Source organism: Saccoglossus kowalevskii, chromosome 9 (genome assembly GCF_978046115.1).
Source record: "Saccoglossus kowalevskii chromosome 9, keSacKowa6.1, whole genome shotgun sequence".
In the NCBI taxonomy this organism is placed as follows: Eukaryota; Metazoa; Hemichordata; class Enteropneusta; family Harrimaniidae; genus Saccoglossus; species Saccoglossus kowalevskii.
In genome coordinates, this window is record NC_140649.1 from 3276871 (window position 1) to 3565228 (window position 288358).

Sequence of the window (288358 nt, forward strand, 5' to 3'; positions counted from 1 at the left end):
TCACATACAATGTGATTGTTTGACAAATATATGTTATGTCGCATACAATGTGACGGTTTGACATAGACGTCACGTCGCATACAGTGTGATGGTTTGACAAAGACGTCATGTAACATACAATGTGATGGTTTGACGTAGACGTCATGTCACGTACGATGTGATGGTTTGATAAATATATGTCATGTCACATACAATGTTATGGTTTGACAAATATATGTTATGTCGCATACAATGTGACGGTTTGACATAGACGTCATGTCACATACAATGTGATGGTTTGACAAAGACGTCATGTAACAAACAATGTGATGGTTTGACAAATATATGTCATGTCACATACAATGTGATGGTTTGACAAATATATGTTATGTCGCACACAATGTGACGGTTTGACAAAGACGTCATGTAACAAACAATGTGATGGTTTGACAAATATATGTCATGTCACATACAATGTGATGGTTTGACAAATATATGTTATGTCGCACACAATGTGACGGTTTGACATAGACGTCATGTCGCATACAATGTGATGGTTTGACAAAGACGTTATGTAACATTCAATGTAATGGTTTGACAAATATATGTCATGTCACATACAATGTGATGGTTTGATATAGACGTCATGTCACATACAATGTGATGGTTTGACAAATATATGTTATGTCGCATACAATGTGACGGTTTGACATAGACGTCATGTCACATACAATGTGATGGTTTGACAAAGACGTCATGTAACAAACAATGTGATGGTCTGACAAATATATGACATGTCACATACAATGTGATGGTTTGACATAGACGTCATGTCGCATACAATGTGATGGTTTGACAAAGACGTCATGTGACATACAATGTGATGGTTTGACAAATATATGTCGTGTCACATACAATGTGATGGTTTGACAAATATATGCCATGTCACATACAATGTGATGGTTTGACAAATATATGTTATGTCGCATACAATGTTACGGTTTGACATAGACGTCATGTCACATACAATGTGATGGTTTGACAAAGACGTCATGTAACATACAATGTGATGGTTTGACAAATATATGTCGTGTCACATACAATGTGATGGTTTGACAAATATATGTTATTTCACATACAATGTGACGGTTTGACAAATATATGTTATGTCGCATACAATGTGACGGTTTGACATAGACGTCATGTCGCATACAATGTGATGGTTTGCCAGATAGACGTCATGTCACATACAATGTGATTGTTTGACAAATATATGTTATGTCGCATACAATGTGACGGTTTGACATAGACGTCACGTCGCATACAATGTGATGGTTTGACAAAGACGTCATGTAACATACAATGTGATGGTTTGACGTAGACGTCATGTCACGTACGATGTGATGGTTTGATAAATATATGTCATGTCACATACAATGTTATGGTTTGACAAATATATGTTATGTCGCATACAATGTGACGGTTTGACATAGACGTCATGTCACATACAATGTGATGGTTTGACAAAGACGTCATGTAACAAACAATGTGATGGTTTGACAAATATATGTCATGTCACATACAATGTGATGGTTTGACAAATATATGTTATGTCGCACACAATGTGACTGTTTGACAAAGACGTCATGTAACAAACAATGTGATGGTTTGACAAATATATGTCATGTCACATACAATGTGATGGTTTGACAAATATATGTTATGTCGCACACAATGTGACGGTTTGACATAGACGTCATGTCGCATACAATGTGATGGTTTGACAAAGACGTTATGTAACATTCAATGTAATGGTTTGACAAATATATGTCATGTCACATACAATGTGATGGTTTGACAAATATATGTCATGTCACATACAATGTGATGGTTTGACAAATATATGTTATGTCGCATACAATGTGACGGTTTGACATAGACGTCATGTCACATACAATGTGATGGTTTGACAAAGACGTCATGTAACAAACAATGTGATGGTTTGACAATTATATGTCATGTCACATACAATGTGATGGTTTGACATAGACGTCATGTCGCATACAATGTGATAAAGACGTTTGATAAAGACGTTATGTAACATACAATGTGATGGTTTGACAAATATATGTCATGTAACATACAATGTGATGGTTTGACATAGACGTCATGCCACATACACTGTGATGGTTTGACAAATATATGTCATGTCGCATACAATGTGACGGTTTGACATAGACGTCATGTCGCATAAAATGTGATGGTTTGACAAAGACATCATGTAACATACAATGTGATGGTTTGACGTATACGTCATGTAACATACAATGTGTTGGTTTGACAAATAGATGTCATGTCACATACAATGTGATGGTTTGACAAATACACGTCATGTCACATACAATGTGATGGTTTGCCATATAGACGTCATGTCACATACAATGTGATGGTTTGATGTAGACGTCATGTCACATACAATGTGATGGTTTGATATAGACGTCGTGTCGCATACAATGTGATGGTTTGTCATATAGACGTCATGTCACAAATAATGTGATGGTTTGATATAGACCTCATGTCGCATACAATGTGATGGTTTGCCATATAGACGTCATGTCGCATACATTGTGATGGTTTGACAAAGACGTCATGTAACGTACAATGTGATGGTTTGACAAAGACGTCATGTAACATACAATGCGATAGTTTGACAAATATATGTCATGTCACATACAATGTGATGGTTTGACATAGACGTCATGTCACATACACTGTGATGGTTTGACAAATATATGTCATGTAACAAATAATGTGATGGTTCGACAAATATATGTCATGTCACATACAATGTGATGGTTTGACAAATATATGTTATGTCACATACAATGTGATGGTTTGACAAATATATGCAATGTCACATACAATGTGATGGTTTGACAAATATATGTTATGTCGCATACAATGTGACGGTTTGACATAGACGTCATGTCGCATACAATGTAATGGTTTGAGAAAGACGTCATGCAACATACAATGTGATGGTTTGACGTAGACGTCATGTCACATACACTGTGATGGTTTGACAAATATATGTCATGTCGCATACAATGTGACGGTTTGACATAGACGTCATGTCGCATACAATGTAATGGTTTGACAAAGACGTCATGCAACATACAATGTGATGGTTTGACGTAGACGTCATGTCACATACAATGTGATGGTTTGACAAATATATGTTATGTCGCATACAATGTGACGGTTTTACATAGACGTCATGTCGCATACAATGTGATGGTTTGACAAAGACATCATGTAACATAAAATGTGATGGTTTGACGTAGACGTCATGTAACAAACAATGTAATGGTTTGATATAAACGGCATGTCACGTACAAATTGTCGGTTGACATATAGATGTCATGTCACATACAAATTGGAAGTTGACATATAGATGTCATATCGCATACAATGTTATGGCTTGACATATAGACGTCATGTAACAAACGATGTGATGGTTTGACATAGACGTCATGTAACAAACAATGTGATGGTTTGACATATAGATGTCATATAACAAACAAAGTGATGGATTGACATATAGATGTCATGTAACAAACAATGTGATGGTTTGACATATAGACGTCATGTAACAAACAATATGATGGTTTGACATGTAGATGTCATGTCACATACAATGTGATGGTTTGACTTATAGACATCATGTCACATACAATGTGACGGTTTGACATAGACGTCATGTCGCATACAATGTGATGGTTTGACAAAGACGTCATGTAACATACAATGTGATGGTTTGACAAATATATGTCATGTCACATACAATGTGATGGTTTGACAAAGACGTCATGTAACATACAATATGATGGTTTGACAAATATATGTCATGTCACATACAATGTGATGGTTTGATATAGACGTCATGTCACATACAATGTGATGGTTTGATATAGACGTCATGTCACATACAATGTGATGGTTTGACAAATAGACGTCATGTCACATACAATGTGATGGTTTGCCATATAGACGTCATGTCACATACAATGTGATGGTTTGATATAGACGCCATGTCACATACAATGTGTTGGTTTGACAAAGACGTCATATAACATACAATGTGATGGTTTGACAAATATATGTCATGTCACATACAATGTGATGGTTTGACATAGACGTCATGCCACATACACTGTGATGGTTTGACAAATATATGTCATGTCACATACAATGTGATGGTTTGACAAAGACGTCATGTAACATACAATATGATGGTTTGACAAATATATGTCATGTCACATACAATGTGATGGTTTGATATAGACGTCATGTCACATACAATGTGATGGTTTCATATAGACGTCATGTCACATACAATGTGATGGTTTGATATAGACGTCATGTCGCATACAATGTGATGGTTTGTCATATAGACGTCATGTCACAAATAATGTGATGGTTTGACGAAGACGTCATGTCACATACAATGTGATGGTTAGACAAAGACGTCATGTAACAAACAATGTGATGGTTTGACAAATACATGTAATGTCACATACAATGTGATGGTTTGACATAGACGTCATGTCGCATACAATGTGATGGTTTGACAAAGACGTCATGTAACATACAATGTGATGGTTTGACAAATATATGTCATGTCACATACAATATGATGGTTTGACAAATATATGTCATGTCACATACAATATGATGGTTTGACAAATAGACGTCATGTCACATACAATGTGATGGTTTGATATAGACGTCATGTCACATACAATGTGATGGTTTGATATAGACGCCATGTCACATACAATGTGTTGGTTTGACAAAGACGTCATGTAACATACAATGTGATGGTTTGACAAATATATGTCATGTCACATACAATGTGATGGTTTGACATAGACGTCATGCCACATACACTGTGATGGTTTGACAAATATATGTCATGTCACATACAATGTGATGGTTTGACAAAGACGTCATGTTACATACAATATGATGGTTTGACAAATATATGTCATGTCACATACAATGTGATGGTTTGATATAGACGTCATGTCACATACAATGTGATGGTTTGATATAGACGTCATGTCACATACAATGTGATGGTTTGATATAGACGTCATGTCGCATACAATGTGATGGTTTGTCATATAGACGTCATGTCACAAATAATGTGATGGTTTGACGAAGACGTCATGTCACATACAATGTGATGGTTAGACAAAGACGTTATGTAACATTCAATGTAATGGTTTGACAAATATATGTCATGTCACATACAATGTGATGGTTTGACAAATATATGTCATGTCACATACAATGTGATGGTTTGACAAATATATGTTATGTCGCATACAATGTGACGGTTTGACATAGACGTCATGTCACATACAATGTGATGGTTTGACAAAGACGTCATGTAACAAACAATGTGATGGTTTGACAATTATATGTCATGTCACATACAATGTGATGGTTTGACATAGACGTCATGTCGCATACAATGTGATAAAGACGTTTGATAAAGACGTTATGTAACATACAATGTGATGGTTTGACAAATATATGTCATGTAACATACAATGTGATGGTTTGACATAGACGTCATGCCACATACACTGTGATGGTTTGACAAATATATGTCATGTCGCATACAATGTGACGGTTTGACATAGACGTCATGTCGCATACAATGTGATGGTTTGACAAAGACATCATGTAACATACAATGTGATGGTTTGACGTATACGTCATGTAACATACAATGTGTTGGTTTGACAAATAGATGTCATGTCACATACAATGTGATGGTTTGACAAATACACGTCATGTCACATACAATGTGATGGTTTGCCATATAGACGTCATGTCACATACAATGTGATGGTTTGATGTAGACGTCATGTCACATACAATGTGATGGTTTGATATAGACGTCGTGTCGCATACAATGTGATGGTTTGTCATATAGACGTCATGTCACAAATAATGTGATGGTTTGATATAGACCTCATGTCGCATACAATGTGATGGTTTGCCATATAGACGTCATGACGCATACATTGTGATGGTTTGACAAAGACGTCATGTAACGTACAATGTGATGGTTTGACAAAGACGTCATGTAACATACAATGCGATAGTTTGACAAATATATGTCATGTCAAATACAATGTGATGGTTTGACATAGACGTCATGTCACATACACTGTGATGGTTTGACAAATATATGTCATGTAACAAATAATGTGATGGTTCGACAAATATATGTCATGTCACATACAATGTGATGGTTTGACAAATATATGTTATGTCACATACAATGTGATGGTTTGACAAATATATGCCATGTCACATACAATGTGATGGTTTGACAAATATATGTTATGTCGCATACAATGTGACGGTTTGACATAGACGTCATGTCGCATACAATGTAATGGTTTGACAAAGACGTCATGCAACATACAATGTGATGGTTTGACGTAGACGTCATGTCACATACACTGTGATGGTTTGACAAATATATGTCATGTCACATACAATGTGATGGTTTGACAAATATATGTTATGTCGCATACAATGTGATGGTTTGACATAGACGTCATGTCGCATGCAATGTGATGGTTTGACAAGGACGTCATGTAACATACAATGTGATGGTTTGACAAAGACGTCATGTAACAAACAATGTGATGGTTTGACAAATATATGTTATGTCGCATACAATGTGACGGTTTTACATAGACGTCATGTCGCATACAATGTGATGGTTTGACAAAGACATCATGTAACATAAAATGTGATGGTTTGACGTAGACGTCATGTAACAAACAATGTAATGGTTTGATATAAACGGCATGTCACGTACAAATTGTCGGTTGACATATAGATGTCATGTCACATACAAATTGGAAGTTGACATATAGATGTCATATCGCATACAATGTTATGGCTTGACATATAGACGTCATGTAACAAACGATGTGATGGTTTGACATAGACGTCATGTAACAAACAATGTGATGGTTTGACATATAGATGTCATATAACAAACAAAGTGATGGATTGACATATAGATGTCATGTAACAAACAATGTGATGGTTTGACATATAGACGTCATGTAACAAACAATATGATGGTTTGACATGTAGATGTCATGTCACATACAATGTGATGGTTTGACTTATAGACATCATGTCACATACAATGTGACGGTTTGACATAGACGTCATGTCGCATACAATGTGATGGTTTGACAAAGACGTCATGTAACATACAATGTGATGGTTTGACAAATATATGTCATGTCACATACAATGTGATGGTTTGACAAAGACGTCATGTAACATACAATATGATGGTTTGACAAATATATGTCATGTCACATACAATGTGATGGTTTGATATAGACGTCATGTCACATACAATGTGATGGTTTGATATAGACGTCATGTCACATACAATGTGATGGTTTGACAAATAGACGTCATGTCACATACAATGTGATGGTTTGCCATATAGACGTCATGTCACATACAATGTGATGGTTTGATATAGACGCCATGTCACATACAATGTGTTGGTTAGACAAAGACGTTATGTAACATTCAATGTAATGGTTTGACAAATATATGTCATGTCACATACAATGTGATGGTTTGACAAATATATGTCATGTCACATACAATGTGAAGGTTTGACAAATATATGTTATGTCGCATACAATGTGACGGTTTGACATAGACGTCATGTCACATACAATGTGATGGTTTGACAAAGACGTCATGTAACAAACAATGTGATGGTTTGACAATTATATGTCATGTCACATACAATGTGATGGTTTGACATAGACGTCATGTCGCATACAATGTGATAAAGACGTTTGATAAAGACGTTATGTAACATACAATGTGATGGTTTGACAAATATATGTCATGTAACATACAATGTGATGGTTTGACATAGACGTCATGCCACATACACTGTGATGGTTTGACAAATATATGTCATGTCGCATACAATGTGACGGTTTGACATAGACGTCATGTCGCATACAATGTGATGGTTTGACAAAGACATCATGTAACATACAATGTGATGGTTTGACGTATACGTCATGTAACATACAATGTGTTGGTTTGACAAATAGATGTCATGTCACATACAATGTGATGGTTTGACAAATACACGTCATGTCACATACAATGTGATGGTTTGCCATATAGACGTCATGTCACATACAATGTGATGGTTTGATGTAGACGTCATGTCACATACAATGTGATGGTTTGATATAGACGTCGTGTCGCAAACAATGTGATGGTTTGTCATATAGACGTCATGTCACAAATAATGTGATGGTTTGATATAGACCTCATGTCGCATACAATGTGATGGTTTGCCATATAGACGTCATGTCGCATACATTGTGATGGTTTGACAAAGACGTCATGTAACGTACAATGTGATGGTTTGACAAAGACGTCATGTAACATACAATGCGATAGTTTGACAAATATATGTCATGTCACATACAATGTGATGGTTTGACATAGACGTCATGTCACATACACTGTGATGGTTTGACAAATATATGTCATGTAACAAATAATGTGATGGTTCGACAAATATATGTCATGTCACATACAATGTGATGGTTTGACAAATATATGTTATGTCACATACAATGTGATGGTTTGACAAATATATGCCATGTCACATACAATGTGATGGTTTGACAAATATATGTTATGTCGCATACAATGTGACGGTTTGACATAGACGTCATGTCGCATACAATGTAATGGTTTGACAAAGACGTCATGCAACATACAATGTGATGGTTTGACGTAGACGTCATGTCACATACACTGTGATGGTTTGACAAATATATGTCATGTCACATACAATGTGATGGTTTGACAAATATATGTTATGTCGCATACAATGTGATGGTTTGACATAGACGTCATGTCGCATGCAATGTGATGGTTTGACAAGGACGTCATGTAACATACAATGTGATGGTTTGACAAAGACGTCATGTAACAAACAATGTGATGGTTTGACAAATATATGTTATGTCGCATACAATGTGACGGTTTTACATAGACGTCATGTCGCATACAATGTGATGGTTTGACAAAGACATCATGTAACATAAAATGTGATGGTTTGACGTAGACGTCATGTAACAAACAATGTAATGGTTTGATATAAACGGCATGTCACGTACAAATTGTCGGTTGACATATAGATGTCATGTCACATACAAATTGGAAGTTGACATATAGATGTCATATCGCATACAATGTTATGGCTTGACATATAGACGTCATGTAACAAACGATGTGATGGTTTGACATAGACGTCATGTAACAAACAATGTGATGGTTTGACATATAGATGTCATATAACAAACAAAGTGATGGATTGACATATAGATGTCATGTAACAAACAATGTGATGGTTTGACATATAGACGTCATGTAACAAACAATATGATGGTTTGACATGTAGATGTCATGTCACATACAATGTGATGGTTTGACTTATAGACATCATGTCACATACAATGTGACGGTTTGACATAGACGTCATGTCGCATACAATGTGATGGTTTGACAAAGACGTCATGTAACATACAATGTGATGGTTTGACAAATATATGTCATGTCACATACAATGTGATGGTTTGACAAAGACGTCATGTAACATACAATATGATGGTTTGACAAATATATGTCATGTCACATACAATGTGATGGTTTGATATAGACGTCATGTCACATACAATGTGATGGTTTGATATAGACGTCATGTCACATACAATGTGATGGTTTGACAAATAGACGTCATGTCACATACAATGTGATGGTTTGCCATATAGACGTCATGTCACATACAATGTGATGGTTTGATATAGACGCCATGTCACATACAATGTGTTGGTTTGACAAAGACGTCATGTAACATACAATGTGATGGTTTGACAAATATATGTCATGTCACATACAATGTGATGGTTTGACATAGACGTCATGCCACATACACTGTGATGGTTTGACAAATATATGTCATGTCACATACAATGTGATGGTTTGACAAAGACGTCATGTAACATACAATATGATGGTTTGACAAATATATGTCATGTCACATACAATGTGATGGTTTGATATAGACGTCATGTCACATACAATGTGATGGCTTCATATAGACGTCATGTCACATACAATGTGATGGTTTGATATAGACGTCATGTCGCATACAATGTGATGGTTTGTCATATAGACGTCATGTCACAAATAATGTGATGGTTTGACGAAGACGTCATGTCACATACAATGTGATGGTTAGACAAAGACGTCATGTAACAAACAATGTGATGGTTTGACAAATACATGTAATGTCACATACAATGTGATGGTTTGACATAGACGTCATGTCGCATACAATGTGATGGTTTGACAAAGACGTCATGTAACATACAATGTGATGGTTTGACAAATATATGTCATGTCACATACAATATGATGGTTTGACAAATATATGTCATGTCACATACAATATGATGGTTTGACAAATAGACGTCATGTCACATACAATGTGATGGTTTGATATAGACGTCATGTCACATACAATGTGGTGGTTTGATATAGACGCCATGTCACATACAATGTGTTGGTTTGACAAAGACGTCATGTAACATACAATGTGATGGTTTGACAAATATATGTCATGTCACATACAATGTGATGGTTTGACAAAGACGTCATGTAACATACAATATGATGGTTTGACAAATATATGTCATGTCACATACAATGTGATGGTTTGATATAGACGTCATGTCACATACAATGTGATGGTTTGATATAGACGTCATGTCACATACAATGTGATGGTTTGACAAATAGACGTCATGTCACATACAATGTGATGGTTTGCCATATAGACGTCATGTCACATACAATGTGATGGTTTGATATAGACGCCATGTCACATACAATGTGTTGGTTAGACAAAGACGTTATGTAACATTCAATGTAATGGTTTGACAAATATATGTCATGTCACATACAATGTGATGGTTTGACAAATATATGTCATGTCACATACAATGTGAAGGTTTGACAAATATATGTTATGTCGCATACAATGTGACGGTTTGACATAGACGTCATGTCACATACAATGTGATGGTTTGACAAAGACGTCATGTAACAAACAATGTGATGGTTTGACAATTATATGTCATGTCACATACAATGTGATGGTTTGACATAGACGTCATGTCGCATACAATGTGATAAAGACGTTTGATAAAGACGTTATGTAACATACAATGTGATGGTTTGACAAATATATGTCATGTAACATACAATGTGATGGTTTGACATAGACGTCATGCCACATACACTGTGATGGTTTGACAAATATATGTCATGTCGCATACAATGTGACGGTTTGACATAGACGTCATGTCGCATACAATGTGATGGTTTGACAAAGACATCATGTAACATACAATGTGATGGTTTGACGTATACGTCATGTAACATACAATGTGTTGGTTTGACAAATAGATGTCATGTCACATACAATGTGATGGTTTGACAAATACACGTCATGTCACATACAATGTGATGGTTTGCCATATAGACGTCATGTCACATACAATGTGATGGTTTGATGTAGACGTCATGTCACATACAATGTGATGGTTTGATATAGACGTCGTGTCGCAAACAATGTGATGGTTTGTCATATAGACGTCATGTCACAAATAATGTGATGGTTTGATATAGACCTCATGTCGCATACAATGTGATGGTTTGCCATATAGACGTCATGTCGCATACATTGTGATGGTTTGACAAAGACGTCATGTAACGTACAATGTGATGGTTTGACAAAGACGTCATGTAACATACAATGCGATAGTTTGACAAATATATGTCATGTCACATACAATGTGATGGTTTGACATAGACGTCATGTCACATACACTGTGATGGTTTGACAAATATATGTCATGTAACAAATAATGTGATGGTTCGACAAATATATGTCATGTCACATACAATGTGATGGTTTGACAAATATATGTTATGTCACATACAATGTGATGGTTTGACAAATATATGCCATGTCACATACAATGTGATGGTTTGACAAATATATGTTATGTCGCATACAATGTGACGGTTTGACATAGACGTCAAGTCGCATACAATGTAATGGTTTGACAAAGACGTCATGCAACATACAATGTGATGGTTTGACGTAGACGTCATGTCACATACACTGTGATGGTTTGACAAATATATGTCATGTCACATACAATGTGATGGTTTGACAAATATATGTTATGTCGCATACAATGTGATGGTTTGACATAGACGTCATGTCGCATGCAATGTGATGGTTTGACAAGGACGTCATGTAACATACAATGTGATGGTTTGACAAAGACGTCATGTAACAAACAATGTGATGGTTTGACAAATATATGTTATGTCGCATACAATGTGACGGTTTTACATAGACGTCATGTCGCATACAATGTGATGGTTTGACAAAGACATCATGTAACATAAAATGTGATGGTTTGACGTAGACGTCATGTAACAAACAATGTAATGGTTTGATATAAACGGCATGTCACGTACAAATTGTCGGTTGACATATAGATGTCATGTCACATACAAATTGGAAGTTGACATATAGATGTCATATCGCATACAATGTTATGGCTTGACATATAGACGTCATGTAACAAACGATGTGATGGTTTGACATAGACGTCATGTAACAAACAATGTGATGGTTTGACATATAGATGTCATATAACAAACAAAGTGATGGATTGACATATAGATGTCATGTAACAAACAATGTGATGGTTTGACATATAGACGTCATGTAACAAACAATATGATGGTTTGACATGTAGATGTCATGTCACATACAATGTGATGGTTTGACTTATAGACATCATGTCACATACAATGTGACGGTTTGACATAGACGTCATGTCGCATACAATGTGATGGTTTGACAAAGACGTCATGTAACATACAATGTGATGGTTTGACAAATATATGTCATGTCACATACAATGTGATGGTTTGACAAAGACGTCATGTAACATACAATATGATGGTTTGACAAATATATGTCATGTCACATACAATGTGATGGTTTGATATAGACGTCATGTCACATACAATGTGATGGTTTGATATAGACGTCATGTCACATACAATGTGATGGTTTGACAAATAGACGTCATGTCACATACAATGTGATGGTTTGCCATATAGACGTCATGTCACATACAATGTGATGGTTTGATATAGACGCCATGTCACATACAATGTGTTGGTTTGACAAAGACGTCATGTAACATACAATGTGATGGTTTGACAAATATATGTCATGTCACATACAATGTGATGGTTTGACATAGACGTCATGCCACATACACTGTGATGGTTTGACAAATATATGTCATGTCACATACAATGTGATGGTTTGACAAAGACGTCATGTAACATACAATATGATGGTTTGACAAATATATGTCATGTCACATACAATGTGATGGTTTGATATAGACGTCATGTCACATACAATGTGATGGCTTCATATAGACGTCATGTCACATACAATGTGATGGTTTGATATAGACGTCATGTCGCATACAATGTGATGGTTTGTCATATAGACGTCATGTCACAAATAATGTGATGGTTTGACGAAGACGTCATGTCACATACAATGTGATGGTTAGACAAAGACGTCATGTAACAAACAATGTGATGGTTTGACAAATACATGTAATGTCACATACAATGTGATGGTTTGACATAGACGTCATGTCGCATACAATGTGATGGTTTGACAAAGACGTCATGTAACATACAATGTGATGGTTTGACAAATATATGTCATGTCACATACAATATGATGGTTTGACAAATATATGTCATGTCACATACAATATGATGGTTTGACAAATAGACGTCATGTCACATACAATGTGATGGTTTGATATAGACGTCATGTCACATACAATGTGGTGGTTTGATATAGACGCCATGTCACATACAATGTGTTGGTTTGACAAAGACGTCATGTAACATACAATGTGATGGTTTGACAAATATATGTCATGTCACATACAATGTGATGGTTTGACATAGACGTCATGCCACATACACTGTGATGGTTTGACAAATGTATGTCATGTCACATACAATGTGATGGTTTGACAAAGACGTCATGTTACATACAATATGATGGTTTGACAAATATATGTCATGTCACATACAATGTGATGGTTTGATATAGACGTCATGTCACATACAATGTGATGGTTTGATATAGACGTCATGTCACATACAATGTGATGGTTTGATATAGACGTCATGTCGCATACAATGTGATGGTTTGTCATATAGACGTCATGTCACAAATAATGTGATGGTTTGACGAAGACGTCATGTCACATACAATGTGATGGTTAGACAAAGACGTCATGTAACAAACAATGTGTTGGTTTGACAAATACATGTAATGTCACATACAATGTGATGGTTTGACATAGACGTCATGTCGCATACAATGTGATGGTTTGACAAAGACGTCATGTCACATACAATGTGATGGTTAGACAAAGACGTCATGTAACAAACAATGTGATGGTTTGACAAATATATGTTATGTCGCATATAATGTGACGGTTTGACATAGACGTCATGTCGCATACAATGTGATGGTTTGACAAAGACGTCATGTAACATACAATGTGATGGTTTGACGTAGACGTCATGTCACATACAATGTGATGGTTTGACAAATATATGTCATGTCACATACAATGTGATGGTTTGACAAATATATGTTATGTCGTATACAATGTGACGGTTTGACATAGACGTCATGCCACATACAATGTGATGGTTTGACAAAGACGTCATGTACCATACAATGTGATGGTTTGACGTAGACGTCATGTCACATACAATGTGATGGTTTGACAAATATATGTCATGTCACATACAATGTGATGGTTTGACAAATATATGTTATGTCGTATACAATGTGACGGTTTGACATAGACGTCATGTCACATACAATGTGATGGTTTGACAAAGACGTCATGTAACAAACAATGTGATGGTTTGACAAATATATGTCATGTCACATACAATGTGATGGTTTGACATAGACGTCATGTCACATACACTGTGATGGTTTGACAAATATATGTCTTGTCACATACAATGTGATGGTTTGACATATATATGTTATGCAACATACAATGTGATGGTTTGACGTAGACGTCATGTAACATACAATGTGTTGGTTTGACAATTAAATGTCATGTCACATACAATGTTATGGTTTGACATATAGATGTCATGTAACAAACAATGTGATGGTTTGGCATATAGACGTCATGTCACAAACAATGTGATGGTTTGATATAGACGTCATGTCACATACAATGTGATGGTTTGATATAGACGTCATGTCACATACAATGTGATGGTTTGTCAAATTGACGTCATGTCACATACAATGTGATGGTTTGCCATATAGACGTCATGTCACATACAATGTGATGGTTTGATAAAGATGTCATGTCGCATACAATGTGATGGTTTGTCATATAGACGTCATGTCACAAATAATGTGATGGTTTTATATAGATGTCATGTCGCATACAATGTGATGGTTTGACAAAGACGTCATGTAACGTACAATGTGATGGTTTGACAAAGACGTCATGTAACATACAATGTGATGGTTTGACAAATATAGGTCATGTCACATACACTGTGATGGTTTGACAAATATATGTCATGTCACATACAATGTGATGGTTTGACAAATATATGTTATGTCGCATACAATGTGACGGTTTGACATAGACGTCATGTCGCATACAATGTTATGGTTTGACAAAAACATCATGTAACATACAATGTGATGGTTTGACGTAGACGTCATGTAACATACAATGTGTTGGTTTGACAAATAGATGTCATGTCACATACAATGTGATGGTTTGACATATAGATGTCATGTAACAAACAATGTGATGGTTTGGCATATAGACGTCATGTCACAAACAATGTGATGGTTTAATATAGACGTCATGTCACATACAATGTGATGGTTGGATATAGACGTCATGTCACATACAATGTGATGGTTTGACAAATAGACGTCATGTCACATACAATGTGATGGTTTGCCAGATAGACGTCATGTCACATACAATGTGATGGTTTGAAAAATATATGTTATGTCGCATACAATGTGACGGTTTGACATAGACGTCATGTCGCATACAATGTGATGGTTTGACAAAGACGTCATGTAACATACAATGTGATGGTTTGACGTAGACGTCATGTCACGTACGATGTGATGGTTTGATAAATATATGTCATGTCACATACAATGTTATGGTTTGACAAATATATGTTATGTCGCATACAATGTGACGGTTTGACATAGACGTCATGTCACATACAATGTGATGGTTTGACAAAGACGTCATGTAACAAACAATGTGATGGTTTGACAAATATATGTCATGTCACATACAATGTGATGGTTTGACAAATATATGTTATGTCGCACACAATGTGACGGTTTGACAAAGACGTCATGTAACAAACAATGTGATGGTTTGACAAATATATGTCATGTAACAAACAATGTGATGGTTTGACAAATATATGTCATGTCACATACAATGTGATGGTTTGACATAGACGTCATGTCGCATACAATGTGATGGTTTGACAAAGACGTCATGTAACATACAATGTGATGGTTTGACAAATATATGTCATGTCACATACAATGTGATGGTTTGACAAAGACGTCATGTAACATACAATATGATGGTTTGACAAATATATGTCATGTCACATACAATGTGATGGTTTGATATAGACGTCATGTCACATACAATGTGATGGTTTGATATAGACTTCATGTCACATACAATGTGATGGTTTGACAAATAGACGTCATGTCACATACAATGTGATGGTTTGCCATATAGACGTCATGTCACATACAATGTGATGGTTTGATATAGACGCCATGTCACATACAATGTGTTGGTTTGACAAAGACGTCATGTAACATACAATGTGATGGTTTGACAAATATATGTCATGTCACATACAATGTGATGGTTTGACATAGACGTCATGCCACATACACTGTGATGGTTTGACAAATATATGTCATGTCACATACAATGTGATGGTTTGACAAAGACGTCATGTAACATACAATATGATGGTTTGACAAATATATGTCATGTCACATACAATGTGATGGTTTGATATAGACGTCATGTCACATACAATGTGATGGTTTGATATAGACGTCATGTCACATACAATGTGATGGTTTGATATAGACGTCATGTTGCATACAATGTGATGGTTTGTCATATAGACGTCATGTCACAAATAATGTGATGGTTTGACGAAGACGTCATGTCACATACAATGTGATGGTTAGACAAAGACGTCATGTAACAAACAATGTGATGGTTTGACAAATACATGTAATGTCACATACAATGTGATGGTTTGACATAGACGTCATGTCGCATACAATGTGATGGTTTGACAAAGACGTCATGTAACATACAATGTGATGGTTTGACAAATATATGTCATGTCACATACAATGTGATGGTTTGACAAAGACGTCATGTAACATACAATATGATGGTTTGACAAATATATGTCATGTCACATACAATGTGATGGTTTGATATAGACGTCATGTCACATACAATGTGATGGTTTGATATAGACGTCATGTCACATACAATGTGATGGTTTGACAAATAGACGTCATGTCACATACAATGTGATGGTTTGCCATATAGACGTCATGTCACATACAATGTGATGGTTTGATATAGACGCCATGTCACATACAATGTGTTGGTTTGACAAAGACGTCATGTAACATACAATGTGATGGTTTGACAAATATATGTCATGTCACATACAATGTGATGGTTTGACATAGACGTCATGCCACATACACTGTGATGGTTTGACAAATATATGTCATGTCACATACAATGTGATGGTTTGACAAAGACGTCATGTAACATACAATATGATGGTTTGACAAATATATGTCATGTCACATACAATGTGATGGTTTGATATAGACGTCATGTCACATACAATGTGATGGTTTGATATAGACGTCATGTCACATACAATGTGATGGTTTGATATAGACGTCATGTCGCATACAATGTGATGGTTTGTCATATAGACGTCATGTCACAAATAATGTGATGGTTTGACGAAGACGTCATGTCACATACAATGTGATGGTTAGACAAAGACGTCATGTAACAAACAATGTGATGGTTTGACAAATACATGTAATGTCACATACAATGTGATGGTTTGACATAGACGTCATGTCGCATACAATGTGATGGTTTGACAAAGACGTCATGTCACATACAATGTGATGGTTAGACAAAGACGTCATGTAACAAACAATGTGATGGTTTGACAAATATATGTTATGTCGCATATAATGTGACGGTTTGACATAGACGTCATGTCGCATACAATGTGATGGTTTGACAAAGACGTCATGTAACATACAATGTGATGGTTTGACGTAGACGTCATGTCACATACAATGTGATGGTTTGACAAATATATGTCATGTCACATACAATGTGATGGTTTGACAAATATATGTTATGTCGTATACAATGTGACGGTTTGACATAGACGTCATGTCACATACAATGTGATGGTTTGACAAAGACGTCATGTACCATACAATGTGATGGTTTGACGTAGACGTCATGTCACATACAATGTGATGGTTTGACAAATATATGTCATGTCACATACAATGTGATGGTTTGACAAATATATGTTATGTCGTATACAATGTGACGGTTTGACATAGACGTCATGTCACATACAATGTGATGGTTTGACAAAGACGTCATGTAACAATGTGATGGTTTGACAAATATATGTCATGTCACATACAATGTGATGGTTTGACATAGACGTCATGTCACATACACTGTGATGGTTTGACAAATATATGTCTTGTCACATACAATGTGATGGTTTGACAAATATATGTTATGCAACATACAATGTGATGGTTTGACGTAGACGTCATGTAACATACAATGTGTTGGTTTGACAATTAAATGTCATGTCACATACAATGTTATGGTTTGACATATAGATGTCATGTAACAAACAATGTGATGGTTTGGCATATAGACGTCATGTCACAAACAATGTGATGGTTTGATATAGACGTCATGTCACATACAATGTGATGGTTTGATATAGACGTCATGTCACATACAATGTGATGGTTTGTCAAATTGACGTCATGTCACATACAATGTGATGGTTTGCCATATAGACGTCATGTCACATACAATGTGATGGTTTGATAAAGATGTCATGTCGCATACAATGTGATGGTTTGTCATATAGACGTCATGTCACAAATAATGTGATGGTTTGATATAGATGTCATGTCGCATACAATGTGATGGTTTGACAAAGACGTCATGTAACGTACAATGTGATGGTTTGACAAAGACGTCATGTAACATACAATGTGATGGTTTGACAAATATAGGTCATGTCACATACACTGTGATGGTTTGACAAATATATGTCATGTCACATACAATGTGATGGTTTGACAAATATATGTTATGTCGCATACAATGTGACGGTTTGACATAGACGTCATGTCGCATACAATGTTATGGTTTGACAAAAACATCATGTAACATACAATGTGATGGTTTGACGTAGACGTCATGTAACATACAATGTGTTGGTTTGACAAATAGATGTCATGTCACATACAATGTGATGGTTTGACATATAGATGTCATGTAACAAACAATGTGATGGTTTGGCATATAGACGTCATGTCACAAACAATGTGATGGTTTAATATAGACGTCATGTCACATACAATGTGATGGTTTGATATAGACGTCATGTCACATACAATGTGATGGTTTGACAAATAGACGTCATGTCACATACAATGTGATGGTTTGCCAGATAGACGTCATGTCACATACAATGTGATGGTTTGACAAATATATGTAATGTCGCATACAATGTGACGGTTTGACATAGACGTCATGTCGCATACAATGTGATGGTTTGACAAAGACGTCATGTCACATACAATGTGATGGTTAGACAAAGACGTCATGTAACAAACAATGTGATGGTTTGACAAATATATGTTATGTCGCATACAATGTGACGGTTTGACATAGATGTCATGTCACATACAATGTGATGGTTTGACAAAGACGTCATGTAACAAACAATGTGATGGTTTGACAAATATATGTCATGTCACATACACTGTGATGGTTTGACAAATATATGTCTTGTCACATACAATGTGATGGTTTGACAAATATATGTTATGTAACATACAATGTGATGGTTTGACGTAGACGTCATGTAACATACAATGTGTTGGTTTGACAATTAAATGTCATGTCACATACAATGTTATGGTTTGACATATAGATGTCATGTAACAAACAATGTGATGGTTTGGCATATAGACGTCATGTCACAAACAATGTGATGGTTTGATATAGACGTCATGTCACATACAATGTGATGGTTTGATATAGACGTCATGTCACATACAATGTGATGGTTTGTCAAATTGACGTCATGTCACATACAATGTGATGGTTTGCCATATAGACGTCATGTCACATACAATGTGATGGTTTGATATAGATGTCATGTCACATACAATGTGATGGTTTGATATAGTCGTCATGTCGCATACAATGTGATGGTTTGTCATATAGACGTCATGTCACAAATAATGTGATGGTTTGATATAGATGTCATGTCGCATACAATGTGATGGTTTGACAAAGACGTCATGTAACGTACAATATGATGGTTTGACAAAGACGTCATGTAACATACAATGTGATGGTTTGACAAATATAGGTCATGTCACATACACTGTGATGGTTTGACAAATATATGTCATGTTACATACAATGTGATGGTTTGACAAATATATGTTATGACGCATACAATGTGACGGTTTGACAAAAACATCATGTAACATACAATGTGATGGTTTGACGTAGACGTCATGTAACATACAATGTGTTGGTTTGACAAATAGATGTCATGTCACATACAATGTGATGGTTTGACATATAGATGTCATGTAACAAACAATGTGATGGTTTGGCATATAGACGTCATGTCACAAACAATGTGATGGTTTAATATAGACGTCATGTCACATACAATGTGATGGTTTGATATAGACGTCATGTCACATACAATGTGATGGTTTGACAAATAGACGTCATGTCGCATACAATGTGATGGTTTGCCAGATAGACGTCATGTCACATACAATGTGATTGTTTGACAAATATATGTTATGTCGCATACAATGTGACGGTTTGACATAGACGTCACGTCGCATACAATGTGATGGTTTGACAAAGACGTCATGTAACATACAATGTGATGGTTTGACGTAGACGTCATGTCACGTACGATGTGATGGTTTGATAAATATATGTCATGTCACATACAATGTTATGGTTTGACAAATATATGTTATGTCGCATACAATGTGACGGTTTGACATAGACGTCATGTCACATACAATGTGATGGTTTGACAAAGACGTCATGTAACAAACAATGTGATGGTTTGACAAATATATGTCATGTCACATACAATGTGATGGTTTGACAAATATATGTTATGTCGCACACAATGTGACGGTTTGACAAAGACGTCATGTAACAAACAATGTGATGGTTTGACAAATATATGTCATGTCACATACAATGTGATGGTTTGACAAATATATGTTATGTCGCACACAATGTGACGGTTTGACATAGACGTCATGTCGCATACAATGTGATGGTTTGACAAAGACGTTATGTAACATTCAATGTAATGGTTTGACAAATATATGTCATGTCACATACAATGTGATGGTTTGATATAGACGTCATGTCACATACAATGTGATGGTTTGACAAATATATGTTATGTCGCATACAATGTGACGGTTTGACATAGACGTCATGTCACATACAATGTGATGGTTTGACAAAGACGTCATGTAACAAACAATGTGATGGTCTGACAAATATATGACATGTCACATACAATGTGATGGTTTGACATAGACGTCATGTCGCATACAATGTGATGGTTTGACAAAGACGTCATGTGACATACAATGTGATGGTTTGACAAATATATGTCATGTCAAATACAATGTGATGGTTTGACAAATATATGCCATGTCACATACAATGTGATGGTTTGACAAATATATGTTATGTCGCATACAATGTGACGGTTTGACATAGACGTCATGTCACATACAATGTGATGGTTTGACAAAGACGTCATGTAACATACAATGTGATGGTTTGACAAATATATGTCGTGTCACATACAATGTGATGGTTTGACAAATATATGTTATTTCACATACAATGTGACGGTTTGACAAATATATGTTATGTCGCATACAATGTGACGGTTTGACATAGACGTCATGTCGCATACAATGTGATGGTTTGCCAGATAGACGTCATGTCACATACAATGTGATTGTTTGACAAATATATGTTATGTCGCATACAATGTGACGGTTTGACATAGACGTCACGTCGCATACAATGTGATGGTTTGACAAAGACGTCATGTAACATACAATGTGATGGTTTGACGTAGACGTCATGTCACGTACGATGTGATGGTTTGATAAATATATGTCATGTCACATACAATGTTATGGTTTGACAAATATATGTTATGTCGCATACAATGTGACGGTTTGACATAGACGTCATGTCACATACAATGTGATGGTTTGACAAAGACGTCATGTAACAAACAATGTGATGGTTTGACAAATATATGTCATGTCACATACAATGTGATGGTTTGACAAATATATGTTATGTCGCACACAATGTGACGGTTTGACAAAGACGTCATGTAACAAACAATGTGATGGTTTGACAAATATATGTCATGTCACATACAATGTGATGGTTTGACAAATATATGTTATGTCGCACACAATGTGACGGTTTGACATAGACGTCATGTCGCATACAATGTGATGGTTTGACAAAGACGTTATGTAACATTCAATGTAATGGTTTGACAAATATATGTCATGTCACATACAATGTGATGGTTTGACAAAAATATGTCATGTCACATACAATGTGATGGTTTGACAAATATATGTTATGTCGCATACAATGTGACGGTTTGACATAGACGTCATGTCACATACAATGTGATGGTTTGACAAAGACGTCATGTAACAAACAATGTGATGGTTTGACAATTATATGTCATGTCACATACAATGTGATGGTTTGACATAGACGTCATGTCGCATACAATGTGATAAAGACGTTTGATAAAGACGTTATGTAACATACAATGTGATGGTTTGACAAATATATGTCATGTAACATACAATGTGATGGTTTGACATAGACGTCATGCCACATACACTGTGATGGTTTGACAAATATATGTCATGTCGCATACAATGTGACGGTTTGACATAGACGTCATGTCGCATACAATGTGATGGTTTGACAAAGACATCATGTAACATACAATGTGATGGTTTGACGTATACGTCATGTAACATACAATGTGTTGGTTTGACAAATAGATGTCATGTCACATACAATGTGATGGTTTGACAAATACACGTCATGTCACATACAATGTGATGGTTTGCCATATAGACGTCATGTCACATACAATGTGATGGTTTGATGTAGACGTCATGTCACATACAATGTGATGGTTTGATATAGACGTCGTGTCGCATACAATGTGATGGTTTGTCATATAGACGTCATGTCACAAATAATGTGATGGTTTGATATAGACCTCATGTCACATACAATGCGATAGTTTGACAAATATATGTCATGTCACATACAATGTGATGGTTTGACATAGACGTCATGTCACATACACTGTGATGGTTTGACAAATATATGTCATGTAACAAATAATGTGATGGTTCGACAAATATATGTCATGTCACATACAATGTGATGGTTTGACAAATATATGTTATGTCACATACAATGTGATGGTTTGACAAATATATGCCATGTCACATACAATGTGATGGTTTGACAAATATATGTTATGTCGCATACAATGTGACGGTTTGACATAGACGTCATGTCGCATACAATGTAATGGTTTGACAAATACGTCATGCAACATACAATGTGATGGTTTGACGTAGACGTCATGTCACATACACTGTGATGGTTTGACAAATATATGTCATGTCACATACAATGTGATGGTTTGACAAATATATGTTATGTCGCATACAATGTGACGGTTTGACATAGACGTCATGTCGCATACAATGTGATGGTTTGACAAAGACATCATGTAACATAAAATGTGATGGTTTGACGTAGACGTCATGTAACAAACAATGTAATGGTTTGATATAAACGGCATGTCACGTACAAATTGTCGGTTGACATATAGATGTCATGTCACATACAAATTGGAAGTTGACATATAGATGTCATATCGCATACAATGTTATGGCTTGACATATAGACGTCATGTAACAAACGATGTGATGGTTTGACATAGACGTCATGTAACAAACAATGTGATGGTTTGACATATAGATGTCATATAACAAACAAAGTGATGGATTGACATATAGATGTCATGTAACAAACAATGTGATGGTTTGACATATAGACGTCATGTAACAAACAATATGATGGTTTGACATGTAGATGTCATGTCACATACAATGTGATGGTTTGACTTATAGACATCATGTCACATACAATGTGACGGTTTGACATAGACGTCATGTCGCATACAATGTTATGGTTTGACAAAAACATCATGTAACATACAATGTGATGGTTTGACGTAGACGTCATGTAACATACAATGTGTTGGTTTGACAAATAGATGTCATGTCACATACAATGTGATGGTTTGACATATAGATGTCATGTAACAAACAATGTGATGGTTTGGCATATAGACGTCATGTCACAAACAATGTGATGGTTTAATATAGACGTCATGTCACATACAATGTGATGGTTTGATATAGACGTCATGTCACATACAATGTGATGGTTTGACAAATAGACGTCATGTCACATACAATGTGATGGTTTGCCAGATAGACGTCATGTCACATACAATGTGATGGTTTGACAAATATATGTAATGTCGCATACAATGTGACGGTTTGACATAGACGTCATGTCGCATACAATGTGATGGTTTGACAAAGACGTCATGTCACATACAATGTGATGGTTAGACAAAGACGTCATGTAACAAACAATGTGATGGTTTGACAAATATATGTTATGTCGCATACAATGTGACGGTTTGACATAGATGTCATGTCACATACAATGTGATGGTTTGACAAAGACGACATGTAACAAACAATGTGATGGTTTGACAAATATATGTCATGTCACATATAGTGTGATGGTTTGACATAGACGTCATGTCACATACACTGTGATGGTTTGACAAATATATGTCTTGTCACATACAATGTGATGGTTTGACAAATATATGTTATGTAACATACAATGTGATGGTTTGACGTAGACGTCATGTAACATACAATGTGTTGGTTTGACAATTAAATGTCATGTCACATACAATGTTATGGTTTGACATATAGATGTCATGTAACAAACAATGTGATGGTTTGGCATATAGACGTCATGTCACAAACAATGTGATGGTTTGATATAGACGTCATGTCACATACAATGTGATGGTTTGATATAGACGTCATGTCACATACAATGTGATGGTTTGTCAAATTGACGTCATGTCACATACAATGTGATGGTTTGCCATATAGACGTCATGTCACATACAATGTGATGGTTTGATATAGATGTCATGTCACATACAATGTGATGGTTTGACAAATAGATGTCATGTCACATACAATGTGATGGTTTGACATATAGATGTCATGTAACAAACAATGTGATGGTTTGGCATATAGACGTCATGTCACAAACAATGTGATGGTTTAATATAGACGTCATGTCACATACAATGTGATGGTTTGATATAGACGTCATGTCACATACAATGTGATGGTTTGCCAGATAGACGTCATGTCACATACAATGTGATGGTTTGACAAATATATGTTATGTCGCATACAATGTGACGGTTTGACATAGACGTCACGTCGCATACAATGTGATGGTTTGACAAAGACGTCATGTAACATACAATGTGATGGTTTGACGTAGACGTCATGTCACGTACGATGTGATGGTTTGATAAATATATGTCATGTCACATACAATGTTATGGTTTGACAAATATATGTTATGTCGCATACAATGTGACGGTTTGACATAGACGTCATGTCACATACAATGTGATGGTTTGACAAAGACGTCATGTAACAAACAATGTGATGGTTTGACAAATATATGTCATGTCACATACAATGTGATGGTTTGACAAATATATGTTATGTCGCACACAATGTGACGGTTTGACAAAGACGTCATGTAACAAACAATGTGATGGTTTGACAAATATATGTCATGTCACATACAATGTGATGGTTTGACAAATATATGTTATGTCGCACACAATGTGACGGTTTGACATAGACGTCATGTCGCATACAATGTGATGGTTTGACAAAGACGTTATGTAACATTCAATGTAATGGTTTGACGTAGACGTCATGTCACATACAATGTGATGGTTTGACAAATATATGTCATGTCACATACAATGTGATGGTTTGACAAATATATGTTATGTCGCATACAATGTGACGGTTTGACATAGACGTCATGTCACATACAATGTGATGGTTTGACAAAGACGTCATGTAACAAACAATGTGATGGTCTGACAAATATATGACATGTCACATACAATGTGATGGTTTGACATAGACGTCATGTCGCATACAATGTGATGGTTTGACAAAGACGTCATGTGACATACAATGTGATGGTTTGACAAATATATGTCATGTCAAATACAATGTGATGGTTTGACAAATATATGCCATGTCACATACAATGTGATGGTTTGACAAATATATGTTATGTCGCATACAATGTGACGGTTTGACATAGACGTCATGTCACATACAATGTGATGGTTTGACAAAGACGTCATGTAACATACAATGTGATGGTTTGACAAATATATGTCGTGTCACATACAATGTGATGGTTTCACAAATATATGTTATTTCACATACAATGTGACGGTTTGACAAATATATGTTATGTCGCATACAATGTGACGGTTTGACATAGACGTCATGTCGCATACAATGTGATGGTTTGACAAAGACGTCATGTAACATACAATGTGATGGTTTGACGTAGACGTCATGTCACGTACGATGTGATGGTTTGACAAATATATGTCATGTCACATACAATGTGATGGTTTGACAAATATATGTTATGTCGCATACAATGTGACGGTTTGACATAGACGTCATGTCACATACAATGTGATGGTTTGACAAAGACGTCATGTAACAAACAATGTGATGGTTTGACAATTATATGTCATGTCACATACAATGTGATGGTTTGACATAGACGTCATGTCGCATACAATGTGATAAAGACGTTTGATAAAGACGTTATGTAACATACAATGTGATGGTTTGACAAATATATGTCATGTAACATACAATGTGATGGTTGGACATAGACGTCATGTCACATACACTGTGATGGTTTGACAAATATATGTCATGTCGCATACAATGTGACGGTTTGACATAGACGTCATGTCGCATACAATGTGATGGTTTGACAAAGACATCATGTAACATACAATGTGATGGTTTGACGTATACGTCATGTCACATACAATGTGATGGTTTGACAAAGACGTCATGTAACAAACAATGTGATGGTTTGACAAATATATGTCATGTCACATACAATGTGATGGTTTGACAAATATATGTTATGTCGCACACAATGTGACGGTTTGACAAAGACGTCATGTAACAAACAATGTGATGGTTTGACAAATATATGTCATGTCACATACAATGTGATGGTTTGACAAATATATGTTATGTCGCACACAATGTGACGGTTTGACATAGACGTCATGTCGCATACAATGTGATGGTTTGACAAAGACGTTATGTAACATTCAATGTAATGGTTTGACGTAGACGTCATGTCACATACAATGTGATGGTTTGACAAATATATGTCATGTCACATACAATGTGATGGTTTGACAAATATATGTTATGTCGCATACAATGTGACGGTTTGACATAGACGTCATGTCACATACAATGTGATGGTTTGACAAAAACGTCATGTAACAAACAATGTGATGGTCTGACAAATATATGACATGTCACATACAATGTGATGGTTTGACATAGACGTCATGTCGCATACAATGTGATGGTTTGACAAAGACGTCATGTGACATACAATGTGATGGTTTGACAAATATATGTCATGTCAAATACAATGTGATGGTTTGACAAATATATGTTATGTCGCATACAATGTGACGGTTTGACATAGACGTCATGTCACATACAATGTGATGGTTTGACAAAGACGTCATGTAACATACAATGTGATGGTTTGACAAATATATGTCGTGTCACATACAATGTGATGGTTTCACAAATATATGTTATTTCACATACAATGTGACGGTTTGACAAATATATGTTATGTCGCATACAATGTGACGGTTTGACATAGACGTCATGTCGCATACAATGTGATGGTTTGACAAAGACGTCATGTAACATACAATGTGATGGTTTGACGTAGACGTCATGTCACGTACGATGTGATGGTTTGACAAATATATGTCATGTCACATACAATGTGATGGTTTGACAAATATATGTTATGTCGCATACAATGTGACGGTTTGACATAGACGTCATGTCACATACAATGTGATGGTTTGACAAAGACGTCATTTAACAAACAATGTGATGGTTTGACAATTATATGTCATGTCACATACAAAGTGATGGTTTGACATAGACGTCATGTCGCATACAATGTGATAAAGACGTTTGATAAAGACGTTATGTAACATACAATGTGATGGTTTGACAAATATATGTCATGTAACATACAATGTGATGGTTTGACATAGACGTCATGTCACATACACTGTGATGGTTTGACAAATATATGTCATGTCGCATACAATGTGACGGTTTGACATAGACGTCATGTCGCATACAATGTGATGGTTTGACAAAGACATCATGTAACATACAATGTGATGGTTTGACGTATACGTCATGTAACATACAATGTGTTGGTTTGACAAATAGATGTCATGTCACATACAATGTGATGGTTTGACAAATACACGTCATGTCACATACAATGTGATGGTTTGCCATATAGACGTCATGTCACATACAATGTGATGGTTTGATGTAGACGTCATGTCACATACAATGTGATGGTTTGATATAGACGTCGTGTCGCATACAATGTGATGGTTTGTCATATAGACGTCATGTCACAAATAATGTGATGGTTTGATATAGACCTCATGTCGCATACAATGTGATGGTTTGCCATATAGACGTCATGTCGCATACCTTGTGATGGTTTGACAAAGACGTCATGTAACGTACAATGTGATGGTTTGACAAAGACGTCATGTAACATACAATGCGATAGTTTGACAAATATATGTCATGTCACATACAATGTGATGGTTTGACATAGACGTCATATCACATACACTGTGATGGTTTGACAAATATATGTCATGTAACAAATAATGTGATGGTTCGACAAATATATGTCATGTCACATACAATGTGATGGTTTGACAAATATATGTTATGTCACATACAATGTGATGGTTTGACAAATATATGCCATGTCACATACAATGTGATGGTTTGACAAATATATGTTATGTCGCATACAATGTGACGGTTTGACATAGACGTCATGTCGCATACAATGTAATGGTTTGACAAAGACGTCATGCAACATACAATGTGATGGTTTGACGTAGACGTCATGTCACATACACTGTGATGGTTTGACAAATATATGTCATGTCACATACAATGTGATGGTTTGACAAATATATGTTATGTCGCATACAATGTGACGGTTTGACATAGACGTCATGTCGCATAAAATGTGATGGTTTGACAAAGACATCATGTAACATACAATGTGATGGTTTGACGTAGACGTCATGTAACAAACAATGTAATTGTTTGATATAAACGGCATGTCACGTACAAATTGTCGGTTGACATATAGATGTCATGTCACATACAAATTGGAGGTTGACATATAGATGTCATATCGCATACAATGTTATGGCTTGACATATAGACGTCATGTAACAAACGATGTGATGGTTTGACATAGACGTCATGTAACAAACAATGTGATGGTTTGACATATAGATGTCATATAACAAACAAAGTGATGGTTTGACATATAGACGTCATGTAACAAACAATGTGATGGTTTGACATAGACGTCATGTAACAAACAATGTGATGGTTTGACATATAGACGTCATGTAACAAACAATGTGATGGTTTGACATAGACGTCATGTAACAAACAATGTGATGGTTTGACATATAGATGTCATATAACAAACAAAGTGATGGATTGACATATAGATGTCATGTAACAAACAATGTGATGGTTTGACATATAGACGTCATGTAACAAACAATATGATGGTTTGACATGTAGATGTCATGTCACATACAATGTGATGGTTTGACTTATAGACGTCATGTAACAAACAATGTGATGGTTTGACATATAGACGTCATGTAACAAACAATGTGATGGTTTGACATAGACGTCATGTAACAAACAATGTGATGGTTTGACATATAGACGTCATGTAACAAACAATGTGATGGTTTGACATATAGACGTCATGTAACAAACAATGTGATGGTTTGACATAGACGTCATGTAACAAACAAAGTGATGGTTTGACATATAGACGTCATGTAACAAACAATGTGATGGTTTGACATAGACGTCATGTAACAAACAATGTGATGGTTTGACATATAGACGTCATGTAACAAACAATGTGATGGTTTGACATAGACGTCATGTAACAAACAATGTGATGGTTTGACATATAGATGTCATATAACAAACAAAGTGATGGATTGACATATAGATGTCATGTAACAAACAATGTGATGGTTTGACATATAGACGTCATGTAACAAACAATATGATGGTTTGACATGTAGATGTCATGTCACATACAATGTGATGGTTTGACTTATAGACATCATGTCACATACAATGTGATGGTTTGACATTATCGTCATGTCACATACACTGTGATGGTTTGACAAATATATGACATGTAACATACAATGTGATGGTTTGACATAGACGTCATTTCACATACACTGTGATGGCTTGACAAATATATGTCATGTAACAAATAATGTGACGGTTTGACAAATATATTTCATGTCACATACAATGTGATGGTTTGACAAATATATGTTATGTCACATACAATGTGATGGTTTGACAAATATATGCCATGTCACATACAATGTGATGGTTTGACAAATATATGTTATGTCGCATACAATGTGATGGTTTGACATAGACGTCATGTCGCATGCAATGTGATGGTTTGACAAGGACGTCATGTAACATACAATGTGATGGTTTGACAAAGACGTCATGTAACAAACAATGTGATGGTTTGACAAATATATGTAATGTCACATACAATGTGATGGTTTGACATAGACGTCATGTCGCATACAATGTGATGGTTTGACAAAGACGTCATGTCACATACAATGTGATGGTTAGACAAAGACGTCATGTAACAAACAATGTGATGGTTTGACAAATATATGTCATGTCACATACAATGTGATGGTTTGACAAATATATGCCATGTCACATACAATGTGATGGTTTGACAAATATATGTTGTGTCACATACAATGTGATGGTTTGACAAAGACGTCATGTAACATACAATGTGATGGTTTGACAAATATATGTCATGTAACAAATAATGTGATGGTTTGACATATATATGTCATATCACATACAATGTGATGGTATGACAAATATATATCATGTCACATACAATGTGATGGTTTGACAAATATATGCCACGTCACATACAATGTGATGGTTTGACAAATATATGTTATGTCGCATACAATGTGACGGTTTGACATAGACGTCATGTCGCATGCAATGTGATGGTTTGACAAGGACGTCATGTAACATACAATGTGATGGTTTGACAAGGACGTCATGTAACAAACAATGTGATGGTTTGACAAATATATGTCATGTCACATACAATGTGATGGTTTGACAAATATATGTAATGTCACATGCAATGTGATGGTTTGACAAATATATGCCATGTCACATACAATGTGATGGTTAGACAAATATATGTTATGTCGCATACAATGTGACGGTTTGACATAGACGTCATGTCGCATACAATGTGATGGTTTGACAAAGACGTCATGTAACATACAATGTGATGGTTTCACGTAGACGTCATGTCACATACAATGTGATGGTTTGACAAATATATGTCATGTCACATAAAATGTGATGGTTTGACAAATATATGTCATGTCACATACAATGTGATGGTTTGACAATTATATGTTATGTCGCATACAATGTGACGGTTTGACATAGACGTCATGTCACATACAATGTGATGGTTTGACAAAGACGTCATGTAACAAACAATGTGATGGTTTGACAAATATATGTCATGTCACATACAATGTGATGGTTTGACATAGACGTCATGTCGCATACAATGTGATGGTTTGACAAAGACGTCATGTAACATACAATGTGATGGTTTGACAAATATATGTCATGTCACATACAATGTGATGGTTTGACAAAGACGTCATGTAACATACAATATGATGGTTTGACAACTATATGTCATGTCACATACAATGTGATGGTTTGATATAGACGTCATGTCACATACAATGTGATGGTTTGATATAGACGTCATGTCACATACAATGTGATGGTTTGACAAATAGACGTCATGTCACATACAATGTGATGGTTTGCCATATAGACGTCATGTCACATACAATGTGATGGTTTGACATATAGATGTCATATAACAAACAAAGTGATGGATTGACATATAGATGTCATGTAACAAACAATGTGATGGTTTGACATATAGACGTCATGTAACAAACAATATGATGGTTTGACATGTAGATGTCATGTCACATACAATGTGATGGTTTGACTTATAGACATCATGTCACATACAATGTGATGGTTTGACATTATCGTCATGTCACATACACTGTGATGGTTTGACAAATATATGACATGTAACATACAATGTGATGGTTTGACATAGACGTCATTTCACATACACTGTGATGGCTTGACAAATATATGTCATGTAACAAATAATGTGACGGTTTGACAAATATATTTCATGTCACATACAATGTGATGGTTTGACAAATATATGTTATGTCACATACAATGTGATGGTTTGACAAATATATGCCATGTCACATACAATGTGATGGTTTGACAAATATATGTTATGTCGCATACAATGTGATGGTTTGACATAGACGTCATGTCGCATGCAATGTGATGGTTTGACAAGGACGTCATGTAACATACAATGTGATGGTTTGACAAAGACGTCATGTAACAAACAATGTGATGGTTTGACAAATATATGTAATGTCACATACAATGTGATGGTTTGACATAGACGTCATGTCGCATACAATGTGATGGTTTGACAAAGACGTCATGTCACATACAATGTGATGGTTAGACAAAGACGTCATGTAACAAACAATGTGATGGTTTGACAAATATATGTAATGTCACATACAATGTGATGGTTTGACATAGACGTCATGTCGCATACAATGTGATGGTTTGACAAAGACGTCATGTAACATACAATGTGATGGTTTGACAAATATATGTCATGTCACATACAATGTGATGGTTTGACAAATATATGCCATGTCACATACAATGTGATGGTTTGACAAATATATGTTGTGTCACATACAATGTGATGGTTTGACAAAGACGTCATGTAACATACAATGTGATGGTTTGACAAATATATGTCATGTAACAAATAATGTGATGGTTTGACATATATATGTCATATCACATACAATGTGATGGTATGACAAATATATATCATGTCACATACAATGTGATGGTTTGACAAATATATGCCACGTCACATACAATGTGATGGTTTGACAAATATATGTTATGTCGCATACAATGTGACGGTTTGACATAGACGTCATGTCGCATGCAATGTGATGGTTTGACAAGGACGTCATGTAACATACAATGTGATGGTTTGACAAGGACGTCATGTAACAAACAATGTGATGGTTTGACAAATATATGTCATGTCACATACAATGTGATGGTTTGACAAATATATGTAATGTCACATGCAATGTGATGGTTTGACAAATATATGCCATGTCACATACAATGTGATGGTTAGACAAATATATGTTATGTCGCATACAATGTGACGGTTTGACATAGACGTCATGTCGCATACAATGTGATGGTTTGACAAAGACGTCATGTAACATACAATGTGATGGTTTCACGTAGACGTCATGTCACATACAATGTGATGGTTTGACAAATATATGTCATGTCACATAAAATGTGATGGTTTGACAAATATATGTCATGTCACATACAATGTGATGGTTTGACAATTATATGTTATGTCGCATACAATGTGACGGTTTGACATAGACGTCATGTCACATACAATGTGATGGTTTGACAAAGACGTCATGTAACAAACAATGTGATGGTTTGACAAATATATGTCATGTCACATACAATGTGATGGTTTGACATAGACGTCATGTCGCATACAATGTGATGGTTTGACAAAGACGTCATGTAACATACAATGTGATGGTTTGACAAATATATGTCATGTCACATACAATGTGATGGTTTGACAAAGACGTCATGTAACATACAATATGATGGTTTGACAACTATATGTCATGTCACATACAATGTGATGGTTTGATATAGACGTCATGTCACATACAATGTGATGGTTTGATATAGACGTCATGTCACATACAATGTGATGGTTTGACAAATAGACGTCATGTCACATACAATGTGATGGTTTGCCATATAGACGTCATGTCACATACAATGTGATGGTTTGATATAGACGTCATGTCACATACAATGTGTTGGTTTGACAAAGACGTCATGTAACATAAAATGTGATGGTTTGACAAATATATGTCATGTCACATACAATGTGATGGTTTGACATAGACGTCATGCCACATACACTGTGATGGTTTGACAAATATATGTCATGTCACATACAATGTGATGGTTTGACAAATATATGTTATGTCGCATACAATGTGACGGTTTGACATAGACGTCATGTCGCATACAATGTGACGGTTTGACATAGACGTCATGTCGCACACAATGTGATGGTTTGACAAAGACATCATGTAACATACAATGTGATGGTTTGACGTAGACGTCATGTAACATACAATGTGTTGGTTTGGCAAATAGATGTCATGTCACATACAATGTGATGGTTTGACATATAGATTTCATGTAACAAACAATGTGATGGTTTGGCATATAGACGTCATGTCACAAACAATGTGATGGTTTGATATAGACGTCATGTCACATACAATGTGATGGTTTGATATAGACGTCATGTCACATAAAATGTGATGGTTTGGCTAATAGACGTCATGTCACATACAATGTGATGGTTTGCCATATAGACGTCATGTCACATACAATGTGATGGTTTGATATAGACGTCATGTCACATACAATGTGATGGTTTGATATAGACGTCATGTCGCATAAAATGTGATGGTTTGTCATATAGACGTCATGTCACAAATAATGTGATGGTTTGACGAAGACGTCATGTCACATACAATGTGATGGTTAGACAAAGACGTCATGTAACAAACAATGTGATGGTTTGACAAATATATGTAATGTCACATACAATGTGATGGTTTGACATAGACGTCATGTCGCATACAATGTGATGGTTTGACAAAGACGTCATGTCACATACAATGTGATGGTTAGACAAAGACGTCATGTAACAAACAATGTGATGGTTTGACAAATATATGTTATGTCGCATACAATGTGACGGTTTGACACAGACGTCATGTCGCATACAATGTGATGGTTTGACAAAGACGTCATGTAACATACAATGTGATGGTTTGACGTAGACGTCATGTCACGTACGATGTGATGGTTTGACAAATATATGTCATGTCACATACAATGTGATGGTTTGACAAATATATGTTATGTCGCATACAATGTGACTGTTTGACATAGACGTCATGTCACATACAATGTGATGGTTTGACAAAGACGTCATGTAACAAACAATGTGATGGTTTGACAATTATATGTCATGTCACATACAATGTGATGGTTTGACATAGACGTCATGTCACATACACTGTGATGGTTTGACAAATATATGTCATGTCGCATACAATGTGACGGTTTGACATAGACGTCATGTCGCATACAATGTGATGGTTTGACAAAGACATCATGTAACATACAATGTGATGGTTTGACGTACACGTCATGTAACATACAATGTGATGGTTTGATGTAGACGTCATGTCACATACAATATGATGGTTTGATATAGACGTCGTGTCGCATACAATGTGATTGTTTGTCATATAGACGTCATGTCACAAATAATGTGATGGTTTGATATAGACCTCATGTCGCATACAATGTGATGGTTTGCCATATAGACATCATGTCGCATACCTTGTGATGGTTTGACAAAGACGTCACGTAACGTACAATGTGATGGTTTGACAAAGACGTCATGTAACTTACAATGTGATAGTTTGACAAATATATGTCATGTCACATACAATGTGATGGTTTGACATAGACGTCATGTCACATACACTGTGATGGTTTGACAAATATATGTCATGTAACAAATAATGTGATGGTTCGACAAATATATGTCATGTAACATACAATGTGATGGTTTGACAAATATATGTTATGTCACATACAATGTGATGGTTTGACAAATATATGCCACGTCACATACAATGTGATGGTTTGACAAATATATGTTATGTCGCATACAATGTGACGGTTTGACATAGACGTCATGTCGCTTGCAATGTGATGGTTTGACAAGGACGTCATGTAACATACAATGTGATGGTTTGACGTAGACGTCATGTAACATACAATGTGTTGGTTTGACAAATAGATGTCATGTCACATACAATGTGATGATTTGACATATAGATTTCATGTAACAAACAATGTGATGGTTTGGCATATAGACGTCATGTCACAAACAATGTGATGGTTTGATATAGACGTCATGTCACATACAATGTGATGGTTTGATATAGACGTCATGTCACATAAAATGTGATGGTTTGACAAATAGACGTCATGTCGCATACAATGTGATGGTTTGCCATATAGACGTCATGTCACATACAATGTGATGGTTTGATATAGACGTCATGTCACATACAATGTGATGGTTTGATATAGACGTCATGTCGCATAAAATGTGATGGTTTGTCATATAGACGTCATGTCACAAATAATGTGATGGTTTGACGAAGACGTCATGTCACATACAATGTGATGGTTAGACAAAGACGTCATGTAACAAACAATGTGATGGTTTGACAAATATATGTAATGTCACATACAATGTGATGGTTTGACATAGACGTCATGTCGCATACAATGTGATGGTTTGACAAAGACGTCATGTCACATACAATGTGATGGTTAGACAAAGACGTCATGTAACAAACAATGTGATGGTTTGACAAATATATGTTATGTCGCATACAATGTGACGGTTTGACATAGACGTCATGTCGCATACAATGTGATGGTTTGACAAAGACGTCATGTAACATACAATGTGATGGTTTGACGTAGACGTCATGTCACGTACGATGTGATGGTTTGACAAATATATGTCATGTCACATACAATGTGATGGTTTGACAAATATATGTTATGTCGCATACAATGTGACGGTTTGACATAGACGTCATGTCACATACAATGTGATGGTTTGACAAAGACGTCATGTAACAAACAATGTGATGGTTTGACAATTATATGTCATGTCACATACAATGTGATGGTTTGACATAGACGTCATGTCACATACACTGTGATGGTTTGACAAATATATGTCATGTCGCATACAATGTGACGGTTTGACATAGACGTCATGTCGCATACAATGTGATGGTTTGACAAAGACATCATGTAACATACAATGTGATGGTTTGACGTATACGTCATGTAACATACAATGTGATGGTTTGATGTAGACGTCATGTCACATACAATGTGATGGTTTGATATAGACGTCATGTCACATACAATGTGATGGTTTGACAAATAGACGTCATGTCACATACAATGTGATGGTTTGCCATATAGACGTCATGTCACATACAATGTGATGGTTTGATATAGACGTCATGTCACATACAATGTGTTGGTTTGACAAAGACGTCATGTAACATAAAATGTGATGGTTTGACAAATATATGTCATGTCACATACAATGTGATGGTTTGACATAGACGGCATGCCACATACACTGTGATGGTTTGACAAATATATGTCATGTCACATACAATGTGATGGTTTGACAAATATATGTTATGTCGCATACAATGTGACGGTTTGACATAGACGTCATGTCGCATACAATGTGACGGTTTGACATAGACGTCATGTCGCACACAATGTGATGGTTTGACAAAGACATCATGTAACATACAATGTGATGGTTTGACGTAGACGTCATGTAACATACAATGTGTTGGTTTGACAAATAGATGTCATGTCACATACAATGTGATGGTTTGACATATAGATTTCATGTAACAAACAATGTGATGGTTTGGCATATAGACGTCATGTCACAAACAATGTGATGGTTTGATATAGACGTCATGTCACATACAATGTGATGGTTTGATATAGACGTCATGTCACATAAAATGTGATGGTTTGGCTAATAGACGTCATGTCACATACAATGTGATGGTTTGCCATATAGACGTCATGTCACATACAATGTGATGGTTTGATATAGACGTCATGTCACATACAATGTGATGGTTTGATATAGACGTCATGTCGCATAAAATGTGATGGTTTGTCATATAGACGTCATGTCACAAATAATGTGATGGTTTGACGAAGACGTCATGTCACATACAATGTGATGGTTAGACAAAGACGTCATGTAACAAACAATGTGATGGTTTGACAAATATATGTAATGTCACATACAATGTGATGGTTTGACATAGACGTCATGTCGCATACAATGTGATGGTTTGACAAAGACGTCATGTCACATACAATGTGATGGTTAGACAAAGACGTCATGTAACAAACAATGTGATGGTTTGACAAATATATGTTATGTCGCATACAATGTGACGGTTTGACACAGACGTCATGTCGCATACAATGTGATGGTTTGACAAAGACGTCATGTAACATACAATGTGATGGTTTGACGTAGACGTCATGTCACGTACGATGTGATGGTTTGACAAATATATGTCATGTCACATACAATGTGATGGTTTGACAAATATATGTTATGTCGCATACAATGTGACTGTTTGACATAGACGTCATGTCACATACAATGTGATGGTTTGACAAAGACGTCATGTAACAAACAATGTGATGGTTTGACAATTATATGTCATGTCACATACAATGTGATGGTTTGACATAGACGTCATGTCACATACACTGTGATGGTTTGACAAATATATGTCATGTCGCATACAATGTGACGGTTTGACATAGACGTCATGTCGCATACAATGTGATGGTTTGACAAAGACATCATGTAACATACAATGTGATGGTTTGACGTACACGTCATGTAACATACAATGTGATGGTTTGATGTAGACGTCATGTCACATACAATATGATGGTTTGATATAGACGTCGTGTCGCATACAATGTGATTGTTTGTCATATAGACGTCATGTCACAAATAATGTGATGGTTTGATATAGACCTCATGTCGCATACAATGTGATGGTTTGCCATATAGACATCATGTCGCATACATTGTGATGGTTTGACAAAGACGTCACGTAACGTACAATGTGATGGTTTGACAAAGACGTCATGTAACTTACAATGTGATAGTTTGACAAATATATGTCATGTCACATACAATGTGATGGTTTGACATAGACGTCATGTCACATACACTGTGATGGTTTGACAAATATATGTCATGTAACAAATAATGTGATGGTTCGACAAATATATGTCATGTAACATACAATGTGATGGTTTGACAAATATATGTTATGTCACATACAATGTGATGGTTTGACAAATATATGCCACGTCACATACAATGTGATGGTTTGACAAATATATGTTATGTCGCATACAATGTGACGGTTTGACATAGACGTCATGTCGCTTGCAATGTGATGGTTTGACAAGGACGTCATGTAACATACAATGTGATGGTTTGACGTAGACGTCATGTAACATACAATGTGTTGGTTTGACAAATAGATGTCATGTCACATACAATGTGATGATTTGACATATAGATTTCATGTAACAAACAATGTGATGGTTTGGCATATAAACGTCATGTCACAAACAATGTGATGGTTTGATATAGACGTCATGTCACATACAATGTGATGGTTTGATATGGACGTCATGTCACATAAAATGTGATGGTTTGACAAATAGACGTCATGTCACATACAATGTGATGGTTTGCCATATAGACGTCATGTCACATACAATGTGATGGTTTGATATAGACGTCATGTCACATACAATGTGATGGTTTGATATAGACGTCATGTCGCATAAAATGTGATGGTTTGTCATATAGACGTCATGTCACAAATAATGTGATGGTTTGACGAAGACGTCATGTCACATACAATGTGATGGTTAGACAAAGACGTCATGTAACAAACAATGTGATGGTTTGACAAATATATGTAATGTCACATACAATGTGATGGTTTGACATAGACGTCATGTCGCATACAATGTGATGGTTTGACAAAGACGTCATGTCACATACAATGTGATGGTTAGACAAAGACGTCATGTAACAAACAATGTGATGGTTTGACAAATATATGTTATGTCGCATACAATGTGACGGTTTGACATAGACGTCATGTCGCATACAATGTGATGGTTTGACAAAGACGTCATGTAACATACAATGTGATGGTTTGACGTAGACGTCATGTCACGTACGATGTGATGGTTTGACAAATATATGTCATGTCACATACAATGTGATGGTTTGACAAATATATGTTATGTCGCATACAATGTGACGGTTTGACATAGACGTCATGTCACATACAATGTGATGGTTTGACAAAGACGTCATGTAACAAACAATCTGATGGTTTGACAATTATATGTCATGTCACATACAATGTGATGGTTTGACATAGACGTCATGTCACATACACTGTGATGGTTTGACAAATATATGTCATGTCGCATACAATGTGACGGTTTGACATAGACGTCATGTCGCATACAATGTGATGGTTTGACAAAGACATCATGTAACATACAATGTGATGGTTTGACGTATACGTCATGTAACATACAATGTGATGGTTTGATGTAGACGTCATGTCACATACAATATGATGGTTTGATATAGACGTCGTGTCGCATACAATGTGATTGTTTGTCATATAGACGTCATGTCACAAATAATGTGATGGTTTGATATAGACCTCATGTCGCTATAAATGTGATGGTTTGACAAAGACGTCATGTAACGTACAAAGTGATGGTTTGACAAAGACGTCATGTAACTTACAATGTGATAGTTTGACAAATATATGTCATGTCACATACAATGTGATGGTTTGACATAGACGTCATGTCACATACACTGTGATGGTTTGACAAATATATGTCATGTAACAAATAATGTGATGGTTCGACAAATATATGTCATGTAACATACAATGTGATGGTTTGACAAATATATGTTATGTCACATACAATGTGATGGTTTGACAAATATATGCCATGTCACATACAATGTGATGGTTTGACAAATATATGTTATGTCGCATACAATGTGACGGTTTGACATAGACGTCATGTCGCATACAATGTAATGGTTTGACAAAGACGTCATGCAACATACAATGTGATGGTTTGACGTAGACGTCATGTCACATACACTGTGATGGTTTGACAAATATATGTCATGTCACATACAATGTGATGGTTTGACAAATATATGTCATGTCACATACAATGTGATGGTTTGACAATTATATGTTATGTCGCATACAATGTGACGGTTTGACATAGACGTCATGTCGCATACAATGTGATGGTTTGACAAAGACGTCATGTAACATACAATGTGATGGTTTGACAAATATATGTCATGTAACAAATAATGTGATGGTTTGACAAATATATGTCATATCACATACAATGTGATGGTATGACAAATATATGTTATGTCACATACAATGTGATGGTTTGACAAATATATGCCACGTCACATACAATGTGATGGTTTGACAAATATATGTTATGTCGCATACAATGTGACGGTTTGACATAGACGTCATGTCGCATGCAATGTGATGGTTTGACAAGGACGTCATGTAACATACAATGTGATGGTTTGACAAAGACGTCATGTAAAAAACAATGTGATGGTTTGACAAATATATGTCATGTCACATACAATGTGATGGTTTGACAAATATATGTCATGTCACATACAATGTGTTGGTTTGACAAAGACGTCATGAAACATACAATGTGATGGTTTGACAAATATATGTCATGTCACATACAATGTGATGGTTTGACATAGACGTCATGCCACATACACTGTGATGGTTTGACAAATATATGTCATGTCACATACAATGTGATGGTTTGATTTAGACGTCATGTCACATACAATGTGATGGTTTGACAAATAGACGTCATGTCACATACAATGTGATGGTTTGCCATATAGACGTCATGTCACATACAATGTGATGGTTTGATATAGACGTCATGTCACATACAATGTGTTGGTTTGACAAAGACGTCATGTAACATACAATGTGATGGTTTGACAAATATATGTCATGTCACATACAATGTGATGGTTTGACATAGACGTCATGCCACATACACTGTGATGGTTTGACAAATATATGTCATGTCACATACAATGTGATGGTTTGACAAATATATGTTATGTCGCATACAATGTGACGGTTTGACATAGACGTCATTTCGCATACAATGTGACGGTTTGACATAGACGTCATGTCGCATACAATGTGATAGTTTGACAAAGACATCATGTAACATACAATGTGATGGTTTGACGTAGACGTCATGTAACATACAATGTGTTGGTTTGACAAATAGATGTCATGTCACATACAATGTGATGGTTTGACATATAGATTTCATGTAACAAACAATGTGATGGTTTGGCATATAGACGTCATGTCACAAAAATGTGATGGTTTGATATAGACGTCATGTCACATACAATGTGATGGTTTGACAAATAGACGTCATGTAACATACAATGTGATGGTTTGACAAATATAGGTCATGTCACATACACTGTGATGGTTTGACAAATATATGTCATGTCACATACAATGTGATGGTTTGACAAATATATGTTATGTCGCATACAATGTGACGGTTTGACATAGACGTCATGTCGCATACAATGTTATGGTTTGACAAAAACATCATGTAACATACAATGTGATGGTTTGACGTAGACGTCATGTAACATACACTGTGATGGTTTGACAAATATATGTCATGTCACATACAATGTGATGGTTTGACAAATATATGTCATGTCACATACAATGTGATGGTTTGACAATTATATGTTATGTCGCATACAATGTGACGGTTTGACATAGACGTCATGTCGCATACAATGTGATGGTTTGACAAAGACGTCATGTAACATACAATGTGATGGTTTGACAAATATATGTCATGTAACAAATAATGTGATGGTTTGACAAATATATGTCATATCACATACAATGTGATGGTATGACAAATATATGTTATGTCACATACAATGTGATGGTTTGACAAATATATGCCACGTCACATACAATGTGATGGTTTGACAAATATATGTTATGTCGCATACAATGTGACGGTTTGACATAGACGTCATGTCGCATGCAATGTGATGGTTTGACAAGGACGTCATGTAACATACAATGTGATGGTTTGACAAAGACGTCATGTAAAAAACAATGTGATGGTTTGACAAATATATGTCATGTCACATACAATGTGATGGTTTGACAAATATATGTCATGTCACATACAATGTGTTGGTTTGACAAAGACGTCATGAAACATACAATGTGATGGTTTGACAAATATATGTCATGTCACATACAATGTGATGGTTTGACATAGACGTCATGCCACATACACTGTGATGGTTTGACAAATATATGTCATGTCACATACAATGTGATGGTTTGATTTAGACGTCATGTCACATACAATGTGATGGTTTGACAAATAGACGTCATGTCACATACAATGTGATGGTTTGCCATATAGACGTCATGTCACATACAATGTGATGGTTTGATATAGACGTCATGTCACATACAATGTGTTGGTTTGACAAAGACGTCATGTAACATACAATGTGATGGTTTGACAAATATATGTCATGTCACATACAATGTGATGGTTTGACATAGACGTCATGCCACATACACTGTGATGGTTTGACAAATATATGTCATGTCACATACAATGTGATGGTTTGACAAATATATGTTATGTCGCATACAATGTGACGGTTTGACATAGACGTCATGTCGCATACAATGTGACGGTTTGACATAGACGTCATGTCGCATACAATGTGATAGTTTGACAAAGACATCATGTAACATACAATGTGATGGTTTGACGTAGACGTCATGTAACATACAATGTGTTGGTTTGACAAATAGATGTCATGTCACATACAATGTGATGGTTTGACATATAGATTTCATGTAACAAACAATGTGATGGTTTGGCATATAGACGTCATGTCACAAAAATGTGATGGTTTGATATAGACGTCATGTCACATACAATGTGATGGTTTGACAAATAGACGTCATGTCACATACAATGTGATGGTTTGCCATATAGACGTCATGTCACATACAATGTGATGGTTTGCCATATAGACGTCATGTCACATACAATGTGATGGTTTGATATAGACGTCATGTCGCATACAATGTGATGGTTTGTCATATAGACGTCATGTCACAAATAATGTGATGGTTTGATATAGACGTCATGTCGCATACAATGTGATGGTTTGACAAAGACGTCATGTAACGTACAAAGTGATGGTTTGACAAAGACGTCATGTAACATACAATGTGATGGTTTGACAAATATATGTCATGTCACATACAATGTGATGGTTTGACATAGACGTCATGTCACATACACTGTGATGGTTTGACAAATATATGTCATGTCACATACAATGTGATGTATTGACAAATATATGTTATGTCGCATACAATGTGACGGTTTGACATAGATGTCATGTCACATACAATGTGATGGTTTGACATATAGATGTCATGTAACAAACAATGTGATGGTTTGCAATATAGGCGTCATGTCACAAATAATGTGATGGTTTGATATAGATGTCATGTCACATACACTGTGACGTTAAGCAAATATATGTCATGTCACATACAATGTGATGGTTGTACAAATATATGTTATGTCGCATACAATGTGACGGTTTGACATAGACGTTGTGTCGCATACAATGTGTTGGTTTGACAAAGACGTCATGTACCATACAATATGATGGTTTGACGTAGACGTCATGTCACATACAATGTGATTGTTTGACAAATATATGTCATATCACATACAATGTGATGGTTTGACAAATATATGTTATGTCGTATACAATGTGACGGTTTGACATAGACGTCATGTCACATACAATGTGATGGTTTGACAAAGACGTCATGTAACAAACAATGTGATGGTTTGACAAATATATGTCATGTCACATACAATGTGATGGTTTGATATAGACGTCATGTCACATACACTGTGATGGTTTGACAAATATATGTCTTGTCACATACAATGTGATGGTTTGACAAATATATGTTATGTAACATACAATGTGATGGTTTGACGTAGACGTCATGTAACATACAATGTGTTGGTTTGACAAATAAATTTCATGTCACATACAATGTTATGGTTTGACATATAGATGTCATGTAACAAACAATGTGATGGTTTGGCATATAGACGTCATGTCACAAACAATGTGATGGTTTGATATAGACGTCATGTCACATACAATGTGATGGTGTGATATTGACGTCATGTCACATACAATGTGATGGTTTGTCAAATAGACGTCATGTCACATACAATGTGATGGTTTGCCATATAGACGTCATGTCACATACAATGTGATGGTTTGATATAGATGTCATGTCACATGCAATGTGATGGTTTGATATAGTCGTCATGTCGCATACAAGGTGATGGTTTGTCATATAGACGTCATGTCACAAATAATGTGATGGTTTGATATAGATGTCATGTCGCATACAATGTGATGGTTTGACAAAGACGTCATGTAACGTACAATGTGATGGTTTGACAAAGACGTCATGTAACATACATTGTGTTGGTTTGACAAATAGATGTCATGTCACATACAATGTGGTGGTTTGACATATAGATGTCATGTAACAAACAATGTGATGGTTTGCAATATAGACGTCATGTCACAAATAATGTGATGGTTTGATATAGACGTCATGTCACATACACTGTGATGGTTTGCCAAATATATGTCATGTCACATACAATGTGATGGTTTGACAAATATATGTTATGTCGCATACAATGTGATGGTTTGACATAGACTTCATGTCGCATACAATGTGATGGTTTGACAAAGACATCATGTAACATACAATGTGATGGTTTGACGTAGACGTCATGTAACATACAATGTGTTGGTTTGACAAATAGACGTCATGTCACAAACAATGTGATGGTTTGTCATATAGATGTCATGTCACATACAATGTGATGGTTTGACGTAGACGTCATGTCACATACAATGTGATGGTTTGACATAGTCATCATGTAACAAACAACGTGATGGTTTGACGTAGACGTCATGTCATATACAGTGTGATGGTTTGAAAAATAAATGTCATATCACATACAATGTGATGGTTTGACAAATAGATGTCATGTCACATACATTGTGATGGTTTGTCATAGATGTCATGTCACATACAATGTGATGGTTTGACATATAGATGTCATGTAACAAACAATGTGATGGTTTGCAATATAGACGTCATGTCACAAATAATGTGATGGTTTGATATAGACGTCATGTCACATACACTGTGATGGTTTGGCCAATATATGTCATGTCACATACAATGTGATGGTTTGACAAATATATGTTATGTCGCATACAATGTGACGGTTTGACATAGACGTCATGTCGCATACAATGTGATGGTTTGACAAAGACATCATGTAACATACAATGTGATGGTTTGACGTAGACGTCATGTAACATACAATGTGTTGGTTTGACAAATATACGTCATGTCACATACAATGTGATGGTTTGCCATATAGACGTCATGTAACAAACAATGTGATGGTTTGAAATAGACGTCATGTCACATACAATGTGATGGTTTGACAAATAGATGTCATGTCACATACAATATGATGGTATGCCATATAGACGTCATGTCACATACAATGTGATGGTTTGATATAGACGTCATGTAACATACAATGTGATGGTTTGACATATAGATGTCATGTCGCAAACAATGTGATGGTTTGACATATAGATGTCATGTCACATACAATGTGATGGTTTGACGTAGACGTCATGTCACATACAATGTGATGGTTTGACATAGTCATCATGTAACAAACATTGTGATGGTTTGACGTAGACGTCATGTCATATACAGTGTGATGGTTTGACAAATAAATGTCATATCACATACATTGTGATGGTTTGTCATAGATGTCATGTCACAAACAATGTGATGGTTTGCAATATAGACGTCATGTCACAAATAATGTGATGGTTTGATATAGACGTCATGTCACATACACTGTGATGCATAAGCAAATATATGTCATGTCACATACAATGTGATGGTTTGACAAATATATGTTATGTCGCATAAAATGTGACGGTTTGACATAGACGTCGTGTCGCATACAATGTGTTGGTTTGACAAAGACGTCATGTACCATACAATATGATGGTTTGACGTAGACGTCATGTCACATACAATGTGATGGTTTGACAAATATATGTCATGTCACATACAATGTGATGGTTTGACAAATATATGTTATGTCGTATACAATGTGACGGTTTGACATATACGTCATGTCACATACAATGTGATGGTTTGACAAAGACGTCATGTAACAAACAATGTGATGGTTTGACAAATATATGTCATGTCACATACAATGTGATGGTTTGACATAGACGTCATGTCACATACACTGTGATGGTTTGACAAATATATGTCTTGTCACATACAATGTGATGGTTTGACAAATATATGTTATGTAACATACAATGTGATGGTTTGACATAGACGTCATGTAACATACAATGTGTTGGGTTGACAAATAAATTTCATGTCACATACAATGTTATGGTTTGACATATAGATGTCATGTAACAAACAATGTGATGGTTTGGCATATAGACGTCATGTCACAAACAATGTGATGGTTTGATATAGACATCATGTCACATACAATGTGGTGGTTTGATATAGACGTCATGTCACATACAATGTGATGGTTTGATATAGATGTCATGTCACATACAATGTGATGGTTTGATATAGTCGTCATGTCGCATACAATGTGATGGTTTGTCATATAGACGTCATGTCACAAATAATGTGATGGTTTGATATAGATGTCATGTCGCATACAATGTGATGGTTTGACAAAGACGTCATGTAACGTACAATGTGATGGTTTGACAAAGACGTCATGTAACATACATTGTGTTGGTTTGACAAATAGATGTCATGTCACATACAATGTGATGGTTTGACATATAGATGTCATGTAACAAACAATGTGATGGTTTGCAATATAGACGTCATGTCACAAATAATGTGATGGTTTGATATAGACGTCATGTCACATACACTGTGATGGTTTGCCAAATATATGTCATGTCACATACAATGTGATGGTTTGACAAATATATGTTATGTCGCATACAATGTGACGGTTTGACATAGACGTCATGTCGCATACAATGTGATGGTTTGACAAAGACATCATGTAACATACAATGTGATGGTTTGAGGTAGACGTCATGTAACATACAATGTGTTGGTTTGACAAATAGATGTCATGTCACATACAATGTGATGGTTTGACATATAGATGTCATGTAACAAACAATGTGATGGTTTGGCATATAGACGTCATGTCACAGACAATGTGATGGTTTGCCATATAGACGTCATGTAACAAACAATGTGATGGTTTGAAATAGACGTCATGTCACATACAATGTGATGGTTTGACAAATAGATGTCATGTCACATACAATATGATGGTATGCCATATAGACGTCATGTCACATACAATGTGATGGTTTGATATAGACGTCATGTCACATACATTGTGTTGGTTTGACAAATAGATGTCATGTCACATACAATGCGATGGTTTGACATAGACGTCATGTAACATACAATGTGATGGTTTGACATATAGATGTCATGTCACAAACAATGTGATGGTTTGACATATAGATGTCATGTCACATACAATGTGATGGTTTGACATAGTCATCATGTAACAAACAATGTGATGGTTTGACGTAGACGTCATGTCATATACAGTGTGATGGTTTGACAAATAAATGTCATATCACATACAATGTGATGGTTTGACAAATAGATGTCATGTCACATACATTGTGATGGTTTGTCATAGATGTCATGTCACATACAATGTGATGGTTTGACATATAGATGTCATGTAACAAACAATGTGATGGTTTGCAATATAGACGTCATGTCACAAATAATGTGATGGTTTGATATAGACGTCATGTCACATACACTGTGATGGTTTGGCAAATATATGTCATGTCACATACAATGTGATGGTTTGACAAATATATGCCACGTCACATACAATGTGATGGTTTGACAAATATATGTTATGTCGCATACAATGTGACGGTTTGACATAGACGTCATGTCGCATGCAATGTGATGGTTTGACAAGGACGTCATGTAACATACAATGTGATGGTTTGACAAAGACGTCATGTAAAAAACAATGTGATGGTTTGACAAATATATGTCATGTCACATACAATGTGATGGTTTGACAAATATATGTCATGTCACATACAATGTGTTGGTTTGACAAAGACGTCATGAAACATACAATGTGATGGTTTGACAAATATATGTCATGTCACATACAATGTGATGGTTTGACATAGACGTCATGCCACATACACTGTGATGGTTTGACTAATATATGTCATGTCACATACAATGTGATGGTTTGATTTAGACGTCATGTCACATACAATGTGATGGTTTGACAAATAGACGTCATGTCACATACAATGTGATGGTTTGCCATATAGACGTCATGTCACATACAATGTGATGGTTTGATATAGACGTCATGTCACATACAATGTGTTGGTTTGACAAAGACGTCATGTAACATACAATGTGATGGTTTGACAAATATATGTCATGTCACATACAATGTGATGGTTTGACATAGACGTTATGCCACATACACTGTGATGGTTTGACAAATATATGTCATGTCACATACAATGTGATGGTTTGACAAATATATGTTATGTCGCATACAATGTGACGGTTTGACATAGACGTCATGTCGCATACAATGTGACGGTTTGACATAGACGTCATGTCGCATACAATGTGATAGTTTGACAAAGACATCATGTAACATACAATGTGATGGTTTGACGTAGACGTCATGTAACATACAATGTGTTGGTTTGACAAATAGATGTCATGTCACATACAATGTGATGGTTTGACATATAGATTTCATGTAACAAACAATGTGATGGTTTAGCATATAGACGTCATGTCACAAAAATGTGATGGTTTGATATAGACGTCATGTCACATACAATGTGATGGTTTGACAAATAGACGTCATGTCACATACAATGTGATGGTTTGCCATATAGACGTCATGTCACATACAATGTGATGGTTTGCCATATAGACGTCATGTCACATACAATGTGATGGTTTGATATAGACGTCATGTCGCATACAATGTGATGGTTTGTCATATAGACGTCATGTCACAAATAATGTGATGGTTTGATATAGACGTCATGTCGCATACAATGTGATGGTTTGACAAAGACGTCATGTAACGTACAAAGTGATGGTTTGACAAAGACGTCATGTAACATACAATGTGATGGTTTGACAAATATATGTCATGTCACATACAATGTGATGGTTTGACATAGACGTCATGTCACATACACTGTGATGGTTTGACAAATATATGTCATGTCACATACAATGTGATGTATTGACAAATATATGTTATGTCGCATACAATGTGACGGTTTGACATAGATGTCATGTCACATACAATGTGATGGTTTGACATATAGATGTCATGTAACAAACAATGTGATGGTTTGCAATATAGACGTCATGTCACAAATAATGTGATGGTTTGATATAGATGTCATGTCACATACACTGTGACGTTAAGCAAATATATGTCATGTCACATACAATGTGATGGTTGTACAAATATATGTTATGTCGCATACAATGTGACGGTTTGACATAGACGTTGTGTCGCATACAATGTGTTGGTTTGACAAAGACGTCATGTACCATACAATATGATGGTTTGACGTAGACGTCATGTCACATACAATGTGATGGTTTGACAAATATATGTCATGTCACATACAATGTGATGGTTTGACAAATATATGTTATGTCGTATACAATGTGACGGTTTGACATAGACGTCATGTCACATACAATGTGATGGTTTGACAAAGACGTCATGTAACAAACAATGTGATGGTTTGACAAATATATGTCATGTCACATACAATGTGATGGTTTGATATAGACGTCATGTCACATACACTGTGATGGTTTGACAAATATATGTCTTGTCACATACAATGTGATGGTTTGACAAATATATGTTATGTAACATACAATGTGATGGTTTGACGTAGACGTCATGTAACATACAATGTGTTGGTTTGACAAATAAATTTCATGTCACATACAATGTTATGGTTTGACATATAGATGTCATGTAACAAACAATGTGATGGTTTGGCATATAGACGTCATGTCACAAACAATGTGATGGTTTGATATAGACGTCATGTCACATACAATGTGATGGTGTGATATTGACGTCATGTCACATACAATGTGATGGTTTGTCAAATAGACGTCATGTCACATACAATGTGATGGTTTGCCATATAGACGTCATGTCACATACAATGTGATGGTTTGATATAGATGTCATGTCACATGCAATGTGATGGTTTGATATAGTCGCCATGTCGCATACAAGGTGATGGTTTGTCATATAGACGTCATGTCACAAATAATGTGATGGTTTGATATAGATGTCATGTCGCATACAATGTGATGGTTTGACAAAGACGTCATGTAACGTACAATGTGATGGTTTGACAAAGACGTCATGTAACATACATTGTGTTGGTTTGACAAATAGATGTCATGTCACATACAATGTGGTGGTTTGACATATAGATGTCATGTAACAAACAATGTGATGGTTTGCAATATAGACGTCATGTCACAAATAATGTGATGGTTTGATATAGACGTCATGTCACATACACTGTGATGGTTTGCCAAATATATGTCATGTCACATACAATGTGATGGTTTGACAAATATATGTTATGTCGCATACAATGTGATGGTTTGACATAGACGTCATGTCGCATACAATGTGATGGTTTGACAAAGACATTATGTAACATACAATGTGATGGTTTGACGTAGACGTCATGTAACATACAATGTGTTGGTTTGACAAATAGACGTCATGTCACAAACAATGTGATGGTTTGACATATAGATGTCATGTCACATACAATGTGATGGTTTGACGTAGACGTCATGGCACATACAATGTGATGGTTTGACATAGCCATCATGTAACAAACAACGTGATGGTTTGACGTAGACGTCATGTCATATACAGTGTGATGGTTTGAAAAATAAATGTCATATCACATACAATGTGATGGTTTGACAAATAGATGTCATGTCACATACATTGTGATGGTTTGTCATAGATGTCATGTCACATACAATGTGATGGTTTGACATATAGATGTCATGTAACAAACAATGTGATGGTTTGCAATATAGACGTCATGTCACAAATAATGTGATGGTTTGATACAGACGTCATGTCACATACACTGTGATGGTTTGGCCAATATATGTCATGTCACATACAATGTGATGGTTTGACAAATATATGTTATGTCGCATACAATGTGACGGTTTGACATAGACGTCATGTCGCATACAATGTGATGGTTTGACAAAGACATCATGTAACATACAATGTGATGGTTTGACGTAGACGTCATGTAACATACAATGTGTTGGTTTGACAAATATACGTCATGTCACATACAATGTGATGGTTTGCCATATAGACGTCATGTAACAAACAATGTGATGGTTTGAAATAGACGTCATGTCACATACAATGTGATGGTTTGACAAATAGATGTCATGTCACATACAATATGATGGTATGCCATATAGACGTCATGTCACATACAATGTGATGGTTTGATATAGACGTCATGTAACATACAATGTGATGGTTTGACATATAGATGTCATGTCGCAAACAATGTGATGGTTTGACATATAGATGTCATGTCACATACAATGTGATGGTTTGACGTAGACGTCATGTCACATACAATGTGATGGTTTGACATAGTCATCATGTAACAAACATTGTGATGGTTTGACGTAGACGTCATGTCATATACAGTGTGATGGTTTGACAAATAAATGTCATATCACATACATTGTGATGGTTTGTCATAGATGTCATGTCACAAACAATGTGATGGTTTGCAATATAGACGTCATGTCACAAATAATGTGATGGTTTGATATAGACGTCATGTCACATACACTGTGATGCATAAGCAAATATATGTCATGTCACATACAATGTGATGGTTTGACAAATATATGTTATGTCGCATAAAATGTGACGGTTTGACATAGACGTCGTGTCGCATACAATGTGTTGGTTTGACAAAGACGTCATGTACCATACAATATGATGGTTTGACGTAGACGTCATGTCACATACAATGTGATGGTTTCACAAATATATGTCATGTCACATACAATGTGATGGTTTGACAAATATATGTTATGTCGTATACAATGTGACGGTTTGACATATACGTCATGTCACATACAATGTGATGGTTTGACAAAGACGTCATGTAACAAACAATGTGATGGTTTGACAAATATATGTCATGTCACATACAATGTGATGGTTTGACATAGACGTCATGTCACATACACTGTGATGGTTTGACAAATATATGTCTTGTCACATACAATGTGATGGTTTGACAAATATATGTTATGTAACATACAATGTGATGGTTTGACATAGACGTCATGTAACATACAATGTGATGGTTTGATATAGACATCATGTCACATACAATGTGGTGGTTTGATATAGACGTCATGTCACATACAATGTGATGGTTTGTCAAATAGACGTCATGTCACATACAATGTGATGGTTTGCCATATAGACCTCATGTCACATACAATGTGATGGTTTGGTATAGATGTCATGTCACATACAATGTGATGGTTTGATATAGTCGTCATGTCGCATACAATGTGATGGTTTGTCATATAGACGTCATGTCACAAATAATGTGATGGTTTGATATAGATGTCATGTCGCATACAATGTGATGGTTTGACAAAGACGTCATGTAACGTACAATGTGATGGTTTGACAAAGACGTCATGTAACATACATTGTGTTGGTTTGACAAATAGATGTCATGTCACATACAATGTGATGGTTTGACATATAGATGTCATGTAACAAACAATGTGATGGTTTGCAATATAGACGTCATGTCACAAATAATGTGATGGTTTGATATAGACGTCATGTCACATACACTGTGATGGTTTGCCAAATATATGTCATGTCACATACAATGTGATGGTTTGACAAATATATGTTATGTCGCATACAATGTGACGGTTTGACATAGACGTCATGTCGCATACAATGTGATGGTTACATGACATATAGATGTCATGTAACAAACAATGTGATGGTTTGGCATATAGACGTCATGTCACAAACAATGTGATGGTTTGATATAGACGTCATGTCACATACAATGTGATGGTGTGATATTGACGTCATGTCACATACAATGTGATGGTTTGTCAAATAGACGTCATGTCACATACAATGTGATGGTTTGCCATATAGACGTCATGTCACATACAATGTGATGGTTTGATATAGATGTCATGTCACATGCAATGTGATGGTTTGATATAGTCGTCATGTCGCATACAAGGTGATGGTTTGTCATATAGACGTCATGTCACAAATAATGTGATGGTTTGATATAGATGTCATGTCGCATACAATGTGATGGTTTGACAAAGACGTCATGTAACGTACAATGTGATGGTTTGACAAAGACGTCATGTAACATACATTGTGTTGGTTTGACAAATAGATGTCATGTCACATACAATGTGGTGGTTTGACATATAGATGTCATGTAACAAACAATGTGATGGTTTGCAATATAGACGTCATGTCACAAATAATGTGATGGTTTGATATAGACGTCATGTCACATACACTGTGATGGTTTGCCAAATATATGTCATGTCACATACAATGTGATGGTTTGACAAATATATGTTATGTCGCATACAATGTGATGGTTTGACATAGACGTCATGTCGCATACAATGTGATGGTTTGACAAAGACATTATGTAACATACAATGTGATGGTTTGACGTAGACGTCATGTAACATACAATGTGTTGGTTTGACAAATAGACGTCATGTCACAAACAATGTGATGGTTTGACATATAGATGTCATGTCACATACAATGTGATGGTTTGACGTAGACGTCATGGCACATACAATGTGATGGTTTGACATAGTCATCATGTAACAAACAACGTGATGGTTTGACGTAGACGTCATGTCATATACAGTGTGATGGTTTGAAAAATAGATGTCATGTCACATACATTGTGATGGTTTGTCATAGATGTCATGTCACATACAATGTGATGGTTTGACATATAGATGTCATGTAACAAACAATGTGATGGTTTGCAATATAGACGTCATGTCACAAATAATGTGATGGTTTGATACAGACGTCATGTCACATACACTGTGATGGTTTGGCCAATATATGTCATGTCACATACAATGTGATGGTTTGACAAATATATGTTATGTCGCATACAATGTGACGGTTTGACATAGACGTCATGTCGCATACAATGTGATGGTTTGACAAAGACATCATGTAACATACAATGTGATGGTTTGACGTAGACGTCATGTAACATACAATGTGTTGGTTTGACAAATATACGTCATGTCACATACAATGTGATGGTTTGCCATATAGACGTCATGTAACAAACAATGTGATGGTTTGAAATAGACGTCATGTCACATACAATGTGATGGTTTGACAAATAGATGTCATGTCACATACAATATGATGGTATGCCATATAGACGTCATGTCACATACAATGTGATGGTTTGATATAGACGTCATGTAACATACAATGTGATGGTTTGACATATAGATGTCATGTCGCAAACAATGTGATGGTTTGACATATAGATGTCATGTCACATACAATGTGATGGTTTGACGTAGACGTCATGTCACATACAATGTGATGGTTTGACATAGTCATCATGTAACAAACATTGTGATGGTTTGACGTAGACGTCATGTCATATACAGTGTGATGGTTTGACAAATAAATGTCATATCACATACATTGTGATGGTTTGTCATAGATGTCATGTCACAAACAATGTGATGGTTTGCAATATAGACGTCATGTCACAAATAATGTGATGGTTTGATATAGACGTCATGTCACATACACTGTGATGCATAAGCAAATATATGTCATGTCACATACAATGTGATGGTTTGACAAATATATGTTATGTCGCATAAAATGTGACGGTTTGACATAGACGTCGTGTCGCATACAATGTGTTGGTTTGACAAAGACGTCATGTACCATACAATATGATGGTTTGACGTAGACGTCATGTCACATACAATGTGATGGTTTCACAAATATATGTCATGTCACATACAATGTGATGGTTTGACAAATATATGTTATGTCGTATACAATGTGACGGTTTGACATATACGTCATGTCACATACAATGTGATGGTTTGACAAAGACGTCATGTAACAAACAATGTGATGGTTTGACAAATATATGTCATGTCACATACAATGTGATGGTTTGACATAGACGTCATGTCACATACACTGTGATGGTTTGACAAATATATGTCTTGTCACATACAATGTGATGGTTTGACAAATATATGTTATGTAACATACAATGTGATGGTTTGACATAGACGTCATGTAACATACAATGTGATGGTTTGATATAGACATCATGTCACATACAATGTGGTGGTTTGATATAGACGTCATGTCACATACAATGTGATGGTTTGTCAAATAGACGTCATGTCACATACAATGTGATGGTTTGCCATATAGACCTCATGTCACATACAATGTGATGGTTTGGTATAGATGTCATGTCACATACAATGTGATGGTTTGATATAGTCGTCATGTCGCATACAATGTGATGGTTTGTCATATAGACGTCATGTCACAAATAATGTGATGGTTTGATATAGATGTCATGTCGCATACAATGTGATGGTTTGACAAAGACGTCATGTAACGTACAATGTGATGGTTTGACAAAGACGTCATGTAACATACATTGTGTTGGTTTGACAAATAGATGTCATGTCACATACAATGTGATGGTTTGACATATAGATGTCATGTAACAAACAATGTGATGGTTTGCAATATAGACGTCATGTCACAAATAATGTGATGGTTTGATATAGACGTCATGTCACATACACTGTGATGGTTTGCCAAATATATGTCATGTCACATACAATGTGATGGTTTGACAAATATATGTTATGTCGCATACAATGTGACGGTTTGACATAGACGTCATGTCGCATACAATGTGATGGTTACATGACATATAGATGTCATGTAACAAACAATGTGATGGTTTGGCATATAGACGTCATGTCACAAACAATGTGATGGTTTGATATAGACGTCATGTCACATACAATGTGATGGTGTGATATTGACGTCATGTCACATACAATGTGATGGTTTGTCAAATAGACGTCATGTCACATACAATGTGATGGTTTGCCATATAGACGTCATGTCACATACAATGTGATGGTTTGATATAGATGTCATGTCACATGCAATGTGATGGTTTGATATAGTCGTCATGTCGCATACAAGGTGATGGTTTGTCATATAGACGTCATGTCACAAATAATGTGATGGTTTGATATAGATGTCATGTCGCATACAATGTGATGGTTTGACAAAGACGTCATGTAACGTACAATGTGATGGTTTGACAAAGACGTCATGTAACATACATTGTGTTGGTTTGACAAATAGATGTCATGTCACATACAATGTGGTGGTTTGACATATAGATGTCATGTAACAAACAATGTGATGGTTTGCAATATAGACGTCATGTCACAAATAATGTGATGGTTTGATATAGACGTCATGTCACATACACTGTGATGGTTTGCCAAATATATGTCATGTCACATACAATGTGATGGTTTGACAAATATATGTTATGTCGCATACAATGTGATGGTTTGACATAGACGTCATGTCGCATACAATGTGATGGTTTGACAAAGACATTATGTAACATACAATGTGATGGTTTGACGTAGACGTCATGTAACATACAATGTGTTGGTTTGACAAATAGACGTCATGTCACAAACAATGTGATGGTTTGACATATAGATGTCATGTCACATACAATGTGATGGTTTGACGTAGACGTCATGGCACATACAATGTGATGGTTTGACATAGTCATCATGTAACAAACAACGTGATGGTTTGACGTAGACGTCATGTCATATACAGTGTGATGGTTTGAAAAATAAATGTCATATCACATACAATGTGATGGTTTGACAAATAGATGTCATGTCACATACATTGTGATGGTTTGTCATAGATGTCATGTCACATACAATGTGATGGTTTGACATATAGATGTCATGTAACAAACAATGTGATGGTTTGCAATATAGACGTCATGTCACAAATAATGTGATGGTTTGATATAGACGTCATGTCACATACACTGTGATGGTTTGGCCAATATATGTCATGTCACATACAATGTGATGGTTTGACAAATATATGTTATGTCGCATACAATGTGACGGTTTGACATAGACGTCATGTCGCATACAATGTGATGGTTTGACAAAGACATCATGTAACATACAATGTGATGGTTTGACGTAGACGTCATGTAACATACAATGTGTTGGTTTGACAAATATACGTCATGTCACATACAATGTGATGGTTTGCCATATAGACGTCATGTAACAAACAATGTGATGGTTTGAAATAGACGTCATGTCACATACAATGTGATGGTTTGACAAATAGATGTCATGTCACATACAATATGATGGTATGCCATATAGACGTCATGTCACATACAATGTGATGGTTTGATATAGACGTCATGTAACATACAATGTGATGGTTTGACATATAGATGTCATGTCGCAAACAATGTGATGGTTTGACATATAGATGTCATGTCACATACAATGTGATGGTTTGACGTAGACGTCATGTCACATACAATGTGATGGTTTGACATAGTCATCATGTAACAAACATTGTGATGGTTTGACGTAGACGTCATGTCATATACAGTGTGATGGTTTGACAAATAAATGTCATATCACATACATTGTGATGGTTTGTCATAGATGTCATGTCACAAACAATGTGATGGTTTGCAATATAGACGTCATGTCACAAATAATGTGATGGTTTGATATAGACGTCATGTCACATACACTGTGATGCATAAGCAAATATATGTCATGTCACATACAATGTGATGGTTTGACAAATATATGTTATGTCGCATAAAATGTGACGGTTTGACATAGACGTCGTGTCGCATACAATGTGTTGGTTTGACAAAGACGTCATGTACCATACAATATGATGGTTTGACGTAGACGTCATGTCACATACAATGTGATGGTTTCACAAATATATGTCATGTCACATACAATGTGATGGTTTGACAAATATATGTTATGTCGTATACAATGTGACGGTTTGACATATACGTCATGTCGCATACAATGTGATGGTTTGACATAGACGTCATGTAACATACAATGTGTTGGGTTGACAAATAAATTTCATGTCACATACAATGTTATGGTTTGACATATAGATGTCATGTAACAAACAATGTGATGGTTTGGCATATAGACGTCATGTCACAAACAATGTGATGGTTTGATATAGACATCATGTCACATACAATGTGGTGGTTTGATATAGACGTCATGTCACATACAATGTGATGGTTTGTCAAATAGACGTCATGTCACATACAATGTGATGGTTTGCCATATAGACCTCATGTCACATACAATGTGATGGTTTGATATAGATGTCATGTCACATACAATGTGATGGTTTGATATAGTCGTCATGTCGCATACAATGTGATGGTTTGTCATATAGACGTCATGTCACAAATAATGTGATGGTTTGATATAGATGTCATGTCGCATACAATGTGATGGTTTGACAAAGACGTCATGTAACGTACAATGTGATGGTTTGACAAAGACGTCATGTAACATACATTGTGTTGGTTTGACAAATAGATGTCATGTCACATACAATGTGATGGTTTGACATATAGATGTCATGTAACAAACAATGTGATGGTTTGCAATATAGACGTCATGTCACAAATAATGTGATGGTTTGATATAGACGTCATGTCACATACACTGTGATGGTTTGCCAAATATATGTCATGTCACATACAATGTGATGGTTTGACAAATATATGTTATGTCGCATACAATGTGACGGTTTGACATAGACGTCATGTCGCATACAATGTGATGGTTTGACAAAGACATCATGTAACATACAATGTGATGGTTTGAGGTAGACGTCATGTAACATACAATGTGTTGGTTTGACAAATAGATGTCATGTCACATACAATGTGATGGTTTGACATATAGATGTCATGTAACAAACAATGTGATGGTTTGGCATATAGACGTCATGTCACAGACAATGTGATGGTTTGCCATATAGACGTCATGTAACAAACAATGTGATGGTTTGAAATAGACGTCATGTCACATACAATGTGATGGTTTGACAAATAGATGTCATGTCACATACAATATGATGGTATGCCATATAGACGTCATGTCACATACAATGTGATGGTTTGATATAGACGTCATGTCACATACATTGTGTTGGTTTGACAAATAGATGTCATGTCACATACAATGCGATGGTTTGACATAGACGTCATGTAACATACAATGTGATGGTTTGACATATAGATGTCATGTCACAAACAATGTGATGGTTTGACATATAGATGTCATGTCACATACAATGTGATGGTTTGACATAGTCATCATGTAACAAACAATGTGATGGTTTGACGTAGACGTCATGTCATATACAGTGTGATGGTTTGACAAATAAATGTCATATCACATACAATGTGATGGTTTGACAAATAGATGTCATGTCACATACATTGTGATGGTTTGTCATAGATGTCATGTCACATACAATGTGATGGTTTGACATATAGATGTCATGTAACAAACAATGTGATGGTTTGCAATATAGACGTCATGTCACAAATAATGTGATGGTTTGATATAGACGTCATGTCACATACACTGTGATGGTTTGGCAAATATATGTCATGTCACATACAATGTGATGGTTTGACAAATATATGTTATGTCGCATACAATGTGACGGTTTGACATAGACGTCATGTCGCATACAATGTGATGGTTTGACAAAGACATCATGTAACATACAATGTGATGGTTTGACGTAGACGTCATGTAACATACAATGTGTTGGTTTGACAAATAGATGTCATGTCACATACAATGTGATGGTTTGACATATAGATGTCATGTCACATACAATGTGATGGTTTGCCATATATACGTCATGTAACAAACAATGTGATGGTTTGAAATAGACGTCATGTCACATACAATGTGATGGTTTGACAAATAGATGTCATGTCACATACAATATGATGGTATGCCATATAGACGTCATGTCACATACAATGCGATGGTTTGACATAGACGTCATGTAACATACAATGTGATGGTTTGACATATAGATGTCATGTCACAAACAATGTGATGGTTTGACATATAGATGTCATGTCACATACAATGTGATGGTTTGACATATAGATGTCATGTCACATACAATGTGATGGTTTGCCATATATACGTCATGTAACAAACAATGTGATGGTTTGAAATAGACGTCATGTCACATACAATGTGATGGTTTGACAAATAGATGTCATGTCACATACAATATGATGGTATGCCATATAGACGTCATGTCACATACAATGCGATGGTTTGACAAATAGATGTCATGTCACATACATTGTGATGGTTTGTCATAGACGTCATGTCACATACAATGTGATGGTTTGACAAATATATGTCATGTCACATACAATGTGATGGTTTGACATAGACGTCATGTCACATACAATGTGATGGTTTGACAAATATATGTTATGTCGCATACAATGTGATGGTTTGACATAGACGTCATGTCACATACATTGTGTTGGTTTGATAAATAGATGTCATGTCACATACAATGCGATGGTTTGACATAGTCGTCATGTAACAAACAATGTGATGGTTTGACATAGACGTCATGTCACATATAATGTGATGGTTTGACGTATACGTCGCGTCACATACAATGTGATGGTTTGACATAGACGTCATGTCACATACAATGTGATGGTTTGACAAATAGATGTCATGTCGCATACAATGTGATGGTTTGACAATTATGTGTCATGTCACATACATTGTGATGGTTTGACATAGACGTCATGTCACATACAATGTGATGGTTTGACATAGACGTCATGTCACATATAATGTGATGGTTTAACATAGACGTCGCGTCACATAAAATGTGATGGTTTGACAATAGATGTCATGTCACATACATTGTGATGGTTTGACATAGACGTCATGTCACATACAATGTGATGGTTTGACATAGACGTCATGTCACATATAATGTGATGGTTTAACATAGACGTCGCGTCACATAAAATGTGATGGTTTGACAAATAGATGTCATGTCACATACATTGTGATGGTTTGACATAGACGTCATGTCACATACATTGTGATGGTTTGACAAATAGACGTCATGTCACATACAATGCGATGGTTTGACATAGTCGTCATGTAACAAACAATGTGATGGTTTGACATAGACGTCATGTCACATATAATGTGATGGTTTGACGTATACGTCGCGTCACATACAATGTGATGGTTTGACATAGACGTCATGTCACATACAATGTAATGGTTTGACAAATAGATGTCATGTCGCATACAATGTGATGGTTTGACAAATAGATGTCATGTCACATACATTGTGATGGTTTGACATAGACGTCATGTCACATACATTGTGATGGTTTGACAAATAGACGTCATGTCACATACAATGCGATGGTTTGACATAGTCGTCATGTAACAAACAATGTGATGGTTTGACATAGACGTCATGTCACATATAATGTGATGGTTTGACGTATACGTCGCGTCACATACAATGTGATGGTTTGACATAGACGTCATGTCACATACAATGTAATGGTTTGACAAATAGATGTCATGTCGCATACAATGTGATGGTTTGACAAATATGTGTCATGTCACATACAATGTGATGGTTTGACATAGACATCATGTCACATATAATGTGATGGTTTAACATAGACGTCGCGTCACATAAAATGTAATGGTTTGAGAAATAGATGTCATGTCACATACATTGTGATGGTTTGACATAGACGTCATGTCACATATAATGTGATGGTTTAACATAGACGTCGCGTCACATAAAATGTAATGGTTTGAGAAATAGATGTCATGTCACATACATTGTGATGGTTTGACATAGACATCATGTCACATATAATGTGATGGTTTAACATAGACGTCGCGTCACATAAAATGTAATGGTTTGAGAAATAGATGTCATGTCACATACATTGTGATCGTTTGACATAGACGTCATGTCACATACATTGTGATGGTTTGACATAGACGTCATGTCACATACAATGTGATGGTTTGACATAGACGTCATGTCACATTCAATGTGATGGTTTGACATAGACGTCATGTCACATTCAATGTGATGGTTTGACATAGACGTCATGTCACATTCAATGTGATGGTTTGACATAGACGTCTTGCAATTAAATGGTCAACAGTTAACTTTGCGTGGATTATATTTTGAATAATTGTTATTGAAACAAATTTTCTGAAATGTCACAATATTGATATCAATAACACAAAAGGTTAAGGTCAATATTTGTTAGCACGTTGAAAGTATTATATTTTGATGAGCCTGTTTACATGTTGTACTTACATGTACATCCGCCTTGAAGACCATTGCCATAGTAACCTTCTGGACATATGCATTGATACTGTCCTGTATGTGTTCCACATCTACATACTGCATTAGAATCACAGCAGTGTGTTTTATTTGAACACAAAAGTGAACATTTGTCTGTGCCCTCTTCTACAAAATCACCAATTCCAAGATCTGAAAGAAATATTTAGCAATCATTTGGTAATTGTGTGTATATATTATCGATTGAAGACATTCGGAAACCAATTTTATAGACATTCTTGTGTCTATAATGTTTTATTCTCATTAACTGCAGTTTTATGGGATTGACAGATAATGTGCCTTAAACACTACGATAAAGACTTTCGTTTTTTGGGAGAAAAAATCCTGAAAAAATATGATTTTGACAAGATAATTTAGATATTTATATTAAGAATAGTTCATAACGAAATGTATTTCCTAATTTTCATAATTACCGATTATTCAAGATAATTTGCTATAATCTCTATATTTTTACCTTTTATTTGTCTTGAATCGTGACTGAAAGGAGCTGGATGAAATTACAAACTATGTAGTGTGTTCGACAACTCATGTATGAACAATAACTTTAATAAATATGATTTTGCTTGGTAAAAATACTGTATTTTTCTGCATAAAAACGAAAGAATTTCACAATGTCGAAAACGGAAAGTCGTTATCGTAGTGTTCCTAAGACTAGTTATTTTTAAAATGTGTATTCGTCGGTGCATATCTGAGAGTTGACTTTGAATGCACGAGTGGACTGGGCCCACATTGAGAGGTTTTTGACATGACTATGAATGAGGATGTATCGTTTGACGTGTGTCATGACCAAATGTTGATTTATCCGCGAGAACGCGTAAAGAAATGAATTGTTTTAACTCACCTTCATGTAACGCTCTTCTCGCTAACTGTTCGAACTCATCAAAACTGTCTAGAATATAATAATATTCCACTTTGGGCGTCGAGGCCATGTCGATAAGTTCCTTAATATTGCCATTTTGTATTCCAAATGTAAATACTGACACCCCCCTTGCTCTAAGTCGGGCAGCTATTGGTCTTGGGTCCCCGCCATTGGAGTAACCATCCGTTATCAGAAACACCGCTTTTGTGGAATCGTTTCGCGATCTTTTCAGCACTTTCTGTAAAACAAAATGTGCGATAGTTTTTGTCAGGACGTTGAAGTCACTGTTGTTTCTTGTGACGTTTATTGTTGTTGTTGTTGTTACTATAGTCCAGCGAGAAATATACTAATATATGTGAGAACACGAAGAGTACATATAATCTTTAATTCGTACACAATTTATTGAAAATAATATAAAACGTATAAAGTACAGTAACAATTGTTTTAAATAATTAACACGTATTGTGACATTCTACTATATGCAGATATCATATACTAATCATATGCAAGCAATTGAAACTTATTGCAAAAGTCGTGTTTATATCCATTTATTGTCCTACGATATACAATAACCCAAGGTCAGTACCTGTAACAAGGTGGACGATAAATATATTCAGTGCAAGTGACATTGAGTAACATCAACAAACTTTAAATGAGTCTACGTGCAGCTGATGGACACTTGTGCTGTACACAGAGTTGGTGCTTAGCGCCCCCATTGGTATTTTTAAACCATACGTTTGGTTAATATCATAGTGATTGCGTGACTGGTGTGTGTGTGTTGGGGGGGGGGGGTGACTGGGAATTTCATCACAGGTTGAAAGCCTACATGGTCATTGGTAGTGTTTATGTGTGTGTGTTGGGGGGGGGGGTGACTGGGAATTTCATCACAGGTTGAAAGCCTACATGGTCATTAGTAGTGTTTATGTGTGTGTGTGTTGGGGAGGGGGGTGACTGGGAATTTCATCACAGGTTGAAAGCCTACACAATCGCTACCATAGCAAAACTTATACGAGTGTCACGTGTTTAGGATTTATTTCATCAATTAAACGCTACGGAATAGGCCTTGGGCAACGTAAAAAAGGCATTTACGCGATGTTTATATGAAGATCATTCTATTGGCTAATTAGTGGCAAAATTAGGATTTTTATGTTCACAGAAGTTATTGAGGTAGATTGAATTAAAAGATAAATGTCAGTATTTACAGCAGCATCAACTTAGAATAACAACTGAAAATAATCACGTGTTGTGTTACTATTCAAATGTTTGCCATAATAATGTTGCAAAATTCAATAAATTCATTTGTCTTAATGTAAAACTTTCAACGTAATAGGAAAACGTTACTAAATTCTGACATTAGACTTTAATGAAGACATGTGGACTGGGTGACCTGGGGTGATGACATACATAGTAGGTTTATAAATACAACATTCCTGACCTTGCCATGCATAATGTTATTGAATTGGTATCAAACAAATCATTAGCAGTAAACACAATTAGCGCCGATGACATATAAGTATGTGCATACCAAGACTCAATCAAACATTGTGAATAGTTACCTCAATTGAATCAAGCATCGCTACACATAAAGTACACAGTGATTAGCGAGAAGTTATAAAGTCAACGATGCATCGTGTAAGATAGCGCAAACGAAGTTGGAATAACTTGAATAATATTTGTTTATCATGTATCTTTACGCAATGAATCATGGTGAATGATGTCATCACAAAGGCTAAAACACAATAAATGATGTCATCTCAAAGGCTAAAACACAATGACTGATATCATCACAAAGACTGAAACCCAATGAACGATGTCATCACAAAGGCTAAAACACAATAAATGTTGTCATCTCAAAGGCTAAAACACAATGAATGATGTCATCATGATACGACTGAATACAATTGTCTAGGTGATGTTTACATGTATATAGCTTGGTGTCTAGGTGATGTTTACATGTACATAGGCAGCTGTCTAGGAGATGTTTACATGTACATAGGCAGCTGTCTAGGTGATGTTTACATGTACATAGGCAGCTGTCTAGGTGATGATTATATGTATAAAGCTAGCTTTCTAGGTGATGTTTACATGTACATAGGTAGCTGGCTAGGTGATGTTTACATGTACATAGGCAGCTGTCTAGGTGATGTTTACATGTACATAGGTAGCTGTCTAGGAGATGATTATATGTATAAAGCTAGCTTTCTAGGTGATGTTTACATGTACATAGGTAGCTGTCTAGGTGATGATTATATGTATTAAGCTAGCTTTCTAGGTGATGTTTACATGTACATAGGTAGCTGGCTAGGTGATGTTTACATGTACATAGGCAGCTGTCTAGGTGATATTTACATGTACATAGGTAGCTGTCTAGGAGATGAGTATATGTATAAAGCTAGCTGTCTAGGTGATGTTTACATGTACATAGGCAGCTGTCTAGGTGATGTTTACATGTACATAGGCAGCTGTCTAGGCGATGTTTACATGTACATAGGCAGCTGTCTAGGTGATGTTTACATGTACATAGGCAGCTGTCTAGGTGATGATTATATGTATAAAGCTAGCTTTCTAGGTGATGTTTACATGTACATAGGCAGCTGTCTAGGTGATATTTACATGTACATAGGCAGCTGTCTAGGAGATGATTATATGTATAAAGCTAGCTTTCTAGGTGATGTTTACATGTACATAGGTAGCTGGTTAGGTGATGTTTACATGTACATAGGCAGCTGTCTAGGTGATGTTTACATGTACATAGGTAGCTGTCTAGGAGATGATTATATGTATAAAGCTAGCTTTCTAGGTGATGTTTACATGTACATAGGTAGCTGTCTAGGTGATGATTATATGGATAAAGCTAGCTTTCTAGGTGATGTTTACATGTACATAGGTAGCTGGCTAGGTGATGTTTACATGTACATAGGCAGCTGTCTAGGTGATGTTTACATGTACATAGGTAGCTGTCTAGGAGATGATTATATGTATAAAGCTAGCTGTCTAGGTGATGTTTACAAGTACATAGGTAGCTGTCTAGGTGATGTTTACATGTACATAGGCAGCTGTCTAGGTGATGTTTACATGTACATAGGCAGCTGTCTAGGTGATGTTTACATGTACATAGGCAGCTGTCTAGGTGATGATTATATGTATAAAGCTAGCTTTCTAGGTGATGTTTACATGTACATAGGCAGCTGTCTAGGTGATGTTTACATGTACATAGGCAGCTGTCTAGGTGATGTTTACATGTGCATAGGCAGCTGTCTAGGTGATGTTTACACGTACATAGGCAGCTGTCTAGGTGATGATTATATGTATAAAGCTAGCTGTCTAGGTGATGTTTACATGTACATAGGTAGCTGTCTAGGAGATGATTATATGTATAAAGCTAGCTTTCTAGGTGATGTTTACATGTACATAGGCAGCTGTCTAGGTGATGTTTACATGTACATAGGCAGCTGTCTAGGTGATGATTATATGTATAAAGCTAGCTTTCTAGGTGATGTTTACATGTACATAGGTAGCTGTCTAGGTGAGGTTCACATGTACATAGGTAGCTGTCTAGGTGATGTTTACATGTACATAGGCAGCTGTCTAGGTGATGATTATATGTATAAAGCTAGCTTTCTAGGTGATGTTTACATGTACATAGGTAGCTGTCTAGGTGAGGTTCACATGTACATAGGTAGCTGTCTAGGTGAGGTTCACATGTACATAGGTAGCTGTCTAGGTGATGTTTACATGTATATAGCTAGCTTTCTAGGTGAGGTTCACATGTACATAGGCAGCTGTCTAAGTGATGATTATATGTATAAAGCTAGCTGTCTAGGTGATGTTTACATGTATATAGCTAACTGTCTAGGTGATGTTATTCTGAAAATAACCAGCTGCCTAAATACTGTTTACCTGCGCAGGTGGCTGTCTGTCTAGATGTTGTTTACATACAGCAAGCTGTCTAGGTGATGTTTGCACTAACATAACAAGCTGTCCAGATGATAGTCATAGTCAGCTGTCTAAGTAGTGTTTACATGTACATAGCTAGCTGTCTAGGCGATGTTTACATGTATATAGCTAGCTGTCTAGGTAATGTTTTCATATTTTACATGATCAGTTGTCTTCCTTCATTTGCTTGCATCAAGTAAACATTCTTATAACAAATGTATAACCCCAACTGTTTACATTTGAAAGCAGAAACCAATTCAAACAAAATGGGCAGGCGCCTCTCTCCATACAGTAAAGTGCTGATGCATAAATTAGAATGTCATCATACAGCACAAGAATCGAAAAAAAAGACTGATGTAAACAGAAGAAGGCATTCTTTAAAAAATTGTATTTAACGATAGATTTGAATTTGAAAGCATGCATATTTTGTAAGTATTGGGTGTGCACAAAAAAAACTTTGCCACGAGAGCAGAACTTGGAAAATATCTCATTAGAACTGAAATGAGTACACAGATAAAAATAAATAAATAAATAAATAAATAAATAAATAAATAAATAAATAAATAAATAAATAAATAAATAAATAAATAAATAAATAAATAAATAAATAAATAAATAAATAAATAAATAAATGGAAAACTAAAATAAAACAAATATTATAACAATATTTAGACCAGTTCAATAATATCAATCATAAAATCAGTATCTTAAAGTTGAGGATATCAACACACGTTCTAGCAATTGAAGGATTCAGGATAATTGGGACTACCTCCTTTTATTGTTACACTGGAGATATTGGTGATGAAGTACATTACTAGAATGTAACCATCAAGACATATCAAATACAAGTACTTGGCTCCTTGATATAATTTCACTATATGAGAACCTTCTGAGATTACAAAAACAATAGGTTCCAATGATAGCTGTATTGTGAACGGCCTTGCTAAATTTGTGAATGAAATCTTTATGTTAAGCACAGATCTACAGGTCCATATGTTGAGTTACCAAACTATTTATATGGGTATTGTACATTGTTTTCGATGTTTATGTAAATTGACCTTGAATATAGCATATAAGTCATTTTTAGTCAAATAATACGAAAACAAGTATCAGAAACTGCAGATCGTTGAACTCTAATTATATCAGATAAATAGGGACGATACGCAATATAAAGTTTACCGAATATACTGGAGTTTATTTCAGCGTCTGAAAATGTATGTTTCTGTCAAATTATAAAAAAAAAAAAAAAAAAACATTTTTCTTTGCATTGCTGCAGTACACTGCTGCATGTTATATCGTTTCATAAAATCAGGCTACTGTCTCACTTGTGTGACCTTCATGTTTTACATCACCGGAGAGACGTAATCATTATCAGCAATTATATGAGTAAATATGTTGTCGGCATCACGAAGCAGATCGTGTCAGGGTTACTATTACAGTGACAGATTGACCCTGAATATGAGAATTAAGCATAAAATGATGGTACTTAATTCGAGACAGTTACAGAAGTACATGTTTTTGACAACATTCTTCGTTTATGGATGCCATTCTTCCGCTGTGCATGTGGTTCTCATGAACCTCGTATTTCTCTCACTGCTGGATACCAAACTTCAGTGCGTATCAATTTTCGAAAAAACAACAAAATAGCACGTGTAATCCCGACCCTTAATTGAGCGGTTAACATGCTTTGGCACAGGAATTTTGTTATTTACTGCGCACATTACAACAATAATTTCATACAATTCTAATAATGTCAGAATTGTTAGAAGTTACAACCTAATTTAATCTGAGTGAATACTGGTTTATTCACCATGACCATGGCAGCACCTACGATTAATCGATGAATCGCGTGGCAATGAAGTCTCTAGAATGAATTGATTTGACAGTGTATTGAATACTTTTTACATTTAATTGGATAATGACAAAACGTATATTTAAATATGAGACTATAACCTGAGTTTATATAACTTCTTTGTACGTATTTCACAAATAATCAATCGAACACTGCTATTATATTTAGAATATAGTAATGGAGGACCATTTTTGGAAGTGGAAATCGAGAGATCGAATTCAAAATGATTATATTGATTTTTCCCGCTAATATGGCAACAAATTTTGTTGTGATAAAACTGTTTCCCCCTTTTTGTCTATTAGCGCTCCGATTCGCTCATTGACAATGTTATACTTGATGTATATGCATAGCAAATATTATACACATTATTTGTTGTGAATCAACAGCATTCAACACTGCTCACTACTTCCTCAACTTAACTTGTAAGAGCCAGGACTAGTAGATGCTCTTAGCAAATACCACTGCCCTTATAATTTGAGCATTCATTATTTGGACTGTTCACCATACTGCTCATAGTGTTTGTGTGAGTGTGAACTCACTTTGTGGATCCTACAGGTTTTTGGCAAAAAATTACAATTTACATCTTATTCAGTTTTAATAACAATCATGTTTTAATAACAATTTCAGGCTGGAGTTAACATCGAATTCCAGATTGTTGTGTATGACTAAGTAACATAGAGCATTCGTATATAGAGCCTCTGTTATTTGGCTTTGTTTTCTAGCATCATAATATAACCTTTCGTAGTAATGCTTATGATTGTGTGTGTTGTTGATTATTACATCGGTTGTATCAAGTTATAATAAATTATGAATAATAATCAAATACCGCAATATTGTGAATTTTAATATTGATTATTTCTTCCCCGGAATATTGTGTGCCGGGATTTTGTCATTTTTTATCTTTTTAGCCGCGATGGACTTTGTTCTACATCCGCCCTAGATCACAGTAGATGGTTAATTTGAGCGGGTGAATACAATTTTCTGTCTGACATGAATTTTTCAATCCTAAAATAGATTCAAAAATAGTTTCGAAATTAAGATTTAAATTAATATATTATCAATGTGTTCTAAAACGAAAAATTTGGTTAAAATAATCTGTCTTCGTGACAATGTGTGTAGTTTTCTTGATTTATTCTGCAGATATCGGTAAAATATATTATGGACCCAAGAAATATAGACAGGAAAAAGATGGGGTAATAAACAAAAAAACGTTTATTTATAGTTTAATTATGTACTCAAAATCGACGAATAACGTGCCAATAGAAACGATGCTAGCTATGGGTAGACCTTGGAATATTAAATTAAACAATAGTATATACCACAAAGCTGACATGCTTCCATGCCTAAGTTCTATCAAAACACATTTATGTTATGTTTCATCCTGTTTTTGTCATACGAATAGATCCCATGCCTTCTCACGCCATATTAAAACTGTAAGTACACACCACTATTTATAGTAACAAAATGCAGACCATTTGAATTATATTTCGGGTTTATTTACATTTCACTAATTGCCATATAGTCACAAACACAATTAATGTTAAGCATTTAAATTATATGTTTTCTGATAAAGCTGGGCCTTTAAATATACGAATGTCTTGAAATGTACATTAATTTGTTCCCAAATATGATAACCTCTGTGATGATGACAGTTACTGGGCGCAGGGTGTTGAATAGTGAATTTTGTAACCCAATTGGTAATAAGGCTGGACCTTGAAATGTACATATTTGTTGAAATGTACATTATTGCTGTCCAGATGAGATAACATTTATGGACGATGTCAGTTCAGGGCACAGGGCGTGGAATCGTAAAATGTAAATATAAACTCAAATTACAACAATTGTCGTATTATTTATCTTTATTAGTCATAGGTGGTACGAGAGTGTAACAAGAATTAAATGTTAACACTACGTAATAGGTTGGTCACGTCATTGCATTGGCAGCCATGTGTGTACAATATTAAGCAGTTACCAGTGGGCTTGCTGCCCCCCCCCCCCCTGTGACGAACAAACGTAAATAACGGATATTATTTCTTTCTTTTAGACTATAATTCAGTGTAATATGAGAACTATACTTGCTTGAATTATATGTTAAGTAGGATATGTTGTCAGCATGGTGTCCACGTGCAATAATGTATACCGGTAAACAGCCACAGTGATGATTACTATCACCGATTTGTGGGTTTTAGACATAATATATATATTGCATGTATACATTGTGTACTTGTGTTTAGTATATGAAGACGAGGCTGTATCATATCAGCTGGTGTCGATTTCTTAAGTGTGCGTACACATACCCGACGGTGCAGTTTGCATGGAAAAGGATATGTGGTAGTTTGCACATACACAATGACGGGAAATAGTGAGAGAAAGACCTACACTGATTTCATCGATTTATTTTCAAAATTAAATACACAAATTGAAAATAACAAACAGAATTATAAACAAAATTTAACTAAAAACCAGAGACAATATTGAATCAGGCAACTACACTAACTAAGTGCTCATGAGAATAAAGAATAACAGACAAAAACAATTATCCCATAATTCAGCAAATCGTATTATCTAATTGTCTATTATATTATTTTACTGTTGATAAATACAATTTTATTTAATTATTTCCATTCACTCATACAAACTGAATAATTTAAACAAATTTGACAAATGGTTGGAAAAGATTTATATACGCATTTTGCGCTTGAAACTAGATCTTTGCTTAGTTTTTTTTTTGTAAAGCTGATTCAAAGTTGGAAACTAGTGTTTCCTATTCCCAACGTCATTATTACAGAAACGATAACGTTTCAATTCGATCATGTCATGTGTTATCACGAGACAGAAGAGTATTGTTTTGGCAATAAATGTGCCGTCATTTCACGAACGTCATTCATTCTGCGGAATTCGACATATTGACGTGAACCAGCCAAAGTGGTACTTATCGAAGCCACCAATGACACGTGATTAAGCACGTGTTACCTGTCAGGGAGGTCTGTATATTTCATTTCCTTTCTATACAGTCTAAATAGTTCCCTCCATAGTATTTGGAAATTAACACTGCTTGCGTTGACAACATTCTTTTCATAGTTGTTTTAACATGGTTGTTATTTCACTTGACATCTAAGACCGGAAACTCTCATTGTATAGGAGCGAACCATTATTTGGTTAAGCTTACGTTTAGGTATGCCATGTAAGAGGGACTGCGATTGCGAATAGTTCCAGAGACTATCTTTACGTATAATATTGTTCATTCTGGCATTCCCTTGCAAATGAGATTTTCAACCCCTATTGAAATAATAACCCATCCATGGAAACTATCGCCACTTGACACTTTTGACCAGTAAGTCGTACACGTGTTAGGAATAGCACGATAGATAAAGGTAACCTTATCGTTTTCACATTTTACCACATAAGTTGCTGAACAATTTCAACTCCAAATATGTGTTATATTTCTAATATACCTGAAGTTAGAGAAAATTAATGAACGGAAAATGAATTTATTGAAAAAAATGTTTAGTATGTGGAATGTTAGGTCAGACAGATTGCAATGTGAAGGAGGATTCCGTGTAACGCTCGAATTAAATTCACTACAAAATATTCGCACACAACTACAGGAGACGTGTAACGCCAAGACATATAGTTCACAATCATTTGCATATTACCCTGATTGTATGATGCTCGGATGTGGCTTCCATTTGGAAATTAATCAATTTCAGCACATTCCAATGTGTCAGCTTGTGTTGAACTCACAGCGACGTCAGTGATTAATAAAAATAATAAACACTATGTTCACTGTTCGCTGATATCTTTAAGAAACTGATCTATATCATCCGACGACACGCGCCTGTCTGTGGATTATAACATTAACAGGGAGAGAGAGAGTCACGTATTCGGCAAGCGAAACTGACTCCTCAACAAACTTAAATCTTATAATTTTATTATTAGCGTTTTAAATAAATAGTACAGAGAATGCACTGGCAAAGAACAGGTCAACGAAAAGACAAAATGACGTCACTTGCACTGAAGCAAAAAAAACTTTTATATTTTTAGGGGGGTAATCCCTACTGTCCACATGTCGAATGAGATGCATGCATTGGAGTACCGCAATGCACCATGGGATTACCACAATGTACCAAGGGAGTACCACAATGCACCATGAGAGTACTACAATGCACCAAGGAAGTGCAACAATGCACCATGGTAGTACCACAATGCACCAAGGGAGTGCAACAATGCGCATAGTTTTACATTTATTGCAATATAATAGAGGAAGTGTGTACGAGATATATCCCATACGCTCATCGTTGACTTGCCCTTCAGTTCACACAAGTAGTTCATATGACACTTGTAAACTAATTACTTGAATAGGAAACATGTGTACATCTTGTAAACAGTCACGAGAAACATTCACTGCAAGGATTTGATCGACATGATCGAGGTCAAAGGTCATTAGTGAAACTTTAATTGTGTTCGAGTTCAAAAATTCTTTTCAATACATGTACCAAGCGATACCATTCAAAAATTCTATATTGGAGAGACAGTGACTATAATTGGAATTATTTATGAAAATGTTTGAATAATTGTGTTTGATAACTTATTTTAATAAAGAAAATATTATGGTATTATACATCGTGAAAATACTGTTTGGCAACAAACAAAGAAAAAATTGTGAAATATAAAACGCCAGTTCGCATCAAAGACTTTTACGATAAAATAACATACTAATGTTTTTATCAAGATGCAATCTAAAACAAATATGTTATTTCAAACAAAATGGCGTGCTTAAAAATACTACAAATAATGCCTTTTCAAAGTTCAAATAAAGATACTAGAGTTACCAAATCATTTGTAATTTTAGTGAAAATCAGTCGCCATTCAAGATGTATGTATTGCACTCATATATTTACAAATAATGAAAAATGTTCAACATAACAACTGAAAATAAGTTTATTTATCTATGAACAAAAAAAATCTATGATGATAATACGTAGAAAGACGATAAAGCGGTCAACCAAATACAGTGGGGTTCACTGAGCGGAGATTCGGAGTTGTACAATTCAACTGTAGTGCCCAAAGAGCTCCATGATAAACACGTATTTTATTACGCAATAACGCAATCACCAACTCGCATAGCCACCCAACCATCCCACCTATCCACCCACACCCAATTTATCTCGAACCAATCAATGGAACCAATTTAATTCACAAAGAATTCAATGATGAACGAATATACAGCTTAATTCTCAATTGATTTGAAATCTTCTTTCTTTATTTTATTTCCGCACTACCAGTTGTCTTTAGGTGCTTTGCAGTTCGGGAATAAACATTTTAGTGACGGTATGAATTCTCAAGCTTTGTTTTTAGAAGAAAACTATTGAAACACAGATCAGTTATTATACTATGAACGTGTTAACAATGAGTACTACAAACACACGTAAAGTCACGTGATATACCCCCCCCCCACCTTAACCAATCAATGGATTGAACCACGTGGAGACACACGTAACGACGGAAGTCACAATCCCCACTATCGACATGCGGTGACATTCGAATGACAATGTGTAAAATAAAATAAGTGACCGAAAAATAACAATGTACATTGCCGTACACTCAAAGTCAATCAGTATTGAATGAAGCCAAAACTCTACAGAGACAATTCAATATATTAAAACAGGGAACTACACTTACTGAGTGCTCATGGGAATAAAAATAACACACAAAAAACAGTTGCCCCATAATTTAGCAAATCATATTTTGAATTGTCTAAGTTTTAAACATTCCGTTATTTCATTATTTCCATTCAATTATACAAACTGAATAATTAAAACAAATTTGACAAACGGTTAGAAAAGATCTACCGTTAATATACTCATTCTGCGCTTGAAACTAGATTATTGCTTTGTTTTTTTGTAAAGCCGATTCAACTAGTGTTTACTAGTCCCAACGTCATTATTACAGAAACGATAAAGCGACGATTCAATTCAAAACTCTACATTCAAATGAATTTCTAACTTGTCCTAAATGTTATGTCGGACATAAATAAGACGTGTTAGGAAGAATGTCCGTGTATTTATCACGCGTTATTTTGCCAATTTTTCAGAATTCAATACGTATTTAGTTTAATGTTGCCGTTGTTACCACCCACGATGTTTCCTGGAACACAGCTACTCCGACCAAAAGTCGTTGGTGCAAATCACTGCATATTCTACATGTATAGACTCGAAAAAACTTAGCAGGTTTTGTGTTAAGATATTGTTACAGCGAATCGTGTGGACAACTTGATACTTTGCTGTGTATAGGACTATATTGGAACGTGGCGTTGCGCGATGTTAGAACATCATACTGCATCTATTTGTGTTTCCAAATATAACATCTAATCGTTATATTTCATTTAAAATGGATGATAAGATTTCTGTGAATGAATACTGAAATATTTGCTGCAAGGATTTTATTTTATGAAGAATCATACGATAATGCAATATTAAAAATGTATTTAAGCGTATTCATGTTCATGCAATATACTTAATCAAACACCAATTTTGAGTAGTTTCATAGTTATTTGCATATTATTACACCTACGTATCTTGTATAGCGTTCTCCAATCTGAGAATAATGTTATAGTGACTTCGCTGAACCATTATCCAGTTCCGCTCTGAGCAGTAATTGTACACTCGCTACTATTTAACTCAAGTAGGACTGACTGCTGTCCGTACAAGCAGTAACACAACATTCCATATGATATATGGCCAACATTAATCTCAACATTAATCTCAACAATACAAAGCTGACATCAGAACAAACAAGGCGCTCGTCGAGAAGAATCCCGTAATTAATTTGCTGACAGTAATACCCTACAAACGGTCCTCGAAAATAAATGTGTGATACGCCAGTGAACATGGAGAGTGTTGCAAGTTGAAGTCAATTTGAAATGACGAATTGGCACGACTTCCTCTCACATAGCTGGGCGTTATACGTGCTTCGCTAAATAAGAACACATGTTACCAATGTGACCGGTGTTCGAATTACTTCTTTTCTGGCGGAGTGTGTAAAACAGAGTTTGGGTTAGTGGCCTTGTGATAGCTATGGGGGCGATAGGGTCGGATGTCACGGAAGATCGGGTATCGACGATGTATCGCATGGCGTATATTAAGGCACCCACGTACCTTCCAATGTAAACCCGTTTACGGGCTTTTAGACAGATAAATCCTATTTAACAAATCCACGCTATGTATTATAAAACAGTTAAATAGAAGTGAACAGTTGACATTTGACGCTAAGTAAGAGAGATTGTATGTTTACATTATTACAAGTTTATATTCTCTCTAAACACTTTAAACAAAAACATTTGATGTCATGGTCGAATTTTTCGTGCACTGCGTTCCATCAAATATGGAGAGACATTTTGTTTACGGAGAAATACTATACTTTAAATTGGTGACATTGTGATGTATTAGTAGACACTGGTTTTGATCTTATTGTAACAGCAGGACGTTTCCTCTTTATTGATCATCCAATATTTTTAATGAAAATTTACCATGGGAACAAGACAGTAATTTATTCATCACGACTGTTAAATATTTGTGTTTCATTCATTCTTATAACATAAACAGTTGATATGTTAAACCTACCTCTGCTTCGAGAAATGCCCCCTTAGTGTACGTTCCACCACCATCGTAAGTAATCTTTGGCATTTCGTCGTTCAAAAGTGAACATTTATGAAGTATATCACTGGGGTTGCTGATGTGGTCAATCCGCAGTTTCACGCGATTCTTAGAGCTGAATGTGATCACGGCTACACGAGTTGCCCATTTCGCAACGGTGAAATCTGCTAATAACTTCTTAACGAATTTCAGCTCGTTAAAAAAGTTTTCCAATCCGACGCTAGACGAGCTATCCACAAGAAATACCAATTCAACCTGCTGGCCAACTGTATGCCTCAGCTTCTGTACTCGTTTTTTCAGTTGGTCTCCAAAAACTTCGATCTTTCCTCCCATACCCCGACGCCTTTCGTTTTGTCTAATTAGTTGTTCAATGGAGTTATCACTCGACAGAGAATATGAGAAAGACAGACGACTCCAGAAGACACAAAGTAAAACAACGACGATTACGTGAAATGTGACAGTCTTCATGGTGATAAGCGTCCGTCTAGTGCGTTCATGACATTGAGATCGATTAGAAATCTGAGCAAACGTCGCCGCACAGGAACAGGTTAAATATTTCGAGAAGACTTTTGTTTTCTTGTGTTGTCAGGCACCCGTTACTTTGCAAGCCAATGGATTCGTGGCAGTAGATCAGCCAAGCTAAATAAACTATCTCGTTTAGTTTGACACAATCGCACATAAATATACATCGACTTGAGCATACTTTTGTCAAATCAGTGTAAACTATCACTTCCCATTGTCTATTTGCAGGTCATGCTTTTTGACGGCTCATTTAGGCTCTATTTCGCGGCCACTTCATCGACCACTTTCCTGCTCAGCATTTTAAATTTAAATCTAATGTCGATACTTTTAGCGTACACCTAATACCTTAAGCAAATACTCAACTCCTAACAAAGTATATGTGCGTTCCCGGTAAAACAAAGACACCCGATACAAAACCGAATAAAATCCCTCTTTTCAGGAGCTATAGATATACTTTCCTTAATTTAAACCCAACCGGGGACAATATATATGACGCGTTTCAGACAGAAGAGTGATAATGTTTGGAAATTTGAGACTTGCGACTTGGAATAAACAAATAAATCTGGAATAGTTACATCAAGTATCCAACGGTGATGGCGCTGCGTATAAACACAATTACATGCAATTAAACACAACCCCGATTACTAATGTAGAACCAGCTGTGTATCAGGTCACTTACTTTACGAAAATAAGCTTTTAAAGTACTTTGACGAAGCATAATATACCAGTGTATCGAAATGATAATACGCATATGCATAAATGTCAAGAGAGGGCGCACATCCTGACGACCATTCATAGCGAAAAACAAAAACTAATAATTGTGGGAAACCAACCTACGATGGCGCTATGTATACGACAGTAATATTGTATCACACTTAATATATGTACGCAAACCCAAGAGTGGTTAAGGGACAAGATCATCGATTCTCATCAACCTTGCGATAGAGATTCTCTTCTGGTGCACTTTGTACAACATTGATTGAAAACACACTAGGAAATACGCCATCTCCATTTTCTTTATTACTTGGACGACTGCGGTCCAGCCAGATACCGACGACCAAAAACAGCCCTCGGGGATATGATTCCACAGCTAAGACTCAGTAAGCTCTACGGCAGATCCCACCATGCATCTCCATGGTGTTTGAACTGTGATTGGAGACAATCACACTTGACATTCTGCACTGGCTTGGGACATATTAACAATTAATCGGCACAATCTTAATGTTTATGCCTTCCTTCTGTTTTTCACTGATGTCGACATTCAGGAAACTGTGACTGTAAAACATTTCACACCAATGACAATGAAGGCCATGGTGTACTGGCTGAGTCAAGTTGGACTCTGTTGTGGTTTCTACGAGTTGACCACCCACTAGGCCTTACCACACAGGAGCGTGTCTGTGACATATTCACACCTATAGAATAACATGCTCAAATTGACATGTGGCTTTCAGAGCATCTGGTCAGCACCATGCTCAAGTTCCTCTGCAAGGGCACAATCCGGTTATATCAGAGCTATTGGGATGACGTATTACAATAATAATTGAATCAGAAAGCACCTTCTATGGTGGGTTATATATAACACGCTTTAAAACCTGTAAATCAGCCTAGGTACGAGCATTGGTCAGGACATTGTTATAGGCAGTACAGTCACGACATTTGTTTACATTTTTGCCAACCATCATGGGAATGTTTGATAACAAATGTCCAACACTGATCAGCAATAACTCGTGACAACCACACTACCAAAGCAGTCTTTATTGCTTATTAGCCATGATAGACATTCTTTTTGATAACCTTTGTAAGAGATGCAGACTTATCCTTTGTCAAAAACTAAGCCGACTAATCTTGTAGACTTATCTGCCCACCTTCCTACAGGTGTACCCTGTGTCTCATGCATGTGCTGAGACATTTCTGGTGCTGCATACAGGAGAAATCCAACACTCAAGTGTAGATGAATGTCTCTGCATAGCAGCATCACTCTATCTAGATTGGTCTTGGAGACCATTATGAATGCTTATGCAAAATCAGTCATCACCCAGTGAGGTCATACTCTAAAATGCTTGATTCAAGGGGAATCTCACTGACATTCAGTGGCCGAGTCACTATTGATCTTGGGCTTGCCCAAGGTTACTGGATATCACAGAACTCTCATTTCCTACTACCGTAAGAACCTCATCCCTCAAGTTAGTGCAGGACGTCAGAGGCTATACCCTATTGCTGTGGGCACAGGATTACAGACAGTGATTGCTTGCCATATTTCATGTCTAACATTTTCTTACATGACCAACTGTGGATTCTCAATAGCCCTGCCTATTTGATTGCTTTTTTGGTTCTTAAGTCCAAAAATTCCAATATCTCACGGTGATAACACCCTATTTGCTTAGCTCAGACAATAATCTAACAAGCAACCACTCGGTTAGCAATGCACATTTCAATTATAGAATTGAAGATATCATCACAAAATGAACACATCTGAGAGATCCACCTATATGTATAATATCAAAACAATCAGACTTATGGTTTTAAAAAGAAGACAAAAATATAGTTAGTATCAAAGCAATCAGGCTTGTAGTTTTCAAGAAGAAGCAAAAAAAGTTGACATGAACAACAACTGACAATCACTCATATGATAAGCTCCACTTGACAAAGTCGACAGCAGAGCTAAAAAATTAGTGCTAGTAATTGGCTAATAATCAAATGAACTAAAGCAGTTTTTTTATTTCATGCAAACTTATAAAAAGTTCTGTCCCCACAAGGCAAGCCTGAAAGTTATGAAGTAATTATCTACACATGAAAATGATCATGAAAACACATAACAAGGTTTTATCAAAAGTCATATTTATTCAACAATAATACTGCAAGTTTTTTCAGTAAAATATCTCTATCCAACATGCATAAAAAACAGAAACATTTCGTAGAAAGGTGGTACATTGCTATGGTTACAATTAAACGCATCTTAAAATGGTATCTTCACTCCTATTCTTTTAACACTGGGGCAGTAAGAGTTGGTGCAGTATCTAGTGCAAGATAAGAGCAGTGGAGGTTTTAATTGGGATTGTGCCTTCTGGAGGTACATGTATGTTAATGAATTTGAAAGCTCTGTGATATCCTACATTGTAACTACTGTACATGTATATATAGAGGACATAGGTTCTGGTACAGTGACACATCTTTTTTTTCTTCTCAATTTCATATTATTCTGGCAGAAACCATGGAAAAGTTGTTAGTGGGTCCTTTTATAAAAAATAGTACATCTACAACATAGATAACATAGTCAAAAACATTTTCGATTATCATTTACTCAAATGCATATGCATCTATTTTGGGTTTTTGTGCATTGTTAATGTTGTTTGTGCATTTTTAAATACCGGTACTATTGTGTGATCTGTTAACTCGTGGCATAAGTTTTCCTATGTGATACTCAGATTTATGAATACGATTTTTTGTTAAAATCTGTACAATCAATTTTTCATCTTAGAGTTTAGAGTACTGTAGTTAATTGTGGCAATTTTCAGCAAGTTCATATGTTGGAGACTTACAAACATGAGAGTTTTAATAAACAAATAAACTTGGATGTATGGGAACATTTACGATTCAAAGAAAGGAAATCTAACACCACTTCAAACATTTGTTTTGATGTAATTATAGACCTCTAATCTTTGCACCAAGTAAACCAATTTTTTGAACAATACATTAATTATATTTAATTACATTGTATGTAATCAATTTTAATTTACAAAAAAAACAACGTGTGGAATAAACCATTTTGGAATGGGAGAGGCAACATGATACTAGGGTGACATTTTAATATATCAAAGTAAGTGTGAAGTAAAGTTTTAATAAAGATGATAATCATAAAAATTATATGAATAATTTGCAACAAGATAGAATATGGTCTTAATAATCTAATAAAGTAAATACAAATCTTAAACAAGCACCCTCTCGACTGAGATAGCTCCGCTATTAGCAATGCACATTTCAATTAGAAAACTGAAGATTAGAAAATGAACAAATCTGAGAGAGGTCTACCTGAGATACTTACATGTATAATATCAAAGCAATCAGACTTACGATTTTTAACAAGGAGTCGAAAATATCACTTTTTACCAAAATGACAAAAATATTCATCAAAATTAGAGAATTAAAGATTATCATCATGAAATGAACAACTGTAAGGGAGGTCTGCCCAAGATACATATACACCAAGTATCAAAGCAATAAGAATTGTAGTTTTAAAGAAGAAGTCACGAAAGTAAAAGGTTGGCACGGGCGACGACGGATGCTGACGGACAATCATTCATACGATAAGCTCCGCTCGACAAAATTGACAGCGGAGCTAAAAAGTGCTAGATAAATAAAGCCTGATTAAAATCATCAAATGTATATGGCAGTCTACTCTTCAAAACTTAAGTTTTTTTATTCTTGATCTTTATGTCAATTTCATTAGCACTTTGTATGACACTTATAATGACTGATTCATTTTTAACACGCACGAGCACACATGCACGCACGCACGTACACACACACACACACACACACACACACACACACACACACACACACACACCCATACTTGTATTGCAATATGTTCCAAGGACTTCATTGGATTAACTTTTAATATAGTTGAATTAACTTTTAATATAGTTGCGATATGAACTCGATTAAAACGCGTTCCTATATAGGGTTGCGTTTTAATTGGAGTTTAATTAAACTCAATTACAATGCAATACAATGGAGAATTGCATTTTAATTAGGTTTAATTAAACAAGAGTTGAATATCCCGTGACTGAACATAGAAATGTTTGCGAAGCTTAGGTTTAGTATCGGGGTAAGGTATGGTACAATTATATTAATATTAATATAACGTGAACCATACCTTCCCCCGATACTAAACCTAAGCTACGCAAAACGTATTAATAATCGAATTAACTATTAATATAAATTATGTTTTCCGAGGACTATGAAAAAGGTCCTCGGAATGTGTGTATGTCCTCGGAAGTAGCCATATATATGTATTTTTGTCCTCGCAACATATAGCAATCCAAGTACACCCAAACACACACACACACACACACACACACACACACACAAAGAAGCATACATGTATATGTGAAAGAAATAGAAGTCAAAGTAACGGAAGATTATAATAAGTAAAAAATTAAAAGAAACAAGGAATTGCATGAGTGCATGAGGCACCTAGACATCCTGGTGCATAGACACACACCTGCTTATCTATTTATACAAGTCTCACAGAGTATAAAGCATTTCTACATATACTAGTATAAGTTGCATTCATAAAATATACAAAATGACAGAATAAATGAAATATTACTGGTAACATCAGACTGATTGCAATATATGATTTCAAAGCTGATTGACAGTCATAGCATTTCATGCACTACAATGAATGTTTTTCCCAGCAATCTAGAGAACATCCAAGTAAATCTAACTAAAACATTTGAGAAAGAGACATTTACAACAACGAAAAACATGTTTGTGTTTAAAATTTCCCGCTGCAGTGAACATGTACACAGTCAGAATTCCTGAAAAATTTCCATAATAATATATTTTTTTTTATTTTAAGTAAATGTAAATGAACTCCAACTTTTACACATAATAATATAAACTAATTCCTTCTAAAAATGGAAGTACTTTGATTTCACAAACATGCATAAAAATATAAAATAAAATATGGCACAATTTTAGGAAACAACCACCCCTCCTCACCCCAGCCACCCCACAAACATCAATCCATTTCTCATCCCTGAATTTTTACAGCTGATCACCCATGCAATAATGGTTTGATCCAAAATGTTAAAACATCTCTGCAATCGGAATAGTTTGTCCCAATTTGTTGTAAATTTAAAATAAACTTTAGTATAGGTTTTGAAGAGACAGCTTTGTTACAATTCAATACATAAAGAAATATCAAAATTACTAGAAATATAGATTGACTATGTCTACCATTTTTCATTTTCATCACCTATCTTTTTTTTCTTCTTTTTTCTGTAGATATATTGGAGTTACAAACGATGGTTTATATTTCCTGCAAATAAAGCATAAAACGTCATCAATATTATGAACTTCATTTATTTAAAAACTGTCTTTTGTGCCAAATTGATATCTTGAAAACTCAATATTTGAAAATGATATTTTGGTGGAAAAAAAAATTGTCAATTATGGCATAGGACATAGGAATACTAGTATGCAAATTTATTTTATGCAGTACCATTTAGCACTTATCATGACTACTTACGAGTACTGTGAAGCAGGATCACCAATGATAAACAAATGATTCTTCTTCATAAACATTCTCCATGTAGCTTTGTGGTATCCACGCACATCCAGATCCCAAATGTGAAAACACTAACAACAACAAGTATGGAAACATTGTTTAGTTGAGTTATTTCAAGTAACTGAGAGAAAAAAGTAGTCGCATTACATAAAGTTTGAACAGTCAAAACATGTCAGAGATATGACTCCAAAAGAGAATCACTAAAAGAAAATGGCCACCACACAGCCATTTTGTGTCTGATTTGACAAACAAAATGATGTGCATTAAATCAATTGCTGTATTAAGGTAGCGAGACTATTATTTGCATACTTGTTTTCATCTTCTAATTGTGACTAAATGACTACAAATAGACCCGGGAAAGTATATATTTTTAGAATCGCCAGACTTCAAGCTTTTCACAAGTGTATTTTGCATGCCCGTATCTGCATTCTACGACGCGTTACTCAATCAAAGGTGAAAAATTACTTTTTCTGTAAAAAAAATAATTACGCATTTACGCTGGCGATAAGAAGTATTTTTTTCACTTTTCCTAGTTGTTCAATAGTCTAGTAAATTGAATGTGTCTGGTCAGTTTTATTCAAGCAACGCGTTTTAAAAAATAGTGTGCTGAATTTCAATTACTGTTTTAGTCACATTGCCCCCAACTCAAACCACAACTCGTTGGTAAATAATCGATGAAATAGTTTGTCTGGACACATTCAAGTTCCTCTCATTGTCACCTTAAAGCTGTGAAAATTTGGTGTTAATCCGACGACAATAAGTATACGTTATTTTTTGTTAAAGACCTTGTATTTTGAAAAACATAAACTCCTAGAAAACGTCCATGAAGTAACAGCAAAGATTTTCAAGCTTGTTTATCGGCACAATCAATTTGTTTTCCCATCAAGGTCTGTTTTACCATGTGTAGGGGCATCCAAATGTGTAAGGCTATTAGAAACCAAAAAATAAAGGAATGGGATAGCTATAATTGGATAAATTCGGCATATGAAAACATCAAAATCAATGATTTTTTTTCAGTGGCTGTGTGACCTTGTGTCTGACACATTCATATGCAAATGACTAATCTGTGAAACAAACAGGGGCGGAGACAAACCACTCGAATGTTTGGAAACACTCATTGTGTGTCAGATAGCTACTGATAACACATCCTAACATTGCTTTGTCTTGAGTTTATCTTTGAAATTTATAGGCACACAGATTAAACCTGTATTGTTGATTTTGGAAAACACTACTGAGGCTGCCTTGCTTCCCTTCAGAAAATATACATTTTAACCAACTTACATGACATTCTATGTTATGTTGACTTTATCATATGAAAGTTTATAGTGCATTTCATCAATTAATAAATAAATGTGAAAATTGTAATTTTCAACACAAATAATAGTCTCGCTACCTTAAACTATCAATCGTACTTTTCTGATTTTTATTTTTCAATCTGATCCAAAAAACATGCATTGTCCAATATCATCCAAAGTTTGTTCCAAGCTTGACAAAAAATAAACTGTTAATGTGTCATCAGTGAAGGTAACAAAGAGCATAACAACATTGAACCTTCATGAACATTAATCTCATAACATGTTCCACTCACCTTGGCTAACTCTGTCCAAGTTTCATAATCTTGTTCATGTGACATTTTTATGTACATGACATAAGTCTCCCCTGTAGTGTCGGGGACAAAATCTTCCTTGCATGGTGATTTAGTGTGATCTAGTACTGTTGCTTTGCTGATTAACGCATTCATCTCAGTTTCATATGCATCTTTCTTCAGTGCCTTTAAGTTTTTAAGTTTGACATGTGGAACTGTGTTGAGAGGATGTTTCTTAAAATATAAATCCTAAGTTGGAGAGAAAGTAAGAAATTTATTTTTACAATACATAGACATACCATATCATCAAGCTTACATGTATCACATGTTATCACCATGGTGACAGTATCCATAACTATTATGGTATAATATGAAACTCACCTGAAAGTATGAATTCATGTTTATTCCTGTTGAACCAAAATGATAAGTTCTTGAAATATCTGGAACCACACATTCTCTATTCTTCCGGATATCTGGTAATCTCATCCACATGTCCCAGTCCCACAACTGAATAACAAAAGAATTGAATAAATCAAAGGAAGTTTAGAAAGAACTCACGTGTGCTGAGAGTATTGAAGAAACATTAAAATTAATTCAAAATTACTTGTACATGAGATATTGATGGAAAAGCTGAAAACTAATTATGTAAATCAGGTAACTAATATGAACAGAACAGAACAAAAAAATTATGAATTATTATGCTAATTAGAGAATTAATATTAATCAAAATTAATCAGGCCTGTCTATTGTCCTAGAGCAATTATGTACCAAATTTTATTCAAATGTGATGATCATTAATTGAGATATCAGTGTTAATTAATTATGTTAATTAGGTGATTAATAAGCATAAATATTTACCAAAAACTAATTAGGTTTCTGCATAGTTCTCTTTAAAAGTTTCATTAAAATCCAATTTGTGGTTCTTTATATATCAGTGGAACATTATGCAAATTAGGTAATTAATATCCAATTAAAACTAATCAGGTGTCTGCATAATCCTAAAAGATCTATGTAGCAAGTCTCATTGAAATATGATTACTACTTGATATATCAAAAGCTGAAAATTAATTAATTTATGCAAATTAGGTAATTAATATGTACTCATATTACCCTAAAAACTATCAGGTCTGTGCAGTGTCCTATGACATCTATGTACCAAGTGTCATTGAAATGTGATGATTACTACTTGAAATATCAAAAGCTGAAAATTAATTAATTATGCAAATTAGCTAATTAATATATACTGATATTACCCTAAAAACTATCAGGTCTGTGCAGTGTCCTATGACATCTATGTATCAAATTTCATTGAAATATGATTACTACTTGAAATATCAAAAGCTGAAAATTAATTAATTATGCAAATTAGGTAATTAATATGTACTCGTATTACCCTAAAAACTATCAGGTCTGTGCAGTGTCCTATGACATCTATGTACATGTACCAAGTGTCATTGAAATGTGATGATTACTACTTAAAATATCAAAAGCTGAAAATTAATTAATTATGCAAATTAGCTAATTAATATATACTGATATTACCCTAAAAACTATCAGGTCTGTGCAATGTCCTATGACATCTATGTACCAAGTGTCATTGAAATGTAATGATTACTCCTTGAAATATCAAAAGCTGAAAATTAATTAATTATGCAAATTAGGTAATTAATATGTACTCATATTACCCTAAAAACTATCAGGTCTGTGCAGCGTCCTATGACATCTATGCACCAAGTGTCATTGAAATGTGATGATTACTACTTGAAATATCAAAAGCTGAAAATTAATTAATTATGCAAATTAGCTAATTAATATATACTGATATTACCCTAAAAACTATCAGGTTTGTGCAGTGTCCTATGACATCTATGTACCAAGTTTTATTGAAATGTGATGATTAGTAGCCGAAAATTTATTAATCATTATGCAAATTAGGTAATTAATATTGCACAGATTTTTACCCAAAACTAATCAAATCTGCACATTAGTTTGGAGCATCTGTGTGCCAAGTTTCATCAAAATCCAATGAGTGGTTCTTTAGATATCAGTGGAACAGCCATGGAACAGCTAAAAATCAGCTAATTATCATGCAAATTAGGTAATTAATATGCATGTATTTTTACCAAAACCTAATCAAATCTGCACATTGGCCCAGAGCATCTATGCACCAAGTTTCATCAAAAACTGATGTATGGTTCTTGAGATATCAGTGGAACAGACGGACACACACACACACACACACACACACACACACATACACATAGAGACACACTAACTGCAAAGACTCCCTTTTTGTGCTTCGCACATGGGAGTCAAAAATTACTGCCATGTACATAAACAAACACCATCCAAGGAAAACTAAAGACCAAAAGGACAGAAACAATTGTTGAATGTGGTTTATAAACTATGTTGTGTATGTGTAAGTTCTTTGAAACCAGTCTAGAAAAACTGATTAAATTTGGTGGCGAAACCAATTAATTTTAAATTAAATAATTAAGTAATATTGATTTGAAAAAATGCTATTCTGGAACTACTTTAGGTTGACTTTATTACAGGTGCATGTAACAGGTAGGTAGATGATATATTTTTAGATATTGCGACATTTTGTATAATAAACTTTGCTTCATTTCTTGGTCCTGTGACTCATTGGTGTGGTGCTGCATTTGATTCCTAAACATTCAAACATGTGCCATTATTTTTTTTATACAGAATTTGTACTTGTTCTCACAGAGATTATAAATCATAAATTATATTCAGATTTTCTGAAAATCGTCCCTATATTTTTAGGGGTGGTGGTGGTGAGTGGAATCCTGGTAAGACTAAATTAGTTTTATTTTTTGTGATGTAGTCAAATGTCAAACTGTCTGAAAGTGACAGATGTTTGTGACATTCATCTTGGGAAATCCGGCACAGACAATCTTTTTATTCCCATGGGTACATTATTGTATGTGGTGTTTAAGTGACAGATATTGAATTATTATAAGTATTATGAAAAAAGTTCAAAACCTTTATGTATTTTTAAATTAACTACAATTGCAGGACCAGGAAATTTTTTTCAGTTTTTCCTAGTATAAGTGTAATGTTATCAACCAAGGTTTCCTGTAACATAGTAAACATTTGTTGTATTGGTAGAATGCAATACCTTTTCTGGAGTCGGCCATTTTGGTTCTAATTCTTCTTTGTACAGTTTTCGTTTCAAGATCCATCCTAGTCCTGGCATGGTTTCTACTCTGTATAGCAACGCTGGATCCTCACACGTATGCTCATAACCCTGCGATGAGAAACAACATGAATATCAACATTTCAGTTATAGGCTAATACTTTAAAATTAAATTTCGCTGAAAAGATATTTTGGGTATTTTGTATGGAATTATTTTTCACTGATTTCTGACAAGTTGAATGTAAATATAGGAAAAAAGGTATATTCGCTGGATATTTTTTGCACTGAATCATTCCTTCAGTGAAATAAGCGAAAATTAATTCCAAATGAAAATAAAGTATTTTACAGTACTCTCTTTTATGACTGAGCTCTGAGATGATCAACAAAAACAGGTGACTATTATGGATACTATATACTGAGGATGTGTAGGTCAAAGTTCAAAACATAACAAAACAACTGTAATACATTGCAGATAATAAAACATGCCATGATATGCCTCAGATACAATGGTGTATATGATATGCCTCAGATACAATGGTGTATATGATATGCCATAGATACAATGGTGTATATGATATGCCTCAGATACAATGGTGTATATGATATGCCTCAGATACAATGGTGTATATGACATGCCTCAGATACAATGTTGTATATGACATGCCTCAGATACAATGGTGTATATGACATGCCTCAGATACAATGGTGTATATGACATGCCTCAGATACAATGGTGTATATGATATGCCTCAGATACAATGGTGTATATGATATGCCTCAGATACAATGGTGTATATGATATGCCTCAGATACAATGGTGTATATGATATGCCTCAGATACAATGGTGTATATGACATGCCTCAGATACAATGGTGTATATGACATGCCTCAGATACAATGGTGTATATGATATGCCTCAGATACAATGGTGTATATGATATGCCTCAGATACAATGGTGTATATGATATGCCTCAGATACAATGGTGTATATGATATGCCTCAGATACAATGGTGTATATGACATGCCTCAGATACAATGGTGTATATGACATGCCTCAGATACAATGGTGTATATGATATGCCTCAGATACAATGGTGTATATGATATGCCTCAGATACAATGGTGTATATGATATGCCTCAGATACAATGGTGTATATGATATGCCTCAGATACAATGGTGTATATGATATGCCTCAGATACAATGGTGTATATGATATGCCTCAGATACAATGGTGTATATGACATGCCTCAGATACAATGGTGTATATGACATGCCTCAGATACAATGGTGTATATGATATGCCTCAGATACAATGGTGTATATGATATGCCTCAGATACAATGGTGTATATGATATGCCTTAGATACAATGGTGTATATGATATGCCTCAGATACAATGGTGTATATGATATGCCTCAGATACAATGGTGTATATGATATGCCTCAGATACAATGGTGTATATGATATGCCTCAGATACAATGGTGTATATGATATGCCTCAGATACAATGGTGTTTATGATATGCCTCAGATACAATGGTGTTTATGATATGCCTCAGATACAATGGTGTATATGACATGCCTCAGATACAATGGTGTATATGACATGCCTCAGATACAATGGTGTATATGATATGCCTCAGATACAATGGTGTATATGATATGCCTCAGATACAATGGTGTATATGATATGCCTCAGATACAATGGTGTATATGATATGCCTCAGATACAATGGTGTATATGACATGCCTCAGATACAATGGTGTATATGACATGCCTCAGATACAATGGTGTATATGACATGCCTCAGATACAATGGTGTATATGACATGCCTCAGATACAATGGTGTATATGACATGCCTCAGATACAATGGTGTATATGATATGCCTCAGATACAATGGTGTATATGATATGCCTCAGATACAATGGTGTATATGATATGCCTCAGATACAATGGTGTATATGATATGCCTCAGATACAATGGTGTATATGATATGCCTCAGATACAATGGTGTATATGATATGCCTCAGATACAATGGTGTATATGATATGCCTCAGATACAATGGTGTATATGATATGCCTCAGATACAATGGTGTATATGATATGCCTCAGATACAATGGTGTATATGATATGCCTCAGATACAATGGTGTATATGATATGCCTCAGATACAATGGTGTATATGATATGCCTCAGATACAATGGTGTATATGATATGCCTCAGATACAATGGTGTATATGATATGCCTCAGATACAATGGTGTATATGATATGCCTCAGATACAATGGTGTATATGATATGCCTCAGATACAATGGTGTATATGATATGCCTCAGATACAATGGTGTATATGATATGCCTCAGATACAATGGTGTATATGATATGCCTCAGATACAATGGTGTATATGATATGCCTCAGATACAATGGTGTATATGATATGCCTCAGATACAATGGTGTATATGATATGCCTCAGATACAATGGTGTATATGATATGCCTCAGATACAATGGTGTATATGATATGCCTCAGATACAATGGTGTATATGATATGCCTCAGATACAATGGTGTATATGATATGCCTCAGATACAATGGTGTATATGATATGCCTCAGATACAATGGTGTATATGACATGCCTCAGATACAATGGTGTATATGACATGCCTCAGATACAATGGTGTATATGACATGCCTCAGATACAATGGTGTATATGATATGCCTCAGATACAATGGTGTATATGATATGCCTCAGATACAATGGTGTATATGATATGCCTCAGATACAATGGTGTATATGATATGCCTCAGATACAATGGTGTATATGACATGCCTCAGATACAATGGTGTATATGACATGCCTCAGATACAATGGTGTATATGACATGCCTCAGATACAATGGTGTATATGATATGCCTCAGATACAATGGTGTATATGATATGCCTCAGATACAATGGTGTATATGATATGCCTCAGATACAATGGTGTATATGACATGCCTCAGATACAATGGTGTATATGACATGCCTCAGATACAATGGTGTATATGACATGCCTCAGATACAATGGTGTATATGACATGCCTCAGATACAATGGTGTATATGACATGCCTCAGATACAATGGTGTATATGACATGCCTCAGATACAATGGTGTATATGATATGCCTCAGATACAATGGTGTATATGACATGCCTCAGATACAATGGTGTATATGATATGCCTCAGATACAATGGTGTATATGATATGCCTCAGATACAATGGTGTATATGATATGCCTCAGATACAATGGTGTATATGATATGCCTCAGATACAATGGTGTATATGATATGCCTCAGATACAATGGTGTATATGATATGCCTCAGATACAATGGTGTATATGATATGCCTCAGATACAATGGTGTATATGATATGCCTCAGATACAATGGTGTTTATGATATGCCTCAGATACAATGGTGTTTATGATATGCCTCAGATACAATGGTGTATATGACATGCCTCAGATACAATGGTGTATATGATATGCCTCAGATACAATGGTGTACATGATATGCCTCAGATACAATGGTGTATATGACATACACAATTTATTTCTCATTCATTAATAATGCAGGATATTTGCTGTATTTTTTTCTTGATACAGTATTGTTAACAAACAAACAATCTAACCTGATCATTCCATGCTGAAATACAATATATACTGTCGTCTTCTTCAAGAAGGTGAACTGTTTGACTAAAATAACTGCAAAATAAAGATATTAAAATTCATTTCAAGAAGTGCAAAATATTTTTGTTTCTACTGATTGATTTTATTGATTGTTAACTTGCAACACTTGCACTCATATCAAGTGATGACAAAACGCATGTCACAGATGCAGGCTGGTGTTTACCATACCTGAAAAAATCTTCCGATACATCCAAGTCTTCCTCTAAAATAATTGTATATTTGGCATCCTGTTAAAGAAATAGAAATGTATTGGTTTATTGACATTTAAATTGTAAACCACCATACTAACACTAACACCAGTCACGTTGTTGACCTATACAGTACAACGTACAGTGCTCGTGAAAGCTTTGGCTTCACTTCAGCATCAGCTTCGCATCATTATGGCATAGTTATGGCTTCATCGTTGCATCAATGTCGCGATATTAAAAAGTTGAGGCGGTTATCGCTTCACTTCATTTTGGCCTTATTATGGCGACAATGTGGCATCAGCATCGCTTCATCAAACAAAGAAGTACAGTACTCATTTCGCCCAACCTCCCACCCACTTCCACTTCCATCGTTCGCTTTTGCGATCGTTTGTTGCTTGTTGAATTTGACCGGACAATTTCCGCTTTATTTTTGACCGTGCAACAAATTTTTCTGGTTTTCATAGATCACTGTTACTAGTTTAGTAACCGTGCATAGATGTTGAACAAGTTCAAATACTTTTTGTTTTAACTATCTATAATTGTATGCACGCAATCTGACCCTTTGACCTAAATTTGGCTGGAATTGAATATTTTTAGACACTATTCTGATGTGACTCACTGCTACAAAATGTATTTCAACAGAAGTACGACATGGTTGTTTGGGTTTCCTTTCCTGATTGTGTTGAGTTTTTATGATTTGTATAATAATTGTTGTTTTCCCCCAAGGACAAATGGACTGAGTGAAAGAAAATATTTCTAAGGCTAAAATAAAACACCTCTTTGTATATTTGTCAATTTTGCATATATTTGGTATGACAGTCTATGTTTGTAAATATCTAGAAAAATCTCGTCTTTCATTAATAATTTTGTTTGTTTGAAATGTCTACCGACCCTGTCCCAATAATTTGTTTGGAATACCGATCCGCGCTCCCGACATCTATCATTGAACACAATCAGCATAATTAAACAAGTACTATTTATTATATATTTTATTACCTTGCGAAACTACAACAGAGCAAAGAGTTGTCGCGGTAAAACAGTCACCTTGAAATCGATGGAAATATCACTATCCATTTCTCACCTTAAAATAAAAAAAAATCGAAGAGCATCGGGGGGATATATTAATATTAACCAGTCTTACCAATAGCTAGCTTTATTTTATTCGAATCCATAAAATTCATGAGTTTTTCAACATTTGTTGAAATGGTTGAAAATGTGGTTATGGTTTTCTCGCAAAGTTTTGTTGATAATACGGACAAATATGGATCTGTGACCCAGGTCATGCTCCGATCAGGTGATTCTCAGTCAATCAATGATGTTATAACAAAGCATATTTGACGCAAATTAAAGGGTCGTCGTACAATCCAATCTCTGGCGTGGATTCACATAGTTTTATGTGCTGTGACAGGCTTCACAATTATTCACTAAAAAACATTGCTATATTTTGACAAACGGACGGGATTTGACCTTAGTTCAAAAAAAGAAAAAAAACTGGGCTGAGATACAAATGAGTTTTGCAAGTTGGGATATAAGGTCAACCAGACTGGGGTCGATGATTTTCAGTATCGGAGGACTTCCGTGTAAATCATGATTTTCAAATTGTTCATCGACTGGTCACCAAAAATGTTTACGGCTACAACTAAATGGACACGTTTTTTCTGAAGCCCAATCAAATTATTTCTGCATGGCAAGCGCTATTTGATTTTTTACAGGGCATGTGGCTCGTTTTTATTCTAAAATATTTTTTGTGAGAATACTTTTAAAGTACGTATAGATTGAGCTCAAGCCACAACCATCCAATCATAGTTGGAAATGTACGCACTTGTTTTGGAACTTTGTATCAAGATGACTGGCCGACTGGACAACATGTTGATAGCATGAGACTGCGAAGCTGAGGCCACGATGATGCCACAAAAACAGCAAGGCGAACACAGCTTCAATTTTCAATGACGCGAAGCTGATGCCACAATGACGCCATGCATAGGCGACAATGATGCCACAAAGCTTTCGCGAGAACTGTACTGTATCTCACCAGCACACATGTGACGTGTTGACCCACACCCATGTGACGTGTTGACTCACCCATGTGACGTGTTGACTCACCCATGTGACGTGTTGACCCACACCCAATTGATGTTGATATTTTGTACTTACAGGATACAAATTAAATATTGCAGTAAGGCTAGCTTTGTAATGCTGTGATATTCTGGCATTTTTCACACCCATTGGTGTATGCTGAATTCCACGTAAACCAAACAATTTTACTACTTCCATTGGTTCTTCGAAATAACCATCAATAAATACTGTAATCATGGAGGGATTCACTGCAAAAAAAAAGCAAAGACACATCTTGACCAATCTTATATCAACTTAGCACCCAATCCTGACTAAGCAAATGCCCCCCCCCCCCTCTGTGTAAGGGGTCATGTACGACTAAACATCTCAAATTAAACTACTAATACCAAGTTATGACACCGGTTCATTGAAATTTGTGTGTGAATGGGTGAACCATTTTTTCACAGACCCTAGAAATTCTGATGGTATGTAAATAATATTGTAATCAAATGTGCATATTTTTGTGATCATTTCTGTTTTGTCCTTGTAACAGTGTTTTGGAAATCAATGACAATGCAACTCAAATTTTATTTTCCTCTGCAAAAGACAACAAACAACAACCTGGCACATGGTCAATGAAAATTGTTATTTGGGCAATGTTTTAAGTAGGGTATATGATTAAGCACCCACCCCCTTAAAACATGTTTTGTGAGTAGAGTACCCTGAGTGATAAGTAGGGTATATGATTAAGCACCCACCCTATTAAAACATGTTTTGTGAGTAGAGTACCCTGAGTAATAAGTAGGGTATATGATTAAGCACCCACCCTATTAAAACATGTTTTGTGAGTAGAGTACCCTGAGTGATAAGTAGGGTATATGATTAAGCACCCACCCCCTTAAAACATGTTTTGTGAGTAGAGTACCCTGAGTAATAAGTAGGGTATATGATTAAGCACCCACCCTATTAAAACATGTTTTGTGAGTAGAGTACCCTGAGTGATAAGTAGGGTATATGATTAAGCACCCACCCTATTAAAACATGTTTTGTGAGTAGAGTACCCTGAGTGATAAGTAGGGTATATGATTAAGCACCCACCCCCTTAAAACATGTTTTGTGAGTAGAGTACCCTGAGTGATAAGTAGGGTATATGATTAAGCACCCACCCTATTAAAACATGTTTTGTGAGTAGAGTACCCTGAGTGATAAGTAGGGTATATGATTAAGCACCCACCCTATTAAAACATGTTTTGTGAGTAGAGTACCCTGAGTGATAAGTAGGGTATATGATTAAGCACCCACCCCCTTAAAACATGTTTTGTGAGTAGAGTACCCTGAGTAATAAGTAGGGTATATGATTAAGCACCCACCCTATTAAAACATGTTTTGTGAGTAGAGTACCCTGAGTGATAAGTAGGGTATATGATTAAGCACCCACCCTATTAAAACATGTTTTGTGAGTAGAGTACCCTGAGTGATAAGTAGGGTATATGATTAAGCACCCACCCCCTTAAAACATGTTTTGTGAGTAGAGTACCCTGAGTGATAAGTAGGGTATATGATTAAGCACCCACCCTATTAAAACATGTTTTGTGAGTAGAGTACCCTGAGTGATAAGTAGGGTATATGATTAAGCACCCACCCTATTAAAACATGTTTTGTGAGTAGAGTACCCTGAGTAATAAGTAGGGTATATGATTAAGCACCCACCCTATTAAAACATGTTTTGTGAGTAGAGTACCCTGAGTGATAAGTAGGGTATATGATTAAGCACCCACCCTATTAAAACATGTTTTGTGAGTAGAGTACCCTGAGTGATAAGTAGGGTATATGATTAAGCACCCACCCCCTTAAAACATGTTTTGTGAGTAGAGTACCCTGAGTAATAAGTAGGGTATATGATTAAGCACCCACCCTATTAAAACATGTTTTGTGAGTAGAGTACCCTGAGTGATAAGTAGGGTATATGATTAAGCACCCACCCTATTAAAACATGTTTTGTGAGTAGAGTACCCTGAGTGATAAGTAGGGTATATGATTAAGCACCCACCCCCTTAAAACATGTTTTGTGAGTAGAGTACCCTGAGTAATAAGTAGGGTATATGATTAAGCACCCACCCTATTAAAACATGTTTTGTGAGTAGAGTACCCTGAGTGATAAGTAGGGTATATGATTAAGCACCCACCCTATTAAAACATGTTTTGTGAGTAGAGTACCCTGAGTGATAAGTAGGGTATATTATTAAGCACCCACCCTATTAAAACATGTTTTGTGAGTAGAGTACCCTGAGTGATAAGTAGGGTATATGATTAAGCACCCACCCCATTAAAACATGTTTTGTGAGTAGAGTACCCTGAGTAATAAGTAGGATGAGTACGGTATGTTAGAATGCTATATCTGCTTTATTATATTGTCTTGTTTAAAAAAACATAATTTATTCAGAGGTTTCTAGGGTCTATGGTTTATTCAACAACATTATATGACTTTTATGCAAATAGCATTATCAATGACTCGGTTTGTATGGATTTTGACAGTCAACTCACCTCCTTGTGCAGACAACAATGATCTCAACATTCTATACAAATAATTGGGTCGATTGCTCGCAATAATTGTCACTGGTACATCATATACTTTATTGTCTTTAAGCTGCAAAATAATCAGAAATGATGATTACTTCAACGAATCAGAACATAATACGTATTCATTACAAAGGTGATTTATGTATGCATTTCAAGAGGCAATAATAAAGAGTAATCTATTCTATGATTTGTTTCTTGCATGGGGAACAGTGTTCTGCAAACAATTAATCATTTATATCCAACTAGGGAACAATAAAAAAATTAACATAACTAAAATCAACATCTAAGTTTTTTCTGCTTCGCTTATAGAAGAGAACCAATCAGAATCAGGGGATGAAACACAAAGATCACTTACATATTCTGGACTCATGTCAATTGGTGCTGGGTCTGTACAACTACAAAGGCTGCCGTATCCTTCTACTCGACTACAGAATGCCTGACGCCTTCGATTTACATCGGTATCCGGCCAGTTACATTCAGTCTCTGAAAGAGAAAGGTTATGAGATGTGTTAAAATTCAGAAGGTCAAAAAACAAACAAGAAAAGAAAGTATGGTACAACTGAATTCTTGGGAACTGTAGATAATCATACCTTCTATTGTCGTTAAATGAACCACTGTTTTAAGTATAATTGGTGACCCCCAACTGGCGAGATCAGGTGCTTTGTTGTGCTCTTCAGCATAAAATTTACCTGAAATAGAACAACATTGTGTTGACATAACTTCCTTTTTTTAATAATGACAGTAAAAAAACAAAGGCAAGACTCAGTCATTCAAGAGGGCGCTATAACATACCTTGTTTTTGTGTGACCATCGCCCATGTGTCTCTCCATCCCAGCATATCAGCTTTGGTACTCCCAAGAACTTTTAGTAAACTACGCGCTGGCTTTTTCATTTGAAAGGTACCTTCATCCTGAAAACAAAGTTATGTTTGTATTTTACAGTAACACAGAAGAGTATGTTTGTATTTTACAATAACACGAAAGGGTATGTTGCATTTTTCTACTTCATAAATTTTAGTATTATGTTAATTTCAATTTTCACTACAATACCTTAATTGTAAATATAAGTATTCTTCCATCAGAAACCATGTTGAGAAATAACACCATAGCTTCATCTTCATGTGCTGAATATGTATCAAATACCCTCTGTGCCATTATACTACCTGAACCCTGATGTAATACAAGTATATGGATTCCCCTTCCCTTATCTTTTAATTCATCTTGAAGAATCTGAAACAAAAGTGATTTTGTGAATAAGTTGATTTGACTTGTTAACAAAATTCCTGTCAAGGTTTTACTTAATATTCTCTAACACAGCATTAATATTAAACAAATCTGATTAAAATCTGATGTATTGTACATTAAATATCAGATATTTTAATTTAATTTTTTTTATTACATATTTTTTTTTTATAATAAAACTATAAAAAAAAATTAAAAAAAATTATTGTTATATATTATTCACAAAACTAAAAGTTTGACATTGAGATTTATATTCTTAACAAGTTTAGGAGTGCGTTTGCTCACACTAACCACTGATTCCTCTCATGCATCAGTACACAATTAGGACTAGCCGATATGCAAACAAACCAGAATACCGTAGCTCAAATCTTAGCTCATACCCGGTGTAGACTGAAAACGATTTACACACCTCTGTGATTTATGTAAGCACATGCACTTCTAATTACAACATTAATTACTTCATTCAACTACATTTTGAGTCTGAGTTTCAATGGCTTTGGTTCACCAAATATTGACATACCTTTGTGCCATCCACAGACACAGACACATGACTTGCACTTGATATGACTTCTATTTCCAGACTTCGTGGTAAATTATTTAATAAATCTGATTCCCCTTCTTTACTCAATGAGTTAAGATCTCTACCCACATCCTCTGAAATAATACAATGACAACATTACATCGTTATTTGGTTTTAGTGAATTTTTAATTATTTTATTATTTCTGCAGTAACAAACCTCACAATCATCTGAAGGATACTTACTACCTACTCATTGGACTCAAAATTAATAAAAATGTTTGGAAGCCTTGTGGGGTAGCAATTTTACAAACACTTATTATTATTAATATTATTATATTGGACAAACAATTAAGGTGTTTTTTCTGAGAGGCCAAGGTATCCTCAATTACTGTAACTCAAAGGCAGCATACCCATCCCACGGCAATACACTACTATATGAGGATACCACGTTTATTTATGTGCACTGGGGACAAACAGTTTTCATGTCTTATTCAACTGAACACCATATTCTGGCATTTGTTTTTTCACTACAGAATTCTAACCTGCAGTCTCGCTGATGCTGGGCGATTAAGCCACACATCATAAACAATTGAATAAAATTGTTTAAAAATAAAATAAAAATCATTTATTAAACTAAAATGCCACATTTGAATGTGTTATCATAACAAAGTGTGATAAATTAAAACCCAGTGAATATGAGAAGTTTTATTGGACACTAAATTTCCTAAAATTAATGAATAGTGAATATTTCTCTGTTTGTAATGAAACCTAATTCTGATTTCAAAATGCTTGCATTTCAATTTGCACACTGTGTAATTTTAGGTTAATTTGAATGGTCACAATCTATCATATGTATAGTATATATTTGTTGATTGGTGTCAGAACTTGGTTCCCATAGCAACTGAATGCAACAAACCTTTCCCACTGTGAGCGAGATACAAACAGAAAGATAAATTTTATAATTGTTCAACAAAATTTAATGAAATTTGATGCCTACCTTCATAATCCTTTTGCTCTCTAAGCTTTCTTCCAGTATCCAAAATAAATAAAATATTAATAATTACTGTTACTACTAGCACCACTACCAATAAAAGCTATAACAGAGGAAAGAAAAATCAACAATTAAACATAATGTATTATAATGAATGTATTATACTAATGAACTACAGTACTGTATACTTGATATAACACTGTATGAGTGTTTATTACAGTACTGTATACTTGATATAACACTGTATGAGTGTTTATTACAGTACTGTATATTTGATATAACACTGTATGAGTGTTTATTACAGTACTGTATATTTGATATAACACTGTATGAGTGTTTATTACAGTAGTGTATATTTGATATAACACTGTATGAGTGTTTATTACAGTAGTGTATATTTGATATAACACTGTATGAGTGTTTATTACAGTAGTGTATATTTGATATAACACTGTATGAGTGTTTATTACAGTAGTGTATATTTGATATAACACTGTATGAGTGTTTATTACAGTAGTGTATATTTGACATAACACTGTATGAGTGTTTATTACAGTACTGTATATTTGATATAACACTGTATGAGTGTTCATTACAGTACTGTATACTTGATATAACACTGTATGAGTGTTTATTACAGTACTGTATACTTGATATAACACTGTATGAGTGTTTATTACAGTACTGTATACTTGATATAACACTGTATGAGTGTTTATTACAGTACTGTATACTTGATATAACACTGTATGAGTGTTTATTACAGTACTGTATATTTGATATAACACTGTATGAGTGTTTATTACAGTACTGTATACTTGATATAACACTATGAGTGTTTATTACAGTACTGTATACTTGATATAACACTATGAGTGTTTATTACAGTACTGTATACTTGATATAACACTGTATGAGTGTTTATTACAGTACTGTATATTTGACATAACACTGTATGAGTGTTTATTACAGTACTGTATACTTGATATAACACTGTATGAGTGTTTATTACAGTACTGTATATTTGATATAACACTGTATGAGTGTTTATTACAGTACTGTATATTTGATATAACACTGTATGAGTGTTTATTACAGTACTGTATACTTGATATAACACTGTATGAGTGTTTATTACAGTACTGTATACTTGATATAACACTGTATGAGTGTTTATTACACTATATCAGGCTACATAAGATTGTATGTGTTTACTATAACGTAACAAGGGAGCCATAACACTGTATGAGGGCGCTGTGACAGTGTATGCGAACACTAACATTTCATGATACAATAACACTGCATGTGGGTGCTACACAGCATTGTCGTAATGAGGGCATGGTAACAGTATATGAGGGTGCTGTAATAAAGTATGAGGGCGCTATATAACACTGCATGGGGGTGCTACTGTGCCATTTTCAGATTTTGGTTATTTTATACACATTTGTATTAGACATCAACTTCATTACATTCCTTGACTTCCAATATACACAGCAACCTGTTGTCATAGTAACCAGTTGTCAAGGTTAACTATATTATAGTATACAGTAACCTGTTGTTAAGGTGAACTGCACTAGTACATAGCAAGCTGTTGTCAAGTTGAACTGTACCCACTGGTCCCAGACACAGAATATTCCTTGTTGTTTTTCAGACAACAGTTCTATACAATTCAGCATGAACTCCTACTCTATTGTTAACCCCCTAACCTCCTAATCATTTACTTGTCTACCCATATGCTTGTAATTAATCAAAACAAGTAAGTCACTGAGAGAGAAAAAACACATTTATCCTTGAGAATTCTCGCATGAACGATTTGCAAAAACTGTGTTTGTATTCTGAGCAGTACGTAGTTGGTTATTTGCTACAATTCTTTTTTTAGATGAACTTTAACCCTAACCGACTGACAATCTAATACTTCAAGGAATTCAGATTAGACATTTAATATTTCAATATAAATACAGTATTTTGACTAAATTTGAAAATTAGCATTTCTTTGACTAAAATAATATCCTGTTATATTTAATCTGCATTTTCATTGTAAAATTGAGTGGTTTTCTGTTAAACACTACTTAGCAAGCAAGTATCATACAAGTACTAAATTTTAAAACAAGTATTTTCACCAGAGAGAGTGATTGTTGCCAATGAAAGACGATAAAATAAAATCTATTTTTAAAGCAGGAGCTCCATATAAAAGACAAATTGCAATGTGTGGCTCCATTAGAGATGTACTCCAAATAATACAAATACAATACATGCAACTAATGAACTCAGTGGTAACAACTGGGTGTATGAGGTAACAACTGGGTGTATGAGATAACAACTGGGTGTATAAGGTAACAACTGGGTGCATGAGGTAACAACTGAGTATATGAGATAACAACTGGGTGTATAAGGTAACAACTGGGTGCATGAGGTAACAACTGGGTGTATGAGGTAACAACTGGGTGTATGAGATAACAACTGGGTGTATGAGATAACAACTGAGTATATGAGATAACAACTGGGTGTATGAGGTAACAACTGAGTATATGAGATAACAACTGGGTGTATAAGGTAACAACTGAGTATATGAGATAACAACTGGGTGTATAAGGTAACAACTGGGTGCATGAGGTAACAACTGGGTGCATGAGGTAACAACTGGGTGCATGAGGTAACAACTGGGTGTATGAGGTAACAACTGGGTGTATGAGATAACAACTGGGTGTATAATGTAACTGGGTGCATGAGGTAACAACTGGGTGCATGAGGTAACAACTGGGTGCATGAGGTAACAAATGGGTGCATGAGGTAACAACTGGGTGTATGAGATAACAATTGGGTGTATAAGGTAACAACTGGGTGTATGAGGTAACAACTGGGTGTATAAGGTAACAACTGGGTGCATGAGATAACAACTGAGTATATGAGATAACAACTGGGTGTATGAGGTAACAACTGAGTATATGAGATAACAACTGGGTGTATAAGGTAACAACTGGGTATATGAGATAACAACTGGGTGTATAAGGTAACAACTGGGTGCATGAGATAACAACTGGGTGCATGAGGTAACAACTGGGTATATGAGATAACAACTGGGTGTATGAGATAACAACTGGGTGTATAAGGTAACAACTGGGTGTATGAGGTAACAACTGGGTGTATAAGGTAACAACTGGGTGTATGAGGTAACAACTGAGTATATGAGATAACAACTGGGTGTATAAGGTAACAAATGGGTGTATGAGATAACAACTGGGTGTATGAGATAACAACTGGGTGTATAAGGTAACAACTGGGTGTATGAGGTAACAACTGGGTGTATGAGGTAACAACTGGGTGCATGAGGTAACAACTGGGTATATAAGGTAACAACTGGGTGTATGAGGTAACAACTGGGTGTATAAGGTAACAACTGGGTGTATAAGGTAACAACTGGGTGTATGAGGTAACAACTGGGTGTATAAGGTAACAACTGGGTGTATGAGGTAACAACTGAGTATATGAGATAACAACTGGGTGTATAAGGTAACAACTGGGTATATGAGATAACAACTGGGTGTATAAGGTAACAACTGGGTGCATGAGATAACAACTGGGTGCATGAGGTAATAACTGGGTATATGAGATAACAACTGGGTGTATGAGATAACAACTGAGTATATGAGATAACAACTGGGTGTACGAGGTAACAACTGAGTATATGAGATAACAACTGGGTGTATAAGGTAACAACTGGGTATATGAGATAACAACTGGGTGTATAAGGTAACAAATGGGTGTATGAGATAACAACTGGGTGTATGAGATAACAACTGAGTATATGAGATAACAACTGGGTGTATGAGGTAACAACTGAGTATATGAGATAACAACTGGGTGTATAAGGTAACAACTGGGTATATGAGATAACAACTGGGTGTATAAGGTAACAACTGGGTGCATGAGGTAACAACTGGGTGCATGAGGTAACAACTGGGTGTATGAGGTAACAACTGGGTGTATGAGATAACAACTGGGTGTATAAGGTAACAACTGGGTGCATGAGGTAACAACTGGGTGCATGAGGTAACAACTGGGTGCATGAGGTAACAAATGGGTGCATGAGGTAACAACTGGGTGTATGAGATAACAACTGGGTGTATAAGGAAACAACTGGGTGTATGAGGTAACAACTGGGTGTATAAGGTAACAACTGGGTGCATGAGGTAACAACTGGGTGCATGAGGTAACAAACGGTGCATGAGGTAACAAACGGGTGCATGAGGTAACAAACGGGTGCATGAGGTAACAACTGGGTGTATGAGGTAACAACTGGGTGTATGAGGTAACAACTGGGTGTATGAGGTAACAACTGGGTGTATGAGGTAACAACTGGGTGTATGAGATAACAACTGAGTATATGAGATAACAACTGGGTGTATAAGGTAACAACTGGGTGCATGAGGTAACAACTGGGTGCATGAGGTAACAAATGGGTGTATGAGATAATAACCGGGTGTATAAGGTAACAACTGGGTGTATGAGATAACAACTGGGTGTATGCAGTAACATCTGGATGTTTGAACCCAGACAAGATGCTGAGACTGTGGGCAACTGTAACTAGGTGAATTGTTGTACTTTGTAGTTAACTTATTTTTTTTAAATTTTATTATACACCTAACACTCGTCCGTAATATGTTGAAAGTGCTTAGACACGTTCTTATTTGAATTTGTGTGGCAGATTTACACTTTGTTTTGTTTACTTCAGACAAAGAACTAACATCAACGTGTGATAAAAATAGAATCCTGTCACTGAGCACACTCCTCGTTTTGAGCTGTTAATTAATATGTTAAATTATCACCACAAGCCACAAAACAATGTACCGTATAATTTAATAAGGTTAGGAATACCGCAAAATATGCATTCAGGCAGTATGGGAATGCATCAACCTCTACTATACATCTGTCGATACGATCACCATACTGCCTTTGTGCATACTTTGCGGTATTCTCGTAATAACCTCATATAGTACACAAGAATCAAAATTGTGATAAGGATACAAGGCCAATAAAGATTAATAGTGATATAACAAAAAATAATTTATGACAAATGCAGCACATTGCCTCAACTGGATATGTAGTTCTAAATAGAGCAAATACAATATAAGAGATGCATGTACTTTGTATGGAGTAATTTAATTTGCTTTATTTATTCAGGTAATTATTTTGTAATCACAATCACTGAATGGCGCCAATATGAAGAATGTAATCACAAATGATGAAGAATCAACTTATATTATTACTTCATTACATTAGATGCATTAATATTTCTTAAAATTGAGTCATTTTATAGATTTATTGAAAGATTCAATTTAATATTCCAGTGTTCATTAGTAAAAATAAGAATATGATCACAGAGAGAGTCTGATGGCAACACTATCATAGGTGTATGATGTACCACAAAACCAATGCTGACTGACCGTTTAAATTTAAAAAAAAGAACAGTCAAAAACTAGCTTGAAATCATTTGCAGTCAAAATTCATTCATTCAATAACCATGTTCAGTTTTCAGACAGTATTTTCTGTAAAATGTATCCCATCTACATTATTTGCTGTATTGCATTCTGCATGCATATTATCTCAACAACTATTGATTGGGTGTGTGAGTTTGTTTTGAGTATGAACATTCATCTGCAAGTCTGAAAACTGTGATGTTTTCCCAAAAATCACCAGGCAGACTAAAACTTAAATCAGTACTAACAATGCCATACTATTTATTTGAAATTACTGTAAACACAGATATTGCTTCTGAAAACTAGCATGCTGAACAAGTTGATGAAGTTTAATTTACAGTATTTGCTCTATTCTATTGAAGATGTGCTTTTATTGGTAGTAAAGTCTCTATGGTAACATACATATAAATACGTAATACAATTGAATCTAATCCCATCTTGTTTAATCTAATCCCATCTTGTTTAATCTAATCCCATCTTGTTTAATCTAATCCCATCTTGTTTAATCTAATATGAATCTAGAACAAGATATGATGATTTCAGAATGCTTACCACGATAATAGATGGATTAATGAATTGATATCACAAGATTTGAGTATTTTTATTAATCTACATAGGAGTTGAAATGATTAATCATTCCATATTTGGAATTCACATTTCAAAAAAGTTAGGATGCAGATACCCAGTGTAAAATAACTCAATGATGACATATTGTAACATATGATGTCAGAGCTATAATACTTATATTGTACATTGTTGTGAATTGCAGATGCAAATCTCTGAAAATTGGGTTATGAACATTTTACATTGGGGGGGGGGATTTGGTAAAATTGTGTTATGAACATTTTACATTGGGGGGGGGGGGAGATTTGGTAAAATTGTGTTATGAACATTTTACATTGAGGGGGGAGATTTGGTAAAATTGTGTTATGAACATTTTACATTGAGGGGGGAGATTTGGTAAAATTGTGTTATGAACATTTTACATTGAGGGGGGAGATTTGGTAAAATTGTGTTATGAACATTTTACATTGAGTGGGGAGATTTGGTAAAATTGTGTTATGAACATTTTACATTGAGGGGGGAGATTTGGTAAAATTGTGTTATGAACATTTTACATTGAGGGGGGAGATTTGGTAAAATTGTGTTATGAACATTTTACATTGAGGGGGGAGATTTGGTAAAATTGTGTTATGAACATTTTACATTGAGGGAGGAGATTTGGTAAAATTGTGTTATGAACATTTTACATTGAGGGGGAGATTTGGTAAAATTGTGTTATGAACATTTTACATTGAGGGGGGAGATTTGGTAAAATTGTGTTATGAACATTTTACATTGAGGGAGGAGATTTGGTAAAATTGTGTTATGAACATTTTACATTGAGGGGGGAGATTTGGTGAAATTGTGTTATGAACATTTTACATTGAGGGGGGATTTGGTAAAATTGTGTTATGAACATTTTACATTGGGGGGGGGGGAGATTTGGTAAAATTGTTAATTGCAAATAAATGTCATTAGCGAAATGTCATAATCACATTTAGAGTACATGTCATCAATGTCAGAGAACAATTCTTCCAGTTTCTACTTGCAACAAGTATGTAGATTTAAAATATTTTTTGTTTACTTAGCCTTGCTGCTGATATAGCTCATCATATTTCAATTGATTCAAAACACTCTCAGTCACTTGTCTGCCTTTTTCCAATATTTTCCCCGGCAACACAGACATCAGAGTTTCCACCTGTTTCTCCGGCAACAAGGAAGCATAATCAATAGGCAAATTAATGTCATCAAAATTACCGGCTTTGAGAATTTCCTCAAGAACAATTTTATAGTTATTTGTATTCATGACCTGACTGCTTATTGCCATAGTTTCCTCTACGTTAAAAGCTTGATGAAACCAACCTGTCGGGATCAGTAACAACTCACCAGCATATTGGTCGAATTCTAACCATTTTGTTTTTTGAAATTTAGGATATTTATCCAAATTTACGTCATAAGCATCAATTGGACTGTTGTATTTATAACAGTCAAGGGGGAATCCTGATTTTTGATCATTGATAACATAAAGATAATCATCCTGTCCCGGTGGGTACATTTTCCACCGTTTAGTTCCCATTAATACAGCATTAGTTCCTGTCCAGTTGTAAGGGTCTATATGTAATGGCGACCGTGAGTACACACTTCCCCACAATAACATCGCGTTCCAAGGTTTTATCTCAGCAGGAAACAGTTCAAAATAATCCTCTTCTAAATAAGCTACCTTCCCGATATCATTCAAAAGCTCTGGTCGTTGAGTTATGAACATTTCATCTTCAAGATACGTCCATGTTTGGAACGACCCACTATGCGATTTCTGAATGAACATGCTGATCGGTAATGCCAGACTCTCAGCCTTAGACAAATCACCTTCTACTGTTTTTACTGTGACTTTAACACCACCATAATTCTTCAGAAAAAAATCCTTTGTCCAATTAAACGCTGGCCATAATGGCACAACATCGGTGATCAACACTGGAAATTTTGCATCATACACATCCATATATTCTTGTAAACTTAACTTTGATCTTCTGTCTATTTTCGAAAGTGAATGAGTGACGTTGTAATATTTCAAAAGTTCGTCCAAGTTTCGCGATTGGTCATTTTCTGCAACACAGTACGTCCACATAACAATTACTGCAGCGATTACCAGGAAACCAATCCAAATAAAATGTCTCGTTTCCATGTTTCTGACCTTCTTCTCATCTTGATTACCTCGTATTTTCTTTTCAGGACTCGCTTTCCTCTTTTCACGTTTGTTTCTGTGGCTGGTCCCCATTTCAAAGTAGTATCCTCAACATCAGATCGCCTGTGAAGAACCACAGGGATAGAAGTCAACACAGGAGGAATATCCATTAGGTCAACAGAACCCAGAGTGGTCAGCAAATCACCACATAATGTGAAGTCAGCGTACATATTGACAACCAGGGTACCCATGATGTGAAGCCAGCGTTAAATTATTAAAATTATCACATATTCCATTACTCAGATTAGTCAGAATATTGATTAAAATGCCATATGTATATGAATAATATTGTTGTCTAGTTTGAAATATACCACTGACACTGACAGCAAAGATACTGTTTAACACATCAGTTTAAATCATAAATTATCAAATTATATGACACATGCACATCAATCATTTTAATTCTCATAAATTCATGTATACACTTGTGTAACTTACAATGTCAACCTGATGACAGCCTGACTGCTCTATGGATTTTTTTATCGTTAATACAATGTGATTTTGAATTGAAAACAAAAATTGCAAACACATGTACATGTATATCATAATGTAATTTACTAATTTAATCTTTAATTTTTTAGTAAATTTCGAAAAACATCTAACGTCACGAGAATGACAAATAGAGGATAGAACATGCATGAACAAACACTATATGAACACTATTATTAATATTCACCTATTAAATTTATTGCCATGGTTACCAATAACTTGACTCTCCTCCAATCAATTAGGTTTACAATACCTAGTGTTCCTGGCTTAATGTTATAATTTAATCCTTATCCTACCAGCCCAATGAACATTTAATTTGACTTAACCAGATAGAGCCAATAATGGATTATGCAAATTATACAGCCTTGTGTGAAAATATGAATATATTTAATTATATTTATATATATTATATTTATCAACAGTTAAAAAAAATATGTGCACACAGCCAATCCTGGATACGGTACATACACTAAATGTATAGAGATTGTATGACTGAATATATAGGTTGGGAATGTTACTAGTAACAATATGCATTCAAGCTTTCCCTGCATTGCAAGTGGGACTATTCAATTTGAGTTATTGTAGTGAAGATATCAGCTATGTAAAACAAATAAATGAAATATTCATGGAAATATCCTACCTCGATATAAATCAAAATAGTAAAATAATGTCTGGCCATAACACAGCAGCTATATCAGTAAAACACTCTATGCCACATGACAATGTTTATTATTACGGCCTTGTAGACAGGATGATCTGGTTTAAATTGAATCTACATTAGAATAACTTAGATACCATCTGGTTGTAAAGAACACTTTTCAATTATCAAAGGAGCATATGTTTATCATGTGATATCAATAATCATTTTTACTATCTGGGGTGTTGTGTTGAGGCATTTCAGGGAAGGATCATTTGAAAACAATGTGCTTTATTTGAGGAGGGGATATCATTCTAAAAGGAATAATTTTACCATATATTATCAATACAGTACACAAAATACAGTATACACTACACACTGATGAACCACACAAAACTGAACATCTGAACACTGGGTCAGTCTGCTGCACAGACCTCACAAAACTGAACATCTGAACACTGGGTCAGTCTGCAGCACAGACCTCACAAAACTGAACATCTGAACACTGGGTCAGTCTTCTGCACAGACCTCACAAAACTGAACATCTGAACACTGGGTCAGTCTGCAGCACAGACCTCACAAAAGTGAACATCTGAACACTGGGTCAGTCTGCTGCACATACCTCACAAAACTGAACATCTGAACACTGGGTCAGTCTGCAGCACAGACCTCACAAAACTGAACATCTGAACACTGGGTCAGTCTGCAGCACAGACCTCACAAAACTGAACATCTGAACACTGGGTCAGTCTGCTGCACATACCTCACAAAACTGAACATCTGAACACTGGGTCAGTTTGCAGCACAGACCTCACAAAACTGAACATCTGAACACTGGGTCAGTCTGCTGCACAGACCTCACAAAACTGAACATCTAAACAGTGGGTCATTCTGCTGCACATACCTCACAAAACTGAACATCTGAACACTGGGTCAGTCTGCAGCACAGACCTCACAAAACTGAACATCTGAACACTGGGTCAGTCTGCTGCACATACCTCACAAAACTGAACATCTGAACACTGGGTCAGTCTGCAGCACAGACCTCACAAAACTGAACATCTGGACACTGGGTCAGTCTGCTGCACATACATGTACCCCACAAAACTGAACATCTGAACACTGGGTCAGTCTGCAGCACAGACCTCACAAAACTGAACATCTGAACACTGGGTCAGTCTGCAGCACAGACCTCACAAAACTGAACATCTGGTCACTGGGTCAGTCTGCTGCACATACCTCACAAAACTGAACATCTGAACACTGGGTCAGTCTGCAGCACATACATGTACCTCACAAAACTGAACATCTGGTCACTGGGTCAGTCTGCTGCACATACCTCACAAAACTGAACATCTGAACACTGGGTCAGTCTGCAGCACAGACCTCACAAAACTGAACATCTGAACACTGGGTCAGTCTGCAGCACAGACCTCACAAAACTGAACATCTGAACACTGGGTCAGTCTGCAGCACAGACTTCACAAAACTGAACATCTGAACACTGGGTCAGTCTGCTGCACATACCTCACAAAACTGAACATCTGAACACTGGGTCAGTCTGCAGCACAGACCTCACAAATCTGAACATCTGAACACTGGGTCAGTCTGCAGCACAGACCTCACAAAACTGAACATCTGAACACTGGGTCAGTCTGCAGCACAGACCTCACAAAACTGAACATCTGAACACTGGGTCAGTCTGCAGCACAGACCTCACAAAACTGAACATCTGAACACTGGGTCAGTCTGCTGCACATACCTCACAAAACTGAACATCTGAACACTGGGTCAGTCTGCAGCACAGACCTCACAAATCTGAACATCTGAACACTGGGTCAGTCTGCAGCACAGACCTCACAAAACTGAACATCTGAACACTGGGTCAGTCTGCAGCACAGACCTCACAAAACTGAACATCTGAACACTGGGTCAGTCTGCAGCACAGACCTCACAAAACTGAACATCTGGACACTGGGTTAGTTTGCGGTACAACATATACAGTCATCATTTATTCCTCATGTTCGAGCATTTAATTCACTTTGAAAAACACTTTTTATGTATGCCATTGAAACATGAAGGTGGTTTTATCTTTGAGATCTGAGAATTGCTCATAAAATACAACATTTATAATCTCAACATCATCAAATATGTCTGGGATGAATTCATCCATATCAGTATATTGCTTTTATTACAGTGAATGTTTTATCTGAATTACAAACATTTACGGCAGGTATAAATGTTTTTAAAAATAGACATTATAATGTCTGGTTTTTCAGAAGAAAAAATAATAATATTTTCTTTGGTTTATTTTTCACAAAATGCTGCTTTGCCATGTCTCTCGCATACCTCAATACCAGGAGTAGGATCCAAATGAAAGGGTAACAATTAGTCATGGAATATTATCGATCACATTATTCCACAGTTTTTGCAGTTTTATGTTTTACTGCTTTTATATGCACACAATTTCAGACACTCACCTCTCATGAAGTGGAGACCTATTGATGCTATGATTACAAAAATAATACTCGTCAGGAAAAAGAATTGTTTGCAATAAAATTAACCAGTAACTCTCTAACTGAAAGATCTGCATACTGCCTAGGGTTGAGTCGTAACATCACTCCTTGCAAACACTTTCATTCCCTTTTATCTTGTGATGTCCTTAAGAAATCAACATAGATCTGGGATATGAATAATTAAGAGAAATGGATACTATTTACTTGATGAACATAGAATCTTTAATATTTTATTATCTGCATGTTTCAATCTGTTTAGTGGTCTTTATATGACAACAACGGTAAATATAAAATTGATAATATAGTCATAAATCTGATAGAGTGCTAAACACAAAAGCTTTTACTATATATTTCATGTAGGCAATGTGTATCTGAGTGGGTTTTCAGAATCACTAGGTTTAAATTTGACTCTGCATTCAACAACAGAATTAGTAACATAAAAATCATTGCCTATAAATCATACCTATATGAAGTGATTGCTACACTCCCCAAGGAAGGAGGTTTTATGACAATGATTAAAGTTTTAGGATGTCTCAGAGTGTGTTGCCAGAGATAAGCATATGTCAAGTAGACATCAATTCAGCTGTCACAGCCATCAACAACCATACATTGTATTTGCTCACAACCAAACATAGATTTCATAGCCTAATATCATTTAAAATTTCCTACATATACTGATAAAATTGGAACACTGTAGTCAAAAACCAAGTATCTATGCATATTTATTCCTTTAACATTATTTTTTAAATTCTTACAAATTTAAGATGAAAATTTGAAGCACCATGTGAGTAAACATACGAGATTCTTGTAACTTTTTGGGGGATATGTTTGAGAGGCAGCATCTAAAATCCCAAATTCCATCTGGATAGAATTACATTTAACATACATGTTGTGTGTATGCTTTCCTAATGTTTTTTCACGATACATACATGTACTGTCATCACAAATACAGATTACATACACACAATGTGAGTAACATACAAATGTACATGTAATACTGTAAAATCTGTATTAGAAACCGCGGCTTCTATTAAAATGGTACAATGCAATAGAGGGGATGAGGCTTCTATTAGAGCATCTACACATATGAGAAATGACGAATTTTTGGTTCTCAATTATTCAAAAAGAATGGGTGCGACTTCTATTAGGGATGCGGCTTCTAATACAGATTTTACGGTAATGGTGTATGCAAATATGTATTGATAGTGCCAGTAATACACTAACATCTAGTACAGCTTAGAATCAGAAAAAAGGACTCTCAATAAGAGACTGCTAGTTTTGCTGGAGTCAAGTGTCTAGACACAGTAATCTTTTTGACTACGTCTGTCAGGACATCAAGGAAGGTGAGACAGTTTTAATGTTATCTGATTTTATCATCTGACAATTAGTAGGATTAGTCTTTCAGAATCAACGCCTCTCCTGACAAACCAAATTATGCTTATTTAGAAATGCACATACAATGTAGATGGGCTGTTTGAGGGTATGAACCAAAAATGTTGTTTATTATATATTTGATTATGAAATTATAGTTTGAGTATAGACATACTTATCTCATTTATGTAAGCACATTTTTACACTACTACCAGTAATAGAGCTAATATGGTACTATATTTGCTTTGTCAGAAACATATATGTGGTAGACTGAATCACCAAACACTCTTATAATGCAAACAGGATATGCGCTTCTAATAGAGCTAATATGGTACTATATTTGCTCTGTCAGAAACACATATGTGGTAGACTGAATCACCAAACACTCTTATAATGCAAACAGGATATGCGCTTCTAATAGAGCTAATATGGTACTATATTTGCTCTGTCAGAAACACATATGTGGTAGACTGAATCACCAAACACTCTTATAATGCAAACAGGATATGCGCTTCTAATAGAGCTAATATGGTACTATATTTGCTCTGTCAGAAACACATATGTGGTAGACTGAATCACCAAACACTCTTATAATGCAAACAGGATATGCGCTTCTAATAGAGCTAATATGGTACTATATTTGCTCTGTCAGAAACACATATGTGGTAGACTGAATCACCAAACACTTTTATAATGCAAACAGGATATGCGCTTCTAATAGAGCTAATATGGTACTATATTTGCTGTCAGAAACATATATGTGGTAGACTGAATCACCAAACACTCTTATAATGCAAACAGGATATGCGCTTCTAATAGAGCTAATATGGTACTATATTTGCTCTGTCAGAAACATATATGTGGTAGACTGAATCACCAAACACTCTTATAATGCAAACAGGATATGCGCTTCTAATAGAGCTAATATGTGATATTATTGTCTGAGTTAGACTTCCACTACAATTGTACATGTCTCCCTTGGGAAAGTACATGTACATTTTTCTGATATTATTGATAATATTAAATCCTAACAGTGCCACATTGGATGAGAATCCTAAATCCTAAATGATGCTGTAAGGAATTCCTTATTATTGTAATAATCACCATCATAGGAATTAAACAAATTTAGTAAAACGTGGGGGCTTTTTCTTGTAATGAATTTGCTTACAGATAGAGGTTTACATTATTGCGTGATAGTGTGAAGCTATGACATAAAAACCTTTAATTCTTATAGTAGTAATTTATATTGTCTAATAGTGTGTCTAAGCTAGAAATGTAATTGGAAAATATTTTTTTTACTGCAAAATTAGTTAGACAAAGCATTAGATTTTTTGATTTTTGTACAAAAATATGCACACTGGACTGTTCTTGGTTATACTGCCCTCTATGGCAGTAAATGTGCATCACAGGCGAGTTTGTTGCCATGATATTAAATGATCCAGTTAAGAGGTTTTACATCAGAACGCTACACAGTGACAGAAAACTGAAAATCAAAGTCAGGGAAAATACAACATTGGGCATTGACCTTTCACACAATACTTGATTAAACTTGCAAATGGAAACACATAAAAATAATAGACTTATTATTTTCTGAATGAGCCTGGGGCTCATTTTCTGCCAGATAAATTAAATGATTGGAGATAGACTATGTATAGGTTAGGCATTATGTCATGCACAAGTAATTTACTAGAAAGCTTATGTTTCAACAACCCTGGTTTGACATTCTTCATCTAACTGTACATATACCCTATTGCATTGCAAGCCTCCCCAGTGAGTTTAGACTCAGATAAGCACACTACCATATTACATAAACTATACCAGGTCATAACTTTAATGTAAAACAAATGTCAACTTATACTGCACAATCATCACTCTAGTAAATCATCAATTCTCATAACTGTCACTGTTCACTGTAAAAATGTGCATGGGAATACAACCCTTCAAACATCAGTGCTTATAATAATAATCAAAGAAAGAATATTTGTGTTCTAAGAATAAAGAAGCAGAAACAGAGCATATTTCAGGTAATGCAGCTCTGCTCTTTGAAATGCAACAATGTGAAAGCAATTTTATCTATTTATATGAACAGACAATTCTAGATTTACTAAAACAAAAGGAATAATTATGATTGTATATCCTGCTAGATCTGTGATATCAGGAAGTTGCCTAATTTATGCAAATTGGGTAATTAATATGCACAGTTTTGATCTTAAACTATAAACTAATCACGTATGTTGAATATCTATATCACCTATAAATCAGTTTTCATTGAAAGGACATATCTTGAGTGTCATCTTAAGTCATTTTAAAAGTATGGTTAAAAAGGTCCATACATGTATCATCCTTAATGACAAATGAAATTTATATAAAAATGGAATCATGGCTTGAAGTTCTTTCAGATTTATTACAGCAATTATCAAGGATGAATAAAATCTAATAACTATAAATAGAATATATAATATGGATGTTTTAACAGACTTGTACAGACACAAATTTTAATTGAAAGCATAGTTTATATGCATGGACTTACTGTCCATAATGTCGCAGCAGGAAATAATTATATTTAAAGAGATGTTTGTTGTGAATTTAATTTTGTGTATGCTCACAGGAAAATACTAATCACGCAACATTGTCATTTAGAGACAAAAGTCACTCTGAGTGAGTGATGTGTCCCACTGGCATGATGTCTTAAAATCTCTATTGCACCCACAGCATGATGGCGTGCAATGCACTAATGAATGTACAAAATAGCTGAAGATATTCATCAACCGTAGTATATCATTCAGCTGTTCAACTTAACCACAATCTACCTTGGAATACAACAGAGGTCAAAGGTCAGTCCATGAGGGGTCAGAGGTTGTTTCTCTATCTTGCAGACAAGCAGGGTACACCACCTATCCCTGTCAATCAATACTCTAATGTATACATTACTCAGAGATACAGGTGTGAAGTTTCATTCATTAGCCTGGGGGAAAACTGGACAATTAAACTTATTAACAAAGTTCACCAGAAAAGATGGGATCTATTTACTCAGTTCACAGAATCTAACAAGAATTTGGTTCCACTTGGGACTCTCTGGAGTCAATCTGATTGCAACTAGAATTAGCATTTGACAAAAACAGCTTTGATGATAATATACTGTGAATCATGTCAATTTACATTTTCTTCATCTTCAGTCCCAGTTTGCACATAGAGTGAAAAACCCAGAAAGTGAAAATAATTGATATATATATAAAACAGTTAGTCAGTTTTTATACATTTCAAAAGTTTTTCAGTGATCGACCATGTACATTAATATCATGTTGATATTCAGCATGGTTTTCACTGGATTACTTATCCAGTGTTTGAATTATGTACCAGGCACCAGGGCAAATAATGTACCAGGTTACCAGCCCTAGGCCTGCTTTCATTCCAAGTAAGAACTGTGAAAACTCAATATTCTGCTGACACAGGCAGATAATTTAAAATTTGAAATTGTTGCATTTTTTGTTGCATGGTCTATATACATGTATCAGCTTCCAGAAGAGAATGGAGTCCAACTTTATCCAATAATATTATTTACTAAAATTGCAATTTCCAAATTGTTATTGAAGCAGGCCATGTACGTTTTAATTTTTACCAGCCCTACTGGGAAGTTACGAGTCTCTGACAAACAGATGAGAAGTAATTTCAAACACTGTTCATATATGGACAACAATTCCAGTCAACAAAACAATGATTTGTGTTATTGCAAACCACACTACATGCAGGAATTCCATTTAATACAGGATATCACAAAATCTCCTAAATGGAGACAACATTAAAATGAAAACCATCATAGTGCTCTACAAATTCTCAATGTACTGAGTGAAAGTTAAATAAATGCAAATAATAATCAAAGAAAGAAAGAAATAACTCCCATATTCTAAGGGTATTGAAGACAAGAAACAGATAGAGGAAATTGGCTCATATGAAATGAAGTGATCGAATAGTGACTGCTCTTTGACTCGCTAATGAATTTTTCTTGAGTTCAGTCTACCATGAACCACAAAAATCTTCTGGTTCATGTTTGACTGTTGTTAAAAGCTATGATTAGAATATACTTGAAACAATTGGACAAATGTCTTCCAGTTGCTGTGTTGCATAGCTCTGTTTACTTCTATTCTACTCATTGCCACAATCAATATAATCTCCCTAATTAAATTTTTACAAGTGGTACCACATGTTGATTTTCTCACCCTAATTAAAAGCAGCAGACAGTGCTACTCTATGTATTACATGGCTGGCGATTTTCCCATACTTAACATGTTGATGAATGGCAATGCAGAGAGCAAAGGACAGAGAAAATGAAATAGAATGGAATAGAGTGGAATGGAATTGGGTGGAGTAGACTGGAGTGGAATAGAATAGAATAGAATAGAATAGAATAGAATAGAATAGAATAGAATAGAATAGAATAGAATAGAATAGAATAGAATAGAATAGAATAGAATAGAATAGAATAGAATAGAATAGAATAGAATAGAATAGAATAGAATAGAAACTAAAAATCACATTTATTGTATACTAAATTATTAAAATATGACTTATTTTGACCATAGAAATACCACTGTGATTTACACAAGCATATGCACTAATAATAGTCTAAAGCAAATAGATTTGAAAAGAATAGAATAAAATATAATAGAATTGAATAGACAAAAATGGAATGCGTGACTATTGAATAGAATAGAATAGAATAGAATAGAATAGAATAGAATAGAAAAGAATTGAATAGAATTGAATAGAATAGAATAGAAAAGAATTGAATAGAATAGACAAAAATAGAATGTGTGACTATAGAATAGAATTGAATTGAATAGAATAAAATAGAATGTATGACTATAGAATAGAATATAATAGAATAGAATAGAATAGAATAGAATAAAATAGAATGTGTGACTATACTACTTTTATATTATAGTTTTTGCACACAATGCAATTACCTTGAAACAAAAACATGGATGTTCAATCTATAGTCAAGACATAAATCAATGTTGGTGTAGATACATGTACGTGTACTACATTTTTATCAGAATGAACTCCAATAATTGTGGCTTGGTCTGCAGGCTCTTGCCAACCAACTGATAAATCGAACACCACACAATCTTATTTCCAACATTTTGCATATGTAAATTGGTACAATTACCACACGTATGGTGAGTTAATATTGAGTATTCTGACATTATACTATGAACCTGTTTATTGTCGCTGCTAAAAAATTACGATATCTGGATTTTATGGCATTCATGAAGACAACATTTTGTCAGAGTCACCAACACAGTGACGTTGGACACCAAAGAAATATCACTGCAACATAATTTTGTGGTTTTCACTGATTTACAAAACATGCAAATAAATATCTCTTGTATAATTATAGTGACTCACAGTATACATCAATAGTGGCCCCTGCAAAGTATTTTATTCTGCCATTGCACCGATGTGTGCAAGATAACAGACTAAAAATAAACAATTCTTTTACAAGATGTATCAGAAAACACAATATTACAAAACTGCAATAACAAATTAATTATGCATGATATATTGATCCTAATTCTAACATAGAAATTCCTCAAATTAAAATCTTCTTGGTTAATTACCGATAGGCGAGATGTAACACTTCTGTGATTCCTCACACATCATTTAGTGTTGTCATGATAAGGATCACAATTCCACTGCCATTACAAGTGATCTAGTGCCATTAAAATGTAGGTCTCCGTGACAACCCTCATGATCAGTATTCCCATCCAAATTAAAGTCACTTATCAACAGAGATCAGATCTTGCTCCTCTATGGGAAAATTATGTATTACTTATATACATTGCATGTTTTGATTAATTTCAACTTAAAAAAAAAAAATTGCGTAACTATGAAAACTTCTCAGTTGAGAATCTAGATATTGAACAACAAAAATAAGAATTCAGAATGAATACAAACACATGATCTTTTACTTGCAGGGCAAAAGTTATGAAATATTACAACAATATATCAAACTTTTGCATGGGTACTGGGTAAAATGTAGGTGGAAATAATTTTGACTGAACAAAACCTTATTTCAATTTGTGACACAAAACAAATGTTTTACATGTACATAGACACTCACATAGTTTTCTTGTTCTTCACACTGCACTGTATTTAGTATTCCAGAAACAAACTTGCATTCTTTTACTGATTGAATATCCAATTGACATCAATAATTGTCATGGCGACATTTTGTTTGACTGATTTAGGAATTGATGACATTAACTAATGAACAGAACCGCTCACCGACTTTACATGAGATAAACGGTAAGTTGGTTGCAACATGTAATTGTTATTCAAATAATTACATGCTTGAATTCTGGGAATTTCAGCGTAAAAAAGATTGGGTTCTGTGAGCTTTTATGATATGATGATGAAAGCAAATTACAACAATTATGTTGATGAGCAAACATAGGAATGCTAGAAATCAATTACACAAACCCATTTGAACTTCCGTCACTTCCTTAAAATCAACCTAATATTTTCCCAATTTCACAAAATATTTTCACCAAGATCTATATATTGAATGAGAAATTATGTCAGATTTTAATTCATCTGGTTCAAAATTAACAAAGAAATAATAGAAAATACATGAAATGTGCCAAATTTAGTGCAAAAATTTCAAGAGTTGATTAATGATAGGTTAAGTACATGTACCTGTTTATGACTGTCTCCAGTTAGGAACAGATTGATGGACGTTACTTTATAAGGCAAATCAATAGTTTTGGGAAATGTGTTGTTACAATTGTGAGTTTCCATTCTTTGTTGGCACCCACAGCTGTATGCCATATTTTGATTTCTTATCAAGGGACACTTTGTATGTTTTGTTTCTATAAATGGATAAATTAATATTAAGCAATGCATATATGGCATGTTTCCATGGCAATTCCATATTGTTATAGCCAAGCTACATGTATCAAGCGTGAAACATAGAAATGTTTTGTAATTTGAGTAATGTTAAAATTACTTGATGAGATTGAAACATGTTCCTTTCATTTGGAATTTTACTGTGAAACTTTAATTTATCAATAATTATCAGCAACATTGGCAAATATTTTCGAAGAATGACAGGATCTGCTCATTTTAATTATAAAAATTGCAGCTTCAAAGTGAAATATGTCATTTGACTCCATCTGATTTGACTCCATCTGATTTGACTCCATCTGATTTGACTCCATCTGATTTGACTCCAAATGTCAATATGATAATGGAAAACCTTCCCCACTGATTTTTTTATTCTTTCCTATTGTTTTTTCACCCCTCTCTAGTGTTTGATTGACCTCCCTAGTATTTGGTTCACCCTCTCTAGTGTTTGGTTCACCCTCCCTAGTATTTGGTTCACCCTCCCTAGTATTTGGTTCACCCTCCCTAGTATTTGGTTCACCCTCCCTAGTATTTGGTTCACCCTCCCTAGTATTTGGTTCACCCCTCCCCAGTATTTGGTTCACACTTTCCTCGTATTTGGTTCACCCTTCCCTCGTATTTGGTTCACCCTTCCCTCGTATTTGGTTCATCCCTCTCGAGCATTTTGTTCACCCCTCCCTAGTATTTATTTCACCCCCTCCCAAGTATTTGGTTCATCCCCCACTAATGTAAGGAGAGATACCAAATCTTACCCAGGATAAACAACTGTAGACCCTGTTTTGTCATTTGACACTCAGTTTTATCCGAAAATAGCTCAAAAGTTTATCAGATCTCTATAGCTTGCCCTCTCTAGGTCACAGAGCAAAAACAAAATTCGTATCGTATTAAATTGTGTCTAAGAAACAAAATGACCATAAGGAAGTTTTCCTTAACATGCAGCAATATAATCATAGTTTAATGGATATGCAAAGTGCATCACTATAAAAACAAATAACATGTCATACAATGACAATAATCATGATTGATGAACTATTTTACAGACTAGGAGAACATCTACCATATAATAAGAGAAACATGCACCAGACTACACATGCATACCCACAATTCCACATCAACTATATCTCATGGCACACTTCCTTTTTAAATTATGCAGCTAGAATCTACTGGCACATTCAATGAAAACATTCACCCAAATAATTTGCAAAATAAGTGTCATGCTTACTTTAGAAAACACAAACAAACATACATGGTACTTGATCAAAATTCCTGATAAAGCATGTTAATAATGTTGAGATGTATTCACTATTGACTGAGGTTGTTGAACTATGTAACCAAGGTGAACTATGTAACCATGGTGAACTATGTAACCATGGTGAACTATGTAACCAAAGTGAACTGCAAAGTATTATGGTAAGAAACTGTAAACATTTATAGGTTTATACAAATACATATCTAATTTATAACAAGCAGCCTGTCGGCTGAGATAGCTCCGCTGTTAGCAATGCACATGGCAATTAAAGAACAGAAGATATCATTAGAAAATGAACAAATCTGAGAGAGGTCCACATGTAGTACCTATATGTATAATATATCAAAGCAATTGGACTTGCGGTTTTCAACAAGAAGTCGAAAATATCACTTTTTACCAAAAATGACAAAAATATTCATCAAAATTAGAGAATTAACGATATCATCATGAAATGAACAAATCTGAGAGTGGTCCACATGTAGTACCTATATATGTAATATCAAAGCAATTGGACTTGCAGTTTTTCAACAAGAAGTTGAAAATATCACTTTTTACCAAAAATTACAAAAATATTCACCAAAACTAGAGAATTGAAGACATCATTACAAACTAAACAAATCTGAGAGAGGTCCACATGTAGTACCTATATATGTAATATCAAAGAAATTAGACTTGCGGTTTTCAACGAGAAGTCGAAAATATCACTTTTTACCAAAAATGACAAAAATATTCACCAAAATTAGAGAATTAAAGATATCATTACAAAATGAACAAATCTGAGAGAGGTCCACATGTAGTACCTATATATGTAATATCAAAGCAATTGGACTTGCGGTTTTCAACAAGAAGTCGAAAATATCACTTTTTACCAAAAATGACAAAAATATTCACCAAAATTAGAGAATTAAAGATATCATTACAAACTAAACAAATCTGAGAGAGGTCCAAATTTAGTACCTATATATGTAATATCAAAGAAATTGGACTTGCGGTTTTCAACAAGAAGTCGAAAATATCACTTTTTACCAAAAATGACAAAAATATTCACCAAAATTAGAAAATTAAAGATATCATTACAAAATGAACAAATCTGAGAGAGGTCCACATGTAGTACCTATATATGTAATATCAAAGCAATTGGACTTGCGGTTTTCAACAAGTAGTCGAAAATATCACTTTTTACCAAAAATTACAAAAATATTCACCAAAATTAGAGAATTAAAGATATCATTACAAAATGAACAAATCTGAAAGAGGTCCACATGTAGTACCTATATATGTAATATCAAAGCAATTAGACTTGCGGTTTTAAACAAGAAGTTGAAAATATCACTTTTTACTAAAAATGACAAAAATATTCACCAAAATTAGAGAATTGAAGATATGATCATGAAATGAACAAATCTGAGAGAGGTCTACCCAAGGTACATATACACCAAGTATCAAAGCATTCAGGCTTGTAAAACATTGACACGGATGACGGACGACGATGGACCATCACTCATATGATAAGCTCTGCTCGACAAAGTCGATAGCGGAGCTAAAAGTAGTATGAGCAGATAAATTTCTTCATGTATTTGGTAAATTTATTGGTAAATATAATTCCAACCTAACACTCTTTAGTCCCAGTGACTTATGAAACAGTTAATTTATCAGGACATTTATCATTCAGTTCCCAGTACCCGGTAGATCTCTTACTACCGGTGATCATAGAATGCCTGATCAACTCCATATAGGGCATGTACAGGATAAATATAGCACTACACAGATGCATATACACAAAGTGTCTATAATAAATAAAGTGTACCACAGACTTCTCACTGTAAGGCGTACATTTGAGGAACAAAATCCATCTCATGCAACCCTAAACTGAAAGAGAATATTTGCCCTCATATGATTGCTGCATGGAAAGGAGGTCTATACATGTATATACATAGGTGCCTGGTCAGACATATTGGTTTCAATCCAATACAACACTGTCTGATGACAATATTAACTGTTGATCAATCATGCAGACAAACTGCTAACACATGAAATGTCATTTCACAAAATTGATTGAAGGTTTCTCATTGTTGACCCAATACTGTGTAAAAGCAAGCATCATGTGTTCTGCAAATCACATCTTTTTTATGTGGCTTACAAATGGAATGCTCACAGGTACAGGAATACATGTACATATGAAAGGTGAAAGTTTATCAATTCCAGCTTTACAAAGCGGCTGATCACAACGACTTACTTGAACAAAGATTTTGATGAAAGGCACTGAAAATATGTTTTCTGTAATGTCGACAGATAATTGTTTTCAGCATACACAAAGTAGTGTAAAGAGAACAACTAAATTACATTATTAATGACACATTGACATGAGGCATGCTACAAAACAGATCTGTATCTCGCTGAAAATCCAATCAAAATGGTAAAAAGGATTATTCTTGGAATGATTTATTTTCCTGCTAAGGCTGCTGATAACAGAGATGGTTAATTAAACTATTGCTCTTGGCACATTCATGGTGAGATACAGTGAAATTCAATAAGGCATGAATCTTGTTTTATAAAAAAAAAACAGTTAAATTTCAAATGACGGTTTAAAAGTACTTGACCAATCACAATGCTATAACAGATGCATGCGGGTAAATCAACCAATGATTGAAGAATTTGATATTTAAGGGTTGTAAATGAACGATATCAAATAGTTTTTATAGTGACTGAAAATGTGTTCTTTTGATTTGAATGAAGCATGAGAGTCTTCCAGATAAATGTTTTACAAATATTTCATAAATGTCCATAAAAATCATTTATGCCTTTCTGAAATTTACTGTACTTTAACCGTAAATATGTAGTTGAATTCAATCTGTGTATTTACAATGTAACAAACTTGTGCTTTGTCTTCTTATCTGAGCTTGTTTGTTGGATGACAAGAATCTAATTATTGGACAGAATGAAATTATCGACAGTGAATGAGTTCCGGGAAATTGAATTATTTAATATCAGAATAGATTCTGTGAGAACTACTGACTTCAATATTGTAAGGGAGAAGAGACAGAGGAGGATTTAGTTACAAGAAAGTGTAAATGGAATGGAAAAGGGGAAGTGATGACAGTAATTGAGATGTTGACAAGAAGAAAGTAGAGACTCCATCACCTGCATACTGAATTACAAGTAGAAATCGAAGGATGATGGAAAAAGATTTGTATGTGCCGTGCAGATGGTGAAGTAAATATGTGAGAAGAAACAACACTTTAGCAATTAAGATCCTAGATAAACTTTAACTGAAAGTATCTAAGAACAGAATAAGTACCTTCAATTCAGTTTTGTGGAAGACGTGATAACACTGGATATTAGAAAGAAAGACAAACAAACTGGATATTAGGGAGGAAGACAAGTAGAAAGACAAATACTGGAGGGTAACAGAAAGGAATGTACATACTAGGCATATCACAGAAATATATGGATTTTGAAAGACAATATAAAAGTGAATAACAAAAAGAAAAATGGACAGAGAATACTTATTTTTGAGTATACGAGCGAGTCTAAGAGAGTTAGGGATGCAGAAGGGTATTATTGTTCAACGTAGATTTAATGTCCATTTCATGACCGACTTCATACATGTATATCACAAAACTCAGAATGGTACACATATTCCAAATTTAATAGCATTCATTGAATGACTGGTATCATTATAGGAAAAATAAAATGTAAACTTCCTAGACTTATGATGTGTTATAACAATAAAACAATCATTCAGAAAGAACTGTTTAATTGTTTGTTCATAATTGCTGCCTCCCTTGGGAAACAAGTTTGGGTGTTTCTTAGCCAGTGCACAGACCCTCAAGACTGTGGCCTGTGCTATAACTGTTGGGCCCTCCTGTGAGTGAACACAATTGGGTATAGCTGATATGCAAACGTTTGGGATTAGCTTAAATCTTAGCCTGCACTTGGTCAATGTCCCTCTAAGGACTGTGACTTGGTGTAGCCTGAAACCAGACTACTGTGGATCAGTGATGTTTTGTAATGGATTACCTCCCTGATGAGTACATTTAAATAACAATGGAAACTAGCATATCACTGGCAACTCATACAAGGATTTTGGCAAATTTTCACCGTTTTGTATGAAACTATTTTCACAACAACATTAATGTTTTACAATAAATTATACCAAACATATGTATAATTTAGTAGCAGTAAAACTTTTTAAGTATTTTTTAATTAAGAATGCACCAATCTCACTAGGAATCTATTCAAATCTTTAGTGTGCTATTAATAATGGCTCATCAAAGGTATTGAATTACTGAACTGAAACACACATCTTTGTATAGTTTTCAAAACTAAAATATTATTTCATGCTCTGCCCCCTCTGCATGTACGTGCAATTGTTTCTCTGGGATTCTGCATGCAGCCAGTTTATTTTTTGAACTGAATAACACATTTCTAGAAGTTTATTTATACATTTCCAGATTTGCATACTGAAAAGTGGCGACCATCTTTCCTTTTATACACCCAGACCCGCGGTTTAACAATTTCAGGAATAGATTAGATTGCTTGCTATTCCATTAGAAACTCTTACTTCCAAGCGTGATTTTCAACAAGCGTTCATATGTTTAGCTAACCAAAGGGAAACAAAAGCATAGTGACAGGAAGTCACCACAGCCGAGAGTATGACAAAGGCTTACACTTCAAAAAATGACTGGAAAGTAAATAATTTATCTATGCATAAACAACTAAAGATCTGGGAGGTACAGCTTTGCAAAGTAAAAAAGTCATTTGGGAGGGGGGGGGGGATGTTAAAACATAGCTTCAAAACATCATCTTAATTATTCAGCTCAGTGTACAAACACATGAAGTACAGAAATTGGATAATTAATGAAAACATTAGACAAAACAAGAATATGTAAGCAATATTAAAAGTATGCCATGTTTTGTTTTGTTTTTGAAAAATCTTGATGTAGTGCACAGTGGATAATAGTATTTTAGGTGTGCAATGTCATACTCCTCCAGATATTCATCAAATTTTCTTGAGAGGCGATTAGCTTAAAGTGTACACTGAACGATAAATTCGTCAAAGATATTATATTTCAATAAATAAATTGGTGACAATACCGAAAATTTCATCAAAATTCACGCACCATGAGCTTTGTTATGGGCGATCAATGTTAGCATTTTTACCGGTGCGTCGATGCTCATTTGTCTGTCAGGAACTCCGCGTCATTTATGGGCGTCAAATCTGTGACGTCACAAGTGTGACCCAAACATAACCCTAAGGAATAATGGCGTCGCCAACTCATAGTGCTGAAAGTTCGTCAACTCCAAGTGATGCGTCGTCGCAAAGCCGTGATTGCGAGCTTGAGTTGAATTACGAGTCTTCTGACTTCGATGTCGAGGGTTCATCGGTTGACGGAGGTATACGGCCCTACCAATTTGAGCCCGAATTTAACGACGACAGTCACAGTGATTCTGCTGAAGAAAACGATGTCGGTGATGCTTTGGGCGATCGCCTGAATACTACCGAGTGGTAAGTGGTCGAATCAGCTGGTTTTGATAACATTAACTTCCGGAGTTCCGCATATTTTGAATAATTATTAACCTGTATTTCGGAGTAGTTTAAGTCCCAGAACGAAATGTTCTGATTACGTTCAATCACGGAACTCAGACATGCATAGCCCACTAAGTTTAATTTCATTTTCTGTATCTGTTGACATTATATTTGCAAGTCAGTACAATACGATCGGTGAAACAACAGCTACCATTTAAGCTTCATATTATTGCCTTAGTAGTTAATTACAATTTATGATTAAATTGTATGCATAGGAGCTTATATTTGTGATGCATGTAATCACAGTCCCTCTATCCCCAACTGTGATGTAATTATAAATTATAAAGTCGAATTTAAGCAAGACATTTACTAATTAGACAAATTGAAATTATCTTGTATATTGGACATCCAGCATTATATTATTAGACAGATCATGACAACCACAACACATACAATTAAATTGTAAGGGGCCAGAATGTTAGCATTTGGGAGGAGGCTTAAAAAACTTATTCCCAATAAGTTGCTGTGATGTTTTTGTTTTTTTATTTGAGACTTGGGGTGGGGTGGTGCTATATCGTAGAGGTAATGCCTAATGAATATTAAGGTGAAGACCGTATTTTCAAGTGTCAGGAATAAATGATTTTGAAAATATGCAAAATAAATCAATTTTAAGATTTTGACAACTTACCTTTGATAGTTCTGATATGGTAATAATTTGTTCTCACAAATAATTATACTGTATTTAGGAGGTAAATAACAAGATAGTAAATTTCATTTTTGCTGAGATACCTGCTTCAAGTATATGTTGTTTATATAATTTAGGTGTCAGTGTAACAGATGTCATGTCATGCCCTCTGCTGAGGAATGTAGATGCTGTTATGAAATAATGCAGGTGAAAGCTGTCTGTGATGAAGTTCCAAATACAGCATGCATCACAGAACATCCTGGATTTAAGCCAGTGTGTCTGGACAAGTATGTATTGCTAACAGCTTATCATGTATATAGACAGTACCATGGAACTATTCCAGAATCCTCTGAGTAAGTATTAAAAGTCGCACATACTGGTCTGGTATGAACACAATTTTATTAGGACAAAATATATCATGGTTTTTGTTACACTGAAAATGTATTATGGTAGATGTGCATAAATGTTAATGAATGTCAGACCAATTACAATTATGTTTTGCTAGAAATTTCTGAACTTTGTGAACTGAAAATGGTTGACACATAAATATGTACAACCAGAACCTCAGTAATATTGTTGAGGGCCATACCAACTACATTACATTTGTAATTGTGTACTAACAGTATTCTCTCATGTCCAATAGAAGTATAGGCATTTTATTAGGTTGGAATAAACTGTGTGCAGTAGACAGAATTTGTACATTCAATTTATTTTCCTTGCAGGAGATACAGGTATGTTGCCTACAGGCAACTTGTCCGATGGTGCTGGGGATATTTAGGCAAAGATGTCAGAGTTCCACTCCCATCATGTGCAGTTCATCTTATCAGAGAAACATATCCTTCACAGAATGGAGTTTATCAGGGATTTAATTATGTTGATTAAAAAACCTCGACTGAAAGTCAGAAACTGCCACTTCTTTATTCGGTCTTTTGAACTCACTGCAGAGTGCAGGAGGTACTTTGTTCAACACATCACCTTTTGCCTGTGACATGGTACATTTTACCACTCTTGCAGTGACATTAGTTGTCACATTTTGTACATAATCTGTAATAAAGAATATTTTATTTTTTTAATTATTGTTATTGTTTTATTTGTTGAAAAACTGAGCTGTGGTTGTGATTTTAAGTGGCTTCAGTCATGCAAATATATAAAGCTGCTAGTGTACATGCATGTAGAACATTTTATACCGGTACTTACTGTAGGTAGGTTCTGTCTTTACTTGACGCACTGTGTAACTGCCTTTTTTAAATTTTGGATAAGTTATTTTATAGCAAGGATTTCCCTGCTTAGTAACAGCAGCATGTCGCCCACCATTTTCATTATAATGCATTGCTGCCAAGACAAGCCTATAAATAAAACAACCATGCATTATGATATACTGTATTTTACCACTAAGGACTTAATAGAATTACAAATTCTGAGTGTTAGAATACTTGTTACATACTACATCAATTGTGATTGCTAACTTTTGAAGTTAGAAGGCTCTATCACAGGGATAAGACCTGTCAGTAAATAATTAAAGTCAAAGACAGTAATGAGAACTTGTGTATTACACACGTCTCCAAACCTGTTGATTTGTAAACAATATGTTGTTCTCTGTTTGATTGTAGAATTTAATGTGATAAAACTTATATTTGTACTAATTTAATCTACTAATTTGTTAGCCAGAACTACCAGGGCCAATGTTTTTTCAAAAATGTTGAATTTCAGGTCGTCATTTCAATGTTAATATATTTTGCTGCTATTATTCAACTGTACCAGTTGGAAGGTAGTTTTTTGGGGGGTACACATTGTGAAATAATACAATGACAAGTTTCTTTTATGGTGCCAATCTTTATCAACATCACTCCAGCCTACGTTTCCAACTCACAGTATATTACAACAAAGCTCTTTTGACCGCAAAGTTACTTGTTTATTTTCAATGTTGATTAATACAAGTACGCAGTTACCTGCACATCATTCCATTGTATGAGAACCCATGCATCTTTGGGGCAAACTGATTCACCACAGAATGGTATCCTTCCAGTTCTGAAGTCTGTTGTATTGTTGACAACTTAGGTATATCTTTCTTCATTTGTCGAGAATTGAGGAGCGTTATCAATTTCTCTAAGGGTTTAGTTCCTGGAAATATATATATAATATTTAGGCATTATAATAACAGCATACATATACCATCCTAGTCAAAGTGTGTTAAAATGTGAATAAGAGAGAAATACCTGGTTTTAACCATCGCTTTCTTCTCTCTTGTCTTGTTAAATCCTCATGTTCACATCTAGGAAAGAAAGTTCCATGCCCCTCATGAATATTTTGGATGTGGTTTCCAACAGATGTCCATTTGTCCATCATCAAATCACCATTTCCATCAGGTGTTGAGGCAGCAGTCCAATAAAGATGATTGGTGACACTTTTGATCCAGTCTTGTAATATACCACACTCTTTCTCTTTAGAAAGAGCTAGCATTTTTTTCTGTAGACCTTAAGGAATAAATCCTATCATCAGTATTCTGTGTTTTCAGTCATGATTATAGTTGAACTGTTGCAAGGTAATTTGCTGGTCATGTTATAAAATTGCACTTAAATTGCTCTGAATATTGAATATTATCAATATCACTGATGCTGTATTTGACTAAAATAAATTGAAAATATCCTACAAGGATTAACAATTTCATCTAAAATAATCTGTTCTACCCTAGTACCCATCAATTTTTGATATCAATAGACCACGGATAACAGTGGATCATTTGCATACCAATAGAACAATGGAAAAATGTTTAAGCATGATAAAACAGCTGCTCTCAAAGATTGTGGGGGGAGAAAACTGCTTACCTTTAGCAACATGCCACACATCCACACAGTGTTGAGTATCTGTCATGTTCTCTCTGACCCATTTAATTATTTGAACATGACGGTCTGTGACTATTTTGTAGATATTAATACCTTGACCCTGTAAATATGCCACACTCCTTGCCAAACCTTCCTTCTCCATGTGGCAGCTACTTTTCACCTCGTTACTCTGAATATAAACAATAGATTCAATTTAATTATAAATTGTTACTAGATTGGTGTTTACATAAAACGAGGTACTTGGTAAGTAAAATGTATAAATACCTGCACAAGCTGTATGTCAATCATAGTACCATTATCAAGGTCCATGACTGAATATGAGCCAAATTTAGCACTATGGCCAGGGGTGTCACACCTCCCATCTCCACCTATGCAAAGTGACCTTCCATTTTGAAGTGCATCATCAATGTACTTTCCACGCATGTTTCCCCATACTTCCATTACTGCTGGTTGGAGGTAGTACCTTTGATGTTTCATGAAAGTATCCGTTGAAATACTTGGCATATTCATAAACTGTAGGACACGTAAAGTTTTTGATGCTAATGCCCCAGCTAACAAAATTCCACAAGAAAGTCTAAGATTTCCACTTGGAATGGAACCTATCATGGATTGGCTGTTCCATTTTGTGCTTAGTCCACAAAAAACACAATTCTGCTCCACTCTTACCATTGTGCCACATATGTGTGTGATTTCACCTAATGTAGGTGAAGAGCATCTGGTACATGTGTGGAATAGATTCATGAGTTGAGCTTCCCCAACAACAAAGAATCTATTTTTCTGCATACACCTATAATTAAGAGAAATAAACTAAACTATATTTATTGTATAACACATTTTATTTTTACCATAAACCGTGTGATGTGAAGCTACTCAATGCTCACCATGTTTACCTACTTTCATTCACAAATTTTCCCATTTATATTTTATAATTTTATTAAAACTTACCAATCATCAGCACTCGAACATGAAGCTTGTGATTCACATTCTGACTGTTCATATGTCTCATCAGAATCAGTTGTTGCATTGGACTCTAAACTTGACCAAGTTGTGTCAAGTTCATTGTCTGGGGGTGGTTCTTGTACTTGTATTGTTTGGTTTGGTTTCAGGAGATCACATTGTACTTGAACGCTTCTTCTTTCTGGAGGATGCAACATCTCTGTCTGGCAAACTGTAATGCAAATAACACAGTCAAGTTCAAATACAATACCAAATGTAATTGTCCCATCTGAAAACCTGGCAGTGTGATGGAGAACCTTTTAAAAAAAAAATCTGAGGGTAAGAGAAAAAAAAATATTCATTGTCAAGATACGAGAAAAAAATATTTTCAACATAAAATATTCTCCTAGCCTCCCCACATACAATACATACCTTTATTTGATCCAAAGGGCCTTACTTGTACACGCACACTTCTCTTATTAGGCTGCTTGTAAGATATTTGAGTACCATATGTTCTAACAGTCTTAGCCTTGGTTAAAGTCTTAAATGTGAAACAAAATTTAGGAAGTGATTATTTATTTATTTATTTATTTATTTATTTATTTATTTATTTATTTATTTATTTATTTATTTATTTATTTATAAACACACTAATATAAACACACCAAGACGCTGTTTATAGAATACATACATGTTTTTCATGCAAGTTTCTCGCAAATGTTCAGTACCTGAATAGAGCTGTCGGTAAGAGAATCAGTGTCCTGTACTTGGTGGCTTGTGTCCTCGTCATGGGTGTCCTCCGAATACTGCAGAGTTACCTGTATCAAACAATGATTACAAATAATAATGTATGAAAAAAACAGACAATTGAACGTACGTAATAGCATTACCGCCATAGCCAGTCGTTATGTGTAAACGTAAACATACTCGCGGTAAATTCAGTGCGCGGCACATAGTCGAACATGAACGAATACAAATACCTACCCTAGCATTTTCTCTTTTAAGAAAAGCAATCCTTGGCCTTTTAGGTGTTGAGACAGCCGGATACGCTGGACTTGTATCAGTCTTGTTACTAATACTCTCCGCCAGGACGCCGGTATGAATTGTTGGCACGGCATCTTTGTGCAAAGTTTTTCTTCCGGGAACTTGTCCCATCGCACGCATAAACTTGTATTTTGCCGGGTAGCACTCGTCTGTGAAATGCACTGAGCAAAGCACAGAATGCTTCGTAGGACCATGCCATTTAGCTCTCTTCACCCGAACAAACTTCGTCCAAAGTTTGCTCAAAGACGGTCTGTCGAGGGGGAATGCGTGAAGCGAAACACCGTCAAGGTTCGTGTTCCAGCACCCGAAAGCAACGCAGCGTTTACCTCGTCTGTCACAACCACTTGACATTACTAGTTTAAATACGAAGCTCAAATGAATAAAAAAAATTCCCAAACGCAACAGTTCGCGTCTTTGGTTGCAATATCACTAAAATAAAACCGTAGAACATACACGAAAATCAACAATAACACAGCTGATCACGAACGACATTTACATACGGTTTACATATCAATGGCGGCAAACTGAACAGGGCGGTCACACTTATGACGTCACATCCAAGAGGTCATGTAAACGAGGTCAAACGGGGGGACTTTACGTGCGATTTTAACAGAATCCGCTATATTTCGTAAATGAGTCATCGGATTTTAAAACAGATTTCTGGTGTTTGATATTTAAATACAAGATAGCAGAAAATGAAATAAAATCTAGCGTTCAGTGTACACTTTAAGGAGGGGACTGCATGTGCAAAATGTTTTTTCTCCTCTTTGTTTTTGTGCTATTCTTTTTCTAGCGTAAAATATTTTTTTTTCCCAAGACGTTGGCGTGTCAAATTTTTTGCTATTATTGATCTCTGCAGGTTTTTTTCAATAATATTTTCCTGTTAATTAGTATTAAGAAGATGAAAGATTGTGGAGTGAGTGTGGGTGTGTACAAAAGGGTCAGCAAGAAGAACTATATAAGATAGCTGAAAATCATGAAATACCAGTTGAAAGATGATGTCACTTTTATTTGAGGGAAAACATGGAAAAGCAATGTACAGTAACTCTACACACTTGGAACTTTCAAAATCTGTGTGCAAGCGTAAAACTGATAAACATGCAAATGCTAAACCATTGCATCCATCAATACTGGTTAAACTTTTTTTTTCCTTTAACGTCCATAAATTCTGGTTCTTCAACTTATAAAAAATAATAATAATTCAGTTTGCTATTAGCTTACAATGACCAGTTTTTAATTAATACACTTTGTAACCAATTTTGGAAACAACAATTTGTGGTGTCTGTCTATGCTGGCATATTTCTGTTCTCACAAATAGCAATGTGGATAAAATGACATTTTAATTAAGATATGTTAATTTCTCCCCTATGCAACTCAGATATACTTCCAAAAAAATGATACCTGGTACATTCTGATTGAAAAAATATAAATATCGAAACATTCATCTAGACAACAGAATAAAACAAGCAGCCTATCGGCTGAGATAGCTCCGCTGTTAGCAATGCACATTTCAATTAAAGAACTGAAGACATCATTAGAAAATGAACAATATGAATAGTATCAAAGCAATCGGACTTACAGTTTTTAACAAGAAGTCGAAAATATCACTTTTTACCAAAAATTACAAAAATATTCACCAAAATAAATTAATTAGAGAATTGAAGACATCATCACAAAACGAACAAATCTGAGAGAGGTCCACATGTAGTACCTATATATGTAATATCAAAGCAATCGGACTTACAGTTTTCAACAAGAAGTCGAAAATATCACTTTTTACCAAAAATGACAAAAATATTCACCAAAATTAGAGAATTAAAGATATCATTACAAAATGAACAAATCTGAGAGAGGTCCACATGTAGTACCTATATATGTAATATCAAAGCAATTGCACTTGCGGTTTTTAACAAGAAGTCGAAAATATCAGTTTTTACCAAAAATGACAAAAATATTCACCAAAATTAGAGAATTGAAGATATCATCACGAAATGAACAAATCTGAGAGAGGTCCACATGTAGTACCTATATATGTAATATCAAAGCAATTGCACTTGCGGTTTTTAACAAGAAGTCGAAAATATCAGTTTTTACCAAAAATGACAAAAATATTCACCAAAATTAGAGAATTAAAGATATCAACATGAAATGAACAAACCTAAGAGAGGTCTACCCAAGGTACATATACACCAAGTATCAAAGCATTTAGGCTTGTAGTTTTCAAGAAGAAGTCGAAAAAGTAAAACATTGACACGGACGACGACGACGACGACGGACAATCACTCATATGATAAGCTCCGCTCGACAAAGTCGACAGCGGAGCTAATAAAATAAAATTGTTTCCTAACCAAATATATTAAGGGGTTGTGCCATATATACACACAGTTTGTCTCTTTGAGAGACTAGGACAGTACATTGCTGTACTTAATAACCTAATTGCTGAGAACAATAGGGGGATTTAACTTCCTACAAGACACCAGACAAAAGAATGTTATGTAACAATGCAGCTGCATGATTTTGTCTCTCAAAATAGGAAGCTGTGTACATACAAAATTATAGAGTCCCTCCACAATGGGAATGCCACCATGCATGTACAACTTCATCAATCCCCTGGTACTTTCACAAAATAAATAATTGTATTATAATTATGATCCAATACAATACCATATTTGCTCTATTTGCTTTAAATTACATTTCGACTATTGAAGATCCCTGTAATTTACCTAAGCGCATGTGCTGCTAATAGCGTAATTATGGTAAGTGTAATATTGTTTCTATAATTTTTTTCAAAATCAAGAAAATGATATTAAAAATATAAAAAAAGTTTAATTTGAAAAATGATATAATGGTATTCAGATGGTTGTGATTTAAGCATAGACCTTAGAAAACATGGACATGCAACTTCTGTCTGAGACAATGTGCAATGTGGGTTATAACCTCATGTGTATATAATCTCATTAATACATATACATGCACCTAGAAGATTTATACTAGTATTCCCATTAGTCAGTGTATAATGAGTACACTATGCTATATCTGTTCTGAATATGATGAAAATTCCACTTGTTATAATGACACAAATTTTGACAGGTCATTGTTTACTTTTAGGCAGTTTTTTTTCCTTGCAGAGAAAACATACTTTTTTGTTTCCATAGTGGAATAAAAACTGTTAATTTTTAGTTTCACTCGCATCAATAGAATGGACTTGGCTATTCAGTTTTGATCAAATTTAATTTTTCTGATTATATTGATTATTCCAACCATAGACCCTCTGTTAGAGGGTCTATGTTCCAACCACAAAATTGTCTCATTTTGTGTAGCTACACCCTGGCAGCCATGTTTGGCTTATGAAAAAAGCAGGGGGGGGGGGGGGAGTTGCATGCATAAATTAATATTCATGAGCAATGAAAAACTCGTCTTTTCAGTAAAATTGTGCCAAAATGCTTTCCGATAGCATACATGTTAGTTCTAAATTGATTGATTCTATCATTACGAGCTGAAAAAATAATTGGAAAAATGATGTAAAGGTAATTTTTGAGACGTTTTCAATCAGACTCCAGCTAACTACTGAAATTAAGCACAGGTTTTCTCTTTACCATGATCATAGCAAGTTATGAAATTCATGGAGAATGCAGAGGCACGTTTATATTTCACTCTAGTACTATTGCTCAAAATTGCTCAAAATGTTTTCGGTGATTTTTATCAGTGACAAGTTACCTAATTAGTATGCATTTCAATGAACCAGTGTGTGTGCATGCGCAGTTTGAAATGGAACAGATTTGAACGCAATAAAATCACTCGTAGAAATTGTGGAGTCAAACTGGTTGTCGGTTGAATTGTTTTGAAATAGACATAATTTTGGAGCCTGTATTTGTCTATGAAATGTTTCTAAGTTTTGTTGAGGATTATTCTGTAAAGAAATTGCTGAAATTATTTTATCTGTTCGTAAACGGGATGTTGTTGCTTGACGATGGGCTACGGACGACTGACGTCGAAACGTTCCATTCAGATCAGATGGCGCCCTCTCGTGCCAATCCCCCCCTGGAAAAAAGGGAGGATGTAACAGTGGTGTTGACATAGATTTATTATCAGTTTCTCTAAGGTGTTAATTTGGTAGAGGATTATAACTAAGGTTACTTGAAAGGGATACCCACAGTAGTATGTCTCTGTTCTCTAAGGTCTATGAATTAAGTACCGTTATATAGACTAAATATTTTTTTGTCCAAGTTGAGCAAGAGTACCCATGATCAATTTGGCTGACCCAGAAATGCCTAGGACTTTTACTGACTGCATATTACACCTTCATTATAATTTGTCTAATTCTCGCCCATTTGCCCCCTGTATCTTCAATAGTAGTGTTCATGCTACACAAAGATTTAAGCTAATCTCATATGTTTGAGTTCATGCACAGAAGGAAACGATGGTTAGCACGGGGTAAGGAACGCCCAAACTTATTAAGAATAAGCAAAATCTTCAGGAATTTTAACAATGATTGCTCAGTTAGAGTAACTAGGAAGGTTAGTTCTACAGTTATAAAACAATACCAAAGCAAATTCAGAAAGTACAAATTGCAGAATAACAAGAAGTGGCATCATCAAGAGTCTCATCATCAGTTCATTTTTTTCTTAAGTCAATTTCTCTATATGTGTTAACATTGATTGTCATGCAGGAAATGGCACACCGAAATAAAAAGTTATGAATATAGTAGTAAATCTCCTAAATGAACATTGAATACAATGGTTTTTTTAGCCGAGCTAAGCGCTCATGCATGTTTTGTTTTGGCTGTGCTAAGGCTCTGGACTGACCAGATTTACTCTGTACTTAGTATTTCTTAACCTGTGTTCATGCAATTTTTTTCTAGCACAGGCTAAGGTATTGGACCTCTTAGCCTTTGCTAAAGAGCTCTGCGTGAATACTACTAATAAGTGTCTTCTGTTTATTCCTTCCTTAGGCGCATACATTTAGGTTCACTTCCCTTTTATAGTGATCTCTACAACTCATTCAAATCAAATTGGACTCAAAGATGGGCAAAGAATATTAGATTTAATTGAAATTTAGTTTAAATTCATGCTAAATTAAAAGTTATTTTGAGTATGAGAGTTTTACTTTTTTCTTTTGTGCGCAAAAAAAATGAACTGTTGCACACTGGGCATATATCATCTATACTAGTTTACAGGAAAAAGGGATTCTGTATGGTATTTGACATTATAGGCATAATATATATAGTTCATACATGGTTACTAAATTAGATTTCCCAATGTACAGTACACTATTGATGGTATTGTATAAAAAAATAGTATACACAATCTTCGAAAATTTAAAAAAACCAACATTTTGCTGTTAAATTATTAATCATTTGAAAACATTGCCATGAATAGAAACAAATTTACGTTGATGTTTTTTGCAGATTCCAGGAGTTGGAAATAACCTTTGTTTATACTTTTCTTGTATTAACAAACATAGGAGCTAATCCTCATTAACACCTACTTGAGCTTGTTGTTTGACAATTATGAATAATAATGAAACAGTACTTACACAGTGTGCCATGACTGAACAAAAACTTGCGCGTTTACTTTTTTCAAAAAAATAGGTATGATAGTACATAGAGCAAATGCCACAGTGTTTTTTAATTTATATAATTTTTGAAAACAAAAACGAAAGCCCCAAAAGACTATCCTGCTACATAAACAACAATATTGTATTGAAGTCATTGTAAAATGGTAAAACAATTACAAATTCATACCTTGATGTGCCAGTTGCAGTACTGCAATCGTCCTATAATTCAAAACCATCTAAATACTCAGCAGTTTATGTAGTCTACCAACAGTCACTGGCATCAGCGTTACTATGAAATTTCACTGGGATCGAGGCAATATTCGCGAAATTTCATTTAAGTGTACTTGCAAGCGCCAGTAAAACTTGGAAAAATAAATTCCTACATCGTATATTGACTTACACGAGGTAGCAGGCTTTTTTCTGGGCCATTATATTAGTGACATGAACAAAAATACTGGTCATTTTATGTATGTAATGAAAAATAAAATGACCATTATACTGCCCATCAAAAAAAAAATTTCATCAACTCTATCATTTAAAAAGCAATTGTAATTATTCTGACTAGTATAAAAAACATGGGTCATTAAAACCACCATTTTAACAAGGCATTTTCAATGACACGTCCCCGTTCCGTTCATATTTGAGTGACATATACATTCAAAGCAGCAACAATATGGATGTTGAACTGCATTGAGTAAAACAAAATAGCCACCAGTCAGCCATTTTCAACACAATCCAAAAAAAAATTTAAACTAAATTTCCCAACACATGACTAAGATTCAGTTCCGGTATGGTGAAAATGTGCAATTTTTGTGAATTTTTGACCTTAAAAGGACTGGCCCAAATGCACAGGAATATGTACAAATGTATGATATAATGTATGATGTGTATGTGAAGTTTGAACTTTATCTGTCCAGGCATGTCCAAAATATGGATCGAAAACTAAATTCTTTAAAACAAAATGGCCGCCAGTTGGCCATTTTGAACTTGATCCAAAGAAAAATTGGTATGCATCAAGCTTATATTATGTTTAATATATGCACTAAATCTTAACAAAATCCATCCATGCATGACTGAGATCCGATTCCGGAATTGTGAAAATACGCGATTTTGATGCATTTTCGGCCTTAAAATGGCCATCATTCAGCTATTGTTAAGCGGATCTTGAAACAAATGCACATATCTATTTGTGACATGATGTACCATGTGTGTGTGAAGTTTGAACTTGAGCAATCCGGACATGTCTCGGATACGGATCCAGAACTGAATTCTTTAAAACAAAATGGCCGCCAGTCGGCCATTTCGAACTTGATCCGAAAAAAAAAAATGACGTGCATCAAGGTCCTATTATGTTTAATGTATGTACCAAATTTGAACAAAATCCGTCCATGCATAACTGAGATCCGGGTCCGAAATGGTGAAAATGTGCGATTTTGATGCATATTCGGCCTTAAAATGGCCGCTATTCGGCTATCGTTAATCGGATCATGAAAAAAATGCATGTGCATATGTCCCATATAATGTGTGATGTATGAGTGAAGTTTGAACTTAATCGGTCCATGCATGTTCGAGATACAGGTGATCACGGATGCACAGATGCACGGATGCACACAGGGCAAAACATAAGTCCCCGTTTTCGGACTACGTCCGAACGACGACTAAAAACACTGGTAAATATTTTGGCCACTTAAAAATTTCTGGTCAATATTCTGGCCATTAAGAAAATAGTGGCCATTATAATGGCCAGAAGTGACTTTTTAAAGTGAAATACTAAATTAATATAACCTCCTCACTAACCTAAAAGCACAAATAAATATTCAAAAGTTGTGAAAATTAAAACTTTCCAAAACGCAACGGAATTTCCGAAAGTAATCCGAACGCTGTTTGGAGTTTTGTTGAAATATGAATACATATTGTAATTGTCATCATTCAAGTGTTCTTGAATAATCTTGTGTGTGTTATCCTGTACTGTTGTGTGTTTTCTGGAACTCTTTCATTCAAATACATGCAATTGGTAATACTGTACTGTAAAATACTTCATTTTCGCTGAAGGGATAATTCAGTGAAAATAAAATCCAGTGAATATCTTTTTTCCTATATTTTATATTCAACTCATCAAAAATTAGTGAAAAATAATTCCATTTAAACCAGTCAAAAAATCTTTTCAGCGAAAATGAATTCTAGCTAAAATAAAGTATTTTACAGTACACTATAAAGCTCACAGTAAACTCATACTAAACCATATTTATGCAGAATTTAAAGATAACACAGTGAGATGGAATAACATGGTAATAGAAACACCAACAAATGAAGAATAAGATGGAGAACCGTTTGTGTAAAAGTCATGTTATCCATCAACTGTTGATGTCTTGTGACTAGTAAAACATGCCAGTTATAAATTGGATAAGTACAGTATGTGAACTGTTTTAATGAGAGTGTGAACTTTGTAAAAGGTTAATGTGGTATCACCAAGGAAATGCTCTTAAGCTTCTTTTTGATAAATCTGCATTTTGTTATCTCAACCTTTGGTTCCTGTTCTACAACAGGAGTCTCAACAAATGAAGAAATAACAAATAAACCTTGAACCGAATATTGCACATCTACAAGAGGGGCATACTGTATTTGCTCTATTAGAAGGGCATCTCCAATAAAAGTGCATATAAACCCAAACTTGCATTTTTTGTATACTGTATGATTAAAATATTACTTATTTTGATAATAGAAACACCTCTGTACTTTATGTGAATACAGGCACTACTATGGGAAACAAACTTTCTCCGACATGGATTTGTTCCAAATCAACTAATACAGACATTAATCTCTTAAATTTCGCCTTTACATACTTCTAAGCTCATCTTAATTATTTAACGATTTAGACTCCCTGGAAAAGCAGCCATGGGAAAGCAGCCAAGATTGTGATAAATAGCCGTACATACGCACTACACAAATGATCTGTGAACTTACAAGTTATATCACACAATGCTTAAATGATTAATATGCAATGATCACAGTACGTACAATTTGACGCAATATTGATACATTTTTACTAATAGGCTCACATTCATAGAAATGTGCTGTCTCAGTGTCAGCAAGATAACAGTGACTTGTTTGAATGGCAAGATATTTAGGAGTCCCACAAGTATGTATAGTGAAAGAATTACCAAAACATGTGGAAATTATATATCCACTATCATGGCTGTCCTGTATGAATGATGCCATCCATGATGACACAGTAGACACACATTTTGAGTTTCTAATTATATCAGCTTAAATTTCTATTTCCAAGATGCTTGGCATGCACATCAGGTTTCAGATCTACGTTTAAGTATTTTGAAATGACCAGTAAACATGTTGTCATGACGTTACATGTTTTTACAGTCACAATGTTACCATTGAATCTTGTACAAATTATTCATTCTTAATTGCCATACAGACTTGAGTGTTTAACTGAATGTCATGGCAACAGACAACTGAGATTTTATAGAAAACGTACCTATTTAACAGTACTCTCAGCAAAGTGTTAATAATCAGGCAACACATTGCTGTCAAGACATTTTTCATTGTCACCAGTAGATGCTACAATAATTAATATCTCACTACCATGCAGCTGATTGTCAGGGTTGGATTGCATTTTGTTCAATTATAATTTCAGCTGTAATTTCAAATTCTCATTATGTTTCAGTTAATTATGTTTTTTACAACCTTGCCAACTATGTAGACATTCAATTACACATTAATAATAAAGTGCATAATGAGTCTCATCAAAATAGCAACATTCCTCACAATAAGGTAACATCAGCTCAGCAATGCCAATGTAATGAATAATTCTACATTTATTACTATTCCTGTCTTTATCATTATTTATATGCCAACATAACTTTACTTATTACATATGTACTGCAGTTTATTTTGATTCGTCCCTGAAATCAAAATCGGTATTTCCACAACCCATATGCAAATGAGGTCTGAGAGCAAACAAAGTAGTCCCTTCAGGAGTACAGTTTTTCGGAATAAACAATATTTAGAAGTACGATATTTTCCCCTTGGGGTACATGAATATACTTGCCGAGTGAAATGAAATTTGAACAACAGTAATGGTACTTTTAGGCAGTCACTTATTTTGGCCCAAACTAATTTGCATATCACCCATGCAATAATGTTTTTGGTATTTTCACGGTCAATATGCAAATGAACATGGTATTTTCATTGGCTACCGAACTATTTTTTATTTTGTAAACCATTTTCGTCTGCTATTTTTATCCAGTTCAAATCGTTCAACAACATTTTTGGCGTGTTAGGTGTACATCACATGGAATACTTCGATTGGGAGAACTTAATGCATGTTGACCACCTGGAAACTGAGTTTTATAAACCTTGAAGGGCTCTCAGAAGATCCACCAGCAGTAAAATCAGCGATTACTATGCAGCCGTAACCATCAGCATCGAGATACCAGGTTTCTGCTGGCGTCGTTGCGGCGTTACTCAATTCCAAATAAAAATTACCAACGCCAAAAGAGCAACATTTTAACAGATAATCAAGACTCAGTCAATCCACAATCAGCAAGTAACATCACACACGAAGTTGTAGCGTGCAGCTAAGCGACAACCGCTGTCGACGAAAGTCATCCCGTCTGTGGAGTACCGCAGTTGCACGGCATGTTTGCCAATGCACAATTCTGTGGCGGAACTTTTAACTTCAACATAAACTGTGTATCATAGTCGTCCAGTTCAAGTTCTGGTTCTGCCGTGGTCCCAACTAAACGTCAACGAGTTATTTATTTGGACAGTGACTCAGATTAGACGCCTGATTATTTTAATTTCAAACAAACAGTGACACGCGTCCTCCGGGCGCGTTCTACACTGACACGCGCTGCTAGGGCGTAACACTTATATTGGAACATATTAATGGGCAATGGGGTTCCCCGACCTAAATTCCATCCCGGTTTGCACGTTCTTTCTTTAATACGAAATAATAAAGTATGGAACATATGTAATAATAACAGAACCCCATACCCTCCCCGTGGCTTTCGTTGTGTATGGAAGTTATTTTCACTCGAGATGCGGTGTATTCTGCTGTATTTTCACTCGCTTGGCTCATGAAAGTACGGCCGCAGGATACACCGCATCACTCGTGAAAATAACTTCCATACGCAACGAAAGCCACAAGGAGGGTGTGGGGTTCTGTCATATTATTAGTTGACTTTGTTTACATCTGACTTGCCAATCTCCATGGCGATAATGTTGCAATCTACCAAGTGGCCATTTCAGTTATAACCTCTAAAAGTTCACACATCTTAGTACTTTACTTGACCTCCAAAAGGTCAAACATCTACGGTAGGTACTTTTTGGGGGTACAAATTCACTATCAATAAGAAATTCTCAATTATTGATTTTATCAACAAATTTGAACTCAAATTTGACTTTTTAACCAAAGTCAGAACATTTGACATAAATATCTTGATATACACTCTTATTTGTACCATGTATTCCTGGGTAACAGTGGTGGCACAACTCAGTTGCTATATTTTTACAGGATGGCATCACACACTTACTCCTGACACAAACTTACAGACGACTAATATCTTCTGAAGTACAGACAATATATTTGTCATTATGTTGCGAAAAGTTTCAGTTTCAACTTATACATGTGATTGATTTATTTATTCTCTTTGAATATTTCAATGTTTAAACCAATAATCCAAAATGTTAAACTAAGCTAAAGGACATCTTTGATCTGCCTGGCAGTTCAAGATTAATATCTTAAATGAGGTTCTTATATATAATCCTGTTATATTTTCTCCTAGGTTGACTTCAGCAGACACAAGTGATTACTGCCAGAGTTTTGTATCAATTTTAGCCATATCAAATGCATATTTCCATAGTCCCAAAAAATTTTGAAAGTGGAACTATTACTGAAATATATAAATGAAATAATTAATATAGAATTGTGTGAACACTGACTGTGTTAATTTTATTGATTTATTTATTTATTCTATTTCTTGAGAATGCCTTGTGTAATACACTGTTTCAACGTAAACCATGTTTACCATAACTCAATATTGGCAGTATGTGATCTCAAACTGTATGTGATGTTCTGTTTTACATCACACCATGGAACACTGTTTGCCAAATGGAAATTTGCTGCTATTAATGTGTTTCATCTTATCTTGAACAATATTTATGTTTACAGTCAGCAACAGATTTACATTGTATAAGAGACATACCCTTTGAGCCTACTGTAAAATTCTAGATTCGGGTCACTAGGATCTGTTGTTGTTTTAAACACTGCTATGGCTATACATGGTACATTTGTATGTGATAATATTTATTTTTATTTATTTATTCAACTTTGATCGCAAAGTCTAGATAGGTCATACAGGTGACTAGTATATATAAACATAGTTGAACTCTGGTGACCTTGCCCTTTGTTATTATATAATATAATTTCCTTTATCATAGTTTGTTTCAATATAAATATGCATTGTCATAATTAATTTTAAATACAAACAAGTTTTGGGGTTGAACCAACAGTGGGGAATCAGTCTACCGAATGACCTTAAAAGATGTAAATATCTTACAAAAACATTGGTGCCTTATTTGTTTAATTATTTGAAGGGACATAATTTCCAGCTTTCTTCAAAGTAATTCAGATATTTTAGTATAAAAACAAATTTCTCATTGAAAAAAAAAGTGCTGCATTTAGATGTGAATAGATTCATAAAACATGCAAGATAACAGAAAATTTTAGCTGGCTTTAGTCTAAGTATTTTGTACAGGTGTCTGTCAAAAATTAATGATTCACTGAGACAAATATGAACTGCCTCATTGTGTGACTACTGTATTATATGAAAAGTAAAAAAAAACACCCTTTATGAATAGCTATCATGTTGCAAGCTCTGCTTTGTATGCAAATCAACTTAAATAGTTAGTTGGTGTCCAGTGGAGGGAGAAGTCAACAGTACTGTTGCCTCCTGAGAATCTACATCTTCAAACACTGCAATCTTTGAAGTGCGTTTTTAAACTAGTATTATAAAAACTCTATCATTCTGTTCTAATAGCTGAAACATATTCCTGTGAGTTTTCATTTGTCGAATGAACTGTTTGTCAAATACAGAATACATATATTTTAGAATAAATCTTTTTAAAATGTGGATGAAATGTTTTGCTTTTAATGTATTTTTTATGTATTGTTTTTGATTTGATAACTTTGAACTAAACAGATTTTCTATTAGCTTCAGATCTTGATCAAAGTTAGGCACCCAGTTCATAGGAGTGCTTATATTGATTTTCTGACATCTTGTTTTCTGTAAAGATTTTATTGGTAGGTTTGAAAATGTGTATCAGACAGTGCAATCTCTCCATGAGTTGGTTTTGAAACCCAGTATGGGATTCTGAGATACATTACCAAGGATATTATTACAAGATAAATCATTTGCTTCATTGAACACATACAACAATGCATATTTCCACTGAGATCAGTGACCTTTGATGTGTATCACCAGTGATCAGTCAAGTAGAAACCGTCAAAATATTTTATCAGATTTTCTCAATTTTTGCATGATATTTTCATACAGGACATCTGTTGTTCAAACTCAGGGAAGACTTTATACTGATGAATAAGGTGACCAAGTTTGATAAAGTTTGGAATAGAATTAGTAAAGTTATTATGCACACAATAACAATTATTAACAACGACGACGACGACGACAGACAAAATTTTTCCCTTAATATACCTTTCCCTTCCATCTTTGATGGCACGGGCAAGGTAAAAATGTGATCCTCCAGAGTAAAGACAACTTAACTCCATAATAATTGTAAACAGACTTACTTTGAGAAGTTTTGATAGAACTCTTCGTTTAGACGTTCTCTGTGTAGAACCAGCTACATGGATAGCTATATGTTTCTTTGGCACAAATGGCTGAGCTCTAGGGTTAGGTCGCCAAGAATCCATGGTGAGTTACCGTGGTTACAGCATTCAGATATATTGCATGAATAGATCCCTGATAATCACAAACTTTTATAAGAAATCCTAAAAAATAGAAACAAGAACAAAGCTTAGTTGAGAAAATGTGACAATATTGTAGGTTGGTGAATTCGTTAAAGACCCATTATGTTTTCCAGGGGAAATACAACAGGCAGACATTTAGGATATAAGGTTGGACGCTACTAATTTGTAAAAAAATTAAGATAACAATTTAAAAATTAACAAAATATGCCATAAAATACAATGAATTGGAAAAGTGCAAATAAGAAGAGGGGGTACCCCACTTCAGCGACCATTTTGAATTGATAATTGGTCAAAGTATATGTAATATTTATATGTATATACGGTAATTCATTTTTTTTTCTTACAAATAAGTTGCAGGAAGCAACATACTTTTTAGAATACACATGTATTTGACAAAATTGTGTTAGCAATTAATATTGTGTTAAAATTCAGAGCAGATGACGATGTGAAAAAAGATATGCCTTTACTGTGTGCATAGTGTGATTTGAATTTATAATTTACAAAGCAAACAAACTCATCTTCAAATTATGTTACAATTAAACGTGTACCCGTTAAGCCCAAAAACTTACAGTAAATCAGCTCAATATGAGTAAATCCTTTTTACAGATTGCAGCACCACAGTCATTGCATAGAACTGTGTTACAATTTGGGTAAAACAAACAAATTGAATGTATTTTAGACAATGTTGTACTGGTATATGTTGTGTGGGACTCGTATCAAATGGTAACACTGTAAGTGACATATTGACAACAGTATTACAGCCCTTCTTACTAAATGCCTATAGACACAATATAAAAGACACTTAATATCCCAGTTTCAATACTGATTACATCAGTTGAGGAGCATACTTGATGATAATCAATTTTCGTCTTTCATTTCACATTTCAATGGCAAAGGTGATGAATGCAAGATATAAATCAGACACTAAATTGTTGTGAAAATGGATGAGCAATTGGTGACTTGTAGTTTGATTACAAACCAATGAAATGTATCGTGATCAATCAACCATCGGAGTTAACACAAATAGTGAAATATCAAAGAAACTCCCGGGATTACGTATTTAAATCTTTCCTTTGGGAAATCTAAAAAATACATAGAGCAACATAAGAATAAGCAGTACAGCCTCCTTTATTAAGACTAGATACATAAACATTATTTCATATCCTCCATAATCCCTTCTTTATACATGTTGTTTCCTATATTGTATATAGCACGGATTTGCATTGTCATGTATGCATACTGAAAGTAGTTTGTGGGAATATGTGAACAAGACATAAAAACAGAATCAAAATTTTGAAGCTAGGATGAATTTACACAATGTGCACAAATAATTCATTTGTGTCTCACATGAAACACAAACAGAGATATTTTCTAAAGATAGTTCAAAGAAAATTTGTTTGAAGTAACCATTAGAATATAATAGCTACATTTTTGACACACAAAAAAGTATAGTACATGTATATCACATATTCTTGGGCAAACATGGAAACACACCATGGACAACTACCACGTTTACGTTAAGAGAAATTTGTAATCCTTTGTATTTGCAGAGGGATTACAGCAGTTGCGTTCACATTATTCGGGACCCACTTAGGACCAACACGGCTCATGCTGAAGTCATGCCCACATTCTCTCATCTATCTGTTATTTGACCCAAACATAGAATACGCATATGGTAATAATAATTGCTATACTGAAATTATATTCATTTGTTATGGTATTTATTACAGAGTTATCATACACATGAACTGCAAAGAAGATTCAAAAAAAACAATTATTTTGTTCACGTCTATGTAGCATGAAAATAGCGGTTGCAGAAGATATCCTCAAAAAATGAACAATACGTATAGTATCAAAACAATCAGACTTGCGGTTTTTACCAAAAATTACAAAAATATTCATCAACATTAAAGAATTGACGATATCATCATGAAATGAATAAATCTGAGTAAAAACCACATGTACATGTAGTACCTATATATGTAATACCAAAGCAATTGGACTTGCGGTTTTTCAACAAGAAGTCGAAAATATCACTTTTTACCAAAAATGACAAAAATATTCACCAAAATTAGAGAATTGAAGATATTATCATGAAATGAACAAATCTGAGAGCGGTCCACATGTAGTACCTATATATGTAATATCAAAGCAATTGGACTTGCGGTTTTTAACATGAAGTCGAAAATATCACTTTTTACCAAAAATTACAAAAATATTCACCAAAATTAAAGAATTAAAGATATCATTACAAACTAAACAAATCTGAGAGAGGTCTACATGTAGTACCTATATATGTAATATCAAAGCAATTGGACTTGCGGTTTTCAACAAGAAGTCGAAAATATCACTTTTTACCAAAAATGACAAAAATATTCACCAAAATTAGAGAATTGAAGACATCATCATGAAATGAACAAATCTAAGAGAGGTCTACCCAAGGTACATATACACCAAGTATCAAAGCATTCAGGCTTGTAGTTTTCAAGAAGAAGTCGAAAAAGTAAAACATTGACATGGATGACGATGGACAATCACTCATATGATAAGCTCCGCTCGACAAAGTCAACAGCGGATCTAAAAACAAAACAAAATAGAATAGAATTTAGATTAATCTGCTTCTGTGTCTTCACAGTGAAACCCCAGAAAACAATCCAATACATGTACACTATAAAAATTACTAAATTACAAAGTCCACAAAAGATGTACATGTAATTATATGATTCCCCCCAAGATAAAATATAAGGAATTACATACAAGACTGCAAGAGAAACAAAGTTATCATACAATGAAACACATTCAAGAAAACTAATAAACCATAAAGCATTGTTAACTAAGTCACAGAATACATGTATACTAGTAGGTAATATACCACATTATGCTGGGTGTTATTTGTATACAAATTTAACATTTTCAAACAAGGATAGTTTTAATAGAATATTAACTGCAATCTGTCAAACCCAAAGAATACTAGATACATCTTAAAAGTCGGTGGTCATGTTGCCGAGTCCTGTTTGATATAGAACTCAACTTGTGTACATTGTTTATTTACAACATGAACACACACTGCGCGACGACCACTGCCCTTTAATGAAGGCATCTTACATTTAACTAATGCAGGAAGTACATCACAATTATTAATATTTTCACACAGATCAAGTAGTTTTCATGTGACTTAGCAGCTATATTTTCATAACATTAGATGAATTTTCTCAGAGACTCATAAACTCAATATAACTATAATATTGTAATAGTGCGATACGCTAGATTGTACAATATTAATATACCAATAATACTAACACGAAGACATTAGCACAACATACATGTAGTATCAGAAATATACGTACATATACATGTGTACATGTATAAGTGCAATTTGAATAGAACCTGATTGGTTGAAATCCCAGTGACATTAAAATGTTCTATATTTTCTATCAGCACTTAAGTTTTGTTATTGAAGATTTTCAAAGTGATTACCTAAAGTAGAAAGATCAAGGTAGAATACGTACCCTAACCTAAATGATATTACAAACACATTAACCTCAATGAGATGACGCAATTGACATTTTAGTCTGCTCTAAAATAATTTTGCAGAAGAGACGAGAAGTCCCAAAAGATGTGAAAAGATGTACATGTACTATGGCTCCAATGAACACGTATGTTAGCACTGACGCTGAATTTGATGGGCATATTGCGGTTGACATGAACACATACGTAAACACTGTATATTGAATCTGACGGGCATACGAAAGCTCAATTGAACACATACATCAATGTTTACGCTAACGCTCATGCTAATTTATGTGAAGAACAGAAATGGTTTCAGAGATAATTCCATTGGTCATGGTAACACTTTGTAGTAGCTGAAGACTTCATGAAATAAACCAGTGTTGAGATAGGACTGATAAAGCTTACTAATGGTAGGGGGGAGGTCATCGTAAAGTGGAACGGTTTAGATGGTTTCCATCACAGGAATAAAACAGGAAATAACTATCATGACAGAGCCATATAAATCATAGTCGATGAACAACATACATGTACACAACAATTGCTATTAACAAGATGTGCAGCGATACACACAGGATGTAATGAGAACATGTATTAAATTGAGGTCTATTACAACCATGTGTTTATACTCTATGTATGTTTCATGCATAATCCCCCCAAACTGAAAACATGTCTTTTTAACCAGCTTGTAATTAGTATTCTTTCATTTAAGACATAGCTAATTTAGCAAAAAGAAATACAATTATATTATAATGTGACTGTTAATGTTTACTGAATTAAGGTTGTGCCAAAAATGTGAATACCATATCTAATAGAAGAACATGAATTGAATAAAGTAAATACATTTTTATTTATATTTACCCCTATATGGCAGGTGACGTTTAACTGTTACACCACTATATGGCATGTGATGTTTAACTGTTACATCACTATATGGCAGGTGATGTTTAACTGTTACATCACTATATGGCATGTGATGTTTAACTATTACATCACTATATGGCATGTGATGTTTAACTGTTACATCACTATATGGCATGTGATGTTTAACTGTTACATCACTATATGGCATGTGATGTTTAACTGTTACATCACTATATGGCAGGTGATGTTTAACTGTTACACCACTATATGGCAGGTGATGTTTAACTATTACATCACTATATGGCATGTGATGTTTAACTGTTACATCACTATATGGCAGGTGATGTTTAACTGTTACATCACTATATGGCATGTGATGTTTAACTGTTACATCACTATATGGCAGGTGATGTTTAACTGTTACATCACTATATGGCAGGTGATGTTTAACTATTACATCACTATATGGCATGTGATGTTTAACTGTTACATCACTATATGGCAGGTGATGTTTAATGGCAGGTGATGTTTAACTGTTACATCACTATATGGCATGTGATGTTTAACTGTTACATCACTATATGGCAGGTGATGTTTAACTGTTACATCACTATATGGCAGGTGATGTTTAACTGTTTCACCACTATATGGCAGGTGATGTTTAACTGTTTCACCACTATATGGCAGGTGATGTTTAACTGTTACATCACTATATGGCAGGTGATGTTTAATGGCAGGTGATGTTTAACTGTTACACCACTATATGGCATGTGGTGTTTAACTGTTACATCACTATATGGCAGGTGATGTTTAACTGTTATATCACGATATGGCAGGTGATGTTTAACTGTTACACCACTATATGGCAGGTGATGTTTAACTGTTACACCACTATATGGCAGGTGACGTTTAACTGTTACATCACTATATGGCAGGTGATGTTTAACTGTTACATCACTATATGGCAGGTGATGTTTAATGGCAGGTGATGTTTAACTGTTACATCACTATATGGCAGGTGATGTTTAACTGTTACACCACTATATGGCATGTGGTGTTTAACTGTTACATCACTATATGGCAGGTGATGTTTAACTGTTATATCACTATATGGCAGGTGATGTTTAACTGTTACATCACTATATGGCAGGTGATGTTTAACTGTTACATCACTATATGGCATGTGATGTTTAACTGTTATATCACTATATGGCAGGTGATGGTTAACTGTTACATCACTATATGGCATGTGATGTTTAACTGTTATATCACTATATGGCAGGTGATGTTTAACTGTTACATCACTATATGGCAGGTGATGTTTAACTGTTACATAACTATATGCCAGGTGATGTTTAACTGTTACATCACTATATGGCAGGTGATGTTTAACTGTTACATCACTATATGGCATGTGATGTTTAACTGTTACATCACTATATGGCATGTGATGTTTAACTGTTACATCACTATATGGCAGGTGATGTTTAACTGTTACATCACTATATGGCAGGTGATGTTTAACTGTTACATCACTATATGGCAGGTGATGTTTAACTGTTACATCACTATATGGCAGGTGATGTTTAACTGTTACATCACTATATGGCAGGTGATGTTTAACTGTTACATCACTATATGGCAGGTGATGTTTAACTGTTACATCACTATATGGCAGGTGATGTTTAACTATTACATCACTATATGGCAGGTGAAGTTTAACGGTTAAATCACTATATGGCAGGTGATGTTTAACTGTTACATCACTATATGGCATGTGATGTTTAACTGTTACATCACTATATGGCAGGTGATGTTTAACTGTTACATCACAATATGGCAGGTGATGTTTAACTATTACATCACTATATGGCATGTGATGTTTAACTGTTACATCACTATATGGCAGGTGATGTTTAATGGCAGGTGATGTTTAACTGTTACATCACTATATGGCATGTGATGTTTAACTGTTACATCACTATATGGCAGGTGATGTTTAACTGTTACACCACTATATGGCAGGTGATGTTTAACTGTTACATCACTATATTGCATGTGATGTTTAACTGTTACATCACTATATGGCAGGTGATGTTCAACTGTTACACCACAATATGGCAGGTGATGTTTAACTGTTACATCACTATATGGCAGGTGATGTTTAACTGTTACATCACTATATGGCAGGTGATGTTTAACTATTACATCACTATATGGCAGGTGATGTTTAACTGTTTCACCACTATATGGCAGGTGATGTTTAACTGTTTCACCACTATATGGCAGGTGATGTTTAACTGTTACATCACTATATGGCAGGTGATGTTTAATGGCAGGTGATGTTTAACTGTTACACCACTATATGGCATGTGGTGTTTAACTGTTACATCACTATATGGCAGGTGATGTTTAACTGTTATATCACGATATGGCAGGTGATGTTTAACTGTTACACCACTATATGGCAGGTGATGTTTAACTGTTACACCACTATATGGCAGGTGACGTTTAACTGTTACATCACTATATGGCAGGTGATGTTTAATGGCAGGTGATGTTTAACTGTTACATCACTATATGGCAGGTGATGTTTAACTGTTACACCACTATATGGCATGTGGTGTTTAACTGTTACATCACTATATGGCAGGTGATGTTTAACTGTTATATCACTATATGGCAGGCGATGTTTAACTGTTACATCACTATATGGCATGTGATGTTTAACTGTTACATCACTATATGGCAGGTGATGTTTAACTGTTACATCACTATATGGCAGGTGATGTTTAACTGTTACATCACTATATGGCAGGTGATGTTTAACTGTTACATCACTATATGGCAGGTGATGTTTAACTGTTACATCACTATATGGCAGGTGATGTTTAACTGTTACATCACTATATGGCAGGTGATGTTTAACTGTTACATCACTATATGGCAGGTGATGTTTAACTATTACATCACTATATGGCAGGTGAAGTTTAACGGTTAAATCACTATATGGCAGGTGATGTTTAACTGTTACATCACTATATGGCATGTGATGTTTAACTGTTACATCACTATATGGCAGGTGATGTTTAACTGTTACATCACAATATGGCAGGTGATGTTTAACTATTACATCACTATATGGCATGTGATGTTTAACTGTTACATCACTATATGGCAGGTGATGTTTAATGGCAGGTGATGTTTAACTGTTACATCACTATATGGCATGTGATGTTTAACTGTTACATCACTATATGGCAGGTGATGTTTAACTGTTACACCACTATATGGCAGGTGATGTTTAACTGTTACATCACTATATGGCATGTGATGTTTAACTGTTACATCACTATATGGCAGGTGATGTTCAACTGTTACACCACAATATGGCAGGTGATGTTTAACTGTTACATCACTATATGGCAGGTGATGTTTAACTGTTACATCACTATATGGCAGGTGATGTTTAACTATTACATCACTATATGGCAGGTGATGTTTAACTGTTTCACCACTATATGGCAGGTGATGTTTAACTGTTTCACCACTATATGGCAGGTGATGTTTAACTGTTACATCACTATATGGCAGGTGATGTTTAATGGCAGGTGATGTTTAACTGTTACACCACTATATGGCATGTGGTGTTTAACTGTTACATCACTATATGGCAGGTGATGTTTAACTGTTATATCACGATATGGCAGGTGATGTTTAACTGTTACACCACTATATGGCAGGTGATGTTTAACTGTTACACCACTATATGGCAGGTGACGTTTAACTGTTACATCACTATATGGCAGGTGATGTTTAATGGCAGGTGATGTTTAACTGTTACATCACTATATGGCAGGTGATGTTTAACTGTTACACCACTATATGGCATGTGGTGTTTAACTGTTACATCACTATATGGCAGGTGATGTTTAACTGTTATATCACTATATGGCAGGCGATGTTTAACTGTTACATCACTATATGGCATGTGATGTTTAACTGTTATATCACTATATGGCAGGTGATGTTTAACTGTTACATCACTATATGGCATGTGATGTTTAACTGTTATATCACTATATGACAGGTGATGTTTAACTGTTACATCACTATATGGCAGGTGATGTTTAACTGTTACATCACTATATGGCAGGTGATGTTTAACTGTTACATCACTATATGGCAGGTGATGTTTAACTGTTACATCACTATATGGCAGGTGATGTTTAACTGTTACATCACTATATGGCATGTGATGTTTAACTGTTACATCACTATATGGCATGTGATGTTTAACTGTTACATCACTATATGGCATGTGATGTTTAACTGTTACATCACTATATGGCAGGTGATGTTTAACTGTTACATCACTATATGGCAGGTGATGTTTAACTGTTACATCACTATATGGCAGGTGATGTTTAACTGTTACATCACTATATGGCAGGTGATGTTTAACTGTTACATCACTATATGGCAGGTGATGTTTAACTATTACATCACTATATGGCAGGTGATGTTTAACGGTTATATCACTATATGGCAGGTGATGTTTAACTGTTACATCACTATATGGCATGTGATGTTTAACTGTTACATCACTATATGGCATGTGATGTTTAACTGTTACATCACTATATGGCATGTGATGTTTAACTGTTACATCACTATATGGCAGGTGATGTTTAACTGTTACATCACTATATGGCAGGTGATGTTTAACTGTTACATCACTATATGGCAGGTGATGTTTAACTGTTACATCACTATATGGCAGGTGATGTTTAACTGTTACATCACTATATGGCAGGTGATGTTTAACTATTACATCACTATATGGCAGGTGATGTTTAACGGTTATATCACTATATGGCAGGTGATGTTTAACTGTTACATCACTATATGGCAGGTGATGTTTAACTGTTACATCACTATATGGCATGTGATGTTAACTTCCCAGTGCACTCATTAATGGCTGGTGAATTTCTAGGTATACATGTACGTAGATGGCACAGAATTCAGGTAAAAAAATATGTTTCACTACAACATGGAAGGTGATATAAATGAGTTATACTACTACATGTAAATGACAGGTGGTGTACATTTGTATATCTGTTATGCTACAACATTGCAGCTTATAACTTTTTTACCCTACTACATGTCAGGTGATATATATTTGTTACACCATTACATAACAGGTGATGTATATCAGTTACACATTTAAGAAATTTCTAATTTTCAGATAGGACTAATGGTACACATTCAAGAAATCTTTGATATGTAAATTAGGACTACTGTTACACATTCACAAATCTGATCTCAATCAAAGATAAAGTTACAAGATAAAATTTAATTCAGGATGAAATAAGTGTAATATATGCAAGAGCATGAACAAATACAAATATCACAGTCACAATGCCATAGGGAAATGAATGCAAAGTGTAGGAATGTGTCCATATACATGTAAATACAGCTGGCTCAAGAAACACATGATATACATACGTGTATATTTATAAATATAATAAACATTCAATCAGGGTTACAAATACTATACATGTATATACATATATAAAACATATTTGAAATATTACAAACACATATAGCCATCTAAAAATCTGTGCTAGAAATTTGATATTACAAATGATAGTAAGAACCTGATGTAGAATCAGATTTGAATTTTACAATAAAAATGTCTTCCACTCAGCACAGATTTCACAAGGCTATGTATGATATGAAGTATTGTGTAATGCACAGTTTGAACATGATCAGTCCAGGCATGTCAGAAATATAGGTGCAGACATACATCATCAAATACAAAAATAATTCAAATTCAAAATTGAATTTTACTACTCTGAAAAGTAGAACAGCACGTACATGTACAAATAATATCAGCAGAGTATACACAGCTATGCATGGCAGTAAATATACCTAAAATTGCATCAAGATTGTGTTGAGAGCGAGAGAGTCACAACATGTTCTATATTCTCCAATTATCACATCTGCTATTCCACTGATCTATGTAACATTTTGGAAGAATGCATGTGATGATGTAAACAATGGGTGCAACAATGGGACCGGTGGGTGCAATGGTAAAAACAGTGAATGCAATGATGGGAACAGTGAATGCAATGATGGGAACAGTGAATGCAATGATGGGAACAGTGTATGCAGTGATGGGAACAGTGAATGCAGTGATGGGAACAGTGAATGCAGTGATGGGAACAGTGAATGCAGTGATGGGAACAGTGAATGCAGTGATGGGAACAGGGAATGCAATGATGGGAACAGTGTATGCAGTGATGGGAACAGTGAATGCAGTGATGGGAACAGTGAATGCAATGATGGGAACAGTGTATGCAGTGATGGGAAAAGTGAATGCAATGATGGGAACAGTGAATGCAATGATGGGAACAGTGAATGCAATGATGGGAACAGTGTATGCAGTGATGGGAACAGTGAATGCAATGATGGGAACAGTGAATGCAATGATGGGAACAGTGAATGCAATGATGGGAACAGTGAATGCAATGATGGGAACAGTGTATGCAGTGATGGGAACAGTGAATGCAGTGATGGGAACAGTGAATGCAGTGATGGGAACAGTGAATGCAGTGATGGGAACAGTGAATGCAGTGATGGGAACAGTGAATGCAGTGATGGGAACAGGGAATGCAATGATGGGAACAGTGTATGCAGTGATGGGAACAGTGAATGCAGTGATGGGAACAGTGAATGCAGTGATGGGAACAGTGTATGCAGTGATGGGAACAGTGAATGCATTGATGGGAACAGCGAATGCAGTGATGGGAACAGTGAATGCAGTGATGGGAACAGTGGTTGCAGTGACGGAAACAGTGTATGCAGTGATGGGAACAGTGTATGCAGTGATGGGAACAGTGAATGCAGTGATGGGAACAGTGAATGCAGTGATGGGAACAGTGTATGCAGTGATGGGAACAGTGAATGCAGTGATGGGAACAGTGAATGCAGTGATGGGAACAGTGAATGCAGTGATGGGAACAGTGAATGCAGTGATGGGAACAGTGAATGCAGTGATGGGAACAGTGAAAGCAGTGATGGGAACAGTGAATGCAATGATGGGAACAGTGAATGCAATGATGGGAACAGTGAATGCAGTAATGGGAACAGTGAATGCAATGATGGGAACAGTGAATGCAGTGATGGGAACAGTGAATGCAATGATGAGAACAGTGAATGCAGTGATGGGAACAGTGAATGCAATGATGGGAACAGTGAATGCAGTGATGGGAACAGTGGTTGCAATGATGGGACCAGTGTATGCAGTGATGGGAACAGTGAATGCAGTGATGGGAACAGTGAATGCAGTGATGGGAACAGTGAGTGCAGTGATGGGAACAGTGAATGCAGTGATGGGAACAGTGAATGCAGTGATATGAACAGTGGTTGCAATGATGGGAACAGTGAATGCAGTGATGGGAACAGTGTATGCAGTGATGGGAACAGTGAATGCAGTGATGGGAACAGTGAATGCAGTGATGGGAACAGTGAATGCAGTGATGGGAACAGTGAATGCAGTGATGGGAACAGTGAATGCAGTGATGGGAACAGTGTATGCAATGATGGGAACAGTGGGTACAATGATGGGAACAGTGTATGCAGTGATGGGAACAGTGAATGCAGTGATGGGAACAGTGAATGAAGTGATGGGAACAGTGAATGCAGTGATAGGAACAGTGGTTGCAATGATGGGACCAGTGAATGCAGTGATGGGAACAGTGAATGCAGTGATGGGAACAGTGAATGCAGTGATGGGAACAGTGTATACAGTGATGGGAACAGTGAATGCAGTGATGGGAACAGTGTATGCAGTGATGGGAACAGTGGGTACAACGATGGGAACAGTGAATGCATTGATGGGAACAGTGGGTACAATGATGGGAACAGTGGGTACAATGATGGGAACAGTGGGTACAATGATGGGAACAGTGGGTACAATGATGGGAACAGTGAATGCAGTTATGGGAACAGTGGGTACAATGATGGGAACAGTGAATGCAGTGATGGGAACAGTGTATGCAGTGATGGGAATAGTTGGTACAATGATGGGAACAGTGAATGCAGTTATGGGAACAGTGGGTACAATGATGGGAACAGTAAATGCAGTGATGGGAACAGTGAATGCAGTTATGAGAACAGTGGATGCAAAGGTAGAAACAGTGGGTGCAATGATAGGAACAGTGGGTCCAATGATGAGAACAGCGAGTGCAATGATTGGAACAGTGGGTGCAACAATGGTACCAGTGGTTGCAATGGTAGGAACGGTGGGTGCAATGATGAGAACAGTGGGTACAGGGATTATAAAAGTGGGTGCAATGGTAGGAACAGTGGGTGCAGTGATGGGAACAGTGAATGCAGTGATGGGAACAGTGAATGCAGTGATGGGAACAGTGAATGCAGTGATGGGAACAGTGAATGCAGTAATGGGAACAGTGAATGCAATGATGGGAACAGTGAATGCAGTGATGGGAACAGTGAATGCAATGATGAGAACAGTGAATGCAGTGATGGGAACAGTGAATGCAATGATGGGAACAGTGAATGCAGTGATGGGAACAGTGGTTGCAATGATGGGACCAGTGTATGCAGTGATGGGAACAGTGAATGCAGTGATGGGAACAGTGAATGCAGTGATGGGAACAGTGAGTGCAGTGATGGGAACAGTGAATGCAGTGATGGGAACAGTGAATGCAGTGATATGAACAGTGGTTGCAATGATGGGAACAGTGAATGCAGTGATGGGAACAGTGTATGCAGTGATGGGAACAGTGAATGCAGTGATGGGAACAGTGAATGCAGTGATGGGAACAGTGAATGCAGTGATGGGAACAGTGAATGCAGTGATGGGAACAGTGAATGCAGTGATGGGAACAGTGTATGCAATGATGGGAACAGTGGGTACAATGATGGGAACAGTGTATGCAGTGATGGGAACAGTGAATGCAGTGATGGGAACAGTGAATGAAGTGATGGGAACAGTGAATGCAGTGATAGGAACAGTGGTTGCAATGATGGGACCAGTGAATGCAGTGATGGGAACAGTGAATGCAGTGATGGGAACAGTGAATGCAGTGATGGGAACAGTGTATACAGTGATGGGAACAGTGAATGCAGTGATGGGAACAGTGTATGCAGTGATGGGAACAGTGGGTACAACGATGGGAACAGTGAATGCATTGATGGGAACAGTGGGTACAATGATGGGAACAGTGGGTACAATGATGGGAACAGTGGGTACAATGATGGGAACAGTGGGTACAATGATGGGAACAGTGGGTACAATGATGGGAACAGTGAATGCAGTTATGGGAACAGTGGGTACAATGATGGGAACAGTGAATGCAGTGATGGGAACAGTGTATGCAGTGATGGGAATAGTTGGTACAATGATGGGAACAGTGAATGCAGTTATGGGAACAGTGGGTACAATGATGGGAACAGTAAATGCAGTGATGGGAACAGTGAATGCAGTTATGAGAACAGTGGATGCAAAGGTAGAAACAGTGGGTGCAATGATAGGAACAGTGGGTCCAATGATGAGAACAGCGAGTGCAATGATTGGAACAGTGGGTGCAACAATGGTACCAGTGGTTGCAATGGTAGGAACGGTGGGTGCAATGATGAGAACAGTGGGTACAAGGATTATAAAAGTGGGTGCAATGGTAGGAACAGTGGGTGCAGTGATGGGAACAGTGAATGCAGTGATGGGAACAGTGAATGCAGTGATGGGAACAGTGAATGCAGTGATGGGAACAGTGAATGCAAGGATGGGAACAGTGAATGCAAGGATGGGAACAGTGAATGCAGTAATGGGAACAGTGAATGCAATGATGGGAACAGTGAATGCAGTGATAGGAACAGTGAATGCAACGATGGGAACAGTGAATGCAATGATGGGAACAGCGAATGCAATGATGGGAACAGCGAATGCAGTGATGGGAACAGTGAATGCAGTGATGGGAACAGTGAATTCAGTGATGGAAACAGTGAATGCAGTGATTGGAACAGTGAGTGCAGTGATGGGAACAGTGAATGCAGTGATGGGAACAGTGAATGCAGTGATATGAACAGTGGTTGCAATGATGGGAACAGTGAATGCAGTGATGGGAACAGTGAATGCAGTGATGGGAACAGTGAATGCAGTGATGGGAACAGTGAATGCAGTGATGGGAACAGTGAATGCAGTGATGGGAACAGTGAATGCAGTGATGGGAACAGTGTATGCAGTGATGGGAACAGTGTATGCAGTGATGGGAACAGTGTATGCAGTGATGGGAACAGTGTATGCAGTGATGGGAACAGTGGTTGCAATGATGGGACCAGTGTATGCAGTGATGGGAACAGTGAATGCAGTGATGGGAACAGTGAATGCAATGATGGGAACAGTGAATGCAATGATGGGAACAGTGAATGCAGTGATGGGAACAGTGAATGCAGTGATGGGAACAGTGGTTGCAATGATGGGACCAGTGTATGCAGTGATGGGAACAGTGAATGCAGTGATGGGAACAGTGAATGCAGTGATGGGAACAGTGAGTGCAGTGATGGGAACAGTGAATGCATTGATGGGAACAGTGAATGCAGTGATATGAACAGTGGTTGCAATGATGGGAACAGTGAATGCAATGATGGGAACAGTGTATGCAGTGATGGGAACAGTGAATGCAGTGATGGGAACAGTGAATGCAGTGATGGGAACAGTGAATGCAGTGATGGGAACAGTGAATGCAGTGATGGGAACAGTGTATGCAATGATGGGAACAGTGGGTACAATGATGGGAACAGTGTATGCAGTGATGGGACCAGTGAATGCAGTGATGGGAACAGTGAATGCAGTGATGGGAACAGTGGTTGCAATGGTAGGAACTGTGGGTGCAATGATGAGAACAGTAGGTACAAGGATTATAAATGTGGGTGCAATGATTGGAACAGTGGGTGCACTGACGGGAACAGTGGGTGCACTGACGGGGAAATTGGGTGGAATGATGAAAACAGTTGGTGCAATGATGGGACCAATGGGTTCAATGATGGGAACAGTGGATATAATGGTAGGAACAGTGGGTGCAATGATGGGAAAGTGGGTTCAATGATGGGAACAATGGGTGCAATGGTAGGAACAGTGGGTGTAATGATGGGAAAAGTGGGTGTAATGATGGGAACAGTTGGTGCAATGATGGGACCAGTGGGTTCAAAGATGGGAACAGTGGGTGCAATGATGGGAACAGTAGGTGCATTGATGGGAACAGTGGGTGCAATGATGGGGAAAGTGGGTGCAATGGTAGGTATAGTGGGTGCAATGATGTGACCAATGGGTTCAATGATTGGAACAGTGGTTGCAATGGTAGGAACAGTAGGCACAATGATTAGAACTGTGGGTGCAATGATTAGAACAGTGGGTGCACTGATAGGAACAGTGGGTGCAATGATGGGAACAGTGGGTGCAATGATGGGAACAGTGGGTGCAATGATGGGAACAGTGGGTGCAATGATGGGAACAGTGGGTGCAATGGTAGGAACAGTGGGTGCAATGATGGGACCAGTGGGTTCAATGATGGGAACAGTGGGTGCAATGGTAAGAACAGTGGGTGCAATGGTAAGAACAGTGGGTGCAATGATGGGAACAGTGGGTGCAATGATGGGAATAGTGGGTGAGTATTTATTTTTACAATGTAGTATTGTAGTAATGAATGTTAGAATTTGTATTCAGTAATTCTGAACGATGGAGGAATAAAAAACTGCTTGCATTTGATTTAATATTGAGATGGTGTAAACGTTTTTCTTCTATTGTTTGCCATTCAAGCACAGACCTGGCAACAGAGATGTGGCCATGTTATTTGGGCAGCAAAGTTGATGATTGTTTGAAGTTTACTTTTCAGTAAAATATGACAGTTTGAGTAGACAGTGTCACATTACAGAAGTGAGGAGACAGTTGCTGAAATAATATCTTTGCAAACTTTCTTTGGGAATCACCGACAGTATCTTGTCAGACATGATCAGTGGAAGAAACCAAACTGTCTCATTTTTTGCCACCAACAGATATACATGTATATTGTGTGTGAAGATCACTTGTATCAAGCCATGTGAATTCAACAAAGTTGATACAATTTCATTTGTAATATTTTCTAATATGGTTTGGACAAAATCAACAGCTTTTGATCAAATGTTTGTGACAGATATCAAATATACATTAAAAAAAGGGCAACAAATCATTAAAGTGTAAAAACTCATAATTTTCCAAAAATATCTGAATACAGTCATCATATTACATTGATGGCATTGATGTTACAGATTACAATCATGGCATTGATGTTACAGATAACAATCATGGCATTGATGTTACAGATTACAATCATGGCATTGATGTTACAGATTACAATCATGGCATTGATGTTACAGATTACAATCATGGCATTGATGTTACAGATTACAATCATGGCATTGATGTTACAGATTACAATCATCGCATTGATGTTACAGATTACAATCATCGCATTGATGTTACAGATTACAATCATCGCATTGATGTTACAGATTACAATCATCGCATTGATGTTACAGATTACAATCATCGCATTGATGTTACAGATTACAATCATCGCATTGATGTTACAGATTACAATCATCGCATTGATGTTACAGATTACAATCATCGCATTGATGTTTGTGGCTAATACAATGAGATAACATTTGGAATTGCCAGGAGCAGTTATGTATTTTTTTGTTTAAATTTAAAAACCTATAGTGCAAGAAACAATATCCATACTGTTTAGGGGAATAGTTTACTCCTCTAGGCAAAAAACACAGGAATAAAAAATTAACATCATAGAGTCAAATGATACAGGATGATGTGGATCCTCAGAAAATTAACATCAGAGTCAAATGATACAGGATGATGTGGATCCTCAGAAAATTAACATCATAGAGTCAAATGATACAGGATGATGTGGATCCTCAGAAAATTAACATCATAGAGTCAAATGATACAGGATGATGTGGATCCTCAGAAAATTGCCATCAAACAATAGGCAAGATTATATATACTAAAATTATACATGTATATACTTATACAGTTGTATTTAACAGTCATGCTCACAATGACGTGCAGTTTATTTTCATGAAAAACATATTAAACAATTTTGATGCAATTTTATTTTTGTGAATAAAATAAATAAAAATAAATCACAAAATTAAACAAGCAGCCTCTCGGCTGAGATAGCTCCGCTGTTAACAATGCACATTTCAATTAAAGAACAGAAGATATCATTAGAAAATGAACAATATGTATAGTATCAAAGCAATGGGACTTGCTGTTTTCAACAAGAATTCAAAAATATAATTTTTCACCATAAATGATTGTGGTTTTTAACAAGAAAAAAATATCACTTTTTACCAAAAATGATAAAAATATTCACCAAAATTAGAGAATTAAAGATATCATTACAAAATGAACAAATCTGAGAGAGGTCCACATGTAGTACCTATATATGTAATATCAAAGCAATTGGACTTGCGGTTTTTAACATGAAGTCGAAAAAATGACTTTTTACCAAAAATTACAAAAATATTCACCAAAATTAGAGAATTGAAGATATCATTACAAAATGAACAAATCTGAGAGAGGTCCACATGTAGTACCTATATATGTAATATCAAAGCAATTTGACTTGCGCTTTTTAACAAGAAGTCGAAAATATCACTTTTTACCAAAAATGACAAAAATATTCACTAAAATTAGAGAATTGAAGATATCATTACAAAATGAACAAATCTGAGAGAGATCCACATATAGTACCTATATATGTAATAATATCAAAGCAATTGGACTTGCAGTTTTTAACAAGAAGTCGAAAATATTACTTTTACCAAAAATGACAAAAATATTCACCAAAATTAGAGAATTGAAGATATCATCATGAAATGAACAAATCTGAGAGAGGTCTACCCAAGGTACATATACACCAAGTATCAAAACATTCAGACTTGTAGTTTTCAAGAAGAAGTCGAAAAAGTAAAACATTGACACGGACGACGACGGACAATCACTCATGATAAGCTCTGCTCGACTTTGTCGACAGCGGAGCTAAAAACAAGCAGCCTATTGGCTGAGATAGCTCCGCTGTTAGAAATGCACATTTCAATTAAAGAACTGAAGACATCATCAGAAAATGAACAATATGTATAGTATCAAAGCAATCGGACTTACAGTTTTTAACAAGAAGTCGAAAATATCACTTTCTACCAAAAATGACTAAAATATTCACCAAAATTAGAGAATTGAAGATATCATCACGAAATGAACAAATCTGAGAAAGGTCTACATGTAGTATCTATATATGTAATATCAAAGCAATTGAACTTTTGGTTTTTAACAAGAAGTCGAAAATATCACTTTTTACCAAATATGACAAAAATATTCACCAAAATTATAGAATCAAAGATATCATCACGAAATGAACAAATCTGAGAAAGGTCTACATGTAGTATCTAAATATGTAATATCAAAGCAATTGAACTATTGGTTTTTAACAAGAAGTCGAAAATATCACTTTTTACTAAAAATTACAAAAATATTCACGAAAATTAGAGAATTGAAGACATCATCACAAAATGAACAAATCTGAGAGAGGTCCACATGTAGTACCTATATATGTAATATCAAAGCAATCGGACTTGTGGTTTTTAACAAGAAGTCGAAAATATCACTTTTTACCAAAAATTACAAAAATATTCACCAAAATTAGAGAATTGAAGATATCATCACAAAATGAACAAATCTGAGAGAGGTCTACATGTAGTACCTATATATGTAGTATCAAAGCAATTGGACTTGCGGTTTTTAACAAGAAGTCGAAAATATCACTTTTTACCAAAAATGATAAAAATATTCACCAAAATTAGAGAATTAAAGATATCATTACAAAATGAACAATTCTGAGAGAGGTCCACATGTAGTACCTATATATGTAATATCAAAGCAATTGCACTTGCGGTTTTTAACAAGAAGTCAAAAATATCACTTTTTACCAAAAATGACAAAAATATTCACCAAAATTAGAGAATTAAAGATATCATTACAAAATGAACAAATCTGAGAGAGGTCCACATGTAGTACCTATATATGTAATATCAAAGCAATTGCACTTGCGGTTTTTAACAAGAAGTCGAAAATATCACTTTTTACCAAAAATGACAAAAATATTCACCAAAATTAGAGAACTAAGGATATCATTACAAAATGAACAAATCTGAGAGAGATTCACATGTAGTACCTATATATGTAATATCAAAGTAATTATACTTGCGGTTTTTAACAAGAAGTCGAAAATATCACTTTTTACCAAAAATGACAAAAATATTCACCAAAATTAGAGAATTGAAGATATCAACATGAAGTGAACAAACCTAAGAGAGGTCTACCCAAGGTACATATACACCAAGTATCGAAGCATTCAGGCTTGTAGTTTTCAAGAAGAAGTCGAAAAAGTAAAACATTGACACGGACGACGACGACGACGGACAATCACTCATATGATAAGCTCCGCTCGACAAAGTCGACAGCGGAGCTAAAAAAAAGGAATGCCTGACTATTTTTATTTTATTGAAGGATCTTTCCACATGACTGTGTAATTAACATATGCTGCATAACTGAAGTAAAAAACACTAACATGGTCAAAAACCGTGAAGGCAAAGTCCATCTATAAGAGATGTTTCTATCTAATTTCTCAGCATATCAGCATTTTGTTGAATAAATCACATTAATTCATAGTAAATATAAATATGTAAATTAATATACAAATCAAGATACAGTTGTATTAATAGGGAAGAGGAAACGATGAGACAACATATCAATAAACTCATTAAGTACTTGGAAAATGCAACCCATTAACAAGATTGTTAAATATACATGTAAATGTAGGAGAAGAATTCTATCACAATGCCAACATGGTTGTTACTATAGTACTGTTGTACTCACATGGACCCAGTGGTATGCACTCAGACAACTTACATTGGAAGAACCAGTCAATACGAATGAATACTGCATGTCTGTGATACCCTTTACATTGCGTGTCTTGCATTAATATGATTGGCTCGTGGCTACTGGCATGAATATTTATAGATAGGTTATGTAAGGTTTCAAGGAACAGGCCAATAATATTGTCCATTAAGTGTGTATTTTGATAGCGTAAATCACAAAGAAACAAAATTCTGTTTTATTTTCCTTGAGAAGAAAGCTTACAGAGTAGGATTTGTAAGGTTTTCAAGGGTCAGACCAATAATATTGTCCATTAAGTGTGTATTTTGATAGCGTAAATCACAAAGAAACAAAATTCTGTTTTATTTTCCTTGAAAAGAAAGCTTACAGAGTAGGATTTGTAAGGTTTTCAAGGGTCAGACCAATAATATTGTCCATTAAGTGTGTATTTTAATAGCGTAAATCACAAAGAAACAAAATTCTGTTTTATTTTCCTTGAGAAGAAAGCTTACAGAGTAGGATTTGTAAGGTTTTCAAGGGTCAGACCAATAATATTGTCCATTAAGTGTGTATTTTAATAGCGTGAAGCACAAAGAAAATTTTTTGAAAAGGTTACAGAAAAAAAGAAAGGTTACAGAGTTTTGCTCTTACTATGTATGTACTCCAGGGATAGTCTAAAATATTGAATGCCATCAACTATGTAGAATACTGCAATAGCATCAATTTTCCACGGGTACTGAATTTCAAATATTATTCACCAAGTTTCAAATTTATAGTTCTATTTACTCCTGTGTCCTGACTCTGTATAATACTCCTGTGTCCTGACTCTGTATAATACTCCTGTGTCCTGACTCTGTATAATACTCCTGTGTCCTGACTCTGTATAATACTCCTGTGTCCTGACTCTGTATAATACTCCTGTGTCCTGACTCTGTATAATACTCCTGTGTCCTGACTCTGTATAATACTCCTGTGTCCTGACTCTGTATAATACTCCTGTGTCCTGACTCTGTATAATACTCCTGTGTCCTGACTCTGTACAATACTCCTGTGTCCTGACTCTGTATAATACTCCTGTGTCCTGACTCTGTATAATACACCTGTGTCCTGACTCTGTATAATACTCCTGTGCCCTGACTCTGTATAATACTCCTGTGTCCTGACTCTGTATAATACTCCTGTGCCCTGACTCTGTATAATACTATATAGTACAAATGTTTGATATCAATCTACTGTCATTCCAATTACTATTAATACATTCCATGACATATCACATTCAAATCAATTGGTATTATAATCTCATATGGCATATCATATCTAGTTCTTAATGAGACTTCCTGTGTCTACGCAGCTCACTTCATTGTATGCTGCTGGAGATACTGATGAACATTTTACAGACAATGATGTCAATTCTTTGGAACTACACCATGTAATAAAAAAATACTAAATAGTAATAACTAAGTTTCCACTGGGCTCAAATTTATCAGTACCCCAAGGCACTAAGACTACAAATTCTTCTGCCAGGGCTACCATTTTGCAAAATGAGTAGCCCAACAAATTTTCAAATAAAGACATACACACTGTACCAAAATAACATGGGTTGTCACTGCACAGTGAGTTTGTTATTTTCATGTATTCACAATTGAGTGCATGGTTTTAAGTACCAAACGACTGACACTGAACCCAGTAATTGTTCACTTACCAGCTTAAAAAACATTTATTTATTTATACATTTAGTGTTACTTGGAACACATCAATAAAATGATGTATTTTTGGTTGGAATACATCCATACTAAATATCTCATTTGCATATATAAACATAATGAGCATTTCTGAGCAGCATTATGCAACATATACCAGATTATTATCAAGAAGCCAACATATTTATGGATTAAAATTCATAAAATTTATATTTAGCACTGTCGTCGGACAAGTTATTTCTATCCCAACTGATTTTTTTCCTACAAAATGTGGATAAAAAGATTTGAAGCTTTCAGTAATTGCTTGAGTAAAATATCATGCAGTCTACAGATTATGATCTAAGATTTTCAAGAAACTATATATTAAAGGGTTAACTGTGTGTGTGTACAGCATAGATTGCTCCATGGGGGAAAATTGACCTTTACATTAAATACCATAAAGTGCATCCTTATGTGAGAATTAAAATTTCAACCAAAGAGGGTTCCTTTAATTCAAAACTAAAACGAATACAAATGTCAAGATAACACAACTCAAGCCCTACATTATATTGCATAGGCATTATTTGCCAAATACAACGATAGTTTCAATTACTTAATTATTAATGGCAAAGGAATATGGTAATTATAAAAGAAATGAGAAAAGACTTTTCCTGATTTAGATTAATCAAAGTAAGCAGCTAACAAATACTCATAGAAATGAGAATGCAAGCTAGGATTGAACAAAATTCCCCAGAGTCAGACCAAAATTTTAGTCATCTGCAGAAGAAAGATACTTCACAAGTAAGCAAAATTTGATGAATACAACATTGAAGTAGAATGATTATTTTAAACTGCTTTAATCTTGCAAGAGGCGAGTTAGTGAGAATCGGGTAAATTTGTAGAAGTGAAAATGTTTCCAGTTGCTACAATATCTCAGTGACTTTTACAAATGTTGTACAATTCTGAAATCATGAAAATTCCCAGCAGTTCTAGCAGCTTTATCGTATTAGATGGTTACAGAGTAAAATTATATTGGCATCTTACACATATATGTACATATATCAATGAAGTATTTATAGAGTGTGAAAATTAACATTCAGCTGAGCATTTACCCAAGTCTAAGGAATAAAAAAAAATACAAACAGAAATATTCATACACCTTGCCATAGATATTTAAGAGTATGGTATCTTTATGTAATACTAAACAAATTACTAGTGCCCATTTGACATGACAAATGCCAGAACCAATTTATACTAAATAGAGATGGTATACCTAGTTTAGAAAGTTTACACAGCATGGGATACACAGGCAATAAATTATCAACCGTGTTAACCTAGCTGTCCCTAGTTCTGGAAGTGTTCACAACATGTGAATGGCCAACACATTACTGTGTTAAGCCACCAGTTCAGAAAGGAAGAGTTTACACTACAATACATAACACATTCGTGAAACAAGCAGCCTGTTGGCTGAGATAGCTCCGCTGTTAGCAACGAACTGAAGATATCATTAGAAAATGAACAATATGTATAGTATCAAAGCAATCGGACTTGCTGTTTTTAAGAAGAAGTCGAAAATATCACTTTTAAAATTAGAGAATTAAAGATATCATTACAAAATGAACAAATCTGTGAGAGGTCTACATGTAGTACCTATATATGCAATATCAAAGCAATTGGACTTGCGGTTTTTAACAAGAAGTCGAAAATATCACTTTTTACCAAAAATGACAAAAATATTCACCAAAAATGGAGAATTTGAGATTTTGACATAAAATGAACAAATCTGAGAAAGAACCATCCAAGGTACTTGCAAATCAAATTTGAAAACATTCTGACTTGCGGTTTCAAAGAAGAAGTTGAAAATATAAAGTTGACGGACTAAAAATTACATTGTTAACCAAGGAGTACCTAGTTCAAGAAGAAAGGGTTTATACAGCATAATCAGAGTGAAATTAATTAATTTTCTAACCGTGTTAACCCACCAGCAGGAAGCTATGAAAAATGAGTTTACACAGCAGAACATGATATATTGTTAATTACAATGCAAGTGCTGCCCATTACACCATGGTGGTCTAACCTTCCATCTAGGCATGGTATTACCATAGCAACATTCCTACTCTAGATTTGTTATCGCCATCCAAAGCACACAATTTAAATCAAAATTAACAATTTAGTTGACTTAACGACAGAATTTCAATCAAGAACAAGAAATAACACAGAGAATATTCATCACGAGTGCCATATGTTTATCTTACCTCTAGTAACTGTATGCTGTGCTATGTGTTTATTTTGTCTCTAGTAAACACTGTATGCTGTGCTATGTGTTTATTTTGTCTCTAGTAAACACTGTATGCTGTGCTATGTGTTTATTTTGCCTCTAGTAAACACTGTATGCTGTGCTATATGTGTTTATCTTGCCTCTAGTAAACACTGTATGCTGTGCTATATATGTTTATCTTGCCTCTAGTAAACACTGTATGCTGTGCTATGTATGTTTATCTTGCCTCTAGTAAACGCTGTATGCTGTGCTATGTGTGTTTATCTTGCCTCTAGTAAACACTGTATGCTGTGCTGTGTGTGTTTATCTTGCCTCTAGTAAACACTGTATGCTCTGCTATGTGTGTTTATCTTGCCTCTAGTAAACACTGTATGCTGTGCTATATATGTTTATCTTGCCTCTAGTAAACACTGTATGCTGTGCTATGTATGTTTATCTTGCCTCTAGTAAACACTGTATGCTGTGCTATGTGTGTTTATCTTGCCTCTAGTAAACACTGTATGCTGTGCTATATGTGTTTATTTTGTCTCTAGTAAACACTGTATGCTGTGCTATGTGTGTTTATCTTGCCTCTAGTAAACACTGTATGCTGTGCTATATGTGTTTATCTTGCCTGTATTAAACACTGTAAGCTGTGCCATTTGTTAATTTGTTCTCTAGTAAACACTGTATGCTGTGCAGTATGTGTTTATCTTGTCTTTAGTAAACACTGTATACTGTGCTATATGTGTTTATCTTGCCTCTAGTAAACACTGTATGCTGTGCCATGTGCTTATTTTTTCTCTAGTAAACACTGTAAGCTGTGCCATGTGTTTATTTGTTCTCTAGTAAACACTATATGCTGTCTTATATGTGTTTATCTTGTATTTAGTAAACACTGTATACTGTGCTATATGTGTTTATCTTTCCTCTAGTAAACACTGTATGCTGTACTATACATGTTTATCTTGTCTCTAGTAAACACTGTATGCTGTGCTATGTGTTTATCTTGCCTTTAGTAAACACTGTATGCTGTGCCATGTGTTTATTTTTTCTCTAGTAAACACTATATGCTGTGCTATATGTGTTTATCTTGCCTCTAGTAAACACTGTAAGCTGTGCCATGTGTTTATTTTTTCTCTAGTAAACACTGTATGCTGTGCTATGTGATTATCTTGTCTCTGGTAAACACTGTATGCTGTGCTATATGTGTTTATCTTGCCTCTAGTAAACACTGTATGCTGTGCTATATGTGTTTATTTTGTCTGTGGTAAACACTGTATGCTGTGCTGTGTTTATCTTGCCTCTAGTAAACACTGTATGCTGTGCTATGTGATTATCTTGCCTCTAGTAAACACTGTATGCTGTGCTGTGTTTATCTTGCCTCTAGTAAACACTGTATGCTGTGCTATGTGTTTATCTTGTCTCTAGTAAACACTGTATGCTGTGCTATGTGTTTATCTTGTCTCTAGTAAACACTGTATGCTGTGCCATGTGTTTATTTTTTCTCTAGTGAACACTATATGTGTTTATCTTGCCTCTAGTAAACACTGTAAGCTGTGCCATGTGTTTATTTTTTCTCAAGTAAACACTATATGCTGTGCTATATGTGTTTATCTTGCCTCTAGTAAACACTGTAAGCTGTGCCATGTGTTTATTTTTTCTCTAGTAAACACTGTATGCTGTGCTATGTGATTATCTTGTCTCTGGTAAACACTGTATGCTGTGCTATATGTGTTTATCTTGCCTCTAGTAAACACGGTATGCTGTGCTATATGTGTTTATTTTGTCTGTGGTAAACACTGTATGCTGTGCTATGTGATTATCTTGCCTCTAGTAAACACTGTATGCTGTGCTGTGTTTATCTTGCCTCTAGTAAACACTGTATGCTGTGCTGTGTTTATCTTGCCTCTAGTAAACACTGTATGCTGTGCTATGTGTTTATTTTGTCTTTAGTAAACACTGTATGCTGTGCTATGTGTTTATCTTGCCTATAGTAAACACTGTATGCTGTGCTATATGTGTTTATTTTGTCTGTAGTAAACACTGTATGCTGTGCTATGTGTGTTTATCTTGCCTCTAGTAAACACTGTATGCTCTGCTATGTGTGTTTATCTTGCCTCTAGTAAACACTGTATGCTGTGCTATATATGTTTATCTTGCCTCTAGTAAACACTGCATGCTGTGCTATATGTGTTTATCTTGCCTCTAGTAAACACTGTATGCTGTGCCATGTGATTATTTTTTCTCTAGTGAACACTATATGTGTTTATCTTGCCTCTAGTAAACACTGTAAGCTGTGCCATGTGTTTATTTTTTCTCAAGTAAACACTGTATGCTGTGCAATATGTGTTTATCTTGTCTTTAGTAAACACTGTATACTGTGCTATATGTGTTTATCTTGCCTCTAGTAAATACTGTATGCTGTGCCATGTGTTTATTTTTTCTCTAGTAAACACTATATGCTGTGCTATATGTGTTTATCTTGCCTCTAGTAAACACTGTAAGCTGTGCCATGTGTTTATTTTTTCTCTAGTAAACACTGTATGCTGTGCTATGTGATTATCTTGTCTCTGGTAAACACTGTATGCTGTGCTATGTGTGTTTATCTTGCCTCTAGTAAACACTGTATGCTGTGCTATATGTGTTTATTTTGTCTGTGGTAAACACGGTATGCTGTGCTATGTGATTATCTTGCCTCTAGTAAACACTGTATGCTGTGCTATGTGTTTATCTTGACTCTAGTAAACACTGTATGCTGTGCTATGTGTTTATCTTGTCTCTAGTAAACACTGCATACTGTGCTATGTGTTTATCATGTCTCTAGTAAACACTGTATGCTGTGCTATGTGTTTATTTTGTCTCTAGTAAACATTGTATGCTGTGCTATGCGTTTATCTTGCCTATAGTAAACACTGTATGCTGTGCTATATGTGTTTATTTTGTCTGTAGTAAACACTGTATGCTGTGCTATGTTTGTTTATCTTGCCTCTAGTAAACACTGTATGCTCTGCTATGTGTGTTTATCTTGCCTCTAGTAAACACTGTATGCTGTGCTATATATGTTTATTTTGCCTCTAGTAAACACTGCATGCTGTGCTATATGTGTTTATCTTGCCTCTAGTAAACACTGTATGCTGTGCCATGTGTTTATTTTTTCTCTAGTGAACACTATATGTGTTTATCTTGCCTCTAGTAAACACTGTAAGCTGTGCCATGTGTTTATTTTTTCTCAAGTAAACACTGTATGCTGTGCAATATGTGTTTATCTTGTCTTTAGTAAACACTGTATACTGTGCTATATATGTTTATCTTGCCTCTAGTAAACACTGTAAGCTGTGCCATGTGTTTATTTTTTCTCTAGTAAACACTGTATGCTGTGCTATGTGATTATCTTGTCTCTGGTAAACACTGTATGCTGTGCTATATGTGTTTATCTTGCCTCTAGTAAACACTGTATGCTGTGCTATATGTGTTTATTTTGTCTGTGGTAAACACTGTATGCTGTGCTATGTGATTATCTTGCCTCTAGTAAACACTGTATGCTGTGCTGTGTTTATCTTGCCTCTAGTAAACACTGTATGCTGTGCTATGTGTTTATCTTGTCTCTAGTAAACACTGTATGCTGTGCTATGTGTTTATCTTGTCTCTAGTAAACACTGTATGCTGTGCCATGTGTTTATTTTTTCTCTAGTGAACACTATATGTGTTTATCTTGCCTCTAGTAAACACTGTAAGCTGTGCCATGTGTTTATTTTTTCTCAAGTAAACACTATATGCTGTGCTATATGTGTTTATCTTGCCTCTAGTAAACACTGTAAGCTGTGCCATGTGTTTATTTTTTCTCTAGTAAACACTGTATGCTGTGCTATGTGATTATCTTGTCTCTGGTAAACACTGTATGCTGTGCTATATGTGTTTATCTTGCCTCTAGTAAACACGGTATGCTGTGCTATATGTGTTTATTTTGTCTGTGGTAAACACTGTATGCTGTGCTATGTGATTATCTTGCCTCTAGTAAACACTGTATGCTGTGCTGTGTTTATCTTGCCTCTAGTAAACACTGTATGCTGTGCTGTGTTTATCTTGCCTCTAGTAAACACTGTATGCTGTGCTATGTGTTTATTTTGTCTCTAGTAAACACTGTATGCTGTGCTATGTGTTTATCTTGCCTATAGTAAACACTGTATGCTGTGCTATATGTGTTTATTTTGTCTGTAGTAAACACTGTATGCTGTGCTATGTGTGTTTATCTTGCCTCTAGTAAACACTGTATGCTCTGCTATGTGTGTTTATCTTGCCTCTAGTAAACACTGTATGCTGTGCTATATATGTATATCTTGCCTCTAGTAAACACTGCATGCTGTGCTATATGTGTTTATCTTGCCTCTAGTAAACACTGTATGCTGTGCCATGTGTTTATTTTTTCTCTAGTGAACACTATATGTGTTTATCTTGCCTCTAGTAAACACTGTAAGCTGTGCCATGTGTTTATTTTTTCTCAAGTAAACACTGTATGCTGTGCAATATGTGTTTATCTTGTCTTTAGTAAACACTGTATACTGTGCTATATGTGTTTATCTTGCCTCTAGTAAACACTGTATGCTGTGCCATGTGTTTATTTTTTCTCTAGTAAACACTATATGCTGTGCTATATGTGTTTATCTTGCCTCTAGTAAACACTGTAAGCTGTGCCATGTGTTTATTTTTTTTCTAGTAAACACTGTATGCTGTGCTATGTGATTATCTTGTCTCTGGTAAACACTGTATGTTGTGCTATATGTGTTTATCTTGCCTCTAGTAAACACTGTATGCTGTGCTATATGTGTTTATTTTGTCTGTGGTAAACACTGTATGCTGTGCTATGTGATTATCTTGCCTCTAGTAAACACTGTATGCTGTGCTATGTGTTTATCTTGCCTCTAGTAAACACTGTGTGCTGTGCTATGTGTTTATCTTGACTCTAGTAAACACTGTATGCTGTGCTATGTGTTTATCTTGTCTCTAGTAAACACTGCATACTGTGCTATGTGTTTATCATGTCTCTAGTAAACACTGTATGCTGTGCTATGTGTTTATTTTGTCTCTAGTAAACATTGTATGCTGTGCTATGCGTTTATCTTGCCTATAGTAAACACTGTATGCTGTGCTATATGTGTTTATTTTGTCTGTAGTAAACACTGTATGCTCTGCTATGTGTGTTTATCTTGCCTCTCGTAAACACTGTATGCTGTGCTATATATGTTTATTTTGCCTCTAGTAAACACAGCATGCTGTGCTATATGTGTTTATCTTGCCTCTAGTAAACACTGTATGCTGTGCCATGTGTTTATTTTTTCTCTAGTGAACACTATATGTGTTTATCTTGCCTCTAGTAAACACTGTAAGCTGTGCCATGTGTTTATTTTTTCTCAAGTAAACACTGTATGCTGTGCAATATGTGTTTATCTTGTCTTTAGTAAACACTCTATACTGTGCTATATATGTTTATCTTGCCTCTAGTAAACACTGTAAGCTGTGCCATGTGTTTATTTTTTCTCTAGTAAACACTGTATGCTGTGCTATGTGATTATCTTGTCTCTGGTAAACACTGTATGCTGTGTTATATGTGTTTATCTTGCCTCTAGTAAACACTGTATGCTGTGCTATATGTGTTTATTTTGTCTGTGGTAAACACTGTATGCTGTGCTATGTGATTATCTTGCCTCTAGTAAACACTGTATGCTATGCTGTGTTTATCTTGCCTCTAGTAAACACTGTATGCTGTGCTATGTGTTTATCTTGTCTCTAGTAAACACTGTAAGCTGTGCCATGTGTTTATTTTTTCTCAAGTAAACACTATATGCTGTGCTATATGTGTTTATCTTGCCTCTAGTAAACACTGTAAGCTGTGCCATGTGTTTATTTTTTCTCTAGTAAACACTGTATGCTGTGCTATGTGATTATCTTGTCTCTGGTAAACACTGTATGCTGTGCTATATGTGTTTATCTTGCCTCTAGTAAACACGGTATGCTGTGCTATATGTGTTTATTTTGTCTGTGGTAAACACTGTATGCTGTGCTATGTGATTATCTTGCCTCTAGTAAACACTGTATGCTGTGCTGTGTTTATCTTGCCTCTAGTAAACACTGTATGCTGTGCTGTGTTTATCTTGCCTCTAGTAAACACTGTATGCTGTGCTATGTGTTTATTTTGTCTCTAGTAAACACTGTATGCTGTGCTATATGTGTTTATTTTGTCTGTAGTAAACACTGTATGCTGTGCTATGTGTGTTTATCTTGCCTCTAGTAAACACTGTATGCTCTGCTATGTGTGTTTATCTTGCCTCTAGTAAACACTGTATGCTGTGCTATATATGTTTATCTTGCCTCTAGTAAACACTGCATGCTGTGCTATATGTGTTTATCTTGCCTCTAGTAAACACTGTATGCTGTGCCATGTGTTTATTTTTTCTCTAGTGAACACTATATGTGTTTATCTTGCCTCTAGTAAACACTGTAAGCTGTGCCATGTGTTTATTTTTTCTCAAGTAAACACTGTATGCTGTGCAATATGTGTTTATCTTGTCTTTAGTAAACACTGTATACTGTGCTATATGTGTTTATCTTGCCTCTAGTAAACACTGTATGCTGTGCCATGTGTTTATTTTTTCTCTAGTAAACACTATATGCTGTGCTATATGTGTTTATCTTGCCTCTAGTAAACACTGTAAGCTGTGCCATGTGTTTATTTTTTCTCTAGTAAACACTGTATGCTGTGCTATGTGATTATCTTGTCTCTGGTAAACACTGTATGTTGTGCTATATGTGTTTATCTTGCCTCTAGTAAACACTGTATGCTGTGCTATATGTGTTTATTTTGTCTCTAGTAAACACTGTATGCTGTGCTATGTGTTTATCTTGCCTCTAGTAAACACTGTGTGCTGTGCTATGTGTTTATCTTGACTCTAGTAAACACTGTATGCTGTGCTATGTGTTTATCTTGTCTCTAGTAAACACTGCATACTGTGCTATGTGTTTATCATGTCTCTAGTAAACACTGTATGCTGTGCTATGTGTTTATTTTGTCTCTAGTAAACATTGTATGCTGTGCTATGCGTTTATCTTGCCTATAGTAAACACTGTATGCTGTGCTATATGTGTTTATTTTGTCTGTAGTAAACACTGTATGCTGTGCTATGTGTGTTTATCTTGCCTCTAGTAAACACTGTATGCTCTGCTATGTGTGTTTATCTTGCCTCTAGTAAACACTGTATGCTGTGCTATATATGTTTATTTTGCCTCTAGTAAACACTGCATGCTGTGCTATATGTGTTTATCTTGCCTCTAGTAAACACTGTATGCTGTGCCATGTGTTTATTTTTTCTCTAGTGAACACTATATGTGTTTATCTTGCCTCTAGTAAACACTGTAAGCTGTGCCATGTGTTTATTTTTTCTCAAGTAAACACTGTATGCTGTGCAATATGTGTTTATCTTGTCTTTAGTAAACACTGTATACTGTGCTATATATGTTTATCTTGCCTCTAGTAAACACTGTAAGCTGTGCCATGTGTTTATTTTTTCTGTAGTAAACACTGTATGCTGTGCTATGTGATTATCTTGTCTCTGGTAAACACTGTATGCTGTGCTATATGTGTTTATCTTGCCTCTAGTAAACACTGTATGCTGTGCTATATGTGTTTATTTTGTCTGTGGTAAACACTGTATGCTGTGCTATGTGATTATCTTGCCTCTAGTAAACACTGTATGCTGTGCTGTGTTTATCTTGCCTCTAGTAAACACTGTATGCTGTGCTATGTGTTTATCTTGTCTCTAGTAAACACTGTATGCTGTGCTATGTGTTTATCTTGTCTCTAGTAAACACTGTATGCTGTGCCATGTGTTTATTTTTTCTCTAGTGAACACTATGTGTTTATCTTGCTTCTAGTAAACACTGTAAGCTGTGCCATGTGTTTATTTTTTCTCTAGTGAACACTATGTGTTTATCTTGCCTCTAGTAAACACTGTAAGCTGTGCCATGTGTTTATTTTTTCTCTAGTAAACACTGTATGCTGTGCTATGTGATTATCTTGTCTCTGGTAAACACTGTATGCTGTGCTATATGTGTTTATCTTGCCTCTAGTAAACACGGTATGCTGTGCTATATGTGTTTATTTTGTCTGTGGTAAACACTGTATGCTGTGCTATGTGATTATCTTGCCTCTAGTAAACACTGTATGCTGTGCTGTGTTTATCTTGCCTCTAGTAAACACTGTATGCTGTGCTGTGTTTATCTTGCCTCTAGTAAACACTGTATGCTGTGCTATGTGTTTATTTTGTCTCTAGTAAACACTGTATGCTGTGCTATATGTGTTTATTTTGTCTGTAGTAAACACTGTATGCTGTGCTATGTGTGTTTATCTTGCCTCTAGTAAACACTGTATGCTCTGCTATGTGTGTTTATCTTGCCTCTAGTAAACACTGTATGCTGTGCTATATATGTTTATCTTGCCTCTAGTAAACACTGCATGCTGTGCTATATGTGTTTATCTTGCCTCTAGTAAACACTGTATGCTGTGCCATGTGTTTATTTTTTCTCTAGTGAACACTATATGTGTTTATCTTGCCTCTAGTAAACACTGTAAGCTGTGCCATGTGTTTATTTTTTCTCAAGTAAACACTGTATGCTGTGCAATATGTGTTTATCTTGTCTTTAGTAAACACTGTATACTGTGCTATATGTGTTTATCTTGCCTCTAGTAAACACTGTATGCTGTGCCATGTGTTTATTTTTTTCTCTAGTAAACACTATATGCTGTGCTATATGTGTTTATCTTGCCTCTAGTAAACACTGTAAGCTGTGCCATGTGTTTATTTTTTCTCTAGTAAACACTGTATGCTGTGCTATGTGATTATCTTGTCTCTGGTAAACACTGTATGCTGTGCTATATGTGTTTATCTTGCCTCTAGTAAACACTGTATGCTGTGCTATATGTGTTTATTTTGTCTGTGGTAAACACTGTATGCTGTGCTATATGTGTTTATTTTGTCTGTGGTAAACACTGTATGCTGTGCTATGTGATTATCTTGCCTCTAGTAAACACTGTATGCTGTGCTATGTGTTTATCTTGCCTCTAGTAAACACTGTGTGCTGTGCTATGTGTTTATCTTGTCTCTAGTAAACACTGTATGCTGTGCTATGTGTTTATCTTGTCTCTAGTAAACACTGCATACTGTGCTATGTGTTTATCATGTCTCTAGTAAACACTGTATGCTGTGCTATGTGTTTATTTTGTCTCTAGTAAACACTGTATGCTGTGCTATGCGTTTATCTTGCCTATAGTAAACACTGTATGCTGTGCTATGTGTTTATTTTGTCTGTAGTAAACACTGTATGCTGTGCTATGTGTGTTTATCTTGCCTCTAGTAAACACTGTATGCTCTGCTATGTGTGTTTATCTTGCCTCTAGTAAACACTGTATGCTGTGCTATATATGTTTATTTTGCCTCTAGTAAACACTGTATACTGTGCTATATATGTTTATCTTGCCTCTAGTAAACACTGTAAGCTGTGCCATGTGTTTATTTTTTCTCAAGTAAACACTGTATGCTGTGCAATATGTGTTTATCTTGTCTTTAGTAAACAATGTATACTGTGCTATATATGTTTATCTTGCCTCTAGTAAACACTGTAAGCTGTGCCATGTGTTTATTTTTTCTCTAGTAAACACTGTATGCTGTGCTATATGTGTTTATCTTGTTTCTAGTAAACACTGTAAGCTGTGCCATGTGTTTATTTTTTCTCTAGTAAACACTATATGCTGTCCTATATGTGTTTATCTTGTCTTTAGTAAACACTGTATACTGTGCTATATGTGTTTATCTTTCCTCTAGTAAACACTGTATGCTGTACTATGTGTTTATCTTGCCTCTAGTAAACACTGTATGCTGTGCTATATGTGTTTATCTTGCCTCTAGTAAACACTGTAAGCTGTGCCATGTGTTTATTTGTTCTCTAGTAAACACTGTATGCTGTGCTATGTGATTATCTTGTCTCTGGTAAACACTGTGTACTGTACTATGTGTTTATCTTGCCTCTAATAAATACTGTATGCTGTGCTATATGTGTTTATCTTGTCTCTGGTAAACACTGTATGCTGTGCTATGTGATTATCTTGTCTGTGGTAAACACTGTATGCTGTGCTATGTGTTTATCTTGTCTCTAGTAAACACTGTGTACTGTACTATGTGTTTATCTTGCCTCTAATAAATACTGTATGCTGTGCTATATGTGTTTATCTTGTCTCTGGTAAACACTGTGTGCTGTGCTATGTGTTTATCTTGTCTCTAGTAAACACTGCATACTGTGCTATGTGTTTATCAAGTCTCTGGTAAACACTGTGTGCTTTGCTATGTGTTTATCAAGTCTCTGGTAAACACTGTGTGCTTTGCTATGTGTTTATCAAGTCTCTGGTAAACACTGTGTGCTTTGCTATGTGTTTATCAAGTCTCTGGTAAACACTGTGTGCTTTGCTATGTGTTTATCAAGTCTCTGGTAAACACTGTGTGCTTTGCGAACTCCAAGTTGAATGTTCATGATGAAAGATTATATAATTTTTCTTGACAAGCAAAATTCATGGAAATTAGTCTCTCACAAAATCAAAACGTTTAACAGTATCATGTGAAACTCATTACCACGGTAATGTCCCTGCTATATTCACACAATATGAAACATTTCTCCAGGATGCTTTTATTATAGCGTATGTGAATAGTCATGTCTGTGTGGTCCATAAACACACATGTACAAACCAAGAAAATTAATCTGACAACAAGTGTCCAAACAGTTTATTCTATGAATGCTGGGATAGTGAACTACCAAAGAACACCCACTAATATCTAATTGAGCTGCATTTTTTATACATTGGATATATCATCACCTCTGTTTTCCCTCACACTAACAAACTTTTCCCTATGCTAACGAAAAATCCTTTGTATTTTATTGACTTCCTGTTCTGGTCTGTCTTTAAGAATAAAAATCCTTATTGAATCGAACAGTTATCTTGATTCTTTTTTTCTCTGTATATTGTGTACCTTTACAGATGTGAACATGTTACGCTGACATAAAGAAGTTTAAAAATAGCAGAGGAACACTAAAAACTTACTATTTTTTGCAATCTATTCTCAAGTCTTATTATCAATTACTACTAAATTCAAACATATTCATAAATCTCTGTAAAACATAAAACTTTTGCTGACTTGGCTTTACACAAGTAAAAACTATTGCCTATTTAGTTTAATGTGCTGGCACAGTAGAATTGTTCTCATAACATTGTTGGCATTTAGTACTATACTTGGCATGCATATTAGACATCACTAACTGATAAGTACTGATCAGTAGACAACAAAACTGAAGTGTCAGGGGTATATATATCCCTTTATGGCTACTTTAAAATTATAAGGGCAGAATAGAGTAGATGTGAGAGAGAACAGCTTTCATATGTCACACACAACTAGATGAGTTTAAAGTGGTTAAAGTAAACAATTTCAGCTAGTCGAAATACTGAGATGGATTGAGAAATTCAAATTTCAAAAAATATTTCTTGGTATTTTTCCTAGCATGAAATTATTTTTTGTTAAGTTGAGAGAACTCTGACAAAGAATATTTTGAATTTCAGAATCTGTCAAGATTTATACACACCTTTGAATGACTTGTATGTTTTAGGAAAATATGAGGTTATTGAATGAATACGACAAAATATGCATGGTAAGAACCAACACAGCAGAGAAGTATTAAATCCTGCACTGCAGGCAGAAATGGCAACAAAAAACATTTTTCGTTATGAAAACTTTTTATACAGTGACTAGATTCTATTTCTGTTGTATGCTATACTGAATCAGTGTTAGATGTAATCAAAATGTTTCATCAGTCAATGTACAGTTAGTTTCTCCCATATTAGGAAATTTTCAATTGTTTGAATTAGTACAGATACTAATGAATACTTTTGGATCAATTACAGATTTGGCTTTTTATGAAAAGTCTAGTATAATATGTTGTTATTCTGAGAATATCACAAAATGCGCAGAAGGCAGAACAGTGTCACACAGTAGAGGTAGATGCAACCCAAATGTGATGTTAATAACCTGGTGAGGTAGTTTGCCAATATTGGAGAAAATTTCAACGTTCGAATGATTGCTGATACATTTTGAAACGTACATGTATGCTGATGTATAGTAACATGTAGTTAACTCTACACAACCCAATACATAAAGGTATTGTTGTATTATGTACGACACAGCAGATAAAACAGTAACACACTATTGTGAATATAACCACTGAGTTGTACATTACCTTACACCAGTACTGTATTGTCCAAAGTGACAAGAAGTAAACCATATGCGTGCAAAAACTGATTGAAAGTCAGTGAATGTTTCCTCTACATATAAGCACTCTTTGTATCCAAACACTTAATGAATGACTGCCACACACAGATATGAAAGTCTCTTTCACACCGCCAAGTAGATTATTTAAGGGGCAGGCATTTACTACAAAAACACTTAAAGCGTATAAATTATCACTGACCATGGCAATAATGGAATGGGTACAAAGAGAGGTATAAACTGACACTCTAGAAAATATTTACCTTTGACTAATCCTATTACAAGGTCATGTCCTAAAGTTTACAATATTCTAAAAGACGGAACTACGTCAGGCTCCCCTAAACGCTGCCAGGACCAATCACAAACGAGAACAGACACTGGTTTTTCGGATTAACAGCTCTGTTTTCCCCAATGCTAACCAACTATTCCCAATGCTAATGAAAAAGTTCTTTGTCTTCTATTTACTTCCTGTTCTAGTCATGTCTTTAAGAATAAACATCCTTATTGAATCAAATGATTATCTTGTTTCTCTTACCTGTGTTTACATCTGTATTTTGTGTACCTTTACAGATGTGAACACGTTACGCTGACGTAAAGAAGTTTAAAAATACCAAAGGAAACAACGCTGATCATTCACAAATATTGTAGTGCATTAGTATTCTAAAATAAATTTGAGTTTATATGTATGTATATTATTATGTCATTTGCCAAATATTTTTAACTATTTTTGCGCCTATTCTTGTTTTAACACATTTTATTTTTCATTGGTTTTTATCCCTTTACTTCTCCAAACACAGAACACACCTCAAATACTGCCCTCTAGAGGGGATATAATGAAATGATGCTTTTAATTTCTGTGGCTTACATAGAAACTCAAGTTCATGTAAGTTCAAAAGGTTTTCTCTAAACACCAAACAAAAACATTCTTCCCTTACCATATCAGATGTTGATGAAATAAACACAAATAAACAAAGGCAAAGTGAAGATTTGTACAACAAATGGATGACAAGTGATACTGGGCACTTCAATACAGAGTTACAGTGTTTTTCTACTCACACTGAATGAGAACATGCAACTGGCACACATACATTGTATACAATCACATTAACTTTACAATATGTAATTACAACAAATATCTTATTACCTCATGGCATCTATTTGTTGATTTGGCGCAACATTATGCACATTTTTTTTATAGTTTTGTTTTAATTTTTGACTAAATGGGTAATATTTTGTTTTAAATTATGAAGGTTCATTTTGTAAATTAAGTTTCATCTTAAAATATTGAAATAGCAAATTTAAGAAAATTCTGAATTCTAAAAAATCTAAATTGGATGGATTTTGTCAAGTAACAATGAAACCAAACTCAACTGAAAGTGATGGGACAATACAATGTGTGTTTCCAGTTAACCAATGAATTATGTAAGACAGAGTTAGATTGGTTTTCAAGCCAAGTAAACATGTTAGGTCTTATTTTATTGGATAGATGTTAGGAAACCAATCAGAGACATGAATCCTAGAATTTGCTTTAAAAAACAAATGCTGTTTTAAAAGTTATTTTTGGTAAAATTTGTTCAAAGGTCATTCTTATTTTTTATGAGAAAAAAACCTGGAAATACACACACATATAGATATTTTGGCATAGTGGTTAGATGAAATTCATACCTGTAGTTATCATTCAGGACTGTCTTGTTCAGCCATATACTTTAATGTTACACAAAAGAGGGTTCAAAGTTTGTGGTGATATTAGCAGTAATCAGTGCTACTATCCAGGGATAATCACATCAGATCATTTCTATATTTTAAAGTACTCATAAACATGTTGGCTTCTGCTACTTTCCTATAAGTGCCTATCTCATTGTATTTCTATATTTTAAAGTACTCATAAACATGTTGGCTTCTGCTACTTTCCTATAAGTGCCTATCTCATTGTATTGTGTTTAACATCCCACCTGACAATATTTAAGCATACAATCTCGTACGAGCCCTGTTATCATAAAATAATGACATCACTGAGTCCTTACTTTCAATTATAATAGACCAAAGTGCAGTGATATGTTTCTGAAAAGAAAACGACTACGTGGTTTGTATATTGAGCGTTAACAAAACTCACAAGCAAATGACATGCGAAAACCTGTTTTCAGGTAATTGAAAGTGACAAGAATTTTTCAACAAATCATAATGGCTTTGTTTTTTCAACAAATGTGAAAACCTTTGAATATTGTTGATTGATGTGTCGTCTTCTCCATGTGTTTGTGCATTGACCCGAAGCACTGCCCAGTTAGGCGTCTGATAACTAGACACCATGTGGTACTGATTGACCAATAAGAAGGTGTCATTGAAACGCAGTCCAAGTTGATCACATATTCATGTTTACTTCTAATACACTGTACTTATTTGTTTTCTCTCGATAATAAACACATGCATGTTAGAGTATTGAACTATCAACCCCTGCTACATTACAGATTTCACCAACCTCCTACGGTAGGCATTGAAATATACCAAACATGCATAAAATATAGAGAGTGAGAGGTTAAAAGGATTGAAAGAGATCATGGTGTTTTAACCCTGAAGTATAACACACTATATATCGTACCATTCACACAGGATTCATTTGTAATTTATCTATTCTAGCTTCCAGCCTGTCTACAGAAGCTGAATTCAGAATGGGAGAGGGGGAGGGGAAAGGTTGAATATGGAGGGTTACTAGGAGAACTAAGAATACATTTTGTTTTGCAAATATTTTGTATGCAGACTAGATTAAGAAGGCATGTTAATGACTGACAAAGTCAAGTTCAAATGATTGAAAGACATCGCTATAGGAGCACTTACTGGTTTGATCTCATCAATCCCAAAACTAGGTCAAATGTCAAACTACAATGACACCCTGCACTAAATGATATGAATTACATTGAATGAAGTAGGCATAAAAAGTATGACAGGCACAAGAAATACAGGATTTAAAGAGCTAGCCATTGATGATAGAGGTGGGGAGCTCACAGAGAAACTGAACAAATTATTTTTTGGATAAAATGTTTTTTTTTTTCATGATGTTACTGTTTTAGTTTTGCTTTCATCAACATAATTTTTTTTTCTAATATACCACCGTCACCCCAGATTCTCCACTTTCTGGTAGACATCACATAATTTAGGGAAATACAATTTAAAATATAGATGAATTCGCAAATGTAGTACAGACATCCCATAACACTTACTATTGCCTACCAATAACCATGTGACAAAATGTAGGGAAAGGTTCGGGTCGTGGAGTAGGGGAGACTAAGACGAGGTGTGCCTAGTTAGAACACAAAATAGCAACTGATTTATTCGTTAAAACTAAGCATCTATATACTGTTACAAGTTTAATATTTGTGCAAACAGAAACTGTAGGGTAGCAGGATGTTGCATAATACTTAAGTCATAGAGACTACATATGGTTAGGCATCTGTTCTTATCTATGCCATCAAAGACATAACACATTTTCCAACAAAAACTCACATACCATATTTGCTCTATTAGCAATGCAGCACTTACATAAATGACAGTGGTGTGTCTATGGTCAAATTATGTCATATTTTAAATGACAATACATGCAATTGTAGGTTATGTGCTTCCATCAGAGATGCACTTCTAATTGAGCAAATACAATATATTCGCTTTTATCAAGTCAAGTTTCATTACAATCAAATAAAATTACATACACATACATGTATGCCATAAAAGAAAATCATTGAAAACATGACAGGGAATACTTTGATAAAATGATTCCAGCAGAACAGAACCAAAAGCATTTGTTATACTAACAGCCCTATAAAGTTATATTTCATATTACTGGTAAGGTCACATGGTCTACAAAAGGGCAATGACCTTTCAAAGAAAACAAAATGCCTTGACAATAGCAGATGGAAGTGACATAACATAAATTTACTTACTACATGTATCTAGATACAGCAGTGGTCAATAGCCATCACCAATATTTACCTTGAGGAAGATTATTCCATTTTGTTATATCTCTAATATTAAAATCATGTGTATTCTGATTTAACTGCAGTATTTCCCTATAGGTAATAATGAGTTGATGTCCCAATTTCATTACAACTAAGTGCAAATAAACATTAACAAAGTTTATCATTCATATCTAGAATTTCACTTTTATTTCTCAGCTGATTCACATTTAAGAGAGGTCATGGGTCATCAACAGCATGACATCCAGCCTCATCATCATCATAAATCCATGTGTTATTTTTCTTGTTCACTGATTTCAACATCTGATTGCTCACTATGGATTGTTTAATCTGACCACTGTGACAGAGCAGATCAGGGACTGTATTGTGACTTAAAAAAATCATAAATTTTACGAGAACAAATTCCATTGAGAGATTCCTAGCACAATCCTTAGATAATCCAACTTTGTGTACAATACTGAACAGAATCATTGATGAAGAGAAAGGCAAAGAACAGAATCATTGATGAAGAGAAAGGCAAAGAACAGAATCATTGATGAAGAGAAAGGCAAAGAACAGAATCATTGATGAAGAGAAAGGCAAAGAACAGAATCATTGATGAAGAGAAAGGCAAAGAACAGAATCATTGATGAAGAGAAAGGCAAAGAACAGAATCATTGATGAAGAGAAAGGCAAAGAACAGAATCATTGATGAAGAGAAAGGCAAAGAACAGAATCATTGATGAAGAGAAAGGCAAAGAACAGAATCATTGATGAAGAGAAAGGCAAAGAACAGAATCATTGATGAAGAGAAAGGCAAAGAACAGAATCATTGATGAAGAGAAAGGCAAAGAACAGAATCATTGATGAAGAGAAAGGCAAAGAACAGAATCAGAGATGAAGAGAACACTGAACCATCAGTGATGACGACACTGAACAAAATCATTGATACAACACTGAACAGATTCTATGTGTAAAAAACATTGATAATATTAGAAACCTTTGCTTTTTTTTTGGTGTACTGGTTACTATTTTGAGTGGGAAACACATCCATTGCATGCAGATAGACACATGATTATCTTCTAATAAAATCTAATGAAATGTTGGCATCACTAACTCGTGTTATAGTTTTTTCTCCAATATTATCATCTACTAAAGTCTAAGTCAGACATCCATGTCTGGGCAACTATTGAGGATGTTCGTTTTTCTCCGATATTATCGGTTAATTATCGTCTAATAAAATCTAATGAAATGTTGGCAGAGATGTCTAACTTAGACATTTTCAGACATTATTAAATGATGATATTGATATTATTGATAATATTGGAGAGAAAAAGAACTGCCCCAAATAGTTGCAGAGACAGACCTGTCCAACTTTAGACGATGATATCAAGATAACGTTAAAAAGTGCAATGTCATGCTTTCCTCCTTTGAGGCCACCACATCAGGGGAGATAAGATTTGCATAGAATTTTTCGGTTCATTCCTAAATGATAGATGTTTGATCAAAAAAAGATACACAGAATTCTTATATGAAAACCCACATGTGCATTAACAAAATTATTACACAGAATAAAAGAATACAAGGTGATCATAATGCAATTCAAGTTTAAAAGTTGTTTTAAATGTATCAAATTATACTGGCCGATTGTCCACTTTTTTGGTCTATTCACATGTGTGTATGGTTTCAGGCAGATGCTATTAATTATTTAATCTGTCAAAGGTCTCACATCAACAATTTGTAATGCCAAAAATTTGCTCAACAATTACAACTAAGAGATAGTTTTATTCATGATCATTGAACACCAAAATACACTTGCAGATCAAAAGGCTGCTGCACACAACATTTGAAACTCCAGGAGCAATAAAAGTCAGAGATGTTATCATCACCAAGTGATGAGAATGTTGATGAAGTCAGGAAATCATATTTGGCATTCCTAAGAGACAATTAGCCATGTATGTATGTTATAAACTATTTACAAACCAAAATAGTTATAAACACAACCCTCATTTACATATTGTATGAGTGCATATAATAACATGCTCTAATTTATGCACAAGCCGAGTTTTGTCCTCAGCTGGCCTATAAGCCACCTATTTTGTTTAGATTTGAATGAGACTTATGTTTATAAATTTTATAAAATAAACAGGGGTTTGTTCTCTCTACTAAACACCAGGTCACTTATAAGCACCTATCTCTTTCTGAAAATAAAAGTGTTTTTGTTTTTTTGACAAAACTATATAAAATCAAATGCATCAGTATTTGGGAATAATGTTTACCCAGGAAAAGTGTTTTCAAAATGAGTATTGATAGGCAACTGGTGGATAACATAAAGCTTGGATAAATACACTGTATAGTATGTATGAAAACAAGTAAATACCTTGTACTTGTTTGTACATATAATTATTTGATATGCCAGGGCAGCTATATAGCAAAATTATTAAATATGAACAAATACAACTAAATATGAATATTTTTTTGATTACCTGTGAATTTAATTCACTCTCTATCTGTCACACACCACCTGGCTTTATTATAAAATTAAGTTCCATATTCCAAATGATTCTATCATATGCCCTTAACATATTAAATAAATTCTATCACAAGCATGACAGCAACAACCCAAACTGATATATACCCGGTATGTATCAATAATCCAGATATAGTAACAAACTCCAACAAGTCACTGCAAGGTTAATGGTCAAATAAAAGGCAACAGAATCCTATCAAAATGGGGATGGGGATTTAGGACCATTTCATTAGTGGTGGTGGGGGGTTGAGGGTGTGTGGTTTACATGTAAATATGTTCTATCAGTTCCATCATTTGGGGTAACCCATTCAATGATTTTGGGGGAGGGGTATATTTTTATTTTATTTTATACCAGAATAGAATTGTTCCAGTTAAAATTTTGTCTTTTATTCTGGCATTGGTTTAACATTATTTTGAATGGAGAATAACAGACCATATTTTGTGGCACTGAAGGAGTTAAAATGCAACATTTTCCTAAAGACTGCCACTGTCACTGTTGTCATTATGTCTCAATAACAGCTGTGCATATACATATATAATTAAGCTGTAGAACAAACCAAGCAGTGTATCCTTATTGAGTCATAAAAAATTACACTGCTGAACAGAAACAGCAATAAATTCTCATATCCTTACTACAGCTGCCACTAGTCATCAATTTAATACCGGTCACCGATAGCAACATGCAATGAATTTGAACTAACTATAACAATTGCACTATAGTGGTACCCCATTCATTTCATCACCTGGTGTATCTGTATGTATGAAGCATTCTGATTGGTTATACATTCTCAATCTTAATTTGGCTCAACCAATAAGACTCAGAATTAAAACTAAAGACAAAATGATGCAAATATACAATAATTTGTGGAAATTTCATTTTTACAAACAGCATATTAAAATAACAAAAATTTATGTTATTTTTTTTTTATTGTTACTATGTGTAAGAATGAATATAACCAGAAACTAATTAACATAGTTTTCATTCAGTTTTTAATGAGAAATTGCAATATCTGATTTTCATTGTTTGCAATACCAGAAATGCTCTAAAATTTTGATTTTAAAAATGATTTCTTCTAAATAGGGCAATGTCTTCTTTTAAAACATTCCATCATACATCAGATAATGCATTATGCAATACTGATTTAAATTGGAACACCACAGATCAAGATATGAATCTATTAAAACTTTGCGACCTAAAAGGGCAACTGTGTATGTTCCTTTAACAGAAGAATGTGACAGCAGGAAATTTTTAGTCAAGGTAATTTAGTTTTTCATCATGTCTAGGCAGAATTTATTGGGAAATGATTCCTTCCATTCATGCTGACTGCACCTGCAGTTAATTTCAATTCCCTTTTGGGGTAAATGAACTAGCGTATTTGCTTTATTTGTTGCGTATGCGCTTACGTAAATTACAAATATGTTTTCATGAGCAAAATAAGGCTTATTTTAACGATTCACTAAAAACCACACAGTTTTTGGATTATATGCACTTCTATAGAAGGTGTGCTTCTAATAGAGCAAATACGGTACATGGCTTAATGTCATATTAATACCGTATTATTTCTATCACTACCATGTACGCCAAGTTATACTTTTTTTTTTTGCATTTTATTTGCAATTTTTAGTTTCGCGACCTCAGGATGTGATTATATTAGAGTTGACACAAACACAAAAATTAAATATTTTTTTTAAATATAATTGAAAATAAATATGTATCAAAGAGACACAAATATAATTTTTTAATTTTAGTTGTATGGATTTCAGTCAGAGTCAGACATTATGTATTGCATTTGTTATGATTGCAGCGCCTGTGAAACACATCGTAATACGTTCTTTTAAATTAATGCGTAGATATCATCCACACTATACATGTATAGTGAGGCAGCTTTGAAACAACCATCACATTAATTAATCCATGACGATAATTCTGAAAATATTGCGACATAAATTTGTCACTTTATTAAATATATTCAATTCTGGTTGTCCAAAACATGACTATTATGAGGTTCATAAGCATGTTCTTAATAAAAGCACTTATTATCCAAAATAGCACTTACTGTAGATACTTATTTTGACCACAAAGAAACGCCTTTTATTAGCCTAGCATATGGTGGCGGTGAGAAATGTTATCACACTACTACCGGTACTATATGCTTTATAAAATAAAAGACCTTCATAAATTCATCTTTTTATAAATTTATCCATTCCTGTATCTTTAAATAAACGACCAGAGCAGGTAATTACAATCAGCCATTAAAGTGATATATCATGTCCAACACACTGTTTCAATTTACAGGGTGAAAAACTAGATTTTATTTTTACTTAAATTACCATAAGCAATCCTACCATGTTAAATGAAATAGGTAAATGAGGCAGTTATTATTGCTGGCTCTACCTTCATGAATTTCAAATCTCCCTGAAGCCATGGCTCATCCTATAAACCTCATGCATAAAAAGAATAAACGTTTCGATCAGCTGAAAATTAAAAGTACTTTTTCTGGTGAAAAATAAAACAAAAATTACTAAAATACTAAAATATACTGGTCCTGGTCACAGCAGTTAAATAGTTAATTAGCACAGCTTTATTCACAGAAACAAACCATGGTAACCTAGATACCAGGTCATGAACTTTGACCTTGGATGACCTAGTTAACTGCTCTGCAATATTAAATCAATTGATGAGTGTTCATAAACCGGCACACTGAATACCAAAACAAGGCATTTTATGATTTGCTCTCAAATCACTGCATGCATAGTGTTAGTGTTCATTAACTAATAGAATGTGACCTTTTAAATGTCTCTTGCATACATGTATGCCTCTAGGTGACAAATAATTCAATATTTATTTTGAGTTTCACGTTTTGGCAAAGTAACTCACAAATAGAGTAGAGACAATCAAATCAATAATATCAATGGGTAAACATTGTGCCTAACTGTGATCATAATACTTCTTGTACAGGTAATAATCTAATAGTTAACTAATAGCTGGAAGCTAATAAATGACTTACAGAACTAAAGAACAATATAGACCAAGCATTGATTGCTTAAATTCTTTTACAAACGAACTACCAGTACAGCTTTTTCTAAAGTCTATTTACAATATTATACCTCTAGGGGAAGTGCCAATATAATTATACCCCCCCCCCCCACACACACACTCCAAACACTATTGCCTTATAAATGGAAGAATTCTGAATTAATTATGACAAAACATTTATAAATTTGTACTTTTCCAATCCATGGAACATTCTGTAACTGAATTTGAAACCCTCACAACAATAAAAGAAAAACTTCTTCAGGAAATTGCATCATTTTAACAATATCTTAAGATAAGGTCTTAAGACCAGCCCATAGCACAAATAGATGTCAAAACCACAAGTGGAATTAGAACACCAGCCCATAGTACAAATAGATGTCAAAACCACAAGTGGAATTGGGACACCATGCCATAGTACAGGTAACATTCATTCACTAAGAGCCAGAAAATATCACCTACCGGATACATATAGACACAGTGCCTAAGTTGATAGAATTCAGTCTGGTGCTATCATGTATACAATTAGCAAGAAGCAGTCGAGAAGCACACACAAATACTCACAATTTCATTCATGATCTGTTCATGTGAGCAATACCTTATATAGCAATGCAAATGATTTTTCCCCCCGGAAACAACCGTAAAGTCACCTGGGGATAGCAGCTGCACCATACAGGTACATGTACATGTATGTACTACAACGCAATTGATGAATGAGATCCTATATGCACACTGTATACACATTGATGAATGAAAACGTTAAATGGAAAAATCATAAATAATTTTCTGAACTATCACCTGTGTGACTCTGTCAAACACAGCAGCTTGCACTGTGAATTTCATGCAACACTTACTTCAAGGTGGATTCCAATTGCCGTGTCTCTTTGAGCAATCATATGCTACGTTCCATCACCATTAACACATCACCAACTATGGGCTGCAAAATAAGTAGAAAGATCGTTCTTACTCAATGAAGTATAATCTTAAAACCATTAGTGGCCTTGGATAATTGACTGATGTCATAGAAATGAGACGCCCAGTTAATGGAAGACAACATTAAACCAGGAAATCAATGACTGTCTCCATTAGATTGTCGACACCCAATAACAGTGCGGCTATCTTCCATGGGACAAGACACTTTTCACAACTCAAGTAAATCTAGTCAATAGTTATCATCTCAACAGGAAGTAATCAAAATCCGAGTAATACCATATTTCCTATATTAGAAGTGCATTTATAATAAACACATAAAACAAAAAACTTAAAATTATTACATAACGGGTTGTTGAAATGAGACCAAAAAGACGTCTCTCAGAGCAAAACTCACAGTGCAGGGTTTTACATGTTGCTATTACCATGTGTAATAACTTAATTTATTGATGGCTGTTTTATGGTAGAATGCCAGTATTCAACAAAATAAACTTGGGGACAATTCTACCACATTTTTGTTTGTTTTGAAAAGTGTTATATAATTGATGATTTGAACACAATTCATGAAAATCTTTTTCCCATTTTAAATATTTTTTGGAGTAAAGAGTCCGAAATAATGATAAAAACCCATGTTAAAGCATTATTTCATAAAAAATGAATAATATTTATCAAAATTTCCTACAAATTAATGACCCACAAAAATATCCATCTTATACATGTACAAAATTTAACCACATATACTTTTTTTCTCCATATGTAACCAGACAACGTTTTGAAATATGATGGGAATTTTTACCATAGAAAACATTGGTGAGTGATTCAAAAATACCCATTTTCATAGAGTTCCAATCTAGAGTAGGTCCTATATTGAATGAGGATTATCAAGCATAGTAATGACTATGAATTCATTATGTCACTGTCAGGAGTTTATTATTATTACATGTACAGTACATTGTATGATCAACTACATGTATCTACAACAATGTATGTGCATTAGGTCTGCAAAGGAACAAATACATATTAAATGTAATCACAGTTCATGATGCTGACACAGAATTATGAATGATTAAAGACATGCTCTATACAAACTGCTAAGAATCAAAATATACAACAGTTGTTCAGTGTACATTAGCTACACTTAATAAATTCCTTAATTTATTCACACCATGTTAGCCTTGAGTCCTATCATTTTGAGTGTACTCAAGAATGGCCTGGTGAATCTCTAGGTACGTGTAACTACATGTACATATAATCGGCACAGAATTCTGTGTCATCACTGATTGGCTGTCACAATGACTTCAGTACATTTCCATGGGTTCACACATGCACAGACCTGAGCCCTCCACATTTATTCATTGGTCTATTATTCATAGATTTTTCAATGGCATCTAGACTAATACTGTGTATGGTAGTTATACAGTTCAGTACTGATCATTGAAATCAACAAAATTTGAATAGAAATAATAATTGGTATAGAAAAGAACTACAATAAACAATTGAATATTATGAAAATAATTACACTCCAGCCACGCGTTCTAGAACTATAGTTGTAGTTACAACTATAACAGTATAAAACTGTTATGAGACTGATGCAGGGGCAACATTCAATCAAATTACTGAAATAAATTTTTCAGCAGATGATAATTAATAAATGAACAAATCTTGTTTTGATTCCTTCAGGGGAAACTTACAGTCGTACATGTAATCAATAATTCAATACTGTTGTAGACTGGTGGCTTAAACTAACATTAATAATAAAATATGGTACATCAACAAACATGATAAATACAAAGATATGCACAATAGATGTACTGTTAACGATCACAAGACACATAAGACAAGCAGATGCAGTTACTGAGTATTTGTCAAAGTTGACTTTTCAACTTTTTATTTTTACCATATTATGACTTCAAAGAGGCACTGCCCATAATGTAGAACCAACAAAGCAAGTGTTTAATAACCAAGCCTATTTTGCAAATGAACCATACACAAAGTGAAAAAACAGATATGATACTTACATGTAAAAGAAATAAATACATGTTATACATGTACAACAATATTGTTTTTCAATACCCTGTCCAACTGACCCACATTTACATGCTATCCAACTGACTGCTGGGATTGCAGTTAACAATTAAGACTCACATTTACATGCTATCCAACTGACTGCTGGGATTGCAGTTAACAATTAAGACTCACATTTACATGCTATCCAACTGACTGCTTGGATTGCAGTTAACAATTAAGACTCACATTTACATGCTATCCAACTGACTGCTGGGATTGCAGTTAACAATTAAGACTCACATTTACATGCTATCCAACTGACTGCTTGGATTGCAGTTAACAATTAAGACTCACATTTACATGCTATCCAACTGACTGCTGGGATTGCAGTTAACAATTAAGACTCACATTTACATGCTATCCAACTGACTGCTGGGATTGCAGTTAACGATTCAGACTCACATTTACATGCTATCCAACTGACTGCTGGGATTGCAGTTAACAATTAAGACTCACATTTACATGCTATCCAACTGACTGCTGGGATTGCAGTTAACAATTCAGACTCACATTACATGCTATCCAACTGACTGCTGGGATTGCAGTTAACAATTCAGACTCACATTAGATGCTATCCAACTGACTGCTGGGATTGCAGTTAACAATTAAGACTCATATTTACATGCTATCCAACTGACTGCTGGGATTGCAGTTAACAATTAAGACTCACATTTACATCCTATCCAACTGACTGCTGAGATTGCAGTTAACAATTAAGACTCACATTTACATGCTATCCAACTGACTGCTGGGATTGCAGTTAATAATTAAGACTCACATTTACATGCTATCCAACTGACTGCTGGGATTGCAGTTAACAATTCAGACTCACATTACATCCTGTTCAACTGACTGCTGGGATTGCAGTTAACAATTCAGACTCACATTACATCCTGTTCAACTGACTGCTGGGATTGCAGTTAACAATTCAGACTCGCATTACATTCTGTTCAACTGACTGCTGGGATTGCAGTTAACAATTAAGACTCACATTTACATGTTATCCAACTGACTGCTGGGATTGCAGTTAACAATTCAGACTCACATTACATGCTATCCAACTGACTACTGAGATTGCAGTTAACAATTAAGACTCACATTTACATGCTATCCAACTGACTGCTAGGATTGCAGTTAACAATTCAGACTCACATTTACATGCTATCCAACTGACTACTGAGATTGCAGTTAACAATTAAGACTCACATTTACATGCTATCCAACTGACTGCTGGGATTGCAGTTAACAATTCAGACTCACATTACATGCTATCCAACTGACTACTGAGATTGCAGTTAACAATTAAGACTCACATTTACATGCTATCCAACTGACTGCTGGGATTGCAGTTAACAATTCAGACTCACATTACATGCTATCCAACTGACTACTGAGATTGCAGTTAACAATTAAGACTCACATTTACATGCTATCCAACTGACTGCTGGGATTGCAGTTAACAATTCAGACTCACATTACATGCTATCCAAGTGACTACTGAGATTGCAGTTAACAATTAAGACTCACATTTACATGCTATCCAACTGACTGCTGGGATTGCAGTTAACAATTCAGACTCACATTACATGCTATCCAACTGACTGCTGGGATTGCAGTTAACAATTAAGACTCACATTTACATGCTATTCAACTGACTGCTGGGATTGCAGTTAACAATTAAGACTCACATTTACATCCTATCCAACTGACTGCTGGGATTGCAGTTAACAATTAAGACTCACATTTACATGCTATCCAACTGACTACTGAGATTGCAGTTAACAATTCAAACTCACATTACATGCTATCCAACTGACTGCTGGGATTGCAGTTAACAATTAAGACTCACATTACATCCTGTTCAACTGACTGCTGGGATTGTAGATAACAATTCAGACCTACAGTTACATCCTGTTCAACTGACTGCTGGGATTGCAGTTAACAATTCAGACTCACATTTACATGCTATCCAACTGACTGCTGGGATTGCAGTTAACAATTAAGACTCACATTTACATGTTATCCAACTGACTGCTGGGATTGCAGTTAACAATTCAGACTCACATTACATGCTATCAAACTGACTGCTGGGATTGCAGTTAACAATTAAGACTCACATTTACATGTTATCCAACTGACTGCTGGGATTGTAGTTAACAATTAAGACTCACATTACATGCTATCCAACTGACTGCTTGGATTGCAGTTAACAATTAAGACTCACATTTACATGCTATCCAACTGACTGCTGGGATTGCAGTTAACAATTAAGACTCACATTGCATCCTATCCAACTGACTGCTTGGATTGCAGTTAACAATTAAGACTAACATTACATCCTGTTCAACTGACTGCTGGGATTGCAGTTAACAATTAAGACTCACATTTACATGCTATCCGACTGACTGCTGGGATTGCAGTTAACAATTAAGACTCACATTTACATCCTATCCAACTGATTGCTGAGACTGTTATATGTATGATAGCTCTCATTCTTTTTTGTACAAAGAAATGCAATGAATTTTCCATGTTGTACATGCATGTATAAGGGAGGGAGGAGTGGGGTATCCTACATGCTTAACTCTCTCTGATGTATGAGAATATTTATTTACATTATCTCATGGCATGAACATATTTCTCAAATGTATTAGATGTGCCATCAGAAATATGCCATGATTCTTGATGCATGTAAATGGCAGTATAGGACATTTTTCATTAAAATACATGTACATTAGGAGTTTTAAAAACATGATGTCATGTATTAATACAACTGCCAGGAATATGTATCTCCAGGGTTTATACCTCTGTAAGTAAACATGGAATATATTTCATCTAATTCTATTGGGCCTATTGTTCGAATGATAATGTATTATAAAAGACATAATAATGTGAGATATTCACAAACATACTGTAAACCTTTCAATATTTACTGTGAAGAATTTTCACGAATAGATGATTTAATGGGATTCGTGAATGACAAATGTAATTGACACTGATAAGTACCCCAGAGAATTATCATTGCTACAAAAGGATTTTCAGTGATTTGACACTTGCAAAATTGAAAAAGGTTTGCAGTAGTATGCATAAAAGCAGTACATACATGTACATGAAAATCTGATTTCTACCTGTACAATGTATTGCCTAAATGCATACTTTGCGGTATTCTTGGGATAATCATATTACTAGACATCTTTTTCCTAGTTTTGCTAGCAGTAATAATTTACTGAGATATACATACATGTACGACAATGTTGGGCTTTGGGCTTGTCGTAATTTATCTTTACTCGGTAAAATACAAGTTATTAGATCCTTAGCTATTTCCAAATTACTGTATACGTTTAACCTTATTTCCGTTCCTAAATCAGTATTAGTTAAACTCAACTCGATGTTTTATAATTTCCTCTGGAACGGTCCTGATAAGATCGCCAGAAACACTGTGATTGGTAATATGTTAAAGGGGGGTTTGGCTATGCCGGATTTATTGAGCATGTGTGTTGGAGCAAAAGCAAATTGGGTTAAAAAGTTTTTTGATAAAAATTACCATCCATGGAAACAAGTTTTTGATTGGTATCTTAATTCGGTAGGTGGAGCAAATTTGTTGTTCCAGTGTAATTTTAATAGGGAAATGTTACCGATAAACTTGCCACCCTTTTATGAGTCTGTTCTTCATGCATGGTCGTCAGTAAATTTACATAAACCCCCGGAAAATCGTCAAGAAATCGCAAGTGAGATTATTTGGAACAATCAAAATATTATTATTCAAGGAAAATCTATCTTTTATAGGGAATTGTATAACATAGGTATAGTTTATATTACGGATTTATATGATAAGAATGGTAAAATTCTGTCTTGGGATCTATTGGTTAATCGTTTGGAAGGCACGACAATTTTTTTAAAATGGTTTGGTCTTGTGGATGCAATTCCGAAAACTTGGCATATTAAACGTTCTTAAATGTATGTTGTTAGACCCACTCTCCCGGTAAGTGTTCCTAGTGATGGTAAAATTATAGTTATTAGCAAAATGTCTACGAGAATATTTTCCCAAATACTAGTTAAAAGGAAATTTTCCCCCCCGAAAAGCGAAATATACTACCAAAATTTGTTTCCTACTATAACTTTAGACTGGAAAAAATTGTATGCACTTCCGTACAAGGTTACAATAGAATCTAAGTCACGTGCATTTTATTGTAAAATTTTGAGAAATATTCTATATATTAATTTTATTTTATTTAAAATGTCCCCAGCTTATGCATCATCTCCCCTGTGTACTTTTTGTAAAAAAACAGATGAAACTTTACTACATTTATTTGTAGACTGCCAATATTCAAAGGAGCTTTGGGGTAAAGTATTTCATAACTGGGGCAAATTTTTAAATCTAAACAGTCTTCCAGATAAACATCAATTACTACTTGGGGATGGAAATTTTAGTACTATTACAAATCAGGTTATATTACTTGCTAAACGGGCTATATACACTGCTAGGTGTCAAGATACCTTACCCAGTTTCATAGTATTAAAACATTTAGTATTGAATATTTATAAAATTGAAAAATATATTGCAACTCGTAAAAATATTATGGAGCATCATGTTAATAAATGGAGTGATTTTCCAGTCGAATAGGTCAAATTTTATGTACTTTACCTTACTCTGATAATTTGTTGTATTTGTGATTGTGTTGTACTTTTTGTTCTGTTTCCTTTTCATGTATTGTTAATTGTATAATAATAATAATAATAATAAAAAAAAAAAAAAAAAAGAAAAAAAATACATACATGTACATGTACACTAAAGTTAAAAGGTATGCGTCAGTTGCATTCAGGGAATAAGCTATATTGGTGCAGTCACCTGATGTTAACAAAGGAACATAGTCAAATACATGTATGATGAAATAATCTGGAACATATTAAAAGTTGGTCGTATTTTACCTCAAACAATGGATATTTCAAAGCGGTAAAAATACATTTTGGATTGAATGCAAATACGACTTAGTTTTTTCAGTCTGAAGAGATGAGAAAATCAACAAATAACTTTTATTGTTCATGATATTTTGCTAGTATATAAAGCATAATTTGAATAACCAATTAGTATTGTGATTTTCAGGAGGTGTCTAAATTACATGTGTCAAAAACATGAAAATGATTTGCTGTAATTTTTCTGGTTAAACATTGACCAGGAATTGGAGGAATGTCCTGAATGGCGCAACTAATAAATGTAATTTGAAAGTATTATGTGTATATTGGTTTTCTCATGTATTTTGTTATACATAAATTAAATGTATATAAAATAAAATTCAGTCCCTCACCCCCTTTGCTATTATCAACGATTTTTCACCGCCACTGTGATTTACATCGTCAATTTACAAGCATCTCTAATAAAGAATCTATCTAACTACATGTACTGGACTGAATTAATGATATTATCAAAAAATCATTGAATTGTTCGTATTTGGCATCGACATATTTTCGCTCGGAAACGCAAGGGTGAGAAGACTTTTCAAGGACGCAAGTTGTTTGGATCAGACTGTTTCTTTTGTTTTTAGTTTGTTGTGAGTCTAGAAACATAAGTTTTTTAGTGAATATAAAATGTGTTCTGTTTCATTGCAGGATTTTGATATGCCAATGGGGCAATTTTAACAATTTCTTACTGGAGCGTCTGTATAAATAGCCCTCTAATCTTCAAAAATTTACAATGGTACATGTACTAGCCCAGAATAGACTTCCTGCTCACCGTGTCTTTTATTGTAGCAATGTTTATATCAATGTACGAATTTACACACACGTGTGATTTTGACTACATTCACTTGAGTGTCTTAGATGGAAATACATGTACAATGTACCAGTTACATCACTCAGAAAGATTAATGATTCGATTGCTGACCGGGATTTAGTGTTCATTTCTATGCATTATATCTACACTTGTGATTCTCAATTTCCACACGGTTACACAGATAAAAAAAAACGCATGATTAAGACAAGGAAAAATAATACTTATTTTCAAGGCTATATACTAAACTCTCTTATTTTTTTGGGTACTTTTTGAGTGAACATGTATACATTAGAATATGTATACCCATTAAAATTAACAAAACTTCAAATGTAATCATAGTACAAGGTGTAACAAAAATTTTTGATTTTGGATGTGTTGAAAAAATAGCCGAAATGCTGTGACATTGGTGGTGAGAATTGCCAAGCCAGCTTATGAAAAATAGTGATTGACCGCAAAAGACACGCACAACAAAGTGTCTTGTAATTTAATAAAATATTCAAAAGATCCAACTTTTATGAACGTGCAATTTTTTTATGAATAACATGAACAGAGGGTAATTGGCTGAGAGGCGGCAATCTCAGTAACAAAAGATACCGTGTTACACTGTATGAACATGAACATTCAGTCAATAAAAACCTGACAGCATACTACTTTGTCATAACATTTATGACAATAATCATTTTAAAATACTCAATTAGTTTTTCCAAGACAAATCTTTCTGATTGACAGAAAGCTGACCCGAACAAGATTGTCAGATTTTATTATACATGTACATGTATGTGAATTGTTGACATATCATAAATCTAATTTTGATATGCGCAGTTTACATGCACTACTAATACACATGTACAAAGAAATGATAAATATATAGAAACCTGTTTATACCATATACTGATATCTGGAACTTTTGTGGAATTCCATTCGCTGTACATCACACTTCATTAGTGCCTAGAATCTACATGTATGCAGAGTTCCACTCACTAATACCTAGAACCTACATGTATGCAGAGTTCCACTCACTAATGCTTAGAATCTACATGTATGCAGAGTTCCACTCACTACCGCATAGAACCTACATGTACATGTATGCAGAGTTACATTCACTAATGCCTAGAATCTACATTTATGCAGAGTTCCACTCACTAATGCCTAGAACCTACATATATGCAGCGTTCCACTCACTAATGCCTAGAATCTACATGTATGCAGAGTTCCACTCACTAATGCCTAGAATCTACATGTATGCAGAGTCCCACTCACCAACGCCTAGAACCTACATGTATGCAGTGTTCCACCCACTACTGCCTAGAACCTACATGTATGCAGAGTTCCACTCACTAATGCCTAGAACCAACATGTATGCAGAGTTCCACTCACTAATGCCTAGAATCTACATGTACAAAAATGTATGCAGTGTTCCACTCACTAATGCCTAGAACCTACATAAATGCAGAGTTCCACTTACTCATGCCTAGAATCTACATAAATACAGAGTTCCACTCACTAATGCCTAGAACCTACAAGTATGCAAAGTTCCACTCACTAATGCCTAGAACCTACATGTATGCAAAGTTCCACTCACTTATTAAGCCTAGAACCTACATGAATGCAGAGTTCCACTCACTAATGCCGAGAACCTACATGTATGCAGAGTTCCACTCACTAACGCCTAGAACCTACATGTATGCAGAGTTCCACTCACTAATGCCTAGAATCTACATTTATGCAGAGTTCCACTCACAAATGCCTAGAATCTACATGTATGCAGAGTTCCACTCACTAATGCCTAGAATCTACATGTATGTAGAGTTACATTCACTAATGCCTAGAATCTACATGTATGCAGAGTTCCACTCACTAATGCCCAGAATTTACATGTATGTAGAGTTACATTCACTAATGCCTAGAACTTACATGTATGTAGAGTTACATTCACTAATACCTAGAACTTACATGTATGCAGAGTTCCACTCACTAATACCTAGAACCTACATGTATGCAGAGTTCCACTCACTAATGTCTAGAATCTCCATGTCTGCAGAGTTCCACTCACTAATGCCTATAATCTACATGTATGCAAAGTTCCACCCACTAACGCCTGGAACATACATGTATGTAGAGTTACATTCACTAATGCCTAGAATCTACATTTATGCAGAGTTCCACTCACTAACGCCTAGAATCTACATGTATGCAGAGTTCCACTCACTAATGCCTAGAATCTACATGTATGCAGAGTTCCACTCACTAATGCCTAGAACCTACATGAATGCAGAGTTCCACTTACTAATGCCTATAATCTACATGTATGCAGAGTTCCACTCACTAATGCCTATAATCTACATGTATGCAGAGTTCCACTCACTAATGCCTAGAACCTACATAAATGCAGAGTTCCACTGACTAATGCCTAGAATCTACATAAATACAGAGCTCCACTCACTAATGCCTAGAACCTACACGTATGCAAAGTTCCACTCACTAACGCCTGCAACCTACATGTATGTAGTTACATTCACTAATGCCTAGAATCTACATGTATGCAGAGTTCCACTCACTAATGCCTAGAATCTACATGTATGCAGAGTTCCACTCACTAATGCCTAGAATCTACATGTATGCAGAGTTTCACTCAGTAATGCCCAGAATCTACATGTATGTAGAGTTACATTCACTAATGCCTAGAACTTACATGTATGCAGAGTTCCACTCACTAATGCCTAGAATCTACATGTATGCAGAGTTCCACTCACTAATACCTAGAACATACATGTATGCAGAGTTCCACTCACTAATGCCTAGAATCTACATGTATGCAGAGTTCCACTCACTAATGCCAAGAACCTACATGTATGCAGAGTTCCACTCACAAATGCCTAGAATCTACATGTATGCTGAGTTCCACTCACTACTATCTAGAACCTACATACATGCAGAGTTCCACTCACTAATACCTAGAACCTACATGTATGCAGAGTCCCACTCACTAATGCATAGAACCTACATAAATACAGAGTTCCACTCACTAATGCCTATAATCTACATGTATGCAGAGTTCCACTCACTAATGCCTAGAACCTACATAAATGCAGAATTCCACTCACTAATGCCTAGAATCTACATAAATACAGAGCTCCACTCACTAATGCCTAGAACCTACATGTATGCAGAGTTCCACTCACTAATGTCTAGAATCTACATGTATGCAGAGTTCCACTCACTAATGCCTAGAACCTACATGTATGCAGTGTTCCACCCACTACTGCCTAGAACCTACATGTATGCAGAGTTCCACTCACTAATGCCTAGAACCTACATGTATGCAGAGTTCCACTCACTAATGCCTAGAATCTACATGTACAAAAATGTATGCAGTGTTCCACTCACTAATGCCTAGAACCTACATAAATGCAGAGTTCCACTTACTCATGCCTAGAATCTACATAAATACAGAGTTCCACTCACTAATGCCTAGAACCTACATGTATGCAAAGTTCCACTCACTAATGCCTAGAACCTACATGTATGCAAAGTTCCACTCACTTATTAAGCCTAGAACCTACATGAATGCAGAGTTCCACTCACTAATGCCGAGAACCTACATGTATGCAGAGTTCCACTCACTAACGCCTAGAACCTACATGTATGCAGAGTTCCACTCACTAATGCCTAGAATCTACATTTATGCAGAGTTCCACTCACAAATGCCTAGAATCTACATGTATGCAGAGTTCCACTCACTAATGCCTAGAATCTACATGTATGTAGAGTTACATTCACTAATGCCTAGAATCTACATGTATGCAGAGTTCCACTCACTAATGCCCAGAATTTACATGTATGTAGAGTTACATTCACTAATGCCTAGAACTTACATGTATGTAGAGTTACATTCACTAATGCCTAGAACTTACATGTATGCAGAGTTCCACTCACTAATACCTAGAACCTACATGTATGCAGAGTTCCACTCACTAATGCCTAGAATCTCCATGTCTGCAGAGTTCCACTCACTAATGCCTATAATCTACATGTATGCAAAGTTCCACCCACTAACGCCTGGAACATACATGTATGTAGAGTTACATTCACTAATGCCTAGAATCTACATTTATGCAGAGTTCCACTCACTAACGCCTAGAATCTACATGTATGCAGAGTTCCACTCACTAATGCCTAGAATCTACATGTATGCAGAGTTCCACTCACTAATGCCTAGAACCTACATGAATGCAGAGTTCCACTTACTAATGCCTATAATCTACATGTATGCAGAGTTCCACTCACTAATGCCTATAATCTACATGTATGCAGAGTTCCACTCACTAATGCCTAGAACCTACATAAATGCAGAGTTCCACTGACTAATGCCTAGAATCTACATAAATACAGAGCTCCACTCACTAATGCCTAGAACCTACACGTATGCAAAGTTCCACTCACTAACGCCTGCAACCTACATGTATGTAGTTACATTCACTAATGCCTAGAATCTACATGTATGCAGAGTTCCACTCACTAATGCCTAGAATCTACATGTATGCAGAGTTCCACTCACTAATGCCTAGAATCTACATGTATGCAGAGTTTCACTCAGTAATGCCCAGAATCTACATGTATGTAGAGTTACATTCACTAATGCCTAGAACTTACATGTATGCAGAGTTCCACTCACTAATGCCTAGAATCTACATGTATGCAGAGTTCCACTCACTAATACCTAGAACATACATGTATGCAGAGTTCCACTCACTAATGCCTAGAATCTACATGTATGCAGAGTTCCACTCACTAATGCCAAGAACCTACATGTATGCAGAGTTCCACTCACAAATGCCTAGAATCTACATGTATGCTGAGTTCCACTCACTACTATCTAGAACCTACATACATGCAGAGTTCCACTCACTAATACCTAGAACCTACATGTATGCAGAGTCCCACTCACTAATGCATAGAACCTACATAAATACAGAGTTCCACTCACTAATGCCTATAATCTACATGTATGCAGAGTTCCACTCACTAATGCCTAGAACCTACATAAATGCAGAATTCCACTCACTAATGCCTAGAATCTACATAAATACAGAGCTCCACTCACTAATGCCTAGAACCTACATGTATGCAGAGTTCCACTCACTAATGTCTAGAATCTACATGTATGCAGAGTTCCACTCACTAATGCCTAGAACCTACATGCATGCACAGTTCCACTTACTAATGCCTAGAACCTACATAAATGCAGAGTTCCACTCACTAATGCCTATAATCCACATGTATGCAGAGTTCCACTCACTAACGCCTATAACTTACATGTATGCAGAGTTCCACTCACTAATGCCTATAACCTACATGTATGCAGAGTTCCACTCACTAACGCCTAGAACCTACATGTATGCAGAGTTCCACTCACTAACGCCTAGAACCTACATGTATGCAGAGTTCCACTCACTAATGCCTAGAACCTACATGTATGCAGAGTTCCACTCACGAATGCCTAGGACCTACATAAATGCAGAGTTCCACTCACTAATGCCTAGAATCTACATGTATGCAGAGTTCCACTCACTAACGCCTATAACTTACATGTATGCAGAGTTCCACTCACTAATGCCTATAACCTACATGTATGCAGAGTTCCACTCACTAATGCCTAGAACCTACATGTATGCAGAGTTCCACTCACTAATGCCTAGAATCTACATGTATGCAGAGTTCCACTCACTAACGTCTGGAACCTACATGTATATAGTTACATTCACTAATGCCTAGAATCTACATGTATGCAGAGTTCCACTCACTAATGCCTAGAATCTACATGTATGCAGAGTTCCACTCACTAATGCCTAGAATCTACATGTATGCAGAGTTTCACTCAGTAATGCCCAGAATCTACATGTATGTAGAGTTACATTCACTAATGCCTAGAACTTACATGTATGCAGAGTTCCACTCACTAATGCCTAGAATCTACATGTATGCAGAGTTCCACTCACTAATACCTAGAACCTACATGTATGCAGAGTTCCACTCACTAATGCCTAGAATCTACATGTATGCAGAGTTCCACTCACTAATGCCAAGAACCTACATGTATGCAGAGTTCCACTCACCAATGCCTAGAATCTACATGTATGCAGAGTTCCACTCACTACTACCTAGAACCTACATATATGCAGAGTTCCACTCACTAATACCTAGAACCTACATGTATGCAGAGTCCCACTCACTAATGCCTAGAACCTACATGTATGCAAAGTTCCACGCACTTATTAAGCCTAGAACCTACATGAATGCAGAGTTCCACTCACTAATGCCGAGAACCTACATGTATGCAGAGTTCCACTCACTAACGCCTATAACTTACATGTATGCAGAGTTCCACTCACTAATACCTAGAACCTACATGTATGCAGAGTCCCACTCACTAATGCCTAGAACCTACATGTATGCAAAGTTCCACGCACTTATTAAGCCTAGAACCTACATGAATGCAGAGTTCCACTCACTAATGCCGAGAACCTACATGTATGCAGAGTTCCACTCACTAACGCCTAGAACCTACATGTATGCAGAGTTCCACTCACTAATGCCTAGAATCTACATGTATGCAGAGTTCCACTCACTAATGCCTAGAACCTACATGTATGCAGAGTTCCACTCACTAATGCCTAGAATCTACATGTATGCAGAGTTCCACTCACTAACGTCTGGAACCTACATGTATATAGTTACATTCACTAATGCCTAGAATCTACATGTATGCAGAGTTCCACTCACTAATGCCTAGAATCTACATGTATGCAGAGTTCCACTCACTAATGCCTAGAATCTACATGTATGCAGAGTTTCACTCAGTAATGCCCAGAATCTACATGTATGTAGAGTTACATTCACTAATGCCTAGAACTTACATGTATGCAGAGTTCCACTCACTAATGCCTAGAATCTACATGTATGCAGAGTTCCACTCACTAATACCTAGAACCTACATGTATGCAGAGTTCCACTCACTAATGCCTAGAATCTACATGTATGCAGAGTTCCACTCACTAATGCCAAGAACCTACATGTATGCAGAGTTCCACTCACCAATGCCTAGAATCTACATGTATGCAGAGTTCCACTCACTACTACCTAGAACCTACATATATGCAGAGTTCCACTCACTAATACCTAGAACCTACATGTATGCAGAGTCCCACTCACTAATGCCTAGAACCTACATGTATGCAAAGTTCCACGCACTTATTAAGCCTAGAACCTACATGAATGCAGAGTTCCACTCACTAATGCCGAGAACCTACATGTATGCAGAGTTCCACTCACTAACGCCTATAACTTACATGTATGCAGAGTTCCACTCACTAATACCTAGAACCTACATGTATGCAGAGTCCCACTCACTAATGCCTAGAACCTACATGTATGCAAAGTTCCACGCACTTATTAAGCCTAGAACCTACATGAATGCAGAGTTCCACTCACTAATGCCGAGAACCTATATGTATGCAGAGTTCCACTCACTAACGCCTAGAACCTACATGTATGCAGAGTTCCACTCACTAATGCCTAGAATCTACATGTATGCAGAGTTCCACTCACAAATGCCTAGAATCTACATGTATGCAGAGTTCCACTCACTAATGCCTAGAATCTACATGTATGCAGAGTTCCACTCACTAACGTCTGGAACCTACATGCATGTAGTTACATTCACTAATGCCTAGAATCTACATGTATGCAGAGTTCCACTCACTAATGCCTAGAATCTACATGTATGCAGAGTTCCACTCACTAACACTCACTAACGCCTAGAACCTACATGTATGCAGAGTTCCACTCACTAATACCTAGAACCTACATGTATGCAGAGTTCCACTCACTAATGCCTAGAATCTACATGTATGCAGAGTTCCACTCACCAATGCCTAGAACCTACATGTATGCAGAGTTCCACTTACTAATGCCTAGAATCTACATGTATGCAGAGTTCCACTCACTAATGCCTAGAATCTACATGTATGTAGAGTTACATTCACTAATGCCTAGAATCCACATGTATGCAGAGTTCCACTCACTAATACATAGAACCTACATGTATGCAGAGTTCCACTCACTGATGCCTAGAATCTACATGTATGCAGAGTTCCACTCACTAATGCCTAGAACATACATGTATGCAGAGTTCCACTTACTAATGCCTAGAATCTACATGTATGCAGAGTTCCACTCACTAATACCTAGAATCTACATGTATGTAGAGTTACATTCACTAATGCCTAGAATCCACATGTATGCAGAGTTCCACTCACTAATACCTAGAACCTACATGTATGCAGAGTTCCACTCACTAATGCCTAGAACCTACATGTATGCAGAGTTCCACTCACTATGCCTAGAACCTACATGAATGCAGAGTTCCACTTACTAATGCCTATAATCTACATGTATGCAGAGTTCCACTCACTAATGCCTAGAACCTACATAAATGCAGAGTTCCACTGACTAATGCCTAGAATCTACATAAATACAGAGTTCCACTCACTAATGCATAGAACCTACATGTATGCAGAGTTCCACTCACAAATGCCTAGAATCTACATTTATGCAGAGTTCCACTCACTAATGCCTAGAACCTACATGTATGCAGAGTTCCACTTACTAATGCCTAGAATCTACATGTATGCAGAGTTCCACTCACTAATGCCTAGAATCTACATGTATGTAGAGTTACATTCACTAATGCCTAGAATCCACATGTATGCAGAGTTCCACTCACTAATACCTACAGTAGAACCTACATGTATGCAGAGTTCCACTCACTAATGCCTAGAACCTACATGTATGCAGAGTTCCACTCACTATGCCTAGAACCTACGTGAATGCAGAGTTCCACTTACTAATGCCTATAATCTACATGTATGCAGAGTTCCACTCACTAATGCCTAGAACCTACATAAATGCAGAGTTCCACTGACTAATGCCTAGAATCTACATAAATACAGAGTTCCACTCACTAATGCCTAGAATCTACATAAATACAGAGCTCCACTCACTAATGCCTAGAACCTACATGTATGCAGAGTTCCACTCACTAATGTCTAGAATCTACATGTATGCAGAGTTCCACTCACTAATGCCTAGAACCTACATGTATGCAGAGTTCCACTCACAAATGCCTAGAATCTACATTTATGCAGAGTTCCACTCACTAATGCCTAGAACCTACATGTATGCAGAGTTCCACTCACTAATGCCTAGAATCTACATTTATGCAGAGTTCCACTCACTAACGCCTAGAACCTACATAAATGCTGAGTTACACTCACTAATGCCTAGAATCTACATAAATTCTGAGTTACTCACTGATGCCTATAACCTACATGTATGCAGAGTTCCACTCACTAACGCCTCGGATCTACATGTATGCAGAGTTCCACTAACTAATGCCTAGAATCTACATAAATGCAGATTTCCACTAATGCAGCTGATGGTCGCTTTCCTAGGTTTCCTAATGTCAGTCAAAGCCCTGTCTACAAAGATGGCCGCTTTCCTAGGTTTCCTAATGTCAGTCAAAGCCCTGTCTACAAAGATGGCCGCTTTCCTAGGTTACTTGATGTCAGTCAAAGCCCTGTCTACAAAGATGGTCGCTTTACCAGGTTACCTAATGTTAGTCAAAGCCCAGTCTACAAAGATGGCCGCTTTCCTAGGTTACCTAATGTCAGTGAAAGCCCTGTCTACAAAGATGGTCGCTTTCCTAGGTTACCTGATGTCAGTCAAAGCCCTGTCTACAAAGATGGTCGCTTCCTAGGTGACCTAATGTCAGTGAAAGCCCTGTCTACAAAGATGGCCGCTTTCCTAGGTTACCTGATGTCAGTAAAAGCCCTGTCTACAAAGATGGCCACTTTCCTAGGTTACCTAATGTCAGTCAAAGCCCTGTCTACAAAGATGGCCGCTTTCCTAGGTTACCTGATGTCAGTGAAAGCCCTGTCTACAAAGATGGCCACTTTCCTAGGTTACCTAATGTCAGTCAAAGCCCTGTCTACAAAGATGGCCACTTTCCTAGGTTACCTAATGTCAGTCAAAGCCCTGTCTACAAAGATGGCTGCTTTCCTAGGTTACCTGATGTCAGTGAAAGCCCTGTCTACAAGGATGGCCACTTTCCTAGGTTCCCTAATGTCAGTCAAAGCCCTGTCTACAAAGATGGCCGCTTTCCTAGGTTACCTGATGTCAGTCAAAGCTCTGTCTACAAGGATGGCCACTTTCCTAGGTTACCTAATGTTAGTCAAAGCCCTGTCTACAAAGATGACTGCTTTCCTTGGTTACCTGATGTCAGTGAAAGCCCTGTCTACAAAGATGACCGCTTTCCTTGGTTACCTGATGTCAGTGAAAGCCTCGTCTATAAAGTTGGCAACTTTCCTCGGTTACCTAATGTCAGTCAAAGCCCTGTGTACAAAGATGGCTGCTTTCCTAGGATACCTAATGTCAGTCAAAGCCCTGTCTACAAAGATGGCCGCTTTCCTAGGTTACGTAATATCAGTCAGAGCCCTGTCTACAAAGATGGCCGCTTTCCTAGGTTACCTAATGTCAGTCAAAACCCTGTCTACAAAGATGGCTGCTTTCCTAGAATACCTAATGTCAGTCAAAGCCCTGTCAACAAAGATGGCCGCTTTCCTCTGTTACCAGATGTCAGTCAAAGCCCTATCAACAAAGATGACCGCATTCCTTGGTTACCTGATGTCAGTGAATATCATCTATACACATACTTGTTCATAAATAAACATCAATCTTACTTTGATTTTGTTATACACACAATGTACGTACAATCAATTCAAATATTTTGAAGATCTCATTTATTCAAACAGACTGACTGTTCTGAAATCAGAATTATTAAAAAGTTTGTTACAGTATCCTACAAACTGATGTGGATTATTTCCCAACAAACAACATGTAGGATTACATTGGGTAAAATGTTAAGTGTATTTATTTCTATCAATACAAATTTTTTAACATGGTTTATAAAAATTATAATTTTTTTTCAAAAACTAGTCAATGCAGTCCTTAAAATTACAATTTCATAATTTCAAATTCTAGATGAACATTTGGATGAGTCTTATTGTTATACTGAGATTGAACAGTTTTATTAATTCTACCAACTTCCTACATGTACATGTACCATGCATCTTTGTCCCTTATCATTGTTAACTTTCAAGTCTAAAATCAAAGAAAGCTTAGAAAGAACTCCCGTGTGCTGAGAGTATTGGAGACACATTCAAAATTAATTCAAAATTACTTGAACTTGAGATGTTGATGGAAACGCAGAAAACTAATTATGCAAATTAGGTAACTAATATGAACAGATTTAAGTGTAAAACTAATAAGGTCTGCACAATGTAAAGTTTCATTGAAATGTGATTAGAACCAAAATAATATTAATTATTATGCTAATTAGAGAATTAATATGAACAGATTTTAACCCAAAATTAATCAGGCTGTCTATTGTCCTAGAGCACTTATGTACCAAGTTTTATTCAAATGTGATGATCAATACTTGAGATATCAGTATTAATTAATTATATTAATTAGGTGATTAAGAAGCATAAATATTTACCAAAAACTAATATGGTGTATAGTCCTAGGTTCATTGAAATGTGATGGGTACTCTTTAAAAGTTTCATTGAAATCCAATGAGTGGCTTTTAGACATCAGTGCAACAGCCATAGAACAGCAAATCAAAGAAAGCTTAGAAAGAACTCCCATGTGCTGAGAGTATTGGAGACACATTAAATATAATTCGAAATTACTTAGCTGAAAACTAATTATGCAAATCAGAAAATTAATATGACCAGATTTGAGTGTAAAACTAATGAGTTCTGCGCAATGTAACAGAAAATCTATGTCTCCAAGTTTAATTGAAATGTGATTAGAACCAAAAAATTATGAATTATTATGCTTATTAGGGAATTAATATGAACAGATTTTTACCCAAAACTAATTAGGTTTGTACATTGTCCTAGAGCATCTTTATACTAAGTTTCATTGAAATGGAATAATTAGTACCGTGAAAACTCCAAAACTTCTACCCCTCTAAAAATTCGACCGCCTATTTATTTGCCGGTTTCTGTGTTTTATTTACCTACAAATTTTCGACTCCACTAAAAATTGCCGACTCATTCTTATTCGAAAATTGCGACCAGTTTTAGTTTTCCCCCAAACGAAAAAAAAAACGATGTGAGCGTTCAAACGGGACCTTCCTCGAAGGCATGAATCCGGGTTTCTGATTGACTGAGAGATTTTTATTTTATTGGTAACGAAAATATATTCTAAATAAACGAAGTTTCAAATAAAAACGAACACAAAAATCTCGGCATGCTGCGTTTCTGAATTGTTGATTATTACTGTACTCAGTAGTGATTATAATAATGTACACAAAATAAATTTGTTGAATGGTTATGAAATACAAATAAAAGTCAACTTAGTTTCATCGTAAGCGAATGATTCCGGTCTCGTATAAACGTTTGATGCTGTAGGATATCCGCCATGTTCTCTTAGGTCAAATAGGTCAAATCGCTAATTAACCAATCAAAAAGCTGGATGATGCCAACGTGTTCAAATTACCATAGCTTATTTAAATATGTTAATGTTATTGAACGCAATGCGGAAGAAATTGGTGTTGTAGTACGATATTTTGGCTTGGATTTTGATGCGAAAACGGCATGATTTTTTTTAAATAAAAAAATTAGTTGTTTTTAAAAAATAAACTGGTCATCTGAAGAATAATTTAACATTGTTCACAGTGATAACAGCTCATTCTCGAAAGGAAGCTTACCCGCTCACGCTAGTCACGATAAAAATCATACACGTGTACTCTTGAATAGACAAACGTCAATGACTACGGTAAAACTTAGACTCTATTTTAGCCGGCAGGATTGATTGAAATGTCCGAAAAATGACGCCAAAATACACCTTAAAAGTCCCATTTTATTTTCTTAAATCCCATTTTATTTTTTAATCCAAGGGCGAATTTACGGCAGAATTTGGTCCCTCAAATAAGGGACACGTGAGCTTTGATTCTAACCGGATACATTGCACTGGGTCGGGGAGATAGTTTGCTAAACTTCCATGCATCTTTTGTCCAATGGGTACCTGTACTTCGAACATTCGCAAGTTTTTCTAGGTAGTGCGAGACAGCTTTGTCTTTTGACCTATTAGTTTTGTGCTGACCTCTTCTCCGCGTCTTGATGTTTTGTTTTGCTTGTCATAATACTCACTGATTGATGACTTTGTTTAGATTTTGAGTTACAACTCGGCCACGACCTTTGCTTTTACCGTGAAACATGAGGAAGTTTACGTCAATTGACGGACATTGCATTTTTTAAAAACTAATGAAGCACACTGTCTATCATCCCCATTTTTTCATTTGCTGATTTCTATTCTGAAAAATTCGACCGTCCGAAAATGCACCTTAATTTTGACTATAAAAACACGTCACATATCGAACACCAATTATTTAAAACCGGTCGAAATTTTGGAGTTTTTACGGTACTTTAGATATCAGTGTGAAAGCTTAAAATTGGTTAATTATGCAAATTAGGTAATTAATATGTACTGATATTACCTTAAAAACTATCAGGTCTGTGCAGTGTCGTATGACATCTATGTACCAAGTTTCATTGAAATGTGATGATTAGTACTTGAGATATCAGTGGAAAAACCGAAAATTGACTAATCATTATGCAAATTAGGTAATTAGTATCCACGGATTATTACCAAAAACTAATCAAAACCTAGCATTAGTTCAGAGCATCTATGTACCAAGTTTCATCAAAATCCAATGAGTGGTTGTTTAGATATCAGTGGAACAGTCATGGAACCACTAAAAAATAGCTAATTATCATGCAAATTAGGTAATTAATATGCACGGATTTTTACCAAAAATTAATCAAATCTGCGCATATGTTCAGAGCATCTATGTACCAAGTTTCATCAAAATCCAATGAGTGGTTCTTTAGATATCAGTGGAACAGTCATAGAACAGCTAAAAATTAGCTAATTATCATGCAAATTAGGTAATTAACGAGCATGGATTTTTACCAAAACCTAATCAAATCTGCGCATTGGCCCAGAGCATCTATGCACCAAGTTTCATCAAAAACCGATGTATGGTTCTTGAGATAGCAGTGGAACAGTCGGACACACATACACACACACACACATACACACATACACACATACACACACACATACAGACACACTAACTGCAAAGACTCCCATTTTGTGCTTCGCACATGGGAGTCAAAAATTAACTAATTATGCAAATTAGGTAATTAATAGGCACAATTATTTATCCCAAAATTAATCAGGTCTCTGCAGTCCTAGAATATCTATGTAACAAGTTTCAATGAAATGTGATGATTAGTACTTGCGATATCAGGTGAAAAGCTGAAAATTAACTAATTATGCTAATAAGGTGATTAATATGCACAAATATTTATCCAAAAACTAATTAGGTCTCTGCACAGTCCTCAAGTAACTATGTACCAAGTTTCACTGAAACATGATCATTACTACTTGAAATATCAAAAGCTGAAAATTAATTAATTATGCAAATTAATTAATATGTACTGATATTACCCTAAAAACTATCAGGTCTGTGCAGTGTCATATGACATCTATGTCCCAAGTTTTATTGACATGTTATGATTAGTACTTGAGATATCAGTGGAAAAGCCAAAAATTGATTAATCATTATGTAAATTAGGTAATTAATAATATTAACAGATTTTTACCCAAAAATAATCAAATCTGCACATTAGTTCAGAGCATCCATGTGCCAAGTTTCATTGAAATCCAATGAGTGGTTCTTCAAAAATCAGTGAAACAGTCATAGAACAGCTTAAAATCAGCTAATTCAGTGTTCTCCCCAAAGCGTTTTAGCGTAGCGGGGCCGCTACTCCATTATTTATGCTACTCTGAGAGATTGCCCGCTACTCTGTGGCATTTCCTGTTACTCTTTCTTTTAGCTTGTTAATACACGTGCGAATCTGTTAGTCAGCGTCATCAGCGTCCGGTACTGTGAGCCAAATCAGGTGTGAATGGAAACATGTCAGTGATTACGCAAAGACAATGGACTAATACAGCTTCGTACTTCGACAATAAACACTTTCGCCCTATTTAATTGGGGTAATAGCGAGTATTTTCTCAGTAGCATATTTGGCTGGAAGAAGCAACGATGTCAAACAGCAGAAATATTACGTTGTGGTTCCGCGTAGAACGCCCTGCTGGGCCCCTGGTTGCGAGTGATAAACCCACCAGCAACGCGGTCACCGGTACCCCTGTCGGCAGTGGTACTAAACGTGTCCAAGATGATGTTACAACGAAAAGTGCAAAAAAATAAACTCTAGATTTGATGCACAATGGACAACAAAATATACGTGGCTGAGAGAAACATCCGATGGCAAAGGTAAAAAAGTATTTATTTGTAGCGTTTTACTTGGAAGCGAGTTTTGACCTAGTTTAGTAAATTTTTGTATGGCTTCATTTTTTGCCGATCGTCGAAACATTTTTTTGGAAACGACCTTCTTTCTGGAAGTTCAAAAATTGTTGGCTACGATTTATCAAAGTAACTAATACTAGTATTGTGTTTTGAAATAGTTGGGTAAAGTTTAACGTGGCAATTTTTAAGTTTAGCGACTTTTCAAAATGGCGGCAATTTGTTTATTTTCGTGTTGATCGTGACGATATTTTTTTAAATACAAGTATTGATTCGCTCCTATTTCTTATCTTTTAGGAATGCTGTGACACATATGTGGAAAATTCAACTTAAAAACATCCAGAAATAGTTCTTTGGTATGGAATTCTATGCCATGTATAACTATTACGAAATATGCTATCGATAAACACACACACTCGGAGATGCACAAGAAGGCCATGTCATTTAATAGAAGTGGGAAGCAAAGAAAATCACGGCGTTCTCAAAAGCTGCAGATCACTGGGCTTCCATGAAAGTCCGAAGAATCAACATTACATAGAAATCACACAGCAGCAGATTCATTTAATCTTCTACATAAATTTGTTAAAAAATAAAGACACATTTTCATCCATGCAAGCCTGTCATTATTGTTTTCTTTATCTTCAGACAAATGCTAATGATATGTAAATTATATGCAAATTAGCCGCCACTCTGATACATTTTTCTGGGGAGAACACTGTAATTATCATGCAAATTAGGTAATTAATATTCATAGATTTTTACCCAAAACTAATCAAATCTGCGTATTCGTTCAGAGCATCCATGTGCCAAGTTTCATCAAAATCCAATGAGTGGTTCTTCAGATATCAGTGAAACAGTCATGGAACAGCTTGAAATCAGTTAATTATCATTTAAATTAGGTAATTAATATTCATAGATTTTTACCCAAAACTAATCAAATCTGCGCACTAGTTCAGAGCATCCATGTGCCAAGTTTCATCAAAATCCAATGAGTGGTTCTTCAGATATCAGTGGAACAGTCTTGGAACAGCTAAAAATCAGCTAATTATCATGCAAATTAGGTAATTAATATTCATAGATTTTTACCAAAACCTAATCAACTCTGCGCATCATCCCAGAGCATCTATGTACCAAGTTTCACGAAAATTTGATTAGTGGTTCTTGAGATAACGGTGGAACAAAAAAAGTGACATACATACATACATACAGACATACAGACAGGGTAACTGCAAAGACTCCCTTTTGTGCTTCGCACACGGGAGTCAATTAGTATAAATTATATTATCGGGACTCGTATCTCTAACTGGAATAGCAAAGAAATAGCCACTCATACATATAGCAACATACATGTACATGTATAAGCTCAGCTGTTCTTTTGAAAGACAGCCATTCCTGAGGGAGAGATCATCTCAGCACATAATTCCTATTTGAATCGAGTGCTCACCAACTGCTCTCTCCCCCAGATGAATTGCACAACTCATGTCGTGTTTCACTGGTTAGGTGAAATTGTCTACTTTCATGTACACCTTTAAGATCAATATTACATTACAACACATGTAAAACTACAAGATAGTAACCATGAAAACTTTTTGTTTTTCAAATGGTCTCATATTTTTAGAATGTAAACCGTGTTTTACACCAGGACACCAACTTGCACTCAGAGGAGGGGGGGGGGTTATTATTCACATGTTCTTCCTACACTAGTTTCAAGTACTGTCTGCATATGACCTTTTGGAAGGAAAGCTAAATAATCTCATGGCTCAGTGGATAATTCTCCTCTTTCATCCTTGGCCTCTTTTATCACATAAAATATTTCAAATAATACAAATGTATCTTAGTTACATCTACACTTGTTTTTACAACACCTGCGGGAACAATTGTTACAATAATTGGTAATTTATGATTTGCTGTCAGAACAGTGTCAGATTATCATCTCACTTTTCATCATTATTAATTTCTAGTCATCAATCATACGCCTTCAAACAGAACCTGGCTGGTTAATACAGTTTAGATTTTATACCTTGACACATACAATGTACAGATATTTTCAGAGCCTGATTGGTTAATATGGTTTAAAATTAAAACTTGACACATACAATGTATTTCAGCAACATTTTCAGAACCTGGCAGGTTAATGCAGTTATACACACCCTAATGAGAGCGAGTGAGAGGATGACAATAGGTATATGAATATAGTGATCATCCTGAATCCTGCATTTTCAAAAGTCAACAATTATTAAAACACAATGAATTTGAGCAGTAACACTGTGAAATACAGTACTACAGTATATGTACATGTAGAGGAAAATGTCACACAGTGACTAGGTTCTTAAAATTAAATAAACTTGGTCATAACACAGAGCTAAATATATTACCAGCATGCTAATAATTTATGCATTTGTACATGTATGCTTCAAACCATATTTATCTTATGGTCAATAATAACATGCTAATATGAAGAACACAACACAAGGGTGTGAATGTATTCACAAATCATCACACCGGTATGCACACTCTATACCAGAAATTTAATAATTAATTTTATAGTGTTCTCCCCAGAAATTCAAACTGTGGTGGTAAAAATTTACATACTGATTTGAATAAGATTCGCATAATATTTGCATAATTATTCAAAACTGAGGTTGTGATGATTAATCAACAAACTCATTAAAATCAATTATGCAATGCACTCAATTATTCACTTACAAAACTTATATCGCATCAAAATTATTTTTCAACAAAATAATTCGCCTTGCAGTACCAGAATGTGTTGTCGCTAAGATGAATGAGTATGGTAATTAAAACAAGACATGAATGTCACAGTCCTCGTCATTTAATTATAAAATACGCATGTTAAAATAATACATGGAATATCTACAAACAATTGAATTAATATGTACTCTATGTGGGTACAACTCATCATAAAGTGATTTCCCTTAATCTAGTATTGTACTGATAACTGAAAACTTTCATTGACCCATGTCCAAAATCTCAGCGTGCACAAGTGTAACCAAACTATGTCTCATACATGCTCAAGAAACTGCTTTTATAAATCTGAGTAAACCTTGATGTATCTTTAATAACAACTTGACTTTCTTTATTAATTCAGGTCTTTGTATATTACCAGGACCTGGGTTTGTTTCGGTATCACCACTATAATTCCCATCAAAATTCCCATCTACATTTCCACTGAGATTCGTAAATGATATGTCCCATTTATCCACTAGCTATATTTAGACCACATGTGACAATGTGCTTGGCCAAGATTTATAAACACTGATCTTCAAATTTGTGACCAGGTATTTTATTGATGGCTCTTTATAATAGAATGCAATTTTTACAGTTTAAAAATATAATATATACAACAACATTTTTGACCAATTATTTAACAGACACTTGTTCATCAGCCTGCAAAGTTTCATCAACTTATTTTTGGATGGCAATATTTAGGGCAACACTGGCAAGCGTTTTAAGGAAACACCAGTAACTTTTAGAACAACACCAGTAACCTATTTTAGACCAAACTGGTAACCTATTATGAATGACAGTATTTTGGGCAACACTGGTAACCGTTTTAGGGAAACCTATTTTGAACAAAAATGGAAACTATTTTAGATGACACTGGTAACCTTTTTAGGGAAGCACTGGTAACCTTTTTAGGGAAGCACTGGTAACCTATTTTTGGACTGAACTGGTAGTCTATTTAAAAGTCAAAGATAGCAAGTCACAAAGGTATTGAAAAAAAGAATTGGGAAAGACCATTATCATGAGTGACACGAAGCATTCAGTAGAATAATAGCAGTATTTGTACTGACTGTCAAAACACCAACAATACATACATGTTTACACTTGTGAATGGTTATCAAGGCACCTATTGTCCAATTACCTAATGGACAATCCAATGAATATCTAGTCATGTCTTGTTTCACATCTTGCAAGTGACGAAAACATCTTTACTGTTACAAAGAACGCCATTTCCTTCCAAGTACAAATTGATAAAGCTAAACTACAAAGTGGGCAATAAGTCTGACCATCTTCTATGACCTTTGATGACCCAAACACACCTTCTTGGTCTACTGGGTTTAACCTTTTCACTACCAATTCCTTCTTTCACAAATTCACAAAATAGTCTTGTTTGCACTTTACTTCATAAGATTAGGACAAAAATAGCTAATTGTTTTTAGTAAAAAATGAAAATTTACTCAAATGTTGTCTGTAAAATTAGGGTATATTTCCAGAAATAAATATTGAAGAATATAAGAAACAAGCTGCCTCTCAGCTAAGATACATGTAGCTCTCCTGTTAGCAATGCACATTTCAATCAGAGAATTAAAGATATCATCATGAAATGAACAAATCTGAGACAGGTCCACATGTAGTACCTATACATGTAATATCAAAGCAATTGGACCTGCTGTTTTCAACAAGAAGTCGAAAATATCACTTTTTACCAAAAATGAAAAAAATATTTATCAAAATTAGAGAATCAAAGATATCATTACAAAATGAACAAATCTGAGAGAGGTCTACATGTAGTACCTGTATGTATAATATCAAAGCAATTGGACTTGTAGTTTTTAACAAGAAGTCGAAAATATCACTTTTTACCAAAAATGAAAAAAATATTTATCAAAATTAGAGAATCAAAGATATCATTACAAAATGAACAAATCTGAGAGAGGTCTACATGTAGTATCTGTATGTATAATATCAAAGCAATTGGACTTGTAGTTTTTAGCAAGAAGTCGAAAATATCACCTTTTACCAAAAATGACAAAAATATTCACCAAAATTAGAGAATCAAAGATATCATTACAAAATGAACAAATCTGAGAGAGGTCCACATGTAGTACCTACACATGTAATATCAAAGCAATTGGACTTGCGGTTTTTAACAAGAAGTTGAAAATAATCCTTTTTACCAAAAATGACAAAAATATTCACCAAAATTAGAGAATTGAAGATATCATAATGAAATGAACAAATCTAAGAGAGGTCTACCCAAGGTACATATACACCAAGTATCAACGCATTCAGGCATGTAGTTTTCAAGAAGAAGTTGAATGAGTAAAACATTGACACGAACGACGACGACAGACAATCACTCGTATGATAAGCTCCGCTTAACAAAGTCGACAGCGGAGCTAAAAAGACGCCAAAAACAGACAATCAGTAATATGATCAGCCCTGCTAATGTACTAGATGTACAGTAGTAAGGAATAACACTCTGGTTTTTATTTAAAAGATAATATTAAACATGTTTATTGGTTTTGCATTTATTTAATACAATATTTCTAATTATACATGTTTCCTTGAATTTAAAACAAAAATACAGTTATGCTTTCAATCTACATTTATTTGTATTGGCATTGAGCCAAGTTATCAATGGTGAAAGTTTGCCCTGAGAAAAACAAAGATATGGATAATTTAAATTTGGCATCACATTGTATGTATAAACACCTTGTTATATTGCTTGGGTACATTTAATGGTTTGCTATCTAGATGCTAGACAAGTATCATATGAAAAGTAACACCAAATCTTATTTTAGAAGTACATCACAAAATAATAGACACATAACTTAATTTTTATATATATACATACATACATACATACATACATACATGTATAAATAACAAAACAGTATTTATTCTATTAGAAGCACATCTCCAACATTATTCAAAGTCTACTTTTTTTACAATTATTATTCATACCATAATTTTCCAAAATCTTACACGTAATGAATGAGCATCACTTGCAAACAATTATCAAAGTTACAATGTATTTGATTTTGTTTTATTATGAGCGATTCTGTAAATGTTTTGTTTCTTTCAAGTAGCATAAACTAGTCAAGACCCTTGCTTTGATGTGAAACATTAATAGGTACCGGGTATATGTATAGGAGTGAGTTATAATTGCTATGTTCACGTTACAAGATCTTGACACGTATCGAAATTTTTAATCTTTCATATTTGGACAGGGATTACAGCAGTTGCGTTCACTTTAGTCGGACTCACATCAGGACCAAATCGACTCGTGCCGAAATCACGCTCTCATTCATTGATCAGTTACTTGACCCAAACATGGAAAGCGATATGCATATGATGATAATAATAATTACTATTTTGAAATTATATCCATTTGTTGTTATGGTATTTATCATGAGTCATTGCACACATAAACGGCAAAGAAGATTCAAATAATAAATTGTTCTTGTCAATGTAGCATTGCAAGCAAATACCGGTTGCAGCAGCATATAAATTGCTTCGCTGGCGACGGTTTGCATTTATTTCATTTATTACTACAGCATCCGACCATATCTAGCTCCACTTCCCTCCATCATCATACATGTATCATACTAGTATGAATGAGTATATTATGTTTTCTTAAATCCACCACTGAGTGGGTGAATTCGGTTCTTGAACGATCAGGCAGCAAATATCGGCATATGTTGAGTTTCGGTCCCAAGCATCATTCGGGACAGAGATAGATTGATAACAAAAAAACTATTTTGTTTATTATCTAAAAGTGTTTACTTACAAACAATGAGATACCAATTTTACAAAACTGACTAATAATTTATATACTGCTGCTTATCAGTGTTTACAAATTCTAATCCACATCAGCAGGATGCATGCCAGTCTGCATGTAAATGATAATAGTCACAAAAGTCCTAGTCGAACTTGTTTCCATGGTGGTCGTTAACTTAGAGTGCTGGTCAGGGTGTGACCACTGCCCACCAGCAAAGTAATCTCTGCATACCAATAAAATAAAAATTTAGATTGGACCCTTGATAACCATAAGATTTCTCAAATAACAACTTGTACATCTTGGTACCCGCCAATTAGCGAGTTCTAATTACAAAAAGCACTCCTAAATATGGTAATACTAAAACTAATATTAAAACGATTTCATAATTCTTAAGAGAATCAGATTATTTATTTATAACTATATTGTACACATTAAAAGACATTTTAAGGTGAGAACATAACTTTTAAGAGAGATTTCACTATATTATCTGATACACGAACATGTTTAGTTTCAATAACCTTACACTACCTAAAATTATTGCCTACCCTAAATATGTAAAAATAAAATCTGTAAATTTCAGTGAGACTTGAATAGTCACTGCATTTATTACCAGATGTTCACAATTTTTGTCAAATTAAGAAAAGTTTACTGTGAAATCAACTAGCTTACACAAAAGTGAATGATTGTTGATGCCATGGAACAAGTTAACCCTATCAGTTGGTAATATATTCAGTGCACAAGATTTGTTACTTTGTCTAGTTTTGCCAGACAAATAAATAACTTCTATTAAATATAAACATTGTCAGTCTACTTGATATATCAACAGAAGAAATAACACTCTAGTGCAAAAAGGAAGTGTTGATTTCAATTAACCTTTTCACCACCAGACTTTCTCACCCCAAATTTGTCTGCACTTTTTTCTCATATGATAATCTTCAATATTTCTGGGAATTAACCCAAATTTTGGGCCCAACAGACAAAATTTGAATCAATATTCAGTTTTTACTCAAAATATTTAGTTCTTTTTGACCCAAACTTCTGAAGCAAAGTGCAGACAATAAATGGGACTATTTTGTGAATTTGCGATGAAAAGAAGGAACTGGTGGTGAAAAGGTTAAGGTACACAGCAGTTAAACTTTTGAAGTCTACACAAATACTGCAGGATTCATGTTTGGTCAAAATATTGAATATTTGAATAGAAAATATTTTTGAGCTAAAACAGATTTAATTTTTTTTAAATAATATTTTTGTGCTGGTCACAGTTTGTGTGCAAATTGCGGATTTTGTCACAGAAACAATATTCTATAATAGAGATAGATTTCAGTTGTTATGACAACCAACTCTTTCTATCACTTGAAGACATAGTACATTTATAACCTTCAGATCAATTACAAATGAATACAAATAATATAAACTGAATGGCCGGCCATACTAAGAAATATTGACGTCTCCATTCAAATTATTATATTTAACACTACTTTTCTAAACATTTACACTACTATGCCCGACATTTACACTACTTTGACAGACAATTACACTACTTTTTGAAAACATTATACTACTATGCCAGGCATTTACACTACTTTGACAGACAATTACACTACTTTTTGAAAACACTATACTACTATGCCAGGCATTTACACTACTTTGACAGACAATTACACTACTTTTTGAAAACACTATACTACTATGCCTGACATTTACACTACTTTGACAGACAATTACACTACTTTGACAGACAATTACACTATTTTTTGAAAACACACTACTATGCCCGACATTTACACTACTTTGACAGACAATTACACTACTTTGACAGACAATTACACTACTTTTTGAAGACATTTACACTACTTTGACAGACAATTACACGACTTTTTGAAAACATTTACACTACTATGCCAGGCTTACACTACTTTGACGGACAATTACACTACTTTTCTAAACATTTACACTATTATGCTCGACATTTACACTACTAAGTTATATTTTTCTTTTCATCCTCAATTGTTGAAAAAGATTAAGTATACTTGAAAACCTTTTCATTGAAATGATTTACTTTTCAAATCCCACTGAAAGAAATTCCTATGAAAGTTGACGTCCATTCTTCAATTTCTCAACAGTGGGCATGGAACAGCATTTGTTTTTAATGACAGGATTCAACTGGGTTTGCAAAGTTCAGCTGGCCTCAATTTTTAGAAGTCAATCTGCGAAGCCAGGTAAGGTGGAATATTCTCGTATATTAGTGAGACAGTACATTTATATTACAACAATCATTGGATTAAAAAATACTTTACTTTAGATGCAATTGATTTTTGCTGAAAAGACTTTTTGGGCATTTTGATGAAGTTATTTTCATTAACTTTTAATGAGTTGAATGGAAAAATATAGAAAAAAAAAAAATTCACTGATTCATTCCTCCAACGAAAATAGCAAAAATAAAGTACTTTACAGTACCGGGTAACAATCATACATGTAGCTGAAAGTATCACTAGAGTTGGAGCTTTTTTAATTATTAGATTACTTGCTATTAAATGTAATTTAGTTTGCACATCTATTTTTACCTCCATGGTTTGTACATTATCCAAATAACTGAGGTTTGTCTACATAGTCAAAATAAGTCATACTTGTAATGACCCTGTCCCAGCATATAACACATGCAACAGTTGGATTAGATGCACATCCCTTGGAGATGTGCTTAAATTTATTGTACATATGAAGTTTAAATGTAATAATAACACAGCAAATATTACGTCATCCACACTTATTGCAAACAATATAGTATAACACTGCAACCCAGCACACCAGTCAACAGTCATTCACGGTTTCTGCATTGACTGTAACACATGTACAGTGCCTACAGTACCGAACACTATTTTAACTTAAAAACTCTATCTTGTAATGACTCTCAGTGTATTCTGGATTTTTGTTTTCCAATAAGTTTTGAATCTTCAAAGTCTTTTTGTCCTTCATTTAATCTAAAACATGACAACATTATACATGTAGTTGATTCATAAGCTTTACGGTATTTTCAGACAATTGCTACATTCACACAACAGCATTTTATCGGAGCCCTACGACTCGAGCCAGCAAAAATGGCTGTGTATATGCATTGAACTCCAATAAACCCTCAGGGTTGAGCCCCGACATGGCCCAACTGTGTACACGCAGGGCCCGACCATCGGAGCCTGAATCACGCCCTCAATTGTCTTCTTCAAGTAACCTCGTATTTCCATTATGGCAGAGACAACATTGTTTGTAACTTCATGCAATTTCCGATTTGACAAAGAGGTACGCACTCTAATATCTATTTCACAGAGTAAAGACATACTGCGATAGATTGACAGGTCAATGGGAAACAGAAAAATGGCGTACAAAAACTCAAAAGAAGAGATTGAACAGATCCAATGAAAATTGAAACTTTTTAAAGACACCAGAGATAAAAATAAAGTATTCTACAGTATTTGAGGGCACTGTTCCGTTCGGCTCTGATCGAACTGAAACAAACTATGGCAGATTTCGGCTCTTGTTCGGCTCCCGACCGTATAAACGCATTGGAGATAATCTCCTCGGTGTGAGGAGTAGCAGTTTGGCTCTGGTAGAATGCTGCCGTGTGAACATAGCAAATGTGACTATAATTCAGCTTTACTGCAAATAAAAGAGATTTTCTGTACACACTAACATGATTAACTTTATTAAACTGCCGGACCCTAAATCAGTCAGAGATGAGAATGCTCAGAATGAAATCAAAAGTCATCTCAAAACCATTTGATACTTGCTGCATGGCTACCTTCCGGATGATATTGGAATGTTTTATCTATTTTAACACTTTTAACCAGTATTGTCAATTGCATTCCATTTTCATAGCATACATGGATGGTGATTCTTGATTCCAACCACAGTTCAGCAAAAAATAATCTTCAAGAAATGTGAAATTCTGTCTCTATTGTCCATAATTAATGCTCAAAGTAGAAAAAATTATAGAAGGTCTGATAGAAGTAGGTGGAATAATGGAGAGGGAATGATGTTTCATTATGGCTACCAACATGGCTGCATCTCTACAGACTATCATGTACACAACAATGCTATGTTTATAAGACTAGGATTCTAATTGGTTATATTTGAAGGGAATCTACACATTTTTAAACAATAATTCTAATGTGGTCTTTTCATGGATGACAGAATAAACTAAGAGAGTAGGTTTTTTGTATTTACAGTGATCTGGCACAAAACTACCTGTATCAAATAACTGACCCCCCCCCCCCCACTGGTTACACACCAGTCTGTCTTCTAAATTTCATGCTTCAATGATATTGCCATGGTTACTAAAACATAAACCCTACCTCATAGCACACATAAATCTTGCATTGTTCAACATTATAATGATATCAATATTTCAAATCAGAACAATATTTTTATTCAGTTCAAACACTTCTCTGCTCCAATTATGCTTTAAGTGGATAATTGATCTGTTAAGGAAGCCATAAACACAATTAAACATAAATAATTCCATCTCTCCTGTCTTTTTTTTTGCCTTAGATACTAATTGCAGGTGAATGAGTGCAAACCAGTCTCCCAAACATAATATTGCATGTTTGGAAGACATGGCTGACTGAACTCTGATTTAAACTGCTGAGTGAACAGTTGGCTCTGTGAATCAAGCTCATAACCTCACTAACCACTATATAATCCCCATAGGTCTTAATACCCACACATACCTCTATGCTAGAAATCCATTATCTTCTACTCTTATATAGGTTTATGCTTTAATTTAAAACTTCACAAGAAATGCATTTCCAACACAAGAGGTTGGAAGACAAACATTTTTGATTTTTTGTTTTATTTGAGAACAAACCTATATTTTTGATTACACAGGGACTTTACATATGGAAATTATAAATCAGATATGGATATTCTAATTTAAATGCAAATTGTTAAAGAGCATTAATTTTGCAAAATAGGAGAGTAGGTGATTGTAGGCAACATAATGAACTGAGGACAATTAATAGAATTTATCAAGCATGGTAATGTTGGTATAAAAGTTAACGTGTTCACAATTCTTATGTTACAGATCAATGCAGTCATTTGAAGTCTACTACTTAGCCATGTCCAGCTATGTACTTGAAAAATATGCAGTCTGAATAAAGAGAGTAAAAGACTCTTCAGATCACTAAAAGAAAAGTGTTTTTCACACCCAACAGAACACTTCATCACATTCTCCAAGCACCCAAGCTGCTGGAATGTACAGAATGTAATAGCTGAAAATGATCCAAATACTAAGCAAAAATTCAGCAGCTGTCAAAGTAGTGTAAATGTTTTCAACAAGTAGTGTAAATGTTTTCAAAAAGTAGTGTAATTGTCTGTCAAAGTAGTGTAAATGTCTGGCATAGTAGTGTAAATGTTTTCAAAAAGTAGTGTAATTGTCTGTCAAAGTAGTGTAAATGTCGGGCATAGTAGTGTAAATGTTTTCAAAAAGTAGTGTAAATGTTTTCAAAAAGTAGTGTAATTGTCTGTCAAAGTAGTGTAAATGCCTTGCATAGTAGTGTAAATGTTTTCAAAAAGTAGTGTAATTGTCTGTCAAAGTAGTGTAAATGTCGGGCATAGTAGTGTAAATGTTTTCAAAAAGTAGTGTAAATGTTTTCAAAAAGTAGTGTAATTGTCTGTCAAAGTAGTGTAAATGTCTGGCATAGTAGTGTAAATGTTTTCAAAAAGTAGTGTAATTGTCTGTCAAAGTAGTGTAAATGTCGGGCATAGTAGTGTAAATGTTTTCAAAAAGTAGTGTAAATGTTTTCAAAAAGTAGTGTAATTGTCTGTCAAAGTAATGTAAATGCCTGGCATAGTAGTGTAAGTATTTATAAAAGGAGTGTAATTGTCTGTCGAAGTAGTGTAAATGCCTGGCATAGTAGTGTAAGTATTTATAAAAGTAGTGTAATTGTCTGTCAAAGTAGTGTAAATGCCTGGCATAGTAGTGTAAATATTTATAAAAGGAGTGTAATTGTCTGTCAAAGTCGGGTAAATGTTGGGCATAGTAGTGTAAATGTCGGGCATAGTAGTGTAAATGTTTTCAAAAGGTAGTATAATTGTCTGTCAAAATAGTATAATTGTCTGTCAAACTAATGTAATTGTCTGTCAAAGTAGTGTAAATGCCTGGCATAGTAGTGTAAATATTTATAAAAGGAGTGTAATTGTCTGTCAAAGTCGGGTAAATGTTGGGCATAGTAGTGTAAATGTCGGGCATAGTAGTGTAAATGTTTTCAAAAGGTAGTGTAATTGTCTGTCAAAGTAGTGCAAATGCCTTGCATAGTAGTGTAAATGTTTAGAAAAGTAGTGTAATTGTCTGTCAAAATAGTATAATTGTCTGTCAAGCTAATGTAATTGTCTGTCAAAGTAGTGTAAATGTTGGGCATAGTAGTGTAAATGTCGGGCATAGTAGTGTAAATGTTTTCAAAAGGTAGTGTAATTGTCTGTCAAAGTAGTGCAAATGCCTTGCATAGTAGTGTAAATGTTTAGAAAAGTAGTGTAATTGTCTGTCAAAGTAGTGTAAATTTCAGGCATACATTGTGTAGTAGTGTAAAAGTTTAGAAAAGTAGTGTTATTGTATGTCAAAGTAGTATAATTGTCTGTCAAAGTAGTATAATTGTCTGTCAAAGTAGTGTAAATGTTTAGAAAAGTAGTGTAATTGTCAAAGTAGTATAAACATCTGGCATAGTAGTGTAAATGTCTGGCAAAGAAATTTTAAATGTCTGAGAAAGTAGTGTATATGCTTGTGACAAATCACTCCATTTAGAGTATTTTCATTAATTAGACTAATATGCATTTAATCATTTGTGACATAAACTCATTTGCATAATGTACACTATATAACTGATCAATTTTTGTTGAACAAATTCTCAAATATTGTGCAAGGCAAATGAAATCGATTGAACAATGGTTTTAGAGAAGCATCGTTCAACTATGCTGTAATGGTAAAATGAACCAATATACTGATAGTTTGGAATGTTAATATAAGGGTAGCCAACCCAGAGCTGTATATCCACAAAGCATACAAAGTGTACCATATTTTATCTATCAGTAAAGCATACATGTACATTGTATGCTTATGTAAATAGGAGTGGCTCTATAGTGAAAATAAGTCATATTTCAATGATTCATAATACAGCCAATCTATATTAACAGTGATACTATTGAAAATGCAGTTCTAATAGAGCTAATATGACACAAGGTAAGACTGTATGGGCACAACCACTGACCGCTAGACATACTGAATCAAAGTCACCCTTTTTTACCTTCCTCTCAAAAAAATCTGCATATAAATTTGTTTTATACTTTTTAAAGTTAATTTTTACCAAGATTATCTTCTAGATAAAGAAAAATTACGTCCATTTGATCCAAAATAAGTGGAAAACTATAAAAAATATATAATGTGATTTTGTTACACATCAATTTGGGCGAGAAACTATTGATAGGCTTCATGATTGGTAGATTGATTATCTCTATGTGTTTCCATTGTTAACTATATGAATGCATAATTGTAGTGTGATATAATACTTAAGTATTGTTACATGTATTATACAATATACGAGTGTTCTTTGCTTACACATTTTAACTAAAATGTATTTATGTGCACTATTTCAATGTAATTCACATGAATAGTAAGTTCAATAGTTGACGGTGATACCATCAGTTCAGTTCATATTGCTAGATAATACAACTACTATGTATTCTACATTGTTTTGTATTTCATCAAGCCATAACTCTGCCACAAATGGAAGAAAAACTTATAGGAACATTTTATTAGTGGACAAACTAGAAGTCTAGTGGAGTATTCTATTAAATACAGTAAATATGGCTTGGATTACTGTGGACAAAAATCTTTTTTTTTACATTGTACCTTAATGTAAATGGTCGTCATGACAACAATGTGTCATTGCATTCAATTTAATCAAATAATTATTATTACAGCCCCTCCCTCACTCCTTGTGGTATACAGCATGGAACTAGAGAGCTGTGTGGATTATATAAGGTTTGGTATTTACTTGATCATATTAATTATAAACTGAGTTATGGTACATATGGTTTCACTAATTTGTAGCAATTTAAAAATATCAGGATTACCAACTAGCAGCTGTCTCTATTGATACATTGATTGCAATATGATGCCTGCATACTTAAAGCTGGAATTCAGTTTCATTGAACCATCTTACAAATGTATTCCAATGTCACAAGATGATCACGTTTTTATAAAATTTCTCATGACATGTCTGACCCAAGTATAACATAATTTCATAATCATACACAAAATGAAGAAAATATCACACTCTATTTCTTAACCCTGTGACATTCCATACTCAATTGCATAATTTGAAATTATTTCCAGGGGTTGTTCTAATGAACAAAAAGTGTGTATCATGAGGATAGAGTCAAGTCATAATGCCAGAGATTTGTTTCTATTTTTTTGTTTTTTAATTTATGGAATATAAAAACAGCAATGAAACCACTCCATTTTTCTGTGGTTTGATAAATTAATTGGGCTCTCTTCAATGGAGTTTTTTTTCACTAGATTCAGTCTGGAAGTGGGCGGCTATTTCATTTTTCTACCATTTAAGATTGAAGCTTAATTTTCGAAAAAGAATTTACATCAAATAATTTTTGAGCAAAATTACCAGGAAATCACATCAAAAATGCAGGAGAGAAACCTAAATTAGGCAATAAACCAGTGTTCATGGAGGCTCACACAATTGTGCACTTCCACAGATCAATTGTTTTAAACTCTAGAAGTAGGTATCTAAAACTTTATGGGTGGTTATAATTCTGAGAACTGCCACCACCATCACCACCACCACCCAAGGGGTACAAACTGTACTAGTAAACGGAGAACTACCACATACACCACCACCCTGGGGTAAACTCCTGACATTTAGTGACTGTAAATCATAAAGGATTATGGGTAATTTTTCCTGATACATTTGTACATGTATGTACTGATCCATATACATTTGTATCAGAATTTTGGGAAATATTGAAAAGATGATAAAAAAGAAAACAGATACATTTTCTTCTCATATACATGTAGACTCCCATTAATGAACATTAACAGCCAGAAAATACAAGGAGAATTCCAGTGCTTGTTCCCATGGCAACTGCAACTGTGATTTTTTTTCCCGGTTTTGACATCAATTTGGAATTGTCAAATCATCCAAATCATTCAGAAAGTTATTTTGAGATGAGAGGTCAAATGTCAGATAGTAGAACTGGGTATCACACACTTGGGAATGTCACTAAAAGAGAATGTACTAGCATGTGGGTCAGTAAGACTGACTGTCAGGATAATTTCTGTGGACCAGCTGCAACTGCAGCTGCTGATACTGATGATAACAGAACAGTTTATTCATTTTCCATGCAATACAAATTTACATTAAGAATTAGAACTACTAAGAGACTTGCTATTGCCGGTAACATGGTGACCATGTGCATATGGAAACCTGTGTTCATGATAAGTTTGAAATAAAACAAGCTGACAAAAAAAAACAGTACTACCTATCTTTTTAAAACATTCAGCCATTTTTAATAGGATCGTCAAACCAATATATCTGTATATCTATGACATGATGTATAATGAATATTTGAAATTAGAACATAATCAGTCACAGCAAGTCAGAGATATGGCACTAGAACCACATTTATTAAAACAAAATGGCCGCCAGTCAGCCATTTTGAATCTTATCTGGAAACAAAATGATGTGCATCAAGGTCCTATAATGTCCAACGCATATATCAAGTTTGAACAAAATCCATCAGTAAATAGCTGAGAAATGCTTAAATTTGATGATTTTTAGAACAAAAATGGCCGCAATTCGGCCATCTTGAATCAGATCGTGAAACAAATTGATGTGCATATGTATAATATCATGTATGATGTATGTTTGAAGTTTGATTGTGATTGGTCCAGGCATTTCTAAGATACAGGTCCAGATGGACGGACAGAAGCACAGAGGTCAAAACATGAGTCCCCGTTTTCGGACTGCGTCAGAACAGGGACTAACAAGCCTCTAGACTGAGATAGCTCCGCTGTTAGCAATGCATATTTCAATTAAAGAACTGAAGATATCATTAGAAAATGAACAAACCTAAGAGAGGTCTATCTGAGGTCCCTATATGTATAATATCAAAGCAATCAGACTTGCTATTTTTAACAAGAAGTCAAAAATATCACTTTTTACCAAAAATGACAAAAACATTCATCAAAATAGGAGACTTGAAGATATCATCATGAACAAATCTGAGAGAGGTCTACCCAAGGTACATATACACCAAGTATCAAAGCATTCAGGCTTGTAGTTATCAAGAAGAAGTTGAAAAAGTTGACACCGACGACAAACACCGAACAATCACGCAAATGATAAGCTCCACTTGACCAAGTCGACAGCGGAGCTAATAAAACTGAAGCTGGTTTAGTAAAATATATCAGCTCATTCACATATTTATATCCAGATTTATTCTAGCTGTAAAGCGGGTACAAACTTTCTGTCACATTCTTTAAATTCAACATTAATTTAGTATCCAAAAAAGGCTGACAAAGCATGATAGTGATGATATGAGAGATCATACTTATAGCAGTAACACAGTACTGAACTACTGAAATCACTAACTACACTGTATGTGAAAGACAAGGGTCATCTCAAAACATAAATATGGTAATTGAAAAGAATAAATTAATAAACTCCAGTTATCATTCATTTGCAAATCTGCAAACACAACGCTTGATCTTCAGGAGGGGGGAATAATAATAAATCATTTTGTTTTTATTAACAGCACTATGTCAACAAGAACAAAGGAATTGTCTGCTGGGGACATGTTTATCAGCATTTAATGGTCAAGTTCAACTATTAGTAATGTTGCCCCCCCTCCCTCATTACCTCATTAGAAACTAACTGAAGTGCCTGTGAAATTTTAGATCTGCATTTCACTGAAATGAACTGTTAATGATTTTTTTGTCCAAGTAAATTCAAGATATTTCTAGTACTGTAGCCACGCCCACCTATCCTGAAATGGTCTACTGTTTCCAGATTTCTGACTCTCGCCAAAGTTAAAGTGCGCCAGCAAATGCCAACATTTGAGAGGAAGCCATACTCTTGTTCTGTACTTTTATAACACTGACTGTGTCATTCAACATACTTTTAAACAATATTCATTTATCGGTCGTTTTTTTTTTGGTTCATTTTGTTCAGAAGTAGCAATAACTTTGACATTGTCGTGAAAATGAAGCGTCGCACAAACAGGAAATTACGCAGCACTTACACACTGCTAATTATTTTCATTTTCGCAGGCTAAAAGTTTCTGAATTGTTTGGCAACTAGTGTTGAATGACAAATTCACACCTCTGTTACTTTTACTTGCAGCTTGATCTGCATAATAATTTATGGAATAAGAATCCGGGGTTGGGATGTCAAGTAAATTTTTAATATGATGTAATAATTATGACAATTACGCTACCTCAAATCCACTCTGAATTTTTCTGTATATGCTTCGCTTTCTATTATTTTTGTTATCCAATCTAACACCACCATTCACACACTTGTCCTCATCCTGACCAGATGCGTTCACCCATTTCAACAGAATATCATTTTTACGCGGCTGTCATGTATTTGGTAACTGTGATTTGTCGTTTTTTTAAAAAAATTTTTCTATTTTATTGAGCACTATATTTAAATGTTTAAACGATCGATGAAATAAAATAGTGTAGTGAAGTAACTTGCTAAATAACGAGACAATTCAGGTGTCAAATTCAATTTTGACAAACTCGCCGATACTTGATATAGGCGTAGAGTTCCATGGAAATAGAAGTCACCACTTTGACTGACTAGTATAAGTAATTGTGCAGTCCTGACCAATTCTGTTGTTCTTTCTAACTTCTTACCAACTCGAATGTTGTCCAGTGCTGGGGTCCATCGACAGTACTAGTGTACAAACGAGCGCCAGTGACAGTGACGATCACGGTGACCAGCTTTGTCAGAAAGGACATATTTCACATCTAACTCAACCCTATGTGACAAACTTGATATTATGTGTTCATTATGGTTCATTCTTCCTCAACGAACAAGTGCATAAGTGACAATTTAGTCAAAGATGAGAAAACTGTACAAGAAATGTGCCTTTTATTACACGTATCGGCAATGCAAGCTGCCCGGCAAGTTCCCCTTGTGACGTCACAATTTCTGTATGCAAATGAAAGTTAATGAAAGTCTCGTTTTAAAATACACAAAAATAAAGTTGCCGCAGATTGAGTTTGAAACGTATTTTTTCACTTTAAATGTAAAAAAAATATTTTATGCTTAAAATTAACATAAAAATTAATAATATTGATGTACCAATAAATGATTTTTAGACAAGAAAATAGCAGTCATTTCACAGGCACTTTAAGACCATCATGCATTCAGTGACCATGACCAGTAACTGTAACCCATTTTTTATGTTTTTATTATTTATTTGAATAGTAGTTGGCAGTGTCACAGCATCTGAGCATGTAGAATTATAGACCTTAGCAACAGTCAACCAGAGACCTTAGCAACAGTCAACAATAGGTATGACAAATATGAAATGTGATATAGGTTTCCTGAAATAAAACTAATAATTTGGCAAATTTTCTAAATTGTAATTCTTGTTCCAGCATTGAATACTTCAACAGTATTTTCATTAATTCTGCATTTACTACAATTTCTGAGACCACTTTCATCTTGAATGAAAACTCTCTTAATTCAATGTTACTTCAATGCACCAAGACTATTCAGTGTTGGTTCTGTGATTTGATCCACTGTGTTAGCTAGGGTATCAGTAGTTCTACAAACAAGATTATTCTTACAACAGTTTAGTAACATTATGCATTTGTTTTCATTTATACTTGTGTGTGGGATAGTTAACTTCAATTTGTTGATTTAAAGAAATGTATTTGAAATCTTACGAGTCACATGAAAGTCAGCTACAATTTGAAAATTTAGTTTGAATACTTATAAATATTATTACATTGATTTGTTCAATAAATGGCATGTAATTTAAAATATAATATCAATGAAAATAACAAATTAGTAAGTTTATAAATATGCTTTGGATGGACAGAATCCAAGTTAAGACTTTTCATCACAGCGGTCAGAGATGGCATTGAAACTCTGCGTATTCTTATTTCTGCGTGTTTATATTGTTTAAAAAACAACATGATGGTTCTTTCAAAGCACAGAATGCTTCAAATGTTTGTAGTACTGTGCTGACTATAGTATCAGTTACACAGCACTTCATGTGTGTGTATTACTTACAAACATTCCACTGCTTTCTGTCCCAATTGTTTACATAACACCAGCAGACTGATTCAATTACTAAAAGGATGCCGTTAATTAATGCCACTAATTAATTGTATAATATTGATAGACATAGGTTATATTGGACATCGTATTTGGGTCATATGGGAATCGAACCGTTATCAACCTATGGATCTGCATCAAGTGTTGACTTAGCCCTGAACAGTAATCTTCTAGTATTGTGTTTATCGAGTCAATAATGAACCAGGCTCGACAAAGTAATGATGTCAACAGGAAGACGTGAACAGGAAATGACCAAGCCGGAATATTCAGTCACCAATGCGTCAACGCCTTGCAAAACGGAATGTAACGTCCACGGCGTGGTTGCCGGGCCTGGTTGGATCAATTTTAATAAGCCGACCAGCGCTAGTTGCCTTTGGCCAAATATGTTAACAGTTTAACTTTCGGGATCACACTCAATGAGAACAGCGGTGGCTTAGTAGCAGTCTACACACAAACGGCACGATCCCATACACAGGCAACACAACAAAGTATAAGAGATTTAATGCCAGCCGCACATGCTATGCGATGATACTAGTAACGCGCCAATGTAAAGCAAACGATAACAGAAGGTATATGCAGTCACTCAATCACTCAATCATATAGCAGAGGGATTATGATCTGTATAGGTTCCTGGTATTTCCATATGCTCAGCAGATAATTTAAGAACGCGCATGTGAGTTTGTTTTGCATGCGACAGAAAACAAAAACATGTCAAGTTTAAAGTATGTCTAGACAATTCACACGTAACCTATCCAGTATCCGTTCACACTTACCTCGTACACTGTGAAATCTATCCAAATCCAGAAAAAACGTTTACTGATTACCGAAACACTCCAACTGTGAAAAAATAGCCGGGGTTTTAGCAGCTGACAATGCTTGAACACAAAACCCATTCAAAAATGGCGGAGAATACAATACGCATGTCTGCTTAACTTCCGCGTTATCATTTACAATTGGCAGATTTTTCAAAATATGCTCTAGAGGGCGACATACTGATGAGCTACGACGCGGACCCACACGCCATATTGAATAAGAATGGTATTCGTATCATTATTTATGATTTTAGCGGGAATACAACAAAACATGAAGAAAAGAAAAATAGGAAAGCTTGTGAGTCCGAAATATAAAAGAAACGTATTTATTTTATTTTTTTATTGACACAACTCTGACTTTGGAAAGTACAGCATTAAGATCACTAACACTACAAGACCATAACAAAGTGAATAACAATAAATAATAAAAAGTGCATACAAATTACTAAATTAATTCCAAATTACTAAATTAATTCCAAATTACAAAATTCACTGTCACTTTTTCCAAGGTAAAATATATTCAAATGCAAAAATAATATAAATATGGTAAGACAATGCGATTCTAATGCAAAGATAATATAAGAATACAAATAATGTTTGCGCTAATCTCACCCCATAACCTGTATGCAAAACAATTCTGTGCAATTCTGTTTCTATCACAAACGATAGAAACTACAATGAAGTTTCATCACTACAGCTGACGGCACTTTTTTGCTCGGAAGTAAGCAGTCGGAACTCGGAAGTTGGAACTGTGAAGTAGGAAGGTCCTTCTCGGCTTTCGTAGTTTTAAGCTGTTAACACACCGGGCAAAGTTGTTCAAAGTGATGGCAAAGTTGTGCTAAGTTATTGAAACTTTGGTAGATATATCGGTATATATGACCTAAGTTGTTGGCATATAGAAACGCGCAGCTGTAAAGTCGACAAATTTAATAAATGCTAGTTGAAAGCAACCTATAGATTTTCACATGAACTGACTGTAAAATGTTAGAAAACAGCGTGCAATGTTGGAAAAATCGAAGGAAATGTTGGCGGAGTTGCTTGTATATTTAACCTATGTCATTGCCATGACACCCCCGCTGTTAAATTTCGAAAACATTAAGTAAACGTATCAAGAATGCCTCATATATAAGCAGATTATCACAATTGCCAACCGAAAAATCGACAACAAACTGCTTACAAAGTTGTGAAAAGCGATTGCAAAGTTGTTTTTTTCAATCGGGATTGTTACCTGTGATATCATATTAACAATTACCATAGTTAAAAGTTCGAAAATGTAAATAACTATTTCGTGAATTGCTGTTTAATTACCGTAGTGTTACTCCAAGTATGTAGAGGTTATAGGTCAATTCTAGAAGGTACTTCATGCCAGCGATAACGATTTTAAAACATCGAAAAACATGAAATACCTGCCAATTCGGCTTAATTTCAAATAATCTATGCAGCTGTGTAGTTAGCTGAACAACAAACGTTTAAAGTAAAGCGCAATCGATCGGGGTTAGTACATGCATGGGAGACTCCCTGAGTAAACGAGCAGTTGATTTTTTTTTTGTTTCATAACACACACAGTTAAAATATAAGGCAACGTTCCTGCATTCTTTCTCACTGTGATGGTAATTATTTATAGTGGAAAATCGTGGAATTTTTGTAACTGTTTTAATTAAGGAAAAGTTTTCAATTTTTTTGTAATTTCCAAGAACAAGTTGTAGATGCTATCGGCAGGTAGTGGGTTTTAAGCTGTTAACACACCGGGCAAAGTTGTTCAAAGTGATGGCAAAGTTGTGCTAAGTTATTGAAACGTTGGTAGATATATCGGTATATATGACCTAAGTTGTTGGCATATAGAAACGCGCAGCTGTGAAGTCGACAAATTTAATAAATGCTAGTTGAAAGCAACCTATTGATTTTCACATGAACTGACCGTAAAATGTTAGAAAACAGCGTGCAATGTTGGAAAAATCGAAGGAAATGTTGGCGGAGTTGCTTGTATATTTAACCTATGTCATTGCCATGACACCCCCGCTGTTAAATTTCGAAAACATTAAGTAAACGTATCAAGAATGCCTCATATATAAGCAGATTATCACAACTGCCAACCGAAAAATCGACAACAAACTGCTTACAAAGTTGTGAAAAGCGATTGCAAAGTTGGTTTTTTCAATGGGGATTGTTACCTGTGATATCATATTAATAATTACCATAGTTAAAAGTTCGAAAATGTAAATAAATATTTCGTGAATTGCTGTTAAATTACCGTAGTGTTACTCCAAGTATGTAGAGGTTATAGGTCAATTCTAGAAGGTACTTCATGTCAGCGATAACGATTTTAAAACATCGAAAAACATGAAATACCTGCCAATTCGGCTTAATTTCATATAATCTATGCAGCTGTGTAGTTAGCTGAACAACAAACGTTTAAAGTAAAGCGCAATCGATCGTGGTTAGTACATGCACGGGAGACTCCCTGAGTAAACGAGCAGTTGATTTTTTTTGTTTCATAACACACACAGTTAAAATATAAGGCAACGTTCCTGCATTCTTTCTCACTGTGATGGTAATTATTTATAGTGGAAAATCGTGGAATTTTTGTAACTATTTTAATTAAGGAAAAGTTTTCAATTTTTTTCTAATTTCCAAGAACAAGTTGTAGATGCTTTCGGCACGTAGTGGGTTTTAAGCTGTTCACACACCGGGCAAAGTTGTTCAAAGTGATGGCGAAGTTGTGCTAAGTTATTGAAACTTTGGTAGATATATCGGTATATATGACCTAAGTTGTTGGCATATAGAAACGCGCAGCTGTAAAGTCGACAAATTTAATAAATGCTAGTTGAAAGCAACCTATTGATTTTCACATGAACTGACTGTAAAATGTTAGAAAACAGCGTGCAATGTTGGAAAAATCGAAGGAAATGTTGGCGGAGTTGCTTGTATATTTAACCAATGTCATTGCCATGACACCCCTGCTGTTAAATTTCGAAAACATTAAATAAACGTATCAAGAATGCCTCATATATAAGCAGATTATCACAATTGCCAACCGAAAAATCGACAACAAACTGCTTACAAAGTTGTGAAAAGCGATTGCAAAGTTGTTTTTTTCAATCGGGATTGTTACCTGTGATATCATATTAACAATTACCATAGTTAAAAGTTCGAAAATGTAAATAAATATTTCGTGAATTGCTGTTTAATTACCGTAGTGTTACTCCAAGTATGTAGAGGTTATAGGTCAATTCTAGAAGGTACTTCATGCCAGCGATAACGATTTTAAAACATCGAAAAACATGAAATACCTGCCAATTCGGCTTAATTTCAAATAATCTATGCAGCTGTGTATTTAGCTGAACAACAAACGTTTAAAGTAAAGCGCAATCTATCGTGGTTAGTACATGCATGGGAGACTCCCTGAGTAAACGAGCAGTTAAGTTTTGTTTGTTTCATAACACACACAGTTAAAATATAAGGCAACGTTCCTGCATTCTTTCTCACTGTGATGGTAATTATTTATAGTGGAAAATCGTGGAATTTTTGTAACTATTTTAATTAAGGAAAAGTTTTGATTTTTTTTTCTAATTTCCAAGAACAAGTTGTAGATGCTATCGGCACGTACTGGGTTTTAAGCTGTTAAAACATCCGGGCAAAGTTGTTCAAAGTGATGGCAAAGTTATGCTAAGTTATTGAAACTTTGGTAGATATATCGATATATATGACCTAAGTTGTTGGCATATAGAAACGCGCAGCTGTAAAGTCGACAAATTTAATAAATGCTAGTTGAAAGCAACCTATAGATTTTCACATGAACTGACTGTAAAATGTTAGAAAACAGCGTGCAATGTTCGAAAAAGCGAAGGAAATGTTGGCGGAGTTGCTTGTATATTTAACCTATGTCATTGCCATGACACCCCCGCAGTTAAATTTCGAAAACATTAAGTAAATGTATCAAGAATGCCACATATATAAGCAGATTATCACAACTGCCAACCGAAAAATCGACAACAAACTGCTTACAAAGTTGTGAAAAGCGATTGCAAAGTTGGTTGTTTCAATCGGGATTGTTACCTGTGATATCATATTAACAATTACCATAGTTAAAAGTTCGAAAATGTAAATAAATATTTCGTGAATTGCTGTTTAATTATCGTAGTGTTACTCCAAGTATGTAGAGGTTATAGGTCAATTCTAGAAGGTACTTCATGCCAGCGATAACGATTTTAAAACATCGAAAAACATGAAATACCTGCCAATTCGGCTTAATTTCAAATAATCTATGCAGCTGTGTAGTTAGCTGAACAACAAACGTTTAAAGTAAAGCGCAATCGATCGGAGTTAGTACATGCATGGGAGACTCCCTGAGTAAACGAGCAGTTGATTTTTTTTGTTTCATAACACACACAGTTAAAATATAAGGCAACGTTCCTGCATTCTTTCTCACTGTGATGGTAATTATTTATAGTGGAACATCGTGGAATTTTTGTAACTATTTTAATTAAGGAAAAGTTTTCAATTTTTTTCTAAGTTCCAAGAACAAGTTGTAGATGCTATCGGCACGTACTGGGTTTTAAGCTGTTAGCACACCGGGCAAAGTTGTTCAAAGTGATGGCAAAGTTGTGCTAATTTATTGAAACTTTGGTAGATATATCGGTATATATGACCTAAGTTGTTGGCATATAGAAACGCGCAGCTGTAAAGTCGACAAATTTAATAAATGCTAGTTGAAAGCAACCTATAGATTTTCACATGAACTGACTGTAAAATGTTAGAAAACAGCGTGCAATGTTGGAAAAAGCGAAGGAAATGTTGGCGGAGTTGCTTGTATATTTAACCTATGTCATTGCCATGACACCCCCGCAGTTAAATTTCGAAAACATTAAGTAAATGTATCAAGAATGCCTCATATATAAGCAGATTATCACAACTGCCAAACGAAAAATCGACAACAAACTGCTTACAAAGTTGTGAAAAGCGATTGCAAAGTTGGTTGTTTCAATCGGGATTGTTACCTGTGATATCATATTAACAATTACCATAGTTAAAAGTTCGAAAATGTAAATAAATATTTCGTGAATTGCTGTTAAATTACCGTAGTGTTACTCCAAGTATGTAGAGGTTATAGGTCAATTCTAGAAGGTACTTCATGCCAGCGATAACGATTTTAAAACATCGAAAAACATGAAATACCTGCCAATTCGGCTTAATTTTAAATAATCTATGCAGCTGTGTAGTTAGCTGAACAACAAATGTTTAAAGTACAGCGCAATCGATCGTGTTTAGTACATGCATCGGAGACTCCCTGAGTAAACGAGCTGTTGATTTTTTTTTTGTTTCATAACACACACAGTTAAAATATAAGGCAACGTTCCTGCATTCTTTCTCACTGTGATGGTAATTATTTATAGTGGAAAATCGTGGGATTTTTGTAACTATTTAAATTAAGGAAAAGTTTTCAATTTTTTTCTAAGTTCCAAGAACAAGTTGTAGATGCTATCGGCACGTACTGGGTTTTAAGCTGTTAGCACACCGGGCAAAGTTGTTCAAAGTGATGGCAACTTTATGCTAAGTTATTGAAACTTTGGTAGATATATCGGTATATATGACCTAAGTTGTTGGCATATAGAAACGCGCAGCTGTAAAGTCGACAAATTTAATAAATGCTAGTTGAAAGCAACCTATTGATTTTCACATGAACTGACTGTAAAATGTTAGAAAACAGCGTGCAATGTTGGAAAAATCGAAGGAAATGTTGGCGGAGTTGCTTGTATATTTAACCAATTTCATTGCCATGACACCCCCGCTGTTAAATTTCGAAAACATTAAGTAAACGTATCAAGAATGCCTCATATATAAGCAGATTATCACAATTGCCAACCGAAAAATCGACAACAAACTGCTTACAAAGTTGTGAAAAGCGATTGCAAAGTTGTTTTTTTCAATCGGGATTGTTACCTGTGATATCATATTAACAATTACCATAGTTAAAAGTTCGAAAATGTAAATAAATATTTCGTAAATTGCTGTTTAATTATCGTAGTGTTACTCCAAGTATGTAGAGGTTATAGGTCAATTCTAGAAGGTACTTCATGCCAGCGATAACGATTTTTAAACATCGAAAAACATGAAATACCTGCCAATTCGGCTTAATTTCAAATAATCTATGCAGCTGTGTAGTTAGCTGAACAAGAAACGTTTAAAGTAAAGCGCAATCGATCGTGGTTAGTACATGCACGGGAGACTCCCTGAGTAAACGAGCAGTTGATTTTTTTTTGTTTCATAACACACACAGTTAAAATATAAGGCAACGTTCCTGCATTCTTTCTCACTGTGATGGTAATTATTTATAGTGGAACATCGTGGAATTTTTGTAACTATTTTAATTAAGGAAAAGTTTTCAATTTTTTTCTATGTTCCAAGAACAAGTTGTAGATGCTATCGGCACGTACTGGGTTTTAAGCTGTTAGCACACCGGGCAAAGTTGTTCAAAGTGATGGCAACTTTATGCTAAGTTATTGAAACTTTGGTAGATATATCGGTATATATGACCTAAGTTGTTGGCATATAGAAACGCGCAGCTGTAAAGTCGACAAATTTAATAAATGCCAGTTGAAAGCAACCTATAGATTTTCACATGAACTGACTGTAAAATGTTAGAAAACAGCGTGCAATGTTGGAAAAAGCGAAGGAAATGTTGGCGGAGTTGCTTGTATATTTAACCAATGTCATTGCCATGACACCCCCGCAGTTAAATTTCGAAAACATTAAGTAAATGTATCAAGAATGCCTCATATATAAGCAGATTATCACAACTGCCAACCGAAAAATCGACAACAAACTGCTTACAAAGTTATGAAAAGCGATTGCAAAGTTGTTTGTTTCAATCGGGATTGTTACCTGTGATATCATATTAACAATTACCATAGATAAAAGTTCGAAAATGTAAATAAATATTTCGTGAATTGCTGTTAAATTACCGTAGTGTTACTCCAAGTATGTAGAGGTTACAGGTCAATTCTAGAAGGTATTTCATGCCAGCGATAACGATTTTAAAACATTGAAAAACATGAAATACCTGCCAATTCGGCTTAATTTTAAATAATCTATGCAGCTGTGTAGTTAGCTGAACAACAAACGTTTAAAGTAAAGCGCAATCGATGGTGGTTAGTACATGCATGGGAGACTCCCTGAGTAAACGAGCAGTTGATGTTTTTTGTTTCATAACACACACAGTTAAAATATAAGGCAACGTTCCTGCATTCTTTCTCACTGTGATGGTAATTATTTATAGTGGAAAATCGTGGAATTTTTGTAACTATTTTAATTAAGGAAAAGTTTTAAATCTTTTTCTAATTTCCAAGAACAAGTTGTAGATGCTATTGGCACGTAGTGGGTTTTAAGCTGTTAACACACCGGGCAAAGTTGTTCAAAGTGATGGCAAAGTTGTGCTAAGTTATTGAAACTTTGGTAGATATATCGGTATATATGACCTAAGTTGTTGGCATATAGAAACGCGCAGCTGTAAAGTCGACAAATTTAATAAATGCTAGTTGAAAGCATACTATAGATTTTCACATGAACTGACTGTAAAATGTTAGAAAACAGCGTGCAATGTTGGAAAAAGCGAAGGAAATGTTGGCGGAGTTGCTTGTATATTTAACCTATGTCATCGCCATGACACCCCCGCAGTTAAATTTCGAAAACATTAAGTAAATGTATCAAGAATGCCTCATATATAAGCAGATTATCACAACTGCCAACCGAAAAATCGAAAACAAACTGCTTACAAAGTTGTGAAAAGCGATTGCAAAGTTGGTTGTTTCAATCGGGATTGTTACCTGTGATATCATATTAACAATTACCATAGTTAAAAGTTCGAAAATGTAAATAAATATTTTGTGAATTGCTGTTAAATTACCGTAGTGTTACTCCAAGTATGTAGAGGTTATAGGTCAATTCTAGAAGGTACTTCATGCCAGCGATAACGATTTTAAAACATCGAAAAACATGAAATACCTGCCAATTTGTCTTAATTTCAAATAATCTATGCAGCTGTGTAGTTAGCTGAACAACAAACGTTTAAAGTAAAGCGCAATCGATGGTGGTTAGTACATGCATGGGAGACTCCCTGAGTAAACGAGCAGTTGATTTTTTTTTTTTTCATAACACACACAGTTAAAATATAAGGCAACGTTCCTGCATTCTTTCTCACTGTGATGGTAATTATTTATAGTGGAAAATCGTGGAATTTTTTAACTATTTTAATTAAGGAAAAGTTTTCAATTTTTTTCTAATTTCCAAGAACAAGTTGTAGATGATATCGGCACGTAGTGGGTTTTAAGCTGTTAACACACCGGGCAAAGTTGTTCAAAGTGATGGCAAAGTTGTGCTAAGTTATTGAAACTTTGGTAGATATATCGGTATATATGACCTAAGTTGTTGGCATATAGAAACGCGCAGCTGTAAAGTCGACAAATTTAATAAATGCTAGTTGTAAGCAACCTATAGATTTTCACATGAACCGACTGTAAAATGTTAGAAAACAGCGTGCAATGTTGGAAAAAGCGAAGAAAATGTTGGCGGAGTTGCTTGTATACTTAACCTATGTCATTGCCAGGACACCCCCGCTGATAAATTTCGAAAACATTAAGTAAACGTTTCAAGAATGCCTCATATATAAGCAGATTATCACAACTGCCAACCGAAAAATCGACAACAAACTGCTTACAAAGTTGTGAAAAGCGATTGCAAAGTTGTTTTTTTTCAATCGGGATTGTTACCTGTGATATCATATTAACAATTACCATAGTTAAAAGTTCGAAAATGTAAATAAATATTTCGTGAAATGCTGTTAAATTACCGTAGTGTTACACCAAGTATGTAGAGGTTATAGGTCAATTCTAGAAGGTACTTCATGCCAGCGATAACGATTTTAAATCATCGAAAAACCTGAAATACCTTCCAATTCGGCTTAATTTCAAATAATCTATGCAGCTGTGTAGTTAGCTGAACAACAAATGTTTAAAGTAAAGCGCAATCGATCGTGGTTAGTACATGCATGGGAGACTCCCTGAGTAAACGAGCAGTTGATTTTTTTTTGTTTCATAACACACACAGTTAAAATATTAGGCAACGTTTCTGCATTCTTTCTCACTGTGATGGTAATTATTTATAGTGGAAAATCGTGGAATTTTTGTAACTATTTTAATTAAGGAAAAGTTTTCATTTTTTTTCTAATTTCCAAGAACAAGTTGTAGATGCTATTGGCACGTACTGGGTTTTAAGCTGTTAACACACCGGGCAAAGTTGTTCAAAGTGATGGCAAAGTTGTGCTAAGTTATTGAAACTTTGGTAGATATATCGGTATATATGACCTAAGTTGTTGGCATATAGAAACGCGCAGCTGTAAAGTCGACAAATTTAATAAATGCTAGTTGAAAGCATACTATAGATTTTCACATGAACTGACTGTAAAATGTTAGAAAACAGCGTGCAATGTTGGAAAAAGCGAAGGAAATGTTGGCGGAGTTGCTTGTATATTTAACCTATGTCATCGCCATGACACCCCCGCAGTTAAATTTCGAAAACATTAAGTAAATGTATCAAGAATGCCTCATATATAAGCAGATTATCACAACTGCCAACCGAAAAATCGAAAACAAACTGCTTACAAAGTTGTGAAAAGCGATTGCAAAGTTGGTTGTTTCAATCGGGATTGTTACCTGTGATATCATATTAACAATTACCATAGTTAAAAGTTCGAAAATGTAAATAAATATTTTGTGAATTGCTGTTAAATTACCGTAGTGTTACTCCAAGTATGTAGAGGTTATAGGTCAATTCTAGAAGGTACTTCATGCCAGCGATAACGATTTTAAAACATCGAAAAACATGAAATACCTGCCAATTTGTCTTAATTTCAAATAATCTATGCAGCTGTGTAGTTAGCTGAACAACAAACGTTTAAAGTAAAGCGCAATCGATGGTGGTTAGTACATGCATGGGAGACTCCCTGAGTAAACGAGCAGTTGATTTTTTTTTTTTTCATAACACACACAGTTAAAATATAAGGCAACGTTCCTGCATTCTTTCTCACTGTGATGGTAATTATTTATAGTGGAAAATCGTGGAATTTTTTAACTATTTTAATTAAGGAAAAGTTTTCAATTTTTTTCTAATTTCCAAGAACAAGTTGTAGATGATATCGGCACGTAGTGGGTTTTAAGCTGTTAACACACCGGGCAAAGTTGTTCAAAGTGATGGCAAAGTTGTGCTAAGTTATTGAAACTTTGGTAGATATATCGGTATATATGACCTAAGTTGTTGGCATATAGAAACGCGCAGCTGTAAAGTCGACAAATTTAATAAATGCTAGTTGTAAGCAACCTATAGATTTTCACATGAACCGACTGTAAAATGTTAGAAAACAGCGTGCAATGTTGGAAAAAGCGAAGAAAATGTTGGCGGAGTTGCTTGTATACTTAACCTATGTCATTGCCAGGACACCCCCGCTGATAAATTTCGAAAACATTAAGTAAACGTTTCAAGAATGCCTCATATATAAGCAGATTATCACAACTGCCAACCGAAAAATCGACAACAAACTGCTTACAAAGTTGTGAAAAGCGATTGCAAAGTTGTTTTTTTTCAATCGGGATTGTTACCTGTGATATCATATTAACAATTACCATAGTTAAAAGTTCGAAAATGTAAATAAATATTTCGTGAATTGCTGTTAAATTACCGTAGTGTTACACCAAGTATGTAGAGGTTATAGGTCAATTCTAGAAGGTACTTCATGCCAGCGATAACGATTTTAAATCATCGAAAAACCTGAAATACCTTCCAATTCGGCTTAATTTCAAATAATCTATGCAGCTGTGTAGTTAGCTGAACAACAAATGTTTAAAGTAAAGCGCAATCGATCGTGGTTAGTACATGCATGGGAGACTCCCTGAGTAAACGAGCAGTTGATTTTTTTTTGTTTCATAACACACACAGTTAAAATATTAGGCAACGTTTCTGCATTCTTTCTCACTGTGATGGTAATTATTTATAGTGGAAAATCGTGGAATTTTTGTAACTATTTTAATTAAGGAAAAGTTTTCATTTTTTTTCTAATTTCCAAGAACAAGTTGTAGATGCTATTGGCACGTACTGGGTTTTAAGCTGTTAACACACCGGGCAAAGTTGTTCAAAGTGATGGCAAAGTTGTGCTAAGTTATTGAAACTTTGGTAGATATATCGGTATATATGACCTAAGTTGTTGGCATATAGAAACGCGCAGCTGTAAAGTCGACAAATTTAATAAATGCTAGTTAAAAGCAACCTATAGATTTTCACATGAACTGACTGTAAAATGTTAGAAAACAGCGTGCAATGTTGGAAAAATCGAAGGAAATGTTGGCGGAGTTGCTTGTATATTTAACCTATGTCATTGCCATGACACTCCCGCAGTTAAATTTCGAAAACATTAAGTAAATGTTTCAAGAATGCCTCATATATAAGCAGATTATCACAACTGCCAACCGAAAAATCGACAACAAACTGCTTACAAAGTTGTGAAAAGCGATTGCAAAGTTGTTTTTTTCAATCGGGATTGTTACCTGTGATATCATATTAACAATTACCATAGTTAAAAGTTCGAAAATGTAAATAAATATTTCGTGAATTGCTGTTAAATTACCGTAGTGTTACACCAAGTATGTAGAGGTTATAGGTCAATTCTAGAAGGTACTTCATGCCAGCGATAACGATTTTAAATCATCGAAAAACCTGAAATACCTTCCAATTCGGCTTAATTTCAAATAATCTATGCAGCTGTGTAGTTAGCTGAACAACAAATGTTTAAAGTAAAGCGCAATCGATCGTGGTTAGTACATGCATGGGAGACTCCCTGAGTAAACGAGCAGTTGTTTTTTTTGTTTCATAACACACACAGTTAAAATATAAGGCAACGTTCCTGCATTCTTTCTCACTGTGATGGTAATTATTTATATTGGAAAATCGTGGAATTTTTGTAACTATTTTAATTAAGGAAAAGTTTTCATTTTTTTTCTAATTTCCAAGAACAAGTTGTAGATGCTATCGGCACGTACTGGGTTTTAAGCTGTTAACACACCGGGCAAAGTTGTTCAAAGTGATGGCAAAGTTGTGCTAAGTTATTGAAACTTTGGTAGATATATCGGTATATATGACCTAAGTTGTTGGCATATAGAAACGCGCAGCTGTAAAGTCGACAAATTCAATAAATGCTAGTTGAAAGCAACCTATAGATTTTCACATGAACTGACTGTAAAATGTTAGAAAACAGCGTGCAATGTTGGGAAAAGCGAAGGAAATGTTGGCGGAGTTGCTTGTATATTTAACCTATGTCATTGCCATGACACCCCCGCTGTTAAATTTCGAAAACATTAAGTAAACGTATCAAGAGTGCCTCATATATAAGCAGATTATCACAACTACCAACCGAAAAATCGACAACAAACTGCTTACAAAGTTGTGAAATGAGATTGCAAAGTTGGTTGTTTCAAACGGGATTGTTACCTGTGATATCATATTAACAATTACCATAGTTAAAAGTTCGAAAATGTAAATAAATATTTCGTGAATTGCTGTTAAATTACCGTAGTGTTACTCCAAGTATGTAGAGGTTACAGGTCAATTCTAGAAGGTATTTCATGCCAGCGATAACGATTTTAAAACATTGAAAAACATGAAATACCTGCCAATTCGGCTTAATTTCAAATAATCTATGCAGCTAGGTAGTTAACTGAACAACAAACGTTTAAAGTAAAGCGCAATCGATCGTGGTTAGTACATGCATGGGAGACTCCCTGAGTAAACGAGCAGTTGATTTTTTTTGGTTCATAACACACACAGTTAAATTATAAGGCAACGTTCTTGCATTCTTTCTCACTGTGATGGTAATTATTTATAGTGGAAAATCATGGAATTTGTGTAACTATTTTAATTAAGGAAAAGTACTCAATTTTTTTCTAATTTCCAAGAACAAGTTGTAGATGCTATCGGCACGTAGTGGGTTTTGAGCTGTTAACACACCGGGCAAAGTTGTTCAAAGTGATGGCAAAGTTGTGCTAAGTTATTGAAACTTTGGTAGATATATCGGTATATATGACCTAAGTTGTTGGCATACAGAAACGCGCAGCTGTAAAGTCGACAAATTGAATAAATGCTAGTTGAAAGCAACCTATAGATTTTCACATGAACGGACTGTAAAATGTTAGAAAACAGCGTGCAATGTTGGAAAAAGCGAAGGAAATGTTGGCGGAGTTGCTTGTATATTTAACCTATGTCATTGCCATGACACCCCCGCTGTTAAATTTCGAAAACATTAAGTAAACGTATCAAGAATGCCTCATATATAAGCAGATTATCACAACTGCCAACCGAAAAATCGACAACAAACAGCTTACAAAGTTGTGAAATGAGATTGCAAAGTTGGTTGTTTCAAACGGGATTGTTACCTGTGATATCATATTAACAATTACCATATTTAAAAGTTCGAAAATGTAAATAAATATTTCGTGAATTGCTGTTAAATTACCGTAGTGTTACTCCAAGTATGTAGAGGTTATAGGTCAATTCTAGAAGGTACTTCATGCCAGCGATATCGATTTTAAAACATCCAAAAACATGAAATACCTGCCAATTCGGCTTAATTTCAAATAATCTATGCAGCTGTGTAGTTAGCTGAACAACAAACGTTTAAAGTAAAGCGCAATCGATGGTGGTTAGTACATGCATGGGAGACTCCCTGAGTAAACGAGCAGTTGATGTTTTTTGTTTCATAACACACACAGTTAAAATATAAGGCAACGTTCCTGCATTCTTTCTCACTGTGATGGTAATTATTTATAGTGGAAAATCGTGGAATTTCTGTAACTATTTTAATTAAGGAAAAGTTTTAAATCTTTTTCTAATTTCCAAGAACAAGTTGTAGATGCTATTGGCACGTAGTGGGTTTTAAGCTGTTAACACACCGGGCAAAGTTGTTCAAAGTGATGGCAAAGTTGTGCTAAGTTATTGAAACTTTGGTAGATATATCGGTATATATGACCTAAGTTGTTGGCATATAGAAACGCGCAGCTGTAAAGTCGACAAATTTAATAAATGCTAGTTGAAAGCATACTATAGATTTTCACATGAACTGACTGTAAAATGTTAGAAAACAGCGTGCAATGTTGGAAAAAGCGAAGGAAATGTTCGCGGAGTTGCTTGTATATTTAACCTATGTCATCGCCATGACACCCCCGCAGTTAAATTTCGAAAACATTAAGTAAATGTATCAAGAATGCCTCATATATAAGCAGATTATCACAACTGCCAACCGAAAAATCGAAAACAAACTGCTTACAAAGTTGTGAAAAGCGATTGCAAAGTTGGTTGTTTCAATCGGGATTGTTACCTGTGATATCATATTAAAAATTACCATAGTTAAAAGTTCGAAAATGTAAATAAATATTTTGTGAATTGCTGTTAAATTACCGTAGTGTTACTCCAAGTATGTAGAGGTTATAGGTCAATTCTAGAAGGTACTTCATGCCAGCGATATCGATTTTAAAACATCCAAAAACATGAAATACCTGCCAATTCGGCTTAATTTCAAATAATCTATGCAGCTGTGTAGTTAGCTGAACAACAAACGTTTAAAGTAAAGCGCAATCGATGGTGGTTAGTACATGCATGGGAGACTCCCTGAGTAAACGAGCAGTTGATGTTTTTTGTTTCATAACACACACAGTTAAAATATAAGGCAACGTTCCTGCATTCTTTCTCACTGTGATGGTAATTATTTATAGTGGAAAATCGTGGAATTTCTGTAACTATTTTAATTAAGGAAAAGTTTTAAATCTTTTTCTAATTTCCAAGAACAAGTTGTAGATGCTATTGGCACGTAGTGGGTTTTAAGCTGTTAACACACCGGGCAAAGTTGTTCAAAGTGATGGCAAAGTTGTGCTAAGTTATTGAAACTTTGGTAGATATATCGGTATATATGACCTAAGTTGTTGGCATATAGAAACGCGCAGCTGTAAAGTCGACAAATTTAATAAATGCTAGTTGAAAGCATACTATAGATTTTCACATGAACTGACTGTAAAATGTTAGAAAACAGCGTGCAATGTTGGAAAAAGCGAAGGAAATGTTGGCGGAGTTGCTTGTATATTTAACCTATGTCATCGCCATGACACCCCCGCAGTTAAATTTCGAAAACATTAAGTAAATGTATCAAGAATGCCTCATATATAAGCAGATTATCACAACTGCCAACCGAAAAATCGAAAACAAACTGCTTACAAAGTTGTGAAAAGCGATTGCAAAGTTGGTTGTTTCAATCGGGATTGTTACCTGTGATATCATATTAAAAATTACCATAGTTAAAAGTTCGAAAATGTAAATAAATATTTTGTGAATTGCTGTTAAATTACCGTAGTGTTACTCCAAGTATGTAGAGGTTATAGGTCAATTCTAGAAGGTACTTCATGCCAGCGATAACGATTTTAAAACATCGAAAAACATGAAATACCTGCCAATTCGTCTTAATTTCAAATAATCTATGCAGCTGTGTAGTTAGCTGAACAACAAACGTTTAAAGTAAACCGCAATCGATGGTGGTTAGTACATGCATGGGAGACTCCCTGAGTAAACGAGCAGTTGATTTTTTTTTTTCATAACACACACAGTTAAAATATAAGGCAACGTTCCTGCATTCTTTCTCACTGTGATGTTAATTATTTATAGTGGAAAATCGTGGAATTTTTGTAACTATTTTAATTAAGGAAAAGTTTTCAATTTTTTTCTAATTTCCAAGAACAAGTTGTAGATGCTATCGGCACGTACTGGGGTTTAAGCTGTTAACACACCGGGCAAAGTTGTTCAAAGTGATGGCAAAGTTGTGCTAAGTTATTGAAACTTTGGTAGACATATCGGTATATATGACCAAAGTTGTTGGCATATAGAAACGCGCAGCTGTAAAGTCGACAAATTTAATAAATGCTAGTTGAAATCAACCTATATATTTTCACATGATCTGACTGTAAAATGTTAGAAAACAGCGTGCAATGTTGGAAAAAGCGAAGGAAATGTTGGCGGAGTTGCTTGTATATTTAACCTATGTCATCGCCATGACACCCCCGCAGTTACATTTCGAAAACATTAAGTAAATGTATCAAGAATGCCTCATATATAAGCAGATTATCACAACTGCCAACCGAAAAATCGACAACAAACTGCTTACAAAGTTGTGAAAAGCGATTGCAAAGTTGGTTGTTTCAATCGGGATTGTTACCTGTGATATCATATTAACAATTACCATAGTTAAAAGTTCGAAAATGTAAATAAATATTTCGTGAATTGCTGTTAAATTACCGTAGTGTTACACCAAGTATGTAGAGGTTATAGGTCAATTCTAGAAGGTACTTCATGCCAGCGATAACGATTTTAAATCATCGAAAAACCTGAAATACCTTCCAATTCGGCTTAATTTCAAATAATCTATGCAGCTGTGTAGTTAGCTGAACAACAAATGTTTAAAGTAAAGCGCAATCGATCGTGGTTAGTACATGCATGGGAGACTCCCTGAGTAAACGAGCAGTTGATTTTTTTTGTTTCATAACACACACAGTTAAAATATAAGGCAACGTTTCTGCATTCTTTCTCACTGTGATGGTAATTATTTATAGTGGAAAATCGTGGAATTTTTGTAACTATTTTAATTAAGGAAAAGTTTTCATTTTTTTTCTAATTTCCAAGAACAAGTTGTAGATGCTATCGGCACGTACTGGGTTTTAAGCTGTTAACACACCGGGCAAAGTTGTTCAAAGTGATGGCAAAGTTGTGCTAAGTTATTGAAACTTTGGTAGATATATCGGTATATATGACCTAAGTTGTTGGCATATAGAAACGCGCAGCTGTAAAGTCGACAAATTCAATAAATGCTAGTTGAAAGCAACCTATAGATTTTCACATGAACTGACTGTAAAATGTTAGAAAACAGCGTGCAATGTTGGGAAAAGCGAATGAAATGTTGGCGGAGTTGCTTGTATATTTAACCTATGTCATTGCCATGACACCCCCGCTGTTAAATTTCGAAAACATTAAGTAACGTATCAAGAGTGCCTCATATATAAGCAGATTATCACAACTACCAACCGAAAAATCGACAACAAACTGCTTACAAAGTTGTGAAATGAGATTGCAAAGTTGGTTGTTTCAAACGGGATTGTTACCTGTGATATCATATTAACAATTACCATAGTTAAAAGTTCGAAAATGTAAATAAATATTTCGTGAATTGCTGTTAAATTACCGTAGTGTTACTCCAAGTATGTAGAGGTTACAGGTCAATTCTAGAAGGTATTTCATGCCAGCGATAACGATTTTAAAACATTGAAAAACATGAAATACCTGCCAATTCGGCTTAATTTCAAATAATCTATGCAGCTGTGTAGTTAGCTGAACAACAAACGTTTAAAGTAAAGCCAATCGATCGTGGTTAGTACATGCATGGGAGACTCCCTGAGTAAACAAGCAGTTGATGTTTTTTGTTTCATAACACACACAGTTAAAATATAAGGCAACGTTCCTGCATTCTTTCTCACTGTGATGGTAATTATTTATAGTGGAAAATCGTGGAATTTTTTGTAACTATTTTAATTAAGGAAAAGTTTTAAATTTTTTTCTAATTTCCAAGAACAAGTTGTAGATGCTATTGGCACGTAGTGGGTTTTAAGCTGTTAACACACCGGGCAAAGTTGTTCAAAGTGATGGCAAAGTTGTGCTAAGTTATTGAAACTTTGGTAGATATATCGGTATATATGACCTAAGTTGTTGGCATATAGAAACGCGCAGCTGTAAAGTCGACAAATTTAATAAATGCTAGTTGAAAGCAACCTATAGATTTTCACATGAACTGACTGTAAAATGTTAGAAAACAGCGTGCAATGTTGGAAAAAGCGAAGGAAATGTTGGCGGAGTTGCTTGTATATTTAACCTATGTCATTGCCATGACACCCCCGCTGTTAAATTTCGAAAACATTAAGTAACGTATCAAGAGTGCCTCATATATAAGCAGATTATCACAACTGCCAACCGAAAAATCGAAAACAAACTGCTTACAAAGTTGTGAAAAGCGATTGCAAAGTTGGTTGTTTCAATCGGGATTGTTACCTGTGATATCATATTAACAATTACCATAGTTAAAAGTTCGAAAATGTAAATAAATATTTTGTGAATTGCTGTTAAATTACCGTAGTGTTACTCCAAGTATGTAGAGGTTATAGGTCAATTCTAGAAGGTACTTCATGCCAGCGATAATGATTTTAAAACATCGAAAAACATGAAATACCTGCCAATTCGTCTTAATTTCAAATAATCTATGCAGCTGTGTAGTTAGCTGAACAACAAACGTTTAAAGTAAAGCGCAATCGATGGTGGTTAGTACATGCATGGGAGACTCCCTGAGTAAACGAGCAGTTGATTTTTTTTTTTTTCATAACACACACAGTTAAAATATAAGGCAACGTTCCTGCATTCTTTCTCACTGTGATGGTAATTATTTATAGTGGAAAATCGTGGAATTTTTGTAACTATTTTAATTAAGGAAAAGTTTTCATTTTTTTTCTAATTTCCAAGAACAAGTTGTAGATGATATCGGCACGTGGTGGGTTTTAAGCTGTTAACACACCGGGCAAAGTTGTTCAAAGTGATGGCAAAGTTGTGCTAAGTTATTGAAACTTTGGTAGATATATCGGTATATATGACCTAAGTTGTTGGCATATAGAAACGCGCAGCTGTAAAGTCGACAAATTTAATAAATGCTAGTTGAAAGCAACCTATAGATTTTCACATGAACTGACTGTAAAATGTTAGAAAACAGCGTGCAATGTTGGAAAAATCGAAGAAAATGTTGGCGGAGTTGCTTGTATACTTAACCTATGTCATTGCCAGGACACCCCCGCTGATAAATTTCGAAAACATTAAGTAAACGTATCAAGAATGCCTCATATATAAGCAGATTATCACAACTGCCAACCGAAAAATCGACAACAAACTGCTTACAAAGTTGTGAAAAGCGATTGCAAAGTTGTTTTTTTCAATCGGGATTGTTACCTGTGATATCATATTAACAATTACCATAGTTAAAAGTTCGAAAATGTAAATAAATATTTTGTGAATTGCTGTTAAATTACCGTAGTGTTACTCCAAGTATGTAGAGGTTATAGGTCAATTCTAGAAGGTACTTCATGCCAGCGATAACGATTTTAAATCATCGAAAAACCTGAAATACCTTCCAATTCGGCTTAATTTCAAATAATCTATGCAGCTGTGTAGTTAGCTGAACAACAAATGTTTAAAGTAAAGCGCAATCGATCGTGGTTAGTACATGCATGGGAGACTCCCTGAGTAAACGAGCAGTTGATTTTTTTTTGTTTCATAACACACACAGTTAAAATATTAGGCAACGTTTCTGCATTCTTTCTCACTGTGATGGTAATTATTTATAGTGGAAAATCGTGGAATTTTTGTAACTATTTTAATTAAGGAAAAGTTTTCATTTTTTTTCTAATTTCCAAGAACAAGTTGTAGATGCTATCGGCACGTACTGGGTTTTAAGCTGTTAACACACCGGGCAAAGTTGTTCAAAGTGATGGCAAAGTTGTGCTAAGTTATTGAAACTTTGGTAGATATATCGGTATATATGACCTAGGTTGTTGGCATATAGAAACGCGCAGCTGTAAAGTCGACAAATTCAATAAATGCTAGTTGAAAGCAACCTATAGATTTTCACATGAACTGACTGTAAAATGTTAGAAAACAGCGTGCAATGTTGGGAAAAGCGAAGGAAATGTTGGCGGAGTTGCTTGTATATTTAACCTATGTCATTGCCATGACACCCCCGCTGTTAAATTTCGAAAACATTAAGTAAACGTATCAAGAGTGCCTCATATATAAGCAGATTATCACAACTACCAACCGAAAAATCGACAACAAACTGCTTACAAAGTTGTGAAATGAGATTGCAAAGTTGGTTGTTTCAAACGGGATTGTTACCTGTGATATCATATTAACAATTACCATAGTTAAAAGTTCGAAAATGTAAATAAATATTTCGTGAATTTCTGTTAAATTACCGTAGTGTTACTCCAAGTATGTAGAGGTTACAGGTCAATTCTAGAAGGTATTTCATGCCAGCGATAACGATTTTAAAACATTGAAAAACATGAAATACCTGCCAATTCGGCTTAATTTCAAATAATCTATGCAGCTAGGTAGTTAGCTGAACAACAAACGTTTAAAGTAAAGCGCAATCGATCGTGGTTAGTACATGCATGGGAGACTCCCTGAGTAAACGAGCAGTTGATTTTTTTTTGGTTCATAACACACACAGTTAAATTATAAGGCAACGTTCTTGCATTCTTTCTCACTGTGATGGTAATTATTTATAGTGGAAAATCATGGAATTTGTGTAACTATTTTAATTAAGGAAAAGTTCTCAATTTTTTTCTAATTTCCAAGAACAAGTTGTAGATGCTATCGGCACGTAGTGGGTTTTAAGCTGTTAACACACCGGGCAAAGTTGTTCAAAGTGATGGCAAAGTTGTGCTAAGTTATTGAAACTTTGGTAGATATATCGGTATATATGACCTAAGTTGTTGGCATACAGAAATGCGCAGCTGTAAAGTCGACAAATTGAATAAATGCTAGTTGAAAGCAACCTATAGATTTTCACATGAACGGACTGTAAAATGTTAGAAAACAGCGTGCAATGTTGGAAAAAGCGAAGGAAATGTTGGCGGAGTTGCTTGTATATTTAACCTATGTCATTGCCATGACACCCCCGCTGTTAAATTTCGAAAACATTAAGTAAACGTATCAAGAATGCCTCATATATAAGCAGATTATCACAACTGCCAACCGAAAAATCGACAACAAACTGCTTACAAAGTTGTGAAATGAGATTGCAAAGTTGGTTGTTTCAAACGGGATTGTTACCTGTGATATCATATTAACAATTACCATATTTAAAAGTTCGAAAATGTAAATAAATATTTCGTGAATTGCTGTTAAATTACCGTAGTGTTACTCCAAGTATGTAGAGGTTATAGGTCAATTCTAGAAGGTACTTCATGCCAGCGATAACGATTTTAAAACATCTTAAAACATGAAATACCTGCCAATTCGGCTTAATTTCAAATAATCTATGCAGCTGTGTAGTTAGCTGAACAACAAACGTTTAAAGTAAAGCGCAATCGATCGTGGTTAGTACATGCATGGGAGACTCCCTGAGTAAACGAGCAGTTGATTTTTTTTTGTTTCATAACACACACACAGTTAAAATATAAGGCAACGTTTCTGCATTCTTTCTCACTGTGATGGTAATTATTTATAGTGGAAAATCGTGGAATTTTTGTAACTATTTTAATTAAGGAAAAGTTTTCATTTTTTTTCGAATTTCCAAGAACAAGTTGTAGATGCTATCGGCACGTACTGGGTTTTAAGCTGTTAATACACCGGGCAAAGTTGTTCAAAGTGATGGCAAAGTTGTGTTAAGTTATTGAAACATTGGTAGATATATCGGTATATATGATCTAAGTTGTTGGCATATAGAAACGCGCAGCTGTAAAGTCGACAAATTTAATAAATGCTAGTTGAAAGCAACCTATAGATTTTCACATGAACTGACTGTAAAATGTTAGAAAACAGCGTGCAATGTTGGAAAAATCGAAGGAAATGTTGGCGGAGTTGCTTGTATATTTAACCTATGTCATTGCCATGACACTCCCGCAGTTAAATTTCGAAAACATTAAGTAAATGTATCAAGAATGCCTCATATATAAGCAGATTATCACAACTGCCAACCGAAAAATCGACAACAAACTGCTTACAAAGTTGTGAAAAGCGATTGCAAAGTTGGTTGTTTCAATCGGGATTGTTACCTGTGATATCATATTAACAATTACCATAGTTAAAAGTTCGAAAATGTAAATAAATATTTCGTGAATTGCTGTTAAATTACCTTAGTGTTACTCCAAGTATATAGAGGTTATAGGTCAATTCTAGAAGGTACTTCATGCCAGCGATAACGATTTTAAAACATCGAAAAACATTAAATATCTGCCAATTCGGCTTAATTTTAAATAATCTATGCAGCTGTGTAGTTAGCTGAACAACAAACGTTTAATGTTAAGCGAAATCGATCGTGGTTAGTACATGCATGGGAGACTCCCTGAGTAAACGAGCAGTTGATTTTTTTTTTGTTTCATAACACACACAGTTAAAATATAAGGCAACGTTCCTGCATTCTTTCTCACTGTGATGGTAATTATTTATAGTGGAAAATCGTGGAATTTTTGTAACTATTTTAATTAAGGAAAAGTTTTCAATTTTTTTCTAATTTCCAAGAACAAATTGTAGATGCTATCGGCACGTACTGGGTTTTAAGCTGTTAACACACCGGGCAAAGTTGTTCAAAGTGATGGCAAAGTTGTGTTAAGTTATTGAAACTTTGGTAGATATATCGGTATATATGACCTAAGTTGTTGGCATATAGAAACGCGCAGCTGTAAAGTCGACAAATTTAATAAATGCTAGTTGAAAGCAACCTATAGATTTTCACATGAACTGACGGTAAAATGTTAGAAAACAGCGTGCAATGTTGGAAAAAGCGAAGGAAATGTTGGCGGAGTTGCTTGTATATTTAACTATGTCATTGCCATGACACCCCCGCTGTTAAATTTCGAAAACATTAAGTAAACGTATCAAGAATGCCTCATATATAAGCAGATTATCACAACTGCCAACCGAAAAATCGACAACAAACTGCTTACAAAGTTGTGAAAAGCGATTGCAAAGTTGGTTGTTTCAATCGGGATTGTTACCTGTGATATCATATTAACAATTACCATACTTAAAAGTTCTAAAATGTAATTAAATATTTCGTGAATTGCTGTTAAATTACCGTAGTGTTACTCCAAGTATGTAGAGGTTATAGGTCAATTCTAGAAGATTCTTCATGCCAGCGATAACGATTTTAAAACATCGAAAAACATGAAATACCTGCCAATTCGGCTTAATTTTAAATAAACTATGCAGCTGTGTAGTTTGCTGAACAACAAACGTTTAAAGTAAAGCGCAATCGATCGTGGTTAGTACATGCATGGGAGACTCCCTGAGTAAACGAGCAGTTGATTTTTTTTGTTTCATAACACACACAGTTAAAATATAAGGCAAAGTTCCTGCATTCTTTCTCACTGTGATGGTAATTATTTATAGTGGAAAATCGTGGAATTTTTGTAACTATTTTAATTAAGGAAAAGTTTTCAATTTTCTTCTAATTTCCAAGAACACGTTGACACCCCCGCTGTCGGCACGTACTGGGTTTTAAGCTGTTAACACACCGGGCAAAGTTGTTCAAAGTGATGGCAAAGTTGTGCTAAGTTATTGAAACTTTGGTAGATATATTATACCGATATATGACCTAAGTTGTTGGCATATAGAAACGCGCAGCTGTAAAGTCGACAAATTTAATAAATGCTAGTTGAAAGCAACATATATTGTATGAAAAATGACTAAAATCCATTTGCAACCTCCCATGTTAGCTGACTGTCATATGAGCCGGCCGTAAAATGAACAAACACATACTAAAAATGTTGAAAGCGATTGAAAAGTTGGTGGATTTGCGTGTATATTCCCCCTGAGTCATTTCATACAGAACCCCGCAGTTACATTTAGAAAAAAATTATGTAAATGTCTAAAACAGCTATTTATGTTGGCACATTGTACCACTACCCAAGCGCAAAGTGATTAACAAAGTGCTTACAAAGTTGTCAAAAGCATGTGCAAAGTTTGCAGATTTACAAGGAAATGTTACCTATTCTGTTACATTATCGAGTCCTGTTTTTAAAAGTTCGCGAAAGTGAATGAATATGACATAAATGGCCGTTTGAATATCGTAGTGGCCCTCGAAGGATGTAGAATTTTTAAACATTTCCATACATTAAATGACCGCCAACTACGATAATTTTTAAATAACCCTGATAGATGAGTGGTCAGGTGATCGACCGATAATGGAAGGAAAGTTCAATCGGTCGTGGTTAGTACTTGCATGGGAGACAACCTGAAAAAACCAGCGGGTGACAATATTTTGAGTTTTTGCAGTCTGCACCTATTTGGTCCAAGCTGTTCAAACAGCGTGCAAAGTTCTCCAAAGCGATTCCAAAGTTGGTTGACTTGTTTGATTATTTGACCTAAATTGTTGTTATATCGAACCCTGCAGTTATAAAGTATGAAAAATGACTAAAATCCATTTGAACCCTCCCATGTTAGCAGACTGTCATATGAGCCGGCCGTCAAACGAACAAACACATACTAAAAATGTTAAAAACGATTGAAAAGTTGGTGGATTTGCGTGTATATTTCCCCAAAGTCATTTCATATAGAACCTGGCAGTTAAATTTAGAAAAAAATTATGTAAATGTCTAAAACAGCTATTTATGTTGGCACATTGTACCACTACCCAAGCGCAAAGTGATTAACAAAGTGCTTACAAAGTTGTGAAAAGCTTGTGCAAAGTAGGCAGATTTACATGGAAATGTTACCTATTCTGTTACATTATCGAGTCCAGTTGTTAAAAGTTCGCGAAAGTGAATGAATATGTCATAAAAGGCCATTTGAATATCGTACTTGCCCTTGAAGGATGTATAATTATTAAACATTTCCATACATTAAATGACCGCCAATTACAATAATTTTAAAAAAATGACCCTGATAGATGAGTGGTCAGGTGATCGACCGATAAAAGAAGTAAAGTTCAATCTGTCGTGGTTAGTACTTGCATGGGAGACAACCTGGGAAACCAGCGGGGGACACTTTTTTTGAGTTTTTGCAGTCTGCACCTATTTGGTCCAAGCTGTTAAAACAGCGTGCAAAGTTCTCCAAAGCGATTCCAAAGTTGGTTGACTTGTTTGCTTATTTGACCTAAGTTATGGTTATATCGAACCCTGCAGTTATAAAGTATGAAAAATGTCTAAAATCCATTTGAAATCTCCCATTTTAGCAGGCTGTCATATGAGCTGGCCGTAAAATGAACAAACACATACTAAAATGTTAAGAGCGATTGAAAAGTTGGTAGATTTGCGTGTATATTCCCCAAAGTCATTTCATATAGAACCCCGCAGTTAAATTTAGAACAAAATTATGTAAATGTCTAAAACAGCTATTTATGTTGGCACATTGTACCACTACCCAAGCGCAAAGTGATTAACAAAGTGCTTACAAAGTTGTGAAAAGCTTGTGCAAAGTAGGCAGATTTACATGGAAATGTTACCTATTCTGTTACATTATCGAGTCCAGTTGTTAAAAGTTCGCGAAAGTGAATGAATATGTCATAAAAGGCCATTTGAATATCGTACTTGCCCTTGAAGGATGTATAATTATTAAACATTTCCATACATTAAATGACCGCCAATTACAATAATTTTAAAAAAATGACCCTGATAGATGAGTGGTCAGGTGATCGACCGATAAAAGAAGTAAAGTTCAATCTGTCGTGGTTAGTACTTGCATGGGAGACAACCTGAGAAAACCAGCGGGTGAAATTTTTTTAAAGAGTTTTTGCAGTCTGCACCTATTTGGTCCAAGCTGTTAAAACAGCGTGCAATGTTCTCCAAAGCGATTCCAAAGTTGCTAGTTTTGTTTGATAATTTGACCTAAGTTGTTGTTATATCGAACCGTGCAGTTATAAAGTATGAAAAATGACTAAAATCCATTTGAAACCTCCCATGTTAGCAGACTGTCATTTCAGCCGGCCGTCACATGAACAAACATATACTAAAAATGTTAAAAGCGATTGAAAAGTTGGTGGATTTGCGTGTATATCCCCCCCCCTAAGTCATTCCATATAGAACCCCGCAGTTCAATTTAGAACAAAATTATGTAAATGTCTAAAACAAATATTTATGTTGGCACATTGTACCACTACCCAAGCGCAAAGTGATTAACAAAGTGCTTACAAATTTGTGAAAAGCTTGAGCAAAATTGGCAGATTTACATGGAAATGTTACCTATTCTGTTACATTATCGAGTGCAGTTGTTAAAAGTACGCGAAAGTGAATGAATATGTCATAAAAGGCCGTTTGAATATCGTAGTGGCCCTCGAAGGATGTAGAATTTTTAAACATTTCCATACATTAAATGACCGCCAGCTACGATAATTTTTAAATGATACTGAAAGATGAGTGGTCAGGTGATCGACCGATAATGGAAGTGAAGTTAATACTTGCATGGTAGACAACCTGAGAAACCAGCGGGGGACACTTTTTTTGAGTTTTTGCAGTCTGCACCTATTTGGTCCAAGCTGTTAAAACAGCGTGCAATGTTCACCAAAGCGATTCCAAAGTTACTTGTTTTGTTTGATAATTTGACCTAAGATGTTGTTATATCGAACCGTGCAGTTATAAAGTATGAAAAATGACAAAAATCCATTTGAAACTTCCCATGTTAGCAGACTGTCATTTGAGCCGGCCGTAAAATGAACAAACACATACTAAAAATGTTAAAAGCGATTGAAAAGTTGGTGGATTTGCGTGTATATCCCCCCTAAGTCATTTCATATAGAACCCCGCAGTTCAATTTAGAACAAAATTATGTAAATGTCTAAAACAAATATTTATGTTGGCACATTGTACCACTACCCAAGCGCAAAGTGATTAACAAAGTGCTTACAAAGTTGTGAAAAGCTTGAGCAAAGTTGGCAGATTTACATGGAAATGTTACCTATTCTGTTACATTATCGAGTCCAGTTGTTAAAAGTTCGCGAAAGTGAATGAATATGTCATAAAAGGCCGTTTGAATATCGTAGTGGCCCTCGAAGGATGTCGAATTTTTAAACATTTCCATACATTAAATGACCGCCAACTACGATAATTATTAAATGACCCTGATAGATGAGTGGTCAGGTGATCGACCAATAATGGAAGTAAAGTTCAATCGGTCGTGGTTAGTACTTGCATTGGAGAAAGCCTGAGAAAACCAGCGGGTGACACTTTTTTGAGTTTTTGCAGTCTGCACCTATTTGGTCCAAGCTGTTAAAACAGCGTGCAAAGTTCTCCAAAGCGATTCCAAAGTCGGTTGACTTGTTTGTTTATTTGACCTAAGTTGTTATTGTATCGAACCGTGCAGTTATAAAGTATGAAAAATGAATAAAATCCATTTGAAACCTCCCATGTTAGCAGCCTGTCATATGAGCCGGCCGTAAAATGAACAAACACATACTAAAAATGTTAAAAGCGAATGAAAAGTTGGTGGATGTGCGTGTATATTCCCCTAAAGTCATTTCATGTAGAACCCCGCAGTTAAATTTAGAACAAAATTATGTAAATGTCTAAAACAGCTATTTTTATTGGTACATTGTACCATTACCCAAGCGCAAAGTGATTAACAAAGTGCTTACAAATTTGTGAAAAGCTTGAGGATAGTTGGCAGATTTACATGGAAATGTTACCTATTCTGTTACATTATCGAGTCCAGTTGTTAAAAGTTCGCGAAAGTGAATGAATATGTCATAAAAGGCCGTTTGAATATCGTACTTGCCCTTGAAGGATGTAGAATTATTAAACATTTCCATACATTAAATGACCGCCAATTACGATAATTTTAAAAAAATGACCCTGATAGATGAGTGGTCAGGTGATCGACCGATAAAAGAAGTAAAGTTCAATCGGTCGTGGTTAGTACTTGCATGGGAGATAACCTGAAAAAACCAGCGGGTGACATTTTTTGAGTTTTTGCAGTCTGCACCTATTTGGTCCAAGCTGTTAAAACAGCGTGCAAAGTTCTGCAAAGCGATTCCAAAGTTGGTTGACTTGTTTGTTTATTTGACCTAAGTTGTTGTTGTATCGAACCATGCAGTTATAAATTATGAAAAATGAATAAAATCCATTTGAAACCTCCCATGTTAGCAGACTGTCATATGAGCCGGCCGTAAAATGAACAAACACATACTAAAAATGTTAAAAGCGATTGAAAAGTTGGTGGATTTGCGTGTATATTTCCCCCAAAGTCATTTCATATAGAACCCCGCAGTTAAATTTAGAACAAAATTATGTAAATGTCTAAAACAGCTATTTATATTGGTACATTGTACCACTACCCAAGCGCAAAGTGATTAACAAAATGCTTACAAAGTTCGGAAAAGCTTGTGCAAAGTTGGCAGATTTACATGGAAATGTTACCTATTCTGTTACATTAGCGAGTCCAGTTGTTAAAATTTCGCGAAAGTGAATGAATATGTCATAAAAGGCCGTTTGAATATCGTAGTGGCCCTCGAAGGATGTCGAATTTTTAAACATTTCCATACATTAAATGACCGCCAACTACGATAATTATTAAATGACCCTGATAGATGAGTGGTCAGGTGATCGACCAATAATGGAAGTAAAGTTCAATCGGTCGTGGTTAGTACTTGCATTGGAGAAAGCCTGAGAAAACCAGCGGGTGACACTTTTTTGAGTTTTTGCAGTCTGCACCTATTTGGTCCAAGCTGTTAAAACAGCGTGCAAAGTTCTCCAAAGCGATTCCAAAGTCGGTTGACTTGTTTGTTTATTTGACCTAAGTTGTTATTGTATCGAACCGTGCAGTTATAAAGTATGAAAAATGAATAAAATCCATTTGAAACCTCCCATGTTAGCAGCCTGTCATATGAGCCGGCCGTAAAATGAACAAACACATACTAAAAATGTTAAAAGCGAATGAAAAGTTGGTGGATGTGCGTGTATATTCCCCTAAAGTCATTTCATGTAGAACCCCGCAGTTAAATTTAGAACAAAATTATGTAAATGTCTAAAACAGCTATTTTTATTGGTACATTGTACCATTACCCAAGCGCAAAGTGATTAACAAAGTGCTTACAAAGTTGTGAAAAGCTTGTGCAAAGTAGGCAGATTTACATGGAAATGTTACCTATTCTGTTACATTATCGAGTCCAGTTGTTAAAAGTTCGCGAAAGTGAATGAATATGTCATAAAAGGCCGTTTGAATATCGTACTTGCCCTTGAAGGATGTAGAATTATTAAACATTTCCATACATTAAATGACCGCCAATTACGATAATTTTAAAAAAATGACCCTGATAGATGAGTGGTCAGGTGATCGACCGATAAAAGAAGTAAAGTTCAATCGGTCGTGGTTAGTACTTGCATGGGAGATAACCTGAGAAAACCAGCGGGTGACATTTTATGAGTTTTTGCAGTCTGCACCTATTTGGTCCAAGCTGTTAAAACAGCGTGCAAAGTTCTGCAAAGCGATTCCAAAGTTGGTTGACTTGTTTGTTTATTTGACCTAAGTTGTTGTTGTATCGAACCATGCAGTTATAAATTATGAAAAATGAATAAAATCCATTTGAAACCTCCCATGTTAGCAGACTGTCATATGAGCCGGCCGTAAAATGAACAAACACATACTAAAAATGTTAAAAGCGATTGAAAAGTTGGTGGATTTGCGTGTATATTTCCCCCAAAGTCATTTCATATAGAACCCCGCAGTTAAATTTAGAACAAAATTATGTAAATGTCTAAAACAGCTATTTATATTGGTACATTGTACCACTACCCAAGCGCAAAGTGATTAACACAGTGCTTACAAAGTTCGGAAAAGATTGTGCAAAGTTGGCAGATTTACATGGAAATGTTACCTATTCTGTTACATTAGCGAGTCCAGTTGTTAAAAGTTCGCGAAAGTGAATGAATATGTCATAAAGGCCGTTTGAATATCGTAGTGGCCCTCGAAGGATGTCGAATTTTTAAACATTTCCATACATTAAATGACCGCCAACTACGATAATTATTAAATGACCCTGATAGATGAGTGGTCAGGTGATCAACCAATAATGGAAGTAAAGTTCAATCGGTCGTGGTTAGTACTTGCATTGGAGAAAGCCTGAGAAAACCAGCGGGTGACACTTTTTTGAGTTTTTGCAGTCTGCACCTATTTGGTCCAAGCTGTTAAAACAGCGTGCAAAGTTCTCCAAAGCGATTCCAAAGTCGGTTGACTTGTTTGTTTATTTGACCTAAGTTGTTATTGTATCGAACCCTGCAGTTATAAAGTATGAAAAATGAGTAAAATCCATTTGAAACCTCTCATGTTAGCAGCCTGTCATATGAGCCGGCCGTAAAATGAACAAACACATACTAAAAATGTTAAAAGCGATTGAAAAGTTGGTGGATTTGCGTGTATATTCCCCTAAAGTCATTTCATGTAGAACCCCGCAGTTAAATTTAGAACAAAATTATGTAAATGTCTAAAACAGCTATTTATATTGGTACATTGTACCATTACCCAAGCGCAAAGTGATTAACAAAGTGCTTACAAATTTGTGAAAAGCTTGAGGATAGTTGGCAGATTTACATGGAAATGTTACCTATTCTGCTACATTATCGAGTCCAGTTGTTAAAAGTTCGCGAAAGTGAATGAATATGTCATAAAAGGCCGTTTGAATATCGTAGTGGCCCTCGAAGGATGTAGAATTTTTAAACATTTCCATACATTAAATGACCGCCAACTACGATAATTTTTAAATGACCCTGATAGATGAGTGGTCAGGTGATCGACCGATAATGGAAGTAAAGTTCAATCGGTCGTGGTTAGTACTTGCATGGGAGACAACCTGAAAAAACCAGCGGGTGACAATATTTTGAGTTTTTGCAGTCTGCACCTATTTGGTCCAAGCTGTTCAAACAGCGTGCAAAGTTCTCCAAAGCGATTCCAAAGTTGGTTGACTTGTTTGATTATTTGACCTAAATTGTTGTTATATCGAAACCTGCAGTTATAAAGTATGAAAAATGACTAAAATCCATTTGAACCCTCCCATGTTAGCAGACTGTCATATGAGCCGGCCGTCAAACGAACAAACACATACTAAAAATGTTAAAAACGATTGAAAAGTTGGTGGATTTGCGTGTATATTTCCCCAAAGTCATTTCATATAGAACTTGGCAGTTAAATTTAGAAAAAAATTATGTAAATGTCTAAAACAGCTATTTATGTTGGCACATTGTACCACTACCCAAGCGCAAAGTGATTAACAAAGTGCTTACAAAGTTGTCAAAAGCTTGTGCAAAGTTTGCAGATTTACATGGAAATGTTACCTATTCTGTTAAATTATCGAGTCCTGTTTTTAAAAGTTCGCGAAAGTGAATGAATATGACATAAAAGGCCATTTGAATATCGTAGTGGCCCTCGAAGGATGTAGAATTTTTAAACATTTCCATACATTAAATGACCGCCCACTACGATAATTTTCATATGACCCTGATAGATGAGTGGTCAGGTGATCGACCGATAATGGAAGTGAAGTTAATACTTGCATGGTAGACAACCTGGGAAACCAGCGGGGGACACTTTTTTGAGTTTTTGCAGTCTGCACCTATTTGGTCCAAGCTGTTAAAACAGCGTGCAAAGTTCTCCAAAGCGATTCCAAAGTTGGTTGACTTGTTTGATTATTTGACCTAAGTTATGGTTATATCGAACCCTGCAGTTATAAAGTATGAAAAATGTCTAAAATCCATTTGAAACCTCCCATTTTAGCAGGCTGTCATAGGAGCCGGCCGTAAAATGAACAAACACATACTAAAATGTTAAGAGCGATTGAAAAGTTGGTAGATTTGCGTGTATATTCCCCAAAGTCATTTCATATAGAACCCCGCAGTTAAATTTAGAACAAAATTATGTAAATGTCTAAAACAGCTATTTATGTTGGCACATTGTACCACTACCCAAGCGCAAAGTGATTAACAAAATGCTTACAAAGTTGTGAAAAGCTTGTGCAAAGTTGGCAGATTTACATGGAAATGTTACCTATTCTGTTACATTATCGAGTCCAGTTGTTAAAAGATCGCGAAAGTGAATGAATATGTCATAAAAGGCCGTTTGAATATCGTAGTGGCCCTCGAAGGATGTAGAATTATTAAACATTTCCATACATCAAATGACCGGCAATTACGATAGTTTTTAAAAATGACCCAGATAGATGAGTGGTCAGGTGATCGACTCATAATGGAAGTTAAGTTCAATCTGACGTGGTTAGTACTTGCATGGGAGATAACCTGAGAAAACCAGCGGGTGACATTTTTTTGAGTTTTTGCAGTCTGCACCTATTTGGTTCAAGCTGTTAACACAGCGTGCAAAGTTCTCCAAAGCGATTCCAAAGTTGGTTGACTTGTTTGATTATTTGACCTAAGTTGTTGTTATATCGAACTCTGCAGTTATAAAGTATGAAAAATGACTAAAATCCATTTGAAACCTCCCATGTTAGCAGACTGTCATATGAGCCGGCCGTAAAATGAACAAACACATACTAAAAATGTTAAAAGCGATTGAAAAGTTGGTGGATTTGCGTGTATATTCCCCCTAAGTCATTTCATATAGAACCCCGCAGTTAAATTTAGAACAAAATTATGTAAATGTCTAAAACAGCTATTTATGTTGGCACATTGTACCACTACCCAAGCGCAAAGTGATTAACAAAATGCTTACAAAGTTGTGAAAAGCTTGAGCAAAGTTGGCAGATTTACATGGAAATGTTACCTATTCTGTTACATTATCGAGTCCAGTTGTTAAAAGTTCGCGAAAGTGAATGAATATGTCATAAAAGGCCATTTGAATATCGTACTTGCCCTTGAAGGATGTATAATTATTAAACATTTCCATACATTAAATGACCGCCAATTACAATAATTTTAAAAAAATGACCCTGATAGATGAGTGGTCAGGTGATCCACCGATAAAAGAAGTAAAGTTCAATCTGTCGTGGTTAGTACTTGCATGGGAAACAACCTGAGAAAACCAGCGGGTGAAATTTTCTTAAAGAGTTTTTGCAGTCTCCACCTATTTGGTCCAAGCTGTTAAAACAGCGTGCAATGTTCTCCAAAGCGATTCCAAAGTTGCTAGTTTTGTTTGATAATTTGACCTAAGATGTTGTTATATCGAACCGTGCAGTTATAAAGTATGAAAAATGACAAAAATCCATTTGAAACCTCCCATGTTAGCAGACTGTCATTTGAGCCGGCCGTCACATGAACAAACACATACTAAAACTGTTAAAAGCGATTGAAAAGTTGGTGGATTTGCGTGTATATTCCCCCTACGTCATTTCATATAGAACCCCGCAGTTCAATTTAGAACAAAATTATGTAAATGTCTAAAACAGCTATTTATGTTGGCACATTGTACCACTACCCAAGCGCAAAGTGATTAACAAAGTGCTTACAAATTTGTGAAAAGCTTGAGCAAAGTTGGCAGATTTACTTGGAAATGTTACCTATTCTGTTACATTATCGAGTCCAGTTGTTAAAAGTTCGCGAAAGTGAATGAATATGTCATAAAAGGCCATTTGAATATCGTACTTGCCCTTGAAGGATGTATAATTATTAAACATTTCCATACATTAAATGACCGCCAATTACAATAATTTTAAAAAATTGACACTGATAGATGAGTGGTCAGGTGATCGACCGATAAAAGAAGTAAAGTTCAATCTGTCGTGGTTAGTACTTGCATGGGAGACAACCTGAGAAAACCAGCGGTTGACAATTTTTTGAGTTTTTGCAGTCTGCACCTATTTGGACCAAGCTGTTAAAACAGCGTGCAAAGTTCTCCAAAGCGATTCCAAAGTTGGTTGACTTGTTTGATTATTTGACCTAAATAGTTGTTATATCGAACCCTGCAGTTATAAAGTATGAAAAATGACTAAAATCCATTTGAACCCTCCCATGTTAGCAGACTGTCATATGAGCCGGCCGTCAAGTGAACAAACACATACTAAAAATGTTAAAAGCGATTGAAAAGTTGGTGGATTTGCGAGTATATTCCCCCTAAGTCATTTCATATAGAAACCCAACGTTCAATTTAGAACAAAATTATGTAAATGTCTAAAACAGCTATTTATGTTGGCACATTGTACCACTACCCAAGCGCAAAGTGATTAACAAAGTGCTTACAAAGTTGTGAAAAGCTTGTGCAAAGTTGGCAGATTTACATGGAAATGTTACCTATTCTGTTACATTATCGAGCCCAGTTGTTAAAAGTTCGCGAAAGTGAATGAATATGTCATAAAAGGCCGTTTGAATATCGTAGTGGCCCTCGAAGGATGTAGAATTATTAAACATTTCCATACATCAAATGACCGGCAATTACGATAGTTTTTAAAAATGACCCAGATAGATGAGTGGTCAGGTGATCGACTGATAATGGAAGTTAAGTTCAATCTGACGTGGTTAGTACTTGCATGGGAGATAACTTGAGAAAACCAGCGGGTGAAATTTTTTTGAGTTTTTGCAGTCTGCACCTATTTGGTTCAAGCTGTTAAAACAGCGTGCAAAGTTCTCCAAAGCGATTCCAAAGTTGGTTGACTTGTTTGATTATTTGAAATAAGTTGTTGTTATATCGAACTCTGCAGTTATAAAGTATGAAAAATGACTAAAATCCATTTGAAACCTCCCATGTTAGCAGACTGTCATATGAGCCGGCCGTAAAATGAACAAACACATACTAAAAATGATAAAAGCGATTGAAACGTTGGTGGATTTGCGTGTATATTCCCCCTGAGTCATTTCATATAGAACCCCGCAGTTAAATTTAGAACAAAATTATGTAAATGTCTAAAACAGCTATTTATGTTGGCACATTGTACCACTACCCAAGCGCAAAGTGATTAACAAAGTGCTTACAAAGTTGTGAAAAGCTTGTGCAAAGTTGGCAGATTTACATGGAAATGTTACCTATTCTGTTACATTATCGAGTCCAGTTGTTAAAAGTTCGCGAAAGTGAATGAATATGTCATAAAAGGCCATTTGAATATCGTACTTGCCCTTGAAGGATGTATAATTATTAAACATTTACATACATTAAATGACCGCCAATTACAATAATTTTAAAAAAATGACCCTGATAGATGAGTGGTCAGGTGATCGACCGATAAAAGAAGTAAAGTTCAATCTGTCGTGATTAGTACTTGCATGGGAAACAACCTGAGAAAACCAGCGGGTGAAATTTTTTTAAAGAGTTTTTGCAGTCTCCACCTATTTGGTCCAAGCTGTTAAAACAGCGTGCAATGTTCTCCAAAGCGATTCCAAAGTTGCTAGTTTTGTTTGATAATTTGACTTAAGATGTTGTTATATCGAACCGTGCAGTTGTAAAGTATGAAAAATGACAAAAATCCATTTGAAACCTCCCATGTTAGCAGACTGTCATTTGAGCCGGCCGTCACATGAACAAACACATACTAAAAATGTTAAAAGCGATTGAAAAGTTGGTGGATTTGCGTGTATATTCCCCCTACGTCATTTCCTATAGAACCCCGCAGTTCAATTTAGAACAAAATTATGTAAATGTCTAAAACAGCTATTTATGTTGGCACATTGTACCACTACCCAAGCGCAAAGTGATTAACAAAGTGCTTACAAATTTGTGAAAAGCTTGAGCAAAGTTGGCAGATTTACTTGGAAATGTTACCTATTCTGTTACATTATCGAGTCCAGTTGTTAAAAGTTCGCGAAAGTGAATGAATATGTCATAAAAGGCCGTTTGAATATCGTACTTGCCCTTGAAGGATGTAGAATTATTAAACATTTCCATACATTAAATGACCGCCAATTACGATAATTTTAAAAAAATGACCCTGATAGATGAGTGGTCAGGTGATCGACCGATAAAAGAAGTAAAGTTCAATCTGTCGTGGTTAGTACTTGCATGGGAGACAACCTGAGAAAACCAGTGGGTGAATTATTTTGAAAGAGTTTTTGCAGTCTGCACCTATTTGGTCCAAGCTGTTAAAACAGCGTGCAATGTTCTCCAAAGCGATTCCAAAGTTGCTAGATTTGTTTGTATATTTGACCTAAGTTGTTGTTATATCGAACCGTGCAGTTATAATGTATGAAAAATGACTAAAATCCATTTGAAACCTCCCATGTTAGCAGACTGTCATATGAGCCGGCCGTAAAGTGAACAAACACATACTAAAAATGTTAAAAGCGATTGAAAAGTTGGTGGATTTGCGTGTATATTCCCCCTAAGTCATTTCATATAGAACCCCGCAGTTCAATTTAGAACAAAATTATGTAAATGTCTAAAACAGCTATTTATGTTGGCACATTGTACCACTACCCAAGCGCAAAGTGATTAACAAAGTGCTTACAAAGTTGTGAAAAGCTTGTGTAAAGTTGGCAGATTTACATGGAAATGTTACCTATTCTGTTACATTATCGAGTCCAGTTGTTAAAAGATCGCGAAAGTGAATGAATATGTCATAAAAGGCCGTTTGAATATCGTAGTGGCCCTCGAAGGATGTAGAATTATTAAACATTTCCATACATCAAATGACCGGCAATTACGATAGTTTTTAAAAATGACCCAGATAGATGAGTGGTCAGGTGATCGACTGATAATGGAAGTTAAGTTCAATCTGACGTGGTTAGTACTTGCATGGGAGATAACTTGAGAAAACCAGCGGGTGAAATTTTTTTGAGTTTTTGCAGTCTGCACCTATTTGGTTCAAGCTGTTAAAACAGCGTGCAATGTTCTCCAAAGCGATTCCAAAGTTGCTAGTTTTGTTTGATAATTTGACTTAAGATGTTGTTATATCGAACCGTGCAGTTGTAAAGTATGAAAAATGACAAAAATCCATTTGAAACCTCCCATGTTAGCAGACTGTCATTTGAGCCGGCCGTCACATGAACAAACACATACTAAAAATGTTAAAAGCGATTGAAAAGTTGGTGGATTTGCGTGTATATTCCCCCTAAGTCATTTCATATAGAACCCCGCAGTTCAATTTAGAACAAAATTATGTAAATGTCTAAAACAGCTATTTATGTTGGCACATTGTACCACTACCCAAGCGCAAAGTGATTAACAAAGTGCTTACAAATTTGTGAAAAGCTTGTGCAAAGTTGGCAGATTTACATGGAAATGTTACCTATTCTGTTACATTATCGAGTCCAGTTGTTAAAAGTTCGCGAAAGTGAATGAATATGTCATAAAAGGCCGTTTGAATATCGTACTTGCCCTTGAAGGATGTAGAATTATTAAACATTTCCATACATTAAATGACCGCCAATTACGATAATTTTAAAAAAATGACCCTGATAGATGAGTGGTCAGGTGATCGACCGATAAAAGAAGTAAAGTTCAATCTGTCGTGGTTAGTACTTGCATGGGAGACACCCTGAGAAAACCAGTGGGTGAATTATTTTGAAAGAGTTTTTGCAGTCTGCACCTATTTGGTCCAAGCTGTTAAAACAGCGTGCAATGTTCTCCAAAGCGATTCCAAAGTTGCTAGTTTTGTTTGATAATTTGACCTAAGATGTTGTTATATCGAACCGTGCAGTTATAAAGTATGAAAAATGACAAAAATCCATTTGAAACCTCCCATGTTAGCAGACTGTCATTTGAGCCGGCCGTCACATGAACAAACACATACTAAAAATATTAAAAGCGATTGAAAAGTTGGTGGATTTGCGTGTATATTCCCCCTACGTCATTTCCTATAGAACCCCGCAGTTCAATTTAGAACAAAATTATGTAAATGTCTAAAACAGCTATTTATGTTGGCACATTGTACCACTACCCAAGCGCAAAGTGATTAACAAAGTGCTTACAAATTTGTGAAAAGCTTGAGCAAAGTTGGCAGATTTACATGGAAATGTTACCTATTCTGTTACATTATCGAGTCCAGTTGTTAAAAGTTCGCGAAAGTGAATGAATATGTCATAAAAGGCCGTTTGAATATCGTAATTGCCCTTGAAGGATGTAGAATTATTAAACATTTCCATACATTAAATGACCGCGAATTACGATAATTTTAAAAAAATGACCCTGATAGATGAGTGGTCAGGTGATCGACCGATAAAAGAAGTAAAGTTCAATCTGTCGTGGTTAGTACTTGCATGGGAGACAACCTGAAAAAACCAGTGGGTGAATTATTTTGAAAGAGTTTTTGCAGTCTGCACCTATTTGGTCCAAGCTGTTAAAACAGCGTGCAATGTTCTCCAAAGCGATTCCAAAGTTGCTAGTTTTGTTTGATAATTTGACCTAAGTTGATGTTATATCGAACCGTGCAGTTATAAAGTATGAAAAATGACTAAAATCCATTTGAAACCTCCCATGTTAGCAGACTGTCATTTCAGCCGGCCGTCACATGAACAAACACATACTAAAAATGTTAAAAGCGATTGAAAAGTTGGTGGATTTGCGTGTATATCCCCCCTAAGTCATTTCATATAGAACCCCGCAGTTCAATTTAGAACAAAATTATGTAAATGTCTAAAACAGCTATTTATGTTGGCACATTGTACCACTACCCAAGCGCAAAGTGATTAACAAAGTGCTTACAAAGTTGTGAAAAGCTTGTGTAAAGTTGGCAGATTTACATGGAAATTTTACCTATTCTGTTACATTATCGAGTCCAGTTGTTAAAAGTTCGCGAAAGTGAATGAATATGTCATAAAAGGCCATTTGAATATCGTACTTGCCCTTGAAGGATGTATAATTATTAAACATTTCCATACATTAAATGACCGCCAATTACAATAATTTTAAAAAAATGACCCTGATAGATGAGTGGTCAGGTGATCGACCGATAAAAGAAGTAAAGTTCAATCTGTCATGGTTAGTACTTGCATGGGAAACAACCTGAGAAAACCAGCGGGTGAAATTTTTTTAAAGAGTTTTTGCAGTCTCCACCTATTTGGTCCAAGCTGTTAAAACAGCGTGCAATGTTCTCCAAAGCGATTCCAAAGTTGCTAGTTTTGTTTGATAATTTGACCTAAGATGTTGTTATATCGAACCGTGCAGTTATAAAGTATGAAAAATGACAAAAATCCATTTGAAACCTCCCATGTTAGCAGACTGTCATTTGAGCCGGCCGTCACATGAACAAACACATACTAAAAATGTTAAAAGCGATTGAAAAGTTGGTGGATTTGCGTGTATATTCCCCCTACGTCATTTCATATAGAACCCCGCAGTTCAATTTAGAACAAAATTATGTAAATGTCTAAAACAGCTATTTATGTTGGCACATTGTACCACTACCCAAGCGCAAAGTGATTAACAAAGTGCTTACAAAGTTGTGAAAAGCTTGTGTAAAGTTGGCAGATTTACATGGAAATGTTACCTATTCTGTTACATTATCGAGTCCAGTTGTTAAAAGATCGCGAAAGTGAATGAATATGTCATAAAAGGCCGTTTGAATATCGTAGTGGCCCTCGAAGGATGTAGAATTATTAAACATTTCCATACATCAAATGACCGGCAATTACGATAGTTTTTAAAAATGACCCAGATAGATGAGTGGTCAGGTGATCGACTGATAATGGAAGTTAAGTTCAATCTGACGTGGTTAGTACTTGCATGGGAGATAACTTGAGAAAACCAGCGGGTGAAATTTTTTTGAGTTTTTGCAGTCTGCACCTATTTGGTTCAAGCTGTTAAAACAGCGTGCAAAGTTCTCCAAAGCGATTCCAAAGTTGGTTGACTTGTTTGATTATTTGAAATAAGTTGTTGTTATATCGAACTCTGCAGTTATAAAGTATGAAAAATGATTAAAATCCATTTGAAACCTCCCATGTTAGCAGACTGTCATATGAGCCGGCCGTAAAATGAACAAACACATACTAAAAATGTTAAAAGCGATTGAAACGTTGGTGGATTTGCGTGTATATTCCCCCTGCGTCATTTCATATAGAACCCCGCAGTTAAATTTAGAACAAAATTATGTAAATGTCTAAAACAGCTATTTATGTTGGCACATTGTACCACTACCCAAGCGCAAAGTGATTAACAAAATGCTTACAAATTTGTGAAAAGCTTGTGCAAAGTTGGCAGATTTACATGGAAATGTTACCTATTCTGTTACATTATCGAGTCCAGTTGTTAAAAGTTCGCGAAAGTGAATGAATATGTCATAAAAGGCCATTTGAATATCGTACTTGCCCTTGAAGGATGTATAATTATTAAACATTTACATACATTAAATGACCGCCAATTACAATAATTTTAAAAAAATGACCCTGATAGATGAGTGGTCAGGTGATCGACCGATAAAAGAAGTAAAGTTCAATCTGTCGTGATTAGTACTTGCATGGGAAACAACCTGAGAAAACCAGCGGGTGAAATTTTTTTAAAGAGTTTTTGCAGTCTCCACCTATTTGGTCCAAGCTGTTAAAACAGCGTGCAATGTTCTCCAAAGCGATTCCAAAGTTGCTAGTTTTGTTTGATAATTTGACTTAAGATGTTGTTATATCGAACCGTGCAGTTGTAAAGTATGAAAAATGACAAAAATCCATTTGAAACCTCCCATGTTAGCAGACTGTCATTTGAGCCGGCCGTCACATGAACAAACACATACTAAAAATGTTAAAAGCGATTGAAAAGTTGGTGGATTTGCGTGTATATCCCCCTAAGTCATTTCATATAGAACCCCGCAGTTCAATTTAGAACAAAATTATGTAAATGTCTAAAACAGCTATTTATGTTGGCACATTGTACCACTACCCAAGCGCAAAGTGATTAACAAAGTGCTTACAAAGTTGTGAAAAGCTTGTGTAAAGTTGGCAGATTTACATGGAAATTTTACCTATTCTGTTACATTATCGAGTCCAGTTGTTAAAAGTTCGCGAAAGTGAATGAATATGTCATAAAAGGCCATTTGAATATCGTACTTGCCCTTGAAGGATGTATAATTATTAAACATTTCCATACATTAAATGACCGCCAATTACAATAATTTTAAAAAAATGACCCTGATAGATGAGTGGTCAGGTGATCGACCGATAAAAGAAGTAAAGTTCAATCTGTCGTGGTTAGTACTTGCATGGGAAACAACCTGAGAAAACCAGCGGGTGAAATTTTTTTAAAGAGTTTTTGCAGTCTCCACCTATTTGGTCCAAGCTGTTAAAACAGCGTGCAATGTTCTCCAAAGCGATTCCAAAGTTGCTAGTTTTGTTTGATAATTTGACCTAAGATGTTGTTATATCGAACCGTGCAGTTATAAAGTATGAAAAATGACAAAAATCCATTTGAAACCTCCCATGTTAGCAGACTGTCATTTGAGCCGGCCGTCACATGAACAAACACATACTAAAAATGTTAAAAGCGATTGAAAAGTTGGTGGATTTGCGTGTATATTCCCCCTACGTCATTTCATATAGAACCCCGCAGTTCAATTTAGAACAAAATTATGTAAATGTCTAAAACAGCTATTTATGTTGGCACATTGTACCACTACCCAAGCGCAAAGTGATTAACAAAGTGCTTACAAATTTGTGAAAAGCTTGAGCAAAGTTGGCAGATTTACTTGGAAATGTTACCTATTCTGTTACATTAGCGAGTCCAGTTGTTAAAAGTTCGCGAAAGTGAATGAATATGTCATAAAAGGCCGTTTGAATATCGTACTTGCCCTTGAAGGATGTAGAATTATTAAACATTTCCATACATTACATGACCGCCAATTACGATAATTTTAAAAAAATGACCCTGATAGATGAGTGGTCAGGTGATCGACCGATAAAAGTAGTAAAGTTCAATCTGTCGTGGTTAGTACTTGCATGGGAGATAACTTGAGAAAACCAGCGGGTGAAATTTTTTTGAGTTTTTGCAGTCTGCACCTATTTGGTTCAAGCTGTTAAAACAGCGTGCAAAGTTCTCCAAAGCGATTCCAAAGTTGGTTGACTTGTTTGATTATTTGAAATAAGTTGTTGTTATATCGAACTCTGCAGTTATAAAGTATGAAAAATGATTAAAATCCATTTGAAACCTCCCATGTTAGCAGACTGTCATATGAGCCGGCCGTAAAATGAACAAACACATACTAAAAATGTTAAAAGCGATTGAAACGTTGGTGGATTTGCGTGTATATTCCCCCTGCGTCATTTCATATAGAACCCCGCAGTTAAATTTAGAACAAAATTATGTAAATGTCTAAAACAGCTATTTATGTTGGCACATTGTACCACTACCCAAGCGCAAAGTGATTAACAAAATGCTTACAAAGTTGTGAAAAGCTTGTGCAAAGTTGGCAGATTTACATGGAAATGTTACCTATTCTGTTACATTATCGAGTCCAGTTGTTAAAAGTTCGCGAAAGTGAATGAATATGTCATAAAAGGCCGTTTGAATATCGTAGTGGCCCTCGAAGGATGTAGAATTATTAAACATTTCCATACATCAAATGACCGGCAATTACGATAGTTTTTAAAAATGACCCAGATAGATGAGTGGTCAGGTGATCGACTGATAATGGAAGTTAAGTTCAATCTGACGTGGTTAGTACTTGCATGGGAGATAACTTGAGAAAACCAGCGGGTGAAATTTTTTTGAGTTTTTGCAGTCTGCACCTATTTGGTTCAAGCTGTTAAAACAGCGTGCAAAGTTCTCCAAAGGGATTCCAAAGTTGGTTGACTTGTTTGATTATTTGAAATAAGTTGTTGTTATATCGAACTCTGCAGTTATAAAGTATGAAAAATGATTAAAATCCATTTGAAACCTCCCATGTTAGCAGACTGTCATATGAGCCGGCCGTAAAATGAACAAACACATACTAAAAATGTTAAAAGCGATTGAAACGTTGGTGGATTTGCGTGTATATTCCCCCTGCGTCATTTCATATAGAACCCCGCAGTTAAATTTAGAACAAAATTATGTAAATGTCTAAAACAGCTATTTATGTTGGCACATTGTACCACTACCCAAGCGCAAAGTGATTAACAAAGTGCTTACAAAGTTGTGAAAAGCTTGTGCAAAATTGGCAGATTTACATGGAAATGTTACCTATTCTGTTACATTATCGAGTCCAGTTGTTAAAAGTTCGCGAAAGTGAATGAATATTTCATAAAACTCCGTTTGAATATCGTAGTGGCCCTCGAAGGATGTAGAATTGTTAAACATTTCCATACATTAAATGACCGCCAACTACGATAATTTTTAAATGACCGTGATAGATGAGTGGTCAGGTGATCGACCGATAATGGAAGTAAATTACAATCGGTCGCGGTTAGTACTTGCAAGGGAGACAGCCTGAGAAAACCAGCGGGTGACACTTTTTTGAGTTTTTGCAGTCTGCACCTATTTGGTCCAAGCTGTTAAAACAGCGTGCAAAGTTTTCCAAAGCGATTCCAAAGTTGCTAGTTTTGTTTGATTATTTGACCTAAGTTGTTGTTTTATCGAACCGTGCACTTAGAAAGTATGAAAAATGACTAAAATCATTTTTGAAACACCCCATGTTAGCAGACTGTCATTTGAGCCGGCCGTCAAATCAACTTACACATACTAAAAATGTTTAAAGCGATTGAAAAGTTGGTGGATTTGCGTGTATATTCCATCGAAGTCATTTCATATAGAACCCCGCAGTTCAATTTAGAACAAAATTATGTAAATGTCTAAAACAGCTATTTATGTTGGCACATTGTACCACTACCCAAGCGCAAAATGATTAACTCAGTGCTTACAAAGTTGTCAAAAGCTTGTGCGAAGTTCGCAGATTTACATGGAAATGTTACCTATTCTGTTACATTATCGGGTCCAGTTGTTAAAAGTTCGCGAAAGTGAATGAATATTTCATAAAAGGCCGTTTGAATATCGTAGTGGCCCTCGAAGGATGTAGAATTATTAAACATTTCCATACATTAAATGACCGCCAACTACGATAATTTTTAAATGACCCTGATAGATGAGTGGTCAGGTGATCGACCGATAATGGAAGTAAATTACAATCGGTCGCGGTTATTACATGCTTGGGAGACAGCCTGAGAAAACCAGCGGGAGACATTTTTTTGAGTTTTTGCAGTCTGCACCTATTTGGTCCAAGCTGTTAAAACAGCGTGCAAAGTTTTCCAAAGCGATTCCAAAGTTGCTAGTTTTGTTTGATTATTTGACCTAAGTTGTTGTTTTATCGAACCGTGCACTTAGAAAGTATGAAAAATGACTAAAATCCATTTGAAACCCCCCATGTTAGCAGACTGTCATTTGAGCCGGCCGTCAAATCAACTTACACATACTAAAAATGTTTAAAGCGATTGAAAAGTTGGTGGATTTGCGTGTATATTCCCCCTAAGTCATTTCATATAGAACCCCGCAGTTAAATTTAGAACAAAATTATGTTAAAGTCTAAAACAGCTATTTATGTTGGCACATTGTACCACTACCCAAGCGCAAAATGATTAACTCAGTGCTTACAAAGTTGTGAAAAGCTTGTGCAAAGTTGGCAGATTTACATGGAAATGTTACCTATTCTGTTACATTATCGAGCCCAGTTGTTAAAAGTTCGCGAAAGTGAATGAATATGTCATAAAAGGCCGTTTGAATATCGTAGTGGCCCTCGAAGGATGTAGAATTTTTAAACATTTCCATACATTGGGCCATTCCAGTTTATATCTGCACCCCCCCCCCCCTGTTGATGAGGTCGGATTTCCAGCACTGTATGATGGGGAAAATACCCCGGAATTCCAACTGTATATGGAAAAACAGAATCTGGAAATCCAGACGTGTATGGAAATTTTTTTCCTGGAAATCCAGGCAGTTATGGCTACTAAATTAAATGTGGCCTTGTTTATCTCGCCATATACCGGTTGATGAGGATGGATTTCCAACACTGTATGACTAAAAAAACTTGGAATTCTGATTGTATATGGTAACACAATTTGGCCAGTATGAAATATTTATTACTGAAATTAGATAAGGATGGCCGCTCAACAGAATGGGTCTAATAATTATCTTTACATAGCAGTTGATGAGGTTAGATTTCCAACATTCTATGGCAAAAAGGCAAGCTATGGCAGTATTTAAGCTATATCTTTGAACTCAAGTTTAGCTGCCACTATATCAAATGGGAATCTGTTTTTAAGTTTAAACTTAGGAAAAAGATGAAAGAAAAGATGATTGAATCTGTCTGACAGGTATATTTTTTAATCCACCAATTTGTTACATGTATCATGAAATAAATTGCAAACTATCTCCTGCAGGAGCCACAGGGTAGCCACACATCAAATACTCCATGGTTATCTTAACTGTGTTTAATTAAGACTGTTATAAAACACATAAATGATACTACATTGTATTTGATGAAATATTTGTATCTAGTTAACACACTTAATTTGTGGCAGGCATGGGTAATAATATACACCACCTTTTGGTTTAAAAGTGGTATATGAAATAGTCTGTGCATATAATATTAATATCATTGTTATATTGCTTTGTTTGTGATGTTACTAATGTCATATAATGTTATAGTCTTCATAGTAAGAATTTTAAACATTTTATTGACATTGTAGACACTCTGAAATCATTATAACATCACAAAGACTAAGGAAGTAAACAATTTCATGACTTCAATACTAGTACGGTGTATGCACCAGACCAGTGTTTTTTTAAGGGCAGTAAGCAGGTAAATGTTACCGCAGTTCTCCAGCCATTTCACCCCCCCCCGAAATAGATGTAAGGATAGGATATGAATATTTTATGTGTTTCCTCCAAATTGTTACTTATGTTTCCCTACCTTAGCAAAACCACTGCATGTTGTAAGACAGGTTGCTCAAATATTTAGAATATTATACCACTGCACATAAAATAAGAATTTTCTTGTGTGCTCACTGGCCAAAATAACACTTTTTACATACCATGTTTTATTTATTCAGCTTTAGGGGAGAGTAGGAAATCAAACGAATGGTGATCACATTTTATGCAAATGTATGCATAGATTCCATGATGCCAGTTGACCACAGTCGTCATGTATGTTAGTTGCACGTGGAAAAGGTGAGGCGCAGTTTTATATATGCCACTCAGCGCGTACGCGCAAGTCAAACTTTCGCATGGCATTCTAATCATAATCATCGCGCAAACCAGACTTGCGTGCGGCAATAAAATACAAGTTAGAAAACAAAGGAAATGTACGCGAAAATGAAATGAAAGCACAAAGGATCCAGAAAGACATAGAAATCAACATAATATAAAATATGATCGCACGATTATGTGAATATACATCATGCATAGTCTAAGAAAATGTTTACAAAGATTAATGTTTCGCGTAGACCATAATCACGCAAAGTATAAATTCAAAGTGTTTTAATACATTGGTGAGAGATCGCATTTTACGTGAACAAGAACATGCACTAAGAAGGAAAAGCAAGCCAAAGTCGAAACGGGGTGTATCATGGATTACAAAATATGCTGCGACATCATTTTGGAGCGCAAATGAACTTCAAGTCCGTCTTTGCGAAACTTGCTGCAGGCGATGCTGACATCAAGTGTGTGTTGGCCGAAGTTTGACCTCCAAGTCACGCGCTGAACTGGCGCGTTACCTTAGCAACCTTTTTCTTTCGTGCTCCGCGCGTCGATCTAGTGAAATTGTTATTTTATCTCACAGCACTGTAATTACTCAACTCTGTACTGGCTTTGAATATTTCAAAATCGTTTACTTAGTGCGCTGCTTTTCTGTTTAGGCAAATTTGTTTACAATATTGTACCGGCTCTGAATAGTTCAACATTCTAATTGCTTTCATAATAATTACGCAAACTCAACGTATTGGGTCTGTGAATATTGATATATTACTTACTGACTTGACAATGCGTTGCATTCGTAACAATTACGCAAACTTAGACATGGACGCATTAATGCCAATAACATATGAAGATATAAAATATTATAATAAAATGTATACAAGTGTTGTAATGTTCGGTGTAATAGCTAGATGTTGAGTTGAGTTTTAAATTTGAATGTGAACTATTCCAGTTCATGGGTGCCAATAAAAGTTGAGAAAAACTGAAAGGTACAAGTCAGACTCTTTGAAAGGAATGAATCAAGAGTATACACATGACTTATTTGCCCCAACACATTGGATTATTCTTTATTCTAAGTTGCGTCCGTATAAATAAGTATCGGCAGTCGAACTTTTCGGAGTTGTCAACGTATTTGCCAACACCGAAAATCTGGGAAAAATCGCAAAGAGGTGCAAAATAGCTGCCTGCATCGTAAAAAAATAAATAAATAAACAATCTCTTCTATAATCACACCGAAAACATGCAGAGATGGCTGTTGATTCATTTGCCCAATGCACTGATGTTGCGTTCTCCCAGTGATAGTTCGCAAAGAACATTCAGTTTTCAGGAGTCACTTCTCTTACCAGCGCGTCCAGGGAGCGCGTCCTTCGTTAAAATTGAATTCACGCAACTTGACCTTTTGACATAGATTTGATGATGATTATTTTATTTCAGCAATATTCTGTTTGCATTGTTGAAAAGTTTTTATATTCGATATCGTGGAAGTCGTGGAATACTATTGTTGTTGCGATAAATATACATTCCTCTATTCGCCGAGTTTATCAAACAATGTTTTATTCATTGTTATCGTACACTTTATTATTTCATGGACGCATATACTCCACATTTTAATAAATTAATTTCATTTTGAACGTTTTATAAAAATAATAAACTCGTTTATTTTTAAGGAAGACATCTAAAATATAATGGAATCGCCAAGGCATTGTGCAACACTTCCGTCCCAGGCTGGTTTGGTTACGTCCCAGCAAGAGCAGCGGCCGACGTCAGCTAGCCTTATTATAAAATTTTTGAATTAACTGTATTTTGTTATGCATTCAAAATGTCGTTGTTGCAAAACATGATATCGGAGGGTACATCGCGATGGTATAGAGGTGAAACTAAAAGTAAGATATTCCAAGGAAAAATTGACTGGCAATGGGACATGCCATTAAACGGGAAACTGAGTACCTGACACTCGCAAACTAATATTACCATAGACCTTAATGATATTACTAATACAAAGTAAATGACAACATCAAATATCAACAAACTGCCAATTACTGTTGCTTTTTAATATCCATTCTCAGTGTTAAAGCAATGTTTCGTATACCCATAAAAGCAATGGAATAGTCCAACTACGCCGTCTCAAACGACCTCACATCAAAGGCATACCGCGTCCGGTGTTTTGAAGTTCTCAGCGTATGCAACTGCAAGTAATTTGCGCCAGCTTTCCCCACATGCTTGTTCGCGCTATACCAGCCCGGTAGCTATAGGACCGAAGTTGTTTATTTTAACAAGTCTTGTTTCGCCAACAAGCCTGAAACAAATCAGTTGTAAATAATTCACAGGCCACTCGAACTAGTAATTCCAAATTTTGATAAAGAAAATAGTCAGAATAAATTCATTTTGATTATGGCAAACCATACTCTAGCACCAGCCTTAGCTGTCTTCTTAAAAAACAGCTATGGAACAAAACAGCAACAACTATCAGTGTATTAGGCCACATTTTGTGTTCATTCTATATTCTGTATTCACCATTGGCTGCAAATTGTATTTTTAGCTCCGCTGTCGACTTTGTCGAGCGGAGCTTATCATA

General features: G+C 35.2%; 4 protein-coding genes and 1 long non-coding RNA gene across 7 annotated transcripts; 2 read left to right on the top strand and 3 right to left on the bottom strand.

The window, feature by feature from the left end:
• Positions 1 to 83235: 83235 nt before the first annotated feature.
• LOC100366886 (protein O-linked-mannose beta-1,2-N-acetylglucosaminyltransferase 1-like) lies at positions 83236 to 240046 on the bottom strand. Of its 3 annotated transcripts, XM_085503057.1 has the most exons (18): positions 239917 to 240046; positions 195854 to 195936; positions 148628 to 148828; positions 102785 to 102881; positions 101788 to 101921; positions 101076 to 101255; positions 100819 to 100936; positions 100617 to 100715; positions 100382 to 100509; positions 99991 to 100093; positions 97546 to 97715; positions 95372 to 95430; positions 95146 to 95218; positions 91437 to 91565; positions 88676 to 88801; positions 88298 to 88543; positions 86671 to 86780; positions 83236 to 86460 (listed from the first exon to the last, which is right to left on the bottom strand). In XM_085503057.1, exons 3-18 carry the CDS (start codon positions 148748 to 148750, stop codon positions 86394 to 86396), a joined length of 1962 nt encoding a protein of 653 aa, XP_085359183.1. In that variant the 5' UTR covers positions 148751 to 148828; positions 195854 to 195936; positions 239917 to 240046; the 3' UTR covers positions 83236 to 86393. The 3 variants fall into 3 exon arrangements, with proteins under 3 accessions (XP_085359183.1, XP_085359184.1, XP_085359185.1); XM_085503058.1 differs by lacking the exons at positions 195854 to 195936; positions 239917 to 240046 and adding an exon at positions 185463 to 185597; XM_085503059.1 differs by lacking the exons at positions 195854 to 195936; positions 239917 to 240046 and adding an exon at positions 169197 to 169227.
• LOC100367039 (uncharacterized) lies at positions 109879 to 112248 on the bottom strand. The gene is made up of 2 exons (XM_002741841.3): positions 112170 to 112248; positions 109879 to 111103 (listed from the first exon to the last, which is right to left on the bottom strand). The coding sequence occupies exon 2, from the start codon at positions 111071 to 111073 to the stop codon at positions 109883 to 109885; it is 1191 nt and encodes a 396-aa protein (XP_002741887.1). The 5' UTR covers positions 111074 to 111103; positions 112170 to 112248; the 3' UTR covers positions 109879 to 109882.
• Positions 129387 to 131493, top strand: LOC146738059 (uncharacterized). The gene is made up of 3 exons (XM_085503056.1): positions 129387 to 129714; positions 130558 to 130773; positions 131143 to 131493. The coding sequence occupies exons 1-3, from the start codon at positions 129470 to 129472 to the stop codon at positions 131300 to 131302; spliced, it is 621 nt and encodes a 206-aa protein (XP_085359182.1). The 5' UTR covers positions 129387 to 129469; the 3' UTR covers positions 131303 to 131493.
• Positions 130801 to 135881, bottom strand: LOC146738060 (uncharacterized). The gene is made up of 10 exons (XM_085503055.1): positions 135184 to 135881; positions 134928 to 135017; positions 134632 to 134740; positions 134209 to 134431; positions 133528 to 134050; positions 133246 to 133432; positions 132637 to 132894; positions 132370 to 132541; positions 131618 to 131766; positions 130801 to 131464 (listed from the first exon to the last, which is right to left on the bottom strand). Exons 1-10 carry the CDS (start codon positions 135592 to 135594, stop codon positions 131286 to 131288), a joined length of 2301 nt encoding a protein of 766 aa, XP_085359181.1. The 5' UTR covers positions 135595 to 135881; the 3' UTR covers positions 130801 to 131285.
• LOC146738061 (uncharacterized) lies at positions 219071 to 219872 on the top strand. Its single transcript, XR_014930488.1, has 2 exons — positions 219071 to 219232; positions 219560 to 219872. It is a non-coding gene; the product is annotated as an uncharacterized LOC146738061 (long non-coding RNA).
• Positions 240047 to 288358: the final 48312 nt, after the last annotated feature.

Coding starts and splice junctions, on each gene's coding strand:
- LOC100367039 (XM_002741841.3), bottom strand. CDS start 111,073: ATGGGGACCAGCCACAGAAACAAACGTGAAAAGAGGAAAGCGAGTCCT.
- LOC146738059 (XM_085503056.1), top strand. CDS start 129,470: ATGGCGTCGCCAACTCATAGTGCTGAAAGTTCGTCAACTCCAAGTGAT. Junction 129,715..130,557: donor CGCCTGAATACTACCGAGTG/GTAAGTGGTCGA, acceptor TATATAATTTAG/GTGTCAGTGTAACAGATGTC. Junction 130,774..131,142: donor ACTATTCCAGAATCCTCTGA/GTAAGTATTAAA, acceptor TTTTCCTTGCAG/GAGATACAGGTATGTTGCCT.
- LOC146738060 (XM_085503055.1), bottom strand. CDS start 135,594: ATGTCAAGTGGTTGTGACAGACGAGGTAAACGCTGCGTTGCTTTCGGG. Junction 134,051..134,208: donor TGTTCGAGTGCTGATGATTG/GTAAGTTTTAAT, acceptor TCTTAATTATAG/GTGTATGCAGAAAAATAGAT. Junction 131,465..131,617: donor AAAGACAGAACCTACCTACA/GTAAGTACCGGT, acceptor TCTTTATTACAG/ATTATGTACAAAATGTGACA.
- LOC100366886 (XM_085503057.1), bottom strand. CDS start 148,750: ATGGATTCTTGGCGACCTAACCCTAGAGCTCAGCCATTTGTGCCAAAG. Junction 102,882..148,627: donor TTCTATCAAAACTTCTCAAA/GTAAGTCTGTTT, acceptor CCTCTGTTATAG/CTTTTATTGGTAGTGGTGCT. Junction 95,431..97,545: donor CAATATTTAATTTGTATCCT/GTAAGTACAAAA, acceptor TTTCTTTAACAG/GATGCCAAATATACAATTAT.